The 224,943-nt window shown below is 41.2% G+C and overlaps 2 protein-coding genes and 1 pseudogene across 2 annotated transcripts; 2 read left to right on the forward strand and 1 right to left on the reverse strand.

Moving 5' to 3' along the window:
• The first annotated feature begins 24,629 nt into the window (after positions 1-24,629).
• Positions 24,630-139,052, forward strand: SPRED1 (sprouty related EVH1 domain containing 1). The gene is made up of 6 exons (XM_030559393.1): positions 24,630-25,568; positions 82,108-82,282; positions 102,418-102,586; positions 104,199-104,248; positions 127,188-127,343; positions 137,197-139,052. Exons 1-6 carry the CDS (start codon positions 25,537-25,539, stop codon positions 137,854-137,856), a joined length of 1,242 nt encoding a protein of 413 aa, XP_030415253.1. The 5' UTR covers positions 24,630-25,536; the 3' UTR covers positions 137,857-139,052.
• LOC115650043 lies at positions 88,950-89,312 on the reverse strand (annotated as a pseudogene).
• Positions 139,053-186,226: 47,174 nt separating the features above from the next.
• FAM98B (family with sequence similarity 98 member B) lies at positions 186,227-220,131 on the forward strand. Its single transcript, XM_030559397.1, has 8 exons — positions 186,227-186,314; positions 188,505-188,653; positions 191,139-191,273; positions 192,863-193,041; positions 199,924-200,004; positions 200,410-200,526; positions 208,298-208,465; positions 216,957-220,131. The coding sequence occupies exons 1-8, from the start codon at positions 186,250-186,252 to the stop codon at positions 217,260-217,262; spliced, it is 1,200 nt and encodes a 399-aa protein (XP_030415257.1). The 5' UTR covers positions 186,227-186,249; the 3' UTR covers positions 217,263-220,131.
• Positions 220,132-224,943: the final 4,812 nt, after the last annotated feature.

The raw sequence follows: 224,943 nt of genomic DNA on the forward strand, positions 1-224,943 counted from the left end.
CCCTGACATTAGTCCCCTTCTTCCCCCACCCCCACCAGCAAGCAGGATTCTTGAGGAGCAGGTCCAAGGCAGAGGGCAGGAGCAGCACATGGCAGTGGGGGGAGGGACAGCTGCAATTGCTACCCTTCTGGGCAGCTGCTGCACAGGGAACTTAGGGGAGCGGGGAGCTGATAGGGGGGCTGCCGGTCCACCCTGGTTCCAAGCCCCCACCAGCTAGCTGCAACGGGCTGCTCTTCCTGAAAGCAGTAGACAAAGCAAGCGGCTGCCAAATGATGTTAGAAGGGAGCATTACACAACTTTAACCAAGCATGTTCCCTAATTGATCAGCAGCATAACAACAAAACAAAGTTAACTGGGACAACTTTAAGTGAGGAGTTCCTGTATTAAATAAAAGCTTTATCACCAAATCAAGATAACAGCTTTTCGTACTTCGCCCACCATGTTTTGTTCCACTTATATTCCATTAATGGATGTTTTCAGACATTTTAGAAGAGCGTCCTTGATTCCCTAGGACACCACCTCATAGTAAAACACCCCACAGCCTGATTCTTCTTTGCCAGCTTCAGTACATCAAGTGACGTAAAACAGATGAATACGTGAAATGAACATGTTTTGCTTAATTCCTCCCCATTCCTGGAGACAAATGCCCTCTTTTCCTGTTTTGAAGTCTGAAATCTTTGAAAACTACTGTAGTTGTAAGTGCGCCGCTCAGATGAATTTTGAAGATGGCATTTCAATAAAGGCAATTACAGGGTTCATGTAAGGTGGCAAGGTTGGCACATGCTAAACACTTAGTATTATGCAGTCACCCCTTAAAAGTGCTCCAAATCCATCAGTCATCGTGGAAAAATTAGAAGCTTTACTGGATTTCTGCCTTTCCAAACAGGCCATTTAAACTTCTTAATGGGCTACATAATTCTGCATTTAGTTATGAAGGATTTAGCTGAGCCTGCTTCTACAGCATGTTGTTGGGTAACTTGGAACAAATCAAGAGAAACAAGTCAAAACAACTAGCTATTTCATTAACGTGACAACATTAATCTTGCCCAAATCTGACTCATATTGTCAAAAGTTAAAACATGACCTCTTGAATACAAATAGGTCAACCCTGCAATCCACTGCAAATGGTGATCTTCTAGAGGAGGACACTCATGTTACACTCTGGTTACTGCTGCTACTCCTACTATTACTACATTTATACAGCAGCTTTCATTTCAAAGGCTCCCAAAGAATATGAGACATTAGTTCAGTACTATGGCATACAGTGCCATCCATTAAAAACTGGTAGAAGTTTATGGAAAAATGTAGGCAAGTAGAAGATACCTTGAGTCTTCCATTGAAAAAGAAAGTGGAGATACAGGAGTCCCCTATAAATATACTTTGCAGTGGGTGGCCCTGTGTACCTTTGCATGGAGTCAGGGTCTCATGTAAGAGCAAGTTTCTTTTATCTTTTGTCAAATGGATAAAGAAACAAGACACCATTCCTATCAACCCTTTGGATACTTAGGAGGTACATACAATTAAATGCTGAACTGACTCAAGATTCCTATGGAAGTCACTAACTGGCTACTGGGACTGACCCTTGGTATATGCCTTGTATTTCTTATCTACGTGCCTTTTAGTTCCCACTTCAAAAACAGTTTTAAAGCTTTGAGTTCAAAGATTAGGTTCGTGGCTCTCCCCATTTATTTCATTTTTCTGCTTTCCCTTCACCATTTCAATCAAATTGTGATACTCAGTATGGAAACTGATTGGTAGACAATGTACCTGATTGTTTCAGAGACTTCCCAGTGACCCAAGGAATGGATGAATCCATTTGGAGTCAAACTTTTTTAGTCTAAGTCTGCATACAGGTCCTCTCAGAACAAGGTCTTTAATAGCTCATTGCTTGACATGACCCCCTCCATGTAGTAAATGTGTCTTAACAAAATGATCTTGAAGAAGAGTGATGTAATTGCTACAGTTAAGCATTTCAAAGCTTTTCTCTTTCTCTTCCTTTCCTTTATCTCTGAGGTAGCTTCCATGATTGTGGAGGTCTGTTCAAAAGTATCCTTTTACAGCTTGTTTCTTTATCTTTACTGTTGACAAAGATTGGCACTTTTTCACTAATAAACACTGTTTTCAGTATCAGATGGTAATCTATACGACCTACATGCAAAAGAAGGGCAGGGGCTATCCTACTTCCGTGAGAGCTCTGCTGTTTGCTTCAATGAGAGCATGTTAAACCACTTTAAATTTCCAAAACACTTGGCCAATGCTTATGCAGTACTATCTCCTGCTGCTTTAGGTGGTCCTTGTGTTGTAGCTAGTCAAGGCAAATACAAGTTACAGGATCTGGGTTCAATTCCTGTCTTCGGCACAGACTCTCTCGATGACCTTGAGTAAGTCACTTAATTACTCTGTGTCTCATTTCCCCATCAGTAACCATTTACTTTCTCCCACCATTTGTACGTCTTGTCTATTTTGAGCTTACCTTCTTCAGGTTAGGAACTATTGCTTCCCATGTGTATGTAGAGTAGTGAGGCCAGATCTTATTGAGGCCTTTAGGTTTGACGCTAATATAATTATAATTAATAATAGCATAACCTAATACACCTCTACCCCAATATAACACTGCCCTTGGGAGCCAAAAAATCATACTGCATTATAGGTGAATCCGCATTATATCAAACTTGCTTTGATCTGCTGGAGCATGCAGCCCCCCACCCCCCACGCTGCTTTACCGCATTATATCTGAATTTGTGGTATATCGGGTCACACTATATTGGGGTAGAGTGTATGTATACTAATTTTGGAAATGTATATATTTTCACATTAGCTATAACTGTCAAGGTCTATTAGTATAAATGCTTCAGGTTTCAGAAATAATGGGGGTGGTAAGAGAGATGCACAATATAAAAAACGATGGCACTTTGCAGACATTTTAAAAAGTAGTGACTTAGTAATGGAAGAATTCCACCAAAAACACAGAGCACATTTCCAACCATGTGTTCTATTTTGTACTTGTATAAATTTCCTATTTAGAATGAATAACTGGAAATATTCCAGATTACAAAAGGAACAGTATGCTTCTTGACTGCCACACATTTCCTAAATGAAAATAGGCTGTTTGGGTGAATTGCCATAGTGAAAATTAGATTTGGCTGGAAAGAAGAAATTCTCTCTCTCCCTCCCCGATAAAGACAACTTACACCTGAATGTTTCAGCTATGTTAAAGCATTTTTGTTAAACTCACAAACTCAAGCTAACAAGTCAGATTCCCTTGCTTTCCTCAGATAATGCAGAGATCTAAAGCTAAGTCTACAATATGAGCTAGGAGTGTGATTCTCAGCACGTGTAAACGTACTTATGCTAGCTCTCATCTGAGCTCACATACTAAAAATAGTAGAATCACCACAGTAGCACAGGCAGTATGGCAACTGCCCTGAGTACAAACCTGCATAAACCCATTCAGGGCTGTTAGCTCATGGCACTGCTGCTATTATCCGTGTTGCCGTGGCTACACTACTATTTTCTGTGTGCTACCTCAGATGAGAGTTAGCATAAGTCTACGCAAGCTGGAAATCTCCGTCCTGGCTCGTAGTATAGATGTAGCCAAAGACTTATACATCATATGATGGTGTGATAAGAATAGTGTGAAATACCTAAATCTGAATTTTTCACTTTTGTGAATTCTGTCTGGCCATTTACATTATTTTACCATAGTTCTTAGTGCAATTAAATTCACTTTCTTTGTTGTCTCCAAAGATTTTTTTGTTTGTTTGTTTGTTTTATTAAAGGGTAAGGAGGATAAGAAATATGTAACTTATTGCTACTGATCCACTGATGGCAAAGCAGTTTTCCCACACCTCCCCACAAATGTATGTCAACCCTAACTTATTATTGTTAATCATGTTTTTTATGGTAGTACCAAAAGACAACCAAGAATGGGGCCCCAATGTGCTAGGCACTGTACAACCACAAAGTAGTAGATGGTCCCTGCCCTGAAGAGTGTAATATATAAATAATGGGAGGACACAGCTAGTAGGGGTAAGTTTAGCATTCACAATCTAGCTTGTCTGCTAAGCCTGCCAAGAAATGTGCCAATTAGTGATAGTTGCAATGGTGACTTTGTGATGTGGAGACTAGATATGAACCAAAGACAGCACCTTGAAAACTACTATCTTCAGATTTAAAGGGTTATGGATTTGAATCCCTGGATCTGAATCCCTAACCTCCCTACAGCTTTGACTCAGATGTTGTATCCATAATGGGAAGGGCTTATTTTCTACTTTGAGTTATAAATTATTTGAGTTCCATCTAATCTGAACTCAAAACTTAGTGTAGTCTCAAATCTGAATCCTAAACACTAGTTTATACCTAAATTTAAACCTCACCTTCTTGGCCTTAATCTACAGGACTGATGTCCACCAAGAACTTGACAGAGACCATCAAACTCATTTCACATTGGCCAGTGAATTGCCTGCAGATGTTAGCAATCTGGATTCAAATCCTAGAACTGAAAGGTTCTGATTTCTGATTGCCAAACATGAGCCACGCAATGCCTCTTCCTTACACCTCTACAAAAATTCATTTTAAGCCTGAATATCTTGGATATATTTACATTTTAAAAATTACACACAAGGATTCTGGGCCACATACCAACTTGCAACACTTATTTGCTTGTCATGTAATTTTATTGAGACGTTTATGGACAAGATACAATTAACTGATCCAGAGAGCAAAGAAATGTGAAAGAATCAAATATGGGCAAGACTAAGGGCTTGTCTTCACTATCAGGGTAAGCGCTACTCCAGCTACAGGAATAATGTAGCTGGAGTCAACATCACTTAGGTTGACTTACTGCGGTGTCTTCACTGCGCTGCATCTCCCGTCAACTTACCTCACTCTTCTTGGAGAGGTGGAGTACCGGAGTCAACTAGAGAGCGCTCTGCCATTGATTTAGCGAGTCTTTACTAGACCTGCTAAATTGACACCTGCTGTATTGATTGCAGCAGCATCAATGTCCCCAGTAGTGAAGACAAGCCCTGAGTCTTTATGTCTAGCCCTGTGTATGTGGCAGTGTGAAACTGCACTGCCTTAGGGAAGGAACTAAGAGAATCACAATTCCTTTTCCAATTTTCACCATCTCTTTAACAGAAGCACATTACTTCTCCCCCATGCTAGTTTAGCAGTATTGGCCAGCAGTGGCCAGGAAGAGGATGGGAGGTAAAGCCAAAGTGCTACCCTCTCTTCACCCATTTTCCCATCTGCATAGGGTTGGGAGTGGTGGTCCCAGGGCATCTGCTCTTCACCCCCTGTGTTCAGAGGGGCAATCTGGGTAAGCCATGCATGAGAGTTGGAGGAGCCCTTATGCTCCTTTATTTCCCTGTGCAGCTGTGGGTCAAATTAGAGTTTTGTGCTATCTTACTTTGTAAGAGATATCCAACTTAACTGATAAACAATTTAGTTATCCACTACTGGGGTGCAAAAAGTTTTTAAAACTGCAACCCTCAACGCCCCCTTTGGAATTCATGTAACTAAAGCTAGCAGGTTGGAGCAATGTGGTTTAGGGGTCTGGAATGGGTCTCATATGAGGAGAGATTAAAGAAGCTAGGACTTTTCAGCTTGGAAGAGAGAAGACTAAGGGAGGATATGATAGAGGTATATGAAATCATGAGTGGTATGGAGAAAGTGAATAAGGAAAAGTTATTTACTTGTTCCCATAATATAAGAACTAGGGGCCACCAAATGAAATTGATGGGCAGCAGATTTAAAACAAATGAAAGGAAGTTTTTCACACAGCACACAGACAACCTGTGGAACTGCTTGCTTGGGGAGGTTGTGAAGGCTAGGACTATAACAGGGTTTAAAAGAGAACTAGATAAATTCATGGAGGTTAAGTCCATTCATGATTATTAGCCAAGATGGGTAAGGAATGGTTTCCCTAGCCTCCGTTCGTCAGATGGATGGCAACAGAGAGATCACTTGATCTTTACCTGTTAGGTTCACTCCCTCTGGGACACCTGGCATTGGTCACTGTCAGTAAACAGGATACTGGGCTGGATGGACCTTTGGTCTGACCCAGTATGGCCATTCTTATGGCCTTATGTAAAGTGAAATGAACTTTTTAAAAAAATATTAAGTTGTTCTTGTCTTATGTGAACCTTGGTACATTTTGGGAAGCATGGAGCAAACTTTTATAATCAAGTTGAAAAATGCTGACATAAGGTTTTACCATATAAACACTGATAGTCCAGGAAACAGATCACATGGCCATTCTTTTCCTAACTGATCTCTTTACTATCCCCTGGATAAAGGAGATCTCTTGAGGTGCCATTGTATACAGAAGTGAATAAATTTGATTGTGTAAGGCCTGAAGAAAGCAGATATTGCTGAAAAGCTGGTAGATAGTAATTTCATTAACAAACAAAGGTTACTTGAAAACACAGCAAAAAGACCTGATGCATTTGTTGTGATGTTTATACCATTAAGAACTTCTGCTATAAGAGCACTACCATATATTGCTATAACAGTTGAAGAACCACAGACTACTTCAAGATCTTATTAGTTCATGACAGTTCTTAATGGACTGGGGAAGGTGATTTCACAATGAATTCCCAATTTTCTTTTGTGTTAAATCTGTGAGCCTGGTGTAAGATGAGTCCAGATTTATTAGGTGGCCATGCTGGGGCTTGTTCAGCAAAGTTCAACTCCCTAGCAAAGTGCTCCATGTGGATCTAAAGACTACTTTTTTATGTTTCACAAGTTGTTGTTGTTGTAATCAAATTGGCTGTGGGCCTAAAGCAAGCTGTGTGACTCAGTGACAGTTGCAATCTGAGCACCAGAAAAAGACAAAGAACTGATACATTTGGAAATCCCAGCTATGGAGGAAACTGCTTGGAGAGCTTTTTACAAAGTCCATTTTTTGGAGAGCTTCAGATTAATCTGAGATTTAAAAAAGTAGTTGCTTCATTAAATACTGTTTCTCAGTAACACACATGTAACACTTAACTGTGGTGAGTTTAATTTTTATTTAAAGTCATTTAAGTTTCAATAGGATGATATTTCTAGAATCCTGTATTAAAAGTTTTGTAAAATTGCTGTACTCTATAAGGCCCTGCTTCAGAAAAACACTTAAACATACTTAACTTTAAAACAAGTGAGTAATCCCTTTTTATGCAATAAAACACTTAAGCACATGCATAATTAGATTTTAAGCATGTGCTTAATTCCCAATGACTTTAATGGGATTTAAGCACATGCTTATATAAAAGTACGTGCTCCAGTGCCTTGCCTTGAACAACAGCTATCTCCATCCCAGAAGTTGCTACTTGGAGTGGCAGGCAGAGAGGCTTCCATGTATAGTATGAAATGTGCTTTGAGATTAAAGAAATTATTTAAACATAAAATGACTATAATTTCCCTTCAGATAAGTGACAGAGTCCTGTAATGCAGGTCTCTTGCTTAAATTCTCTCAAATTATTAACAAGCATTTTGGTAGCATTTTTATGCTATATCTCTGGGAACAATCAGGAACGAGAACACTGACGAAATGCTGTAGGGAGGATATATAATTTGGCCCAAAAGAACTAGTCACATCCGTTCTCCGTTCTCTTGAAAGAAGGGAGAAATGCACAAATCACTTGAGAGTGAGTTAAAGATATCCCTGGATAGCTCTAACTTATGTAATAGACTTCCCACTTTTTCTGCTAGTGATGCATTGCTATTTCATGAACAGCTATCTCTATAAAGTTAAAGCAGTCACCCACAATCACACATATGCACGCAACCCCACTCATTTGCACACATCTATACAAATTTCCTTCACAACATCGTCATACCTCAAAAAGCTGAAAAATGGACTTTTATGGAAAAATATGGCATACATTTTCAAAATAGCCTTAGAAACTCAACACCAGTGGAAATTGTGACATGATTATCAAAAAAGATTAGATTACATAGGAATTGCCATACTGGTTCAGATTAGCTATCCATCTAGTCTATAGGATCCAATTCTAAGGGTGACAAGCACCAGATGCTTTAGACGAAGGTGAAAGAAACCCCCATACTGAACAATATGTAATGGAGAGGATTCTTCCTAAACTCAGGCAGTTCGTGGGTGGCTTATGCCTTGAAGCATGAGGAGTCATATCTCCTAGCAATGTTTATCTTAATTTATGTAACTGTTGATGTGATTATCCATCCCCTGCCTGTGTGAAAATTGCCATGAGATTTTTAATGAATATTAATAGGACCTTGGTTTTACATCCCGGCTGAAAGCTATCACAGCAATCCCTCTGTGATTCTGCTAATGTACTGGTCAAATCTTTGTTAATCCAACCAAAGCTGTTGGTCCTATTGATATTCTGAGGTAGCTAGTTCCTTAGGTTATACATAGGGTGACCAGATAGCAACTGTGAAAAAACGGGACAGGAGGTGGAGGGTAATAGGTGCCTATATAAGAAAAAGTCCCCAAAAATGGGACTGTCCCTATAAAAGCAGGACATCTGGTCACCCTAGTTTTACATTACATAAAACAATAACTACGTCGCTGCCTTTGTGCCTCTCAGACACAGCAAAGGGATCAGAAAATTGCTGTAACCCCCTCGTTGGGCATTCTCAGAGGGTGTAGAGCTGGCATAGCTGGGTCCTATACCACCTTCCCATCAGCTCCAAGCACAGAGGACATGTCAGGAGCAGGGATGGCTATGTTGTGAGTGGGGAGGAGGAGTAGCAGAGGACACTCTGCGGTGGTTAGCCTTCGCTGGCAGATGGTCCCCTGAGAAAAATGCCAGCTGGCAAAATGTCAGAACAGCCACTGGGTTGCTCTAAAATGCACAGGAGATGGGGGCACAGAATCAGAATGTCATAACAAATTTCCTAATTGCTCCCAAAAGAATCTGGCCCACTCTTTCCCTTTATTAATTTTATACTGTTGCCTTTTAATTGCAGTGGATGTCTCTTTGTTTTTGTACTATAAGAATGGGGAAAAAGGAGGACAAGACTGACCTTCATTATTTTATATACCTCTATTGTGCTTCCTTTTATTTATCTCCTCTCTAAATTAAACAGTAGTTCTCCTCAAAGAGGTACCTGTTCATGCTTCTAGTCGAGGGGACTATTGTTGGATCCCTTCTATTTCTGCTATGGTTTTTTTGTAACGGGTCAAAAACTGAACATAGTATCCAAGATAAAAGCGACTAGAACTGAACATAGTATCCAAGATAAAAGCATTATATTGATTTATATAATGGCATTATAATATTTTCAATATTTTTTTATCACTTTCCTTATACATCCTAACATTTTCTTTACTTTTTATTTTTCCTGAGTGGTAACAATTAATTTAGAACTTAGCAATGTGTAGAAGTAGTTCAAATTACTTCTTCCAATGTGCATTACCCTCCATTTGTCAACACCTAATTTAATTTGCCATCATGATGCCCATTCACCTCCCTTTGTTTATTTCCCTGTGGAGATTCTCACAGTCTTTTCTGGTCTTGACTAACCTAAATAATTTTGTTTCATCTGCAAATGTTGTCACCTTACTGTTAACTCTCTACTCCAGATAAATAATAAATATATTAAACTAAACTGAAATACATTAAAAGGCAAAGTAAAGACGGCTCCACAGAACTGGATCCAATATTCAAAAGGAGTCTCTATTGCACAGCATTTTTTTTGTGTGTCATGATTTTGTGATATCAGATGTAAATGACACCTTGTGACAGATCACGGAAAGGTTAATTCATCCCTGTGCAGTCTGGAAGAGTGAAAAAAGGCTGGATGTTAGCGGTTCTGCCTCTGACTCACTACATGACCTAAGACAAGTCACTTAAGCCCACATTGTCCTTGGTCCTTTCACAATGGGAAAAGGTACAAAGAGCCTCTCCCCAGCACTTTGAGCAGCCCATATAAGGTATAATATGTACAACTGAAATCCCCATGTTAGCTAAATGCAGGGATTTCTCTCTCTGTAGGAGTGTTGGAGCCACGGCTCTACTTTCCTCTGGCGTGACCAACAAAGAAGACTGCACAGGCCCACCATTGTAATGCATGTGCTGGCTCCTTACTGGGCATTGTTACCCTCTCATTCAGCACCGAGCCCAGAGAGGCCTCCACAATCCCTTCAGCACAGGAAAGAGAAGTAATATCCAGAGATCAGAAGAGACATGACTCAGAGCTGGTGACTGAGCTGGGGACAGCCACTGGAAGGTGGCTCCTAAGGGAAGGCCAGAGACCAGGCGGTCTGGGAGCTCAGGCTGGAAGGTCTCAGAGCTGAACAGAGATACACCTTGTTGTTGGCAGGAGTCTAGCAGTATCTGCAATAGATGATACACAGCTGTGACCTGAAAGCAGGATGACAGTATGGCAGAGTTACAGTGACACTGTTGTCTTATTAGCACTCTACTGGTCTGCCCTTGGGGGCTGCATAGAGTTGCCACTTCCAAGGCGCAGAAAAAACAGCCACTGCCCCTCCTTCCACACACACCAGCCTGACCTTTCTTTTCCTCTCTCAGGCATAGGGTTGCCAACTCTTCAGTTGTCCTGGAGTCTCCATGAATTGAAGATTAACCTTTAGTTAAAGATTATGTCATGTGATGAAACCTCCAGGAATACATACGACCAAAATTAGCAACCCTAGGCACTGAACCACCACCAGCAGTCTGATTCTCCACCCACATCCCACCCCCCCATCCAAGTAGTGGTGCATCTTGCAAGTGCAAGACTGGGGGCAGCTCAAGGCCTCTTTGTGTCTTACCTTCCCTGCCACTAGCTGCACTCCAGGCCCGTCTGGCCGGAGAGGAAGGAGGCACCAGACCACTGTCAAATCCACAAGCAGCCAGTGGGGAAGGTAGACCCACAACAAACCCGCCTTCCCCCTTCCTCTTAACAAGACAGCAGCTAGAGGATCCAGATGATCTTGGAGCATGCTGCGAAGAAGGGGAAGACAGCTGAAGCCTCCAAGGGAGACCTGGCTCTTAAAGTGATAGACCCATGGGAAGTCTTTGCTGAGCATTTCCTCCTGCTTCACCTCAGGATGGAGCAGCAGGAAGAGGCCAAACACCACCCCCACCCCTCGGACATTGCACCTTTTGGCTGTTAAGGCAGTAAAAAAACCCAGCTAAGCCAGTTAAAAACCAGCCAGGCAACCCTAGACTCGAAACTGCTATGTGCTGTGTTTATCTCTCTTAGTTTATCAGCGTTGAAGAAGTTGTCCATTGGGTGTTTGTGCCATTTCAGGCAGTTGTGATAATGAAGTCCTCTTTCTTCTTAAGTGCGTGAGCCTTGGGAACCAATTGAGGGCTAGATCCTGAAGAGCCTAGAGCTTGGGTGCCTATAGCACTTATCTCTGAACATATGGTACACCAGAACACTACAAGTTACATAGAAGATGGCATACTACAACACTTGCAATGGCATATTGTCATGGAACTGGTTACAATATTCTTTCCCCCTGAACAATATGCCAGTGGATATGCTTCCCCTGCACACTGGGAGCTGCATTAATACAATGTGGTTCTGCACCAACCCCAACATAGTACTGTGCTCTAGAGGTACAATTGAGCCCTCTACCACTGTGGGCCTCAGTTACCAGCTGTAAAATGGCAACAATAATGCTCATCCACTTTTGTATAGTACTTTGAAATCTGTGGATGAAACAGGGCTCTTTTAGAACAAAATATTATCATCATGTCATCCTATAACTGAAAAGAGGCCAGAACAAGCACTGCTGTGGATCCAGAGGAGGAAAATTTATGCAAGAATCTCCATTGCTGATTACTATCACCTTTTTGGTAAACAGACATGCTCTGTGGAAGTAACTGGATGATCCCTGTATACTATTGTACGTGTTTGCTTTGGCAATTTGTCTCATCAGCTTCTCGCTGATATACTCATGGCCTTTTCTAAGGCTATGTCTACAGTTGTATTGAGGCAGCTGCAGATCTCTCATCAACATAATTAAACCACCCCCAACAACAAGTGGTAGCTATGTTGGAGGGAGAAGCTCTCCCGCCGACATGCTGCTGTGCACACTGCCACTTATGCCAGTGAAACTTATGTCTCTCAGGGATGTGCTTTTTTCACACCCCTGAGTGACATAAATTCTAAGAAGTGGTAGTGTAGACATGGCCTCAGTCAACAATACTTGCAACTGTCACTCAAGCTAAGTGCACAAAATTACATCTAGACCAGGGGTCAGCAATCTTTCAGAAGTGGTGTGCCGAGTCTTCATTTATTCACTCTAATTTAAGGATTCGCGTGCCAGTAATACATTTTAACGTTTTTAGAAGGTCTCTTTCTATAAGTCTATAATATATAACTAAACTATTGTTGTATGTAAAGTAAATAAGGTTTTTTAAATGTTTAAGAAACTTCATTTAAAATTAAATTAAAATGCAGAGCCCCCAGACCAGTGGCCAGGACTCGACAGTGTGAGTGCCACTGAAAATCAGCTTGCATGCCATGCCGTAGGTTGCCTACCCCGATCCAGACTTTGCTTGTTCACTTTTCTTTGCTTCTTCCCTGTATTGGAACCACAGAGGTTGAGAAAAATAATAATACTTTGAAGGATAAAAAGTGGTACATAACTGCAATCTCTGAAGCACTTTATAAAGGGTGGTAAGCATTATCACCCCCATTTTACAGATGAGGGAACTGAGGCACAGATTTTAAATAACTGGTCAAACAACATTGGAGTAGCAAAGCTGGGAATAGAAGTCAGAACTGCTGACTTTCAGTCTTGTGTTCCGTGCACTAGACCACAACTTCCCCTAAACAACACAGGCTTTTGCAGATGAAACAAAAATATGTCTGTAGTTCCTTTTTTATGTATATTGGAGCAGACTGTGGTAAATTGTTTTATCCGTTCCATGTTGCTGCCTGCAGGCAACACTGTAGGTTTTGAATATATTTAGGATATTATTGCTTTTCCTTTTGAAGATTTAGAGGCCTGCTTCTCAGGACTGATAAAGGATAAGGATAAATAAAACCAAGAAGAGACTATATTCAGCCTAGAATAAGGGAGACAGAGACAGATTCCTGTGTAGTCTACATTGAGCATAGGCCTCTTAATGTAACTCTTTTTAAAATGATCAGATTTCAATGGCTTATACTGTGTTCGGATTATTTGTGTTTATTTATTTGTGTTTATTATGCTTCAAAGGACAGGGCTGAAGTTTTGACTGTAGATCATTGGAAGCTTTCCCTCTGTTTGCCATCATTTATATATATATATCTATATAGCCTAATTTGTTCTGCTTGAAACAAAAAGAGCTCCTAGGCTTTAGGAGAGAATGCCTGAGAAATATTGAAGTAACATCCTTAATAATAAATTCACCTGTATAGCTTAATCCCCCCATGGCGGGAGGTGAGCAGAGGAACTAAAAGAAACACTCCTATTTCCCAGAAAATTCTATCCTTCACTATACTCCCCCTTCCACAAAGCCTGGGAAAAAGAATGGGCTAGTCTGAAAGATCAAAGACTATTTCCGACTGGAAGTAAGGCATAAATGTTTTACAGTGAGGGAAATTAATCATTGGAACAATTTACTAAGGGTTGTGGTGGATTCTCTATTGATGGCAATTTTTAAATCCTGATTGGAATTTTTTTTCTAAATGATATGCTCTAGGAATATTTTGGGGGAAGTTCTATGGCTTGTGTTGAAAAGGAGGTCAGACTAGATGTTCTCAATGGTCCTTTCTGACCTTGGAATCTATGAATCAAAAGATTTGGCCTATTCTGAAATAATGGGAAAATAAGTTTAAAGTCAAGGGTTCATCATGGAAAATATCCTATTAGCAGACCGTCTTTCAATTTTCAAATTGAGGGGCTCCAGACTGAGCACTGTACTGATTTTAGTTGCAACAGTATCATCCAGGGAGAGAGGCAGTATCTCAGATAGGTGGATCCCGAGACTTTTTGAAATAGTAGAGTTGTCAGTAATAATACAGAAAAAGCAGAAGTGATCAATAACATTTATGTTCTGTATTTCAGGCGATGTAGTCATATCATGATGATGATGATGAAACACTTTCCATTCCAACAGTAACTCAGGAGGTTGTTAAATAGTACCTAATAAATCAGACATTTTTGAAATCAGCGAGTCTGAATAACTTGTATCCAGGAGTTTTTAAAGAGCTGTCTGAGGAACTTGCTGAACCATTAATGTTGATTTTCAATAACTATTGGTACATTTGGGAAATTCCAGAAGACTAGAAGAAAGCTAATGATGTGCCAATGTTTAAAAAAGGGTAATTGAGATTACCTGAATAATTATAGGCCTGTCAATTTAACACTGATCCCAGGAAAAATATTGGAACAGCTGTCAGAGGACTCAATTAATACAGAATTAAGAGAGGATAATACAATTAATCCCTTGGGTTTATGGAAAATAGATCCTGTAAAATTAACTTGATATAGTTTTTTATGAGATTACAAGACTGATAAAGATAACAGTGTTGATGTAATAGACTTCTGCAAGGCATTTGATTTGGTACTGCGTGATATTTTGATTTTAAAAATAAAATGATACAAAATAAACATGGCATAATTAAACAGCTTAAAAATTGATAGATCTCAAAATGTAACTGTAAACAAGGAATCATCATCAAGTTGGTGTGGGGTCCTGAATGGATCAATTCTTGGACCTATGCCATTTAGCATTTTTATCAATAACTTGAAGTAAAACATAAAATCACTGCTGATGAGGGTTGCAGATGACACAAAGATTGGAGGTTTGGTAAATAATGATGGGGACAGGTCATTGATATCAAACGACCTGGATCACTTTGTAAGCTGGGCATAAGCAAACAATATGGATTTCAAAACTGTCAAATGTAAAGTCATACATACAGGAACAAAGAATGTAGGCCATACTAGAAGACTCAATCTTGGGAACCAGTGACTCTGATTAAGACTAGGGAATCATGGTGGATAATCAGTTGAACATGAGCTCCCAGTGTGATGCGCTGGCCAAACGGGGTAATGTGATTGTTGGATATATAAACAGAGGAATATCAAGTAGGAGTAGCAAGGTATACCTTTGTGTTTGGCACTGGTGACACTGCTACTAGAATACTCTGTCCATTTCTAGAGTCCGCAATTCAGGAAAGATTTTGATAAATTGGAGAGGGTTCAAGGAAGTGTCATATAAATAATGAAAGGATTAGAAAACATACCTTATAATGATAAACTCCTGGAACTCAGTATGTTGAGTTTATCAAAGAGAAGTTTGATGGGGTGCATCAACCCCCCACTGGGCCTGAAGAGGTTAAGAATAATCTGTGGCACAATCAGCCTCACTCTGCTACACTTGCAGTAGGTGTGGAGCCTGGAGATAGGAGATAAAAGAGGAAAAGCCCAGATCAGTGATGATTAACTGAGAGAGTAGACCTTTAGAGATAGTCCTGTGAAGGAAGGTCTGGCTGGGGCCAAATCCTAATTAGACACTGCTTTGAAGCTGCTTGGAAGGATCAGCTGGGGCTGGAGCCTACCTAGAGTCTCCTAAGTGTCAGATCCCCTTTGGGGCAGGTAGGTCGGATGCCAGAACCTTTTTGTTTCTTTTGGTACCTCAGCTAGGTTGGATCCCCTTGGTTTTGGGTGCTGCAAAAGCATCAGTCAGACAAGTGATTGAAAGAAAAGCCTAGATGCAGGCTATGGAAGGAAGCCGACCAAGGATACAGCAGAGGGTCTGAATGAACAGACCTTATCTGCTTCATGAAGTATCCCCGGCCGCATGCCAGGTTAGAGGGCCCATACATAGTGGGGGTATGAAGACCCTGGAACCATGGGCTCGTGTACCCAAAAGTCTGAAATTAAGCGGAATCTGTGGTATGAAACTGTCAGATCAGTGGCATTGTTAGACTTGGGTTTCTCAGGAAGGGGCAAGAGTAAAAATGACCTGGCCCACCAAAGGACCAAGTTACAGGAAGAGATAGACCACCACAAGAACAGAGTGGCCATTGGTAGGGGGAACCAAGGCAGGAGGAGAATCACTATGCCACTCCCAGCCAGCAAGAGGATAGTCGGCAAGAGAGTCAGATGATTACAGGAAAATTAAGGGTGACTTGATCACAATCTATAAGTATTTAGATGTGTAATAAAAAATTTGATAATAGGCTCTTCAATCAATCAGACAAAGGTAAAACAAGATCCAATGGCTGAAAATTGAAGCTAGACAAATTCAGACTGGAAATAAGGCACAATTTATAAACAGTAAGGGTAATTAATCATTGGAACAACTTACAATGCAATTCTCCGTGACTGGCAAGTTTTAAATCAAGACTCAATGTTTTTCTAAAAGATATGGTCTAGTTCAAACAGGAATTAATTCAGGAAAGTCCTGTGTTAGGTAAGAGGTCAGATGGGATGATCACAGTAGTGATTTATGACTTTATAATCTATTAATCTTGTCTCAAAATAACAAAGGAGTGGATTGAGGTGGTGGTGTCTGCATCTGAACTAAATGGTCACAACATAGATGAACACAAGCCATCTTGGTCACTGCTGCTACTTTATCATCTAAAAGTAGCCAGGGAACTACTAGACTACTACTTGACTGCAAATGGCAGATATACATCCTCAATCGGAGGGACAAATATACTCTTCACCATATCTTCTGGTTCCTTCTTCCAGACAACAGCATCACTTCTGGCTTATCCCAATTGAACCTTTCAGCTAGCTCTCATCCCTACCCCAGGCTCTGAATGAAAGATGCTCAGCTGCAGTGGTTTAGCTGAAAGAAATAGCAGGATAGTATTGAGTTTCAGCAGCATACTGAAGACAAGAGTCCTCATTAACTCTCCCATCAGCCTCATCTACACACTGAAAAAAAGAGAGACAAGATTGAATAGTGTGGAACCCCACACAAGAGCACCTCAAAGAGAATGAACAGTAGCTGAAAAGTTTTCTCTGAATATTCTCAGCAAGAAAGGAATGGATATACTTCAGGGCAAACCCCCAGATGCTCCCACTGTAGTTCATAGGCAAGTCACTGATGCCACATGACCAATAGTAAAGGCAGTTGATCCATCTATTAATACCAACATGTACACGTGCTCAGGGCTGGCCCTAGACCAAATGGTGCCCCAGGCCAGGCACGTCTTCGGTGCCCCCATCCCCATTTGTTAAATTTTTGAATACCTTTTTTAAAATAGCATTTATAGCCCATTTCATGGTTTCAATACATGATTTGCATGATTTATCCTTGGCATATAAAATGATAAATTTGCATGCTAGGATCTATAAATTTGTATTTAGAGAAAGTCTGGAAGGTTCCACAAGATTCTGCAAAGGTCTAGAAAATTCTCAGAGATTAGTGAAGAATGAATCCACATATGGAATTACTTCAAACATTCTATTTTTTGTTTTAGCAGCAAAGAATCCTGTGGCACCTTATAGACTAACAGACGTTTTGGAGCATGAGCTTTCGTGGGTGAAGACCCACTTCCTCAGATGCATATTTTTTGTTTTGTTGCTAACAACAAAATCAGCAACCCAAGTCCAACATCCCAGGCAGTAGCCTGCCCCTAAATCCAATCCTGGATGTGCTCGTTATTCAATGTCTACTAAGCAAACCAATTAGATGGTCTATTAAGCAAACCAATTCGATGTCCATGCTGTACCATGCTCAGAATCCCAACTGACAAGGGTCAAGCAAATCTGAGGCAGCAAGTTACTGTGAGAATTGGCTCATCACAGAGTTTTCAGTGATATTAACCACAAATGCAATATTACATACCAGCAATAGTTTGTTAGAATGTCAGAATCCAGAAATGCTTTTGTCTTGAGCAGAGACTGTATATAACTTTCTTAAGTGAAACTGGCAACATACCACCCTCGAAGTGTTTCAAGACTTCACCATTTCTTCCTCACTGGCCTTTTCCAGACAAGACAGACTGTAGAGCTAATATATCCAACAACTCCAGTACTTCAGGACCACAGGCCAGAGCTCAAGATGGGAATTAGTGTTTGTCTGATGCCTGATCAGAAACAGACAGTTCATTCCAAACCCATGTAACTTTATCCACAAATAGATATGAAATTCTCTCCAAATGGCAGAAACTTCCTTGTTTACAATATTCTCCTAAGGAATAATTACCAGCAAAACAAACAAAATTGAGATTAAACATCTCGACTCAGGTTTATGCCTTAATACAGAATGTCTTCCTGTCTTTTCTCCCTTTGACCACTACTGCAAAGACCAAACAAACTAAAACCTGGCAACCGATCCCCCACCTTGCGCTTCCATATCTCCTACACGCAGAAACTAGTTCTCGTATTTGTTTTTTTCTGTGGTATAAATTATTTTAAATACACACCAAATCACTGAAATAACTTCTGAAATTCAGATTGTTTGAGCCACATCCACCTAGATCATGCAAGAATTTACAGAGATTTGGTTGTAATCTGTTCTTGTAATTTGATAGAAAAAGTCTATTTTCAATATAAAAGTCTCTGATGAGGAAGGCAGCTTTCTGTATCTTCTGTATGTATCTGGAATCTTGTTTAGAAGTTAACAAGATCTGACTTTGCTGAAGTACTAATATAGATTTAATCAGCTCAATTCAGCTAAATCCTTATTAGTAGGATATGTGTAATGACCACCCAGTGTTTAACTAGCACTAGGACTGTGACTGTAGAAAATAGGAAATATTACCTCCCCTTCCCCCCAAAAAAGACAATTACTTTGAACAGTTTCCCTCAAAATGCTATAACTCGGGAAAAAAATAACATCCATGTTACTTTGGTTTTGTGTTAATTAATCTACCACTAATATCTGGATGTGATCATAATTTACTGTGATTTGTGGGGGAACACTTCCAGATGATTATTTTAGAGTTAAAACCTAAACTCAGAATTGTTGATTTAATTCCCACAATTAAACAATCCTGGAATGAATACTTGGGATGGCATTTTTAATGTGAATCCCATGCTAATAAGCAGTTATGCACCCAAACCCTCCTAATTCCCACTCTTTATATAATTCCCCAATCATATATGTAAGAGGTGTACCAACCAATATGAATAAATAGAAATACCTATCTTCAGCTATTTCTTTAGAGATATTCACAAGCAAAAGTGTAAGCCATTTTAAGGAGTGCTAAATATGTATATTGAATCAAATTAATTCCTGGTTTAAGTTTTTTCCTCTTGCCAAGTAGTAACCTTTGCAAGATGTACCGGATTGCTGCCACACCACAATAATTTCTTGTTAATTGAATACTTTCCATTCAAATATTTCAGCAGTTGAGAATGCCAAAGACAGGTTCAGGTCAGGGCAGGCCAGTTTTAGATAGGTTAGTTTACATTAAAATTGTGAACATAAAAGGAAAGAATTGCAGAAAACTTGATACTTTGCATGATTATATTAATTCTTGTATGTTCTATGACTTGCTAATGAAATTTTCTTTATCAATGGCTCCATGCTACCCCCATTCCTAATCCCTGGCATAGGATGGATTCCCATGAAAAGAGCTGAGGCCAGAGCACGCATGCGGTGTGACAGTCCTTGGATGCCAAAATGGCACCTTTAGCCATTGGCAGCCAGGCATACATTTCAGCAGTTGTGGCCAGCATGAACCCAGCCATGAAGCTGCCTTTGGCCTGCCCTATATACCCCAGTTGCACCAAATGTATCTTGGCCACAGTTGAGGATCCATCCTTATATTGGTAATAAAGTGGGGGTATATATTAGACATATATATATTGTTATGGTACAAGATTCTAATGGTTTACAAGTTACGATTCATCTTTTCCAGACCCTGCAGATGGAGGAGAGCTTTGGATTAAGGGTTTCCCAAATAAAGTGCAGACTGTATTTAAGCAGTTGATCAGCCTGTGTTTTGTGTGAATCCCGGAGAGTGGTAGAGGCTCAAGGCAGCCTCTTGTGACAGAGCAGTGGTGCTTTATCTGACATACCTGCAAAAGGGGGTTGGCTGTGTACAGGCTGTTACCACTGCTGTTCAGGAAAACAGGACTTGTGTACATTTTGTAAATAAATAAATTGCACTAAGAGAATACCTGACTCAGCATCACTAGTTTCTGCTCCAAACAGAACATAAGAATGGCCACACTGGGTCTGACCAATGGTCTATCTAGTCCACTATCCTGTCTTCCAACAGTGGCCAATGACAGGTGCTTCAGAGAGAATGACCAGAAGAGGCAGTCATCAAGTGATCCATCCTGTCATCCAATCTCAGCATCTGGCAGACAGAGGCTAGGGACACCCAGAGCATGGAGTTGCACCCTGACTATCCTGGCTAATACCCACTGATGGACCCATCCTCCATGAACTTATCTAATTCTTTTTTGAACCCAGTTATAGTTTTGGCCTTCACAACATCCCCTGGTACAGTGTGTTGTGTGAAGAAGTACTTCTTTTTGTTTGTTTTAAACCCGCTGCTTATTAATTTCATTGGATGACTCCTGGTTCTTGCATTATGTGAAGGAGTAAATAACACTTCTTTATTCACTTTCTCCACACCATTCATGATTTTATAGAACTCTATCTTATCCACCCTTAGTCATCTCTTTTCTAATCCTCTCAGTCTTTTGTGAGATCCCTTTGTAATGCTTTGCAGTCTGCTTTGGACTTATCTATCTTGAGTAATTTTATATCTGCAATTTTTGCCACCTACTGTTTACCTTTTTTTCCAGATCATTTAGCCCTTGCAAATATTTTAGGACAGTGATGTCCAACCTTTTACCCCATGGGCCTAAAATATTACTTTTAAAAAGTAAAGGTGCCACAATCAATACAGAGGCAGATTCCCTGCCTTATTCTGCTCTCTTTGCCTGCCCAGACACTGCCTAAGAGAGCAGAAACCACTCACATGTCTCCTGCTACAGATTCTCCAGCACAGGAATGTTCCCAGGAGCAAAGCTGGCATAGCTGGTTGAAGATGTGGTGGGAGGCATTGGAGGACCTGGAATCCCTTACCTATTCCATGTACTGACAGTACTGATTATAACACTTAGATAAAAAGATGCAAGGTGCAGCTCACATTTTCTTCTTATGACACACCCTTGAATGCCTCTGTTTAAAAGGCTACAGGTTCCACACCACTATTCCGGGATATGAAGATATGTTGCAATTATTTGAAATCCTCTGTGTCTTCATGATATTCTGCAAAATGTTTCATCTCGTGAACTACCACAGTGAAACAACATATTTTAAAACCCTTTTAAAAAAAACCTCTCCAAACATTCTCTTCTACTTCATGAGCCTCTGTCTCTGCTGCATTTGGATCTAAACGAAGCTATATCATCATCTGACAAAGTGAACTGATTCCTGAGCATTTCTTGTACTGGAACATATTAATCAACTTATCTTTGTAAACTATTAACTTACAGGATCTTAGCCGTTTAAACTTTGAAACCAGTATAAAACAAGGATTAAATTAACAGGAAATCACATTATCTGCCAGTCTCAAAACAGAAAGTAAACTGAAAAACACTCTCACTTAGATAAGTAGAATAATCCTGTGTCTATGGCTCAGAGTAAAAATAATTTCCTTCTTTTGCGTAGATGCTGTGATACAAATAACAATTTTACTCTTCTAGATTATATTTAGGGCTTATGGTTTTTGGTTTTAACTGATAAACACGATATAATAACCCCAAGAAAAGAAATGGAGTATTTATCCAGTAAACACTGGAAATGGTTACTAGTATGTAAGGGTTTGTCTGCACAGAGCAGTAATGCAGACTATGGGAATGTGATTTCCAAAGCACGCTATCATGTTGCATATTAATTGGCCCATGTAGGCTCTGCTGGTGTGCACTAAAGGTTCCCTACTTTGCCTTAATGTTCGAAACAACACTACATAAAAGTAGAACATTATAAAGAGATTATTCATTACAGTATATACAAAGAGAAAAATATTATTGCTGCATGTTTGAGATATGTGTTAAAGGCCATTATTAGAGAATGCGCAATAGTCGTTTACTGTAATTGTTCCATTATATTTAAGTTAGAACTCTTTTTATACACACACAAAATTGCTATCAGTAAAAATATTATAAGGAATTTAAATTATGTATAAAAGAAGGACCTTCTTGCATCAATACATCATGCTGTGTTAGATAAAAATGATTCTATTGCAATTAATTGACAGAAAGAACAAACAAAACAAAAAAAAGTGTAAGCTCTTGGGGCAGAGATCATCATAGTTGCTGTATGTTTGTACAGCTCCTGGCACAATCGAGTCTTGGTCCATAACTAGGGCTTTTAGGTGCTATGGTAGTACAAATAAATATAATATACCTCTCATTGTAGCATCTTCGTGGACAGCTTCACCCATTGAACAAAGGACAGTTCCTCACAAAAACATTTCTGGGAGCAATTGATGAAACTTGAATGCAAAAGGCACCACATCTACTGAGAAAGGGAAACCTGTCCTGAGCAACTACCCAAGGTGGCCAGTAAGAAACTGTTTGACCAACAGAAGTGAAAGAAAATTATACTGGAAACATGGAATAATTTTAAGTGGTCCCATAAAAGAGGGAGATAATCTTTAGTGCAAGTTTCACTGTATCTCTAATTTTCAATTAAATCAGACAAAGAAGCTCTTCTACAGTAACATGTTTACTATATAAACTGAAAAGCCTTAGGGCTGTTTTTTTTAAACCCTCCTCCCTCCTGCATACCTATCCTGGAACAGTTACAAATACTTCCATTTTATTGTGTGTTTGTTTTAGAGATGAGACCAAGTCTGTGTTTCATATATTTTTCACGAAAGGCAAGGTGGGTGAAGTAATATCTTTTACTGAATCAACTTCTGTTGGGCAGACAGATAAGCTTTCAAGTGGTTTGAGCATTGGTCTGTTAGACCTAGGGTTGTGAGTTCAATCCTTGAGGGGGCAATTTGGGGATTGGTCCTGCTTTGAGCAGGGGGTTGGACTAGATGATCTCCTGAGGTCCCTTCCAACCCTAATAATCTATGATTCTAAGCTCACACAGAGCTCTTCTTCCCAGGTCAGTATAAGTGCAGAAGGTTGTCTGTCTCTCTCTCACCAACAGAAGTTGGTCCAATACAAGATATTACCTGCCCACCTTCTCTTGCTAATATCCTGGAACCAACACAGCTACAACATCACTGCATATGCCTTTTAATATTGTTTTTCTTCTGTCATAATGTAAACTACACAGGTAAACTGCTTCCAGATTTACACCATAAACAAACTAATTATAAAGGGGGCTCTCTTCAAAACTGAAAAGGTACAGTGAGTAATGTGCATTTTATGGATAGTGCATCCACAAGGATTTAAACTGGATAAATTAAAGGCAAGCATAGCACATCTTTAAAAAATTAACCATGTTTCTAGATTTTCCATTCTATCCTTGTTCCTAAAAGCAGCACCAATAAGGAATTACACAGAGGAGGACACACTGAAAACATAATCCACTAACCATTCTATTCTGTCCTTTTCTAATCGCCTCCTCCTCTCTACAGGACAAAACAAAGAGACATTGGTGCTGTTGTTGCTGATATCCCAGAGGTGCATCCACATTGGTAAAGAAGCCTGTCAACTCTATAGGAGAGTTTAACGAGGAAATATTCGATTAACTAAAAACACTTTGCATGTGTCTATGTGAACTCTGATAGTAATGATAAATTGCAGTCACGGGCCTCCTACGTGTACTGTAGAAGGAGAGGCATTTGTTTGAAGTGTGTCAGGCCACGCTTCAACAACCTGACGGCAAACACTATTCCTTCTCGCATTCCTCCATGTCTGCAATCTTACACCTCGTGCTTATTAACATACCCCTTCCAAGCATGTCAGAAACAAATCCATGCATTAAAAAATGGACTGAATAGACAGAAAAGTATTGGTTCAGGCTTACAGAAAGTATATTGATTCCTTGCATTGGCAAGAAGATTAATGCAAGCAATAAGCATGTTCTGCAGCAGCTATTGGCATGTAACCAGAGCAGCATCCTGTTCCCACTGAACTCAACGGCAAAAATCCCATTGCCTTCCATGGGAGCAGGCTCTTTGTAGATTAACCAGTCCCTCCTTCGTGAATAGAAGCAAATGCAGTTTAACCCAGCAGCACTCGGTGAATACCGTGCAATGTTTTGTGATGCAGCAATGAAACCTCAGCACTAACGCTGCGTGCCTTAACCCGGTCCGCCCCCTTGCAGTGTGGCAGCAGAGCCCACTTTATCAGCAGAGTAACAGATGAGTGTGTGCCATGTACACGCTTTGTGCTGCACCAGGGCAGCCTCCCTGCCTGCCAACGACTCCAGCCCTTATAGGAAGGGAACAGCACCGGCCGATCCAACTTTGCAGTATGGGAAGCGAGTTGCCTGCACAGTGCAAGGGTTGCCTTACAGCCCTGCAGCCTCTCTGGGCCCTCACCCTCCCAAACATTGCAGCAGTTCTAGCTCTCTTGCTAACTCTCTTCAGTTCTCCCTCACATACATACAGCCACAGGCTCTCGCTCTCTCGCACACACGCACACAGAGAAGGGAGAGGGGGTCGCTTGCACTGCTTTATAGATCCCTCCGCGCCTCTGCGAGTGTGTGTGTGTGTGTGTGTGTGTAACACTGACAACTCCTTGGGAAGTGAGTGGAAGGGAAGGAACTACTTTCAGCAAACTAGCTTGCCCTGGAGGCACTGCAGGCCTCCCCAGCGGCGGCCGTGGGAGGGGGGCCCGAGGGGATTATTTTCTCTGCAGCCCCCCTCTCCCCTGGTTAGTTGGAATCAAGCTGTGGAGGCGGAAGGAGCCTGAAGTCAACGCTTCCGCCCAGTTTTCCTGCGAGGAGGCGGTAGGAAGAGAGCGCGGGGCTACGGCTAATGGAGTTGGTGCTGCTGGGGACGGAGCGCGGCTGCTGAACTTATCGCCGGCTCCGGCTGGGGGCTTCTGCCTTCCGCCCCCCCGCGGGACGCCCGCTGGCTCCTTCCCCCCATTCCCCCTCTCCTCGCACAAACAGCCGTGACGCATCCCGCCGCCCCATCCCCCCCCCGGCTGCCTCACAGCGCCTCCCCGCTCCACCCCCATCCCCCGGCTTCTTCCCTGCTTGGGGCTGTTGCTCGCTAGGGAGGGGTGGGTGATTTGCCCCCCGCCCCTTCCTTCCCCCTCGGATCGCAGCCGCTGTTGTTCGGAGGAATTTCTGCCGCGGCGGCTCCCCTCCCTGCTGCCCCGGGGCGCGCTGCGAGGGGAGAGCGCGCTCGGCGAGGAGGAGGGCACTGAAGGTAGCTGCATCGGGACATGAGCTGCAGCAGGAGGACGGCGGCGTGGAGTTCACTGCAGCTAGGAACCTTCCTCTTCCACCAGCGCCAGCCTGTTCCCGTTAAAGACCAGAGGGGCTGCGGCTACCAGCCTCGCTGAGGCAGGGGGCTGCGCTCCAGCGCCGGACAGCAAAGTCCTTGCGGCTCTCGGATAAAAAGCTCGCCCCCTGCCCCTGCAGCCTTGAGAGCGATTCTCGTTGAGGAGGCAGAGCTGGGGGTTAACAATGGTGAGGTTTCTGGTGAGTTCCTGCTGCGCCCTGGCTGCGTCGGTGCTGCTGCTCCATCTCGCTGTCGGATCACGGTGAGGAGAAAATGAGCGAAGAGACGGCGACTTCTAACAACGAGTAAGCAAATATTATTCCTCTTCTTCGGATTCCTCTATTTCCTGGCTCCGCTGCCTTTACATTTTGGCATTACCTCGCTGCATTACTCTAGCTTTTTGGATCTGTGTCCGTGTGTATGTTTATATTGCGCATATGTGCGTACATGTATAGAAAGCCTGAGGGTCTCTTCTTGTGTTTTAGGAGCTTATTTCATAAAGATGGGGAGCCAGTCTCCATGAAAGTGCCATGCAATTACAGCATGACAGAAAAGTGGCCAGGTAGTGGCGGCAGCGGCGTGTGTTGAAGTTGGGGAACGGTGAGGGTTTAATGTCCAAACAGATACCAACAGTGCACCCCACTCCACACGCCGCCTGGGATCAAATCTTATCTCATAGATGTTCCACATGGAAACTAGTGTGTGGGAGCTTCATCCTGCAGGAAACTGCTCCTGAATTTTAATTGGATGAGTCAGTCAATGTAAATAAAGTTTAAATCTTCCCCTAAAACTTTTTTTTTGTTTTTTAAGTGAGCTGTTGGGACTTCTTTTTTAAGGGGAAAGCAAGTCTCTTAAATTTTAATGTAGCTGTCTTGGATGAAATAATTCGGCCTCGTAGTTTTTAGATATGTCTTACTGCATTTAGTCTGTGATACTTACATTTTGGATGGAGGGGAAGAAATAATAATCTAGTAAATATGTCTTATGTCGTTCAAAAACAGAAGTGCAACGTGTTTTGCGGTAGGTTGATCTTAGTCTTTATCAGAAACATTTACAAGTATAAAGTGCGTAAGGGTTACTGTTGGCTCCGACTGCTACAGACTGTAATCCTTTCCAGAATAATGATTTGCAATTTAGTCATTTGCTGTAATTTCTTTTACTAGTGATGTGGCTCGTCATAGTGCAGAGACAACTCTTGGTGATGGAAAATAACCGTCGTGTGCTTTTTTAAAAATTTTTTTAAAAAGCGAGTTAATTTATTTGACAAAAATCTCATTGGCAGTAGGAGGCAGATTGTCATTTGCTTGCATTCCTCTAAATAAAACCTTCATTCCTTAAGATGTACCTCCTTAAGGAAAAGCATTTTTCTTTGTAAAACATTGACTATATTTTCAAAGTTGGATAACCAGAGTTTTGAGAAATCCAGAGCTCCAGTCTGTAAAGCACGAAGCATTACACTGAGGTGGTTTAGAAGGTGAATTTGCTTCAGTATCAGTGTAACGAGGCAGAAGCAGTCGCCATGTTTTCTTTTTTGTGAATCGTTCTAATTTGCATACCACAATCTCCATTCATAAAAAAATAAAAAAAAATAAACCACCATCACCGTTGACATTCAACAAGACCTGCCGGGCAAATTGTATAGGCCTTTTCCGGCACGTCAACGGACTGGTTATTGTAGGAAGCTTTGAACGTTAGGATTTTCAGGTCTACTTGTATTTTTTTTTTAATTGCTTGTTGACAGAGTTATGTGGGAAATATCAGCTCGGGGAGGTGCTGGAAGCACGTGATCTACTCCATTCATAAAATACCTGGCTGTCCATTCACTGTGCAGCACACTGTGTTAAACAGACTTGCAGATTAGATCTGCATAGACAAGAGGAGAGAAGAGGTTTATGTCAGAGTGCAATGGGGGAGAGACTGCTTATTGCTAGTGAGCCTGGAGAAACCTGTACTTTTTGTTGCTGGTTTTCTTTGTTTTTGTTTTTCAAATAAAATTCTTTATTAAATTTCAAAATGTATTAAGGAAAGGAGTATTAAGAAGTTAGAGTAATTTCATCTTTAGAAACAGTGAATTAGAAATAAAATACTGAAAAAACAAATTCACCAGTGCATTTTGTTGCATTGCTTTCAAGACAAAATATTAACCATTTTGCCAATTCCTATAGCAATAAACAATTGAAATTACTTTTTATGATATTGGTATAACACTACTGTTTATTTCTATACCAAGGAATATCAGATGCTAGTGTTTCGAATAAGTCTAACCTTAATGAGATGATATTGGCTTGAAAATCACATCTCAGATAATGCCGTATATTCTGTTAACAAATGCCTCAGATGGTTAAAATTGAGAAGTCAGTCGAAAGGAAATATTTTTCTCTTTTTGTGAATTTTTACAGCACTTCTGTATAGTTACTTTCCTATTTAGACAGTCTTTTTTTCTCTCTTGCTGAAAAGACCTTTTAAATATCAAGGAAGCAGAATACTTTTTAAAGAGAAAATTGAACCAATGTAGAGGATGCTGTATGAGAAATTATATTTTTAACTAGTCTGTTTAAAAAATTTTGAGCATCCCAATTAAAAAAAAATATATTCCAGGACACTTAGTTGTTGGATTCTAGTTACCCAGCCACAAAACAAATTGAATCTGGTTACCTGAACCCCTTGTTAGAAATACTGAGTGGGTTGCTGTGTTAAAATGCTTATGTACAGTGTTGATAAACTATCCAAACAATATATTTAACAAATATATAATGGATGCTTTTTGGAGGGATTGGGGGAGTTTTGTTGTTAACAGACCAGCAGAATGATGTTTGAGTGACTTCAACACTTTATCAGAAATGAGGGGTGAAATTTTGCTTATGGTATTTCAATTGGGTCCATTTTTATTTTTTCTATATGCTTGAATGTAAACAGATTAATGTAAAAACTTACAAGGCTCTGTCAACTTAAAGATCATTTTTCTGTGTGAACAGCTTTTTTACCTACAATCATAGTAGGTAAAAACACTCAAAATTACTATAACTGAAAAATTTAAAACAACCTCTAACTTTTTCATTTTATTTACTTTGTGGGTTGACAGCACTTAAAGTTTTACCATTTCACCTGTTTGTGTGCATCTTTCACATAGCAACAGAGGAGAGAACATTATTGCCTTAATGTTTATCTACAAATTTCTCATCAAGTAAAGGCAAATACGGGTACTTGGAAAGACATTTTGTTGCAATGTAAGTAACTGAGAACTATGGTTGAAGCTTGGTCATTAGTCTTCGTGCTTGCAAAACTCCCATTCATGCAGAAAGAAGGATTGAGCTATGTGCTTGTTTAGTTTGATCTCATCTAAGAATATATTGCATCTTACTGTAAATGATGTCCGTGTGAAATAAAAGGATGTGAAAGTTAAAAGCTATATCAGGTGTCACTGCTTCTTGTATTTTTAAATGAATGTATAGAAGGCACCCATAGAAAATTCTGTTTACTATGGACAGGTATTTTTGTAGTTGGGCAAATAGTTGTAGTTTTTTTGTTTAGTTTTTGTTTTAATTTTCATCTTTGTGGTAAAGGGTGAACAAGCAGATTTTTTGTGTGTGCAGGGCCTGGCTGGGACTATTTTCATGGCAGTTTGACGTGGCTGATGGACAATAAAAAGAACATTGAATCATTTTTGTCATTTTGATATAGTGGAAGAGTGAAGATTTTTCTTGATGCTCTTGGATGTGAGCCAATAATACTGGTTTGAGCTATGCATAACGTGAACAGGAACCTTGCAAAGTTTTACCATCTCCTGTATATACCTCCATTCTTAACCAGAAGACCTCAATAATTCCACCACTAGGCCTCTGTTGAACAGAATAAACTTTCTACTAAATAGAGAGAGAAGGTGGGTGAGGTAATATGTTTTATTGGGCCAACTTCACCCACCATCTCTCTATAATATCCTGAGACCAGCACAGCTACAGCAACACTGCATATGACAGTTAAAATTAGGTGGCATTTTTTTTATGTGGACAAATAACCACTAAACTTGGATGAAATTATTAAACTCATTTTGTAATACAGTGCTGTTTTGGGACCCATTAGTCCAAAAATAAGTGACATCTTACTAGCAGATTTTTCTCATTATATCCATATATCTCATATATAAGGTTGCCCTTCAGTGAGAGAAGTGGTGCCTGATTCTGTAAGCCCTCCTTACTGTTTCTCCTGATCTGAATTTTGGCGGTCATTTGTGCATATTGTAGGCTTGTACATTTAGGCTCTGGTTTGTAAATTGTTCTGAGATTCTTATGGATGAAAGGTGATCTTGTGTTCATATAGCCTTCTCAGTTCCTTTAACTATCAAGTCATATATTTCTCCTGTTAACTATATTTACATTCATTTTTTTTATGATGGAGGTATGTTGCTGTCCATAGTTTTGACAATGAACAGACAGTGTTATCAGAGAGGTATATCAATCTGTCATGTCATGTCAGATCTGAGCTATCCAGTTGCAAGACATACACATGGAACACTGTGTGGAGGGAAGAATGTTGGGTTAGATGTATCCCTCAAAACTAGACTAAAATAATAATAAATGTTTAAAAATAAAATTAGGTTATACAGAATCTAAAACAAATGTAAATGTTTTCCTAGAACTTTAAAATAAAATTGCAAGAGAAGTAATGTTTTTAAGTATCCCCTTGTATTTCCATCCAAAATATTGACTGATTTAGATTAATAAGACCTTGACCCTGGAAATGAAACTACTGGTCTGTTTTCTTTCTTTCTTTCTTTCTTTCTTTCTTTCTTTCTTTCTTTCTTTCTTTCTTTCTTTCTTTCTTTCTTTCTTTCTTTCTTTTTCTATAATGCACCTTTGCAACTTGGACAAACACTCTAAATAGAAAAAAAAACTAGATTTCTAAAATTCTGTCACTTAATACATCTTACGTGTACTACAAACAGATTATATAAAATGAGAGAGATTTTAAAAAGTGTAAATTGATGGTGTCCCTTCTGAATTCACTAATTAGATTGTCACTGCCATTTTATAACTTGTTTCTTTCTGGGGCATACTTGATTTTGTATTTCTGGAGAGTCATTCCAATTTTATTGGCACTCTCATACTCTTTATTTGGCCTTATGTCCAAGCTATTACTCTGAAGGCAAATGAACTTTCAGGTTACATAATAATTTGAGAAGTCAAGAAAAAACACTATGGGTCAGCTTTAGCAGCATTCCTTGATTGTTGTGATATCACAGAAAAATTTATTCTAGGATGTCACAGTAGGACTGGAGTCAGTAGCATTATTTGGAGAAACTAAATAAAGTTGGTTGTTTTAAAGGTGATTTGTGTTACATTAACAGTTGAACTGAACAGTAGGGACATTCAGTATGTATTTTGGAAATTAATGAAATTTATTAATTTTGGTCCTGATCACACGCAAAGGGAACTATTAATGAGTAAAGGTTAGATGTATGATTTATGTCTGCATGACTGAAGCATCATTTTGCAGGTTGTCTTTAATTTGTCCTTTAGTCATTTTCTGCATATCTATAAAGGTATATGCAGGTTAGTTCTTCATTGTGACAGATATCTGTGTATATGCTGTTTGTCTGTTCTGCATATAATTACTGTCTGTGTCCATGCATCTCTGCTGTGCTACTGAAATTTATATGTATAAGTGTGTGGAGATTTATCAATTTACTTAACAAAGTGAACTCTGAGTTTTAAAATTAAATTGTAAACTTGAAATGTTTAGACTGAGAGAATATCAAGTAAATTAAAAAATTGTAATTTCACAATGGATCAACATATGATACTGTTTGTTATTTTCCTGCTTATAAAGGCAGGATGGAGAACTTCTCTGCCTAGTTTAGTGTGATAATCTGGAATTGGACATGGAGAGAGAATTCATTAGGGAGAGCCAGTGTCAGTGTAAATGGATTAAGAGAATTCAGAGATAGAAGTATGAAAAGTTAATGCTGGAAGTGATGAAAAAATAATACAACACAGTGTTGAAATGGAAGGCAAAAAGGGAAGAGAATAAGCGGGGATTAAAGATTAATAGACTTTTTTTTTAAATGAATTTTTTAAATGTAACAGGCTATTTTAAATTTTTTTTTAAATGTTAAGGTCTAAATTTATCATAATCTATTTTAAGTCAAGTACCAAAAATACTAAGCAGCAACTGTCTGCTTCAACCACTGTTCTAAAGGACATGCTTCCATGCTGATAACTAGTTCTGCTTGATAACAGTCCAAAGCAATGGGGACTGACACACGTTCACTTTCATCAACTGGGTCAGATATCACCAACAAAAGGTTGATTTCCTTTTTGGTGGTTTGGTTTCTGTAATTTCTGCATCTGAGTGTTGCTCTTTTAAGACTCTGATAGCATGTTCCACACCTCATCCCTCTCAGATTTTGGAAGGCACATCAGATTGTTAAATCTTGAGTCAAGTGCTGTAGCTGTCTTTAGCAATCTCTTATTGGTACCTTCTTTGCATTTTGTCAGATCTGTAGTGAAAGTGTTCCTAAATTGAATAATGTGCTGGGACGTCATCCGAGACTGCCATAACACGAAATATATGGCAAAATGTGGGTAAAACCACAGAGCAGGAGACATACAATTCTCCCCCAAGGAGTTCAGTCACAAATTTAATGCATTATTTTTTTAATGAGTGGCATCAGCATGGAACCATGTCCTCTGGAATGGTGGCTGAAGTATGAAGGGACATACAAATGTCTAGTATATTTAGTACGTAATGCAGTGCAAGCCACAAAAGTGCCATGCCAATGCCTGTTCTCACTTTCAGGTGACGTAAATAAGAAGCGGGCAGCATTATCCCCTGTAAATGTAAACAAACTTGTTTGTCTTCGTGATTGGCTGAACAAGTAGTAGGATTGCGTTTACTTGTACGGGCTATTTCTAATAGGATGAGGTCTACTAGTTCTACAGTCTTGAAGGGCATTGTGACCAGAAACAGTCAATTCAGCTCACTAACTACAAGTAATCCTTCCTTTGTTTAATAAATCAGCATTATATATAACATTGTTTGATAAACTTTTTTTTCGTATGTATCCAGCACATTTAAGGTAGTTTCATTTAATAAAAATATGCTGGTTTTGTGCATTTGTAATTTAATCTGTATTTCCATTCAGCTAAAATTTAACAGAAATCAGAAGTAAAATATTAATCATCTAGTAAATACGAAATGCATCATTCACCATTTTCTAACATAAAAATGTAAAAATTGAGACTGGATAAATTGTTAAAATATATAATTACTGACATTACACTTGTATACCTTTATCCTCCTGGTTAGTGCTCTCCCCCCCCCCCCAACAAAAGTCCAAATTTAGCAGAAGTGTTATGTTTAGTTACAAATAAGTATATTTTAATGGTTTCCAACCAATGAGAATCAACCATTCTTTGGAGAAATAACTAAAAGTGCAATTGCAAAACAAGATTGAAATTATTTATTTAAATATAGGCTTCCTGCTTTCTGATTTAAATCAGGATTATGTTGGTGATTTTGTTGCTTTGATTTAAATTAATCTGCCCTGCAGAGAAGTGATCTTGTATTTCTAAGACAAGGGACAGTGTATTTAATTTATACCAAAAAAATCGGAAAGAAACTATAATATGTATAGAGTTTTAATGTAAGTGACATAAAAGCATCACATAAAGTGGTATGAAATTTTGTGCTGGCCTAAATATGCAAATATACCCTGCAGATTCCCCCTGGGTTAAGCATGTTTCAGTGAATGTGGATAGCACACAGGAACTGCCATATTTATTGGACCTAATGTCCATCTATTCTAGTACTGTCTCTCTGACAGTGGCCAGTACCAGGTGCTTTAGGGGTAGGTATAAAAATCCCACACTAGGTACTTCAGGAATATTCTGCCCCTATATTAGATCTCATCATAATTCCAAATTGATTTAAGCCATGAAGCATAATATCCCTTCCACACAATCTTTATCTTCAATTATGATAAATTCTCGATATTCTTGATATTGACATCCCTTCTTGAATCTTGTTAGTTCTTGGCCTCAGCTTCCCATGGCAATGAATTCCATGGTAATTCCTTGAATTGTATTTGAATATCCCACCTATTAATTTCATTGAATGTCCCCTTGTTCTTGTGTTATGAGACAGGGAGAACAGAAGCTCCTGATTCGCTTTCTTTATGCCATTCTTTATTTTACATACTTTTATCTTGTCCTCTCTTAATCATCTCCTTTTCTAAGGTCAACAGTCCCAACATTTCATCCTTGCTTCATATGAAGAGTTTCCATATCCTTGACTCATGTTGCTCTTTACTTAAACCCACTCTAGTTCTGTTGTATCCTGTTTAAAATGGGAGTAATATACCCAGTGTTGCAGATGAGACTCCACCACTGATGTAGAAAAAGCATTTTAATTGTAGTATTTATCACAATCCCATTCTTCGTGCTGCTTAACATTTTGTTCGCTTTTTTTACCACAGCCTCACACGAAGCAGAAATCTTCATTGATCTGTTTGCAGTGATGTCCAGATACCTTTCCTGAGGAAGGAGAGAAATCTTTAGCACAGCATGCTAGAAAAGCTTACTTATCAAGCAACTGAGAGTAATAGGTGGAATAGCTTATTTATAAAACAGCTATCCTGCATAAGAGTAGCATAGCAAAATATGAATCACTTTGGTTCTCCTTTTCATTTATCCAGTATTGGATAAGAAGAGAACAAGTTTTTGACTCAAGACATTAGCTTAAGAAGAAGCAGTTGGTGATTAAAAATTGCTGGCCCATATCTCCCAGTGGCTTTTGTTGATATATGCCACTGGGAACATGAAAATGCTGTATGTCTTTATCAAGAAGGATCTGTAAAAAAGACCAGCCTCTAGATCTAGGGAGGGCTTTAAACACATTTTATCAATATAGAGACCAAGATGACATTTTTTGGTCTTGAATTCATCTAATCCTTACCTACCATTCTCATAATTGTAAGACTGTAAGGCCTGATCTACCCTGGGAGAAGTGGGGTGGTCGACCTAAGATACACAACTGCAGCTACGAGAATAGCATAGCTGAAGTTGACGTATCTTAGTTCGACTTAACCTCGTGTTCTCACGGCGCGGGGTTGATTGCCACGGCTCCCCCGTTGATTTTGCTTCCGCCTCTTGCAGAGCTGGAGTCAGCAGTCGACGGGAGAGCAATCAGGGATCGATTTATCGTGTCTACACTACACACAATTAATCGATTCCCAATAGATCAATCGCTACCCGCCGATCTGGCAGGTAGTGTAGACGTGCTCTAAGGAATCTCAAGAGATCATCTAGCTCAGTCCTACCTTAAGTGCATAGGCGACAAGTTACATGGGCCCATGGTGCCCATGCTCTACCAATATTCAGGAACATGGGCTCAGCTCCACCAATGTTTGGGGCTCCTGGGGCACTGTCAGCCAGGCCCGGTTCCCTGCTCACACACATCCCCAGCTGTGGCCCCAGCCTCAGCCCCCTTACCTCTGTCCACCTAGCCCCTCCCAGAGACGTGGCCTTGCTCCCATGTGGGGGGTGGGACTTGGACCCATTCTGGGCACCGGTAAAAGTTATAGAAACCTGGCACCCATGCTTAAGTGCAGGGGACTAAGCAATTATCTAGATTCTAGGTCATCCCTGTCAGGTGTTTGTCTAACCTGATCTTAAAAAAATCTCCAATAATGGAGATTCTACAACCTCCCTACGCAATTTATTCCAATGCTGTCAGGGTAGTTAAGGAAGGTTTTCCTGATGTCCAACCTAAATAGCCCTTGCTGCAATTTAATCCCATTGCTGCTTGTTCTATCCTCAGAGGTTTAAAGGAGAAAATTTTTTCTCCCTCCTTCTTGTAACAACCTTTTATATACTTGAAAACTGTTGTGTTCCTTCTGAGTCTTCTCTTCTCCTGGCTAAACAAACCAAATGTTTTCAATCTTCCCTCATAGGTCATGTTTTCTAGACCTTTAATCATTTTTGTTGCTCTTCTCTGGGCTTTCTCCAAGTTGTCCACATTTTTCCTGAAATGTGGTACCTAGAATTGGACACAGTACTCCAGCTGAGTCCTCATCAGTGCAGAGTGGAGCGGAACAATTACTTCTTGTGTCTTACTTAAAACATTCCTGCTACTATATCCCAAAACGGTGTTTGCTTTTTTTTGCAACCGTGTTACACTGTTCACTCATATTTAGCTTGTGATCCACTATGACCCCCAGATTCTGTATTGTTGGTCCATTATTTCAGTTTATCAGCTATAAAAATGGTGGCTTGGATACTATTTTATTTCTACTGTTGGCCTCCTTTAAGGCAGACAAGAATTAATATCAGTTTCTTCAAGTATGTTCTTGAAGGGGGGAACATACATTTAAGTGTTCTAAATACTGCAGTTCACTATGAAAAACACCTTTATTTCAGTAGTGGTTTCCTGCATATAATTGTAGTCCTGAATAAAATCCCAACTCAATCCAACTAACATGGAAGAAGGGGGGAAAAAAAAGTAATTCCCAAAGTAATAAATCATGATCATTGTATTTATAGATTCTATCAGTTATGCAAAAATAGAAAAGAACACATGAACATTAAAAGCTTCTATTCCACTGGTTCATAGTGCCACCACAGATTCATTAAAAATAGATTAAATAAGTGTATAGCAATCTTGAAAAAGCTGCACTTAAGCTCAGTAGTTTGGGACCTAATTCCCTTATAGGCAGATAGACCAAAAACCACAGATGTCTTAACTATATCCTGCTTCCTAGCACTGACAGGACACTTTTTGTGCCACAGATGTTTATCTCAGATGTACTTGCTTTTGAAGATTTATTTTAAAATATCGTTAGAGTTTAACACAAGTTGACATTACAACTGTATTGTTTCGTCTCATGATCTTTATGTTAACTTGAAATGGAAAAAGTCCATGTGTTGTCATTTTAGTGCCTCTTCTGTAAGAGTGTATTGCTTTTGACAACATAGCATTTGAATAAAGTGATTAGTGATATGATGCCACAGAAATGTAAGTGGTTAGGTTCTTCCCTTCTGACAAGCACAGATTTTAGTTCGGTGAGCAATGCAAATGACCAAATAATAGGATCCCAATGTATGTCACAGAAGAACGTCACAAACAGTACCAGAATTTGAAATATCATTTATTTTGGTTAAAGAAAGGAGATGGAGGCCTTCAAAGATAAGAATAAATGCATAGAAATAAAAACAGATGATGTGTTCCTCACCCTTTACAAGGTTCCACCCCAAATTCCTAACTGGTGTATGCGTATTTTGAAAAGCCAAATATTTCTCTATTTAAAACAATTAAAGGAATATTGTCAACTTGCATTTGTTCCCATATTTAATTTTTGTAAAAACAAGCTTTTCTAAAACTGTAGAAATGCTCCCCTGTCCATTTTAAAATAACTCAATAGAGAACAATTTTAAACAAATAAACATTCACCTGTAAGGTGTGATACCCCATCACAGCAGCACTGAAGCTGAATTTGATTATTAATAGAAATGAAATTGATTTGATTTTTTTCCCAAGAGTTGAGACTAATGCAGAGAGTAAACAAGAAGCACAGTGAAGAGTAAATTGGATTTGTAAAATGATCTTATTAATTTATATCATTGTTAGTAACATAGCTAAATAAGTTTGTTAAAGTAATAGTTTTTTAAAACTGACATGCCCTGTTTTTAAAAGGCTAAAACAGAATCAATAAGGTGTAGCTCCCAACATGATGTACTGCCTGTGATTTCCCATTCTGGAACAGCACAGCCCTATTTTGGTGAAGTAGCAGGTCCTGAATGACACAGGAGTGGCTTCTGCCATGCCATTGACATTCAGGAAGGCAGGGGATAAAAAGGGAAATGGGGAAGGGGATCACTCAGGTTGCTGTCTTTTATAGCATCTTTATGTGGCTGCCTGAGAGCGTGGCTGCAGTCCAGAATTACTAAAGTGCTCCATGCTCTGGTGCTTCCACTCCTGCTCCCAGTAAACTACTATGCTGGGGCCACGATGAAGGGGCAGGATAGCAGTATGTATGCCAATTCTGTGCTGAGGGACTCTTTCTGTGGGCCTCTTTTCTCCCCTTGTAGCTCCTTACACATCTTGAATGTTATAAAGGGGTAGTAGCAGGGATTAGAATCTGGTTCCAGGTCTCCAGTAGGATTTATTCAATTCTTAATCATACTGCCTTTGAGAATGAATATGGTGAAGCTATTTGTTTGGCAATGCTGTCTTTCCCTCCCTTTTCCAGAAGAAATAGAATCCAAAATTCCCAATTCCCTTCATTCTTCTGTCTATCAAATACTTTTAAGGCAATGGCAAAGTGTGTGTCTTAAATCCCCTTCTGGTCTCCAGAGGATAACTGCCTATTTCTGTTACAAGGTAATCATATAGTTTAAGTGTTAGAGGTCTGTGCTGTGGCTTTTAAAGGTCCTGGGCTCCGGCCTGTGTGGGCAGTTACTGTGATTCCTCATGATGGCATTTTTCTATTTTCAGTTGGATATTTATGCCATTTGCAAGTGTTTTTATAAAAATATGCCCAAAGAACATTAATATTGCAAAGTCAAGCACTCAAAAGTTTGAAAATGCCAGCATTTGCTTATTTAACCTTAGTGCAAGCACATAAGTGGGAAGCCTTCTGACTGGGTTGCAAAACCAGGAATAGAACCCTCCAGTACAATGCCTTAAACACAAGGAAACATCCTTCCTCTTCTTGCGACCCTCTGCCTCATTCACTGTTCATCCTGCAGACAGAATGAGGCAGGAGTAGAACAAATAGCATGCAAACATATAATTAGACTATCATGCCTATGGTCAAAGGACAGAAATAGGGTTTCTAGCCTTAATTCTGACACGATCAAACTTCTGAGTAATGTTCTTTGAAACATTGACCTTGTCCTAATTTTTTTGTATGTAATTTAGGCAGAATTGTACTCTGATTCTTTTCTTCATATACTAATAAAAGGCTCTGTTGTTCACTGCAGTTTTCAGATATCAGTGGTGTTACTCCTGGGCAAGTCTGTACAATACCCTATAATATTTTTAGCCAGGATTGTTGTGAACTGCTTCTTAAAACTCTTCAGCTTGATGATACTTTTTCTGGGCATTTTAATATTTTAATTAGGATATTTTAATGCTTACCTGGAAGCTGAGTTATTACATATCAGTTTGGAAGCTTACCTCTCTCCCCTATCTCTTATTCACCCATTCCTTTCTCTTTCACTGAGGGAAAATTTTTACTCTTAAATATGCTTTAGTCATATTCTTTTCTTAGTCTTCTTAAAACATTGTGATTCTCCTCATCACACTAAACATCTGAGTTTTTTCTTTCTGCCTAATTGGTAGTGCGCATCTGACAGAAGCACACTTTACGGTAAGGGTTAGGGCCAGTGTCTTTTACGGTGTCCATTAATTTGGTGCTTCATTTATTGAGTTCTCTATAAAACTAGTGCCAGGCCTCCTTGTTTTTGTTTTCTAGACGTACAAAGCACCTGAGCTGAAGTAAACAAGATTTCTGGGTGTTCACCATCTCTAGAACTGAAAAATAGATATTTTAAAGGCGATCTTAAGAACTAGTGAACACACTTGAAAACTGGCCTTCCTCTGTTTTTTTGCTGATATCTGTGAAAGCATATGGAAATTATTTTTAAGAGATGGTGAGTACCCAGGAGGTCAGAAGAAGCTGGTGGGAACTGCAGATGCTCAACACTTCTAAAAATCAGACCCTTAATGCATACAAAATCACTAGAAAATAAGTCCTGTCAATGAGTAGGCTGAATTTTAATTCCTCTTAACCTGTGCCACCCTTCAGGAAACTTAATTTTTTAGTAGGTGAGTAACAAATGTTGAAACTTAATCCTGATAAGGTTTCCAGTATGTTATCCTTTCTGTATGCATCCTGAAATTCTCTAGTTTAAAACATCTAAGATAACATAGTATTGATATCATAAACTTTAAACATCCTCTTGTAGAGGCGCCCCCCCCCCACACCCCCTCCAACATTTAATGCAGTGTTGCTATGGCAGTGGGAAAGAATTCTGCATGTTAACAAGCCCATGTTAGGTATTGGAGGTTTTTCACAAATCAGTTAAGTGCTTGCCTGGGGCACTGAAAATTGAGGCTACAAAACAATAAAAGCTACTTACTAACTAGAAGTGGCAGCAACATTTTAGAGATTGGGGAATCATGCTCTACCATTTGATATAGACACTTCAGTATTCTATGCAGTGATACTTTTCTGTTTGAAAACCATATCCAAAGAAATTGGAACAGTGTTGCCCTCATGAGTGCCAGGTTTCTATAATTTTTGCTGGTGCCCAGAACGGGTCCAAGACCCACCCCCCACATGGGAGCAAGGCCATGTCTCTGGGAGGGGCTAAGTGGACAGAGGAAAGGGGGCTGAGGCTGGGGCCAGAGCTGGGGATGTGTGTGGGCAGGGGACCAGGCCTGGCTGACAGTGGAGCCCCAAACATTGGTGGAGCTGGGCCCATGTTCCTGAATATTGGTGGAGCATGGGCACCATGGGCCCATATAACTTGCCGCCTATGGTTGCCCTACATTTTGTATTATAGGCAAGCAGCACAGAGCATTGATGTGAAGGGAGATGCTTGTGAAGTATTTTATGGGTATGTTTGTCTTTAATGCAAAAAATACATTTTAAAACAAAGGGAGGTGTATCTTGCCCCTTACTAAGTTCTTGGGAGTTTTAAGTGTAAAGTTATCAGTCTCTAGTTTTTGATGTCACTATATCTGCCTTTTAATGCAACAAAGATAGACTGCACCCACATTAGTTGCTATGAAGTATGGTGAAGATCATTACATTTTAATTTGCTAATTAGTATCTTGAACAGGGGCTTGTGTACATGGAGCAGTTATTCCAGAATAAGTAGAGTGTTACCTTATTTCAAGTGCTGTAGCTATTCAAGATTAACTCTCTGTGTGGACACACTTATTCTAGACACTCTGTATGTTGGTCATTTTCCCCAGAAAACATGATCCTGGCCACTATGGATATAGAAGCCCTCTACACCAACATTCCATTCAAGCTGTCAGGAACAGTATCCCCGATTTAATGTCACAGCAAACCTGGTGGCTGGACTTTGACTTTGTCCTCACCCACAACTGTTTCACATTTGGGGACAATGTATACCTTCAAGTCAGCAGCACTGCTATGTGTACCCGCGTGGCCCCACAGCATGCCAACATTTTTATGGCTGACTTAGAAGAACACTTCCTCAGCTCTCGTCCCCTAATGCCCCTACTCTGCTTTTGCTACATTGATGACATCTTCATCATCTGGACCCATGGAAAAGAAGCCCTTGAGGAACTCCACCATGATTTCAACAATTTCCATCCCACCATCAACCTCAGCCTGGACCAGTCCACATAAGAGAGCCACTTTCTGGACACTACAGTGCTAATAAACGATGGTCATGTAAACACTACCCTATACCGAAAACCTACTGACCACTATACTTACCTGCATACCTCCAGCTTTCATCCAGACCACATCACGCCATCCACTGTCTACAGCCAAGCTCTAAGATACAATTGCGTTTGCTCCAATCCCTCAGACAGAGATAAATACCTACAAGATCTCTATCAAGTGTTCTTAAACTACAATACCCACCTGCTGAAGTGAAGAAACAGATTGACAGAGCCGGAAGAGTACCCAGAAGTCACCTACTCCAGGACAGACCTAACAAAGAAAGTAACAGAATGCCACTAGCCTTCACCTTCAGCCCCCAACTAAAACCTCTCCAGCGCATCATCAAGGATCTACAACCTATCCTGAAGGACGATCCCTCACTCTCACAGACCTTGGGAGACAGGCCAGTCCTCGCTTACAGACAGCCCACCAACCTGAAGCAAATACTCACCAGCAACCACACAACAAAAACACTAACCCAGGAACCTATCCTTGCAACAAAGCTCATTGCCAACTCTGTCCACATATCTATTCAAGGGATGCCATCATAGGACTTAATCACATCAACCACACCATCAGAGGCTCATTCACCTGAACATCTACCACTGCGATATATGCCATCATGTGCCAGCAGTGCCCCTCTGCCATGTCCATTGGCCAAACCGGACAGTCTCTACGCAAAAGAATAAATAGATACAAATCAGACATCAAGAATTATAACATTCAAAAACCAGTTGGAGGAACACTTCAACTTCTCTGATCACTCGATTACAGATGTAAAAGTCGCAGTACTCCAACAAAAAAACTTCAAAAACAGACTTCAGTGAGAAACTGCTGAATTGGAATTAATTTGCAAACTGGACACCATTAAATTAGGCTTGAATAAAGACTGGGAGTGGATGGGTCATTACACAAAGTAGAACTATTTCCCCATGCTAATTTTTCCCCTACTGTTACTCACACCTTCTTGTCAACTGTTGGAAATGGGCCATCCTGATTATCACTACAAACTTTTTTTCTCCGCTGGTAATAGCCCACCTTAATTCATTACTCTCATAGTTGGTATGGCAACACCCATTTTTTCATGTTCTCTGTGTATATATACCTTCCTACTGTATTTTCCACTGCATGCATCCAATGAAGTAGGTTTTAGCCTGCAAAAGCTTATGCCCAAATAAATTTGTTAGTCTCTAACTAGACTAACACAAGAACTCTTCATTCTTTTTGCTGATACAGACTAACATGACTATCACTTTGAAATTTGTAAAGCCATTATCCTAGTGCATTATCACAAGCTAGGAAAAACCCTATCGGCAGTCAGCCTGGGAAAACAGAAAACGGGCCAGTAAAATTTAATTTCTTCATATTGTAAGGTCCACACTGCAATTTGTGCACCATATCTGCTGTAATTTCAGATCAATGTTGTTAACTTTTTTATTTTTATGAACTCAGTCTCCAGTTAGTTCATAAAATAAGGGTTCTATTGTATGCATTAATGTGGTACAGTGTGTGCCTTATTGGGTTTATTAAATTTAATAAAATACTTAATGGTAAATGCAGGGAAGATTTTTTTAAGGAAACTTATTCTAAGTCTTAAGGGCTTCTTTCTGTTAAAAGGATTGTCAGCTTTTTCAGCCCTTGTCTCTAATTTACCTGTGACTTGTTTTAACCCCTACAGCGCCTCTTTTTTCCTCTTCATAAGAATTTATTGTTCCTGTAAAATGTGTTTCCTTGGGCATCTTTGAATCCTAAATCTGTGGTTTTATACTGTGCTGTGTCTTTTCATCATTCTGCAGTAGAAAATGAGTTTCAGTGTTAGAGGAAGGCGTGTAGTGCAGATATTGGCTACTAAATAGAGCAGCTTTTCTGTTCACCTCACAGCTGCTAAGTGTTTTATTTTGCATCTGTTACAGAGGATGGGTTAGTAACTGTCATCATATGAAACAAAAATACAACTTAATTCGTCAGTCGATGTCAGTTGTTAAAACAGAAATTAAGTCAGTTATTTTCTCCTGATAGAGAAAAATCTGTTAATTTCCCTTTTACTGAGTATGTAAGAATGTACATAACCTGAATCCATGATTGCTTGATCTCCTTACTCTGATGTCTGTCTACTTCAAAACTTGAATTTTAGTCATAATACTTATATGATCATGTTACGTTTCTGGGGTTAAATCTATTTGACACATAACCCATATGAGAAAAGCCCTTAACAAATAATGGTGCTTGCATGATAATTTAAGGTTTAGTTAATATTAGAATTATAAAACGTAGTTTTAAGGAGGAATTGCAGTTTATATCATAATGGATGACTTTTTTATACTTTTGTTTAAACCATTGTTAAGCAGAAATTTCAAAGTTAGAAAGGTTATCCTAACTTGATCAGCAAGACTAAAGTGTAAGTGTGTGTGGAAAATACGCAGATTGGTAGGACCCTCGAGTTACTTTGTCTTAAGTTTGATGCTCAAATGAGGAACAGTTTCCACCATTCCAGTCCCTTCACAGCTACATTGGAACCTATAAAGCTTGGGGCGCAGGTGTGTTTAACATCTTGTTTTCCATAAAATGATGCAAAAAAAGTGAAAGAAAATTATGTTGTTGTTGTTGTAGCTAGGTATCAAATCAAATGTTATGAGGATAACATTACAACCCCCCCCCATGACATGTTCATCTGTGCTAAAGTACAGTGTTTTCAGTAGCAAAAAAACCCTCTTTTTCTGATGTCACTTGGCAATTAAAATTATTCAGTCACAGCAATTGTGTGTGTAAATAATTTGCTTAAACCTTGCAAGGGGGAGGGAGAGACAGTGAATAATCAGCAAGGAGAACGACGTAATTGACCACTGCTACTAGCTTGCTTATAATGTTGGTATGTGGTGAAATGTTAAGACTTTTTGTTTGAAGGTTTCATCATTAGAAAAATGCTGAATTCATTTTTAACCAGTTAGCAATCAGATTCTCTAGAACTTCATAAATATCAGTTAAAAATACTGGAGTTAAGTTTTTCCCTTTGCATTTCCATAGATAGAAGTTTTTTCTCTGAGTCAACAGTAAGAATTGTATTAACTTCCTAATTGTGGGGAAGGAATAAGGATTTGGTCCATGATGAATCTGAATGTTCAGATCAGAGTTATAACCAATGAAATTCCAGTAAGTAATCTTTCCTGTTCTGAAATGTCTTTCCAGATTTAAAGCTCTGATATGCCTTTACTGTCAACACAAAATCTTTTTAAAAGCAGCTACAGCAACATGCTTTTCAGAAGTTAAAATGGATGCCACATGCTCATGTATTGAAATTTTTGTGGGTCTCTGAATACAGTTTATTGGACTACTGAGACACTTGTGAAGTGATGGGACAATATTACATGTGGGTCTCAAATGGCAAGTCAGTTTACATAGCATGCAACTGGTAATAAGTAGGTAGTGCATAATGATTTAATAGCAGATTTTTATGAATCTGAGTGAATTGTTGCATTTATGGTTTATGCTTAGTTACATACATAATTTTTAATATAATGAAATCAGTAGATGTCTGTGTGCTTTTCCAGAGGGGAATGTGCAGGTGCTGGAGCTGGATTGAGTTCACAAGCTTTTCCTTCTTAACAGGCCCATTTGTTACTATAATTGATTACTATTATAAAAGTATTATTATAATATACTTATAATTACAGGGGAAAGTAATGGAGTGCAGAAAACAGGGCAAGGTAATTAATTCAGTTGTTGTTTTGTCATATGACAAAATGAGGTTTGATTACCCTTACTCGCAGAAAATGGTCTGGGGCAAGAAACTTCTGTAAATAAGTATAATAATGTGGTGTTATGAGCACAGGGCAAAGGTGGCATGCTTTTTATGGTTTGTTTTTTGGTTTTTGTTTGAAATAAATTCACATTCACTTAAACAATTTTAATTAAAATCTAAGCAATAAGGGTTTTAACTGTGATCTTTTAAATTTGCCCTGCTATTAAAAACCGACTATAGTCTCTGTGCCAGAATTGTAAAGTTTTGCTCTAGGATTATATGAACAAATGCACTAGAATAGGACTATGTTAGGCTATGGCTACACTTGAAACTTCAAAGCGCTCCAAGTGCGAGTGTGGTCGCTGTGCCAGCGCTGGGAGAGAGCTCTCCCAGCGCTGCATGTAAAACACCTCCTCATCGGGTGTAGCTTGCAGTGCTGGGAGCCGCACTTCCAGCGCTGCGGCACTGTTTACACTGATGCTTTACAGTGCTGTATCTTGCAGCGCTCGGGGGGTGTTTTTTTCAAAATCCCTGAGCAAGAAAGTTGCAGCGCTGTAAAGCGCCAATGTAGCCAAGGCCTAAGCTTCCTTTCCTTGACAGCTTAACTAGAGATGTGAAGAAGAGCTTATTTCCAGTCTCTCTCAAAACTAGATCACACCTTTTTGACTTTATAAGTCATGGGGCTATGCCCTTGTGAGAAATTTATTCCCACCCTCTCTGCCAAGGAAGAGGGTATGCTTACCCAGATGCTGTCTCTGAGCATTGTTTGTGGATTCTTTCATCTCAGCTATTAGGTGTCTAAAACTCAGACCATTCACCCTCATCAGCTTTGGAAGTGAGGAGAATCTCTCTCCTTTCCCGTCTTGAATCTACTGTGCTGTATTCCATACCCCGCTTCCTCTGAAGAGGTATGTCTTTACTGCTCTACCTACCTCAGTCTCCTGTCTGCTGCAGGTGTGGGGATGGAGGGTGCTTTACTATTTTGTCCCTCTCTTTCTCCCTCACCTTTCTTTTTTTGGGTATTGTTTACCTTTAATAGCACAATTGTAGTGTAGTGTAGTTCCAGCTACAGATTGACTTTAATTTAAGGGTGTTTATTTTTTCCTTTCAGAGTTACCCTCTTCGGATAGACAACTTATGTAAAACAGATTCCATCTTATAAAGCACTTCTCTGGGTCTAGAAGTAAAGTTCTGTAATTCGATACTGCAAATTTGATCAAGTAGTTTTTTGTATGTAAGTTCAGTGCTCCATATAACGAATTGTCTCACGTTTCTAATAGAAATGTGAACATAGGTATCTACATTTCCTATCGCATTTGGGTCTTTTCAGAAAGTGCTTCTTTTTCCTCTGTCAGATTGAAGGACAATGATAGATGGACAACTGAAGTTCATGTACACTACTAGCAGAAAGGCAAACTCTTAACCCAGGCCTGTACAACTTGTAAAGCGGGGAGGGCCACATTACTCCAAAAAAAACAGCTGAGGGCCGAAACCTTCCGGGCCAGTAGAAACACCCCATCCCAGGGCCGCCCAGCCCTGCGGAAACAAACCCTCCTTCCCCAGCACTGCCCCACCAAAACAGCTGTGGGCCAAAAAGGAAGGTTGGGGGTGGGGAGGTGATACTTCAACCAAGGGCTCCCAGCTGACGAGGTGTCTGGGAGCCCTCAGGGGCAAATTAAAGGGCCCGGGGCTCCGGCAGCTGGGGGAACCCGGCAGGGCCCGCTCTAGGTTTTTTGCTGCCCCAAGAAAGAAAAAAATTTGGCTGCCCCCTGTCCCAGCCCTGGGCTCCCCCTTGTACTCCCCTGCTGCCCCAACCCTGGGCTCTCCCCCCCACCCACCCACACCCCCTGCCGCCCCAGTGCTGGGCTTCCGCCTTTCCTCCCCACCAGTGCCCCCCCACCCCACTGTTGCCCCAGCCCTGGGCTCCCCTCACCAGAGCGCCTCCCCCCACACCTCCTGCCACCCCAGCCCTGGGTCACTGGTAACTCGCTCCCAGGGTGGGTCATTCAGCAGGAATTTTGGATGTGCACAAAACACAGACAGAACTGGTTCCCATATGGTTACAGAGCTGAAGTAAAGTGGAACAGTTTTCAGCTTGTGTGATTGGAGGATATCTGGATGCATATTATAAGACTGTCCTCCATAAATGAGGAAAAGTTTAGGTGCCTTTATTATTCTTTTGTTCCACTGTTTGTTTCTATGGGGAATTTGCCAATGCAATATCACTGTCTTCCTTTTAAACAAACAAAAAGGCAATGGCTGTTGAAAATAGCAATTCCAGTCCTAATAAGCATTTCTTGCTCAATTTTATCCTACTTTTTCTACAGCAAGTTACAGTGGATCAGTATATTTGATTTGAGAGGAATGAAGTAACAGCTGCCCAAACTGAGCTTGAGCACTCCTGAATTTTGAGGAGTTCAAATCTGGAAGGCAGGTGCTGGGGGTGGGTGCTGTGGGCTCTGCAGGGGAACATGGCAGGAATGTGTCTGGAGCTGCACAGAGCCAGACACGCTGGTCTGAGTGGCACGGTAAGTGGGCTGGAAGTTAGAGAAGGGGTAGGGGCTTCCAGGGGTCAGTCAAGGGACAGGGAGCAGGGGGGGTTGGATGGGGTGAAGGTTCAGGGGGGCAGTCAGGGGACAGGCAGCATTGGATAGCATGGGAGTCCCAGGGGTTTATCAGGGGACAGGTAGGGGGTGGGGTCCTGGGGGGAAGTTGGGGGGGGGGGTCTCAGGAGGGGCCAGTTGGGGACAAGGAGAAGGGAGGCTTAGATGGGGGCTGGGATCCCAGGGGACAGTTAGGGGCAGGGGTCTCGGGAGGGGACAATCGGGGGACAACGAGCAGTGGCAGATAGGGGCTGGCGTCCCAAGGGGCAGTTAGGGGCAGGGGTCCGGGGAGGGGCCAATCAGCAGCCGCAGGCCGGGATTCAAAGGGCTATGGACTGCCCGCAGCCATGGGGAGCCCTGATCCCTTTAAATCCCAGCTGTCCCCGCCACCGGAGCCGCGGCCGGGATTCAAAGGGCTCTGGGGTGCCCGAAGCCGCGGGGAGCCCTGAGCCCTTTAAATCCCAGCCGCAGCTGGGAATCTCTGCGGGCAGCCCAGAGCCCTTTGATTCCCGGCTGTGGCTGAGATTTAAAGGGCTCTGGGCTCCCCGCCGCTGTGGGCAGCCCAGAGCCCTTTGACTCCTGGCCGTGGCTGAGATTTAAAGGGCTCTGGGCTCCCCGCCGCTGCGGGCAGCCCAGAGCCCTCTGACTCCCAGATTTAAAGGGCACTGCCCACCACGGCTGAGATTCAAAGGGCTCTGGGCTGCCCGCAGAGCGCCATGTGCAGGGGATTTAGAATCCCCCCGGGGGCCGCACAGTGAGGCTCTGCGGGCCGCATGTTGTGCAGGCCTGTCTTAACCCCTACTGTTGTCTCAAAGTCTGACAGGAGGAGGAGAAGAGATTTCTGGATAGAACGTTGGGCAATGGGAGGAATTATTTTATCGTTTTCCACCAGAAATTTTTTCTAGCGGGTATCAGTTTTTAACCATTTAGCTACTGCATGTTGTACATTGAGTCAGTAGAATCTTGGATACAGCTGGAGCATATCTATCAAAGGGCAAATGTCTAAAGTAGGGATGTCAAATACTAAATGGTTAACCGGTACGCATTAGTCTTATTGGTTAACTGACCCTAACCGTTAACTCCCAGACACAGCTGGCGTGACCCTGATCCTCAAGCCCCTCTCCATTTAATTGGTTAACTGATTAATGTTAACAGTTTAAATTACGTAAACTGCTAACTTTTTAAATGGATATTTACATCCCCAGTGTAAATAGGCTTATTAGTCCAGCTTGAAATGGAACGATTATACTAAAAAATGCAGTGTTTCATAATGAACGGCGTAGTCACTAAATGTGAAGCTATTGATCTGTATTCATTACCTATATTTAAAACTTTTTTTAAAATACAAATTATAAATACGAACATAAACGCATTTCATAATATCTACTCTAAATAGTGGAAGACTATATCTATCCACGTTGATCTAAATAGTTCAGCATTAAAGGTAATTTTTCTTTTAAAAGTTATGTGCCTTCTTAAAGGTAAGTTAAGGCTTATCTCAGTAGAGGGGTGTGATTTCTAAAGAACTCTAATGTGTTGCGCTCTAACTGCTCCATGGAGATTCAGCTGGCATGCTCTAAGACAGTGGTCACCAACCGGGAGATCACAATGGACTGGTCAACCATGGAGCTTCTGACAGTTGGTCTCAGTCACTCCACGATCGACCAGTTTGTCACAATCTAGGGTTGCCAACCCTCCTGCAGCTGGCCTCTTAACAGTCCGGTAGTGCAGTGGGGCTAAAGCAGGATCCCTACCTGCCCTAGTTCCATGCCGCTACCATAAGTGGCAGGCAAGTCTTGCAGCAGCTCCTGGGGGGAGGGAGGGTGTGTCCCTGCACACTACCTTCTCCTGCAGCCACTACCCTAGCAGCTCCCATTGGCCGAGAATGAGGAACCGCAGTCAATGGGAACTGCAGGGGCTGTGCCTGTAGATGGGGGCAGCATGTGGAGCCGCCTGCACACCACCTCCACCCCCCCCCCACTACCAGGAGCAGCTGCCGGACATGCCGGCCACTTCCAGGAGCAGCATGGGGTCAGGGCAGGCAGGGAGCCTGCTTTAGCTCTGCTGAGCTGCCACCCAGGAGCTGCCTGAGATAAGCGATGCCTGAAGCCCACCCGCACCCTGGCCCTAGCCCTGATCCCCCCCGCACCTCCTCCCAGAGCCCACACCCTGCACCCCAACCTGCTGCCTGAGCCCCCTCCCAGAGCCTGCACCCCACATCCCCTCCTGCCCCCCAATTCCTGCCCCAGCCCTGGGCCCTCTCCTGCACCCAAACTCCCTCCCAGGGCCCACACTCTGAACCCTTGCCTGAACCCCAACCCGTGCCTCAGGATCAGCCCGCAGCCCCTCCCACAGTCCGAACCTCTTGGCCTCAGCCCAAAGCCCACACTCACTCCTACATCCCAACCTCCTATCCCAGCCTGGTGAAAGTGAGGGAGGGTGGAGGAGAACGAGTGACAAAGGGAGGAGGATGGAGTGAGTGGGGCAGGGCCTCAGAGAAGGGGCAGGGCAGGGGTGTTTGGGTTTGTGTGATTACTGTTATTTCTACATTTTCTTCAAGGTAGATCCTGGGTTGCACTTAAATTTAAAAAGTGATCTTGTGCTTAAAAAGGTTGCAGACTACTGCCCTAAGACATGGCTAGTTCGCGTTAATGTAGTTCTGTGGAGGAACCTTCTAGAGTGCACCAGCTTGGTCTAGATGGCGTAGTTTGAGCACAGCATGAAATCACCCCTCTCTGGTGTGCTTTTATTGCAGCACCATGTAGAAAAGCCCTTACTCTAGCTTTGCACATCAGTACTGTAATACCGTATTGAAATCTGTCCCTTGTGTAAGTAGAGCGTTTTTTGCTGCTATTAGAATAAACAGACCTGCTAGTTTGAGTTTTATCCAATGTAATGTTTATCAGTGTATCTGAAATACAAAATTTACTCAGTAAAATATGCAAAGAATCCTGTGGCACCTTATAGACTAACAGACGTTTTGGAGCATGAGCTTTCGTGGGTGAATACCCACTTCATCAGATCTGGGTGACGAAGTGGGTATTCACCCACGAAAGCTCATGCTCCAAAATGTCTGTTAGTCTATAAGGTGCCACAGGATTCTTTGCTGCTTTTACAGATCCAGACTAACACGGCTACCCCTCTGATACTCAGTAAAATATGAACTGCAAATCATTATGTGTAATACTAAGTTACAGGACAATGTGCCAAACGTAGAGGATACTGATACATGTGTGGAAATTCACATATATGACCAGACTTCACATGCGAGTAAAGCTATGCAGGTACTTTGGTGTTTGCTGGCGTATGGCCCAAATTGATATTGATTGCACTAGGCAGAGGAATTTCTACCACATGATTCCTTAATAGTGTCACTCTACATGTCTCTGTGAAATGTTTAGATTGTTCATATTGAAATGCCTGCATTTCAGGAATATGGAACCTACTTATCCTCAAAAGATACTATATTGGAGCCCAACATTAAAACTTATGATTTCAGATTCCTGAGAGAGACCAGGTGGATGAGGTAATATCTTTTATTGGGCCAGCTTCTGTTGATGGAAAAAACAAACTTTTGAACTCTACAGAGCTCTTCTTTCAGATCCCTTTATTTTTCTGTGTTCCAGATAAATCATCAGGGATCCCCACTTAAATAATGGAGTTCTTGTAATGGAGGAATTCCAAGAACTCTTGTAGTGTTCCAGTATATGTCTTTGTTTAAAATAGATTTTTTTTAAGGGGAAAAAAGTTTGCCAAAAAGAGCAAATAAATGCAGATAAGTACAGACTAAAGTTGGCGCAAATATAAAGAATCACAATCACTAATAAACTAGTAAAATTTAGAGAGAGGACTATATAGGGTCCTCAGGACCATAGTAGTTACATTTAAAATTATGTACAGTTTTCATATTATAGTACAAGATGAATTAACAGACTTAATGTAAGTAAGTACATAGAGTAGAAGTATCGTTATAGTTAATGAAGATGGCGGTTTAAAGAATGATTGGTTTAAGTACTCTTTACAGTGGATACTTTTTTATGCTGAAAAGTTTTTTTTATCATCACTTACACCTCTTTGAGGCTATTCTTGAAAATGTAAGTGACAGAAAAATGCTTCAACATGCATCAACCTGTGGGTCTCTTTAGACACAGCACATTCATCTGGTATGTGTTAACTTGTTTGAAAATAGTGGCTGGTGGAAGTTCTGAATATAAAACAGGTAGAACCAAATTGAATATTTACCTCTATTGCAGAAAGCCATGATTCTAAAGTGATAGATTTTGAGTCTTATAGCTGGATAAAATTCTGTTTAGGCTTTGGTACTGTAGAGAGAACTTTGCTCCTGTTTTCACTCCCCTAAATCATTGCAGGATAGCAAACTCTGAAACTTCAGTATTTTGACAACAAAAATAGAGCATGTAAAAAAAAAAAAAAGTGGTTTTAATAATCTATCTATTTTTGGTAGCTACTAACATATTAACATGAATATCATGTAGTATTGTTTTTCCACATCTCCGTATTGAATGGGAATGAAACTTCAGAAACTTAGTAGTGTTTATAATGGTAATAATTTGTTTGTTGCCAAAATAACCACAGGTCCAATCGTGTTCCTGGTGAATTCATAAGGAGTTTAGCATTAGCTTAGAGTGGAACATGAGGGACTCATCTGTTTGGGAGCATCTGTTGCACTAGATAAACTACTAACAGGATTAATCTACTAACAGGACTAATCTACAAAATGCATGCTTATAAATACCTGTGGTTATGCGTTTGTACAGTCCCTAGTACAATGGAGCTTCAAAACTAGTTAGAATATCTGAGTGTTACCATAACATATACATTAAATAACTGGACCAAAGTTTTGACCCAGTGTACTTGATTGGTGTTTAAATATGCTGTGCAGTGTTGCATAACTTCATTATTTAACTTTGAAAATGTAAATAGAAATATTGTACAATATTTGGAAGCAGTCAAAATAATGATTATCACTGAAATGAAAGCTAGACAGACTAGATTTGCTAATATTTAAATGTCTGAGATACATTTTTCAGTTGATTTGTTTGGAATCAACAGTTTCCCTGCAAACCAGTTGTTACCAGAGTTACCTTCTCACAATGGCCAGAATGTCTGTATTTTCTGCTACCAGATTTTCTCCCCTTCTCATCTTCCCTTTCTAGAACCAATTTTGCTTCCTCCTTCTGTATTTTAGAGTCACACAAAAAGTTAAACTTCTTTGGTAACAGTCATATACGCTTTACCAACTGGACATCTAATTAACTCTAGCAAAGAATATTAGGAAAAAATTGATAGAATCCTGGGATGAAGAAACTACGTGCAGTTTATGGTAGCACTCTATTCTGCGTTGATATCACATCTAAGAAGCCAGGTTTCTGAATGGAGAAGACTTGAGGCTCTTAATGTTTCAGATCCTTATTTCTCCCCTGGCTCAGGAAGAACTTCTGAATTCAAGGACTGTAGAAGATGATGGGATCATGGATTCCATTCTGCAGAAAATACCTAATAGGTCAGATTGTTGTGCATCTTTTCTTTTGTCTGGCTACAGATTCTTACGCTAGTGGTTCTCATTCTTTTCCCACTCCATAGTCCCAGACTATCCGCTTTTTTTCTTCTGTGGTGTTTAAACCCAAAATGTGTTTCAAGTCATCAGCACATCTTCAAATGCAGCTAAAGATTAGCTACTGAAGAAAACAAACTATGTTAATATATGAAAAATAGCAGAACTACACAGTAAAGTTTAGAAGTTTGCTACCTGTTTTCTGTTGCACACAAATAAGATGTTTCCGACCAGTTTGTGTATATATTAAGCAAGGGCACCTTGTTCTCCTTCGATGTGCTTCACTCTCAAGCTGCCACTCCTGCAGGTAAAAATGCAGTAGTGTTTTGTTTTCTTTCTCTTTCATCTCCTTTCACATGGCTACCCCAGATTCTTTAAGTGGGGACAGATTGGCTCAGCGGTTTCTCTGTTCCCCACCCTTGTCAGCTATTTTGAAGCACGATCTCTTATCTTTTATACCACTTCTGTTGCCAGAGTTGCTGCATTTGTAAGTAACCTCATCTCCTGTTCACTTTTTAAAAATAGTGGTGAATCAATGGTATATTAAACAGTAGATCTGTAATTTAATGAAATCTAAGTACTAACAGAGGCTTTCAGATTAATGTCTTTAGTTTGCTGTAGGTCCTCAGGAACATCACTGATCACCAATATCACTAGTGCTTATCACTTGGCCTGAAGGACTTTGCCTGTACCTTTTCAGATGAGAGAGTTAGGCTGTGGCTACACTACAGACTTCACAGCAGCCCAATTGTACTGCTGCAGCTGCATCACTGTAAGGTCTCCCATGTAGCCGCTTTCTCCCATTGGCATAATTAAACCACCCCCATTGAGGAACAATATCTATGTTAACAGGAGAGCATCTCCCACTGACCCAGCACGGTCCACACCAATGCTTTTGTTGGTGAAACTTACCTCGATCAGGGGGGTGTTGTTTTTTTTTCACACTCATGACTGACAAGTTTGTTACCAACAAAAGTGCTAGTATACTATAGACCTAGTCTTAGCATACTGTCTATTTAGTTGGGCTTTTGGTTTTCTTTTGTTTTGGCATAGGAGATTTTTCCAGACAAAGCAGAAGATCTTGTCTGGAAATTTCTAGAATCTGCTCTTAAAGGATTTTTTAAAACTACTATTGTGCCCTTTCGTGGTGTTGATTATATAAAAAAGTCCTGAAAAGTTATGTTTTATTTTCCTGCTTATTTTAATCTTACAGATATTCAGGAATGAAATGTGGTCTTCCCTGGGTTTGTTGGCAGCTTAGTGTTGGTGGTCTGAAAGATGTTTATCGTGAGCACTGTGGGGAAGAGTGATGAACTTACCTGTAGTGGATGGAGTACAGACTCTGGCGCTTTGCAATCATTGGTAAAAATAAGGGGTGTGTGTGTGTGTGTGTGTGATTATATATGTATATAGTGACAAAGTTCCTCCTCCACCTTGGTGGGTCCTGCGCTTATTGGCAGATTTGCTCACCGTCCCCCCAGTCTGGATCTTCCCCACAGTCTGGATCAGCTTCTCCTGTGTCTGATCAGGAGTTGGGAGGTTTTGGGGGAACCCGGGCCCGCCCTCTACTCTGGGTTCCAGCCCAGGGCCCTGTGGATTGCAGCTGTTTATGGTGCCTCCTGTAACAGCTGCATGACAGCTACAACTCCCTGGGCTACTTCCCCATGGCCTCCTCCCAACACCTTCTTTAGCCTCACCACAGGATCTTCCTCCTGGTGTCTGATAACGCTTATACTCCTTAGTCCTCCAGCAGCACACCCTCTCACTCTCAGCTCCTCACATGCACTTCCTCTCCTCTGGCTCCTCCTCACCTGACTGGAGTGAGCTCCTTTCTAAACCCAGATGCCCTGATCAGCCTGCCTTGATTGGCTGCAGGTGTTCTAATCAGCTTGTCTGGCTTAACTGGTTCTAGCAGGTTCCTGATTACTCTAGTGCAGCCCCTACTCTGGTCACTCAGGGAACAGAAAACTACTCATCCAGTGACCAGTATATTTGCCCTCTACCAGACTCCTGTACCCCACTGGCCTGGGTCTGTCATTATATCTATATCTATATATATAATAAACACTATAATTTTACCTCGGGACAGCTGTCATGCATGACCTATCCCAAGCAAGAAACACAGTGAAAACAAAGCACTGAAGTTTTACTGCAAGATAAACTAGATGAAGCCAGCATTATATTTCTGCCTGGGGCTGACCTCACAGAGCTTACCTTGTGTAAAACTATGCAGTGCCCTGTCTTCATTTGTTTCTTGCTTGGGAGAGCGCATGCACGTTAGCTGCCCCAAGATTGTGGGGTTTTGTTTTTTGGGTTTTTTTAGTACACTTTATTTTTACCAGTGAAGACAAGACCATAGGTATAGGTGTTAAACTAAGTGGATGAAAATAAATTAAAAAACTGATTGTTTTTATTTAAATAAAAACTAGGATTTTTTTAAAAATCTATTTCAAATTATGACAACATATTCTAAGGTCTAAATTTACTATAATTATTAAAATTTGAATTAAATACAAAATATTTAGGCAATGTGTTTGCTGCTAGAGTTTTAAACAAAGCCATACCACTGAACTGGTGGAAGTCACAGGTTGAGCACTTAAAACCAAAGTTTTGTTGATGTGCTAAATCAACTATTGACCAGTAGTAGCCTCTTCTGTAGGTGCAGTGAGAATTTCTACATGTCAACTTATTCAGCTGGTTCAGTTTAATGACTAGTTTGTTTCAAAATGAAGAAACCAACCAGTAATTAAGAAAGCAGGAAAGCTTATTTTCCTCTTCTAATTTATGAATCAAATTATTATGTGTGAGGATAAGTTCTGCTAGTTTTCACTGCTGAAAGCAGCAGTCCAATTTGCTAACTGAACCTAATACCTCTTTTGTTTGTTTAATCAGTTTTAAATGCAAAGCATGTTTTGACTAAGAACAATTATTAAATGTTGGGTTTTATTTTTTTATTTGAATTCCAATGTCCACCTAGTGTAGCTTGATGCATATCATGAGTTTTTAAAAAATCTAGTAAATAAGAAAGGTCATTCACCATGTTCTAACAATAAAGTGAAAAATAATTTGAATAAATGTGTTAAATAAATGTAGGCAGATACACTGTATCCTCCTGGTTAGCAAAAAGGTACCAGATTTAATGTGAAGGCTATATTTAGATGCAAATCAACATATTTTAATGATTACCAACCAGTAAGAATTATTTTTTGTTTAGGAAAAATAATTACAGTACAAAAGCAGAACAAAATTAAAACCGGTTATTTAAATGAAGGTTTCCTGTTTGCTGATTTAAATCAGGATTACAATGAGTGACTTAAATCCTTTTGTTTTAAATCATTATACCTTACTCTCTCACTTACTGAGGTTTTCAGTCTTTTTATGATAATCCCAGTTCCACTTATTCTTGAGTCATGTTAGTCTCCCAGGATAGACCAGATCTGAATTTCTAATGTAATGAACAGTTGAGGATGAGATGTGGGGAACTTCTGTTGACAAAAACCTTTCATCATAAAGAAGCTAAGGAGGACATAAACTCTATTTAAAGGTTGCCTTTTTATACTAAGGACTCATTAATACTTTTTACACAATGCTTAGTTTAAATGTCCCAGAGTGGAGGCCATGTTGGCCACCAAGTTTCTTAGGCAGAATATGTACATTGAAATACAGACAAAATAAGCATGAGGGACTTCTTCCATAAACTGGATTATAACTCCAACATACCAAAATGTCAGGAAAAGGTGTTTTCTCTGTTCACTTGCTGTCTTTTCAAACATTCTGTCAGAAAAGGGAGGCTTTTATACTATTGGGAGGAATGGATGAGAATTGTGTTGGTATTATCAGCTGAAAGCCCATGCCATCCCAAAGGGGTGGTGGCTGTTGAGCCAAATAATCCACCATCTGTGCAGTCTTCCTCATATTACCTGTAAAGTAAGTGTGGTAATTGGTTGAGTTACCTCTGGTATCACAATGGTTTAGGACTCTTGATCTGGCATAAATACGTGCCCTGCTATAGCTATGCACCACTCATGTGAAATTAGTAAAGTCAAAATGGCTGAGAACTTGAAAAATGGATAACAGACTGAATCGCAGTGAAGTTGAACCTGCTGACTCTAAACAAAAAGATCTCTCAACCATGGTTGTAACTATTTCTGTCACTTTGCATTGCCTCATCAGACATTGTAAGCTTCAGGCTGACACACAGTGACAATCTTGGAATTTTATTATAGAAATATAGGGCGGAAAGGGACTTTGGGAGGTTGAGTCCAGCCACCTGCACTGTGGCAGGGCCAACTAAACCTAGACCACTGGTCCCCAAACTTTTCAGAGTCATGCCCCACCCAGAGCCAGGGTCGGGAGTGGGGCTGCGGCTCCTGGGCAAGGGGGAAACATGGACAGGGCTGGGGGCGGAAGCAGGGCCAGGAACAGAGCTGTGGACAGGGGTCGAGGCTTGGGGTGTGGCTGGAGCAGAGGTGAGAGCAGAGGGGGGCTGGGTGGTGCTCTCTCCCCGCCACTTGTGTGGGCTGGTCCAGGCCCTGCTGTTTCCCCTTGAACATTCCTCAGTGCACCTGGAGGGGGATGTGCCCCACAGTGTTGGGACCTCTTCCCTAGACTGTCCCTGACAGGTATTTATCTAACCTGTTCTTAAAAACCTCCAGTGATGTGGATTCCACAACCTCCATTGGAAACCTGTTTCAGTGTTTAACCAGCTACAGGTCTGTTGCATCTTACGCGCATTTAACATGTGCGATTTCAGCTTTGCGCGGTCAGGGAAAAAAAAATCCAAACAGTTTAAATAGCGTGTCTGCCCCGGAGTGAGTGTGAGATGGGAGAAGCGAATCTGCTGTTCCCACTACAGTACTGCTGTTTCCACTACAGTACTCAGTCCCGCTGTGCCTCTCGTACTGTGCGCATCTCGCCATGCTGAATGAGATTCTACTGTGCCTGTACTACTTAAAGAGGCAGTATGTATTTTTTGTACTGTATAACGTGGCCCCTAAACACAAGGCACCTACTTCATCTGGTGCTCAACCGAAGAAACAGCGATGTGTTCCAATGCTGGAGGAAAAACTGGCTGTGCTGGACTTATTGAGAGATGGTATGTCCATCACCAACGTGGCATGTAAATACGGCCGCAACGAATCTAGCATCTGTGCCATCAAGATTCGAGAGACACAAGTTCGTCAAGCCATGGCATCAAGTGCTCCAGTAACTGCTAAAGTGACGAGCCAAGTGTGTGATAAGACTTTAGTGAAGACTGAAAAGGCATTAAACTTATGACTGGAAGACATGAACCATAAATGTGTGCATATCAATAGCAACATGTTGCAAGAAAAGGCTCTTAGCACCTATGCGCTGTTCAAACCTCGTGCCGAAAAGGGACAGCTTTCTGATAAAAAGGAATTCAAAGCCAGCCAAGGTTTGCTTAACAGTTTTAGGAACTGCTTCAACCTCAAAAACGTTCAGACTACTGGTGAAGCTGTATCTGCCAGTGAGGACACAGCAAAAGCCTACCCCAAGCAATTAAAGAAATTCATAAGAGGAAAGGGGCTATCTTCCAGAACAAGTTTTTAATGCTGATGAGACTGGGCTCTTCTGGAAAAAAAAATGCCTACCCACGCTTACATTTTGAAATCGGAAAGACAAGCCCCTGGCTTCAAAGACCGTGTTGTTTTGTGGCAATGCAGTTGGGCATTTAATAAAGCCAGGCTTGCTCTACAGGGCTGCAAATCCCCATGCCCTAAAAGGCAAGAACAAAAATCTCCTGCCTGTGTTCTGGCAATCAAATAAAAAGGCTTGGGTGACGGCAGCATTATTTCTGGATTGGTTCCACAGGTGTTTCATTCTGCAGGTCAAGCAGTACCTTGAAGAGAAAGGACTTGACTTTGAAGTGTTGCTTATCATAGACAATGCTCCTGGTCACCCTGCGACACTCTGGTTTTCGCATAATGATGTTGAAGTCATCTTTCTCCCCTCCCTCCCCATACCACCTCCAACCTCTCGACTAAGGCGTCATTAGCTGTTTCAAGGCCACGTACATGAAGCTTACATTCTCACGGATCCTTACTGCTATGGATGCTGATCCCAATGTTAATGTGATGGAGTGTTGGAAGTCCTTCAACATTGCTGATTGCATCACTTGTATTAAACAGACAATGGATGCATTCAAGCCTGAAACAGTTAATGCATGTTGGCGAAACCTATGGGAAGACTGTGTGAATGATTTTAAGAGTTTCCCAACCATTGACAAAGAAGTGCAACTCATTGTTCAGGTGGCCAGGCAAGTGGGTGGTGATGGCTTTGTCGACATCCTCGAGAAAGAAACTGAGGAATTAATTGAGGGCCATAGAGAAACATTGACTAATGAAGAGTTAGAGGAACTGATAAAATTGTCTATAGAAGACAGAGATGATGACGAACAGGAAGAGCCAGCAACTTAGAATCTTCATAAATTTCCTGAAGTGTTCCAAGCAGTGAAACACTTGAATGATTTATTTCTGAATATGATCCTTCTATGGAACAAAGCCTCAAAATCACACGTAGTATTATGGATGATTTGAGACCGTACCAAGAAATGTTTGAGGAGCTCAAGAGAGAACAGTGACAGTTGCCAATTACCATGGTTTTTAAAGAAAAAACAACCACCAGCAGCAGAGCCTACACAATCAACTTCTTGAGCTGAACCAGAGCCAGCACTTTGTCTACGACTCGCTCTCCGTCACCCAAGACCGGCCCATTATCTTCTGGATCGACATCAAGCCCTGACGATGCAATAATAGTGTTCTTAAGGGAAGAGGACAACTAATCATTGGAGTATGTACAGTATAAGACTAGCAAGAATATCCAGGATGACTGGTGACTGTTCAGGTTTACAGTACTGCACTGTACTATACTGTTTTCATTTTTTATTTTTTCATTCTTTTAAAAACACTGTAAAATTATATTTTGCATATATAGTCTTTATTATATACTGTACTGTACGTTGCTGTACACAATACAAAGTACTGTAAAGGGTTGTATTCATAAAATAGTACTTTATGGGTGATTTAAGGGATTTACAAGAGTCATTTTAACTATACACGGTTTTCGCTTTACGCGCTGACCGTGGAACGTAACTCCAGCGTAAGATGTGACAGACCTGTATCTCTTAGGGGGAAAAAAATTTCTAACTATAATATCTTGCCTAAATCTCCCTGAGTGGTTTAAGGCCATTACTACTTATCCTACCTTCAGTGGACATGGAGAACAACTGATCTTTGTCCTCTTTGTAACATATTTGATGCCTATTATCAAGTCCTCCCTCACTTTTCTTTTCTCAAGACTAAGCATGCCCATTAGTTGAACTTTTCTTCAGAGATCAGGTTTTCTAAACCTTTTATGGACTGTCTCTGGTTTATTCACATCTTTCTTAACATGTGGCACCCAGAATTGGACACAGTACTGCAGCTGAGGCCTCACCAGTGCCAAGTAAAGCAGGACAGATATCTCCCATGCCTGTCTTTATTATACTCCTGTTAATACACCTCAAAATATTAGCCTTTTTTGCAACTGCAATTCACATTGCTGACTCATATTCAATTTATAATTTACTGTAATCCTCAGATCTTTTTCAACAGTACTACCACCTAACCATTTCTTCTCCATTTTGTAGTTGTGCATCTGATTTTGTTTCCTTCCTAAGTGAAGTACCTGGCATTTGTTTTTATTGACTTTCATCTTGTTCAGTTCAGATAATTCTCGTATTTGTCAAGGTCATTTGAAATCTAATCCTGTCCTTTAAAGTGCTTGCGCATCCCCCCCCCCTCCCCTGTCTGCTCCAGGCATTTGCCATCCACAAATTTTATAAGCATACTTGCTACTCCATTATTCAAATCACTAATGAAAATATTGAATAGTACCAGACCCAGGACAGACCTCTACAGGACCCCACTAGATACGCCTTCCAATTTGACAGCGAACCATTGATAATTCTTTGAGTATCATATTCTGAGTATGGCCTTTCAACCAGTTGTACATCCACCTTATAGTAATTTCATTGAAACCACATTTCCCTAATTTATTTACGAGAATATCATGTGGGACTGTATCAAAGCTTGCTAAAATCAAGATTCAGTTTATTTCTACCGTATCCACTAAACCAGTAACTCTATGAAACAAGGAAATTAGGTTGGTTTGGTATGACTTATTCTTGACAAATCCATGATGGCTGTTCCTGATAACCTAATGATCTCTAGATGCTTACAAATTGATTGATTGTTTAATAATTTTTTTCAGTATCTTTCACGGTATCAAAGTTAGGCTGATTAGTCTATAATTCATTCGGTCCAATTCTCCTTTTTAAAAGTAGGTACACCTCTACCCAAATATAACATAAATTAGGATATAACGGTAAAGTAGCGCTCCAGGGAGGCAGGGCTGCGCACTCTGGTAGATCGAAACAAGTTTCATATAACACGGCTTCACCTATAATGCGATAAGATTTTTTTTTGGCTCCTGAGGACAGCATTATATCAGGGTAGAGGTGTACTATGTTTGCCCTTCTTCAATCCTCTGGGACCTCACCCCATGCTCCCTGAGTTACATAAATGAGTTTTGTGTGTCTAGGGAATATTTTATAGCTCTTCTTCCTTCCCTTTGAAGAATGGTGACTTTGAGGTTTCCTCCACTGTACTCAAAAGCAGTATTATCTCCTTGATAAAATAATTCTATTTCTAGTACAGCAGTTCTTACTTGGCGAATACGTTGTTACTTTCATGGTTGAAAAAAGACCAGAGAAAGATGGCTTGTCTTGGACCCAAAATAGGTGACCCTTTGTTTACTGCCAGAACTTAAAAATAGTATTGTAAATATCTGCCCTAGCTTCTTAAATTGGTATGAGGAACTTTATGCCTATAAATTTACAAGATGCTTATGTGAATGTTACAAGAGGTATTGAATGGTCATCATTAGAACACTCCACTTGAAGTAGCACAAACTTGACATTTGTTCTGGTCTCCGCTCCGAGGATTCTGAATAAAATTCTGATGATGGTGGCAGCATTGCTTCTGATAGTACACCAGTTTTTTATAACTTCCACTTTGCTCAATGACTGGGATTATTCAGGCATTACAATCAACAGAATCCAGCTAGGATTTCTTTATGACATTTTTATAACATAGAAGAGTGATTGTTCACTTAATATCAAAGATGATCTACAGGAGGTTACTATTAGTCCCACACTTACAATCTGTGGCTCGTGGTTAGAGAAAATATCTCTGATCATGGGGGGAAAAAAGAGGCAAGAGTAAATATGCTGTTGCTGTGCGTTGTTTGAATTCTTATTCCTTGGTCTTTACCATCTACAGCTGCAGTTAAGAATTAAATATGCAGAATGACAAACTGGATGGTGTGTCTATCTTCCTGTAGGCAAAGTCCCTGCTTTTATACCTCTGTTGGAGGCTTTTTTTAAGACACTATCAAAATCACTTGAAAGGGGCATTTCTCTAGGTTATGGCAGCTACATAGATGTGGGAAGACAGAATTATGTTGTCATGGAGAGGGAACTAATGTATATCCATTTTCACTGCTTGAATAAGGTCTCTTATTTTGTAAATATTATGTATGATAAGTAGAAATGTAATAGGAGGAATTGATTTAACCATGATCTAAGTAAACAGTTTGAATTTTGTTTTGCACTTGTGCTTTTTAGTTATTTTCGTACAGCAAGGGTCATTTTCATTGGTTGGTTGGTTCATTTGTAACTAAATATAGCCTTTACACTTAATAAATATACATTTTACACTACACTTCTTTTTGCTAACCAGGAGAATACCTTGTATCTATGCATATTTATTTAACCAATATATTTATTTATTTATAGCTTAACATTCAGATTTTAAATTTTTGCGTGTTTTTGGTTATGTTAGAAAATGGTGAATGGATGTATTTCTTCCTGAGAAGATGAGGATTAATTTTTTACTTGTGATTTTTGTCCAGCTATATTTGGATGGAAATTTACATTCAATTAACACACAAAACCAGGTGGGTTTTTTTTTTTGTTTTTTTGTTGTTGTTTTTTAAATAAATTAAACGACCTTAAATGCATGGATAATAAGAAGAAAGGATCAAAACATAGTTTTAAATGGAAAAATATGATCTGATTTACTAAACAAAGGAAGTGTTCTTTGTAGGAAGTGAATTGGACTGTTTTTCTGTTCACCATGGCCTTCAGAGTTTTTTTAGAACTAGTCTTTCTCATACTGTCACCCCTAGTTTTTATTCTTAGATTGGCAGATGAAGACAAGTTTTCTGCCTTTTCAGCTCCCAGTTGTGTGTGGGTTTTTTTATTTTTATATATATATATTTTCAATGAACTAGACATTAAATTGAACTAGTTGAATAAACTGGAACAAGTTGAATAAACAGAATAGAAGAAAATATCCTCTCAGGCCCTGCAGAAGCTGCTGTTGAAAGCTAATTTGTTGAAGTGCTAAACTTGTTTCCAGGTGCTTAGCCAATGACTTCCACCAGCTCAGTGATTTGACTTTCTTTAAAACTTGGCAGTAAAGAGTTACTGTTCACTTTTTTTTATTTTAACTATAATTTTGGATTTAACATAGGTTGCCATAATTTCAAATGATTTTTTTTAAAAAGTGGTTTTTATTTAAATAAAATTTCATTTCAGATCAGATAGACTTTTTGACCTCTTTAAAAATAATTGGTTTTATCCATCTTGTTTAAGAAGTAAGTTGACTAAATGAAAACTAGTTAAACATTTCTTAGTTTGCTAGTTTTTATATTGTCTTATAAGACTGTGTAACTTTAAATCAAATTGCAGCAAGAAACTCCCTAGTTCTGCTAACAAGTCCATCCCATTTTTTTTAAACTGTAGGTGAAGTTTCACCTCTTATATTGGATGGTACTTGCTAACTTGGATACTTCTACCTACTAAACAAAACAGCTACCTAATGTGGAGTTTGCCTTCTCTCATGCTGAGCCCACTTCTAGAGCAGACTGCTTGACCCTGTATGCCATATAGCCTCAACCTGCTTCCTTTTGAATCTCTCTTCAGAATTTCTTTCAGCTAATTTCACCCAACCTTTGTTTTTAATAAGTGTAATCTTTTTTAAAAAAGTCCAAAAAGGAAGCAAAAAGATGCAGTCATAACAAACCATCTCATGATCTTTGTTTGTAACACTTTGCTGTTGTCAAAATAAGGATATGTAAAAATGTGTACATGGTAGATTCCCCTTGCAATTGCTATTTTTTTTTTAAACAGGGTGGATAATTATGCTAACTACTATTGTAGGTATGCAAGTTCAAATAATACACTCAGCTTCATGGATGTTATCTTTGTTCAAGAAGAAAATATCTCTCAAAAGAATACTGCACTATTAATTGCGCACTTTTGCACAACTGATGAGGAAGTTCTCAACTTTTTCTGACGTTGTTTGGCTGCTGCTGGACAACATCGACCAGCAGCAAATAATGTTCCATTACAGTTAATTCCTTTGAATGAAGATATGTTTACTGTTTTGTTGTACATTTTCTTCATTTATGCACACCCACTTGAAACCCTTACCTAACTTCCATAACTTGGTCCTTTTGAAAGATAATAGCTTTGCAGTAGTTGGAAACAAAGTTGCCTAGCCACACAGGAGTTAAAATTAAGTGGTAGCTGTCAAAGGCTCTCCTTACAATATCCTGCCAGTGTTCTTCAACTCTCTGAATAAGAGGAAGTATTCAGAGCATAGTTGTTGTCATTTCCTTTCAATCACTGGCATTTGAGACTGCCAAGAATAGTACTAATTATGACTGGGATTGTAGAAATATGAATCGTAAAGTTGCACATAGGCTACTTAAAAATCATTTCTGGTCCCTACTGACTTTATCTGGATTCTTATCAGTGACCGACTGCAAAACCACTAAAACAACCCTGCATCGTACAGTTCCTCTCTTCTTTTAAGTACTGCTTAAATAGAAGCCTGTGCAATTTCCTTTTGTTAGTCTGTATGCCTCATTATAGTCTCTCTACTGAAAGGTATGCAGTTGTGAAAATAGCTGAACAGCTCATGCAAATCAGTATAGGGGGTCTTGCATAATAATTATTGTGTAGCTTCTCTTTGTTCACTGAGTGGTGCATTTAAAATTGGTATTTAGATTTCATAGGGTTTTTTAAGCTAGATCAGAATTTGAATCTAACTTGCATACTGTCCCTTTAAATATTTTTGCTGTTTGAAAAGAAAATCTAATGAAAGATTGCAAGCTAGTAGTCCACATTTAAGGGACAAAATCATTTCTTTGTTTTGAAAGTAGCAAATTTACTAGGCTGTCAATTAATTGCAATTAACTCAAAACAAAATAATCATTAATTGCCATTTTAATATCACTGTTAAACAATAGTAGAATACCAATTTAAATTTATTATAAATATTTTTGAATGTTTTTCTACATTTTCAAATATATTGATTTTAATTACAACACAGAATACAAAGTGTACAGTACTCACTTATTATATTATTTTTATTACAAATATTTGCACTGTAAAAAAAGATAAACAAAAGAAATAGTAGTATCTTTTTTTTACACTGCAAATATTTGTAATAAAAATATTGTAAAATGAGCACTGGACACTTGGTATTCTGTGTAGTAACTGATATCAATATATTTGAAAATAAAGAAAACACCTCAAAATATTTAAATAAATGATATTCTGTTGTTTAACATTGTGATTAAAACTGATTAATAGGGATTATTTTTAATCTTGGGATTAATTGTGATTTATTTTTTAATCATTTGACAGCCCTAAAATTTACTAGTTACTAAAGCAAATATCTAAAATTATAGGGATACATATATATATTTAAATAGCTTTTGCTAAAACTCTTAAATACTGATTTTTCATTTTAGGAGAAAATTTATATAACCAATCTAACTCTTTTTAGAAGTCAATCTCCATAATGCAAATATTGACACAAACTTCACCATAATAATAAAAGGTGCTATAAAATCCTGTACATTTTTGTTCAGCATACTTTTATAATCCATAATACAACTTATACACAAAGTTCATAGCCCATTTAGAGATTAACACTGATTTTAAAAAAATGAAAATTATTTTCTGTTTTATTTAGTTATGTATTTGCTCAGGACTGCTTGATTTCATGTGTTTCTGCCTGCATTTCCCACCCAACCCATATGGGAAGGGAAACAAAGAATTATATGGACTTTGTAAACAGATATAAGTGGAAAGGTAGGTTTAAACGAAAGGTAGGCTCTAACTACTTTAATTCTGTGTTTCTCTACTTCATATGGAACCGTTTGAGTTAAGAGTAAGCTTATTGAATTTAGGTGTAAATTGAAGGATTGAGGGCTAGACTGCCATTTTTCCTTGGGGAGAAAGGGTGGTGGAATTTGTTGGTGGCTCTGCAGTTGGTCTAACTAAATATGCCAGATACCTATTGTGGAAGGAGCTGCCATAGAGTTAGAGCCACTAGGATACAGAGACCACTTGTGTATCCTAGCTGCAACCTGCCCCTGTGGTATTGCTGGCTTTAGAGCTTTACAACCTATGTGAGGAGGTGGATCTGGCATGTTGTTAGTAGTAGTGTTTCCATAGTGCTGAGATCCCCATTGTGCTAGCTGCTGCACAAAGAGAATAAAAGGAAGTTCCCTGCTCCAAAGAGCTTAAGATCTAAATAAAAGACAAGAGACAACATGTCTACAGACAGAGAGCAGTACAAGGAATCAGTAAGACAATACTGGTTGGCAAGATAGGTAGTGGTCTCAGCACATCAGAGACCTCTAACCATTGCCAGGTGTGTGTGGGGAGGGGGGGATATGGATTTTTTTCTTTCTTTATTTTTTTTTAAGGCATCACAGCAAAGTTAGGGATGTGAAGGATGATAATGAAGTGGCCGCCTGGATATTTACAGAGAGTTTCTCTTAAGTGTGAGGGGCAGCATAGGAGACAGCACAAAGGTACTTTGTTTGAAAACTTTAATGAGTGGAGGGTGGCATGAATTCTTAGCAGCCACACTTCCACATAAAATATTACTATAGTCTACTTACTTATTTTAGGTATCCCAGTTTCACTTGATTTGTCAAAAATTAATCAACAAGTAATTTTGTTCCAAACATGTCCACACCTCAGTGTGCACATTGAGGGTGATTTTTCTGCCATCCTTAACCAAGATGACTAGTACCTTACTCTGTGTGTGTGGTCTCACTGCACTCACATACCCTGGAAGTGCCCACTTACTGAAGTTATACGGACTGTATATATCTAGGATGGCAGAAGCTGGCCTTGAGAAAAGAAATAATTGTAAATTAGTGAAATTTAGCTTGTTCAGATACAAACACTAACTGAAAATTATTTACCATTAAGCCAGTATTTTATCATAAATTGTAATAACCAGTGCTATTCCAGAGAGAACAAAAGTCACTGCTGACTCTAAATTTTATTTTTGCATTTTTTTAATAAAGCGTTGCAGACTGTTTCCTTGGGGGTTGGGGGTTAAGTCTGCCTTAGGATGCATACCTGTACTTGTCCTCAGGTTGGTGAATTGGCTGAAAAAGTTACAAAGCCCGTCTTCCTTGTAAATAAATGTTGGTGTTTTCAGACTTCATTCTGCTGCTAGACAAAATATCAAACTGTTCTAGTGCCGTTTTTATTTAAAAGGTCTTGTAAAACTTTCTTTGGGTTTTCTTGCCTTTTTCCAAGCATTCTGGTGGAGGCACCTCACCAGTGGCAATATGGTCTCTGCTCATAAAAGGGTACAGTTTTGACTTGATGTGGCACAGCAAGTAAGGATCAGACAGACAGGTAGATGATGTAAGGAGCAAAGATGGCAATAAAGTTTTGGGTTTTTTTTGTGTGTGTTCCGAATAACCAACGTATTACAGACACAGCTGGTTTCACCTGCTATATTTATGGTTTTCCAACACTTTCCATTATAAGATCCTGTTCTCTCAGTCACTTATAGCTTTGGCAAACTTTACTTGTTTGAGCTGAATTGCCCCATACAGAGGTCTGCCTCAGGCTTTTAAGTTTATTTTACTCTTTAAGCTACAACAGCTCAGCTGTTAGGGGGGGAAAAAATCATGTGTTCCCATGTTAAACATGATAGAATTTCTGTTTCTCACTTTTGCTTTTTTAATTAGTAAATTACACCCAAAGCCTGCAACTAAGTAAATGAGAGCTCTGCTTTGAACATGTAAAGTATCCTAAGTACTATATAAAATCAGGCCCTAGATTCCAAGTTACACATCCAAAATTAGTGGAGAGTTTTGAGAATTTTGGCCTTAATCTCTTTGTCTCGATTCTCCAGCAGTTAAATGGGGACAATAGTACCACCTAATCTCACAAGGGTGTTGTAAGAATAAGTTAACTGCTAGTGAGAGTACCATAGAAACATCCCAGAAAAAAACTGAATAACTTTTTGTATTCAGTGCTAGGTTTGGGTGTTGTGTATTAAATAAGGACTAGAGCAACAGATTGAATGTGGAGGATAAAAATAAATATTCAGTAACTGAATGAGACAAGGGTTCTATGGGGATAAATAGTATGTGATGAAAACTGTACCGAAACAGGTGAGCTGAAATAAGGTTGTCTGACCAACCTTAATTCTGGCATTTCCTAACTTTGTTTAATTTTGCAACCTTAATATTCCTTTTAGTATAGTTTTTGGTTGTAATATACATCCTAGTGGTTCAATTTCCTTGTTACAGGTTCTTATTTCTTGGTAGACAGTATTGCCAGCCTTAGGACATCAGATCTCATGAGGTGGGCAGACCCCTCAAAACCGATGAGATTGGACCCCAAAATAATGAGATTTAAAAACCATCAAATCATAGTATTTAAGTCTGTCTTGACTTTTTAATTTTCCTCTATGCTCCTCTGCCAATGTGTGTGATGATTTTAGGTTGAAAACTCAACCTTTAATGCTCACAAAAATGCACACCTCTCCCTGGCTACTCAGATGCAAACTTTACTTACCCTCTCATCACACCTCAGATAGGAGAACTGCTATCCATTTCCTAACACTGACTTGACTTTCTCCTCTTCTAGTTTATTTCCTTGGATTAAATAAAGGGCTGGATGGTAAATAGTCTGAGAACCACCAACCTAATTAATACATAATGGTTTATACTGGTGATTCTCAAACTTTTTTACTGGTGACACCTTTCACATAGCAAGCCTCTGAATGTAACCCCATCAATTAAAAATGCTTTTAAATATATTTAACACCATTATAAATGCTGGAGACAAAATAGGGTTTGGGATGGAGGCTGACAGCTCACAACCATCCATGTAAGAACCCTGCGATCCCCTGAGGGGTGCCGACCCTCAGTTGAGAACCCCTGGTTTACACTCTCAAATAAAACTCATTACCTTTTTAGGGTTGATAAATTCCATATACATATAAATAACTTATTCATTCATATAAGCGATAATGTCACAATAAAAACAATAGGGGATTGGTTTAGCCTTTTTCAAAAAGTAACACTTCCCCGACACCCTCTACCTCTTCTCCACTCGCATGTTGCCCAAGACTGGACAGCACTCCTCTCACTTCTCTGCTGCCACCCCCTGCAATCACTAAATCCACCTCCAGCTCCCTACAGTTGCCCACTCACCCTCACTCTCCATATCCACCTTTACAGTATCTCTGCTGCTCTTCACAGACCCTGTGTCCTGTCTAGCCCTTTGAACCAGAGTGGAAGTCATTTTGCCTGTGAGCATGGCTTCGATCTCATTGAAAACAGTGGGAAGGTGGCAGTCAGTTTTATCAAGGACAGCATCACATCCACATGCAGATAGACTGTACGGAAATGGTGGCCATCGTGCTGGCTTCAGCCCCAGTTGGAGATAGTGGCTAGTTTTGAAGAATGGAAAATGTGTGAGTTGGCAGCCTTTCATCTTTTCATGAGACGGGTTAAAAAAAACAACACCCAAAAGGTGCTAGAGTGGCAATAAAATTGTGAGAGTTGGGAATACTGGTTACATACATTCTCCTCTACTTCCAGGCTTCATAACAGGAAGTGGGTTTTAGGAAGGCTTTGAATTGGGCACAGGAGGGTGAATAAATTCTCAGAGGACATTAGAAGTGTAATGAACAGAAAAAGACTCTTTGCTTCAAATATAAATACTTGGCTTTGTAGTACATTTGCCCTTTTACTTACTACTGTGTCCTAAATGATGAGTTTTAGCTTTTATTTTATTTGTTTTTTTTACTCTTGCTGGAGGTGGCTTCTGAGTATGTTCTAGTGATTGAACCTTCTGAATGGTTACCATTTTAAACACACCTTGCGGGGGAAAAGTAATAACTGTTAAAACCATCTTCCTTCTGTCTCTCTCACACACACCCGAATAAGGAATAGTTTTTACTTAAAAGGACACTGTCAAAATATTTTTCATATTTCTTAAATGTCTAGTTGCTGTCTATAATCATCTCTTGAATTCGGATTAGTTTCTTACCAATTCTCTATCATGCACCTAACAGTGTTTTGTTGTAGGGCATCCTGTAAGGGCTTCTAATATGTCAAGTGGGAGGTTGGGTGCAGAAGAGCACTAAAGCATTTTTATACTCACAGTATCAAATCTACATAATTTTTAAATAAGGAAAACCTAGGTCTAGTGATCTTGCTCAGTTTGCTTTCAAGGAATCATTATTAATAAAATTCAAGAAAACGTGATAAGTATGTTACACTGTCTGGGTTCTGGGAATAGAGTAAGTAGTCGTTCATGCCTCAGAACTTTCACACAATGCATTTTGGAGTAACATCTCCTTTCCTGGTGTCTGATTTATTAAGGTACAACACAACAAACAGTTCTCCTGGCTTTGCAAGATGAAAACAGTTCCTTCACTGGTCATCAGTTTCACAATTAGTCCTTCCCTCCAGGCAGAGTCCTTTCTTCCCCAAGGTGTGGGGCTCTCCAGCCTCAAGACCCTAAATAATGAAGCAGTCATCCATGTCAGCCTTGTCCATCTGCAACATTTGGAAGTATTTCCTGTTCTTATCATCTGGCCTTCCTCTTAGGCCCTTTATCCTAACCATTTCTCAGGTTTCTTTCTGTATTCCCTTCTAAGAATTCTTGGATCTGGTCTGGCTTGTGGACTCCATTTCCCAGGCCTGGTTGCTGTCCGAAGCCCCATTTCCCCAGGTCTTGCCAAGACTCTGGTCTCTCCCTTACTTGAGAGTAGGCTGCCTCTTCTATAGCAGCGGTCTTGCTTTCATCCTGTGGTCATATGACTCTTCTCAGGCTATGTTTATACTTAAGAATTTTGCCAGCATAGCTCTGTCAGTTAGGAATGTGTGTTGGGGAAGGGGGAGAAATAGGAAATCACATCAGTAACCAACATAGCGAAACCAGCAAAAGGCTTTGGGAAGATGCAGCTATCCTGACAAAGTCTATTTGCCAGTAAAAGTGGCATCTCCATTAGGACTTAGTCATGTCCTCTATCTGGAGGCTGCCATTCAAAAACTCCATTTTCAAAGAGCTACATACCTAAAGCAAACATCCCATTCCAATGCCCAGAGGACTAGCACTCTGTTACAAGTACAGATATTCACCTAACTTAAACAGTAGATTTGTCTGACTTTATTTTGGTGTTAGTACGATACCCTTTATGTAATCCACACTTTTTTATCTTGTTTCTAATTATATATACATAGAGGCTCCCCTGCCGTGTGTGTTTGCAATCATAAAGTGCTCTCCTGTTTGGATATTAGGTACTCTAAGTGGCAGAAGAATAGCTCTTGCAGTCTCTCCCAAAGAGCAAACAAAAGCATTTTATATTGCCCTCTCCCCAACAAAAAAACCAAAAAACTTAAAATGAGCTTACAGAGCACCAACCTGAGGTAGGGAGCGTGGATCCAGGAAGAGCTCACTCTGACCTGCCAACCTAGAGCATGGCAGAGGTTTTTCTGTATAGTGGTCCTGTAGTTGGTACATAGACTTTTGTAATATAAAAATTTCTTTTCTCTCCTCTTCCAACATAGTGAAAATGCATCAATCTGCTAGACACTCCATGGCACAAATTGATTGATTTTTCCCTGACAAATTGACTGCTTGGCCAATATAACAACTATCTTTGCCATAATATACTGACCATGGATTTATGGGAATTCATCTTATACTATGTTAGCTATATTTACAAAAAGTTCATTTTGTTAAGACATTTTAGTTACATACTTTCAAATAGAAAGTTTAGTAATATTGAAACAAATTAGAAGGAACTATTTACATATTAAAAAAAAAATGAAATCCTAGATGGTAGTCAATGTCACATGCATTACAGTTAGTAATTCCAGTAGTGAATCCAATTTTTGGAGGTGACCTTATACTTTTAAAATGCTGAAAAATATTTTTCATGAGTTCTAATAATATGCACAAGGTTGTTGCCCTATCCATAGGTTCACAGTGTGACTTCAGATGTGATCACTATTTCTTTGAGTTACATTTCCAGTTTATGAGGTTAAGTAAAAGGATAACGATGGTGAATGTGAGAATGGAATATTGGCACTGGTAGTTTCAAAAGTGGAATACTGTAGAAACTGAAAGGTGGTGTGTTTTTCTTTCCTTGAAATTCCATGGAAGTAGGCTTTTAAACTTTTTTTTTTTTTCCTGCTGCTGATAGCTCATCTTAATTGATTGACCTATTACAGTTGTCATGGCTACTTCCACCTTTTCATATTCTCTGTATATATAAATATCTTCTTTCTGTGTGTTCCATTCTATGCATCTGAAGAAGTGAGCTGTAGCCCATGAAAGCTTATGCTGAAATAAATTTGTTAGTCTCTAAGGTGCCACAAGTACTCCTGTTCTTTTTGTTAGTGTTTAGTAATACATTCCAGTGGCTTAGTATCACAAGCATGTAGGACCGCAGATCTAGTGATTGTAAACAAATATACAAAGTGTTAAAAAAAAAAAAGGCCATTCTGCTGACTTCACAGTTCTGTAAGGATGCGTCTCTTATCTGAAAGAGTTCACAGGGTATAGATATCTGTTTCACACATTCAAGGAAAAAGTGTAATAGTAATTTTCAAATAGTTTAACTATCAGTTGCTGAACCGAAAAAACGTAACAGCTCATCAGGGCAGGGATGCATCTTTTCTATCTTTTTTTTGTATAGCATCCATTACATTAGGACAACAACCCTAATTTGGGGCATTACTATAATATAACTATTTACATAATATCCAAAACCAAACATTTTTTAAAATTTCTAGTTGTGTATGTTAACTGAAATTCTTCTTTGAGTAATTGCTCATGACAATACCAAGTAGGTTTGTGCGTGCTGCATGCACGATCATCGAAAGATTTTTCCCTAGTGGTACCCATCAGGTCAGCTGTGGAGCCTCCTGGAGTGGCACCTTCATGGCTGTGTACATAGGTCCCTGCCAACCCACTGCCTCTTTAGTTCCTTCTTACTGCCAGTGGCAGTGGTTGGAGCAGCTCTCTCTTGCATTAGCAAGAGATTCCTGAGGGTATGGCTACATTTGGAATTGCAAAGCGCTGCCCCGGCAGCGCTGCGGGAGCACTGCCACGGCAGCGCTTTGAAGTGTGAGTGTAGTCAGAGCGGCAGCGCTGGGAGAGAGCTCTCCCAGCGCTGCATGTAAACCACATCCCTTATGGGTGTAGCGTGCAGCGCTGGGAGCCGCGCTCCCAGCGCTGCTGCCCTGATTACACTGACGCTTTACAGCGCTGTATCTTGCAGCGCTCAAGGGGGTGTTTTTTCACACCCCAGTTGCAGCGCTGTAAAGTGTGAGTGTAGCCAAGGCCTTAGTGAACGCTCCCTTTCTCTCTGTAAATGGTTTGAAAGTTATAGTGAGTGATAAGTAGTTAGTTAAGTTTTAGTTGGGGGTTACTCCACACACACAGTGCTTTGTTCCCATCCCGGGGACTGGGGCATGCCTCAGTCTCAGGACTTCAAGCCGTGCAGGTCCTGCCTGAAGCCCATACCAAAGGAGACCCACCCAATTACTATCTAAAGTGTCTCAGAGAGGGACACCAGTCTGACAGGTGTAAAATCTGCAAGGGTTTTAAGCCCAGAACTAAGGAGTGGGACTTTTGCTTAAAGCTTCTTCTAATGGAGTTGGCTCTTCAACCCCAACTTCCCCAGGCAGCATCTGAGCCAGTGCCAGGCACTTCAGCATGCCGAACTTGGTATGAGAAGCCCCAGCTCCGAGGAAGGGCTCATCTAAAGGGCTATGGCACTGCCATTCCCTGGCACCGAGGACCAGCTCTAGTGCAAGGCACTGCTCACAGTCGCTGGTGTTACACAAGAAAAAAAGATCTGCACCTCCCTGGTCAGATTCGGACTTCTCCTCAGAGTCGGAGGTGGACTCCTATGCTTCCAGGCAGAGCTAGCACCGCTCCCGGTACTGCCCTAGGCAAGATGAAGGGCAGCCAATGCCTGTAATGTCCTGGCCTCCACAATGGCAGGGACTGACACAGTGGGCCTTCTGGACACCATCGGCCTACCGCCAAGTCTAGGGTCCGGGTTCCAGGTCCCTGCCGGTGGTGTCGGAGGCACTAATCCCTCCATCGGCCACGTCTGTAGCCCAAGAGCCTCTCTGGGATAGGAATGCACAAGCCCAGGCTGATGAGGATGTCCACACTGAAGCAGCTGCGGCGCTGGGTGCTAGTGTCATTTCCTGCACCTCTCAAGGGGTGCAAGGGGATTCCCTTGAGCCGGAGGGGCAAAAGGACCCCGTGCCTCCAAGGACGTTGTCCTTGTCCTCCTTGGATGAAGTGGTAGCAGGCACCTCCACCACTCTTCCTGCTATGGACACCAGGGCCCATCAAGACCTGCTCAGGAGGGTGGCCCAGAACCTGAACTTGCATGCAGAGGAGGTCTCTGAGGATACGGATCCCATGGTGTATATACTGGCCCCTGAAGAGCCCTCGAGGGTGGCTCTGCCCCTCATCAAAACCATCCAGAATACCACCAAGGCTCTGTGTCACACACCCACCTCTGTCCCACTGACAGCGAAAGGTGCAGAACGCGAATACTTTGTGCCTTCTAAGGGATATATGAGCACCTCTGGGGACCTGGTGGTGGAGGTAGCGAACCACAAAGAGCACTGGGGCAACTGGGGCCTACCCCCAAATCCAAGGACGCTAAGAAGCTGGACCTCTTCAGTCAGAAAGTGTATTCCACCATGGGGTCCAGCTTCACTTAGCGAATCAGCGTGTGGTCCTGAGCCCCTATGCTTATAATTCCTGGAGCTCTCTGGCCATATTCCAGGAATTACTCCCAGCTGACTGTTGCTCTGAGTTTGGACCAGTTCTAGAGGAGGGAAAGGTGGTTGCCAGGATCTCTCTTCTGGCCGCCCTGGACTGAGCTGACTAGGCCACCCATACTATGAGCATGGCCATAGCTATGAGATGCAGCTCTTGGCCTCAGGTCTCAGGGCTCCTGCATGAGTTCCAGAACACAATTCAGGACCTGCACTTTGACTGCTCCAGCGTCTTTGCTGAACAGACAGACTCAAGACTGCATAACCTTAAGGACTTGTGGGTGACCCTCAAGACTTTGGGGCTGCACACACCGGCCCCACGAAGAAAGGCATTTAAGCCCCAGACTGCCCAATGATTCTACCCTGCCCCTCCTAAACAGGACTATAGTAGGAAGTGGGGCAGAAGGAGGTGCTTATCTCAGTCCTCCTCCAGCCAAGGGAAGGGCTTGGCTAAGCAGACCTCAGGCTCAGAGCCAAACTTTTGAAGGTGTGCCCCAAGACGCACTTGTTCAATACCTGGGTCTTTCCCCTCCCTTGTGAACTGTCTGTCCCATTTCTACCATGTCTGGGCTCAAATAAAATCAGACCATTTGGGTCCTGAGCACAGAAGAATTGCAATATTTTCTCCAATTCTGTTTCCTCCTGCCCTCCCTGTAACTTCAGGGACACTCCTTCGAGCAACTTCTAGAGCAGGAGGTGCAAACTCTCCTACAGCTGGGGACGATAAAGGAGGTTCCTCTGGAGTTTAGGGGCAGGGGATTCTACTCCCGCTACTTCTTAATCCCCAAGACCAAACGTTCTCAGGCCCATTTTAGACCTGTGAAACCTCAACAAATTCACAAAAAAACTGAAGTTCCGCATGGTCTTTCTGGCCTCCATCATTACCTCTCTGGATCCGGGTACTGATACGCGCCCTTAACTTGAAGGGCTTCCACGTACTTCCATATCTCTATAATCTCTTCCCACTGACAATTTCTGCTATTTGTGGTCAGCGGCACGCAGGGTGAAAGTAACTTACAGGTCTTAACCGGTGGAGGAACCTGTGAGTCTGGTACGTACAACGTTCCTCAATCTCTGTCTCATCCTCAATGTGGCAAACTCAACTCTGGGTCCCACTCAAACAACGGAATTCATTGGGGCCCTCCTGGACTCCACCCAGGCCAGGCCTTCCTGTCTGAGTCTCGTTTTCTAGCCACAGAGACCATCATGAAAGGTTTCCACTGAGTCCCCACCACAATTGCTAGAAACTGCCTAAAATTACTCAGGCATCTGGCAGTGTGCACTTACGTAACACGCAACGCAGCACGCAAGGCTGCAGCCTCCATCCCTTCCATGTGTGGCTGGCCCAAGCATACAGCCCAACCTGGACCATCAGGACAGTCTGGTCATGCTTTCTCCTCGGGCTCTCGAGTCCCTCCGGTGGTGGCTTGATTCACAGTCAGTCTGTGTGGGAGTACCTTTTTCCAAACCTCTCCGACTAGGCGTCATCAGCTGTATCTTCCTGAGGTAGGGATCTCACGACATGAAGCAACAGGACGTGCCAGCAGGTCTGCCCTTTCTTGAATCACAGCCCTGGTTCGATCACGTATACCTTTATCCTCTCACGAATGGGGCACCTGCTGTATGTGTGCCTGCAATTCCCTCTCATCCACAAGGTCCTTCCTCAAGGTCCAGCAGGACAAGGCTTTGCTGATTCTCATAGTGCCAGCGTGGCACTGCCAATATTGGTTCTCCAGGCTGTTGAACCTCTTGGTGGACATGCCCATGACATTGCCCCTGATTCCAGACTTTATCACACAGGACCACAGCCACCTTCAGCAATCCAACCTGCTGTCTTGGCACCTCACTGCTTGGAAAATCCATGGCTAAACCCTCTAGAGCACCAGTGCTCTGATTCGATTAGGGAAGTTCTCCTTGGCAGTAGAAAGCCACTTATCTAGTCAAGTGGAAAAGGTTCTCTATTTGGTCTGCACAGAAGGGCACCCCTCCGCTGCAGTCCTCAATCCCTTTTATACTGGACTACTTACTCTACTTAAAGCAGCATAGGCTGGCAGTCTCATCAATCCAGGTGCAGCTGGCAGCTATTTCCGCTTTCCACCTACACGCAGTAGGGCCATTCGTATTTGCTAACTCCATAGTTGGATGCTTCCTTAAAGGGCTAGACAGACTGTACCCCTAGGTGTGGCAACTGGTGCCCCTTGGGACCTTAACATGGTCCTCTCAAGGCTCATGAGGCCTCCTTTCGAACCTCTAGCAATATGTTCTCTGCTTTATCTCTGTTTGTAAAGTGGAGTTTTTCGTGGCTATAACGTCAGCCAGAAGAGTGTCTGAGCTCAAAGCTTTAATGGCTGAGCCTCCAGTATACAGTATTTTATAAGGACAAGGTACAATTGTGGCCACACCCAGCCTTTGTCCCTAAGGTTGTTTCACTATTTCATGTAAATCAGGACATCTTTTTTACCAGCGTTCTTCCCAGAGCCACATACTAATGACCGGGAATGCAGGCTCCATTCCCTGAATGTTAGATCAGTGCTGGCTTTTTATGTTGAGTGGACAAAGCCGTTCAGGAAGTCGACACAACTCTTCATTGCCATTGCTGAGAGAATGAAAGGACTGCCAGTCTCATCCCAATGAATCTCTTTTTGGATTACGGCCTGTATCAACATGTGCTACAACCTGACAAAGATACCAGCCCCAGTATCGATGGTGCACTCCATGAGAATGCAAGTTTCATCTGCAGCGTTTCTGAAGCAGGTCCGCATTCAGGATGTCTTCAGGGAGGTGAAATGGTCATCTCTTCGTACCTTTACGTCGCACTACGCCATCATGCAGCAGGCTAGAGACAATGCTGCATTTGGTAGAGCTATGCTACAGTCTGCAACTCGGTGAACTCCGACCCCTCCTCCAGGGGACTGCTTGGGAGTCACCTACTTGGAATTGACATGAGCAAACACTCGAGGGAAAAAATGGTTCCCTACTTTTCGTAATTGTTGTTTGAGATGGGTTTGCTCATATCTGTTCTAAGAGCCATCCGCCTCTCTATGTCGGAGTATCTGGCAAGAAGGAACTGAAGAGGTGGTGGGTTGGCAGAAGGGTGACCAGATGTCCTGATTTTATAGGGACAGTCTCTCGATTTTGGGGTCTTTTTCTTATATAGGCTCCTATTACCCCTCACCCCCGTCCCGATTTTTTCACATTTGCTGTCTGGTCATCCTAGTTGGCAAGGACATATGTACCCAGCCATGAAGTCGCCACTCCAGGGAGCTTCACAGCTGACCCGACGGTTACTGCTAGGGAAAAACCTTCCGATGATCATGCACATGGTGCACACCCTACTTGGAATGGACATGAGCAACACATCTTGAAGAACAACAGTTACGAAAGGTAGGGAACCATTTTTTATAAGCTTTGATCAGGCTGGGCTTTCAGGGTTTATATCTGCATTGTTGTTGCCCATTAATAGTTACATTTGACATGCTAGTTATTCCCTGCTATCTTGTTTCAAATGTAATTTCAGAAGTATCTTATACTGCTAATGAAGGATGCTACTTTGCCATCAGACCTCACAGACCTTTTATCCAGTTAGAACTCAAGACATTTTATAAATTTCTGATGTGCCATATTAAAACAAATTTTGTTTCCAGTTTATTGGGTATACAGCAGATAGGTTACAGATCTGATACTCTGTGTGAGACTAGTAGCTTTTAATCTAGTGCCAAGAGGAGTATAGTGGTACTCTCGAATAACCTTTTCTATTTCATTCACAAACTGTAGTTCGGTGTTCTCTCAGATAACTGCATTCTTCTCTTCTTGCTAAGGGCATCAAGTCCTTGTAGGTGTAATTTGTATGTTCATAATTGATGTAAACTGATCTTTGACTTTAGCGTCACCCTAGGGAGTTTTAGAAAAGACTTTGTAAGGCTGCTACCCCTTTTCAGCTGTTTGTGATAGCTCTTGAGACTAAGTAGAGACTTCTAGTTCTGTTTACCACTATGCCAATTAAACCTTTGACAGTTGTTTAAAACTCTCATGTCATAGATTTAATTGACTCGGTGGTAATTCTGAAAGATCTTGGAATCTTGCCTACGGAAGCCAGGGATAGCACCCAGCAGGAATTTGTTCCTAAAATTCCCAAGTGTAGATTGAGTTCTAGGGCACATGAACATGTGAAGTGTTAGAGATTTTAGGGACTAATAGCTCCAGTGGCATGAAAGTTAGAGCAATCTCTGCTGTATTTGCAAAAGATACTGAAAAATTAACCTTTTGGTTGTTGCAGTGCAACTTAAAAATATAGATTTGCTTTTGTTAGTTAACTGTACTCAAAAATAAAACACTGTAAAACTTTAGTGCCTACAAGTCCACTCAATCCTACGTCTTGTTCAGCCAATTGCTAAGACAAGTTTGTTTCCATTTATAGGGTCCTACCTCTAATTCCCTCGCCCCCACCCCCCGTTTCCCCACATAATACTTTCACAATAAAGAGATTGCACTACAGTACTTGTATAAGGTAAACTGAAAAAAATACAATTTATTTATCTTTATTACAGTGCAAATATTTGTAACAAAAATTAAGTGAATACTATACATTTTGAATTCTGTGTTGTAATTGAAATCAATTTATTATTATTATTATTATTATTATTATTATTATGGATATTTTTCTACATTTTCAAATATATTTTATAATGAATTTAAATTTGGTGTTCTGTTATTGTTTAACAGTGTGATTAAAACTGCGATTAATCACAATTTTTTTTTATCATTTGACAGCCCTAGTTTATTCCTTTGATGTTTTGGATGAGAAATTTTCATCATTTTAGTGAAGGGGTTGTTAATATACTGTACCATCTTTATTTCTGTTGGGAATTTTTATTTTGGAATCTTGCACTAATTGGTCTTTATCAGTTGTATAAATGGATTTCACAGTTGTTCAAAATGTCTGTGGTTTAAATGTTGTCATAGTTCAATATACTTGATTAGATGATACAATTAAGCATAAGGTTAAATGTGAAGATGGTGTTACTGTAACTTGGAGAGCTCTTGAACAAAGGGAAGTTCTATATCTATGTAAATTGTATTTGGGGATATAGTAAAAGTATAAATTAGTAACGTTGGAAGTAGCAGTACTTCTGTTAATGTACAAAGGAAAGTACTAAACTTTAGTTCTGAAACCTCTCTAGGTACTGTATTCTGCTGGTTTGTGAACTTCAGTTTTCTTACATCAAATTTGAAGTTGGCCTGGTGAAAGAGAGCAGAAATGTAATATTTTGTCAGACAAGATTGTGGCATTGCGAATGTTCTTTCCCTTATTCTCAGGGAAGCCCTGATATCCTTGATTTCCTTCAGAAGGAGCAGCTTATATGCTGTCAAGGGAGCAGTGACAAGGGAAAGTCTGAAGCAAATGGATTTTAAATATATAAGCAGACACTGTAAGATCTTGTCTTTACAACTGAAATTCTCTTAATCTAGGTCTGAGACCAATTATTAGACTTGCAGTAATACTGCACTGTGAAAAATTAAGTTTGAGACTCATACTTGGTTATCTGGCTGCTTCTGGGACTATAAGAATGAGTGAGTGCGTGGCAGTGCGTCCTTGATGCTTTTTGGGATGTCCCTGGTGAAGGAGATGCCGCTAATTGATAAGGGTGCTAAAATGGTGCCCATCGGTGTCATTACACAAACTACAGCAAATGTTTACTTTAGCTACCAATTTTTAGTGACGAACGACACAGGTTCAGTGAACAACTTGTATTTCATTTGTCACCCCTAGGCTAAAATGTTCTTGTGTACTTTTGTTTCATTTTCCAGTTTGTACAGCCCCATTTGCACAACTTTATGTATTTGATCATTAGATATTTACATCATAATGCTTATTTTATTTATTTGAATTACAAGTTAAAGCAAGAAAGCCCAACAGTGACTTCTGGTGTGTTAAAAGGTTTTGAAAAGATAAGCATGGAATATCAGAAATTCCTAATGTGTTAAATTTGAACAGTTTGTGAAATAAAATATTCTCCCACATCCCAAAAAGTTTCATTTGATTATAAATAGTACTCTTGTACAGATATCTTTTTGTAAATTTCTAGTTCAATGCTTATAGTTCATATAACATCACTCAGGTGGCATAACTATGCAAACTTGATTTCTGAAACCCTGTATAAGCCAAACATATGGTCCTCATTTCTTGTAAAATAGTGGATTGCTTTTTTATAAAGTGCATAAATGATTGTGCAAAGGGGATGATCACACAGGTTCCTGGGTAAACCGTGTGCTCTCTTTAATTTCTTTAAACACAACAAGTTGCAAATTGGAGGTCACAAACTAGCATTTCCATTTTTTAAAAACAAAATAACCAAGTTGGCGGAGACTTTTGAAGAAATAATATAGCACACTTTTTAAATCAATTTTTAGATTTCTCCGCTTTACAGTATTTCAAAAGAGCTATGTAAACTGGAAGTAAATTCCATCATGTATCAAACAGAAAAGATGATGTTGGGAGCAAATGGTCCTAAAATAAATCTCTTAAAAATGCCACTTCGGTACAAGAAGTAGTTTTAGGTGTTCATAAAAATTACATAGTTCAATCAGCAGAAATATCTATTGTCAGTTAAGATTTTCTTTATTCATAGGACCCTGTAGTATATATGATTGATTGATTGATTTATTGCTTATAGAACATAACTTATGGAACTGGTGAAAACATATAGTTTGTAACACAAGCCGGGGGAAAAAGCAGGTTTCTTAGATTAGGAGCAGGCCCTAAGCTGATTTCAGTGGGAGCAGGATCAAGCCCTTTCTCATTTGTTTACTTTTCTGTACAACTGATAGTGGAAACCTGACTCGCTTCATAATTAGTCTTCAGTCAGAAGCTGATGCTTCCTAGATATAGTTAGACCATTAAATATATGGCTTCTAAATCCATTTGTATATTTATTGAAGGCTAATATTGCTTGGTAAGATTTCTTTCCTAGTGTCTCTGATCACCAGATATTTACCACAACAAGAAATATCAAAAGCACCCAAGGAAAAGGAGAGGCATACAAAACAATTTTTTAAATATAGATTTAAAATAAAAAGCATGTTAAAAGTTAGTTTAATATTGGGCAGATTTCCAGGTTGTAGCATCTGCTCTCTTTTCAGTTGACTGTTAGGAAAGCAGAAAGCACTTAACAGACATTTATTTTTATTTATTAATGTGGTTGTGGTATTTCAGATAAGATTGGGTGCTCAGCCATTTTGTGTTTATGGAAAAACTAATTTGTTCATGTTGCATCTCTTTCAGTAATAGTTATGCAAGAGTGCGAGCTGTGGTGATGACCCGGGATGACTCAAGTGGTGGATGGTTACCACTTGGAGGGGGTGGACTAAGCTGTGTTACAGTCTTCAAAGCCATTCATCAAGAAGAGAACAGTTGTGCTGATTTTCTTATCCATGGAGAACGACTCAGGGATAAAACGGTAACAAATTACATTATGAATACAACATATGTATAACTTGATAGAGCCTAAAAGTAACACCTACATGTTGTTGGTCTACAGAATAATTAAACTTAGCCATAGTCATTTCCACTTTTTGTTGCGTGATTTTACACTATCTAAATATTCATATGCCTAAAAGAGCAAGTACCATATTTTATTTTTTGACTTTTTTTTAAATTTTCTTCCTGTATCTCTAATATTAAGTGTTGCCTTTCAGAAGTTCAGAAATACACTTTTTGGCAAACAATTAGTTTTTCTCCCCTCTGTCTTTCTGAGGAAGCTTCCAACTAACCTTTTTTTTTTTCTGTTTGTGCATTGGCAAAATCAGTCAAGACAGCGAAGTGCAGAAAAGTATAAGCATGCAACATTCTTGAAGTTCATTTAAAAAAAAAAAAAAAAGTCCAGAGAGAATTCCATGTTGAACTATAAACATTTTATTCTGGGTCAAATTTTTCACCTAGAGTAAGGCAGTTTCTATAGTTATTGCTTGAAAATAACCTGTCTGGACTCTGATAAAATAAATACTACAAAACATTGCATTGCTTGAAAACCACACAGTCTGAACTGCAGGGCTATGAACTCTTCATACACGTAAGAGATGAAACTCTTTTGAAGTGTGCAGTTTCCTTTTAGGATAAAAGATCTGTGTTGCTAATTCTTACATGTGAGTACCTGCTCCTCCAGTACTGATCAATTTTCTGCCTTTATCTCAGCGGCTAGGAAGGAGGTCCTATGATGCTGTCACCGTCCCCATGCCAACTGGTGGTTGATTCCCAAACCCTGTTGAAAGCCTTGGACCCTCTTCCTCCTCCCACTGTGCAGCACCCAGCAGGCTCAGAAGCTGAGAGTATTAGTGATCCCACATTGTTTAGATTTTTCTCACAAACCTTTTTTCCTAGACCTAACCAGTCTCTGACTAGACCTCCATAAACTCTAAGATTCAAATAAGGTGCTGAATTCCATCAGAGTAGCACTGTCTCTTTTTTCCCCCTGCACAATGCAACCTGTGACATGCTTAGGCTGTCAGCCAGATCCCTCTCTGCAACACGCTCTTTTGATTGGATAAAAGGGAATGACATGACCAGAAAGGGAAAAGCTGTTAAAAGGAGTTTCTTGGTGAGCTTTGACTTCAGAAGAGCTGATGGATCACCCAAGTCATCAGTGGAAGAGGGCAAACTTTCCCCATCATCCTTGGACTAGTTCAGCATAAAGGAAAAGGTACCAGTATTTGAAGTTGACAAACTTGGTGAATCTTATTCACTCACCTGTAACAAATTGCCTATCTCATCTAAAGAAGCTCTTAAGAATGTGTAGGAAGATCGGAGCAGTTGTTCCAAATCTTAGATTCTCTGATAAAGATTGTGAAATCAATGATCCACTCAACTTTGAAAATGGATTTTCCCTTCTATTCCAGCCATACTGTATTCATGTAGACAAGTCAGTTAAATTATCTTCAGACTGCAGGAATGACTCTTCTTTTTCTTATCTCAATCAGTACTTCTCTCAACACAAAACATTTCCATTGAAGTGACTGGAGCAGGAAGCATCCCCAAAGAGTTGTTTGCAGACCAGATAATGGAAAGCTTGCTAAAATGATCTTTGAATCCTTTTCTCTTGCTTTGCAAGCAGCCATAGCCTTCATAGTCTCTGCTTGAACAGTCCTTTTTATCCTCTGCTCCCAGTTTCATGAGCCAGAGAGGCTACCATTTGAGACAGTTTCTCCTCCAAAGTCCTGACATCTCAAAACTTGTTCCTCACATAGAAGGTCTGAAACTTTTCTCTTCCTTTGCTAGTACTATGTCCAGCAGCTATGCTGTCTAAACTGGGGCAATTCCTCATGGAATCCCAAGACACATCTTCTCTGACCTTCTTTCTCATTATTCTGGTTCTAGAGCACAAAAAGGTCTTTTAGTTCCTGTTTGGGAATTTAGTGGGAGGGATATAAAAAGGAAAATATTTGCTCAGTACTACTTTGGGTTTTGTTGTTGTTGTTTTCTGGAGTTTCATGTTGTATGAACACAGATTTTTAGACCAGATGGTATCATTATGATCATATAATTGAATTTCCTGCATAGTACAGGTCATTTCCTGTAACGTACCCAGCATCATGTGATTGGACCAAAGCATGTGTTCTAGAAAGCCATCTAATACTGAATTCAGTACACCAAATTACAGAGAATTCACCACATCCCTTGGAAATCTATTTCAGTGGTTAATTACTGTGTATTCAAACTGAAAATTTATTATTTACTCAAGCATCAAACTACAACCTTTAGAACTTGTTAAGCCCATTGCAAAAGTAAAAAATGGGCAAATTTACCAAGCTGATGTGAGGTGAGGGGTTGGAAATTAAATTAGGTGGTGGTGGTGGTGGTTGTTCGGGATTTTTTGGACCAAAGTTTTTGGTTTCTGCTTTATGTGATCTATTTGGTATCTAGTTCACTGAGAAGATAGTGAGGTTTTGCATTTGGCATGAGCATGCTCTGGTCCTGGAGGGCAGACCCTTTATCTAGTTTTCTGGAATCTCATACACATTCAGAACAATCAACTTTTGGTGTGTGTGTATGCCCCCATCCCCAATTTCAATAATGTATTTTTTTCTGTACCACTGACATACACCTGACTACACCTGTACTTAGATGTTACTTAAGTTCTAGGGAAGGAGCCTCTTTAAATGAATACCAGTAGAGTGAGGAAGATAACTAAATTCAGGCAAGAAGTTTATTTCCAGTGCAGTCTGAGCAAACAATGTGAGAAACTCCTGTAAAATACAGATACCAATACAGCTTGGAAAAGGAGTTGCTGTGTAGCTAATTATGGGGATAGATGTTTGGTAAGAGAGTAAAAGGAAGCTGTACATTTGTGTTGTCCCTGACTTCAGAGGAAAGCTGCTGTAATCCAAAAGCTAATGTAGTGACTCAACAGGAAAGATCTGATACCTCAGGTGATTTAGGATAACTGTTAGGATAAAAGAAACGACCCCATATCCAGCTAGTAGCTAGGGTAGGTGGGGACATCCTCAGACAATGATATTTCATCAGAGGGACTACAGCAAGCTGTAAGACAGCCTTTTAAGGTATATCTACACTGCAAGGTAAGCCCAGGGTTAGTGGGGCTTGAGTCAGCTGACTCTCGTTAGGTGACTCTGGGCTTGAGCATCTCAGTTGTATTTTAACCATATTTTAAGACTTTTTTTCTAACGTGTGCTTGAACCTAGTGCTCTGGCGTCCATATTGCAATGCACAGACCCAAGTCAAAGTAATAATATCCCAGAGTCCCTAGTGCCCTGGAAATGTGACCACTCTCGCCCTGGGACTGGGAAACTTGACTGCCCTCCCTACACTTTACCAGGAAGCAGCTTGTTTAGGAAAAGTCTCTCGATCAGTTTGCTCTACATTGCAAAGCCACGAGGCTCTTTGATAGTGTGCTTTTAGATCAGTGATCAGAAGAGAATGAGTTAATGCTGACTTGAGCTGCTGCTCTTCGCAAAGGGGCGGGGGAGGGGGGCTTCTGTTTTCAATAGGTTGGATTTTAGATTGTTGGGATAGAGGAGGACTAAAGAAGTATCTCCATACAATTGTGAGATACTTCCAGCTGACTTCCAGAATCCCAGTCAAGTGGGGCGGCCTCAATACTGCAAAGCAACAGGCCTCAGACCCTGGGTAGTGGCTTTAGTTGATCTGCAGGGTCCTGGGTTAGTGTAATTACAATGGAAATGCGGGGGGTAGACTTCAACCCGGGCTCAAGCACAGGCTTACTTGCAGTGTAGACATACCCTTAGTCAAGGAACAAATGGATGATGCTAAGAGCTGTTAGATTACCATCCTTCCTACATTGTTAAAACTTGTGTAGTTGCTAGTTTGAATGATCTTATTGTAAATTCTATGTTCAAGCATGTAAGTCTTGGCCCATTCTCTTCTCTTTTCTGCAAATGGACAGGAAGTTTGTGCTTTTTTTAAATCTCAACTCTGTTCAGATTTGGTTGTGTTATCCCTATCAAGTTGTTTGCTAGTGCTCTGGAAGGAAACAGAACTGTGTCCTTAAGCCAAGAAAGTTGGACACTACAACTGTTAAAGTCAAAGGAATGGAGAAAGTTTCTGTCTTCCTCCACAATAGAGCCTGTAGAGACCACTATGACACAAAGTGTGAGCCGCTGCCACCCCTCCCGCAGCTTCCCGCCTCCAGCTGCCTTCCGCACTCTGCGAGGGAGAGGCTGTGCGCGCAGCAGCCTGTTTTGCCTCCACGTGGAGCCAGCGTCTGGCCAGCATGGGCATGATAAGGGAGCAGTGGGAGGATTGGATAGGTCGGGAGTTCTGGGGGTCCTGTCAGGGGATGGGACGTGGGAGTCCCAGGCGTCTGTCTGGGGGTGAGGGTGTGGATAAGGGTTGAGGCAGTCAGGGGACAGGTAGGGGGTAAGGTCCTGGGGGGTGTCCTCAGGAGGGGGCAGTCAGGGGACAAGGAGCAGGGAGCTTAGGTATGGGGTGGGGTTCTGGGGAGCAGTTAAGAGGCAGGGGTCCCAGGAGGGGGCAGTCAGGGGACCAGAAGCAGGGGATGTTGGGGGTTCTGACGGGGGCAGTCAGGGTGGGAAGTGAGAGGAAGTTGATGGGGGCGGGGCTAGGGCAGGGCTCTCCCCTCTTTTTTGATTGTTGAAATATGGTAACCCTAGGTGAGCGGGGAGTTGGGGGCGCATAGGGACTAGCACCCACATACATCCATTGCAGCCTGCAGGAGCCCCTGGGGGTGTGCCGGGCTGCAGCCTAGGCAGGAGGGATGGGGGGGTGCAGCTGCTTCCCGCTAGGGGTGCTGCCGCCGCCTTTGCAAGGTTGCTGCCCCCCTGCACCACGCCGGCTCCTCCATGGCTGGGGCTCGCTGCTGCTGCAAGCAGGGCGCTCTGGCTCTCCAGTGCCTTGCTCCTCCCTGCCGAGCTGCTGCAGTGGCCCAAGCCCGGCAAAGCCAGTGAGTGGAGTCAGGGCGAGGGCCACCGGGGTGGGATGGAGAGGGCTCGCGGAGGGGGAGAGGGGCTGTGCACCCTCCAAGGGAGTTCAGGGGGCGAGGAGGGGGGAACCTGGTCTGGGGAGCAGCCCCTGGGCACGGCTGGCCCCTGGGGTCTGTAAAGGCTCGTTGGGATTTGCACCTCAATGAACCGATGTGCAAGGGGGCGCAAGGTGGAAGTCTTGTCTAGGGCACAAATTATCCGTGCACCGACCTGGCCCCAGGGGTTGCATGCACCCCAGGTTAAGAACCACTGCACTAAACTGATAAGATCTGCATTTTAGTTTAATTTTAAATGAAGATTCTCAAACGTTTTAAGAAACTTGTTTACTTTATATGTCTATAAACTATTGTATGTAGAGAGAGACCTTCTAAAAACGTTAAAATGTATTACCAGCACGCGAAACCTTAAATTAGAGTGAATAAATGAAGACTCGGCACCCCACGTCTGAAAGATTGCTAACCCCTGCTCTAGAAGTTAAAGATTAGTGATGAACAAACGTTAGCTGGATCCTATGTGGAGCCTTCAGAATTACATGTGAAGGGTCAATTTAAGAAACTCAGTGCAGTCTCTCTAAAATGTTGCATGTTATTGACAGACTGCGTTATAGTAGTTTAGGAAGGAAGTCACAGTGGTGGTAACAAGGATATTGATTTAATTTAAGAGAGGGAAAAGGAGGCTTGCCATTGAACAACTTTACTCAGTTTGTGTAGATCTCTGTTGGAATGTAATGTTGTCTCACAAAATACCCTTGACATAATTACACACTTCCTCCTTTTATTACAGGGAGTCCTCGGACTTACGACACAATTCATTGCTAAGACTTGCGTTGTAAGTCAAAACGTAAATCAAAACCGCTTTTCCCATAGGAATCAATGGTATGAAGGGGGGATTGGTTCCTGAATCAAGGCTTGATGCACTATTTGTACCACAATAACCCAGATTTTTGTACTGAATGAATTATAGATGACTAATGTTGCAACATCAATGTATTTACTAAACACTGTATTTTGTAAACAGCATTCATATAAACTCCCATAAGCTGCTCAGAATGCCAGCAATACAGGCTCAGAAAACCAGGGAGAACAGTATGCATACTTGTGCCAGAATGCTAATTAAATTCAAAAGCAGCTAAACCATAAGCTTGCATGCTAAAATACATAGAACTGTTCCTTCTTCTTTGAGTAGTGTTCCTATGGGTGCTCTACACTAGGTATATGTGTTCCCCTGCGTCTCTAATCAGAGGTTTTACTAGCAGTGTCCCTTGAGCTCGGGCATGTGCTTTCCCTCCCTTGTGGTCTGCCTCAAGGCTATCTAGCACTCAGCTGCCTTTGGCCTCCAACAGAGCGAGCAATCATCCCTTCCTTATCTGCGCCATTAGCATAAGTAAGTAGTTTTTGTTTTCTTTTGTTTTCCTTAATAGTTAGCGTGAGGAACTGGGAATGTTCTTGATGATGTGTTCTTTGAATACTGAGTGGGGAGTATTGACCTGGAAGGTTGCGGGGGAAGTTTTGCTGGGACTGTCTGCATTGGGGATCGGAGACTTGCCTTCAGGGAAGATACCTGAGCACGTAACATGAGAACTCAGGAGGGGAGTTCTTTTGTTTTTTTTTTTGGTTTTTTTTTGTTTGTTTTTGTGTTGTTTTGTTTTTACTGGAAAAAATTCCTTTATTTTAGTCTCTGAAACAACATTCCTCTTCACCAAGACAAGTGGAGTAGGTATGAACTGTCGCCTCTTCCTTGCAGAAAATCAGAAATGGTAGTGGCATCGGGCTTGCTATCGAGCTGCAGCATGCAGATCAGCGTAATCGCCTTGCTGCACGCTCAGATTCCAGCAACGTCAGGACATCCCCCTCACGGACAGGCCCCGTTACGTTCCGGATGATGGATCTGCTGGTGTCGTCCATGAATTCAACCCGAACCTGGGTGCACTGGCCCTGCGAGCCCGTCCGGCCCAGCACCTTGGGGACCCGGGCCAGTTTGATGGGCTGCACGCGGCTCGTATCCATGGCGTTGGAGGCCAGGTAACACCTCTGCCCCAGAAACGGAAAAAAGGCTCGAGGAGGAGCCGGGGGGAGGGACAGTGAGAGGGCTGGAGGGAGTTTCAGTTTGGAGCTGGCTGGGGAAATGGAGGGGAGCTCTGGCCTCCCAACGGGGCTCTGGCCTCCCTGCTCTCCCCTCCTCCCCCACCCTTCAAGATGGACCTTACTGAGGGAATCCTGTTGTCTGTACCTGCAAGACCTTCTTGGACTGTGTTCCTGTCATCTAAATAAACCTTCTGTTTTACTGGCTGAGAGTCATGGTGAATCGCAGGAAGCCGGGGGTGCAGGACCTTTTCTCCCCCACACTCCGTGACAGTTAGTGTTTCCTTTTTTATATATACTCCTTTGGGATTAAAGGAAAAATTAACGGGAGAGAGAGAGAGAGAAAAAACTTCCTTTCCTGCACTGTCTGAGAGCATCCCCACCACCTACCCCCAGGCATTTAGTAGACTCTTAAGTTTTTTTCAGTTTAAACGAAAAAGGGGGGAAAGAAGAGAAGTAAAGAAGACCTTTTTCTGCATTCCCCACTGCTAGCCCCCTGCTCAGGGGCATGCCTGGTTCTCCCTGCTCCAGAGGCACCTCTCCTGCAAGGAGTTGATTCCTGTAATGGCCAGACACCCACACTATGTCTGGTGCCTGGGAGAGCCTCACAGAAGTGCTTCACCTGCCACAGCTAAAACAGCTGTCTCGCAGGAACTGGGAGCTGAAGTTAAAACTCCTCCTTATGGAGAAGATACTTCAGTCTCCAGGAGACTCTAGTGCTGACCCTGGATCATCCGTGGAGTTTTTAATTTGAAAGGGGATAGAGCAGACTCTTCCTGTAAAGGCTCATAAAAAGGGCTCTGAGTCATTGGCCAGCTGGAGGGGTTCCCCAGTGTGGCCACCTCAGTACCGACGGCTCCAGAAACACATGGGCTCTGAATAGTTGGCCAGCCAGAGGGGCTCCCCAGGGCCTCGTTCACCTCGGTACTCACAGCAACAACAAAACTGAAGCCTGGTACCCAGAAGGGGGCCTGTGCTATGAGCTCTGTGGCACCAGCTGCACGACTTGGAGAAGCCAGGGGCTCAGGCAGTCAGGCACTGAGCAATGGTACCGCTTCCTGAGGAGACAGACAATTACTGTACCATCTCAAAAAGAGCAACACAGGAGAAAACCTTTGGTATCTGGTGCGACAAAACTCCCATCTAGGGAGTGCTCTTCACCTTCCCAACCATCGGTACCAGCAACATTCCACAGACACTCCTCTGTGGTACCAAGTGAGCCCATGGTACCACATAGGTTCTAGTACCCTGGAGACCTGTGGCCCCAGTACCCAGGGAAAGACACCGTACCATCTCTAAAAGAGTGGCGCCAACAAAACTTTCTGTACCAGGTGCAACAAAACTCTCATCTAGGAAGTGCTCTGCACCTTCTCAACCATCTGTACCGACAAAGTACCATGGACACTCCTTTGCGGTATTGAGTGAGCCCAGGGTACTGCATGAGCTCTGGTACCCTGGAAATGTGATGGTAGGGGAAGAACTGCAATCCCCATTACTCGGTACCGGGGCCCCAGTACTGAGCAAATCCTGGCACCCAGAATCATTCTTGGCATCAGGCCATGTACTGTCAATACCCCAGACGGCACCACCCTTCCCCAGTGATGAGTCTGACAGCAACCAGGAGGTGTTCATTTTCCTGGTCCCTCATCGTGGCCCCCATTCCAACCCTGCCCTGTCCCCCTTCATGTGGACCCTTCTCATGAGAGTCTACTTCATCAGGAAATATATCATTTGTTATGCCTAGGGGCCATTGAACCAGTCCCAGTGCAACTCAGGAGCAAGGGGTTTTACACTCATTATTTCCTGATTCCCTAGGAGAACAGAGGTTAGAGGCCCATTCTAGATCTATGGGCATTAAACAGTATGGGAAGGCACAGACGTTGCTCCAGCTCTAGAGCAGGGAGATTGATTTCCAGCCCTCGACCTATAGGATGTCTACTTCCATATCTCAGTACAACCATCATACAGGAGATTTCCTATGGTTTACCTTCGGGGCAGGATCATTATCAGTACAGACTGCTCCGCGTAAGGTATTCTTCAAGGTTCTCTTCATTGTAGCTGCACACTAACCCTGGTACAGTGACTGGAATTTATCAGCACCAACCTTGATGCAGTACAAGCGAGAGCATTCCTCCCACTACACAGATTCACCACCCTGGGATGGATGCCTCCCTTACAGACTGGGGAGCTCACCTACACAACCACAAGGTTCAGGGCAAATGGTCTTCCACAGAAGTGACCTTCCATATCACTCTGCAAGGAAGCACTCGAACTTTGGAATTGGTCCATCCATCACAATGTGCTCATCTCAGCTGTCTGTCTACCAGCAATACAGAACTTGACAGCCAACAAGTCTACTGGAATTTTTGTGACAACCATGAATGGTTACTGAATTCAGAAGTGCTTCAAGATATATTTGCTCTTTGGGGAACCCTGACTATGGATCTCTTCGCTACTTACTGGAACAAGAAATGTCCTCATTATTGCTCCAGGGCCAGCCTGGGGAAACATTCACTGGGAGATGCCCTTATCCTCCCATGGGACAGGGCCCTCTTGTGTGCCTTTTCCCAGTTCCCTCTTCTATCCAAGGTCTCGTTGAAAAGTCAACAAGACAAAGTGAGAGTTATTCTGATTGCCCTTCCTGGTCGTGACAAGTCTGGCTCCCTTACCTGACACAGATGGCAATATGCCCTCCTGTTCCTCTTTGGCCCATTCCTCACCTGCTTTCTCTCAAAACAGTGGTCCTCTGCCTCCAGGCTTGGCTCCTTCTTAGTTCCAAAGGTTAGAGGCAGAATGCTCTAATGAGCGGAAAGACGTGTTGCTACACAGCCAAAAATTGACCGCTTGACATATTTACTTACAAAATGGAAATTATTCCAAGTTTGTTGTCATTCTAAACACATAGACCCAACCTCATCTTCCCTCCTTCTGATTTTACATTACATTTTAGACCTCAAGAGGTCAAAACTCTCACTCAGCTCTCTTAAGGTACATCTCATGGTGAAAACAGCGTTTCATGGCCAGGTAGACAGATTCTCAGTGTTTGCTCACCTGCTGACACTTAGATTCCTTAAGGGCATTGGGAATCTCTTCCTGCCTGTGATACCACCTGCTCCAGCCTGGGATCTGAACCTAGTTCTCAGGGCTTTGACTAGACCTTCCTTTGAGTTCATGGCAACTTGCTCTCTCTTACACCTGTCCATGAAGACAGCATTTCTAATTGCCATCACCTCAGCTAGGCACATAGGAGAAATAGTGGCCCTGATGGCACACCCAGCATTCACGGCCTATTTTAAAGACAAAGTAACTCTAAGGCCATATCCCAATTTTCTCCCTACTTTCTCTGCACTTTCCATATGAATCAACAGATTCAGCTCTCTGTTTTTTTTTCCTTAGAACCACATTGTGGCAATGATTCTGCATATGCTAGATGTTAGAAGGACACTAGCATTCTACTTGGACAGGACTAAGGACTTGAGGAAATCACCCAAATTCCTCCTTTCATCCACAGAAAGATCTGAAAGCTCTGTGATATCATCTAAGACTATCCAAATGGGTCTCTGGTTGCATTAATCACTGTTATCAAGGGCTCAGTCTGCTTCCATCCAGAGTCCATATGCACTCCACAAGGTCAATTTCTATCTTGGTCACATTCTCTAAAGATATCCCTATCTCAGTAATCTGTAGAACAATAAATTGGGCCTCTACCCATACTTTTGTAGAACATTATGTGGCCCCCGATGCTGTCTTCGACTCCACAGTACTCTCTGTAGTAACAGACTCCATTCCAGCCTCCAGTGGTGGGTTCTGCTCAGGAGTCCCTACAGTGGAGCACCCATAGGGACACAAAGAAGAGGAAGTCTCTCACTTTGTGCAGTAACGATGGTTCTTCAAGATGTGTCCCCCTGTGGGTGCTCCACAACCTGCCCTCTTCCCCTCTACTTCAGAATTCTCTATAGGAATCTGTGGTGGAGAAGGAAGTGTGTGTGGGGGGGGGGGGGTTCGCCAGCACAGTGTTAGATACTCGAGGCAGAGCACGAGGGAGGGAGAGCACATGCACAGGCTCAACAGACACTGCTAGCAAAAATCTCCAGTTAGAGGTACAGGGGTGCACATACACCTAGAGTGGAGCACCCATAGGGGGACACATCTTGAAGAACCGTTGTTACTGCACAAGGTGAGTAACTTCCTTTTATTACAGTTTGTTTAATTATGCTAAAATGAATTTTTTTTTTAAGCAGGATATTGGATTGTGTGTCCAAAGTTTGATTTATCTTGTTACTCTTACTAGATAAATTACATGGTTTTTTGTTATCTTTTCATACTAAATGTTCTTCAGAAAATAAATGCTTCTATTTCTTCTAGTAACAAGGAGCAAACACAACTGTGGGAAAACAGTATTACAAATAGGAAATGTTTTTCTTTTACAGGGTTTATTGTAAATAGCTAGTAAACATATCTGTCGACACTAGTGTGAGAGAACTTTGAATGAGTCTTCAGCATTCTGTTACAGGGTGGAGCAATTTAGATGAGTTTGAGGCTTTTGTGAACCTAATTTGAAAATTAGTTCTATTGCAACTTGAGAATAGTGTATAATAACACTTTTTAAAAACCACCATTTATAATTTTTAAAAATGCTACTATAGTGGGATATCTTACTTGACTGCTACAAAACCACTAAAGAGAAAAAAAATATTGAAAAGTAAGGCCCTAGTCTTCCAAATGCTAAGGCAGACAATTAATGCTGCTTACTTGAATAGATCAGTTGACTTCAATGAGACTAAGCCTGTGCTTAAAGTCAAGCATGTGCATAAGTGTTTTCAGCATCATAAACTATGATTGTATTTTTATTGAGAGCTTTTCAAAACAAAATTGCCTTGGTGTTAGCAATGAAAAGTTATTTAGTCTTCCAGTACATTAACAGTTAGTCTGAAGTTTTTCTTTCATAGCCCGAAATTTTCAAAAATAGAAGGCTAATGTTAGGCTCCTATCCCGGAGTTAGACACTTAAAGGTAGGATATTCATGTGCTTTTAAGAGCACAAGTCCCATTGACTATATGCTGCAAACCCTGAAGGAGTATGGTTTGGTCAAAGTATTTCAGCTTTCTTGACTGCTAGAAGTTCAAGATATTGGCATATGGTGTCAGTTGCAAACATAGCACAAGCCACTTGCTTACCTGTTTCATCTTTTGAGTTAATGTTATCATAGTAAAGATTTTAATGAGGCAATGGACTTGTCTTTCTCAGCAAACCTGGGCATTTTATTTAAATGTGAAGGTTAAAAAACTACATAAATTCTAAAAATCTGGTACCAATTAAGAAACTAAATAAACAAGTAAAAAAAAATCCCAAATTAAGAGAAGAAAATGAAGAACTAGAATCATATACATAGAAATCACGGATATTTATCTATCCTGACTTACAGGAAGGGAAGTAGCCCAACCCCTGAAGGCTCAGCCAATTTTTATTCTGCTTCTGCAGCTGTCAGAAGACAGATTTGGTGCACGAGCTGCAGAGCCAAATCAGCTAAAGCAACAAAATGAATTTCTAAACTAATGGTAGCTGTGCTTCTAGAGGAGTCCTTCACAGGAACAAGGGTGGCCCCTATTCTCTCTCCGTAAATTCAGCCACTAGTGTACTCTGCTCACTGTCACGTGGCAGGTAAACTCATAAGAGCAAGTCACAAGTCTGTAGTAACTTGTCTTCACCCCTCAGGATCTGGATGGACTCAGAGGTTTGTGTCTTGTGTGGTCAGGAACTGGGTCCCTCCCTAGCTTTCACCCTGGAGTTTGTCTCAGTCCCCTCCTCATTGCAGAATAGAGCATACATTGTCTCAGACAAGATGTTGCCTCCAGCAAGCCCTTCTGCCCCTTGAGTGGTTGTGGCTAATTTGCCTTTGAAGAACCAGAGCAAGTCTTGCTCTAAGATGCCTAACCTGATGTTCACAGTGTCACCACCAAATACAGAGTAGATTTCCAACTTCCAAAATGACATAGAGGGAGCGCTACTCTGAGCATCCAGAGTAGGTGTCAGTAACGCATGATAGGGGAATCAAATGGCTTAAACCTCCCACTTTGGGCACAGTCTGTGTGCCTTGTTTTAAGCCCCTCCACAGTCTGCCTAAACTCTTAGGCTATATTTTTTTCTTGGGTGGAACAGCAGAATCTTCCTTCATGACCTTACCCCCCAGTGGGGCTTTTCTCACAAATACAAATCTGCAGGCAAGGAGTCAGCCATTTTTTAACTCTGTCTGGAGAGATACTCTAAAGGGGAAGCAAAACAGAGTGGCGCCATAAGGGGAATGTTTGTCTCCACAGGACAAGAGAAGGCTATGCCCAAAATTCAGAGTCATGAGGGGGTGCCTTCCCTCAAGGGTTTAATTTTTCTGTCTAGAAAATTTTCAAACCTCAGATCTCCTTCTCGTGAGCCGAGAGAAGGAGGCTTGCTTCAGGAGTTGCTGTTTCCCTCCACTCCTCCACAAAAACATCTCTCTCCTCCTCCAACACAATCCATGTGAAAAGCAAATGGAAACACTTTCCTTCTATCTGGACTTTCTTCTAGAGCAACTTTTTTGCATTTTCTGCAGAGTTGAAGGAGGTTGAAACAAAGTGTGGATTCCAAACAGGGTACTCCCATTTCATGTGCCTCAAGAAGAGGATTTAGCGCCCTGTCATCTTCCTCCTTATAATCTCAATCTGTAGAAGGCCTTAGTCCTCTAAACAGAAGGATGGAGACAGGCACAGGATTTCTCCTTCCTCTGTTCTCCTTGGGAGACTCCCATAGGTGGCGTCAGTCTTCAAACCATAAGCCTTTCTTTACATGGGGTTGTATAAATGCACTATAGACAATTACACCCCACCCAAAGAAGTCTCATGAATTGGGAGCATCTTGAAATCAGTTGGGCTACTCAAGGACTAAGGTGCTCAGCGTGAATAAAGGTGTCTGACTCTCTAGTCCTTAGAAATTATTAACTAGTTATAGCAAGGTCTAATGCACATTTTAAACAAGACCGTAGTTGCATAATCCTACGAAGTATGCCCTGCCAATTGTGGCAGTTACTGGTGCAACACAGCAGAAGGTTTCCTAGCATTGGTTATAGCCACATTTGACCAAGGTGACCTCACTCTGGCAAACCTAAGTATTTTTCTTTTGCATATAATTATAGCCCATGATTGTAGGTAGATTGCTGTAATAGCATAGTGGGTCACCATTTATTCTCTTACATGTGCCTACACAGCTTCCCAAAAAAGTAAAACCTCTCTGCTTTTCTTGCTTTCTTTCCCACATTTTAGTGATTTTTTTGAGATTAGATAGAAGGTTTCATTTATCCTATTGATTTCAGTCAGACTACTCCATACAAGTAAAATTACATGCATATGTGTTTGCAGGGTTGAGCCCTTTGTGATATATTATGAGACAGTATCTACTTATGTATAATGATTTACTTTGTTAGAAGCACAACTGGAAGCCAATTAGATTGTGTAACTTTCTTAATTAGCTTCCTGATAGAAGCTAATTGTGTGTCTTTGGTAATTGCCATTCTCAAAACTTTGCTTAAATTGGCAAAGATGTTCAAAGCAGAATGGGGGCGGGGTGGGGGGGGAGAGGGATAGCTCAGTGGTTTGAGCATTGGCCTGCTAAACCCAGCATTATGAGCTCAGTCCTTGAGGGATCCACCTTGGGTTCTGGGGCAAAATCAGTACTTGGTCCTGCTAGCGAAGGCAGGGAGCTGGACTCGATAACCTTTCAAGATCCCTTCCAGTTGTATGAGATAGGTATATCTCCATATAAGTAAGCTTTCAGTTCTGAGGCATACTATAAAAAGTCTTTTTATACTTACAGAAATTTTTTTCTGCGTAGTAGTACAGGTATCTTGAATGTTAATCTTGTGTTCAATAAATTTAAGTGTTTGAAAGTGTGAATTTGTAACTTGTATTTCAGGCTAGACTTGCTTATCCAGGTCAAAAATTGCCTTGAACACCTTTGCCAATTTAAGCAAAGTTTTGAGAATGGCGATTAACAAAGACACACAAAATGAACATTGCTTTTTATAATGATAGAAAAGAAAACCACATCCCTTTGTTACTGTACTTAAGAATTTATTAATCTCTGCTAATATTCTGCTTCTGGGGTCTAAACCTTGTTACTTTGAGACTGTATATACTCCTTATATAAAATGGTTCTGACTTGCACTACACAGAAGTAATATTCTGTTTGTATTTGTAAAAGGTATAATAGTTTTATTTTTATAACCTTTTAGTGTTTTGTCCATTGAGTGTTCTGATGAAGTCTATAGGTTTTCTGCTGTAACTGTTATGAGATTATGGCATTCAAACCAATGAAATGTTAATTCAGGTTGAAAATCTAAGCTAGTTGGGATGCATGATAATTTAGCAAGCAATAATTTCTTTTCACGGCACACTTACACATGTACACTTGTATGTTGTCTCTTGAATATATATGCACACGTTCTACTAGAGAAATATAATAAGTATTATGTGATGCAGAATTAGAGACTGATAACAATAGCTGATGGTAGTAAAATGACATTTTTTCTGGCCAGAATCATGGAAACAATTATGTATATCTTATCTGAAAGTTTAAGTATTTAGCTTTTGGTATGGTAGGTTAATAAATCATCCTTTTAAAACAAAAAAGTTATACAGAAAATTCAAATTAATAGTTCTATCTTTAAAAAAAAATTCATTATAGCACATAGATGCAAAATTATATGTATGATATGGCAAATGGAACCTAACTTCTGAGAGTGAGGTCCTTGGATTATGGTATATGAAACAGAATTCTGCATCAGCTTCAACTGAGTATTCAAGTAGAGGGTTTTTATTCAGTATCAAAATGAATAATCAAAACAGTAGCCCCTGTTAAACCGAGTTTATGGACTATGCCCACATCTTCATATTTTAGTATACCACAGATGATTGGTTTTTTTGTTTTTTAAATTGACATGCATAACACAGGGTTAGGAGTAGGCGGTGGGGAAGCTGGAACCTTTGTTAGCCGCATGACATCTGTAAATGTGTGACCTAGGGGCTTCTTGATGGAGTCAGGGAGCTGACCCCTGTAGACACAGTCCTTATACTATGGGTAGGTGATAGTGAGCTGCCTCATAACCCTGAGTGCCCCTAGAAAACATCAGAATAGGCAATTCAGGATTGTGGGAAAAGCACAGTAGAGAAAATAAGTATTGATATTTAGATTGTCTTATTTAGGCTTGAGTTAATCATTTTATTATTAGCAGGCCAGTTCACAAATCAGCACTGTTTCAGGATATCTGCAGGCTTGGGAAGACTAAATTGCATTGATATAAACTTGGTTCATGTTTCCCGAGTTGTCTTCAGAAACATGGGTGGTAGCTATTTTAAGGAAAATTTAGATTCTACGGCATGATTTAGCAGCATTGTATGGATCAGGGAAAATTCTTCAACCACAGAATATGCAGGGACCTAAATAGATATCCTGTTGGATGTGGCACAATATTGTATGTCTCTCCAGAATGACTATTGCATTAAGACAGATGAGCAGTTAGTAAACACTTTAAGAATGGAAGAATCCAAGATATTTGTAAGGAAGTACAAGGAAGCTTGATTCTTTAATCCAGAGAAATAGCATGCTACCCATTACTGAAAGAGCTTTTCTCTACAGTTCCCTTCTCCAGGATGAAATCTTTTATTCTACCTATTTTGGAAAATTATATCATGGCATTATATTGAATTGGGAACTTTTTAAGGAAAATTTCAAATCTTGGGTGACAGTCTTAAGTACCGTTTTAGATGTGGGACCAGATTGTACCTACTTGATTTATTCCAGCCACGAAATCTGCCAGAGATCAAGGATATCTACCTGTACCACCTACATGTATTGCCATTGGCCTTCATACCACCCAGCAAGAAAGATGAGGGTAATTGCAGAGTGTTGGCAAAACTGGCATAACTTAATGCCGAAAGACAGTTCAAACTCTTGATGGGCAAGACCAGACACTATAGAAATGGAGTAATGTTGCTTCATTCGAACCAGAAATCTGCTGGTGTTTCAGGGACGCGTGCTGAAAAAAGCAGATTCTCCATGGGTCCATATAAACATAATTCCTAACAAGTTTGTATAACTCTTTTCATCTAAAGATCTCTAAGCACTTCATGGAGGTGGAATTCCTGAAAATCCCCAACTACTTTTCTTTAGCACAGACAGTTATCTGTGGGCTTAAGAAAATGAGGGAGGCATTCTTGACATTGTGCTTCTTTTGGGGAACTTTAAGAGCAAGTGAGAGATTCTTCTGTTCTGTGCTGCAGATGGGGAAAACAGGGCCTTTGGGTTAACATAGGGTATCAGGAGTAATTTGGATATTTGGCAATGGGCTTGCAACTTAGACTTTATCCTAGTGTCTAAACTGGGTGAGGGACCTATATGTATTTCACATAGAGAAATATATTGAGTGCTATAAAAAACAGATATTCCATAAAACAGTTTAACAAAGGGGGGCGGGGATGACACCAAAACCCCTTTCTTTTGATCAGGTGATAGTCTGGATTTATGAGTAGCATTATAATTTATAGGCAGCCTGGAGGTTGACTCAGTGCTAATGTATCCTGTATAAGCATTCTTGCCATCCAAAAATGCTAGTTTTCTGCAAAAGGTGGTTAATGCTACTGTAAAGGATGTTTTGTCTCAAAATAGACTTCCCTCACATGTTAGCATCAAAATTAAAGCACTGATTTTTTTCCCACCCTTCATTTAATTTTATCTCCTAGTGTTTAAATTAACACAGCTGGGAGCAGATGTCCAGTCAGGTACTGCCAGAATCAGTGTTCCTGTACTTCACATCTTTCGTTGTGGATTCGAGTGTAAACAACATAATTTTGGTTCCAGATTGGGAGACATTTTGAACAACATAAGACACAAAAATAATACAAATGGACTTGGTGATATATTATTAAAAATGAAGAAGAAATATTAATGTTGGGGAAGAAGAGGAACAATCCAGAATGAAGACATTGAGCTGGAGGAAGAAACTTACAAAGCACTAGTACTAAAAGAGACATAGAGTGACAGTGGGCTGCAAATTAAAAATAGACCTTTTTTTTTTTTTTTTCCTCTTTGCTACCATATCACACTTTGGTTTGGAGTTTTTTGATGCACATGTAAAAGCAGGTAGACAGAAGCCATAATTTCTTTCTTTGCAGACAGTTATACCTAGAATAGCGTACCTCAGTATCAACCATTTGGAGGGAGTTGAGGCAAGAGCAACAAAAATAATTATGAATCTAAAGAGGAATGTAAGGAAAGAGTAAAAGATCTAAATTAAAATTAATATTGCATAGAGAGGAGTAATTATTGATGATAGAAGACAATTGAAGTCTGAAAAGTGGGATGAATAAAGAATACAAAGGCCAAATAGGAAGATAAATAGTCCTAAATTCACCTTAACTGTGTAATGGTTTTCCAAGAGAAGCAAAGGAAGTTCCATCACATCACATGCTTCAACTAGACAAAGCATTTAAAAAAACAAACAAACTGGGGAACAATCCTGGACTGGGAGAAGGAAGGCTAATATAGGTAGTCTAACAATTAAGGTTGTCTACTTCAGAGCTGTTTTAAATATAGGACTTCATCATCAGAAAAATGCCAGTGATTGGCTTAAGAACCTAATATTTCTTACACAACATGTTGATGGCCCAGAATGACACTCTTTTTCTTAACTGTAATCTTTGCAGTTTCCCCAGAAATTGCAAATGACCTATATTTAAAAAAAATATAAATAGTGCAATCCAATGGGAAATATGCTTTTGTAATGAGGGAATCTTGGAGGTATAAGGAAACAGAATTTTGCTTTCAAGAGGTATTTATAATTAGTGGGTAAAAATGATATGCAGAAAACATTGATCAAGTCTTCTCTTTAATCAAATACTGTGTTCAAAACAATCCTTATTTTTCATTTACTATAAGAGATTTTATATTTCATATGTGTGTGTAACAATATGTTGTACAAAACAAATGCTGAAGTTAGCATTCTGAAAAGACTATCTGACAGGGTTAAAGAAAAAAAAATAGTATGTAACAACTTTTCATGAAGTGCTTTAAATTTAAATAGCGCTGTGAAAACATGAGATAATAAGGCTCCTGTTACAGCTTGTTCACTATTGACATTTTTTAGCAACAAATGTAATATAACTGAACCTTACTGTGTGATAACTTTAAAACAGAAAAATGGCAGAGTGATAGGAAGATTGTATTGTTTAATAACTAGACAAACTGCATGCATATGCCTGAAATATTTTTGTGGTCAGATGTTGTCTTTATGTTCTCCTTTCTCTTAATATTATCACTGTTTGTTTTTATTCCAAATGTAGTATAACACAAATCATAGATTTTTTTTTAATGATATTTCTGGCTGTTTTAGCAAACAGAGTGCAAAACTGCAGCTGTCTGTCTCCTGCTTGTTTTCAGCTTTAATTTTCTTTAATGTTTTAAATAGGTTTGTCTTACTTACAGATATTCATTCTTGCTACCGTGTTAATTTCTGGGTCCAGTGACTTCTCCTGTAGAAGGTAGAGATAAATGGCTTTGAAACAGTATACAAGTAGTTTACTGAAGTAACTGAAGTTTTATAATAGAGCTATGCAAAATCTTCCTTGTGTAGATGCAGCTTATACGGGCAAAAAAAAGTGCTTTTGCACTATAGCTTATATTGGTTTGGCAAGCAAAATAAGCTATACTGGCAAAAGCATTTTCATGCTGGAAAATAATGCCAAACCTAGGGCTCTTGCTGATATAGAAATGTCACTGAAGAAAAATCTCACTCCTCAGTGACATTGCTATATTGGCAAAAGTTTCTAATGTAGACCTGGCCTTAGTTGAAACTGCTTGCTTGTACTGGGAAGAAATTAAACAAGGACTTGTTAACTGTATTTAAGAAGTCATTTTTCAAGTAAAATTCCAAAGATGTATACTGAATATCCTTTCTTTACAAATTTGTGATTTTTTCAGAGAATTACAGTTTTTTTCCTCTTAATTTCTGGAAGGTGGTTTTGGAATGTAGGTTAAAGAAGGACCTCATTTACAACAAAGTTACCCCAACTTTTCACCACTGGAAGATTGATGACAAGAAGTTTGGCCTTACATTTCAGAGTCCTGCTGATGCACGAGCATTTGACAGAGGTATCCGTAGAGCTGTAGAAGATATCTCTCAAGGTATGTCTTGGGGGGGGGGTTTTGTTTGTTTAAAACATATCTGTATTTACCCTGTGAAATTCTACCATAAAAAGAATTTTGATGTAATGCTGTTAAGTACTTAAACATTTGCGTTGTTCCACAGTATACTATAATTGTAATGGTTAGACAGTTTAGTAATACTTTTGAATTTCTCTCTAGCACTTTCCATCTAAGGTCCTAATGTTTTGCTAATGAACTAATTCTCAAAACATGTCTGTGTAATGAAGAAGCATTATCTCCATTTTACAAATGAGAAAACGGAGGCATAGAGAGGTTTAGTGACTTACCCAGATCATGCCAGAGGCCTGCGATGGAACTGGTTTGACCATATCCATAAATTCCCAGTCCTATGTTTTAACTACAAGTCCGTCATTCCCATTTGTTGATACTGTTTTGTATATATCAATGGATCCACACTAGTATTTCTAGGGGCATGTCAAACTATATGTTCTTAGCATGTGAACTATGTAGCTGAATGGTCAGATACCTTTTAAGATTACTTTTTTTGCTGGGATGCTTAGTTCATAGTAATTTTTTAAAATGACATTGTCAAAGTAACTTCATGCATGAATTTTATGAAGGATCTGTGGGAAAATGTTTCATGAAAAATCTTAAGCACTGGTCTAATTGACACAAAGTCCTGGGGCTGTGCTTGTATCCTAGAAACTGATGCATAAGAGAGACAGTAAAACAAAGACTGTTTTGAGGTAGAAACACAATAAATGGGGAGGAGGAAAAAAAATATTTGCCAATGGAAAAGGGAGGGAATGTCCCTTTCAGACACATTAAAGGAAAGGTCAAACAATGGAGAGTTTGATATTCTATGTAAATATCCTTCTGAGATTGTTTTTGGGTTTTTTTTATGCGCATGAAGCAAAGCAAGTAAAAGGCAGAATGCTAATTATTTTATTCTGTTAAAAAGACTTGTCATGAGTTGAGCTCTGAGAGAAAATGCAAGACTAATCGGTGAACGTTTGAGCACACTGTTTTTTCCCTTTAATGTTTATGCTTGTGTATTGTGTGTGTGCACTTATTGATGGTATTCCAAAGTAACTCTTTGAAGGAATATTTTTGTGTTTAGGTATGTGCAACATATTGCCTTTTTACCAATTCATGCAGCTTAAGGCATAATTCTGGGAGTTGCAAAATTCTGGTATGAGGGAGTAGCACAAAATACATTAATGCTTGAAAAATCTGTAAAATCTTTAATCCAAAAAAGGGTGCTTTCTTAATTCTGATTCATGGTAGAGATTTTGCGGGGATGGGGGGAGAAGCTTTTACAAGACAAGGAGAGAAAAACAAATAAGTAGGTGACTCGAAATAGTCTGTGGTAAGAACATAGCAAAGCAGAACTGCAGGCTAGTTAGAAAACCATGCTGACAGGAGCAGCAGAAGTACTAGGAAGCTGTATGATACGCTTGTCACCATAAATGATAAAGCAGTTTATCTACTTATTTAAAGATCTAAGTATTTAGTTCAGTTTTTATATCCTAGGTGGTTATTGGAGGTTCAGATGGAATGATTGAAGCAATATATAGTGAAGGAAGTAAAACGAATGTTGTTTATTTTTGCCCTTTTCATTTTTCCACAGGTTGTCCATCATTGCACAGTGATGCTGAAGTGGCTGAAGATGGCTTTCAAGTAAGTGTGTTAGCTTTATACCACTCACATAATTTAGAGCAAATGACGATTGACTTCTGTAATTTTATTTTGCCACTTCTTCCTAGTACTTATAGTATTTTAAGTTTAGTTAAAGTGAGTTTCCTAGATTCATTATTTTGGAAAGTAGTTTATAATCCAGCCCATCTCATATCTTTGTAATACATATTAAACAAGGAGATGGTTTGCCATTTTAAAAGTCCAAAAGTTTGTCATCTGTTCCAAGGGAACATATATCCTGTTGAAACGAAGTCTGATCCTCTGGTAACATTTAAAGAAAAGCAGAGGAGCCAGGGTCTTTAAAAAATATACAGTTTTATTTGCTGACCTGGATGTCATTGTGGTATTGTATACTCTGCTGGCACTGGGCACAATTAGGGTCGTGGGGTTTTTTGTTTGGTTTGTGTTTTTGGTGGTGCAACACAACTTAAGAGAGTCATAGAGGAAACAGTGGGAAAAGCCCATTCTAAACAGGTTGATCATATTGGAAAACTTCAGATAATTTTAAATAAAGCTGGTGCCATAGTTAAAGCTGTCCCTAAACATCTTTTAAAGGTTTTATTGACCCTAGCAACATTACAGGATTAATTTTTATTTGACTGTTCTTCAGCAATTTCTATAGATAACGATGAGATTAGAGGTTAACAAGCTTCCTTATTCAGACACCATTGAGTACTCTGAAATTGATATGTAGTAATAACTACCAAGTTATATAATTAAAAACCCATGTCACCTCTGTATGAAGCATAGGTGCTTTTCTTCATTTATAAGTATGCATGTAAGTCCCAACTACTTATTGTAGCAAATACAAAGAAAATCTTTGGTTACTTTTTTTCCTTTTCAGATATTCCATTTAAATAAAAGATTATTTTTTTGTATATGTGGTTCTCCTTAAAGACTTCAGACATTTGATGGTATTCTAAAACAACTTTTTGAAGGAAATATTTTTGTTTTTAGATATTAAATTCTGGTGCTGCACATTGCCTTTTTACCAATATACTGAGCTAGAACATAAGATGCACAAAATGACAAAGATAAGATTAGCAAACTACCTGCATAATTTGAGGTCCTGGTTAAGAAACAAACTACTAATAAGGGTCTTATATAATTCCAGTGTATAAAAAGGATTGTAGTGCAAGTGGATAGGCAAGAGCAATCTAATTTTATAACAAAATAAAATAGGGATTTAAAGATGGATATTCCTTAAAGCAGTGGTGTCCAAACTTTTCTTGTCACACACACCCTTGCCCCCCATCCCCTTACCAGTAGGGAATCTATTTCCACTCACCCCCACCCCCGGTCTGTTACAGCAGAGTTGGCTCAGCAGAGGAGCTTGGGCTGATGATGGAGCTGGGGACAGAAATGGGAAGGAGGAGGAGCTGGTCTGAGGACAGAGAGTGGAGCTGCAGCTGGGGGCAGTAGAGAACTGCAGTTGGGGGTGGAGTGGGGCTGAGGGCGGAGCGGGGCTGTGTGGTGCTCCCTTCCTGCTTCCCATGGTGGCTGGCCTGGTCCCTGACACATGTCCCCACCCCAAAATGTTCCTTTGTGCTGCCCCCTCCCCCCAAAGGAGGTACACCCCACAGTCTGAGGACACTGTTATAAAGTATAGATAGAAGGAACAATAATCTTTATAACATTGTTAGGGAAAATCACATTAACATTTTATATATTTTAAACTAACATAATTTAGATAAATTTATAATGATAGAATTACTTGTATTATAGGGAGAGTGGAGAGTCAGTTTCCTTCACAAAAGATGGTTGTTACCCCTATTCATAGCAATTAGTCTGAGTTTACAGATAAAATTCATCTCAGTACAGTATCCCAGTCTTGCATTTGGCACCCTGTCTCACATTCCTGCAGGTCAGACTGAATCTCGCATATTTGGTTATGCTGTGGGAATAGGGTGACCAGACAGCAAATGTGAAAAATCGGGGCGGGGGGGGGGGGGGAGATAATAAGAGCCTATATTAGGAAAAAGACCCAAAAATCAGGACTATGCCTATAAAATCAGGACATCTGGTCACCCTATGTGGGAAGGCTGCAAGCATTTATTTGTAGGTTCTGTTTTGGCCACTCTGTCTCTGAACAGGCAGCCAGGCTCCCTCTCTATTGCAGTTCCCCTTGCTGCATCCCAGTAAAGAAGGAGCACTTGAGGAGGAAGCACACTACCACAAGGTGAGAGGTCCAATACTAGTCTCAGGCACCTGCGTGCTCTCCTTCTCCTTCCCACAGTCAGCTGCACCAAGTTCACCTATGAGCTTCCTGACTTCCAGTACCATTATCTGTAGGAATCACAGCAGCACCCCATCCAGCTATGCTTCTAGATACCCTTGAGGACCCACCTACCCAAGCCACAACTGCTAAGTTTTGTTCAGCTCCGTGTTCTACCACCACCACTACTCAGAGCATATTGAGTTGATCAGAAGTTTAAGTTTATGGTTATGTGCAAATTAGATTAAATAATTGGCACTAATGTCACACGGAGCAGAACAAAATGCGTCAGCTATGCCCTATTGCTTCTTGACTGCTAACAGGTAGCTCTGCCCTTTGAAGTATGAGGAGTTTCTTGCTGAAGCTGCAGCACAGGGCAAATTTCTGACTGAATTTTGAACTTCCTGTTTATCCATATGTGTTCTATGGACTAGAAGGGTTTGGGAATCTGTCACACGCTAAGATCTACTAGTCTGACTACAGTTAAATAACACATTTCACCTAGATTCAGTACAGCAATGCCTCTGTAGGGCTTGGTGCTCTTTTATGTTACTTCATTGCAGGATTAGCATAACAGCAGCATCACTAGATGATTTCATTGATTGTACCACATAATCTGCTTACTCTTCAACCCTATCCCTCTAGACTAAATTCCCCGCCCCCTTGTTTGAGAGCCTAACCTCTCTTCTATCAAGGCAAGTGCTCCAGCTCTGGACTCTAGGGGGTTTGCTATATGAAGAGGTCTATACTCACTTCCTTGACAAAAGCTCCTGTGCTAAATATCTGGAGAGACCGGGCTCATCCAGTTTTATTGCACTACATCTTAAAAGGCTTCATACCCATTCCACTGTTCTAATCCAGACATCTCTTCCAATTATTAGGTAGTACTTTCTTTGATATGTGCTTAAATTTTAATGACTCAGTATATGTGCACAATAAGCTTTTAGTTTAAAAAGAAATTGGGGATGGGGAGGCAGGGAGGAGAGGAGCAGGAGAGTGTTTAAAATATTGGTAGATACATCTTAAAAAATAAGCCCCAAAATTGACCTAATCTGAACTGTTCTTTGCTCAGATATGAAAATGCTAAAATATTTATTTTAATCTTTGAGGCATAATCCACTTGCTTTAAACCAGAATTTTGTTGTAATATGTCCAATAGAGTTCATCCTTGCAATCTGTAGTTAAAATACAAGGGGGTAGACTTGTATTTAAATTTATAAAGATGTTACTACAAAAAGTAGTGTCCTGAAATTCACATCAGCGCAGTAGTCCCGTACTTGCAACTGTTTTTTACCATAAAGCAGAATTCTGCAGTTCATATTGTTGTTTGTTAGTTGGGATGCTAGACAAATTCACTGAGATTTCAAAGATGTTTTGCTGATGTTTGTAGTAAGTTCTTAACTGTTAATCCACCTTTTTAACGATGTTTTGCAGTTTTCTCAAATCATCGCATATTACACAGATCCCGCAAAAAGACTGTGTACCTGTGCAGTAAGAATATTGTAATATTTAGCATGTAATATATTTTACAATACAATACAGTAACTCCTCGCTCCCTCCTTCCTGAGCCCTGTCATGTAGTCCCCTCCCCTCCATGGAGATGGGGTAAGTGGGGTGCAGGGGTGGGGGGAAGGGAGATACCCTGACATTAGTCTCCTTCTCTCCCCACCCTGAACAGCAAGCAGGAGGTTCCGGGGAGCAGCTCCAAGGCAGAGGGCAGGAGCAGCACATGGCAGTGGGGGGAGGGACAGCTGAACTGCCAGCAGTTGACTGCCGCACAGGGAACTTAGGGGAGCGGGGAATTGATATGGGGGCTGCCGGTCCACCCTGGTTTCAAGCCCCTACCAGTTAGCTCCAGCAGGCTGCTCTTCCTGCAAGCAGTGGACAAAGCAGACAGCTGCCAAACGACATTATAAGGGAGCATTGCACAACTTTAAACAAGCATGTTCTCTAAGTGATCAGCAATGAAACAACGTTAACTGGGGCGACTTTAAGTGAGAATTTACTGTACAATATTTACAATACAATATTTAGCATATAATACATTTTATTATAAAACGCCTAATTATTTAAAACTATCAAAACCCTAGAAATTCATAGTAAAAATCTACATAACATCTCTGGACTCATTTGTACCTCTACTGGTGTAGAGCTATTAAAAGATAGGTATATAATAACATTACACTATTATAAAATCCCTTTAGTGTGAGGGAGCTAAGTTTGGTGATAACTGAACTTCTTGCTTTATAACTTCTTTTTTAAGGGTCTGTAACTTTATGTTCAGATGGCCTTTTGGTTTAAATGTATGTTGGAAAGAAAAGTATGTTAGAGCATAAGCTCTGCTGCTACTGAAATCCATAGGAATATTATTAGTATGAAGACTGCAACTTTTAATAAAGGCAAGGCAGGTTACAGAACATGAATTTTTAAATATTTTAAAAAATGAGTATGAGTTCATACCTTCCAATACAAAAGCTGAAGGATAGAATTATCTAGAATTATCTGTCTATCTAGAATTAATGAGAGAGAAGGTAGGTTATGTAAATGAAAAATCCTGAAGATACATAAGAAAATTCCCAGCTGACAGCCAAATCCAACAGGTTCTTTCTCAGTTGAGGAGATTTTCATTTGACCTTCAAACTATATAGTTTAATATTGACTTTTCAACTGCAAAAAATATTATTGAAATCCTAAACATACTTTAAAGAAAAAATCAGCACTTCAGGTTTTCCCAAACTGCTATTAAGGAAAAGAATGGTACAGCTATATTTTTTGATTACAGTGAGACTAAAACTACCATTTATTAAATCACTTGTGTGTTGTATCTGAAGACTTTCACTGCTAGCACTCAGTGTACATATTTTTTTTTGTTTAGCACCATAAAATACCAATTCACCACTGTAAGTGGTTAGCTGACATTATTTATTTTTCAAAAACAATTTTCTTACAGTAGGATCAACTTAACATTTTAAGTACAATTTATTAACTAGTTACTACATTAATTTAAAATGTAAATTTATATTAAAAGGTTAGTGCAGTCATAAATGACGTGTGTGTCTATATATATATATATATATATAATATATATAATAATATAAAACCACACACACACACACAAATTTAGCATACACATGTATAGAGATTCTAAAGGACAAATTTTTAGCTGTGAGTACAGTGGGTGCACAGAGACCCATTTATTGCTCATGAGTGGGAAGCTAAGCAATGAGGCATGCATTTATCAGATTTTCTTGTTTAAATTTAGGACATGTGGGCTCAGCTGAAGTGCATGTTTTTGCATTCAGTGTACCTGCAGTTTTAAGTGCCTGGCAATAATTGTTTTCCTCTACCAAATATAAACTCATAGATAGGGGTGATTTTTTTTTTTAAATGAAGAAGTTAACAATCCTAAACCAAAAGTGAAGAACTAATCAAGATCTTTTAATCTGTTTTCATCTGATAGTGAAGTCTAAGCATACAGTATTGTTGGAATACTTGCTTATTTCTTTCAAATTGATATGCTTACTGTAAATTTTGATTTTGAGACTTGCAAGATACATCAAATATGTTACAATGCCTTACAGATTTTGTTGTGCAGGTATATTGGTGTAATCAACAGGCCACTAACACTGTTTCACTGCAGCTTTGATGTACTAAGACAGGAAGTTCCTCTTTGAGTTTCCTGTTGTAGGCAAAGACAGGGGAAGATTTAAACCTGATGGATAAAAAAAGAAAAGTTTTCATATTCTTTGACTCCAAGGAAGTGCTTGATCATTGTTATCAGGATTAAGTGCTTCAGGTTTTTAGCTGAAGTGGCAAAAAGGCCTTTGATTCACACACATTGTCTAAAATGGTCTTACTGCAGCAGACAGGATGTGAGTTGGTCATGTTCCTTTTTGTAAAGGTAATGTTTAATGAGTGTCCAGGTTTTTATGTTCAAATGAAGTAAGTTTAGGCTTCATCTTATCAAAATAATTTATAGCATTATGGCCTCTTGCAAGTAACTGCAATGTAATTCAGCAGAGATACTATGATGTTTGTAATTTTATTTATTTCATGTATTACGGGATCAAGAAATTCTTACACGAATTATTTGTATGCAGTGCAGATAGCATATTAATTAGGTTTAACTCCAAGCAGTAAATGTGACAGTCATCTGTATTTCTTATTTAAATTTAATATAGCAATTCTGTGTGAGGGATAGTGCATACTAAACAAGGAAGAGGAATTACTATTTTTTCTGATTAATACAAATTATTAGCTATTTCATCTCTCCCTATTTACTTTTTCAAAGGTAGACCACCTCCTGTTACGGGTTATGAATTTGTATACCAGATTTGACACCAAAAAATGTTAGTGTTCCATTGTGGTTAGGCAAAGCAGACTTAGGAGAAGCAATATATGTCTTATTTATTTTTCCTTAAACTGCTTAAAAATATTCAAACTAATCTGGACAACATTTCAACACTTTCGGAATCTAGGCCAAAAAATGCATGTGATTGTTTGTAGTGAAGGGTTTACTGCCAAATCTGAAAATTGCTCCATCACTCTAAGAAATAGCTAAAACAGAAGATGGTTACTTTAAATTTATTGAGATCTGTTTCACTTACTCAAATGGAAAAAAAAAATTACTTAAAACCTTCACCTGATGTTTGGAATCAAGCAGCAAAATTTCAGGCCTCGTGGAAGCAAAGTACAAGTAAGGGAAATGTGGTATTTTGTCATTCCTTCTGTATAATCATTCATTCAAAATACTGAAAACAGAACATTTTTAACAATGTTTGCAAAACAATGCTGAATTCTCTCGAAGGCTTAGCTCTAGGAAACTGGAAGAAGGGAAAAGTGAGGAGAGAAGCTTTGAAGAAGAGAGAAACTCTTTCTGGTTTTCATTTTCTCTACAGCTGTCATCTGGCTTTGAATTCCGCTGGAGAGCTACAGCTGGATTCATTTTATTGCTTTTCCCAGCATCCTTTTGCCTGTGAGCACAGAAATGTTTTAGTAGTCTTGGGGAAAAAAATGTTAGTATCTCGTAGCAACTATAGGACAGTAATTATTATACCAGCAGCTGAGAGCAAACCAGATTTCCTTTGTGCATTAAAAACTGGCGTAGATTACTTTACAGATAATACTGACTAACCTATGCTTGTGCTGAACTTTGCAGGCTGTGGTAAATGGATATTTAATGTGGGCGGTGTGTAATTGCTGTGGACAATAGAAAAGGGGGACGTGTGCATGTGTGTTTGTTTAATATATAATATAACAAATTTTGTTCTTAAGGAAGATTTTACATGCTTGGTTCTCATTTAAAGAATTTTTTCAGTATAACTGGAGTTTGTTTTTAGGACCTCCTTCTTCAAGTTGTGTCATCATTTCCATTATAAATACTGTTTTTTAGATGTTCATAACTATGCCATAAAAATTCACATTGGACTAAAACTTGGCATATTATATCCTCTGTCCAAAGTAAAGCTTTTTTCAAATTTAATAAAATTGCTTTGGATATTTCTGAATTATGAGTTCACTAAAAAAGTTTATTGGTTCATTTAACTATTTTGCACCCATGTAAAGTAAGCAGCTTTATTTAAATCTAGTCATCTCTGATATTCTGAAAAGGAAAAAAACTGTGACGATAATTAAAAGGACACTGTCTGTGTCATTAGGCAAAAGTCAATCTTTGTAGAGTTTTCCTTCCTCAGTTATTACCTTATGAATTTCCAGTACATTTCTTTCTTCTTATCTCCACTCTGCCCTGAACTGGGGGGAGTGGGTAAATAATGAAGAGGTCATGACACTAATTCAGAAAGATCTGGATCGCCTGGTGGGCTCAAGCAAATAGGGACAGATAATAAGAAGGAACTCCACGCAAAACATACTATAGCAATTCATGCTGCTGTTTGTATGTTGCTATTTTTTTAGCACTTTAGCTCAAAGCTAGCATGTGTACATTTTACCCAAGCAGGAAATTTTATACTTCCAGCCGCAATGTAGACTTACCCTAACATGTGCCTGCAAACTATGCTAATACATACACACATAGATGCTTTGCATGCTTCTGTTACATGGCTGAATATATGCAAATTTTGTAGATACAACTTAGGTGCCTTTCTTTGACAATTTAGCACTCAGAAATTTGCACATTAAATCCAGCGTTTAGCTTTTTTATCTTTTGTGCCGGAGCATGGATCTATAGATTCCAAAGCCAGAAGGGATCATTGTGATCATCTAGTCTCACCTCCTGTATAACACAGGCCATAGAACTTTCCCGCAATAATTCCTACAGTATATCTTTTAGAAAAACATCCAAACTTGATTTTAAAATTTTCATTGGAGAATCCAATATTACCCTTGGAAAATTGTTCTGAGTTAATTACTCTCACTATAAAACATTTATGCCTTATTTCCAGTCTGAATTTGTCTAGCTTCAGCTTCTAGCCATTGAATCATGTTATATATTTCTCCTCTAGACTGAAGAGTACCTTTATTAAATATTCCCATGTAGATACTTACAGTGTAATCAAGTCAACCCTTACCCTTCTCTTTGTTAAGATAAATAGATTGAGCTCCTTGAATCTATTGCTATAAGGCATGTTTTCTAATCCTTTAATCATTAGCCTGGCTCTTCTGTGAATGCTCTCCTATTTATAATCATCCTTGTTGAATTGTGGAAACCAGAACTAAACACAGTATGCCAGCACTGGGTGCACCAGTACCAAGTATAGAGGTATAGTAACCTTCCTACTCAAGAGTCCCCCATTTAGCATCTTTAGCCCTTTAGTCCATAGCATTGCATTGGGAGCTCATGTTCAGCTGGTTATCCATCTCCACCCCAAAATCTTTTTCAGAGTCACTGCTTTCCAGGATAGAGTCCCCTATTCTATGAGTATGGCCTACGTTCTTTGTTCCTAAATATATACATTGACATACATGTATACATTTACATTTAGTCAAATACATATTTGCTTGAGTCCAGCTTACCAAGCAATCCAGAGTTCTCTGTACTAGTGACCTGACCTCTTGGTTATTTACCACTCTCCCAATGTTGATGTCATCTGCAAACTTTCAGTAATGATTTTATATTTTCTTCCAGGTCATTACTTAAAAATACTAAATAGCATAGGGCCAAGAACCAATCCACATAGGACTCTACTAGAAGCACCACCTGTGCAATCATGATTCCCCATTTACGGTCACATTTGAGACCTAGAAATTAGCCATCTTTTAATCCATTGAATGTGTTCCATGTTAATTTTATATCTTTCTCATTCTTCTTCAAATGCTTGCCCATATCCATTTCATTATAGGTATATGTGCTCACCACATGCATTGGTGCCGGAAATTTTTCCCTCAGTGGTATCTGTAGGAGACCGGCTCTGGTTTCCTCTGGAGTGGCCCGCATATGCACCAGTATAAGGGGCACCACCGGCTTCTCCCCCCCCCCCCCCAGTTTTTTTTTGCTGCCAGTGACTGTGCTGGAATGTCTCCTTCCTTCACAAGCTTTCCCAACTGTACTATATCTAGTAGTGAATTTGTTGTATAGTTAATAGTTCTCTTAGTGTTAAGTCAGAAATAGTTAGTCCCATATGGGATTCAGCCTAGGGATGGGGCATGCCCTGGTTCCTGGGCTTCAAACCTTATGACTGTTGCAAAAAAACCATGTCAGTCAGTGATCCCCATAAAAGCTGCCTGAAGTGTTTAGGAGAAACCCACATGAGCGACAAGTGTCGCATTTGCAAGAGCTTCAGCCCACAGACTAAAAAGGAGCTGGACATTCATCTCCGAGCATTCCTTATTGAGTCGGCCCTTGGACTGGCCTCAGAGCCGACAAGATTATACTCTGCTCCAAGTACTGCAACCTCGGTGTGGAATGCACCAACCTCCAACTGGCGCCATTCCTCATCCCTGTACCAGCTAAAAAGCAAAGTAAGTCCAGGAGGGGGCATTCTCCTATGTCCCATAAAGTGAAGGAGAGAGCCAGAGGAGAGCAAAGACCTGCATGGGGCAGCTCTTCCCCTCTGGATGGTGGCCAGGCTCTGACTCTCACTGAGCTGTCAAGACCTGCCCCCATCCCAGGAAGTGGCAGAGAGACTCAGCACCTGGTGCTGCTGTCCCCTCAGGACATACTGTCCTTCTGGTGCTGCCCATGCCAGCCAGTGAGTTTCCCCATTTAATGGGTAAATCTGCCTTGGGACCTTTCCAGCAGTCTCCATCAGTGCAGCACTGCTCCTTACCACAGTGGGTGCCCCATCAGCACTTGCCTGAACAGCACCACCAGTCCCCCAATGCGAGTCAGCTGGCCTGCCAGAGTCCCCGGTGTCAGTCCCTGGACTCTAGGCACTGTTCCTTGGGCTCTAGGCATCAATCACCAGTGATCCACTGCAGACACACAGCACCAAAGCCTGGAGCACCTTAGCTGCTCTCACAGCTCACGGCACCATTCTGGAGGGTCGAGATGCCAGAGCTTGGTCGCTGGATCACCAGTACAGTTCACCGTGAGCACATTGATCTCTGACATGTCAGTCTTCTTGCTCCCTTTCCCAATCTACAAAGCGGCACCGCTCTCTAACTGATGCATCGATCGCCAGGTTATCATCACCGATCCACCGAACGCTGACACTGGTCATTTGGGGTCGTGGCACCAAGAGCCATCGTCCCCATACAGGTCCTCAGTAGAAGTCCACAACCAGAGCTGACAGGATCAGGGTAGACAGGTGGCCTCGGTACCATCCTGGTCCCCCAGACAAGTTTCTCCCTCCTCGGGCTTGGACAGCAAGGAGGAGGACCCGGTTTGCAGGCCAAGGCCACCCACCAGAGGCAACATGGAACCCCTGGGGATTTTCCCACCCATCACAGGGCATACGTTTGTCTCGGGGGCATCTGAAATATTGTCAGTGACAGTCTCTCGCCCACCACCTGACTCGGACGTGGAGTCAGAGCAGTTTCCCCAGGACTGTCCAGCCTTGGCCAAGTTCCCTTAGCAGAAGCAGCAGAGTTGGCGACCCACCTGTACCTGACTCCTCCTCATCTTTGCCTGATGAGGCAATAGCAGGGCCCTCTCACTTGGTTCCTCAGGATGATGCAGAGGCCCATCAGCAGAGTTTGAAGAGGGTCTCCTCAAACTTGGGGATGGAAGCTGAGGAACTGGCAGAGCCCTCAGACTCCCTGTTCAATGTGCTACGTGCAGCAGCCACTTCCAAGGTGGCATTGCCAAAGCGCGAGAGAGTGGTAAAAACTACTAAGGCCCTGTGGCAGACACCCTCCTTCCTGGCCACCATCGCCAAGCGGGCAGAAAGAAAATACTATGTCCCCGCTAAAGGGTATGAGTATCTTTATACCCACCCTGCCCCAAGCTCACTTGTTGTGTCGGCAGCCAATGAGCACAATAGGCAGGACCAATTAGGATCAACACGTAAGAACAAGGAGGCGAAGAGGCTCGATCTTTGTTAGAAAAAATTAGTCTATGTCCACCCTCTAGCTGAGAGGGGCCAACCATCAGGCCTTACTTGGCCATTATGGTTTTAATATTTGGATTTGCTGCCAGAGGACCCCAGGAAGAAATTTCTGGCTATCCTTGATGAGGGCAGAGCTGTGGCCAGGGAAGCCCTCCAAGTGGCCTCAGGTGCAGCAGACTCTACAACCAAGATCATGGCTTTGGTCATTTCTATGGGGCGGACATCCTGGTTGTAGTTGTTGGGCCTATTGATAGAGCTTCAGCAATCCATCCAGGTCCTCCCATTCAATGTCTTGGCACTGTTTTTGGAACAAACAGACAGTAAATTACATGGCCTGAAAGACTCTAGGACTACCTTGCGCTTCCTGTGCCTTTACATGATGGGGCCAGTGAGGAAGCAGTTTAAGCCGCAACAGCGCCACAGGTTTTGAAGCAAACCTCGGTCAGTGTGCTTCCACAAGGGCTGTAAGTGCCGGCAAGGCCATCAGCCGGCACCCTCAGCTCACCTGAGCTCCACCCATAACCAGCCAAGTAACAAGCAGTAATTTTGAGGATGTGCCCAAGGACAACCTTCCAGCCTGTGTCCTGGATCCTGCTCCCCTGTTACTTTCTGTTTGTTTGTCCCCCTTTCTCCTTATCTGGGTCTCTATAACATCAGACCAGTGGGTCCTCAGCACAGTAGCGGGGGGGATATACCCTCTAGTTTGTTTCTATTCCACCCCCACCAACCCCCGTCCCTCTTCAGGGACCCTTCTCACAAGCATCTGCTCACTCGAGGTGCAAGGCCTACTGCGGGTGGAAGCCATGGAGGAAGTCCCTCTGCACTTGAGGGGGAAAGGGTTTTATGCTTCCTATTTTTTTATTCCAAAAGCCAAGGGTGAGAGGGTGGAATCCACAACCCATCCTTGACCTGCAGAGCCTCAACAAGTGCCTCAAGAAGTTCAAGTTCCCCATGGTCTCCTTGGCCTCTGTCAAGGTTAATTCCCCACTCTGGCACTCTGAGTGCAGAAAATGGGGGCCCGCAAGGATTCTAAAAATTAATACTGGCCACTGAACTCTTGAAGTAAACTCTGAAGGTTAGAGCTTTTCTCCGACCTTGGATGGGTAGATGCTGCCACCACCCAAGTGCAAAACCCCTTTGAGAACCCAGGAAGGCGCACTTGGCAATTCCTTCCTGCGAATACCCTTGAGCCCTTTCACCCCCCTTCTGGGGAAGAGCTGAGAGAGAAAGGAAATAAGCTGTTGCCACCAACTAATTAAACAACATGTGCGCAAACCTTTTAGGACACACAAAACCAATTCTGCTCTTAAAAAAGGTAAATTGTATTTAAAGAAAAAAGAAAATACATCTGAAAACTCAGGTTGTTACTAAATTAAAAAAAAAAAGAGAGAACAACTGTAAGAATTAAGCACCAAGAATAGGTTTCTTGAGGTCCAGCTTATAGGTTAGAAGCAAAACAAAAGCATCTTGAGTTAGCACAGAGGAGTCCACAAGCCATAAAGAAATAAAAAAAGAGAGAAATCTAATCATGTCTTCCTAGACATTTCCTGATCTACTTGCATATCTGGGGTTTCAAATGAGTAGTTTCTAGGTATGATACTGATGATTTTTCAAACCTGGTCCCAAGCTTCTTACAGCATAGTTGCTGCCCTGTTTCCCCCTCTCTGGAGAACAAAAAAACAAAGACAAAAGGGGAGCCTGTTTCAGTTTTAAAAAGTTCTAGCCTTCCCATTGGCTCTTTTGGCCAGGGGCCCATTCACTTCCTTTTACCTATCCATAGCAGTGAGACTTTTAACCTTTTACAGGTAAAGTAAGTAGAGAACAGCTACTAAAAGGGATTTTATAGCTAACTAGCTGGTTGGGTCCATAAAAGGGAGCTATTCTTCACACACACACACACACACACACACACACACACACACACACACACACACACACACACACACACACACACACACACACACACACACACACACACACACACACACACACACACACACACACACACACCCCTTCATGTATCACAGCCTCCATCATTCCTTCCCTGGATCCAGGAAACTGGTACACTGCCCTTGATCTGAAAGACGCTTACTTTAACATATTGATATTTCGTAGATACAGATGGTTCCTATGTTTCATAGTTGGGACCGCCCACTACCAATTTGCAGTGCTCCCTTTGGCCTAGCAATAGCGCCAAGGGTGTATACGAAATGCATGTTGGTGGTTGCGGCCTACCTCAGATGGCAGGGTATCCAGATTTACCCATACCTTGACAACTGGCTCATCAAGGTCTGCTCCAGGTCTAGCGCAGCATCGAGATTTGCAAGCCACTTGTCAAGCTCTGGGCTTGTTGATAAATGAAGAAAAATCATTATTGATCCCAGTCCAACGGATATTGTTTATCGGCGCGGTAAGCGACTTTACCCGAGCCAGAGCGTTCCTGACAGAGGCCATGTTCAGGGCAATGTCAGATCTGATTGCCACTTCACTGCCCATCCACTCACCACGGCCTTATCTCAGACTATTGTGGCGCATGGCAGCATGCATGTACATTGTCCGACATGCGGGACTCAAGCTGCGTCTTCTCCAGATGTGGCTGGCATCGGTCTGCTCCCCGGTCAGACATCATCTAGACAAGGTCATCACGATCCCTCCACAGATATTTGCGTCTCTGTAGTGATAGTCCGACCTGATTCTGGTGTTGGAAGGTGTGCCGTTTGCGAGCCCACAACCCATGGTCTCCCTGATTTCGGATGCGTCCGACCTCAATTGGGGAATGTATCTCGGTACACAGCGGACTCAAGGGTTATGGTCTCGAAAGGAGCTTGCACTGCATATAAATGTCAGGGAGTTCAGAGCCAACCACCTAGCTTGTGATGTCTTCATTCCCCAGCTGTCCAGGTGGGTGGTGCAAATGTTGATGGACAACATGGCCTCCATGTTCTGTGTCAACATGCAGGAGGAACTTGATTGTCAGCTGTGTGCCAGGAGGCCCTCTGTCTGTGGGACTTCTGCATCCAGCATGCAATCCACCTGAAAGCATTGCACCTCCCCAGCATCAGGAACACAGCAAGTTGCCTCAGCAGGTTGTTCTTCTCTCATCATGAGTGGTCCCTTCACTTGGAGATTGTCAGAATGCTCTTCCAGAAGTGGGGAGCTCCCCACATGGACCTGTTTGCCTCCAGTCAGAACAGAAAGTGTCATCAGTTTTATTCTCTCCAAGGCCTCGGCAGAGGCTCACTATCTAATGCCTTTTTCCTGTCTTGGTCAGAGGACCTGATGTATGCCTTCCCACCAGTTCTGCTCATCGGCAAAGCCCTGTCAAAAATCAAAAGGGACAAGGCATGGGTCATTATTGTCACCTCAGCATTGGTTCAGCATGCTCATGAGCCTGGCTGTTGCAGCCTGTGGCCACTTCCCAGACCCCTGGACCTACTCTCGCAGGATCAGTCGACTCCTGCACCTGCACTACACCTCTCTCCGCCTCACAGCCTGGATGCTGCATGGCTGAATCCAGAGGAACAAGCCTGCTCTAGTCAGGTATAGCAGAAAGCTCTCCACCAGAGCAACTTACAAAGTGGAAAGCGTTTCTCTTGCTGGGCTTTGGAGAAGACTGTCTCCCCAACTGGGTTGTCTCTGCAGTCCACCCTGAATTACCTGCATCACTTAAAGCACCAAGGGCTCGCCTTCTCTTCAGTCAAGGTGCACCAGGCTGCCATATCAGCCTTCTGTCCTCACATCCAGGGTAGCTCGATACTCTTGTATGAGATCTTGATCGGGTTCCTGAAAGGCCTTGAAAGACTCTTTCCACCGGTCTGGGATCTGGTTCAGCAGTGGGACCTCAACCTGGTCCTCTCCAGGTTCATGAGTCTGCCCTTTGAACCTACGCTTCTTGTTCTCTTTCCCACTTCTTGTGGAAGGTTGCATTCCTTGTAGCTATTTCCTCGGTAAGATGTCTCTCTGAAATTAAAGCCCTCACTTCGGAGCCCCCATGCACAGTATTTACAACAAGGTCCAACTGCAGCCCCATGCAGTCTACCTGCCAACTGTGGTGTCGCACTTCCATGTCAACCAGGATATCTTCCTCCCGGTGTTCTGTCCAAAGTCTCACATGACAAATGAGGAGAAGCAGCTGCACACTCTAGATGTCAGGCACACCTTGGCGTTTTACCTGGAGCACACCAAGCCCTTCCGCAGATGGACCTAGCTTTTTATCACGATAGTTGACAGGATGAAGGGCCTTCCGGTGTCTTCAGAGGATTTAGAATTGGATCACTACCTGCATCCGTACTTCTTATGAGTTGGCACAGGCTGTCCCTCCGCCGATAGTAAAGGCTCATTCGACTAGGGCTTAGGCATCTTCAGCTGCCTTCCTGGCGCATGTCCCTAACCAGGGCATCTACAGGGCCGCAACATGGTCTTCGGTACCCACATTCATGACACATTATGCCATCCCCTACCGTATGTTATCCGCCTCTACCTTTAATCTCAAGACCTGACTCCAAACTGCATCTGAAAAGAGGGAAGGTTATTTTCATAGCACTGTCCTGAGCAAGGTAAGTGTGGCACTCAAGCCTGCTACACCTCTCTGTGCCAACATCTCACCAACTTCATCTCAGGAAGGATCTCGTGTTGCAGGACTGAGGGACCCTGATCGACTCCAATCCCTCCTTCTTGAACCTGACAACATGGTTCCTACATGGTTCTCTAGTATGGAGCTAGACTATCTTCAAAAATGGAAGTGCTCCACTACCGGTGTTCTCTTTAATCTTCCCAAGCCTCAGAGGGTCTGGTCTCCAAAATCCTGGCTACCTGTTGGATTTGAAAACCTGTCACTACGCTCTGAGTACATTTGGCCACTATTACAGCCTTCCACTCACCCATCAAAGGCTTTTCAGTCTTTATCCACCCTACTGCAGCAAGATTCCTCAAGGGTCTTAACCATTTTGTTTCCCTCTGTACAGAATCAGCTCTCCCAGTTGCAACTACAATTTGTTTCCTGTTGTCCTAAGGAAACCTACCTTTGAACCAGTAGCTACATGTTCTCTCTCCCAGCTCTCCCTCAAGACTTCATTCCTCATTGCCATTGCTTCAGCTAGACCAGGAGTCGGCAACCTATGGCACGCATGCCAAAGATGGCACACATGCCATTTTTTTAATGGCACGCGACTGCCTGCTGGGACTCCACGTGCCATTAAAAATCCTGCCAATGCGGCAAGCTGCAGGGTTCGCAGTCCTGGGCCGGAGTGTCCCACCGAGCGCTGCAAGCCGCCGGCCCTCCCCCAGAGCCCTGCTGCCGCGCGTGCAGCTTTCTGGGGGCTGGGGGCTGGGGCTGCGCTCTCCCGCGGGGCAGCGTTTGGCTCCATGGAGAGGTAAAGACGCTCCCCGCTTATCCAGAGCCCTGCTGTTGTGCGCACATCGCTCTGAGGGGCAGGGCTGGGCTGCGCGCTCGGCGGCGGCAGGGCTCCAGATGAGCAGGGAGCCTCATGGTAAGGGGCCCGGGGGGGGAGTTGGGTAAGCGGTGGGGGCAGTCAAGGGATAGGGAGCAGGGTGGGTTGGATGTGGGGGTGGGATCCTGGTGGGGTGGTTAGGAGCAGGGGTCTCTGGAGGGGGCAGTCAGGGAGCAGGGGGGCTGGATGAGGTATGGGAGTCCCGGGGTCTGTTTGGGAGATGGATAGGGGGTCGGGACAGGGAGCAAGGAGGGTCCTGGGGTAGCAGTTAAGGTGGGGGGGTCTCTGGAGGGGGGTTTAGGAGACAAGGAGCTGGGGAGGTTGGATGAGTCGGGAGTTCTGGGGGTCCTGTCAGGAGGCAGGGATGTGGAGAGGGGTTGGGGCAGGCAGGGAGCCGGGGGGGGAGGAGTTGGGTGGGTCCAGAGTTCTGGGGGTCCTGTCAGGGGGTGGGGAGCAGTTAGATAGGCATGGGAGTACAGGGCGTCTGTCTGGGTGCGGCGGCGTGGATAAGGGTTGGGGCAGTCGGGACAAGTAGGGGGTAGAGTTCTAGGGGGTCAGTTGGGACAAGGGGCAGGGAGGCTTAGATAGGGGGTGGGGTCCCAGGAGGGGGTAGTCGGGACAAGGAGCAGTGGGGACTTGAGGGTTCGAGGGGGGCAGTCACCCAGCCCTTTGCCCTGACACACACACACACACACACACACACACACACACACACACACACACACACACACACACACACACACACACACTTCTGCCCTTAGCCCTGTATCACCCAGCCCTCTGTTGACTCCTTCACCACACCCCCGCCATGACCCCAGCCCTGACTCTGACACCTCCACACATACCCAGCCCTCCTACCCTGACACCTGCACCCCCTCCCATGCCCCCAGCCCTCTGCCCTGACTCTTGCACCCCCCACATCCCCAGCCCCCCCCCCACATCCCCACCCCTACCCCTCACACCAAATGGGAGTCACATTCCCACCTGCACCCCTCACACCAAATGGGAGCTACCCAGGTAAGTGACCCCACACCCAAACCTCCTGCCCCAACCCTGAGCCCCTTCCTTCATTCTAGCTCGTGGCCAGACCCTTCACCCCCAGCCCTGTGCTCAGTGCACTCCCACCCTCAGCTCAGTGCAGAGAGAGGAAGAGAATGGGCCAGAACCAGGGAGAAGGTAGGTACCCACTCTATGTGGGCAGGGCTGGGACCCCAGACTGGCGGCTGGGATCTCGGCTGGCAGGAGCCGGAGGATGGAACCTGTGAGCGGCAGTGGGCTGAGCCGCTCAACCCACAGCCAGTCTGGGGTCCCTGCTGCCAGCCTCGCAAAGCCTGTTGATGGTCTGGGGTTCTGGTTGCCAGACCCTTCCCAGCTGGGGGTCCCGGCCGCAGGCCCCACTCAGCCCACTGCTGGCCTAGGTGAACAGAACCCCAGACCAGCAGTAGGCTGAGCGGGCCAGTGGCATAAGATCAACATTTTAATTTAATTTTAAATGAACCTTCTTAAACATTTTGAAAACCTTGTTTATTTTACAATACAACACTAGTTTGTTATATTATATATAGACTTGTAAAGAGAGACCTTCTAAAAACCATTAAAATGTATTACCGGCACACGAAACCTTAAATTAGAGTGAAAAAATGAAGACTCGGCACACCACTTCTGAAAGGTTGCCGGCCCCTGAGCTAGACAAACAGGAGAACTTGGTGCCCTTAACGTTGGGCTGCCATATACCATCGTTTATGAAGAAAAGGTGATATTATGCCCTCATTCTCACTTCCTCCCAAAGGTATCTTCAGAGTATCACATTAATCAGAAAATTTGACTCCCAGTATTCTACCCAAAACCTCATACCTCCACAGATGAGACTAGCCTACATGCACTACATGTCAGAAGGGCCGTTGCCTTCTACCTTGATGGGACTAAGACCTTCTGGGCCTCTCATCATTTTCTGAGAGAATGGAGGGATAACCTATATCCCCACACACAGACTGGCCAAGTGGGTTTCAGGGTACACCTTTTTACCTGCTGTCATAAACAGATAGTTAGGGGTTAATGCCTCTTTTACCTGTAAAGGGTTAAGAAGTTCACCTAGCCTAGCTGATACCTGACCAGAGGGACCAGTGGGGGAACAAGATGCTTCAAAAGGAAGGAGGGAAGTTTCCTTTGTTTAGTCAGTTTCAGTTTCAGCCGGAATGAAAAAGATCAAGGAACCAGCCTCTTATCAGAGTAGTAAGTTTTAGAAAGGAATAAATAGGTTTATGTTTATTTTCTTTTGTGACTTGTCTTGGTGCCATTAAGGGCATTATCAAATTAGGTATTCTTGTGAGTATTAAGATTTTTGCCCAGGGAAACATCCTGTGTTTTCAATCTATTGTCTGTGAGATTAGCTGATATGCTGTCCCCCAGAGGTTTTTTTTTCTTTTACCTTTCTTTTCTTTAATTAAAAGCCTTCTTTTTAAGAACCTGATTAATTTTTTCCCCTGTATTTTTAGATCCAAGGGAATTGGATCTGGACTCACCAGGGAATTGGTGGAGGAGTCTCTCGAGGCTATCCAGGAAGGGAAGGTTTTGGGGGGAAAGGGAGTGAGCCAAGTACTCAGAAATTCTGGATGGTGGCAGCGAGGCCAGATCTAAGCTGGTAATTAAGCTTAGAAGTGTCCATGCAGGTCCCCACATCTGTACCCTAAAGTTCAGAGTGGGGATGAGACCTATGACATGGTGGCAGTGGTGGGATGGGGGACACTAAGGAAGGAAACTGGAATCATGCTTGCTGGAAGTTCACCCCAATAAACATTGAATTGTTTGTGCCTTTGGACTTCGGGTATTGTTGCTCTCTGTTCATGCGAGAAGGACCAGGGAAGTGAGAGGGTGAAGGAATAAGCCCCCTAACATCTTGGTGCCTGTGACTCAAATGCATCGCATTGGATAGGTGAGTGACAGCCTGTAAGTCCCCCTCTCCAAAGTCTGCGCAGCTACTTGGAGGGGGTATAGTGAACTCTCGTGATGGTAGTTGCGAGTTCTGGCAAGCCAGTATAAGGATTTTTTGGATAAATGGATAAGGAAGAACCAGGACCCCTATCAGGTGCAGGGGTCAGCCTGGGATGAGATTGAAAAGGAAACTTCCCTCCTTCCTTTTGAAGCATTTTGTTCCCCCATTGGTTCCTCTGGTCAGATGTCAGCTAGGCTAGGTGAACTTCTTAACCCTTTACAGGTAAAAGATGCATTAACCCTTAACTATCTGTTTATGACACCTGCTATGAGTCTCTGTTGGGGTGCAGTACCCTCACAGAGTGGTAATACATTCCACTAGATCTCAGTCCACATATCTAGCTCTGTTGAAGGATGTTTCCGTATCAGAAGTATGTAGGACTGTGACTTGGTCTTCCATCCATACCTTTGCCAAGTATTACAACACCATTCCTGTTTTCAGAGATGCTACTACCTTTGGTGATGCAATCTTCTGAACAGTCTTGAATGTGCCTCCTCAGCACCCACCTCCTTGTTAAGTTACTGCTTGGGATTCTTTTACAGTGGAGCACTCATAGGGACATATACTCAAAAGAGAAAATACCTACCATATAGTAACTTGAGTTCTTTGAAATGTTTTGTCCCTATGGGTCGTCGTCCTCCTTCTCCTCCTCGGCTGTGAAGGCTCTCAACAGCTGAGAAGGAGCTGAGTGGCAGTGGGTCCTTGCCTCCTTATATCCCTTGGTTTGAGGCACAAGATGCTACTTTGTGCAAGTATGGGCCTGTGGTGAGGTGACTACCCCACACTCACCCTGTAGGGTTTAATGCAGGCCAGATGGCAGCTGATTAAAGAACTTCAGCTGGCCAGGAGTTTGTGGACCTATAAAGCCCAGGAGCTGAATGGAGAAAAGGCAGCTGGGAAAAGGCAGTCACTCCCTGGGAGGAGACCCAGGAAGAGAAGGGGAACCGGTAGTAGAAAGCAGCCCAGGGATAGACCAATGAGCCCAGAGAGAGAAGGCCCAGACTGCTGAGCTGAGGGTCCCTGGGCTAGCACCCAGAGAAGAGGGCAGGCCTGGGTTTCCCTATCAGCCACTGGGCGAGTGGCACTGAGGCAGTGAGTGAGGGGACTGCCTGACTATTGAGGAGTTAAACTCCCCCAGAAAGGGGGAACACAGACAGTGGCACAGCTAGAGGGCTGAGCCACAAAGAGGATGTTGTAGTTCCTGAGGTTGCAAGAGGGGCAGCAAGTTGATAGCAGAGACAGAGTGACGGTGTGCAAACCACAGACAGGCCTTCGGCCTCGAGATAATCCCCAGAGTACCACGAGGAGGCGCCAGGCCAGCAGTGAGTGATGCGCCCCATGACGGTACCAATGGACATTGCTTTGTATTCTCCAGTCAAGAGGGCACAAGCATGCATGCATCCTATGGTGGAGCACTCATAGGGGCAAAACATCTCAAACTCCAAGTTGCTGTAAGGTAAGTAACCTCTCCTTCCATCTCATCCAGATTGTCAAAGATCCAGAACATGATGCTTTTCTCTACTTCAGATGCAGAGCTAATTTAAAGAAGAAATGATTTAAACATATATTTACCAAAAGGAGAGTCCAGAGTCTTGCACTTTCTGTATCTTTTGGACATGACAAAACCCTTGGTTTGCAGTCTAAACATGACTACCTCATCTCGTCCTATGCAGTAGTTTGTGTTGAATTGGCTTATTCAAATCTTTTGGATCTCTACAAATCTTTAGCTTGTTCAGTTTTATTACAGTGACCACCATTAACCCAAAGTTGAAGTTTGACCTTTTTCAGTAACATCAGTTTTTATCACCCGGTCAATTCTAGTTTTTAATTATATCTGTCAGTGCTAATATGGCATATAGGGTGGTTGTTTGGGGTGAGGGGAGGGCAGCTAACTGGGATCTGCCTCATTCTCATTCACTACATCCTGTCCTTAATATATCCCAACTCATTAAACACATCAGATTCTTTAAGATTATCTCCATTTTGTTCAGTAGATTGATCGTTGGCACAAACAGACCACTGTTCAAGCAAAGCACACTTCCTGTTCCACAATCTCAAGCTATGAGTGGATTTATCCTGCAGATGTCTTAATATACATTTGCCACAGGTTCTTAACCTTGTGCCCATTTGTTTCATGTAAACTTAGTTTCAATATTGAATAGTCAGTAGTAGTTTTGTGTATGCTTCGTGTGACTATGTAGCACTCAGCTCCGGTATCTATCTTGAAATTCACTTTTTGTTCATTTATTTTCCTGTATAGCAAGCCAATCTGTTAAACAAACTTGCTTTCTAAATTTGAGACCCAAACAGTAATTCTGTTTGTGCATCATTACTTTCAGAACTTTTTCCTTCAGCAGTATGTCTGAGTTTTTGTTTCTTCACAATGTGTAGTGAAAGCAATACAATTTTGGAAACACACAGTACAAACAATAATTAACACCTTTGTGGACATTTCTAGAACAAATAGTACTGGAGACTGGACTAAACACTCCCTCCTAGAAATGGTTCTTCCATGTCAGATTTGAAGTGCATGGGTGGAGTAGAGAGGCTTGTATTGCTGTTGCCTATGCTGTATCCGTTCTCTGGACAGGGAATTTCATTCTGTTGGGCAGACTTACTTTGTCAGTACTGAAACCATTTTTTAAAAAAAATGTTGTTTGAGACCTTGTGAATGTTTCCTTCTAACATGTATCTTGTAAAATATATATGTATATATTGGAGAGTTTGAAGGTATTATGGTTTGATATTCATAGAGATTTTTATGTAAATGTTAAGTCCACATCAAGAACAGAATAAAGTTGAATTCTTTCTATGGTAGGCAATTCAAGAAGATACTTCCAGTTCATTAAAAGATCAGCTTTTCCAACATGAAACTGTATTAACCAGTGAACCTTATAAAAGTCCAAATATAAGGCCCTCAACGTTTGAGGAATTGAACTCTAGAAGAGCCTACTTTCCCAGCCAACCCAATCAGGTAAGAGATTTCCAACTGGGGATGGCATTGTATTTGTCAGATGTGATTTTTACCATGTGAAATTGTAGTTGTTACCATATCAGGAAAGACTAGTTAGTTCCAGTTCAAGGCGTTTTGTTAATTCACACCCCATTACACTTCATTTTAATTACATAATCACATTGTGGTTACATAAGGCAGTAGATTTGGAGATAGATTTAAAATTGTGCAAGTAAAAAATAAAACTGCAATAGGTGTAAACTAATATATTTAATATGATACTGAACATCAGAATGTATATTATATTTCAGTATTTTTGCAAGGAGTTTATACATGTTATGACTCATTTCAATTTAAAATATTATTTATACTGCAAAACTATTATTTAAATTGCTAGGTTTTTTTAGTATTATATTCTAATAATTTTTATTTTTCCCAATTTCAGCTTGTATTTGCCAGTGACCTGTCCTAACCTAGTTTTTTCCCAGGAAATTGCCAATCCTGCTTCCAACCATAGAAACATTTCTTGTATCACATACCATGTAATTCTATATTAGTCATTTAATCCAACACTACATAGGTGTGGCTGGGATGATACTTGTATTATAAGCCACTATATGTAGATACTGCACTGAATTACTTTCTGAAATGTGGTAGATATATCCTCTTTGGATGAAATGTCAAAGGATTTTTGCCTCACAAAGGATGTTTTGGAGGTTAAGTTTTGTAAAATTGTTTAGCCATCCTTGAGTTAACCAGATTAGGTGAAAAGCCATTATTTCCACATTCTGAATTTTTTTTCAAGTCTTTATTACACATTTCTGTGTTTTGATACGCCATTTATTTTTTAAACTTTTTTGATTTGCCATGGTCTTAGTCCTCAGTGAAACAACATTTTTGGCAGGTATGGAAAAAAGTATGGAAAAACTGTGTTGGTTAGAAACTATACATAAATGTATACTTGGGGTGTATTACATAGAGTATTTTTCTAATTAATATTATTAGAGTAACTTCATTTAGAGCATTGTCCGAGACCAAGATATAATGTTTGGTACAACAGGAAAACTATCTAAATTGTACATTAATAGTATTAAATAGTTACAAAAGGAAAAGATCACTGACACAGGAAAAGGCACTTTACTGCTTCAAATGTTAAAATACACTTTCCAAAAGATAAGTGTTGCATACAATATTAAGACTAAGGAAAATACTGACCTTAGTCTTCCAATATGATGTGTGCATTTTGCTGCTGCTTATGTGTCAAAGCATCAAGGTTTTTGATAGACAGCATAGAAGTAGTAGGCATTTTTATTGACTTGGGTAACAAATTTATTATAGAGGACTATATGCCAAGAAGTTTTTGGGAACTTTTTACTAGGGAAAATCTAGAGAGTATTTTTACTAGGGAGACTCTAGAGAGTATGTCCATAACATGTGCTGAAAATGTGGAAGTTCAAATAATAGTTCAGTGCATTTTATTAAAATGTACTTCTGCCCCTGGAACAAGCATAAGGAGGGAGCCCTCTAATACATTAGGTATTCTTCCAAAGAAAGATAAGCTCCCCTTTTACAAACTTGTATCAGCTAGTTCAAGAGTTGACTAATTCCCCAACAGTAGTAAAATAAACATTCTTCTTTGATTTGAAAGAGAGTCCTATCTGGAGAAATAGGCAAACAATTGGGATTCATGAGGTTCTGAAAACGAGGAGTACTTGTGGAACCTTAGAGGCAGAGGTGCATTGCTGGCACATGATGGCATATATCCCATTGGTAGATATACAGGTGAATGAGCCTCCGATGTGATTAAGTCCTATGATGGAGTCCCTTGAATAGATATGTGGACAGAGTCCCTCTGCCATGTACATTGGCTAAACCAGACAGTCTCTGTGCAAAAGAATAAATGGACACTAATCAGTCATTGAGAATTATAACATTCAAAAACCAGTCAGAGAACACTTCAGTCTCCCTGCTCACTCAATTACGGACCTAAAAGTCGAATTCTTCAACAAAAAAACTTCAAAAACAGACTTCAACGAGAAATTGCAGAACTGGAATTAATTTGCAAACTGGACACCATTAAATTGGACTTGAATAAAGACTGGGAATGGATGGGTCATTACACAAAGTAACTATTTCCCCATGAAAAGAACAGGAGTACTTATGGCACCTTAGAGACTAACAAATGTATTTCAGCATGAGCTTTCGTGAGCTACAGCTCACTTCTTCGGATGCATAGAATGGAACACACAGACAGGAGGTATTTATACATACAGAGAGCATGAAAAGATGGAAGTATGCATAGCAACAGGAAGAGTCTAATCAATTGAGATGACATATCGTCAGCAGGGGAGGGAAAATAAAAACTTTTGATGTGATAATTGAGATGACTACTGTTACTCACATCTTCTTGTCAACTGTTTGAAATGGGCCATCCTGATTATCACTACAAAAGTTTTTTTTTTCTCCTGCTAATAGCCCACCTTAATTGATTAGTCTCATTAGAGTTAGTATGGCAACACCCATTTTTTTCATGGGGGGTGTGTGTGTGTGTGTGTCTTCCTACTGTATTTTCCACTGCATGCATCTGATGAAGTAGGTTTTAGCCCACGAAAGCTTAAGCCCACATAAATTTGTTAGTCTCTAAGGTGCCACAAGTACTCCACGTTCTTTTTGCTGATACAGACTAACATGGCTACCACTCTGAAACATGAGGAAAGAGTCCTGTGGCACCTTATGTACATGCATCTGACAAAGTGGGTATTCACCCACGAAAGCTCATTCTCCACAAGTTCTATAAGGTGCCACAGGACTCTTTGCTGCTTTTATAGATCCAGACTAACTAAGTAAGCTTTTCCAAAGCTTCTGAAAACCTGCCAAGAATAGTATACAGTGGGGAGTGCAAGATCCTTTTATGTGATGCAGTTTCCTATTTCAGTCTCCCTTTGGGCCGGATCCTGCTAAAATATGAGCCTCCCTTGTGAGGTGCATGTAACTCAAGCCCCACTGACTTCATTTGGAGTTGGTATTTGCTGAGCATCTTGCAAGATTGGGCCTGTTGTTACAAACGAGAGCTATGACATACATTCACAGGAGACTAGCCACACGAATCGTGTCTGCTGTCCTCAGCTTGTCTCATTGCCCCTTGCTAGGCAGAAGAGCAGCGCGTAGTGTTGCGTATCACAGGACTGGATTTCCACTCAGTTACAAATGCTTGACAGTGGTGCAGCAACTCAACTGATTTCATTGATTTCAATACCCCATTGATACTCTGAAACATGAAGTTCTGTGTTTGTCTTGGTTCTGCTGCTGACTCATTGTTTCCTTGATAAGTCACCAGACCTTTCTTTCTCAGTCCTTGTGGTTGTGAAATGGGGATATGTGCCTACCCCCATCAAAGGGTATTGTAAAGATTGTCTTTGCTGTGCTTCGAACATATGTCTCTATAAAAATGCCTTACTATAGATTTTCCATGAAGTACTAACATTCAAATCTAGACTGTTGAATATCCATGGAGACTGAGGTGTATCTTAGATTCTTAAAGCATTCTTTTCAAACCTAAGGACCAGTTGCATCCTGCACATCCCTCTTTAGCATAAGCCCTCAAGAGTCCCATTTAGAGCATGGAATATCGTTGATTTTTATTGGTTCTGGATTTGTTCCTTTACAGAATATTAGAAAGATTAATGTATATTTCTCCTGACTTTAATGTGCAGCATTTCAATTATGTATACACTAATATGTATGTGGAGTTCTGCATAATGAGGTAAATGCCAGTATGTGTTTTATTTTGATCATATATTCAAACAAACCCTCTTGGGGTGCAGGGATATTTGAATAAATATTGAATAAATTATAGATTTTTATCTTGACCATAGCATACAAAACTGCTTAATGTAGTGTTATGATTAAGAATTTTAATGGACAGGAGTAAAGAAATTCAGCCATAACCCAATCCTTCATGTATAATTGTGTATTCAACCTACCATTGTAGGCTGACTGCAAACTAAGCAGAGCTGGATCTGCCCATTTCGTTGGATGGGACACTGTCTAGGAAAATGTGGGAAATGTACAGTACTGAACAAACGTCCAAGCCTCGTTTGGATGTACTGTCTTTCAAACAAAATGCAATATTAAGGCCCTGATCACAGTGAAGCCGTTAATCTTTTGGTACTTCTAGTAAGACTAAGCACATTAGCACCAGTGTTCTAACTAATTTCCAGCTGAGTAATTTTATTAATGAAATTCTCACTGGAGTTCCAATTTGATATAGGATTCTTTCTCACTCTCTTTCTAACTTCTGTGTAGTGTTGCTACCTGGTGTTAGGAGAGACCATATTTCACTATTAGGTGATGTGAATCCTGAAATATATAAATTTAAGTGCAGGTGTATACTCTGAAGTTGAATTAGATTGTTCGGAATGAAAGGCACGCTGTAAACATAATTTATTTCGCCAACAGTGTTTTGTACATAACTGATCCTGAGTCACACGCTGTTGTGGTCTCCTTTACTTCCTGCTTTTGAATTGTTTAAAGGTGATACACTATCAAGGTGTATCACCTAGCTTTTAAAAATTACTTTATACTCTTCATGTATAAAACCTTTGGAAATTCAGTACTAAAACTTTGTTTCCTTATAGATTTTTTTTTCCCTGCTCCCTTGACCACTGATTTGTTATTAGGTTGCTATTGGGGTGGACTGCTGCCAAGTTTTAATATATCAGCATTGAAGCATTTGAGCAGATGGTAAATGGGGGGGTGATTTGGGGAAGGAGAAGTAGATACAGTATCCATGTGTATGAATGAATAAATAATAATAACGAGCTTTACAAACACAAAGGAGGAAGGAGAAAAGGTCAAATTACAGGACTATTAACCCTAATCTTGTCCTCCATGCTTTATTAGTTAACCAGTTTTTTTAAGGAAGGACTTATTTCTGTTTAATTAGAATGCATTTTCAGCATTTTGTGTGAGTGAAGGACCCCTTTAGAGGGAAATGTGTGATAGTGTAGTACACTTCTAAGGAAAGAATGAACAGATTTATGACAAATATGCATTAACTGTTTAAAAAATAACTGATTATCCAGTTCTAGTGCTAAAACTGTAACTACTTCTGTTCAAAAATGTCCCTAATCTTTAGGGATATCTCTGCTTCCATGAGCAGAAGGGAGCCCTAACCCCTTAATGCAGGACCAGAGGAAGCATGAAGAAAGTAGTAGTATTGGCTGCATGCCATAAGTCCTCCATTCGCACATTTTCTCCTAGACCAAATGGAAGCCCATCCTCAAATTTTCTATGGATTAGTGCCAAGGGAACAAATATTGGTCATGGCATATTCCACCCCTAAACTCACAGAGCAACTCAACTGTAGTTCTTCCCCTGCATTTTGGAAACCCACACTGAGAAGGGCTCCAGGGAATGTCAGTCTAAAGGGTTGGGTATCCCTGGCAGAACAGCTTTATGCAGTCTAAATGCTAGTATAGAGGCTACCCCTGCCTATGGTATCATGTGGGTCTACTAAATTAGGGGGCTCAACCCCCTCAGCCTTTTCTGTTAGAAGGTTCACAAATCATGCGCCTGAGAGCAGAATGAGAAAAAACCGGACTTGAAAGTTGAAGAGTTTCCAGTCTCTTGGTCTGGGTTCTTCTATAACCCCCAGCATAGTACCAAAGTTCCTCACTTCACCTAAGTGAATTCATCCTTGCAGGACCCCATGAGGAAGTTAAGTATTAATATTCCCATTTTATGGCTGAACCAAGACTTATGATTTCTTTCAGCTGCCTCTTATTTTATGGGAAGTTTGTGCAATATGTATGTGCAGAACCTTTATGCTATCCTCCTTCATATCTCTCCTTAAAACTCACCTGTTTTCATATCAATAAAGTACTCAATAAAGGCTATGCATGTGATGTGCTGTGACTGCTGCTAATTTATACTGAACATAATTGCCTCACTATTGCCTTTCCGAATCCAGCTGTTGTCTCCTCTTATACTTTGATTGTAAGCTCCTTAGTATTTCCTTTCAATGGATTTTCATTTAAATGTTCCCTACTCCTTGTATTTCAAGATAGAGAATTTCGATTTGCCCTCTCTGCTTATTCAGTTCCATTCATTATTTTGTATGCTTTTATTGTCTTATTTGTCTTTTCTTTATGGTAAACAGTCCCAGTTTCTTTCAGTATCCTTTCGAGATGAGTTGACCTCTGCAATACTGTGTTTGGTATTGGTCACCCCTGTTTCAGAACGGATATTGCAGAATTAAAGGGAGTTCAGAAACTAGCAACAAGATGATATGGGGCATGGAAAAATTCTCACATAGACTGTAAATATTGGGATTGTTTATTTTAGAGATCAAACAAACAAGAAGGGACATGGTAAAAGTATACAGCAGTAATGAATGGTATTGAGAAATTAGATGAGAAACTTCTGTTCTCCATGTCTAATATACAGACACAAGGGACATCCAACAAAACTGAAAGGTAGCAGACTCAAAACTGATAAAAGGAAATACTTTTTCAAACCACTGAATGGGTGAAAGTTACTGGTTAAGCACCTGGAACTAGTTTATTGAAGTGCTAAACCAGCTTTTGACAGCAGTAGGCTTTTCTGCAGGAACAGAGAGAATATCTTCTTTATTTCAGTTTATTGAACTATTTCAGTTCTAAAGCTATTTCTTTCAGACTATTAAACCAATTGGGATTTGAAAAAGCAGGGAAGCTTGTTTTCCTCTTCCAATGTATTAATAAAAACTAGGTGAGAGGATGAGATCTACTCGTTTTTAAAATCTTGAAGGTCTAGTGACCAGAAGCAGTCGGTTCAGTTCACTAACTATAGATATGTCCTTTTGTTTAATAAATCAGTTGGTTATAAATAAGGCTACATTTTAGTCACAGGTATTTTTAGTAAAAGTCATGGACCGGTCACAGGCAATAAACAAAAATTCATGGCCTGTGACCTGTCCATGACTTTTACTGTATACCTCTAACTAAAACTTGGGCAGGGGGCTGCAGGTGCTCTGAAGGGATGGACCAGGTGGGACGCAGGTGCTCTGGGTGGGTGGCCTAGGACACCTGCTGGTGCTGGGGGCGGGGGAGTGGGATGGGCTGTGCACAGGCCAGGCCCCCCCACTGGCGCGGGGAAGGAGGGGCTGGCAGTGGCATATGGCCAAGGACTCCCACCGGTGCTGGGGGGGGTGTTGGCAGGGCTGACAGGCTCCCTACCTGACTGTGTGTCCCTGCCACTCCTTGGGAGGAGAAGGGCACGGGGGCTCCGCGTGCTGCTCCTGCCACAAGCACCGGCTCCACAGTTCCCATTGGCCAGGAACTGCAGCCAATGGGAGTGCAGAGGCGGGGCCTGCAGGCAATGCGCGGAGCCCCCTGGCCCTTCCATGAAGGAGCTGCAGAGACATGCTAGGGGGAACCCCTCCCCATGAGGTAAGCTCCACCCCTCATCCCAACCCCCTAGCCCTGAACCCCCTCCCACACTCCTAAATTGCTGCTGCTGGCTCAGGGGATGCCTGGCTTGGACAGTCCCTGAGCCAGCGCCAGCCACTGCAGAAGTCACAGAGATCACGGAAAGTCCTGGAAAGTCTCCAGCACACTGAAGCATAGTTGCCAACTTTCACACGGTAAATAAGTACCCTGACTTTCACAATAAGCCAAAAATCAAGCTAATCCCATTTCAAAACACGGCCAAAACAAGCCAGTCTCTAAGAATCCCAAAACACTCTATGTGACTAGATCCCCCCCGGCGTGCAGTCTGGGGCTGTGGTGGGTCCACTGTGCACCTCGACTTTCTCTTCTGCTTGCCCCTGCTTGTCGTGCCCCCCCGCCGCCCCTGCTTGCTGGGGCCCAATCAAAAAAAGAAGATGCTACAAGTCAAACAAGTTACTAGCCAACAAGAAACTCTCACACCAATTAACCCAAAAACAAGCCCAATTTCTGCAGTTTTTTCCCCACGGGTTTGGCATGTCTGATTTAAGGTCATTTTATTGAACTAATAAAAAAAGCTGGTTTTGCCCATTGAATTCTAATTTCCATCCAAGTAGAGCTTAACACAAATCACAAATAAAAAACTAATCTGGTAAATAAGAAATGGATCATATATCCATTTTACAAAAAGGCATCCATTTTATAAAATATAAAAATTAAGAATCTGAAAAATATATATGTTAATCTATATAATTGTATAAAGAAATGTGTATAGATATACTGTTTCTTTCTGGTTGCAAAAAGGACCACATTTAATATAAAGGCTTTATGTAGTTGCAGTTCAGCATGGTTACAAACAAATGAGATTCAGCTTTTCTTTAGGAAAATGCCTAAAGTGCAAATGCAGAGCAAGATTAAAATCTATTATTTAAATGAAGGTTTCCTTCTTCCTGATTTAATCATGATTACCATCAGTGATTTAAATTGCTTTCATTTAAATCAATCCACCCTGCACAAGATATTGTAGAAGTCAAGAATTTAGCAAGATTCAAAGAAAGATTGGATATTTTGTATGGCTAACAAGAATAAAACTATTATAGTAGATACTAAAAGACTTCATAAAGAATATAAAACTTCATGCTCCCTGGAGAGCAGTTATCACATATGTCTACTGTGGGTTTTCTTGCACCTCCTCAGAAGTCTGTTGCTGTAGAGGAATCCCCAGTTTGAGACACCTGAATAGGCAGGTGTCAATGCCAGGCCTCAAGCCTACACCATTACTGTGTTGCCACAGGTCTTTCCCTTCATTTACTTCACTCTTCCATGGAGGTCATTCTATATAATACCTTCAGACCTTGAACAACATAATCCTCCCCAAAGTTCCCTTGCCTTCTTTTCTGCTTGTCTCTAAGCCTCTTAACAGGTCCTTCCTACAGTCTGTCCTTTCTGCTGCCCTAGCTACCTTAATGGAGAGCCCCACTCCAGGTTTTTCCTCGTATCTAGTGTTTCTTAGAGCCATTGTGGAGAGCATAAAGCACAAACTGCTCCCATGAAGCACTGCAGACAGAACTATTAAATTTTATATAGCGCTGCCTTTCCCAGCATCCGTTGCTATCTCACCCCCCATTCTGGGCTGAAGTCAGGTATATATGCTTGCCATTAAAGACCCAACACCACTACAGTACCTTAGATTTCTGTTGCTATATTTTTATTGAGGACTGTGCTCTGCAGCTTTTCAAAGAGTCCCCTTTCTATTTTGTTCTACAATATTAGCGTGTTTACCATTGGCAAGGTTGGCTGGCTCTGAACTTTATTCCATGGAGCCAACTAAATCTTCATGAATCTCAAGTATTTCAGCAGAGGTTAACCTCCCCTATAATTGAGGGACTTGTTTGCTGTTGGCAGTGATGGGAAAGGATTGTTTGCTTTTAATCGTTGCTCATAAATGAAAACTTTATAGCAAACTTATTTTCATTAATAGTGAAAGATGGCTCTCATCACCAGCCAGTCTTTATAGAACTATAAAAAAGTTATGTCAATCTTGGTTTAGCAAAATTTCCATTAGATGCCAGCTGTGTTTTAAACCCCTTTTGTGGTAACTGGCTGTGAGCTCCCACCATAAGCATTAATGTATTTCTTGTGAAGTACTGCTTCAGTAAGCAAAGACAACTCCATTAGAAAGTATTTTGAAATTATTCAAGAATCGATGGTGGTGGCTTTTGCATTACAACCTGTATGTTGTTCGACCATCTGCTTCACAAAATAAGTTGAGCTTACACCTTGTAAAAGTCTGTTATGCAGATTGTGCTAGAGCATATATAAACTGAAAGCACTATCTCCTGGTAATGGGGAAAAGTTCTGTGCCCTGATTTGTATGGTAACTGAAGTACTAACCTAACTGTGTCCCTGTACATAATTTAACAAGATGCTTCCATTTACCATTTCAGGTCCCATTGAAATCAATCAGACACGTCAGCTTTCAGGATGAAGAGGAAATTGTTAGAATAAATCCTCGTGATATTTTAATACGTCGTTATGCAGACTACAGACATCCTGACATGTGGAAAAATGATCTGGAGAGGGATGAGACGGACTCCAATATACAGTTTTCTAAGTCCGACAATAAAAAATCGGACTATCTATATCCATGTGTGGATGGGACTAAGCTGAATTCACTAAAAGACCCGAAGAGTTCTGTGGTATTTAAAACACAGCCTTCCTCGTTAAAATTTAAAAAGTCAAAAAGAAGGAAAGAGGATGGTGAGCGTTCTCGCTGTATATACTGCCAGGAGAGATTTAATCATGAAGAGAATGGCAGGGGAAAATGTCAGGATGCTCCAGATCCTATTAAAAGATGCATATACCAAGTTAGTTGCATGCTTTGTGCAGAAAGCATGCTATATCACTGCATGTCAGATTCTGAAGGAGATTTCTCTGACCCCTGCTCGTGTGACACTAGTGATGACAAGTTCTGCTTACGATGGTTAGCCCTGATAGCTTTGTCATTCATTGCCCCATGTATGTGCTGCTACCTCCCCTTGAGAGCATGCCATCACTGTGGTGAGGTGTGTGGGTGCTGTGGAGGAAAGCATAAAGCTGCTGGATGAACAGTCTAGTGCCAAACAGAGCTGAAAATCTTTGTTTCCAGGAAGCATCTATCTTGGATTTGTGGAAGCTTTTGGCAAGCAGAAGGAAATCTTATCTCGTGTAAGAGAAGCCTGATGTGGAAGAAGCAGCGAGACTTGTCAGACCTTAGCATTTTACAAATGCTAGCTGCCATGCCTAACTATTTCCTTTCAGTGCATGGTGTTTCATTGCAAGTTGTGAAGGAGTTTGGAAAAGGAAGCCTTTTCTTATTATTGGCTATAAAATGAGTATATAAACTGCAGTTATACTAAAAGGGATTAACTTTTGCCATTTTGTACATTCATGGTTTAGGTGTTGGGGCTCTTAAAAGAATTACAAATTATTTGAGAGGAAATTAAAAGTGCACTAATGACAGCTGATTTAAGACTAAGAAAAGTTAATACTTGGCAAATCAGAAATGAAACTGATTTAAGTGCAACTAAATCACTTATTAATAGATTTTTGGAAGCAACTTTATATATAAATAACAAATGTTTATATTTAACTAAATGTGTAAGGTACGAATTATTACATATTAAACTTTCCTTCCCCCTTCCAGTTATATAGTAGGTGTGAATCATATCTACAATCACATTCCATGATAGTATTTTAAATATTTAATTAGTTTATTTAGTAGCATTTCTATTCCAGATGGACAAATTGGTATTTTCAGTCCTATTTCCCGTCAGCTACAGTTTGTATTGAGTTGTATCCATGCATTCTGGTAATCTCTAAAAACCTTTTAAAATATTAATTATTATAGTCTTGAGTGACCAATATTTTTTTTGTTAAGCACAGATGTAATTGTCTAAAATGTTCTAATAAGAACACATTTATTTTTCTATATAAATGACTTTGGTTTCAATAATATAGCAAAAAGGAAGTTGTTTTCTGTTACTCAACCAGCAAGTTGTTTTCTTTTGGGGTGTCTTCCAAAAAAGATTTTACTGTATTTACAAATGTTCAGCAAAGCAAAAGGTCCAATAAGGGAGTTGCAATGGTATCTCAACAGTGTTCTCAGTTTATCCTTCTGCTAAGATTATGTTCAACTGTTTATCAAGTACGATGATTAAACTGAAAGATTAATAATTAACAAACATTGAAATTGTTTTATTATTTTTAATTGTAGCATCTTTTTTATTTAAACTGGCAAGAATAAAATTATTCTGTTTAAAAAAAAAATTAACAACTTACAGCCCCTGCAAAATTGGAGTGTGTGTGTGTGTGTGTGTGTGTGTGTGTGTGTGTGTGTGTGTGTGTGTGTGTGTGTGTGTGTGTACACAAAATGTATATAAAACTGGCCATGGTATTATATTACTAAATGTTTAATTTACAGAGCAATTGGTCAAGTATTCTAACTGGTTAACTGTTAGAGAATCTTTAAACAGATAGTGGTCATGACTCTTCTTACATGGTACAACAAAATACATTCACTCATAATGTTTATTGTCATGTTAAAATTCTAACAGAAGTAAAGGTATTCATTCATTTAGAAGATATCCTAATAAGGTTGGAGTGGGAAGGAATGTCCCTTGTACACTTTTCCTATAAAAAGTTGCATAGTTGATTTTTTTTTTTAAATAACCTTAATTTTCTATGCATTTTTCTCTGTGTGGGTGTATGTAACTTTTCTTCCTTACATATATTAAAGCTTTTGTTAGTTCTCTTCTGTAGTCCAGGAATCAAATTCTGAACAAATGTATATAACACTATCTGTCTGTAAAATACTTTTTTAAAGAAAACATTTATATTTATATGACAGCTCGAATTGACAGCATTGTGTACATAGAGCATCTTGAAGTATTATTTCACATTGAAAAGAAGACAAATATATTGATAACTGTAGAAGTTATGAAAGAGCTTCTAGTTTTGTACTAAAAATTGATTGGATGAACTAAGTCCAAGAATATGACACTGTAGCAGCAGTCTTAAGTATCGTTTTTACTGTTTATATATTTGAAAGCTGCTACTCTGGATGACTTTCATGCTTTACGTGTTTTCAGATAAACTTGATTGCCTAGAATAGACTGTTACTTAAACTATTCATTAGTGAAATGGGAATGTTTTCCTTGTGAATAAAAAATATTTGTAAGTGCTTGGTTTTTAACAAGATTGAGCGAGGTATGAACAACCTAAGAAAAAAACTTGCTGGCTGTATAGGAAAATACTGTAGAATTACATTGTGTATATACTTCTGGAAAAAATGAGTTTAACAATTTCCTCTGAGCACTATTCAGCATAGTGCAACACCTGGTCCTGTACTGTATTTTATATGCAACATATATGCTTTAATATTTTTACTGAATGTGTGCAGTAATATTTTCAATTCGCATTTAACCACTTTGCTGCTAAAATTTTGTCCCCATCCTTTCCTTTACTCTTTTAAAAAAATTGATCCATTTGGAAAAAAAAACAAAAAACCTTAATGCCGTTATCTTTTTTCACCATGGGTCTTTCTAGCAGTTCACCCAGTTTAAGACTAATTGAAAGAATTACCATGATTGTACACTGACACATGGGTTGGAGGTAGCAGAGCACAGAGAGGCATACATCTCTGTACTGTTTGGGTTCTTACTCACTTTTGGAGGCACTTTCTGAGTATCCAAAAATAGACACTTTGCAAAACCATTCAAGGACTGTCCCTTGCATCCCACTCCTTGTCTGTGGCAGTGTTAAGTGACATTTAACTTTCCTTCTGAAATCTTTTCTCAAGTTTTTGAAAGGGAAGAGGGAAACTTAATACAATATTTTTTTCTGAAAAGTCAGAAGTCAAATTTTACTCATGTGACTTTGTAACAGAGCTCTGTGCTGCCATATGGGAGACCTAAGTTTTAGGAAACAGCCATAGAAGATTCACTTTCCTGGCATGGTGAACTCTACAGTTATGAAAAGAAAGCATTTAGTCTCCTGGGGAAAGAGGTCAACTGTAGCACTTGGGCACCACCTATTGGAAAAACTAAAGGCAAGCATGATTACGTAGCCCAATCATGTATTGTAGCTATATTCCTGTACAAATTGCCTGCTAAATACAACAGTACATTGAGGTATGAATTTAGTAAAAACTATCCTTAACTGGAAGTTGGAATAAGAACCCTTACTCTGATTCCTGAGATCTTATGCCTTTTAAATGTTTCTATTACAGCTGACTTTAAAAATAAAATGTTTGCTACAGTACACATTTGCAAAGTGGACCATAATTATATGAAGAGAGCCTACAATATAAAAGTATGTGTCGCTAAAATCATGCTTGAAAAAAGTGTTCTACCAGTGGACCTCCAAGAATAACTGGGTTGGGTTTTTTTGCCTTTGTTTGGGGTTTTCTATTTCCAAGATGGTGGTACAAAACACTTATGTAGATAGAGAAATTTAATTCTTTGAGTAATTTTTTTTTTAAACAAGCATGAACAAGCACACCATCAACTCAATGGTGGTGAAGTGGGGTGCCTATAATCTTCTAAGCAAGATTAAAACAAAATACTGAGAAACCTCTGGTAAGTAATTGTTTGTAGAACAGCACAGTAAATGGTTGCATAAAATTCACAAGTGTCCAGCACGAGTTATGCTCTGGATAAACTATTTCAAAGAACGCGTAGATTTTTGCATGTTGAAATGTAGCACTCCCATTTCTGACTTGTTCTCTTTTGAATGATCTTTCCATGTGTACTTAGAGGATAATGTTGAAAACCCCCATGTAAATAATGCACAATTTTTAAATTGGACTTTACATTTTCACAGAATTTACACCACTGTATGTGGACAGTACAGTGATGCATACATATTCATTAAAGAAATATCAAGATAAGGATTACCAGAGGGGGGAGAGAGCCTTATGGTACTAATAGTCAGCAGCCAAGTGGTTAAAACTTCCATATGCTTTGGTGCACTGATAAACGTAAGCATTTTTTTCTTAAAGCTTCTTAAATTGCAAACGTTGTTGTTAGTTTTGAGGTTTCTAAAGCATTACCTAGTGGAGAAACAGTTGTATTTGAAGCTACAGTATAATCTGTACATAGATTTTCATTTGTGAACACTGCCACTTCTTTTGCTTAGTGCCATTTGATTTCCACCTAACGACCTCAAAAAGTGCCTCACTTGTATATTATTTCCATTAAAATCTTAACAGCTATTTCTTTCTACTAAATAATGTATGATTTAGTTTCTCATGTCATAGATGTATTTCTTCTATGTATAAGAATATAGCTTGTTACTTTTGAATATATAATGTAAATACGCATATACAAGTTTGTAACTGTTTTGTTACATCATACACTTGTAAGCTGACATCAGATAATATCATACAACAGTTTGAATGTTTTTCTGCAATTACCTGATTAAAACTATCATGAAATTAAATCACTGACATGTTTTTCCCATTGTCTTTTGGGGCTGCTAAGAACAAACAGTATATAAGAAGTTAAGTATTGTTGCTGGAGAGAAGAATACATATAGCATTAATATTTACTAATTAAAGTGTAATCAAATCTCTAATACATTTGAAAATTTACTAACCACTGTGTTACTTTGAAGCTCTTGCATTCTTTATTCTATCAGTTTTAAAGGTGTTACTATTACATCTTAATCAAATACTTGCCTGTTCCAGATTACTCTGTGTTCATTAATAGTACAACATGAATTGTACCTGCAGTCATACTATGGAGCTGACTATTTTTAGGTTTGCTGTTTTTATATCAGGTTTGTTTGTTTGAACTTCTGTTGAACCATGCAAGACAATTAACCACTTTCATTAAAACCTTATGTCTGGATTTTAATTTTTAGATTTTTCAGAAACATATTAAAACAATGAACACTCGCTACAGAAGGAAAAATTGAGTAGGATAGAAAAAAATTAAATTAGCCAAGTATATTAAGGACAAAAATATGTTCAACAAAGAAGAAATTCAGTGGAAGATGGACCTATAGAAAGCATCAAGGTTGGATATGATTTGAAAGGTCAGTTGTCAGAATTTAGTACAGACTGTTCTAAATTCAATTCCATGCGCCTCTAGCTCTTGCAAATGCTTTCACATTTGTTACACGTGATAAAGTAATCTCTGGAGGGGCTTTGCTACATGCTTCCTCAAACTATTCCCATGTGTGAATACAACCACTCATCTAACAAATACCTGAGGATAGTTGGTCTAGTTATGGTCAAAAGGACTGAGCATGTGTCTGACATAGCTGACTTCGTGGGGCAGCTAATAGACGGAAAAGGTAGATATTGCCATAAAAGGGAAGTAGGCAAACTAACACAGAGACCAGTAAGTCTGTGGTTTTCTACAACCCTGGGGTTGGGGGGAGAGTATCCTGGGGGAAATTCCAAGTTGAAATGCATAAGCACCAAAGGACACTTGACGTAGTGTTCCATCAGGGTCTATTTATAAGAATTAAAAATGTAGGTGGTGCCTACTATCTGCCTCAAGAAAGCCATCTCTACCATTGCCGCTGTCAACTCATAGATGATAAATACCTTTGCACATCCTGCCCTTCTAAAAGAACAAAACAAAACAAAAGGCTAGATGTGGCTGCTTTTAGCATTAAGTACCAGAGTAAACACAGATTCTGGGGTATCAAAAAGTTAAATCTAGAACTGAAGGCAACACATAACATACTCTAGCTTGCAGCTAGAAGTCTGAGGGGACAAGAGTGCAAAAACTTTCCAGCTGCTCTTAATTGCTTTGCAATTACTGTACAGAGCATGATGTACTTTTAACAGTGGGTAGACAGACATTCATGTCAGCAGGGCTGGCTCCAGGCACCAGCGCACCACGCAGGTGCTTGGGGCGGACAGCAGCAAGGGGCGGCACGTACGGCTCTTCAGCGGTAATTCAGCAGCGAGTCCCTTGGTCCTTCTCAGAGGGAAGAACCTGCTGCTGAAGAATGAAGCGGCGGCGATAAAGCTGCCACCGATTGCGGCTTTTTTTTTTCCCTGCTGCTTGGGGTGGCAAAAACGCTGGAGCTGGCCCTGCAGGTCAACAAGAGACCTTACCATACGTTGTATTGAAAGTAAATTTTAAAAAATCCTGAAATCAAATAAAAGGTATGTGTAACAAAACAAATTAGATTCACTCAGGAGAAAACAAATTTTGAAGTTGGAGTAGTATGAAAGACTAAGAACTATTTTTATATTTATGTACAAAGAAAATAGAAACACTACCTTGAAAATCTGACTGGTAGCTTTAATCTTTATGCCTTGATCTAAGAACTTAATGATGTGAGCGGGGAATGTTTCCAAATTTCCAAAGTAGAAGAAATCATCATCCATCTCAGAGGTTTGCTGTCTGTTAGTGGAAGTTGCGAACAGTAACTGTTGCCAAACTCCATTCCCTAAAGAATCATATCAGCCAGTGAATTATCGGGAACATATATTTTAAGTAAGATATCTGTTTCAAATAAATGCACAGGAATTATTTCACATATGCATCATGCCCATTTTTAAGGATCTGGAAGGCCATGGTGGATTGTCTTGTGTTTGGCAATAACGAAAAAACAGGCAGCAATGTAAATACCAGCTGAAATGCCTACAGAGCAAGGAAAGGTGAACCGAAATGTCAACATGGATGCAGAAGCAAAATCCACATGTAGAGCCCTGAGCAGATACAAAATTTGTATCCACATCCAATCCACAAAAATGGATTGCAGGGTTCTACATGAAAAATTTGTTTCCACATTGGTGTGTGGCTATCCAGATGTGGGCCCTATCCAGATGTAGGTAACTCGCTTTCAAAACTTTTGAAAACCAGCACAGCATGAAAACAGACAAATCTTAAGGAAAAGCTACTGCTGAGTTTGACCCCCTTTAAAAAAAAATTTATTTTGAATAGAAGTAAAGGTTTAAACACATGACTTTGAGGGAAAACATGCAGATTTAATTAAAAGTAGTGCATTGAGCTGGAAAAAAAACTTTTGTTCTTAGCTTATCATGATAAATACATGGGGCATCTGAGTTTCAGTTTTAACTGATAAACACTAGAAATAGTTACAGTATTTGTATCTAAGAGCTTTTCTACATGGAGCAGTAATGCAGATTCAGTAGTCTGAGCCTGATTTCTAAAGTGGTGTGAGTTAATTGGTCTGTGTAGACCTTGCTTGTGCACACTAAGATTTATCTAGTATCTTTACTGTAGTGCTGTTTGAAATAGTACTATGACAAAATGCACCAGGGAATATTACAAAGTTATGCTATCGTAATGAATGTGTAAAATAGATCTTGGAGTCATTGTGGATAGTTCTCTGAAAATGTCCACTCAGTGTGCAGCGGCAGTCAAAAAAGCAAACAGAATGTTAGGCATTAAGAAAGGGATAGATAATAAGACAGAAAATATCATATTGCCTCTATATAAATCCACGGTACACCCACATCTTGAGTACTGCATGCAGATTTGGTCGCTCCCTTTCAGAAAATACACTGGAATTGGGAAAGGTTCAGAAAAGGGCAACAAAAATTATTAGGGATATGGAGCAGCTTCCATATGAGAAGAGATTAATAAGACTTGGACTTTTCATCTTGGGTGGGATATGATTGGTATCTATAAAATCATGACTGGGGTGGAGAAAGTAAATAAGGAAGTTTATTTACTCCTCATAACACAAGAACTAGGGGTCACCAAATGAAATTAATAGGCAGCAGGTTTAAAACAAACAAAAGGAAGTATTTCTTCACATAACACACAGTCAACCTGTGGAATTCTTTGCCAGAGGATGTTATGAAGGCCAAGACTATAACAGGGTTCAAAAAAGAACTAGATAAATTCATGGAGGATAGATCCATCAATGGCTATTAGCCAGGATGGGTAGGGATGGTGTCCCTATCCCCTGTTTGCCAGAAGCTGGGAATGAGTGACAGAGAATGGATCACTTTAATGATTACCTGTTCATTCCCTCTGGGGCACCTGGCATTGACCGCTGTTAGAAGACAGGATCCTGGGCTAGATAAACCTTTGATCTAACCCAGTATGGCTGTTCTTATGTATTACTCATTACAGTATATACAAAGAAACCCTGGAAAAAAAAATTTAGAAAACACAAAAGTCAAAAATTGCTAAAAATACACCCAAAAATTAACAAACCCCAAGAAACAGAAGCCCTATAAATACATCTTCATTAGGATTAGTTATCTATGCATCAAAATCTTTGACGATGCAGGTAAACAAGGTGAGCCAAGAAGAGTCCATTGAAACCATTTAAGTTAGCCGAACCCTGCCCAAATGCTGATACCAAAGAACATCTACTTCTATAGCCAATATCATGACTAGCCTTAAAAGAATGTCTCTCTAGATGGTAAAAAGAGAAATCACATTACGTAACATGGTTTGAAAATGACTGACGCGCACTCTCTCTCTCTCTCTCTCTGCATAAACCCACTTTTCTTTACACAAGTCACCTTTAAGATCCTTCAGGACCATCATCTAATACGCAAGAGCTTCTGAAACCTGCTGCTTTTCTATGGTACAAAATCAGTTGATACCATCTTTTTCTTTGCTGGATATTATGATCAGGCTAGACTATAAACTGCAGCAGAGATCTTGTCTCCTCTCTGTACAGTTCCTAGTACTCTGTTAGCATTATAAAAATAAGCCAGAGTCAACATCTTTTTCCCTCGCTTTATTTCCTGTTCTTTTAGCTGATAAGCATAGGTTTCAGCATGAAGCTTTCATTCCCTTCTGTTGATCTGCAGGTTATTTAACTAATCAGCCCAGTGCCTTGTTACTTGCTGCAAAATGAACAGTGAAAATACCCATTATATTCATAGCTTCTAAGACGCAAAGGGATCATTATGATCATCTAGTGTGACCTCCTGTATAACACAGGCCATAGGATCTGAATCTACTCCTATTGGAAATAGAGCATATCTTTTTTAACTCAAGATTGGATGTGTCTAAATTTCCAGTGATGGAGAATCCACCATAGCCTTTGATAAGTTGTTCCAGTGGTTAATATAACCTTACCATTACATTTGCACCTTATTTCTAGTCTGAATCCGTCAAGCATGAACTTCCGGCCATTGGAGCTTGTTATACCTTAGTCTGCTAGACTGAAAAATTTCTATTACCAAATATCTGTCCCCATGTATGCAGTATAGTTGTAGCCATGTTGGTCTCAAGATATTAGAGAGACCTGAACAAGAGCTTTTTGTAGCTTGAAATCTTGTCTCTCTCACAAAAAGAAATAGGTCCAGTAAAAGATATTACCTGTTGTCCTGTAGGTACTTATAGACTGTGATTGAGTTACCCTTAACCATCTTTGAGCTCAATTGACTTAATATAGAAGTGTTTTTCAATCCTTTAATCATTCTCAGGCTCTTCTTTGAACCCTCTCCAATCTTTTCTTTCCTTAGCTACACAATATTGCTACAGATCTGGGGTGAAGATGGAGCTCTTTGTACTATCTTTTTGACAGTGATGATAGTGTTTTCCTAAGGCTTTGTGTTTCGCATTAGCTCCAGTCAGAGCCTTGGGTATGGTAAATTGGGGCGACTGCTCCAGGCAGCATGCTTTGGGGGTCCCCATGCTTCAGTGTATGTGTTGGGGGGGGAGGGTGCGGTTTGGGGGGCCAGGCCAGCCTAGGGGCTTAGTGAGGGGCCTCGCACTGGCAGCGGGGGTTGGGCCCACACTCGCTGACAGAAAGTGCATTCTGTATTTCTTTTCCTTGCTCACCTGCCACCGCACCAGCCACCAGCATCCTAGCAGCACCGGAACACACCAGCGCCAGGCTGACCCCATCTATTGCCCTTCTGCCTTGGCCCCCTCCCTTTTCCCCACCCTGTGACTCTCCATCGTCCCTCGCCCCCCAGCACTAGTATCCCCTCCCCACACCAGATTTCACTTGTATAAAAAATGTGAAGCAGGGCCTATACAGGCTGATTTGTCACAGGCCCCAAACCCTCCTAGGGATAGCCATGGCTCCAGTTTAGCAACCAGATACAGCATTGCAACAAACCCTGGACATAGAGAAAAACAGCTCCACTTTGCGCCATTTCAGCTTTATCCTAAGATATCCTTATCTAGGGTTTGCATAGGTATTGCTACACCTGTTGGTTACTCACTACAGACAAGGTCTAAGGTTCTGTAATGAGTACTAGGGGTGCTTGAATTTTACTTTAATCTCAAATGTTGTGTTACTGAAAGCTTCCTTAGCAGACAGCCATGTCCATGCTCTCTGATACAAAGAATGAGCTCAGTCCATTCATTGTTTTTACCTATGTTCAAATTTGTACCTAGCCACATTTATACAGAAGTAGACCCGAATTAGGCCCTTTGGGGAGACAATATCTAATTGTCAGTAGACAACTCTGTAAAACAAAGCGCTGAACAGTCCTTGTGTGGCTCAAAGAGCAAGAGTGTGCATCTGTAGAACAGTTACTTTGTCTCCCCAGTTGGTATTGTCCTGTAGACACTGGAACAAAATAGTCTGAGAGGCTTGGTCTGATTCCCTTGCCAGTGGTTGAAATGCTCTGCCTGAGGCAGGGTTGCAGTACTCCTAGATGACTCATTTGCTGTGCTGGATCCCATGTGCTTGTTTTCCATAATGATGATAGAGTCATGTGTTATCAGTTGTTGTTCCAGAATTCTGCTTTTGGAATAGAGAGTTCTTTTTTCTTACAGGGCTTCTTCTGTCAGGAGAGTAGTTGATATGGTGAGATGGACTATACCTTCTTCCCTGAAATTGGCAATATTTGATTTCAGAAGTTTGGAAATGTCTTGGGGCCCATAAAATAAGCTCTGTTCATGTGAAACACCAAAATGAGACAGAACTCACAACAGATTGCGCACACTCAGAGAGCAAGTGGGCTACTTGAGCTTGGCTTATCCTTTTTAGGATTTGAATATGCTCTATTACAATTCCTGTTATAGTCCTGGGCTTGACTTCTCCTTGCCTGGGTCCAAATACAAGTGATGAGATCTTCCAAATGTCATCAACTCATGGACCAAAAAGAAGATGTCTCTCTCATTAATCTTGCAGCTGTATGATCCTCCCACTCCTTTTAAGGAATGAAATCGTTCACGACATTGACATTTGAATTAACAGCTCATTGTGATAAATGAGGACATTGGCATCTCTGAGCAATTGTTCCAGACATGTCTACATAAGTTTCACTCAGATCATGTTTTTGAGGTTATGGGTACAAAAACTTCTCATTTAAAGGGGGGGGGGGAAAAGCAGCATGGTGACCTCACATGCTAGGTTGCAATGCCACTTGTTCAAATTTGGCCAGTTCTCCTCATCCTCTTCCCCCCACTCCTCACTATGATGTGGCTGTGAGGCCAAACCTGAGTAAGTGGTGCTGCAATCTGGTGCTTGTCTCCCCACACCACTGCTTCTACCATAAGCTCCAAACCATCAGAAGGCTTGCTGCATTCCCACAGAAAGGAAGGGGTCCCCAATTTCTGTAGTGCATAGGCCTCACAAATCTAGCACTGTACTCTCTACACACAATAGTTGCAATGATTTCATTGATACTTCTATTTAAAATGTAAGTACATTTATAAATTTTAAAATATGAAGGCATATAAATATAGCATTGAGTTCAATGGGGCTACTTCTAGTGCAAGTTGCATAAGTAAGGAGCTGTTTGCGGAAGGATAAGTCTTTGCAGGAACAAGGTATGTGATTGAATTGATGCAGAGAAAATCTGCACAGCCATATCATTACCAAAATTCCTAACCCATCTTAAAACTGGTTCAGTAAAAACAGTTCAGGCCACCCAAGCCTGGGCTACATTACAGCTCTAACTAAAACTGATGTAAAAACTGGCTGAAGTTTGGGGAAAGCTTCCCCAGAGTTGGCAGACCTATAGTGCCTAACCAACAGATAGCATGCTGGGGAGAGACCCACAGAGACAAGTAGCAGCAGCGATGGGTTGTTGTACCACACAAGGAAGAAGGGAGACTGGCTATGGCTCTGACATTCTGTACGCTCTGTAAAAAACAATATGCTGAACTGGTTACAGGAAGACAACTGTGTGTAAGCCTAGGAAGGGGCAGAACACTTTTAGGTGACCATGATTACTAACTAAGACCCCGGCTCTGCAACTAGTTGTATGTGAATGGGCCCATGCAACAGCCCACTGAGGTCAATGAGATTCCGTGCAGGTGCTCTCTGAGGCACAACAAATTGGAGGACAAGACCAAGTTTTAACCACGTTTGTATGAACCCAAATCTTGCCTAGAACCAGCCGTACCAGTAACTGGTTACAAAGTGTGTTGAATGTTGTAAGGTAACCTCATGGTTTTCCGCTGTCCCTTGTAATCTAACATTCTCCAAACCCTTCCTCCCACCACCACTACTGTTGTTTTCTCCATTGGCCTGCCTTTATTTCCAAAATACTCCCTTACTTGCTCTCTTTTCTCTAGTCTCTTTCTCATATTTCCCTCCTCTCTCTGATTTCCACGATCATAATTTTTCTAGACTGAAGCCTCTGATTGGCCTCAACAGTTTGTAACCATAGTGGTGGCCCTGATTCTCAACTATACTGTCCCCTTTTCTTACATCTACAAATGTGTTTATCACTGCCATGGCAATATTGCCCACATACACCCTGCTGCAGCTCCACCGCTGCTAAAACTTGAATCCACGCCTTTATTTCCTGTCTCTTTAACTACTAGAGTTCCTTTCTCTATAAAAAGTCCTATTTCTCCAGGCTCCAGTATGCACTGTAATATGCTGCCTGCCTGTTCACACATTCAGAGTACACCCATCCTTCAACAATTCAAGTGATGCCTTGTTCTTTTCAAATTCCAGTTCAAAGCTGCTGGTTATTACATTCCGCCATAGACTTGATCCAGTCCATCACATGGACCTAGTTCCTCTTTCTACTCCCCCATCTGTTCCCTACACTAATCTAGCAGTGGCCCTCTCTTTATCCCTTGATGCAATTTCACCACCGCTAATGCAAGAATATTCTTCTCTGCAGGTTGTAAAACCTCCTTTTATCCCACTCCATGAACTTTAGGGTCTCGTCCACATGCAAATTTGCACTAATCTAAATAATGATATGACAAAATCCATGGCAAAAGGCCATGGTCATGTGGACACTCTTCAATGCACATAAATCTGGCATATCAATTTAACTTAAATGTATTAGGAACAGGTTTGAGATAAGCTGCAATAACCCACTGATGAAATGAAATAATGTCTACACAGGGTTTGCACCAGTTTCAATAAATCTATTTTAAACCAATTAAAGCTAACAGCAACATCTGTGTGTGAGCTAGGCTATATTGGATTTCAGGGGTGGAGAAACCTCTCTTTTCTCTTTCATATATACCTGTTAATGTCTCCCTCCCTTTGCTTTTTAAAATTAAACATTTTTTTAAATGAGCAAATCCTCATCACTAAATTCTGTTAGATCAGATTTTCTGCTGATCACATTAAAGCACAAATGGAGGCTATAGCATGTGCTATAATGTAGTAATACACAGAGCATGAAACAATTTGAAATTACTGAAACACCACCCACTCTGTGTGGGCAGAGTCTGATTCTGTCTTTTGGTTATCATGGAACCAAAAACTGTCTGGCCCCTAAATGCTGTGCTGATTGGCATTCTAAAAATACTAAACACAGCCAGGAAAGAGGTGTGTTAACAGGAGTATGCTAAGAACCTGTTAGTGTATTCTATCACTATAATATTAATGAGAGATGGTTGTTCCCTCTTAGTGGGCTGACCTTTGATACTTCTCTTTCTCTCTCTCCTCTCTGCTGATTATTCTCTCTATAAATGAGAATCATTTTGGTGATACAGTTTTTATTAAAGATAAAATTTGATAATGCTTCTTGAAGCTTTTCATTTTCAAACCTTACAAAGATTTAACTAAATACTCAAAGGCCCATGTGAAGTAGATAGGTGTACTATCCTCCATTTACACTTGGGGAAACTGAGGCAGGAGGATTAGAGACTTGCCTATATCTGACATTTTTGCACCAGAGTGGCTGTGTCAGTTTAGGGGGTTGCCTCATAGCAGCTAGCATGGACTTGCTGCACTAATGTAAAAAGTGACATGCACTGGGATAAGCTGCACCAGTGCAAGTCACTTTTTACACTGATGTTTGCATCAGTGCAGTGCTGGTACAGCTGCACCAATGCAAAATAAATAAATAAAATTACAGACCAGATCCAAAGTGTCTTTCCTGGGAGAGAGTCACTGACAATCTCCACCAATAACTGACCCTTACACTGGTAATATTGCCTTACACTAGTGTAAATCTGGAGACACTTCACTGAAAAATGGAGTTCTCTTGACTTACACTGCTGCCAGGAGCAGACATTATAGGTAAGATTTTCTAAAGCAGCTAAGTCACTTAGGAGCCTAGGTCACACTGGAAGATTTCAGACTCCTGAAAGGGGTGCAGTACCTTTGGAAAGGTTGAGAGCCACTATGTTAAAGAGCCAGTGTGGATGGTGGGAACCAGGGAAGAGTGAGTGCAAGTAAAACAGCATGTGACAGTCACATAAGTGCTACCTGAAAAAGTGTGACCCTCTCTGTAGGTTATTCTACAGGGGCTTTATACAGCTGCATTTTTGGACAATTTTCATTCATAAATTAGTTTTCAGCTGTGCCTGTTCCATACTTTTCCTCCCTGCTCCATCATTTTAATGATATACCCCCTTAATAAGTTTCAGGCCTGTGAGTTTGTCATTGCTCAATGAGAAAACCACATTGACACATGGCATTTTTGTAAATTGCATAGAAAGGCCCTGCTGTTCTTTTACCTTCTTTCCTCTCTTCCCCATAAGTAATGCACATAAAATTCAGCATTGCTTAGCCACACATGAATAGGATACTACTAATTCAGTGAAAAAGGAATGTGACTTTAGGGCCAATCCTGTGAGGGGAGGAGCATCCTCAACTTCCCCTGAGGCCAACAGGAGTTAAATGTGTTCAACGTCTCACTGATTCAGACTCTTAGCTATTAGAACGCCTCACTGAGGCCTGGTCTACACTACGCGTTTAAACCGAATTTAGCAGTGTTAAACCGATTTAACCCTGCACCCGTCCACACAATGAGGCCCTTTATATCAATATAAAGGGCTCTTTAAACTGGTTTCTGTACTCCTCCCCGACAAGAGGAGTAGCGCTGAAATCGGTATTGCCATGTCGGATTAGGGTTAGTGTGGCCGCAAATCAACGGTATTGGCCTCCGGGCAGTATCCCACAGTGCACCATTGTGACCGCTCTAGAAAGCAATCTGAACGCGGATGTACTGGCCAGGTAGACAGGAAAAGCCCCCGAACTTTTGAATTTCATTTCCTGTTTGCCCAGCATGGAGCTCTGATCAACGGGTGGCGATGCAGTCCCAAATCCAAAAAGAGTTCCAGCATGGACCGTACCGGAGATACTGGATCTGATCGCTGTATGGGGAGACAAATCTGTTCTATCACAGCTCCGTTACAGAAGATGAAATGACAAAGCATTTGAAAAAATCTCCAGGCTATGATAGACAGAGGCCACAGCAGGGACTCTACACAGTGCTGCGTGACAAGCGTAATGGAAAGCCAAAGAATCAAATGGACGCTCATGGAGGGAGGGAGGGGGTACTGAGGACTCCAGCTATCCCACAGTCCACAGCAGTCTCCGAAAAGCATTTGCATTCTTGGATGAACTCCCAATGCCTGTAGGGTCAAACACATTGTCGGGGGTGGTTCAGGGTATCTCTCATCAATTTACCCCTCCTCTTCCCCCATGAAAGAAAAGGGAAAAAAATCATTTCTTGACTTTTTTCAGTGTCACCATATGTCTACTGCATGCTGCTGGTAGACGCGGTGCTGCAGCACTGAACAGCAGCATCCTCTCCCCGGTGGCAGACGGTACAGTACAAAATGACTGATAGCCGTCCTCATCATTCTGTGAGTGCTCCTGGCTGGCCTCAGTGAGGTTGGCCGGGGGCGCCTGGGTAAAAATAGGAATGATTCCTGGTCATTCCCAGCAGATGGTACAGAATGGCTGGTAACTGTCTTCTTCATAGCAACTGGGGGCTGAGCTCCATCAGCCCCCCCCCCCTTTCATGTCTAAAGAAAAGATTCTATACTGCCTGGACTATCATAGCAGCTGGAGGCTGCCTCCCCTTCATTTAATCTTACTAAAAAGTCAGTGTTTCTTATTCCTGCATTCTTTATTACTTCATCACACAAATGGGGGGACACTGCAACGGTAGCCCAGGAGGGTTGGGGCAGGAGGGAAACAACGGGTGCGGTTGTTGCAGGGGCACCTCCTAGAATGGCATGCAGCTCATCATTTCTGCGGGATCTGACACAGAGTGGTACACTGGTTCTCTCGTACACTTGCCCCATATTCTAGGCAGGACTGACTCTATTTTTAGATAAAACATAAAGGAGGGAATGATCCGGGGAGTCATTCCCATTTTTGTCTTTGCGCCCCCGGCCGACCTCAGCGAAGGCCAGCCAGGAGCACCCATGACAGCAGCAGATGGTACAGAACAACTGATAACCATCATCTCATTGCCAATTTACAATGGCATCACAGACAGTACAATAGGGATGGTAACTGTCTCTGCTACCTTGCAAAGGCAAATGAATGCTGCTGTACCGCCTCTGTCAGCAGCATCCAGTACACATACGGTGACAGTGACAAAAGGCAAAACGGGCTCCATGGTTGCCATGCTATGGCGTCTGCCAGGGCAATCCAGGGAAAAAGGGTGCGAAATGATTGTCTGCCGTTGCTTTCACGGAGGAAGGAATGAGTGACGACATTTACCCAGAATCACCCACAACTCTGTTTTTGCACCATCATGCATTGGGATCACAACCCAGAATTCCAATGGGCGGGGGAGACTGCGGGAACTATGGGATAGCTATGGAATAGCTACCCACAGTGCAACACTCCAGAAATCGATGCTAGCCTTGGTACATGGACGCACACCGCCGAATTATTGTGCTTTGTGTGGCCGCGTGCACTCGACTTTATACAATCTGTTTTACAAAACCGGTTTATGTAAAATCAGAATAATCCTGTAATGTAGATGTACCCTTAGATGACTCACAGTAATACCCTTTCCAAGCAAACTAGCAGGGAGTTTAGGTATAATACTTCTGGACATAAAGTGTGAACTTCAGCCCCTGGCTAGAATGAGAATTTGGCCAGTATGCACATTGAATGAATACTTCCAAAACTATGGTTTGGCCCTGCAAGTAGTTATTGTTAAATATTATTGGCTCTAAACCAATATTATTTATATGACATGTAGGTTGGACATGTAATTTAGGAATTCATGAAGGCAGAAGGCTGTTTGATGCCTATCTAACTCTGAACTAAAACTCACTTTCAGTTAAAAACTTACACACATCTGTCATAGAAACCTTGAAGAGAGCCATAATGCTAAGAAAAATAAATACTGTTAGCATGACATTTGCTGTAATAACATGTCTCATGAGGTAGTTCTGTACTTTTTTTTTATTACCTTATTTTCATTGCTCACTCACAGCACTGGAGTTCTGTTTTGTGGCTTAATGATTATTACATCACTTTCCCTTTTTAATTTAAAGCTGCTGCCCTTTTTCTGTCATTTTGTGCCATCTCTTTACTTTTTGAGTTTGTGCATGTATCCCTTTGGCTTGTCTTATTTAATACTGTTTTTGACACTCATATTTTTGAGTCACAGATGAAGACTGTGAAATTATTTTAAAACACATCTGTTTTATAGAAATCACAAATTAGGCAGGTTGTGAAGAATGCTTTAGCATTAGTAAATACTGAAATAAGCCTACAGGACAAATAGAGAGAGGATAACACAGTGAAATAAATACAACAAAGCATATGAAGTGTACAGGTAGGCAAACCAAGTTGGGGCATTGCCGTATCACATCCATATGAAACAAAAAACATGGGTATTATTAGCTTATGCATTGGTCTCAACACGTTTAATAAATGGTGGCCCAAAGCAATGTATTTTCCATATTCTTGTATTTAAAGCTGGTAAGTTGTTCCTTATCCTCACTACTAGAATGCAACATTAATTGCAAATCCAGTGCCTGATTTTCAAACATGCTGAGCGTACAGCAGCACCCACTGAAGTCAAAAAATGAAGGCACTCATTCAGGTGTCTAAACTCTGAAATCCATATTTAACTGTAGGTTCATATTTCTTTTGAAAATTGTGGCCCACAATTAATTAAAGTGGAAAATTTTAGTGTTCACCACTGGAAAATAATGGAAAATGCACCAACTATCAAAATAAAACTGGGATGTTCATTTAGTTGTAGAACAGATAATCTTGCTGTTATATGTTTTGAATTTTTCTCCAAAGGTCTATAATATTTCCAACACACGTTTAAATATTTTAATTATAGGATTGCATCCTCAGTACTCATTCAGAATCTCACCATTTTATCTGAAAAGGTTGGGACAGAGTAGATAGGTCTAATGAAAAATCTAACATGGTGTATTTCACTGACTGCAGAATGATGTTCCCGTGGTCCGATTCCAGACATCTCTTAGATTCTGTTCTTCAAACAATATTCTGGAGATACTACCAGATTTTCTAACTCATTTCAGGCAAGACTGTATACAAGTGCTCAGTCAAAAGAGATAGGCAACATGAGATTATTCTAGTTAATTATAACTTCTTAAATTTTGGTTTGCAAGTTTAATTTGATTTTCAAAAATACTTGGATATGTAGAGGCTAAATCTTACAGTCCTTATCCAGATTATATTCAGTCCTAGCTCAGGCAAAATGCTGTAGACTTCAGTAAATCTTTGGCCTAAGTAAGGACTTCAGGATTTGACTAATAGATTTCATAAATTCTAAGGCCAGAAGGGACCATTGTGACCATCTCGTTTGACCTCCTGTATTGCACAGGCTATAGAATGCCCCCAAAATAATTTCTAGAGCATATCAAGCTTTTAAACTGAAATATGGCCAAATAAGAAATTGGTCATAAACCCCTTGTGTAATATTAGACAATTTTATGGACAGAGCTCTGATTTCACTGAAATTTATTTAAAAATCCAAAATATCTTCAGAACTGTTAATATAATTTAAAAATGTAAAGGAGGGGTATGATAGGGTTACAGCAAACAATCAGACAGTATGGAGCTGAATGTCATGATATACAGATATATCTGCACATAAGACTATGGACTAGATCACTCACCTTAATGCCAAAGGCTGTGTCTTGCCTTGTATGGATTTTCTGATTCTTGTCCAAAGAATTCCCATGCCATTGTAACTGGTATTTCTTCCCTCCTGCTCAATGGGCAGGGACTTCAGGTATTTATAGATCTGCAGGTTTATTAGCCTGAAGAAACTCAATTCGGTACTTCCTCACAGCTGCCTGTACAAGTTCCTAAAAAATCCAGGCTTCCATACTCTTCCTGATAACTGATCCTCATTGTGGGTGTCGCCTCATTGGAGTCGAAACCTATGTAAGAGAAAAAACAATGAAGAGTACTCATGGCACCTGAGAAAATAACACATTTATTTGGGCATAAGATTTTGTGAGCTAGAACCCACTTCATCAGATGCATGGAGCGGAAAATACAGGAAGAAGATAGATATATATACATAGTACATGAAAAGATGGGGATACTTTTACCAATTCTAACAAGACAATTCAAGTGGGCTATTATCAACAGGGGAAGAATCACTTTTGTAGTGGTAATCAGGGTGGCCCATTTCAAATAGTTCACAAGAAGGTGTGAGTAACAAGAGAGGAAAACTAGCATGGGGAAATTAGTTTTTAGTTGTTGTATGACCTATCTACTCCCAGTCTTTGTTCAGGATTAATTTGATGGTGTCCAGTTTGTAAATTAATTCCAGTTCTGCAGTTTCCCATTCTAGCCCATGAAAGCTTATGCCCAAATAAATTTGTTAGTCTCTAAGATGCCACAAGTACTCCTCGTTCTTTTTGCTGATACATACTAACACGGCTGCCACTCTGAAACCATGTAAAAGAGTGCAGGGCAGCATTCTTCCTCAAGGAAGCCATAGATTTCCAGGGGCTGGAGCCAGGGAAGGAGGCAGACATCTCCGCCTCGCTGCAGAACTCCAGGCCTGTTACCAAGCCACACAGAGAAGATCGACTGTGGAGCAGAGCTGCTGGGACTGCCGTCCACTGTTTACCCAGAGGACTTGCAGACAATGAAGCCATGCCAATGGACTATGGTAGGAAGTAGCCAGACATTAGTCCGGTTGTGCTCTCGCAATATGAGTCAGCATGTTTCGGTAGGAGCCCTGCTGACCCAGTGGCAGGACCACCTACCACTGTTAGGGCCTTGGGCTGGGATCTTGTGGAATAGGGTGGGGCTGCATCCCCCGGCCGCTGATCCCACCCCTGGGGTGACCACCTACTCACACAAGCCTGAAGGTGTGTGCCTGACTGTTTGCTGTCTGCTCCAGCCAAAAGGCTGGGCTAAAGACTGCCAATTGATTTACCCCGCCCAGAGGGTTAGAGCCCTGACTGGGTTTGCTGTCTGCCCTAGCCAGGAGGCTGTGGGCTAAAGACGGCTCATTGTTCTTCTCTGCCAAGAGGGTCAGAGCCCCAGTCAGTGTAAATTACTGCCTGCCCCATCAGGAGGCTTGAGCTTTAGACTGAGTGGTGTTCGGCCCCGCCCAAGGGATCAGGGCTTTAGCCTAATAATTAACTATCTGTGGGATGTAGTGAGGCAGAGTGGCCTCTTTCCAAACTTGTTGGGGAGGGATGACCACAGCCCACTACACCATACTACCTATGAAGGTATCTACAGAGCAGTTTTGGATAGCAAGGTTCTACGTGCTAGAACTATGGCAGCTACAACTGTTAGTACATGGCTTCAGGCGTCCATCCCTCTATCCCTCCAGCACAGGCAGAAGCACAGATCTGGCTAGCTGTATCGGGAAACAAAAAGTAAAAGGTCATCTGGTTGCAGAATTCCATATTTTGGCATCTGTTATCTCTCTCAAGTCTCTTAGCATTATTGGACTGAGGAAATACACCAACAGAAAGCATGAGCAGAGAGCCCAGCACATTGTTTCAGGTCATGTTGCACATTCTCTCTGCTGCCTACAGCCATAAACTTTTGAAGTCACTACTGGTGGAAAAGGTGGCAGAAAAAAAATAAACGATGACAGCAAGTCAAATACTACTATGACAGTGGTATCAAATAATTCCCTGAACTCCAAGAACAGCACAACTATTACCAAGGGAAAGGAACAAGAGATGATAGTCAGGGACATGCATGAAAAGAATAGTGTCAAGGTCACACATACTAGAAGTAAAAGGTCAACTTTACTGCCGCAACTGTTGTTTGCTATGAACTATCAAAGAAACATTTGTTCTCAAATGAAGACCCAAATGTGTTCAACCACATGATACACAATTGAGGGCTGCAATGGAAATTACCGATAACTATGAAACAAGTTCAGTTACTAGTAACATTCAAACTGACAATGGTGAGGGCTGAGGCTATAAAATCTACCAGCCCAGAAACCTTTTGAGGACAAACCTCAACAGAAAGAAGTGGGACAAATTAAAATCAAACAACGAGAGAGCAGAACAGTTCAAAGATTGTGGTGTGAATGGAAAGTATTTAGCACAAATATAGTGCGAGATAAAAGCAGTGTATATATAGAGAGAGATTTATATGTTGTGTATATAGATAATATAAAGAGCACCAGCCATTAGCATACAAGAGTCTACTGTAGCAGCTTCCTGAATCTTCCTGAGAGCAGCTTTTAAAACCTGAGATCTACAGCTTTGTCACTTCTCACAACATGTTTTTAAGTTTTATCTTCCTTCATTCAGACGTGTTTCTGAACTACGGTTCGTACTTCACAGTGCAAGGTGGCTACTAGGTATATAAGATTATTTTCGTCAATAACTGAAATAATACTATTCCTATACTTCCAATACATGCTTCGTTCAGAATGAGAAGACTACTGTGGGGAAAAATTAAATTGCATTGAAGAGAGAGAGGGAGGAGTATGCCTCTATGTACAAAAAATTCCTCTTTCAGTGGCAGTGGGTTAGATATTAATCTGCAAAAATCATAATTTGTAACTTCTTTCCCCACTTCACATGATTTGCACAGAAGCTTAGCTCATCTGAGGTGATATTTTATGACATCCCTAGAAAAATAGAAACCAGTGTAGTTCTGAGTTGTCTCCCTGCCACAGGTCAATTTCCAAGCTTACTCTTGGTTTATTTTGAAGTCATTTAATTCAAAGGTCTAACTTATTATGCAATCTTTCCACATATTCATAGCTTGCTCCAAGAAAATAACATGGATCAGAGAATTCATTGTAGAAAGCCCACAAATTCCAATATTATTATAGATTCTCTGAAGTTGTGTTATCTTGGCTGGGATAAGATAATGTATCATGCTCCAGATGCAAACTTGTATTGCAAAAGTGGGTTCAGATACCAATAATCTGTGTGCAGTTTTCAGAGACTTCAGCTGTTATTCGACAAGAAACATAAAAGGAAAAAAGATTCACTTCTACTCTTTGAGGAGACTTTCATAGATAGGTTGACCTGCATTCTTTTATTTTTTTTAACTGGTTGAGGCAAGAATGAGGACTCTGAGGACCATGCAGGCTGTTTCAGAAATGCATTTGGGCACAGGCAAAGTGCTTGAAAATGCAACCTTTTCTCACACTGAGTACCACTTAGTGAGGCAAGGTGTCCATTGAAATCAACAGGTCTTATTGCCTAAGAGGTTCTTGAGTAAGTGTTGTAGCATTTGGTCCTTAATGGTAAGCAGACTATAATATTGAGGAAATAAAATATACTATCCAATACCAATGGCCTTTAACTCCTCATTAGCGCTCCCAGTACATAGTTGTACTGGAATTCAGAGAGTTTTTTACAAGATCAAAATTAGGCCAGATCTATACTACAGTTTTTTGCCAATATAGCTATGTTGGTCAGTGTGTGATTTGTGACCTAGCTATGCTAGCATATACTGGCTAAACTGCAATTTTGCTGGTATGGATTGTTTTGCTCAGGAGAGCTGGACCAAGCTATATCAGGGTCACATTTAAAGATGAACTGCACCTTAAACACCTTTCAGTCCCTCTCAGGTGGACCCCTTAGGTCACAGGCCTGGCTTTCTGTATCTCACTATAAGTGGAATGACTTGGTCCAATCGCTCTTATTCAGGATCTCTGGGCTGCGTTTGGCACTTGTCAGCTTTTTCACACTGAAGACCTGAGACAACTGAGGTGACTCAAAAAGAAGCATTTTCAAAACAAATCATTACTTGTTCCTTCCCCTAAAGGTACAAAGCATGTTGAGCAAAGGGCAAAAACCATGGGCTCTACAGGTATATTTCTCTTTACCTTACTCTTAAACTTTTCTAGCCAACTTTTTCATACATTTCAGCTAGCCCAGTTACAGAAGCAGTCTGTCCTGCTCTAAGCATGATCTCTGTCTCTGTGTATCTCCTTGCCTGCTTGTCAGCTCTCATCACCATTCCATGGGCAGAATTTATCACATTCTGGAGTGCAATCCAGACCAATGAGGGACTGCGTCACTGCCTGCCTAGGATTCAGGGGCGGCTCTAGACATTTCGCTGCCCCAAGCACGGCGTCATGCCGCGGGGTGCGCTCTGCCGCTCGCTGGTCCCGCGGCTCTGGTGGACCTCCCGCAGGTGGAGCCGCGGGACCAGCAGACCCTCCGCGGGCATGCCACCAAAGGCACCCTGCCTGCCGCCCTCCCAGCGACCGGCATAGCGCCTCCCACGGCATGCCGCCCCAAGCAAGCTGTCATAGTATAATTCCCAATTCTGAACCTTAGCGTCCAAAATATGGGTACTAGCATGAATTCCCCTAAGCTTAATTACCAGCTTAGATCCTGTAGTGCTGCCACCAATCAGGACTTAGAGTGCCTGATAAACTCTGGTCTCCCCCAAAACCTTCCCTGGGGACCCCCAAGACCCAAATTCCTTGACTCTCACAACAAAGGGGAATAAACCATTTCCCTTCCCCCTCCTCCCCTCCAGGTGTTCCCTCCCTGGGCTCCTGGAGAGATATACAGATTCCAGCTCTGTGAATCTAAACAAAGGGATTCCCCCTTCTCCTTTCTTCTTCCCAGATCTTTCCCGCCCAGGGTACACTAGGAGATCACCGTGATTCAAACTCCTTGAATCACAACACAGAGAAATTAGGTGGGTTCCCTGCCTTTCTCTCCCCCTCCTTTCTCCTTCCCTGTTAAGTACAGACTCAATTCCCTTGAGCCTCAACAAGGGGAAAAATCAGACAGGTCTTAAAAGCAAAACTTTTAATAAAAGAAAAAAATAAAAATCACTGTAAATTCAAGCTGGAATATTACAGGGTCTGTCAGCTTATAGAAACTGGGGAGAAAAAGCTTCCTCCAGCAGAAATACAATTTAAAATACTTCCAGCCAAATACACATTTGAAAATAAAGAAAAACAAATAAAAATACTATACCGCCTTTCTACCTTTGTACTTACAAAATTGGAATAGAAGATTAGAGAGCCTGTAGGTACATGTGGTCACTCTCAGAGCCCAGAGAGAACAAAGCCAAACCCAAAAAACACAAACAAAGGCTTCCCTCCACTGAGATTTAAAAGTATCTTGTCTCCTGATTGGTCCCCTGGTCAGGTGTTTGGTTCCCTGTTTGTTAACCCTTTACAGGTAAAAGAGACATTAACCCTTAACTATCTGTTTATGACACAAGCGCTTTGCATGCTGGGGCCTGGAGTCACCCCTGCTAGGATTGCCAATTTTCTAATGGCACAAAACCAAACACTCCTTCCCCGCCCCTTCTCTGAGGCTCCGCCCCCACTCACTCCATCCCCTTTTCCTCCATCGCTCACTCTCTCCCACTCTCTGTCACTTTCACTGGACTGGGGCAGGGTGTTTGGGTGGAGAGGGGGGTGAGGGCTCCGCTGGGGATGTGGGCTCTGGGATGGGGCTGGGGATGAAGGGTTTGGGGTGTGGGAGAGGGCTGGGGCAGGGTGTTAGCAGGGTATGGGGTGCGGACTCCGGGAGGGAATTTGGGTGCAGGAGGGGACTCCAGGCTGGGGTAAGGGGTTGGGGTATGGGATGTGGTTTGGAGTGTGGGGTCCAGGAAGCAGCCACTAGTTCTCTGCAGCCCCTAGGATGGAAGTTGTGGAGCCAGCACTGGGAGTGGGGGAAGCACGTGGAGCTTCCCTGATCGTCCCTCCACCGAGGGGCCACAAGGACCGGTGGCTGCTTTCAGGAGCTGTGCAGAGCTAGGCCAGGCAGGTAGCCTCCCCTAGCCCCAGGCCCCCGCTGAACTGCTGACCGGACTTTTAATGGCCCAGTCAGCAGTGCTGACCAGAGCCACCCGGGTCCCTTTTTGACCGGACTTCCAGTCAAAAACCAGACACCTAGCAACCCTATGCCTCTCCCACAATCTTGGGTGCCTTGTAATGCTTTTCTGTTGTAGCTCCCAACCCTGGCCACTCTCGAGCAGCCTGCCAGCATGCAGTTCACAACCTGAGTGTCTTATAGTTGTAGCCGTGGGCCAACAGCTCTGACCCCAGCAGCCTGTCAGCAACATGTCAGTCTCACATTGGCTTCCACCAGCCTTGGTTACTACTTGCAGGGTGACCTCAACACACTCTCAGTCCTGAATTTTCCCAAAACGTGTGTTCTGTACTCTCGAGTCTTCTCATGGACAGTTCAGATATTAAAGGTATGTTGCTCCTGTAAAGGGTCAATGTTCAACAGTTTGCTTCTTTAATGGGAGTGACCAAACAGTTCAGTTTAAACACAACCATAGATTAGTTTAGATTAAAAATAAAACAAGTTTATTTAATGACAGAGAAAGGTTTTAAGTGAGTGCAAGTACAAGATATTAAAATCAGAAATGGTTACAATAGAAATAAAGATAAAACGCTTTCTAGTGCCAAAACTTAACAAGGTAGACTTGGTTCAAGGTAAAATCCTTACCACTTTCCCAGCAATATGGCTGACCAAATTCCCATAGCTGGTTCCTTTGTCTTCGAAGGTGAAAGAGAGAGAGATTGGGGTGGGTTTTCCCCTTAGTTTTATAGTCCAGTCACCCTTTGAAATGCATTTTCCTAGATAAAGTTCATTCCAGCTGTGAGAAAGGAGACATGGAAAGAAGTTCCATGCTGTTGTTTGCTAAAATGCAGATAGATCTGTTCCTGTCTCCCTTCATTGCCAAAGAAAGGCCAATTGACAGGTGATTGCCAATCCACGTTGATGACAGCTGGCTAGAGGCATCAGCTTGTCCTTTGTCTTTGAGAAACAGGTTTACTCCCCCTCACCCCAAGACTTACCTGGTAAATGCATTTTAGTTATAATTTCAGTTTACGTTCATAACTCTTAGTACGCATTTTGTATGTACATTACACAAGAATACTAATCGTTGTGGTGTTAGTTTTTAAATGATACCTCACAAGACATATTTTGCACAAAGATTATTACAATAATGTGCAGGGGGTGAATATAGAAGTGCTTAGCATCACAGACCCTCCCTCCACCTTAGTTCAGCCAAAGTCCTGTAACTCTTTGATCTCTCTCTCTTCTAACTTTAGTAAAACAGTTATGTTACCAGAGTGGGGGCCTGAGGAGTTGGCTCTTCAAGGCTATAAATCTGGTTATTAGGTTTTGAGTGTGTGTTGGGATGTTCTTTATCTAGGTCATGTTGCCTTTCCTGCTTTCCCCTAACAACACCTTTTGATTTAACTCCATAGCAAGTAACCCATCATAAACTCACAGAGGCATGCACCATATTCATAAAAATAAATACAGATGTTTGAAGTTCATCACAGCTGGCAAAAGCACAGCTTTGCCGGTATAAGCTGTGGCCACATGGGGAATCCTTTGCCAATATAGTATGCTCATATTGCTATCCAGGCAAAGGGCTCTTTAGTGTAGACTTGGCCTTAGCTTCATCAAGGGAGTTTGATGAAACACTGTGGTTGCTGAAAAATAAGGGGTTCTTGGAGAAGAAAAGGACGTTTACATGCTTGAGTTGCTTAGCTACTTCTCTATTAAACTGTATATTAAGTTTTAAAACTGTCAGTAAATAAGCCAATTTAAAAAAGAGACTTGAATATTTTTCTTAACTAAGTGGCTTAGCCCCTAGTTAAATTGACTTTATTAGAGCTGGGCAAATAATGAGGGGGAGGGGGAATTTAGAGAGTATCTATAGGTTTTGTGGGAGTGATAATGTAAGTCCCCTGGCTTCACCATGCCCCCTTCTGAGTTACAGATTCCCCCTTTGAGGAACTACCACGACGTCTGGAAAAAGGGGAATAATGCAGCAGATGGACCAATCCATTATTTCTGTGTTCCCAGAAAGATCGCATGGGGGCCAATCTGGGCTTTAGATGTTATATAACTTTGCTACATTTCACACACACACAAAAACTTTCACAGTCTTCTTGCGTGACCTTTAGCAAAGTACTTAGCCTCTCTGTGCTTCAGTTCCCCATCTGCAAAGTGGAGATACTAGGACTACCCTACCTCACAGGGGGGTTGTGAGGGTCAAATACAATAAAGATTGGGAAATATGTTGAGATCTACTGATGAAAAGTAAAGCTAGGTTTTATTATGATGTTTTTGTTTCTTGTTTAGTAATTATACATGATGGTATGTTCCTGGTTAACATGTGATGTCATTTGCCAAATTATATCATACACTGGCTTGACGGCAGATCTGATATTTTAAAGGGCTGATATTTTTATAGTTTAGAGCCAATGTTAATAGGACACACAAAGTCCAAACGAACACTTTCGGCAAGAATTGAAAAGAGTCTCAGAATTTCCTGTATATTCCCAAATGGCATGTAAAAAAAAAATCCTTCATGGATAACACTTCTGTTTTCATCCAAACAGCAGTTTGCTGAAGCACTTGGAATTTGGACAATGCAGACATTTAGAGGAGGGTTCGTTTTTAATTGGATTGTGGGGGTTTTGATGATATTTGATTTTTTTCCCCCGTAGAATAAGCTTGGAAATACGTTGAGCACCTCAACCATGATGTGAAAGTTTGGAGAGAGAGCCACTCATGAAATGAGAATGCAGTAAGTATGCTAGCAGATCAGAGGAAGAATTCAGTACTGTCAGAATGAAATGGGTCTAAACCTTTTTTCCTGATGGCGGAAATAAATAGCCATAAAAATGATTGTTACTATTTATGAATATCGGGTTGCTAGGTGACATCATGTAATGTTCACTGCTTAGACTGCCACCCACAGTTCTTGAGCAACAGCAAGAGGGTAGGGGGAGGGGCTGTGGAATAGAGATGAAGGAAAATCAAAGACTCAGAGTTACTGTAAAAATATAGAGGTTTTTTTTTTAAAAAAACAACAACAACAAACAAACTGAGCATTTTAAATATCACCTGGGCTGGTTTTCCCTCCTAAAATATTTTCTCCCTTTTTTTAGCAGACTATATTATGAAGGCATGAATAGGTTCCTGCAGAAAAAAACACCAATGAATTATCTGGCAGAGAAAGCCTAATAGCCAGGCCTGCATCCCCACCCCAAATGTAAAGCTGAGACACTTTCTATTATATACACATATATGTATGTGAGCCTGTGCATGCATGAGAGTGGGTAAAAGACAATATTGGTGCGTGTGTGTTATATATGAGGCTGGTAGCACCACCTTGCCTGAAACTTCCCATTATAAGACACTATTTTCAGTTGCTTAGAATATTGTCAAACTTTAACTGGGCTAAATTTTCCCCTGCTGGATAGCTGTCTCAGGCTGAATTTTTGTGGACCTTTCAGCCAAAACAGTTCAGCCATTTCCAAGAACAGGGCTATTCAAAATAAATAAATAAATGGTCGTTTTGCCCATGTTAAAAAATTCTAATGACCTTGTGTTTGAAAAGCTCCTGCATCATGATGCTTTGGAGCAGGGACTTGAAATTTGGCATGGGGTGGCCTTTGTGTCAGGGATGTGACTTTGGCCAACTCCATGAAAATATGCCCAAATCCAGCCAATTTATATGCATTTGAGCACTGTTAATTCACATATGCTCAGTAGAAACTTCTTACATTTTAGCAGCTAAAATCTCCAAAGATTTTTGAGTATCTAATAGCTCTTAGTGCTGATCAGACTGTGCATGTGCCATCCTCACAGAACAACTGAGCATGCTCTAGCCCAGGGCTATGGGGCTGCCCTTTTCCTCTAATGGCTGCTCCCTGCTGCTCAGAGTCAGTTCTAAGAGCAGGGAGTCAACCTTTCCTGTGCTGTCAGTGACTTCCCAGTTGGTACCCATACAGCATTGAGAAGGAAGCCATCTGATTCAAATGCAGAAGGGACAGACACCTGAACAGGGAGGAGGGGAAGGAGTAGATTGTGACAAGGGATCTGGTGGGATTGGGAGTGGAAAGGTGAAGGGTGAGAGAAACTGGGACTTGCAGGGCCAGGAGACTGTGACTGAGAGCCAAGGGCTGGGAGTGGAGAGGGGAGGCTGGGAAAGGAGATTGGAACTGGGACCCTATGGCTTCCAGAGTCCCAGGCCAGTTGGCTCCCTATGCTGCCTAACTCGCTGCTTAATGAAACTGACAAAAATCATGTCCATTTCAGTCAGCAGCTGCTGGTCCTGGGAAGCATATTTCATTTTGGAAATACCATGTGTCAGTGTTTCTGAAAATAATTTTTTTTGGAATTTTTAGTTCCTGGGTAATTTTAAAATACTGAAATTTCTTGCAAACTGGAAATCCTGAATTTTGGCTAGCTCTAGTCGTTGTTATTTGTTGTTGTTTTGTTATTTGTATTATCAAAGCACCTAGGACCCTGATCATGGACCATGATCCCCTTGTGCTATCATATGTAACATAAATCATAAACAACTGTGAAATAGTCAGCATTAAGGTTGCATGGTAGATAAATGCACCAAAGCTCTCTGATATGAATGATCATAAAAGGTGAAAGCAATGGATATTATCAGATCTTCTTCCTTTCTGGGAACTTCTGTCCTGCTATTTTGTCTGTTAGACAAAAGAGTTGTTCTTTTTCAGCTCTCAGATTTCACACCTCCTTTCCTATCCTAGGATTATTCCCACCTTCTTAGACCCAATATGATGATTTGGGAAATCATCTGGACAACTTAAGAACTGTAATTGCTATGAAGTTATTATGAAGTTCTTGACGTGAAGATTTCTGTATCATTGAATTCCCCGGCTAAGTGTGGAATCCACTATTGTGGATAAGACCTACAGCAGGTACACACCAAAATTAGCACAATGGGGAGAACTTAACTTTAATGACTGTATTTTGACCACACAATGGCTATGCTAAGAAGGGAGAAACCAATATAGCCAAGTTGTTACGCAGGGCACTGGGCGCTTGGAGCAGTGGAAAGTTACCAAGCAGGTGATTAAGCTGGATTTCTAAAAGGGCATACAGATAGTCAGGGAGTTTGGGCAGGAAGAAAGAAGGGGACGGTCTGGCCAAAATCAGAGTAACTGAGATGGGGGAGATAACTCCATGTTTCAGCACACAGACAATGCATTGCAACAGAAGGACACTAGACAGCCCAAGAGGACTCTGATTTCTACTCCAAGTCTATAAAGCAGACTTTTAAGGTAAATATATTATTCCTTCAATATTATCCATGCACACATCTCAAAGATTCTCACTCTTGACCAGGGCCAGCTTCAGGGTTTTTGCTGCCCCAAGCAGCAAAAAAAAAAAAAAAAAAAGCCGCGATCACGATCAGCTCTACCGCCGCCACTTCAGTCTTCAGCAGCAATTCGGCAGCTGGTCTTTTGCTCCGAGAGCATGGAGTGGAAAATACACTAGGAAGATATATATACACAGTACATGAAAAGATGGCAGTTATCTTACCGAGTGGTGGGGTCAGTTCTAATGAGACAATTCCATTAAAGTGGGCCGTTATCAACAGGAGGAAAAATCACTTTTATAGTGGTAATCAGGAAGTCCTATTTCAAAGAGTTGGCAAGAAGGTGTGAGTAACAGTAAGGGGTCTCTCCTTAGCCTACCCTTCCCAAATGGCCCTGGGATGCCCTTCTGCCAAGCCACTGGACCAGAGCACTTTTTATGGTATAGTCTCCTCCCAGTGCACAAACAATATAACCATTTCAGCATTAGCCACAATTGGTTTGAATTTCAATCCTCCAAAAGAATTTGAAGCGGTGGCTTGAAAAATTATATTGCCTATTTATTAAAACAGCAAGCACGATCATACCAAGCCAACATACTAGTTTAACAGATGGGAGCTCGTTAAAATCTTTATTCCAATATGTTAAGAACCCATTTTTTCTACAATTTGTGAAGTATGACTTGTGAGTCAAGCCCCAGTGGAATGGATGGCTCACATGCTTCAGTTCTCAGCTTTATCTTCAAGACTCAAGATTTTTCCTCTCCAAAATATTTTTTTCCCTCCCTCAGTAAATCAAACCATTCACATCATTCTCAATAGCTCTTACCTGTCCTCTGGCTTTTATTTTTCCTAGGACACCCTGAAATCTGTTTTACTAGTGAATAGGGAGCAGAATGAAAATTCTTATTCATTTAAGGCCTGATTCTGCCAACTTTACTCACAGAGTAAGATATTAGTCACTGTGAATAATCTCGTTGATTTTAACAGGACTACTCAACCAGTAAAGTATTACTGTGACAGAATGGAGCTCCTAAGAAAGATAATTTTAAACTATGAAGGCCTGTAGGAGAAGAACAGCTTAGAAGTTGCTGTGGGCCCTCCTTATCACAGCCTTGATGTTGAAGCTGAGTACATATCTCACCCCTACCTCTTATTAAAAAAAAAAAAAATCTGAGTGAGTAGTTTGCCCTTGTCCTTGTTCCAGTCCTCAACCAGAAGGATAATAATGGTACTTCATCAGCAGACTTCACCTGAGATCATCCAGTGACCTGAAAGTGCTTTACAAAGGTAGCCAAGTAGTAGCCTTCCCCTTTCCCGTCTTACAGCTGCGGAAACTTTGGCACAGAGAGGTTGAGTGAGCTGCACAAGGTCACACAGCATAAGTGAGTGGCAGCGGCAAGGAAGTTCTTCTTATCTCCCGCTCCTGTGCTGCTTCAGCCCATACAAAACAATCTTCCACTCCCTGCCTTTCACTCTGTCCTGCAGATGGAAATAGCATGGGAAAGGCACAGGGAGTCCACTGAGCCATGAGGAAACCATAGGATAAAGAAGCAGATAGGCAGGAAGACAAAATGATGGGTGAAGAAGCTCTAGAGCAGAAAGTGGCCACTTTTTTTTTTAAAGGTATGTTTGCTTGGAAGCTCCTTAGTGCACTTTGTTTTTAAACTGGGCCTTCAAGTAACATTGAGTCATTATTGTATGAGGCACGGAGTTGACTCTGTTCTCCTACTTGACATTCAGGATTTGAATTTCTAGAGGATGTAAAGGAGGATCTTTTTTTTTAAGTGTGGCCCTAGTCCACCTACTGCCCATGACTGTCACAACAAAACTGGAGATTGAAGCGTGAAGGACGGGATGCAGATAAGATGAAAGGGACTAGAAAAAAGAAAAAGAAGATGAACAGACTATGTTACAAAAGACCACTTGTCTCTGTCTTCTTTCCTTTGTGGCCTGTGGAAAGCCTGGGACCAGCGCAGTTGGAGGAACACTGGGATGGGGCAGCTCCTTTTGGAGGTAGCGTTATTTACTGGTCCTGTGCAATTCAAAATGGCAGGTAGTATAGTTTAGAATAAAAAACATAAAAACCATTATCTGAATCAAACAGTAAAGGTCAAAAGCCTCTTCCCAGATTCACTCTCTTGGCTTCTAGGCATTGCGAGCACCTCAAGATCTCAAGACAGGTCCATGTCTTTCTGTCTCCTTTTCTGAGATGGGAGACATCTCTTATCTCTTCCTTAACTGACTTGTTTAATGCAGTGAGGGCACTTGCCCTGCCAGGCAAACTGGAAAGGGGGAACTCTTGCACACCTGTAAGACAAGACTAGGATGAGGATTCAATATGAAACTTCTTAATCCTCTAGGACTAGTAACTGGCTTCCTAGGATGCTTTGAGTTACTTGCCAACATTCCAGTGCCAATTACACACATTACAGGGATTGCTTTTGGTCTGAGAATCTTCCCCTATTAAGCCCACAGGACTTGAATACCCAGATATGTGTCCTTCCATCATCATGTTCTAACTAAACTGCTGCTTGCAAAAGAACTGCTGCAAGGTCCATCCATGTTGCACTTCCTCCCATAGAAGACTGGAAAAGGGGAAGGGTATCAATTACCTATAAATACATCACCGTGGGGGTATAAGGCCTCAAATATAACTTTGTGTATATTCAGGAAGAGATTCATGTGAAATTCAGAGAGCCAAAATCAGAGTCAAGAACACTACAGGCTTGATTCTCAAGTATGCTGTTTTTTTGTTCAGCTCCATGGAGTTATGCAAGTGTAAAACCAGTGTAACAGAATGGAGAATCAAGCCATCTATATGCTGCTCTTCACAATAAAACACTTACACTTAACATCTAAGAAATCATCATCATCATAATGTCAATGTAAATCGTGATGTGCTGTGCTGGATACTTCCCTGAAAAGATTCATGCCATATGGGCTGAAGAGCAAAATGGGCACTGTTTATTTATAAAAGAATGAGAAATATGAGCTTGGAATATGCATTGCTTGGTCCTGCCAGGCAGACAGGCAGGATTTGCTGAGGAGGAGGCCAGATCTGCTGCATGTCTGGCTTTTTTGCCTGTTTGGTGGCATATGTCCCATGAGTTTGTGGCTTCAGTCTGGTTCTAGTGGAATGATGTCCAGACCACAAAAATCACATTCCTCAGCAGTATCAGCTGATGCCAAGGATTCAATAGGCATCATGGAGACTGAATTGCCCTCTTGCCCCTGATTGTTTCCTGTCTAAATGCCCCTATTAAAGTTATTTTTTTCCTGATGAAACCCCCACAGCATTTAGGTATTGTAATACCTATCAATTTCCATCTCTGAGGCTGAATTCAAGCCAATGAGATAGAGATGAAAGGCACTATTTCTCATTCCCAATCCTCTGAGTCATCCAGAGATTCCAAGGCCAGAAGTGACCACTGGGATCATGCAGCCTGACCTCCTGTCACAGAACTTCCTCACAATAATTTCTAGAGCACTGTCTCTTACAAAAATATCCAATCTCGATTTAAAACTGTCAGTGATAGAGAATCCACCAGGACCCTTGATAAGTTGTTCCAAATGCTAATTACTCTCACCATTAAATGTGTACACCTTAATTCCATTCTGAATTTCTCTGGCTTCAACTTCCAACCATTGGGTTGTGTTGTACTGTTCCTCGCCAGTTTGAAGAGCCCATTATTAAATATTTGTTCCCCATGCAGATGCTTACAGATTGTAACCAAGTCTCCCCTTTACCTTCCCTTTGTTAAGCGAAATAGATTGAGCTCTTTGAGTCTATCACCGTAAGGCATATTTTCTAGTCCTTTAATCTTTCTTGTGGATTTTCTCTGAACCTTTTCCAATTTATCAACCCCTTCCTGAATTGTGTACAGCAGAACTGGATACAGTATTCCAGCAGCAGTAGAACCAGTGTCAAATATAGAGGTAAAATTACCTCTGGACTCCAATTCAAGACTCCTCTGTGTATGCATCTGACACACTTTCTTGGGGTACCCCACAGTGTTAGTCACTGTGTTACCTCCCTGCCTCAATAAGTAAGAGACTTGCTGGTGCTAAGCTAGGTGTGATCTCCCTGACATGCCTGATCTGTTAGCCACACAAACAATCTCCTCAGCACTCTGCCAACTCTGACTTTGCTTGTAGATTAGTTCTTGTTGTACTCCAGTCCCCAAGCACCTCTGAAGCATTCCTCTGTTGTGACCAGCCCTTGTCACTTCACACTCACAGTAATTAGCAGATTTGTTGTTCCCAAGGGAACAGTATGCATGGATCTTGATTGGTACCCCTTAGGATCAGGTTCTTTATAATACTACAGCTTGGAGATACAGGGCTTGTCTACATCACAAAGTTGCAGCGCTGGTGAGGGGGTTACAGCGCTACAACTTAGGAGGTGTACACATCTGCAGGGCATCACCAGCGCTGCAACTCCCTGTTTGCAGCGCTGGCCGTACTCCCGTTTTGTCTCGGGTGTAGAGGATCTACCAGCGCTGGTAATCAAGTGTAGACACTTACCAGCTCTTTTCTTGACCTCCCTGGAATAAGCAGGTATCCCAGCATACCTGAGGAAGCCTCTCTGGTAATCAAGCAGGTATCCTTCCCCGCGGTTTGCTCCGGTGTTCTCCGAATCCCCCCCCCCAAGCGGGTCTCCTTCCCAGCGGTTTGCAGGGGGGTTCGGGGAACGCGAGAGCAAACCGCGGGGAAGCAGGTCTCCTTCCCAGCGGTTTGCTCTCGCGTTCCCTGAACCCCCGTGCAAGCAGGTCTCCTTCCCCGCGGTTTGCTCTCGCGTTCCCCGAACCCCCGAGCAAGCAGGTCTCCTTCCCCGGTTTGCTCTCGCGTTCCCCGAACCCCCGTGCAAGCAGGTCTCCTTCCCCGCACCCCCGAGCAAGCAGGTCTCCTTCCCCGCCGTTTGCAGGGGGGATCGGGGAACGCGAGAGTAAACCGCTGGGAAGGAGACCTGTTTGCACGGGGGTTCGGGGAACGTGAGAGCAAACCGCGGGGAAGGAGACCTGCTTGCTAGGGGGTTCGCGGAACACTGGAGCAAAACCGGGGAAGGAGACCTGCTTTCCCGCGGTTTGCTCTCGCGTTCCCCGAACCCCCCTTGAAGCCGCCCAACAGCGCTGCAGTGTGGCCACATCTAACACCACTTGCAGCGCTGGTTGCTGTAAGTGTGGCCACTCTGCAGCGCTGGCCCTATACAGCTGTACTAATACAGCTGTAACAACCAGCGCTACAAAATTGTAGATGTAGACATACCTTAATTAAGAGAGAGTGAGTAAGGAGAATGGAAACAGATATGATTACAGATAAACAAAAAGTATATCACACTTCCTAGGGTCTTAACTTCACTTTAATAGGCTAAAATCTTTGTTTAAAGTAGACTCTCCCCTAAAGCAATCTTTCCCAGCATCACCAACCCACCAGTCATAGATGCAAAAAGTGCAGTCCTTTTTGCTCTGTCCATGATGGATATCCAAAGTGTCTTCCTTGTCAGCCAGTAAATATTCAAAATGCTCTCTATTGTTTGTCCTCTGGTGTGCCGATCCCCACGTTAACTTGGAAGGCAATGTAGCTCCCACTGGATTTGACTTACAATGCTGTATTTACATTAGAGACAGGGCAAAGTGAATAGATCTGCTTTGTCTGGGAGAAAACCTCTTTGTCAATTCTGCTTCGTTACACAGTTTAAAACATATTTTAGTAGGTACACATAACTCTTTGAATGTCATCTGTACATACATTTCCCAATGCTATTGATGATCAGCATGCTCCTGGCTTTCATTTATGATCTCACATGACACTCTTTATAGATAAATACCATGACAGCAATGTATTGGGTGTAGTGAGTTTGTCAGGCCTGTTAGGAGTTGCTGACACAGAGTGGTGAACCCTTTGCCAGCTGGCACCAATGGGCCTCTATGTCAGAACATACTAGGATTGCATTAGCTCTTTTGACCACAGCGTAACACGAGGAGCTCATGTTCTGCCCAGTTGTTCACCGTGACCTCCAAATCCTTTTCAGTCAGTGATTCCTAGGTTCAAGTCCCCCATCCTGGCCTATTTTTTTTTTTGTTCCTAGGTGTATACATTTACATTTAGCTGTATTAAAACACATACTGTTTGCTTCAGCCCAATTTACCAAGCAATCCAGATTGCTATGAATCAGTGACCTATCCTCTTTATTATTTACCACCTTTCCAATTTTTGTGTCATCTGCAAACTTTATCAGTGATTATTTTGTTTTTTTCCAAGTCATTGATAAATTGAGTCTTTCCTTTCATAACAGGACATGTTAGGACCTACACTTTTCTGCTTTTATATCCGTAACAGAATTTATGACAAGATTTTAAAAAGCTTGACATTTTAACCAAGTGATATACAGCCCTCAATTTTCAGCAGGCCCAAAATAAATGTGGAGTTTCTAGACTTGGACACTTTGGAGATAAACAAAACAAGTTAGAAAAATGTCTCAAAAATAAAACTCACCTCAGTTTTTGACCCATGGTATCTTCCAAATATCTTGTCACAAAATTTCCAGAAATAGTTTATTCTGGGCTGAGATCCCACATGGGACCATTTCAGGTGGCTTGGTTTGGTTTGGTTTAAGTTAGAGAGGTGAGACTAAGGCCATATCTATACTACAGACTTTGGTAGATGCAAGTTACATTAGCCTCAAGCCACTACAGTTAGTATATCACTTGTGCACATGCACATTTGGCTCCTTGCATCAGCACTGCACATTCACCAGGAGTGCCTGTGTCTTCTACAGGGCAGTGCACCATAGGTAGGTATCCCACTGTGCCACTTCCCCTCATCCAGCACACTGTCTTTTGGGAAATGTTGGCAATGCATGGTGGGGCAGAAATGAGTCACACAGGGCTAACAGGGAGCAAAGGGTCAAGTTCCCATCATCCAACGTTCTCCATCCCATAATGACATCCATATCCCATAATTTTTGTGCCTTCTCAAAAAAACCCCCGCAAACCTGCATGGCGCTTCTTGCTGTCCACCATCTATGACAGAAGCATGGAGTCCATGGACCTTTGCAATCATTTAACTTATTTAACTTTACAAACACAGAAAAAACAATCCTCTGGTATTGGCAGAGCCTCAGGAAGAATCTCAGCAATGGGGGCCATGACAATTTCTTGAAGGACACATTGCTGAGGGGCATACCAAACAACAACTCAAGGTTGTTGGTGGCATTCACAGAGCAGCTAAAGATGGTGGGCCTGAAAAGTGAGCACTGACTGATGGGATTGCATCATAATGCAGGTTTGGGATGATGAGCAGTGGCTACAGAACTTTTGGATGCAAAAAGCCACATTCTGGACCTGTGTGCTGAGCTCCCCCAAGCCCTCCAGCTCAGGGACACCAGAATGAGAGCTGTGCTGAGAGTGGAGAAGCAAGTGGCAATCACAATGTGACAGTATTCAATCCTGGATTTTGGAGTTCGAGAATCCATTGTGGGGGCCATTGTCCTGCAAGCATGTAGGGCCATTAATTATCTCCTGCTATGCAGGACTGTGACACTCAGCAATGTGCAGGACATAATGGATGTATTTGCAGCAATCAAGTTCTCGAAAGCAATAGCACACATGTCCTTATTTTGGCACCATCCCACCTTGCCACAGAATACACCAATAGAAAGAGCTACTTTCCCCTGGGTATGCAAGAGTTGGTGGATCACTGAGGATGATTCACCAATATCAGTGTGGGCTGCTCAGGGAAGGTGCATGATGCTTGCATCTTTAAGAACTCAGGACTGTTCAGAAAGCTGCAAGCATGGACATTCTTTTCCAATGGGCAAAGTAGCACTGGCAATGTTGAAATGCCAACAGTGATTCTGGGAGACCTAGCTTACCCCTTGCTTCCCTGGCTCATAATGCCGTACACCAGCTTGACAGAATCAAGGAAAGACTCAACTACTGGCTCAGTTGGTGCAGAATGACAGTTGAATGCTTTTGTGGTAGGCTGAAGGGATGCTGGCTTTGCTTACTCAGTGAGAAAAACATCTCAATGGTCATAACTGCCTGCTGTGTCCTACGTAATATCTATGAGGCAAAAGGGGAAAAGCTGCTGCTGAGTGGAGGGCAGAGGTGGAGCAGCTGTCTGCTGACTTTGAACAACCAGACACCAGGGCCATTAGAAGAGCTCAACACAGAGCTACATGGTTGAGGGAGACCTTGAAAGAGCACTTTAACAGGAAGGCACAGTAATGTGGTGTGGTGGACTGTGCTTCACTTGACTGTGAAATTTTGGGAGCTATTAGAAATTATGAAGTACTTGGTGTACCGTGTACTTGGTGTACCGTCTTTTAATACACGTATGAATTATGTGGTGCTTGCTCCACATTTATAATTATTACTGTGTTTTTCACTGAACCTATGCATTCTGTGGCTTCATTCAATTACAAATAGTGGGTGCTTTGAGTAGCATTCTGCAGTATATTTTGGGAAGATATAAACATGAATTTATTTCCAATAAATATACATTTATTACATACCACAGTCAGTGCAAAAAAGGGTAATTAAAAATAAATACAATATGAACTTCTAAAATAAATTAATGAAACAGAACTTTAAAATTAAAAATGGTAGAGAACGTTCCTGTCCATTTTGGGAACACTACACATACAGCAGCCGTGACTCTCACAGGTCAGTGTATGTGAAGTTGTGGTTGTCCTTACTGTCTCCCAGTACAGAGTGGTAGGGGTTGGTATGTGGCTGCTAATATCACGTGCTGTGCTTAATTTGTAATGAAAGAGGTACTGGGGCTCAAGCAGTTATTTTACTTTCATAACTGACACAGTAAGCCCAGAATTGCTGGGGCTCTGAACTGCCAAACCTAGAGGGGGTGGAGCTCCACAGATTAAGCACTGGTCATGCGGAACGTCAGAGGGTGTAGAGAAGTGCTAAAAGTGAGTTCTGCATTGACTGCAGAGGGAAGCAAACCACGATTATTGGACCTGGAGGTCAACAACTCTGCAGCATTTGCGTTTGCTGCCTGAGAAAACACATTATGTCCTGGTGCATTTCCCTCTGCTTTTCCTGGGTCTTTTTCTGTCTTCTCTTTCATTTTCCATGCTGTCTGCCATAGTCACCTTCCATGCCCTCTGTTCAGTCTGATCTAGCACTGGCATGCAGGATCTCATTGAACATATTCTCCCTAGTCGTCTTCTTTCTCCTTCTCATCAGCGTCAGGTGTTCCACAAGTGTGGAGGGGGCACCCCTCAAGCCACAACTGCAGATGCTACAGATAAAACAAGTAGATGAATCATTGGATTTACAGTCACAATAGAAAGGGAAAGATACATTTCAGAACTCCCATCCCTTATTCTCATAAAAGTTTTAAATAAGACAAGCTTATTGCCATTTCAGCTCTTGGAGAGCATCTGCACAGCACTTTCCAGCCCCATCAATGGTCAGTATGGGCTCCCATGGGAGAAGGTGGGGGAGAAAATGTGGAGGGACTTGTTCAGTTGCATGAAACAGTAACATTTCAGCCCCTATTTCCATGGGTATGGGTTCAGGGCAATGGCATCATGTACCGGTACTATTTTCCACAGGTAGTGGTGATTGTAGCTGATATCTCACTCCTGAGGGTAAAAAAGGCAGAGAGCAAAGCTGCTAGTCTGTTTACTGCAATGGTGCCATCTGAAGTCATTGTGGAGTGGCGTGGGAAAGTGTCCTACCACAGAGGAAGAATTAAGGCTGCCATCCTTTTGGGAGAGGATTGCAGAGTATCTCCATAAAAGTTTCATCAAGATCTCTCAAGAGGATACAAGGAACTTCCCTATCTGTATACATAAAGCATCTTTGTTTCCTTCCCTCCACCCTGCCTAACCATCCAGGGGAATAAAAAGCAGATAACAATTCTATCTCTGTTTGTTTGTACTGTTACCTCCTCTCGTATGAGTGAAACAACGAAAAGTCCTGTTAACTTGGGGTTGGGGATGGCGCCTTCTTGACATTTGAACATTGTAAGAAAAAATGCATGCATGCACTTCCCAGGTTCCTTCCCCTTCATCCGGCTTGTCAATGCCTAGCTGGCTGCACTGCCTAGGCTGGGGTGGAGTCTTGAAAAGATCCTGACTCATGGCATAGCTGGTTCCTCCCACTCATGTCCTCCCTCCCTCCCTCCCTCCTCCTCATTGTTCTGCTCTACAAACACAGTTACCCTGGTTTAACTAAAGACGTATTTCTAAATTGATTTAGTTAAACTGGTCCAACTTTGGGTGGACAGTCTTAAATCAATTTTAAACTGATATAAGTGTGTCTACACTTGGGTTTGTACCAGTTTAACCGAATCAGTTTTTAAATCAATTTAATGTACATCAATACAACTTCCATGAGTAGATAGGAAAATATTGCATGCTGCTTTTTTAGACTTTTCATGCTAAAAGAACAGTGAGTGGTTCTCTTTACACAGTTTGCACAGATTTAATTTATATCTATTTACATTAAACTGGGGCAAAACCCTGTAGCTGCATGTGCACTAAAATGCAGGGAGGTGGATTAACTGCAGTGGTGGGAGAACACCTCCTGTCACTGTTGTAAATGTCTATGTTAAAGCTGCAGCACTGCAACCGTGCCAGTGTAATGGTTTAAATGTGGAGATAGCCTATGTAAAAGTTCTTATTTTGGTTTAAGAGATTTGGTTTTATTTTAATTGAGCGTAAAACAGTTAATAATCGATTTAAGCAAAATCAATATAAACCAGGGTTATATTGATTGAAGAGTGCCCAGGCAGCATTTTGTACTGTATTAACTAAATCAATTTTAAATTACATGTTTTCTTAAGCCAGTACAACTTTGCATGTAGATGGGCCCTTTTAAGCATTTTGTATCACTTACTCCGCTTCTTTCTCTGCCACTATGGTCCCCTCTAGTGGTTGATAATTTTCTGCCGTTTCTTTTTATTCCAACAAAAAATGCACAGAAAAAAGACTTGTAGACTTGTTGCATTAAAATAATGACTGTGGTGTCTGTATCTCTCAAATTCAATGTACATTTGATCCTCTGGGGGCAGCAGGGCTGTTCCATGCTGCTTATTATAAAGGGGAAAACAAGTGGATTTTTAAAAAACATTTACTTATTGTAGCTGGAAATATTTGTATTTTCTCCATGAAGAAACTGAATACTGCTTCCCCAAAGTTAATCCCTTTATCGCTTCTCAGCATATAGTGTACATCCTGCAAAGTGCCAGTCATCTGGGCCTCGAGGAATGGAATACCTAAACGACTTGGATCTTGAACTTCTTGGGGAAAGGTAGGTGAAGAATGGAATACAAGTTCCAGCTATACTATTATTTTCTCTGTCCAAAGAAAGCTGAACTATTGTATTTAATCTATTCTTCTACTGCAGATTTTAAATTAATCTTTTTCCTCCACATAAACTTGGATAATAAAAAAGAGAAATATGGATCATATGTCGAGAGCCAGACTACTTTGTGCACTGATCCTCTTGATTCTCACAAACTAAGCAGGCTGAAGCCTGGTCAATACTTGGATAGGAAACTAAGAAACCTATTCTTAAAATCCAAGGTAATTAGTTTTTATTGTGGTAGGCCAACTCCAGATGAACTTGAAAAACAAAATTAATGCAAGAGAAAAAAGAGCACCAAAAGGAGGAGAGGCTGAAGAGCAGGAAGGAAACATCAATTTTGCATGAAATGTTCTGCGAGCCAACCCAGCCTGACTATTCTGAATCCAAGAATGCACTTCTCTAAATACTGACAATATTGCGATATTTCAGTAAACTTCAGATTGACATAAAATTCTGGACAACCATCAATTCAGATTAACCAAAAATGGGTGTGGGAAGGCAATTCCTTTGTACCATCAGTTGTTAGGATGCCTGATGTTTGACACAGGCTGCCTGATGTTTGAATTTGACACAGAGTTTAACATGCAAGTTCCAAAAGTGTTAAAACATACTAACACAGGGGTGGGCAAACTACAGCCCGCGAGCTGTTTTAAGCCGGCCTGTGAGCTGCACCACGCAGCTCAGCCCTGTTCTGGCACTCTGGTCAGGGCACTGGATCGAGGGCCGCACCATGTGGCTCAGCCCTGCTCTGGCTGGGGCGCAGGATTGGGGCCACACCATGCGGCTCCCAGAAGCCGCAGCATGGCCTCACTCTGGCTCCTATGCGTTCCAATGGGAGCTGCAGGAGGAGTGCCTGCGGATGGGGCAGCATGCAGAGCTGCCTAGCTGCTCCTCCCCATAGGAGCCGGAGAAGGGACATGCCAGTGCTTCCAGAAGCCGCTTGAGGTAAGCGCTGCTCGGAGCCTGCATCCCCTGAGCATCTCCCCACGCTCCAGCCCCATGTCCCATCCCTGATCCCCCACCCACTCTCCAAACCCCTTGATCCCAGCCCGGAGCACCCTCCTGCACCCCAAACCTTTCATCCCCAGCCTCACCCCAGAGGCCACGACCCCAGCTGAAAACTGCACCCCTTCCCGCACCCCTGTCCCAGCCCTGATCCCCTTCCTGTCTTCCAAACCCCTCAGTCCCAGCCTAGAGCACCCTCCTATACCCCAAACTCCTCTTCCCAGCCCCACCCAGAGTCTGCACCCCAACCCCAATTTTGTGAGCATTCATGGCCCGCCATACAATTTCTATTCCCTGATGTGGCCTTCAGGCCAAAAAGTTTGCATACCCATGTACTAACATTTTAATTACATTTTTTAAAAAAATCCTATACTAAAAGAATGTTAAGGTTGCAAACTCAAGCACTTAGAAGTTAGAAAATAATAGAATTAATGTTATCCATATAACCTTAGTTTGATCTGCTTTCATTAATGTATAATAGTCTGGATCAGTATGACATAGGAATGTGTGACAAAGAAAGGGATAGTAGAGAGTTCCAGTTCTGTGCCTAACTCACAAGGGAACATCCTTTTTCATCTGCAGCCCTCTGTCTCATTCATCATCCATCCTAAGCCCTGAATGAGGCAGGGGTCCTGTGGCACAAATAACATCTGATCATGTAATTAAAAACTACATTGTTGTAAAACTACAATGCACTCATACTGGCAAACTTAACACTGTTTTCCTAACGTCTGAGTGTAACCTTTGCAACCATAAGACTCTCTTAACATATTTTTGGTATATAGTTCCCTATTTTTTTAAGCAGGTCTGCGCACTTTCTCTTCAGCGATTGATAACAGAGTGATTGTCAACCATTATAAGTTACCACACAGCACTTCCTATGGAAGCCTATTTTATTCTTTAAAAATATAATAAAACAATAAAAGAGCCTACATGCATATACACAAGTTTACCAGAGATTCCTCCCAACTGTCTTCAACATGGGTTCAGGCATGTGATTCTTTCAACTCCCATCCTCTACTACCCAAAAGAGTCTCTCCAAGGTCACACGTTCATAACAGTCTTGACTGAGGACTAGCACCCAGTCTTATGGGTCCTCACTCACTTATAGGCCAACTCCTTCCAACCCTTCCCTAAGAATTGGGGCCCTCTGTGGACCGGGGTCCTGTCCGTTAGCTGGATCAGGATGAAACCCCTGGGCCTGTTTAAAATCAGGCTATTTGTCCAAAAATCCTTTTTTTGTCTGTTGGTCCCTGGAGAATCCAGTTTGAACGAGTGTACACAAACCTCCCCAGAGAATGGCTTCAATGGGCTGATAACCAGAGGAATTACATTAGCATTTCCCTCCTCCTAGATGTTACATTCTTTCCACAATAACACATACACAATTGCATTTTTAATATGATGGACCCCAAAGGTATTAAACCTAATTTAATAAGGTTTAATGTAATTCAATGAAATTATATCTTAATTCCATAAAGTTTGTTAAGGATATTGTCAGTCTGTCAAAGGCATACTTAATGGTCCTGGAATTAGACCTGGAAAATATATGTATGGCAAACCTGTAATAAAACTTACAAAAAAGAGTGGATTAGAGAAATTGCTACAGTACCTATGTACTGTATCTCTTCAATTATCACATTCCTAGTTTTGTTTTGAATGATTATTTCACCTGCAATTGTTCTAAAGCTTAATACAATGAACTTTTTTTTTTACCATGCTCCTAAAGTGACAGGAAAATTGCTTGGTTCCTAAAAACAGCTTTATAACTATGATTCATTATGGGAAACAGTACTTTGTAGTCGTATTGTTTTTAAAAAGATATCAAAAATAAACGCTGAAATAATGAAAAGCTTATTCATACCCCATATTTTTCCAGTTTAACATTAATTCAGCATGTCTCTATACTGTATTGCATTCAATTAGATTCAAACTGGCAGTTAATGAATAGTGCTTACTGTTGCTTGGTTAAGAAAATAGAGTTTCAAAGACTTTAAATGCACACGTTATGAAAATGTGAGGGAAAAGTATCCATGTTTATGGGGGTGTGTGGAGGTGGTACAGCAGCTGGAGTTCTCAGGTGGGATATTGCCTTACTTAGGGCTCCTACACAGCTCACATTGGCACACCACTTGAATAAGGTATAACATGTTTCCCTATCCATGTTGCTGCAGCCATGGTCCTCCTGCCCCATTTCAAATAGTTAATGCCTGGGGGGGAAGGGAGCATTAGGAGTGTACATTCCTCTCAGAAGTCTGCCTATTTCCCAAATGAGTGCAAAAGAAGAGGGGGAAGCTCCTCCTAAACTCCTCCCACTTCTCTCTTTTATGTAGCCCTGCAAGGTCAGGTTAGAATCTGGACCCAAGTGCTATCATTTAACATTCAATCCATCCCTTATGTCTGGAACAACTTTTCCTCTCTTCATTCAAATCTATACTTTCAGTTCCGGGGCTGAAAAATCACCATGTAGACCAGGGGTAGGCAACCTATGGCACGAGTGCCAAAGGCAGCATGCAAGTTCATTTTCAGTGGCACTCACACTGCCCGGGTCCGGGGGGCTCTGCATTTTAATTTAATTTTAAATGAAGCTTCTTAAACATTTTAGAAACCTTATTTACTTTACATAAAACAATAGTTTAGTTATATGTTATAGATTTATAGAAAGAGACCTTCTAAAAACGTTAAAAAGTATTAGTGGCACGCGAAACCTTAAATTACAGTGAATAAATGAAGACTCGGCACACCACTTCTGAAAGGTTGCTGACCCCTGATGTAGACCTTTGGCTTCAGGCTGGAGCCCAAGCTCTGGGACTTTGTGAGGGTCTGGTGTTGGTCTCCAGCCTAAGCCTGAATTTCTATACAGCAATTTTTAGCTCCATAGCCTGAGCCCAAGTCAGCTGACCTGCGCCCACCACAGGTCTTTTATCCCTGTAGACGTACCCCCTTAGAACAGAAATGGTATTCAGGTTCTGTTCTTAATAGCAGATGGGGGTGGGGTGCAGATGAGGGTTTTGAGAAAGCAGTACTGAGCCAGTGTCCAGCAGACTTTAAAGTAGTGATTAAGTGGACTGGGAGAGAGTATTTTGATAGAACCCTTGGACACATTTCAGTCTCTGAGATTGGCCCTCATGGGTGCCCTGGTATCTGTTTCTTTTGAGTGAAGCTCTTAAACGTGCTCTGCTAAGCCGACATCCATGAGCAGGGTCCTGGAGACAAAAGAGAGAGGGGAGAGAGGAACTGTGTGATAACAGGTGTCAGTATTCCCTGGAGTCAGAGAAACCGCAGCTGTTTGCCTGAAATGACAAGATGAGATGACAGCTTGGCTGAGGGAAGGTACAACAGGACTGCTAAATGCATAGAATCATAGAAGAATCATAGAAGATTAAGGTTAGAAGAGATCTCAGGAGGTAATCTAGTCTAACCCCCTGCTCAAAGCAGGACCAAACCCAGCTAAATTATCCCAGCCAGGCCTTTGTCAAGCCAGGCTTTAAAAACCTCAAAGGATGGAGATTCCACCACCTCCCTAGGTAACCCATTCCAGTGGTTCACCACCCTCCTAGTGAAATAGTTTTTCCTAATATCCAACCTAGACCTCCCCCATTACAATTTGAGACCAATTGCTCCTTGCTCTGTCATTTGCCACCACTGAGAACAGCTTAGCTCCATCCTCTTCGGAACCCCACTTCAGGTAGTTGAAGGTTGCTATCAAATCCCCCCTCACACTTCTCTTCTGCAGACTAGACAATCCCAGTTCCCTCAGCCTCTCCTTGTAAGTCATGTGCCCCAGCCTCCTAATCATTTTTGTTGCCCTCCGCTGGACTCTCTCCAATTTGTCCACATCATTTCTGTAGTGGGTGGCCCAAAACTGGACTCAATATTCCAGATGTGGCCTCAACAGTGCCGAATGGAGAGGAATAATCACTTTCCTTGATCTGCTGGCAATGCTCCTACTAATGCAGCCCAATATGCCGTTAGCCTTCTTGGCAACAAGGGCACACTGTTGACTCATATCCAGCTTCTCGTTCACTGTAATCCCTGGGTCCTTTTCTGCACAACTGCCGCTTAGCCAGTTGGTCCCCAGCCTGTAGCAGTGCATGGAATTCTTCCATCTTAAGTGCAGGACTTGTTGAACCTCATCAGATTTCTTTTGACCCAATCCTCCAGTTTATCTAGGTCACTCTGGACCCTATCCCTATCCTCCAGCATATCTACTTGTCCTCCCAGCTTAGTGCCATCTGCGAACTTGCTGAGGGTGCAGTCCATCCCATCATCCAGATCATTAATGAACATGTTGAACAAAACTGGCCCCAGACTGACCTCTCGGGCACTCTGCTTGATACTGGCTGCCAACTAGACATTGAGTTGTTGATCACTACCCATTGAGCCTGACGATGAAGCCAGCTTTCTATCCACCTTCTAGTTCATTCATCCAATCTATACTTCTTTAACTTGCTGGCAAATTCCAGACTTTAAAACCATATTTTCAGTATATACACATAACTCCTTACACAGTATCTGTACATACATTTCACAATGATATTAATGATCATGTGTCTGTCAAAGTTGGTATTCACCCACTAGAGCTTATGCTCCAATACATCTGGTAGTCTTTAAGGTGCCACAGGACTCGTTGTTGCTTATTAATGATCAGTGTGACCCTCAGTTTTAAGACCTCACTTGGTGAACCAGGATGTACATAGCAGAATCAAGATAACTGTAACTCTCTTGCCGGCTGGCATTAAGGGTTTCTTAGTCACATTCACATTATGGAGTACCAGAGGAAGTCCTGACAAGTAACCATGTGTCAGAGAGCACAAGGGCTGACTGGGCAGTCTATGGAGGGAGGTCAGAGACCAGGTCAATGCTGTGGGCAGGTGTGTGTGGAGGTGGGAAGACATTAAAATGTTTTAAAAGTGCATGTGTAACTCTGGCCTCCTTTATCCTTAACATCTATCTCAGTCACCCTGCTATGAGCTAGAAAGCTTCCTGCAGAAGCCTATCACGGATACTCTGGCCTCAGGTGGTTCTGGGAAGTGGCCTGGGGAAAGCTGGGGCAGAGTCAGGCTCGCCTGGTGCTGTGCACGACACCAGAGGACACTCCACTTCCTGTCCCAAATTGCCGACCTGCTTCCTCGGGCCCTGCATGGAGATGGGGGATCAGAGGGAGGCTGGCTATGTCCTGAGCATTTCAGGAAGCGGTTCGGACTCTCTCTGCCTATCAGGTCAGTAACCCTTTCAAGCTCCCCCGTTCAGCGCGTCCCCGCACCGGGAGGGCTTGTGTGTAAAAGGCGCCCAGGCCCGGCTCGGTAGTTGTCGGCCAGCAGCACCTGGCGCCGCCGAGGCCTGTGTGAGCGAGGGGAGGGACACCCGGGGCCGTGCGGGGCGGGGCTTGTAGAGGCGGAACCCGAGGCCCTGGGAGAAGCCAAGGCCATGCGGGGCGGGGCCTGTTTGAAGCGGGGACTCGGGGCGGAGTCTGGGGGCGGCGGGGCCGCGCCGGCAGCAATGAGGGCGCGCGAGCAGGAGCTGAAAATGGAGAGCGACGTTCTAGACGCGCTGGAGGCTTTGGGGTGAGTGTGCGCGGGGGCGGCCTCCTGCCCTCGCAACCTCCGGCGCCGCTGGGTCGGTCTGTGCAGAGGCGCCATGGGCCCCGTTTGCTGAGGGTAACACTCGGGCCCCGCAGCTCCACTGCAGCAGCCGGCGCTGGATCCTCGGCGCCACAGTCCCTCGCTTCAGCCCCCGACGCCTTGTGAGCAGCTCGGCCTCCGCCAGCGCTGTCCGCCTGCGGCGGGGGCTGCTCCTGCAGGACTCGGGGGCGCCTGCTCTGGCGTGTCCCTTGCATCGAGAAATGGCCCCCAGCCGGGATCTGGGGTGGGCGGGGGAGCGAGAGTAGGAAGAAGGGGAAACTGCGGCGGAAGAATCATCCACAAGGAGATCAACGGTCTGTGTTGATTCAAAGAGTTGTGCCCGCCACCCCCCCCAGCCGGCAGTGTGGATGAGAAGGGGATAGAGACGCTGTTGTCCCCCCTAGGAAGGACCGACCCTTTGGAGGGGGCCGCGTGGCGGCGGGAGGTGTGGGGATGGGTATGGGAGCAGTGGGCACACAGGCTCGAGGGATGGGTGCAGGGACTTCGTAAACCATAATACGTGTGTGTGTTAAGTCGGGAGGTCTGGGTATTTTGTGCTTATCCTGTCAGAACCTTATTTTGAAAGGGGAAGAGGGCTAGAGTGCCAAGAATAAAAGAAATATATCAATCATGATAAGGGATTCCATTAAATGACTACTGGAAGACTAGAACTCAGTAAGTGTTAAATGCTCCAAATAGGGGATGTGTATTTTTCTCCAATGTATTCATTAAACTTTGCCTTCCTTAAAGTAAGTGCTACTGCATTCCGTTTCTTGGGAATAATTCTGAGTATAGGGTCCCCGTCCTGCAAGTTGGTCCGTGTAGGTGGAAACTTGGACTCAAGAAGAGCCCTGTTGAAGTCAGTGGGGCTGCATACCGGCACTTACAGTGCACTTCTCAGAATTGGACCCTAAGATTTCAAAATAACCCTTTCTTGATACAGACACTATCAATAATGCAATCACATAAATTGGTAAAATCTTGGATGTTTCATAGAGAATATATTTAGATCATATTCTATGGAAAAGCAAGAATTCCTTTGTTTTTACTACCTATTTGACTCATATTTAGAGTTAATCGTTTAATGGTTTTGAACATACTAGGATAGTGAAAACGATATATATTTATTTCTCCCTCAAGCGTAATCATGAAATAGAGATTTCAGATGCATATCTCGTGAAAGAGGGAAGCGTTACACTAACCCTCTATATCTGTAAAGCTAGAAATGATGGCAAACATTGTTAGCTTGCATGAGATTACGAAAAGGCAATGAAGATATTTCTTCTGTTCTATATAAGTTCTATGTATGTGGTATCTGAGCACCTATATGCTATTAGCCCAAGCAAGAACTAAAGGAGAAATCTATTCAGCATGGCCTTTTACTTGGTACAGAAATTAATCGAGAACAGAGTCCCACAACAATAGAACATATCCTGAAAAAACCTAGGTCCTGTGAACTATGCTAGAGATAATGATTTGAAGAAATTAAAATAAGGATGAGTTTACGGTGTAATTTTAAAAATTGCAATGAGAACTGTTTTTAAACATTTCCCTATAGTATCTGTACCCCAAAAGGTTGCAGCACCAAGAACCTGAAAGTAAGCAAAATGAAAGAGATTTTATTTGTTTTTGTCGTCCAAACTCAGGGAAATGCAGAAACTAAACAGGCATAAATAATGAGAAGTATATTTGATCTTCAGATTACTTCAAATTACTAGCAATGAAATAATAGGTAAAACAGTTTTCTTTACAACTTTTTTTTAAATTGACTAAGTCCATTTAAATTGTATCCTTATTTTATAATCTCTTCAGCATAGTCCAAATCTTAAATAAAAGTATAAATACAATGTCTATGTATCACAGATATGTAAAATACTTAAACACATTCATACATTCTGCCTTGTCAGAAGATTAACATTAGTGCTGCATAACTTCTTTTACAATATTTAACATTTAGGAAAATTTGTAAGATCTGTGAAATATGTATTCAGTGATTCAAAAAATTGTAATTGATTAATCCGGTTTCTAACTACTATGAAGCAACTTATCTGAAAATAAATTTAAAATCCCGGTGCTGTATTCATCAAACTTTTTTTTTTTTACACTGGTATTTTTTTTTTTTCCCCTGTTCAGGTATAAAGGTTCCCTGTTAGAGGAGGAAGCACTTAGCAAAGCAGTAGAAAATGGATTATCTTCACCAGACTTTTCTGAGCTTTGTGTTTGGTTAAGTTCTGAAATAAAATCAGTGTGTGACCTGGAAGAAAGCATCACTTCAACAGCTGGTATTTCCACAGAATTTGAACTTTAATTTATTGAAATAATGTAGTGGTTGCTTAAGACTGTTTGTTTATAATTTATGTTTTGTTTACTAATCTTGTAATCTTAGTCAAAGAAACAGTATTGATGCTTAGGAGTAAGATAGTTATAGTAAAGAACAAACCCAAGGGTAAAACTCATCTGTTGGTGTGTTCTGTTTTTAACTGTTTAAAATTTTCTCAATTCTTTTAAAACATCCTTACTATAAAAAGGCATTTACATACAACCTACACTTTTATATTTAGACTTTATATTTTCGTGATGAAATGATAAAACAATATGTACGTACCTCGTTTAGTTGAGTTTTCCTTCCGTAACTTGTTTGTGTGAAAACATCCTGCGAGGTAGACTCATAGACATTAAGGCCAGAAGGGACCATCATGATCACCTAGTATGACCTTCTGCTTGTTGCAGGCTACAGACTTCTTCTGCCTACTCCTGTAATAGACCTATTATCACTGGCTGAGTTACTGAAGGTCTCAAATCATGAAAATCCTCCATTACAGAGAATCCACCATTTATGCTAGTTTAAATGGGCAAGTGACACATGCCCCATACTGCAGAGGAAGGTGAAACCCCTGCGCTCTCTACCAATGTGACCTGGGGAAAACTCCTTCCTAACCCCAAATAAGACAGTCAGTTACACCCCAGTCATGTGGTCAAACCTGCCAGCCAGCCAGCTGGGAAAAAATCCCCTCTAGTAACTCAGAGCACTCCCTATCTAGTGTCCCATGGGCTGTTGGAGATATTTGCTACTAGCAGTTGCAGATCGGCTATATGCCATTGTAGGCATCATACCACTCTCCATAAACTTATCAAGCTCAGTCTTGAAGCCATTTAGGTTTTTTTTACCTCCACTACTCCCCTTGGAAGGCTGTTCCAGAACTTTCCTCCTTTGACGATTAGAAACCTTTATCTAATTTCAAGCCTAAATTTATTGATGGCCAGTATGTAACCATTTGTTCTTATCAACACTGACACTTTAAATAATTTTTGTCCATCCCTGGTATTTATCCCTCTGATGTATTTATAGAGAAAATCATATCTCCCATCAGCCTTCTTTTGATTAGGCCAGTGGTTTTCAACCTTTTTTGCATTTGCAGGCCCCTAAAAAATTTCAAACGAAGATGCGGACCCCTTTGGAAATTTTAGAGTCTGTGGACCCCAGGGGTCTGTGGACCACAGGTTGAAAACCACTGGGTTAGGCTGAACAAACCAAGCTCTTTGAATCTCCTCTCATAAGGTAGGTTTTCCATTCCTCTGATCATGCTAGTAGCCCTTCTTTGGTCCTGCGATCAATCAATAGACCTAGGTCTTTCTCCTCCTCTGTTACTTCCAATCAGGTCTCCAGTTTATAGCAAAAACTTCTGTTGTTAGTTCCTAAGTGCATGACCTTGCACTTTGCACTATTAAATTTCATCCTATTACTATGATTAGGGCCCTACCAAATTCACGACGATGAAAAATGGGTCACGGACCGTGAAATCTACCTCCCTTCCCCCCCGTGGAATCTGTATAGTATAGGGTAAAAGCACACAAAAGACCAGATTTCACGGGAGAGACCCAGCGTTTCTCAAATTGGGGGTTCTGACCCAAAAGGGAGTTGCAGGGGAGTCACAAGATTATTTTAGGGGGTTGCAGTATTACTTCTGCACTGCCTTCAGAGCTGGGTGGCTGGAGAGCAGGGCAGTTGGCCAGGTGCCTAGCACTGAAGGCAGCACCCTGGCAGCAGTGGTGCAGAAGTAAGGGTGGCAATAACATACCAAGCAATCCTTACTTCTGCGCTTCTGGTCACGGTGGCTCTGCCTTCAGAGCTGGGCTCCCAGCCAACAGATGCCACTCTCCAGCTCCCAAACTCTGAAGGCAGCACCGCTGCCAGCAGCAGTACAGAAGTAAGGGTAGCAGTATTGCAATCTCTCCTTCCTCTTCTTCCCCTTCCCCCAACTCCTTTTGGGGTCAGGACCTCTACAATTACAACACCATGAAATTTCAGATTTAAATAGCTGAAATCATGAAATTTACTATTTAAAAAAACCCATGACAATGAAATTGACCAAAATGGACTGTGAATTTAGTAGGGCCCTAACTATGATCTATGATTTATGATATAAAAATGACAACCATGTTGTTATGGTTTGAAGGGAATGTAAACTGCTAGTCCACTTCAATTGATTGTGTTGGTTACTTGGAGGATCATTATAGCCTTCTCTTCTGGTTTTGAAATATGCAGGTGGTGTTTCTTCTAATTTAAAATTGTTGCTTATTTATGTATAGGACTCAGTTTTTAATTTAAGATAACGGCAAGTCCTGTTGGATTGGTCTCTACCATAAACTAATATATTATGTTTAAACTTGTAATTATAATTAATTTTCTTAATAACAAATTTGAGTTTAAAATAAAATTAAAAAACATTGAATTTTGCAATGATCTTTTTTTCTTATTTTCTTAAGGTGGGGAAGATGTAGAGAGCTTCCAGCTTGAGATTAGTGGTTTTTTAAAAGAAATGGCTTGCCCATATTCAACACTTGTGTCTGGAGATATTAAGGACAGGTTAAAAAAGAAAGAGGACTGTCTTAAACTCCTGTGTAAGTTGTGACAATTTTCCATCTTGCAATAATTTTGTTTTTTGTAAGCTCTTTGTCCTCTTATTTAATGTTTTGCATATTTCTCATCTCTAACATCGTTTATGTTCCACATTTTTGGTTGCTTATCTTCAGCTGTCTTCAGTCTTGATATTTCTTTTGCCTCATATTTGTCTTCACAGTTATGTTCTGAAGCCCTTGATCTATAAGTCTAACTCAGTGGCAGTTTTGTGCAGTAATTAAGAATACCCAATAGTCTTTAGAGTTCAAGTGGCATAGAAAATACTAGTTGTTTAACATCAGTGATGCTCTACCTCCCCCATTCTGAGTGTCAGAATACACTGTTTTCTAGTTGCTAATTATATTACACACCAAAAACTGTGTTTAAAGAATATTAACTTTTCAAAGTCAAGCATGCAAAAGTTAGAAAATACCAGCATAAATGTTGCCTGTGCATCTGTATGTGAGTGCTTTAGCTGAGATTAAAGTAGCTAAGATATATGAAGATTCCATCAGCACTGAGCATGCTGCAGCCATTCACAGTTCCTATGTGTCACCAGACTGTACATGTGCCATCCCAACAGAATAACTGCAAATGCTCCAGCCTGGAGATACAGGGAAGAAGCTGGACTTTCCCTGTAACAGCTGCTTCAGGTTAGGTACCGCAGTGAAACTGAGAGCAGGGAGTCTGTCTCTCTCCTGTGATCTCAGTGACCTCCCTGCTGGCACTTAGGTAGCGTGGAGGAAGAAACTGCCTGACTCAAATGTAATGGGGACAAGAGCTGGACCTGTGGGGCAGGGAGATATGTTGGGATAAGGAGCCCGAGAGACTGGCTGGACAAGGAGGCTGGCACTGGAAGCACAGTGATACGTGTGTGGAAGGAAAGCTTGAACTGGTTGGACATAGAGATTCAGATTGGGACTTAATTTTTAACTTTTAAATGTAGACCAGGCCTGAGGTTGCAAAGTCAAGTGCTCAAAAGTTAGGAAATGCTAGAAATAAGCTTGTCTGTCAACCTTAATTCATGCTGTATAGATTATGATACACTCTTTAATGACATGATCGCGTAGGCAACCTTAGTTTTGATCTTTCATGACTTATGAACTCAGCTTGAAAAACTTCAGCCCGGATGATTAAAGTTTGGCAAAGTTATAAACAACTGCCTAACATGTCACGTTACAAGACCCTGTTTTCAATCTTAATAGGTGGCACTGCCAGTTCCACATATAAGGGCAATATTTTGAGGATTTCTAGAGGAAATATAACTCCCTTATGATGAATCTGAAAAAATTATAAGAAAATCCCATATTAGAGAAAAACAGAATTATATTGGTAGTCTTTGTCAGGAAGGAAGTAGGCCTCTTCCCAAAAAACTGAGTACCAACCAATTACATGCTTATAACTCTTTCTAATTACTTGTATAAAATAGTAACTCTTTGGTATTTTTCATTAAGTTTGCAGACTCTGCCTACTCCTTTTCTGTTATGTTTCTGTTACATGTATGTTTTATTTACTATGAGAATACAGGCACAAAAATATTTAAGATGTCTTAAAAATGCTATTATGACACTTTTTTTTTTTTTCTCTCTAGTATTTTTAAGTACAGAGCTTCAAGCTTTACAGATTTTGCACAGCAAGCAACTTAAAAGTTCTCATTTGGAAAAGAATAATGAAATCTATCAGGAAGTGCAAACTCTCTGTGACTCGCTGGGCCTATCAAAGCCATCATCTTCTGACATTCCTCTCTTGTTAAGCAACATGGAGTCAAAGGTACAGAATTTTTAATCTTTAAATATTCTTTTAGTGTATGTCTTTTAAGTGTGAGACCCAACATTCTAGTTCATTAAAGTCCTGTCCAACTAGCACAAAGGTATTCTGGTTTTGAAAATTGTTCAACCCTGTATTTATGTGCCAGATGCACTAAAGATTCTTATGTCCCGTCATGCTTCAGCTACCATTCCAGAAGACGTGTCCATGCTGATGATGGGTTTTGCTTGATAACGATCCAAAGAGGTGGGGACCGACACATGTTCATTTACATCATTTGAGTCAGATGCCACTAGCAGAAGGTTGATTTTCTTTTTTCGTGGTTTGTCTTGTGTAGTTTCCGCATCGGAGTGTTGTTCTTTAAGACTTCTGAAAGCATGTGCCACACCTCATCCTCTGAGATTTTGGAAGGCACTTCAGATTCTTAAATCTAGGTGAAGTGCTGTAGCTATCTTTAGAAATCTCACATTGGTACCTTCTTTGCATTTTGCCAAATCTGGAGTGAAAATGTTCTTAAAATGAACAACAGGTGCTGGGTCATCATCTGAGACTGCTATAACATGAAATATATGGGGAGACATATATTCTTCCCCAAGGAGTTGAGTCACAGATGTATTTAATAATTATTTTTTAAAGAGTGTCGTCAGTGTGAAAGCATGTCCTGTGGATTGGTGGCCGGAGCATGAAGGAACATATCAATCTTTAGCATATCTGGCACAAAAATATCTTGCAATGCTGGCTACAAATGTGTCATGTGAACGCCTGTTCACACCTTCAGGTGACACTGTAAATAAGAAACTGGCAAGACTATCTCCTGTAAATGTAAACAAACTTGTTTGTCTTAGCGATTGGCTGAAAAAGGAATGGGACTGAGTGGATTTGTATTCTAACCTTTTACATTGTTTTGTTTTTGAGTGCAGTTATGTAACCAAAAAAAAACTACATTTGTAAGTTGCACTTTCACGATAGAGATTGCCCTATAGTACTTGTATGAGGTGAATTGGAAAAATATTTATCATTTTTACAGTGCAAATATTTGTAATAAAAATAAAATAAAATGAGCACTGTACACTTTGTATTCTGTCTTGTAATTAAAATCAGTATATTTGAAAATGTAGAAAAACATCCAAAAATGTTTAATAAATTTCAATTGGTATTCTATTGTTTAACAGTGCGATTTAAACTATGATTAATTTTTTTGAGTTAAACCCATGAGTTATCTGCAATTAATCGACAACCCTGCTTATTTGCCATCTCTTTTTAATCAACTGTTTTCTCCCTGGTTCTCAAAATCAGTAAGATTTATGGGCAACTAGCCCAGCCAGCAGATCTCTGTAAAATTCAAAAAACCTCACATACGGTATGTCTACACAGGGATCAAAATCCCACGGCTGGCCTGTGCCAGCTGACTCGGGCTTGGCTAAGGGATTGTTTAATTGCAGTGTAAATGTTCAGGCACGGGCCTGTGAGGTGGGAGGGTCCCAGAGCCCAAACCTGAACGTCCACACTGCAGTTAAACTGCCCTATGAGCCTGAGACAGCTGGGATGGACCAGCCATGGTGTCTAATTGCAGTGTATGCATACCCCTAGTCTGATTGCTTAAATCATGTTGTCAAAGTTGTAAGAGACAACAAAAGAAATCTTTTCAAGCGAATAATTTTAAACCTACATTTTCAGCTCAGGATGATTACTTTGAATGTTTAGTACACACACAGCTGCTAGTACTAAACATTCCTACGTACATCTGTGTGCCATAATGAAAAGTTATACAACAGTATTAAAAGACCACTTCACTAGAAGTCAATTCAGGTTCACTTAGCACTAACAACTGCACTGCATCTGCTGGTTTTACTGTAAAATTCAAGAGGAATCCTGGATTCTAATTTAGTTGAAAAGGCCTTTGAAAAACCATTTCACACTATTAATACTCAATTTAGCAATGGATATTACGTGAAGATAAAATTAATCACATTCCCAGCTGGTTAACTATCAAGTGTAATTCTATATGACCCTTGACTAGTCCCTGTCATTTTTTTTTCAGTAGCTCAATATAAGCACTTTTAAAATTTAGATTTGGCCTATATGCTAAAAAAATAAATAAATAAATAAATGGAGAAGTATTTAATGTCAAATGAAAATTATTTCATAATTCTGCCATAAAAGGGAGGTTGTCTGAAGTGGCTAGGCAAGAGCATGTAGGGTAAACAGTTTCATCCTGTAGTTAGGAAGACTGCTGCAAGCCCTGTAGTGTGAACTGCAATTTGTGTGTGTGCGCGTGCGTACACACACTTTATTTCTCTCTCTCATTCATATATAATATATATATAAAAATAATATAAGACATGCACCACATCTGATATCATCACTGAAATAGTTACACAACATAAGACTGATTCATGAGGAGCTCTCGTGGAAGGCCTATATTGCTCTAGTTTTGAAACAAAAGAACCCCTCATTCTGAATGTTGAGCAGAGCAACAGGTATGTGTGTATACGTATATGTATATATCTGACAGAATGGGTTTAAAATAAGGAATACAGCAAATATACATCAGACTCTTACATCTCCCAGGTCTATATCTGGCAAACTTGAAGGTTTTTTCCCCCAAAAAGATATCCTTTGTCTGCACTGATGCATAAAAATATTACTGCTGTAACTTTTATGTAGCAGATACCGAAACAAACAGAAAATTCCAATGCAAACTTTTCTTTTTATGTGAAAACTATTTGGTACTTCTCTTCCAAAATTCCTGCCAATTCAGCTATGCTTGCTTTGGGGCCTTCATAGGTATCAAAACTAGTGTATTAATCCATATTCTATGCAACTATTAAGAATTAATGGTGCAATTGTTTCTTCACATACTCATTTTATACATTTTAAAGTTTTCCTTGTCCCAACGCTTGTAGAAATATTGTAGAATCTTTATGCGTCTTTGATTTATACCCCCAGGGCCTCACAATTTGTCCAGCTTTTGCTTGACTTTTTTGTGTGCATGGAACTTTTAAAACTTATGAAACAGTTATAGGCTTAAAGGAAAGGAAGAAAGCAGATTTAACGCATGGGATTTTTAATTGGTAGGTACAGGATAGCTGCATATTTTAAAACGTAATAGATTTTAGTGTAATAACCAGAAACTTGGCTGTATCTTTTTAAACAGTAGAAAAACAGATCAAATGATTCAGTGACTAACATATTTACTAAAGGATACAAATAATCTCAGAATTGCCCTAGAAATGCACATTGGTGACAATGACATTGTAAAAATATCTCTTAATTAGTCAAATGTGTGCTTCTGCAGCTATGACTTCTGGAATTATGATGGATCGGTTGTCTTTTAGGACTTGGATTTATTCATCTGTTTAAGTACACAACAACCATATGTTGAGGTTGCTTTCATAATGCATGTTTCTAAATTTGCTTTAAAGGGTATGTCTTCATGGTAGAGTTAGCCTAGGCTCTTATCTGGGTATTTCTGTTAACCGCTCTCAGTTCCACATGCAAAATACTGGAGACATGCATTTATTGGTGCTTTCTATTCAGGTTTGCTGGCTTGTTTGGGACAGTAGACTAAAGCATGTGTGCTGCTTTCACGCTGGCTGGTAACCCAACCAGTTTGCAGTGAGAACCTGTGCTAAAGGACATGTGTGCTGATAGTTGTCCAGTGCCTGCTCCCAAATTCCCCTGTGTGCCCAGACAAGAAACAAATTCTCCCACAACTCACTGGGAAAGAATCACAGAGCAATTCCACTTGTAGCAGCACAAAGAACCATCGGATATGCCCCCAAAAGGCCTAGTGACACACATGGGTGAGTAGAGCACCAGCGAGGACACAGTAACTTGTGTATGGCTTTGTAGTGTGGCTGCTCATGCCCAGACTCTGTTGATAGTGGTGCTGCTGCAGTGTAGGCATACCCAAATGTTACTGCTATTTAAATTAATGTTGCTGAATTATAAAGTTGACTCTGGATGGAAGTCTGTATGTATTCTTTTAAAATCACGAAAGTGTGCTATAGAAGTTAGAGAAATTTTCACAGCTCATCGGTTTAATCTCCCAGCCAATACAAGGTTGTTCCCTCTAGAACATCTTACAGTTTTTGTGTAGTTTCTTATAAACAATGGGGCAACTGATTTTGAGGACACTGTTCCTGATGTTTAAATTGTCTGTTGCTTAGTTTCATTGCATATGGTATAATCTACCTTTGTGTGTTGTCTGTAAATATTGAGAGAGTTGTCTCTCTCCTTCCTCGTTGACATTGCTAAACCATATGCATTTAGCACTTCTTAATCTTTCCTCATGAGTCCCACTTCTCCTTGTTCCTGTTTTCTAGATTCCCTATTATGTCTCAGTCTTTATGCTAGTGATAGGTGCATGGAGCTGACCTGAGCATTCCAATTGTGCCTGTCCTATATTGAGCATATTATCTGTGTTTATGGCTTCTTCCTAACGATTGTTGGATTTGGAGCCCAGAATTATAGTAGTAACCCTGTCCCATTGCAAATTCATGTCTGATTTGCTGTTAACTCTCATTTCTAGGTCTTTTTCAGCATCAGTGCTTTCCAGGGTTTTTTTTCCCCACATTATGCTTGTTTTAAATTTTTTCTTTTTCCTCTCAGATGTCTGGGTTTGTATTTTTTCCAAAGTGAATCTCACTTTGATACATTTTGCTTTTCTTTGTGATCTCATTAGAGCATTTAAAATTAATTTCTGTCCCCAACTGTGTGTGTGCGCAACTTCTTCTTTCAGTGTCATTTCTAATTGTCTTTTAATGTGCTTCTTGTTCCCTCTTCCCATCGATCCGTGCAGTTCACCAGCTCTGCTACCGCAAAGGTTGTTACTTTGCTATTTATTAACTTTAGTTCATGACCTTTCAGCCATTTTTCAAGTCCCGTGGTAGTATTTATTTAAGCCAATTTGACTTTTGAGGCAGATGCTGTGATATGGTATACAAATAGTTTACTAACATCCAGGCACTGTGGCCAGGCCCTTGGCTATGGCTGAGAAATGCGCAGCTCATGCTAGTATATGAACACATCGCTTGAAATTCTCCTGATCTTGGTATGGATATACATCATAATAGTCACCCTGTTAATTTGGACAAGCCAGAAGTTGGTTGTAAATTATGCAGGCTGCTGATGCCCTCAAGGAGCCAGTATAGCAGATGGGGGATCAGCAGGGCATAAGGAAGCCCTGGCCATGTCCTCTTTTCTTATCCATAGTCTCAATATGAGCAGCACTGGGGAGGGGGTGGCAGAGGAGATTCTAAACCACTAGAGGATTACCTTATACTATCTAGCAGGCCATTTTGTGCTGGAGTCAAACCAGTAAGTTTCCAGACAGTTTTCTACTCATTTCGGTGTGTTCTTGGTTAACAATCTGTTGTAGGCGAAATTACAATTTGAAGAAAATTACTTCAGTGCTTTCTGTCTGTATCACTGATGATGTATGGGAAAACAAACACAAAATGCCATATTTTCCAAAAGAAAAGTAGTGGAAAGGTTCTTGCTCTCCTCGGGCTATATAAACACTCATATGAGACATACTGAACAGAAATTTTCCTCTTGGTTTTGTTGACACCAAGAAAAATAAAACCATGAATCAGATAGGAAAAGAGGGGAATGAATTAACTCACTTAAAAATATTGCTACTAAAATAGGTTTCTTAATGCATTGATGATGCTGTAGATTTTGATTCCCAGTGATAGCCTAAAGCTTCTTCTTAACAATTATTGCTAAGATCCTGTAATGTATATAAAATATGGCAGCTCTCTACCCTCTGACAGAAAGGTCTAGGATTGTTGGCGTTTTAGTGGAAAGAGAATTTGGAATTTATCCTTATACCATGTATCTTCTACAAATGCCTGAGTGTGTACATGCAGATAATTTCAGCCTTGAGGAAATGATCTGTTGGTTTGCCTTGGGTCTAGGATTATAATGGCATCCTTTCTTAAACTCATGAGATGCCATAATTATCCTTCATAGAGTGTAAATTGCATCATTTCTAGCTTTATCTTCATTTGTTTATTTAGACAATAATCATCCACTGTTTTGTTTTAAAAAAGAAAAATTAATGAGGGTACAGTCTCTTCTCAAAGAATCCCAAGTTTACGTCCTAAATTTGTTATGGACTATACAGTTTTGATACGCAGACTCCTGCATAAAGGATCAAACATTTCAATGACTGCCCACATAATTTCTACATGACTTTGAGGCCAATTGAAGAACTGCACATGAAGAAAACAGCTGAATGAAGAGGGAAGTAATATCAAGGTGGTATGGAACAGTTTACTATGATGAAAGGGATGATGCAGATAGAGCAGTTAGAAGGAAGGTAGAGGAGAGCATAGAGAACACAAGGGGAAATAAGAAACTAAAGGCAGAAATTTAAGCAGGGGTGGTGCTGGTCAGACCTCTGAAGATAAGGATGTAGAATTGGATACAGAAGAACGCTAGTAATGGGATTCAGAGACAAGTGGCAAGACAAGATCTTTACCTACTACTTTTAATACTAGTGCTTATCTTTAGCTTTATATATGAGGTAGTTGCTCCCAAAATATTTCACTTCACAATTGCTGATGGGTCATTTGGTGCTGGGTTTCCTTGTTTCCAGCTGCTACATTGCATTAGATAGCTAAAATACTTCACTCATTCTAATTTTCACTGTAAGTAATTGTCTCATTGCTAAGATGTGGTCCCTGCTTTGAAAATATTTGAGACTTCCTTTTACAAGGGATGTTAGCAAGCTAAAATATCCTAGTCTAATTTTATATGAAGATATTGAACACCCCATAATAGGACCGATTTTTGGTAAAAACTTGTGCTGAAGTGCGTTTGGGAGTATGAGTTGTTTTCTGAGAAGGGTATGTGTGTTCATGTGTTTTGTTTCAGATCAAGGACATTCTTTCAAAAGTTAAAAATACCCATGTAGGGAAACCGCTGCTAACAACACCTTTGAATCCTGATCAGACGGTAAAACTCCTCTCTGTTTTACTTTTCTTATTTCATATAATGGGCAAAATTAATGCTGGTGACCTTACTTTTCTGGCTTTTCATACTTGTTTTGCAATTTCTATTTTAAGTAGTGCGATAGTGAATGTTCAGTGTTAAATTTGATTTAATAGTATAATACCTTTATGACATCCTGTTCAAATACTTCATACACTAGTTTGTTTATAGATCGATTTTGTTACATGAATTTATATAAAAAATTGTAGAAGATATTAAATTACGTTGTAGCAGTTGGTCACAGCCTAATTTTTGTTAAGTGGTTTTTCGTGATGGTCAGCTGTTGACAGACATTTTCGTTGGTGAGGCAGGTTAGCTTGTGTATTTTAATGGACTCAAATATTTGTCCTATTTATTTCAATGCTGTAGGAAAGATTGGAAAAAATCAATGATGCTCTCCGCAGTGAATATGAATGTCGTCGTCGGATGTTAATGAAGCGGCTTGATGTGACCGTACAATCCTTTGGATGGTCTGATAGAGCAAAGGTAAACATGCTTTGTTGTTTGCTTCCTGTAGGTGGTGGTAGTTTGTTACAGTTCTCCAAGCTGTCTTACTGAAGACATCTCATTACAACTAACTTTTCTGAGCACTACTTGTAATGTACATTCCCTGCATGTTGCGAGAGAAAGATTTGACTAAACAGTCAAATCCACCAATCCTTGTGATCCACATATATTCCAGTGTTGTTCTTCACTTGAAGATGTCAGTCTCCTTTTGTTTTTCTCTTGTGGTATTATAGGAAAAAGCTTCAAAGTGTCTCTTATACAGACACACCCTTCCACCCCTCAAGGAGAGCTACAGAATCCTTGGGATTGGCCTAAAGAACCTACTAACTGAAGGCTGCCAGAATTAACCCCATGCTTTTGAACCAAGCACAAGGCAGGGGAGGGATAGATCAGTGGTTTGAGCATTGGCCTACTAAACCCAGGGTTGTGAGTTCAATCCTTGAGGAGGCCATTCAGGGATCTGGAGCAAAAATCTGTCTGGGGATTGGTCCTGCTTTGAGCTGGGGGTTGGACTAAGTGACCTCCTGAGGTCCCTTCCAACCCTGATATTCTATGATTCTGGGACCTACTCAGCTAGCCAATTGTCTCTCCTCTGCTAGTTTCAGTTCATACTTTATCCAGGGGGATAGTTGCTTGTATCAGAAAAATTCACAATTATCAGTAATGGTTCAGTGAGCTAGAAAGGTGGTGGTATCTGCCTCATGGGGAAGCTTCCAAATCACTACTATAGGGTATGCCCGTTGGTGTTATAGTTTTTCCAAAAGACTTAAAAAATACTGTGGAACAAACCATTTACGCATCAGTAACTTTCTGTCCCACTATCCTAATGTCTATGAGTATGTTTTCAGATCATGTCTAAGCATTTCTATGGTGCTCACTGTCTTCATATATGAATACTTGAAAAAAAGAGAGTATTAATCATCCCAGCATCTCTGAAAGGTAGAAAAGTATTATGAGGAGTGCTAAGAGATTTAGGGAAGGCCGAGACAAAATCTGAAACAGTCCCCACTGCCTTTGCAAAAAAAAAAAATTAAAAAATAAAAATCCTAGATTCCACGACCAGAAGGGACCATTGTGAGGCATCTACTTTGACCTGAAAAACACTGGTCATAGAATTTCCCCAAAATAATTCCTACAGCATACTTTTTAGAGAAACCGCCAATCTTGATTTAAAAATTATCAGTGATGGAGAATCCACCACAACCCTTAGTAAATTGTTCCAGTGGTTACAAATTTACACCTTATTTCCATCAGAATTTTTCTAGCTCCAACTTCCAGCGATAGGATCATATTAAATCTTTTCTCTCCTAGACTGAGGAGCCCATTATTAAATATTTGTTCCCCGTATACATATTTACACTTTAATCAAGTCACTTTTAACCTTCTCTTTAAGCTAAATAGTCACTATAAGGCATGTTTTTTAATACTTTAATCATTCTCGTGGCTTTTCTTTGAACCTTCTCCAATTTATTAACATCCTTCTTGAATTGTGAACACCAGAACTGGACACAGTATTCCAGCAGTGGTCACACCAGTGTCAAACATAGAGGCAAAATAATTCTCTCTACTCAAGACTCTTGTTTATGCATCCCTGAATCCTTTTATGTCACAGTGGGAGCTTGTGTTCATCTGATTACCGGTCCTGACTCCCAAACCTTTTTCAGAGTCACTGCTTCCCAGGAGAAAGTTCTTCATCCTATAAATATTTTCTACATTCTTTATTCGTAGATGTATATATTTACATTTAACTATATTAAAATGCATAGTGTTTGCCTTCACCTAGTTTACCAAGCAATCTAGATCTGAATCAGTGACCTGTCTTCTTCATTATTCCCCACTCCCCCAGTTTTTATGTCATCTGCAAACTTTATCGGTGGTGATTTCATGCTTTCTTCCAGGTCATTGGTAAAAAGGTTAAATAGCATAGGTTCAAGAACTGATCCTGCGTGACTTCACTGGAACACAACTGCCCAATGATGAGGCTAAGATTTTGTCACGGTTATTTTTAGTAAAATTCACGGACAGATCACATGCAGTAAACAAAAATTCACAAAACCTGTGACCTACCCATGATTTTACTAAAAATAACCAGGAGTAAGGCTAAATATGGGGAAGTATGGAGTCCCATGTGGGGAGGCTGGGGCTGGAGGACAGGCCAAGACCCCCCACTCGTTGATCATAGCAGGGGCGCAGCCAGGGCTGTCACGTAGCTCTCCACTCTGGAGATGGCCACAGCTGCGGGACAGGGGTGCGTGGTCCCAGCTGCAGTCTCCCCAAGCCCCGTCCACAGCCATGAGGGGGAGCGTGGCTCTGGAATGCTGCGGGGCAGAGGTGCACAGCCCCTGCTGCAGCCCCTGCCATGGGGCTGGGACACATGGCCCCAGCTGCAGCCCCCAGCGGAAGCCACAGTGTTGAGGCACGCAGCACTGGCTACAGCTGGCTGGCAAGAGTGCGCAGCCCCAGCAGCAGTCTCCGGTGGAAGCCATGGGGCTGGGGTGCATGGCCCCGGCTGCAGCATGGCCCCCAGCAGAAGCCGTGGGGGATGTGCAGCCACAGCTCTGGAGCTGGCCACAGCCGCGGGGCAGGGGCACACGGCCGCCACTGCAGCCCCCACCACAGGGCTGGGGTGCTTGGCCGCGCCTGCAGCACCTGGCGGAAGCTGTGGGGCTGGGGTGCTTGGCCGCGCCTGCAGCACCTGGCGGAAGCTGTGGGGCTGGGGTGCTTGGCCGCGCCTGCAGCACCTGGCGGAAGCCGTGGGGCTGGGGTGCCTGGCCGCGCCTGCAGCACCTGGCGGAAGCCGCGGGGCTGGGACGCAGCCGTGAGAGGGCACAACCCCCGCTCTGGAGCTAGCTGCAACTGCTGGACGGGGCTCATAGCCTGGCTGCAGTCCCCTCACCCTCTGAAAACCACAGGGCAGGGGCTGCAGGGTCCTGATTGCAGCTATCCAAACCCAGTTGCCTCAGGCTGACAGCTGAAGTGGAAGAAGTCACGGAGGTCTGCTAAAGTCACAGAATCCGTGACCTCCGTTACTAAATCATAGCCTTACTCAATGACAATTACATATTGAGACCTATCGGTTAGCCAGATTTTAATCCATTTAATGGGAGCCATATTAATTTTATAGTTTTCTAGTTTTTTAATCAAAATGTTTTGTGGTACGAAGTCAAATGCCTTAGAGAAGTCCGAGTACATTACGTCAAAACTGTTAACTTTATTAACCAAACTTGTAATCTCATCAAAAAAAGATATCAAGTTAGTTTGACAGGATCTTTTTTCCACAAATGCATGCTGATTGGTATTAATTATATTACTCACCTTTAATCTTTATTAATCGAGTCCATATCAGCTGCTCCATTCTGATCTTGCCTAAGATTGATGTCAGGCTGACGGACCTATAATTATCTGCATCATCCCATTTGCCCTTTTTAACAATTGGCACAACTTTAGCTTTCTTCCAGTCTTCTGGAACTTCCCCAGTGCTCCAAGATTTATTACAAAAAAAAAAAACATCATTAATCATCCAACGAGCTTCTGAGCTAGCTCTTTTAAAACTTGTGGATGCAAGATAATTTAAAAATGTTTAATTTTAGCTTCTATTTAACGTCCTCCAGAGATAACACTATTCCATTACACTGGTATCACCATATGAGGAAACTATATTATCCGCTTTTCTCCCAGATACAGAACAGAAACATGTATTGAACACTTCTGCCTTATTATTCATAATTCTACTATATCCATCTAGTAATGGACCTGTATCTTTGTCAAGATTCTTTTTATTTCTAATATATTTTAAAATTTCCTTATCGTCCTTAACTCTGCTGGCCTTAGATTTCTCTGTGTCTATTTGCTTCCCTTGCCAAATTTTCTTCAGTTCCTAACTTCAGCTTTATATTCATTATTGTCAACTTCCCCTTTCCCTCATTTGTTTTTTCACTTACTCTCTAAACCTGGTCAATTTTTTGACCAGTAGACCACCTTCCTGGATTCTGGGATTGTGGCTTTTTGGGCATCTAGGAAGTTGTTCTAAAATGATTCTCAATTATCATTCATTTTTCTGATTAAATTCTACCTCCCAGCAGATTTGACCCATAATTGTTTCAACTTTGTGAAATTAGCCCTATTAAAGCACCAAATGCATATATTTCAGGTCTGGACTTTTATAATGTGCAAGCAAAATAATTTGTTCATGTCATGATAACTTGTACCTAACTTACCATTAATTTTTTAGTTCTGTGATCAGTTCCTCTTTATTTGTTAAGACAAGGTGTAATGAAGAATTCCCCTATGTTGACTTCAACACTTTTTGAATTAGGAAATTGTGAAATTTCTAAACATTATAGAGACAGATGTTTTAGTACTGAGTACATGTGACCTCCAGCATGTCACTCAGATTGATGTCCCCTTTGATCATACAAAATTTTTCACTGCTCGTCGTTATACATAGGTGTATAACGAGGCAGTCATCCTGTTCCCTAGTGTGATTTAGTGGCCTGTACCAGGCACTAACTAATACCCCATCTTGCGCTTTATCTGTTAAGGATATAGATCTGTAAGCATTCAAGTTCATTTTCTTCTGAATTATCAGTTACTCAGAAACAGGCATTGCCATTTTTGACCTAGAATGCCACTCTCTCCCCCTTTTTCCACTCAATCCTTCTAAATAGTTTATAACCATTGATTTTTTACATTCCAGTTGCATGAATCATCCCACCAGGTTTCAGTAATATCCAACTAAATTGAATTTATGCTCATAAATGAGTAATTCTAATTCCTCTTGTTTGTTATTCAGGGTCCTAGCATTGATGTACGGGCAATTCAAGAATTTCTTCTTTTCATATCCCTTGGTTCCCTGATTAAGTTTGTACTCAACATCTTGATTTTTGTGCTAAGTGCCCCTACCTTCTCTCTTTTTTACTCCCCCTTTACTGCAGAGGAGAGGCCCTTCTGTGGGGGTTGGAGAACAAATTTACTTTGAAGCCTTGGCTTCTGTCCTGCTGCTCTGGGCCCAGCTCTCTGCTCCATGTTTTTCAGCCTGGTGCCAGGTTGTAGTGCTGCTTGCTCATATTTGCCCAGCTGCCTCTCCTGAGTGGCGCTGCAACCCTGTATTCCAGGCTGCAATGCCACTCAGTTTGAGGAGGTCGTGATTTGACCAGTAGACACACAGGAAGCTTATGGCATCACTGGGAATAGCACACAGACATCCTAACTCCCAGTTCTGTGCATGAACCACAAGACTTTCCTCACGAAGGTTACAATAGTTTACATCCTGTCCATTTTTAAACTGGTTTAAGGCTTTGCACGTATACTGAAAATAATGGAAAACAACATTTTTTAAAACCTACCTGGTGTTGTCTGTTGTAGCTTTAGTGCAAGTGCAGAGAAAACCTCAGTTGCATGACTCTCGCTAAATATCAGTGGGAGTGATGCAGCTACATCTTTGTATGCAGCTTTGAAAATTTATTCTCAAACATTCAGCTATTGCTTCTTTGTGGACTTCTCACTTTAGCAGCTTGCATGAATACTGATGCACTGTAGGAGAGGAAAGGAAAAAGGAGTTAACTCGCTGTGGTAAGGAGATTACTGCATACGTTTCTTTCCTTTCTCCTCTCCACAAACACATTTTTTTTTTCTTACCCTATGATTTAAAGGACGACTGATCCAGTAGAATTCAGAGCAAGGCAACTTTTATTTAGGTGCCTAAATAGGGATGTAAGTGCCTACCTTTAGACACCCAAGCTTGAAGATGTAGGCCTATATTCTTACGATTCTATACCAAGGATAAAGTAGAGGTTGTCTGTCTTATATGGCTCCACACTTCTCTCTGTGTAGAACTATATAAATCTTCACATTTAAATAATTTAAAATAATTATTAATATTATTAAAATTTTATTTAATTTATGACTGTAGCTTAAATTGACTTGAGTCATTTGATGTTGTATTAGTCCCTAGATGTGACATTAAAAACTATTTAAATAGCTTTTGTTCAGTCATGAAGAAAGTGTACCATTGTTTTATTTAATGAAGTTAAAGTGGTAAGATGAGTCAGCAGCCTGTTCTTAGAAAATGTGCAAAAACAAAATACAGTTACTGAGATTTCCAGAAGGCCTATTGTAATTTTGCATTAAAAGTTGAAATTACATTACTGAGTAGATTTTTTCAAAGGGTTGAAGCACAACTTCCATTTTGATGTAATTCATTTTTGCAGGGAAAAATTGTACCAAGTGCTAAACCGGGTACGTATGTTTCTTCGTACCTCAATACAGATACACGTGAGGTAGCAAGAAGCACAAGTACTCAATTTTATAGCTATTGTTGAAATTCTGGATGTAAAATGCAGGTATACTTTTGTTGGGTGTAGATTGCACCTGGGAAAAAAAAAAGAGCTGTCCTTTTGGAAAATCTTAAACTTAGCCTTGAGAAATCAATTTTCAGTTCCATATAGCTTCTAATAACATGTACATGGACTCTTATAAATATTTATCTGAAAACAATATATATTTACAAGAGCAGATTTCAGATATACATGATACAGTCATATGACCTACTGTTTATTTTTGTATAGCTTGTAAGATTTTGAGCCAGGTGACTCCTTAATTGGGGAAAAAGTAACTGAGGTTGCAGAAGAAGCTGCAGAGATTCAGATCCTTCTCTCCCTCTTTTCCTTAGTGCTTTCAGCTGTAGCAATAGGTGGAAAGTTCATTCCTTGAAACCTGCAGCTCTTCTTGGAGATATCTTCAGAGAGGCATTTTCTCTCTTCCCTACCTTCTGGTCTGGAGCCAGGTAGTATAGGCAGCCTCCTTCACCTGATATTGTCCTGAATGTTTTACAGTTGGGAAGGACTTAAGTTAAATCTCATCTAGCATTAACTGAGTTCTGTTCCATTAGGTTGAGGAGTTGGGGGGCAGAGCTGCAGAGAACATCCATCCTTCTCACATCAGACTTGCCCCCTTTTTATACCCAGATGTGGCTCTCAGGCCAAAAAGTTTGCCCACCCTTGATTTAGACATTATTGGCCTCTGTTTCCCTGCTTTTTGACCATGGTGTTTCTTGAATTCAGTTATTGTTTCCCACAGTGGGAAAGTCCTACTGTCAGTCGTTCCTTAACAGTATATTACTGCAGGGAACAGTGTGTGTCCAGTGTCAATGGGCAAATGTCCAGTTGCTCTGAAGCTCCCAGTCTCCCAGGGAGCATTTTTTTTTCTCCCTTTGTTCCCTTTAAATACATATTGAGACCATTGCACCATGAAGGGATACAGTACAAGCCTCCTGCAGGCATCTGGGTTGGTTGGATTTGCTGCAGGGAGCCACAGAGAGAAACAGGGATGGCTGGTGCCCAAAGGCTCAGTTTTGGACCTGTGGACACTGTGGGCCTTCCCCTGTAGAACTGTGTGGACCCTTAGGGTTTGACACATTAACCAGTCCCTTCCGAGTGACCCCTTTACAGGATGGGGCATGCACTAGACCACGTCAATTTGTGACAGGTAATACGAGGCTTCAGCATTAACTAAACATCTTCATTACCATTTTTTTTGTACAGTAGCTGATTGTTGTGAGCAAGGCGAAGAGGCTTTTATAAAAGTGACTGGCGCGGTTTTTACTGAGGTAGTTTGAATGTCTAAACTTCATGCTCTGTGTAAACTCACACTGACCGTGTGCTGTTTGGTGACTTACAAACAGCCATTGAGCATTTGCATTTTTGTACGTGAAATACTTAGCAACTGAATTATATTTGACTTTATCATTTAGGTTAAAACAGATGACATAGCAAGAATTTATCAGCCCAAACGTTACGCACTATCTCCTAAAACAACCATTACGTTTGCCCACCTTCTTGCTGCTCGAGAAGACTTATCAAAGATCATAAGGACAAGTAGTGGATCGACACGAGAAAAGACAACCTGCGCTATCAATAAGGTATTCTTCTCTTTCTCCTGTGGATTTACAGAGCTATTGAAAGTAATCTGGTATAATAACTGATAATTTATAATTAATGATATCTTTAGCAAGAATTTTGACTTTTGCTTATCCTCTATAATACAGTTTTCCTTTTTTGCAAACTTGTTGTATTTAGTGCACTGGAAAAAGAAGGGCTGCAGCACTCCCATAAGTATCACTATAGCTCCATTGTCCTAGTTTTTGTTACAAAGTATACTGCACACTCCTTTTGGTAGCCTGTAGGGTACATACACTACACCCCTGCCCCATACGGGTATACATAGCTGCATAGATGGTGAGGCAATGCTTAAGCTAGTAAAGACTCTCCTGAACCATGTGGTATGAACTATAGGGTTCTCTACTCACCGATGCAGTGCTTTGCCTGTCTATGCTACTATTTTTAGCATGTAGTGTCCCACTGCCTCCCTGCTGCAGGATCCTTTCCCTGCCGCAGTGAAAGATTCCAGGAGCAAGGAAAGGCTCTGGCAATTCTCCACTGATGAGTTTTTCTGCTCTGCCTCCTCCCTGCCACAGCCTTTCACTGTTACTTGTAGCTACACACTGCAGTGTGAACACAGCCTGCATAACTATGCATACCCTACATGCGTCCTCAAGAGGTGAGTAGTGTGTGTTTGTATATATATAGACCTACAGTCACTTCCACACTGAGATATAACAATTCTAGATAAGAATTGCAGTGGATGGAAAAAGGAAGATTTAAAATCTCATGCCGCCTACAGTGGTATTCCCTTTTTATGCTTCAGGAGGCAGGACCAAATCTGTCGGTCCCTGGGGATGACAAATGCTTGACTCTCTCTTTTTTTCTGGAAAATTTGTCAGTTCGCTGCCTCCCAGCAGCAACAACAGATGGTCCACCATCCTGCTTTCTCTGAGCAGGTCACATATGCATGTTGGAGTGAGCCTGAGTATAAGAATGAACTGTCTACTTCAAGAGCTCTTCTCTCAGAGGAGAGATTCCTTTCAGGATAAAGCTGGGAAGCAGAGGTGGTCATCCCTGTGGGTATTGAACCTCAGTCATATAAATGAAAAAATCTTTCCTTCAACTTCCAGAAGAGAGCTTGGTATACCTCTAATAATTACAAAAGCATGTAGTTAAATTAGAGTGGGAATTACCAAATAAGATTAAGAGGCTCTCTAATCTGTCTAAAAAATCTTGTGCTGGTACAAAACAAAAAAATCAGACTGCCACCCTCCCAATAGTTTATTCAGCCGTTGCTAACCTTATGGATTAATTGGACAGCCATTCAAAAGCAACCTTCTACTGAAAGCCAGCTAAGCCTCTACTACTGCTTCAGTTAGTCAGGGTTGGCAGGCTCCCTGTCAAAGGAGAACCCAATGAACCTAAGGGAGGAAGTATCAGAGGGTAGCCGTGTTAGTCTGGATCTGTAAAAGCAGCAAAGAATCCTGTGGCACCTTATAGACTAACAGACGTTTTGGAGCATGAGCTTTCGTGGGTGAATACCCACTTCCTCAGATGCATGTAATGGAAATATCCAGGGGCAGGTATATATATGTGTGCTAGCAAGCAAGCTAGAGATAACGAGGTCAGTTCAATCAGGGAGGATGAGGCCCTGTTCTAGCAGTTGAGGTGTGAAAACCAAGAGAGCCATTCACAGTCTTTGTTCAATCCTGAGCTGATGGTGTCAAATTTGGTGTCATCTGCAAATTTGACACCATCAGCTCAGGATTGAACAAAGACTGTGAATGGCTTGCCAATTACAGAACCAGTTTCTCCTCTCTTGGTTTTCACACCTCAACTGCTAGAACAGGGCCTCATCCTCCCTGATTGAACTGACCTCGTTATCTCTAGCTTGCTTGCTAGCACACATATATATACCTGCCCCTGGATATTTCCATTACATGCATCTGAGGAAGTGGGTATTCACCCACGAAAGTTCATGCTCCAAAACGTCTGTTAGTCTATAAGGTGCCACAGGATTCTTTGCTGCTTTTAAGGGAGGAAGGACAGTCTTGTGATTGAGGCACTAGGTCTCAGGAGATCTGTGTTCAATTCCTGGGGATCTTAGGCTAATCACTTCATCTCTCTGTGTCTGGGTTTTCCTTCTATAAAATTGGGGATATACTTCACATGTTCATTGTAAAGATAACTCCTTTAATATTTATGAATGCTATGATGCTGGGGACCACAGAAGTACCTAGCCCATACCAGAGGACCATTATTTCTAGATAAAATGGTACTGTCCCCTTTTCTCTCTGCCACTTTTGAAAGAGCTCCTAAATCAAGGATTGGTAGTGCACCTAGACCCACAGATACTCAACAGTGTAGATGCTAAATAGGAACAACTGTTGGGAGAGGGGAAGCAATTAACCATCTCCTCGGTTTGAGGAAAAAAATAACCAGACTTGGAATATACTAAAATTTTGTTCAATTGTGCTTCATGGTCTAAAGAACATGAAGAATCAAAGCATTAAACAAATTTCTAATTCTGGCATACTGCTGGGGTAGTCTGGCAATTGAACTGAAGGCATACACTCTTCAAAAGCATTCATCAGCATATTGGGAGTGAATAGTTCTCGGATGTCTTCTCCTCATATCAAGTGCTTTTTCACAGCAGTCTCCCCGTTTAACCTTCTGGAAATATATAGGGGAACCCTATGGAAGTTGAATCTGTTGTTGGACACATTAGTTTTGATTTACTTTTCCATTAAAGTAGCATTGCAGGTGGCTATCACTTGAGCAATGGAAGTCTTGGGAACTGGGAGAATTATCTGTGCAGTCACAGTACTGTACCTTCAATGCTGATAGAGGTATTCTTCCTGGAGCCTGCTTTAATTCCAGAAGTTCACTCTGTCTTTCATAGAGTGGAGATCATTCTTTCCCAATTCTGTACCAAACCAAAACACCCCAAACAAAGGCAATGATACATGCTAAATGTCTGCAGGGTGCTCAAAACATAAAAGATCACAGTCCTGTAGCAAGTCTTTTATCCTATTTTGTAATATAACACCCATGAGGTAAATAAGTATCTATTAGGTAGTTAAAATTTTGCATCAAGAAGACTTGCAAAACTAAAGTTCTGAAATCTTTAGGTAAAAATAAAGTCAGCAAAGTGGAACAGTGTCCCCTTCATAGGCAGAGAACTCCTTTGCATCATATGAAGAAATCTGCAAGGTAGCAACTTGTCTATCTCAGCAGAAAGTACCACCCCACAGGGACTGATTGGCAGCCCCTTACAACCCACTGATTGGCTGATACCAGTATGTAAACCAGGAAGCCATGGTGAGAAACAGTCTGAGCAACAACACAGACCGCCTGCCTGCTTCTGCTCCAGACTCAGCTAACAGTAGACGCTAGACTCCAGCCCCCGACCCTAGTTCATCCTTGAGCTCGCTCTCCAATTGATGTCTTTAATCTGGCGCCTGACCCCAATCTCCTGGTAACCTGACCTTGCTTGCCTCCTGATGCCTGACGCTCAGTTTGCCCTTCGGCCTGTCTTGGACTGTGACCTCCTGGCATCTGACTCCAGACTCCTGCTCCGACCACTAGGTCAGATTGCCCGCATTCCAATCATGATCCAGGTCTGTACAAAACCAGTACCAGCGACCGAGTTGTGGGTGGTTTGGCCTGGTGTTTGGGGACCTGAGGCCAAGGGGTAGGTCCAGAATCAGGAGCCAGGTGTCTGAGCCAAAAGCGGGAGCTGGGGTCATACGTAAAACAGGAGCTGAAGCCAAGGGACTCTGCTGAGTTGGAAGTCAGAGCCATAGTCTAGGGTCTGAACCAGAGCGGTCAGTCACCAGACCGACAGGGTTCAGGGACTGGAACAAGACAAAGGACAGGAGCCAGAAACAGGGCAGGGATGAAGGCAGGAACTGAGGATGAAGCCGGGAGTCAGGAAGTGGACAGCAGGGTCCATGGTATCAGCCTGCCAGGATCCACCTTGTTGCACAGATGACTTCATGTCTCTTTGGTCTGCTGCTCATATGTTAGGTGAGGACAGTTCAAAGACAAAAGGTCCCTCAAGGTGAAGTTTCAAAGGCTGAATATGGAGATGGGAGTTTACAATCCGTTCCTCCAAGTGTTTCCTAGGAATGCCACTTCAGACATATTGTCCCAGAAGATCATTCATGTTTGCTACATTTTTCAGCATAGTTTTTTTTGAAGCTCACGATGCTTCCTAAAGATCACCTTAATCCTAAAGATGTTCCATACAGCCCCACAGTAATACATAAGCAGTTGCATTTTTAATACAATGAACTCCTAAAGTACTTAAACTTAATTCAATAAGATTTCTCCAGAATATTGCAGGAAATGGCCATAAATGTCACAAGAATCCTTAGTTGTATGCAGTGTTGTTGTAGCCATCTTGATCCCAGGATATTAGAGAAACAAGGTGGGTGAGGTAATACCTTTTTCAGACCAACTTCTGTTGGTGCGAGAAACAAGCTTTTGAATTTACAAAGAGCTTTTCTTCAGGTCTGGGAAACTTACTCAAGGCTTGTCTTCGCATACAGTGCTGCAGTGGAGTAGCTGAGCCGCTGTAGTGCTTTAGTGAAGACATTACCATGCTGACTGGAGAGTTTCTCCCATTGGCATTGTTAATCCACCTCTCCGAGAGCCAGTAGCTATGTCAACAGGAGAAGCTCTCCCATTGACGTAGTGCTATCTACACGGGGGTTAGGTCAGGGCTTGGCTACACTGGCACTTTTCAGCGCTGCAACTTTTGCGCTCAGGAGTGTAAAAAAACACCCCCCTGAGCACTGCAAGATACAGCGCTGTAAAGCCTCAGTGTAATCAGTGCCGCGGCGCTGGGAGCACGGCTCCCAGCACTGCAAGCTACACCCGTAAGGGATGTGGTTTACGTGCAGCGCTGGGAGAGCTCTCTCCCAGCGCTGGCGCTCCAACCACACTCACGCGGCAGCGCTTTGAAATTTCAAGTGTAGCCATACCCTCAGTGTAACTGTTGCTAAGGGGTATTGATTTTTCACCCCCCTGAGTGACGTAGTCATACCGATACAGGTCTGAAATGTAGATCTGGCCTGAGTAAGCTTTCCAGACCTGAAGAAGAGCTCAGTAAACTCGAAAGCTTGTTTCTCGCACCGACAGAAGTTGGTCCAACAAAAGAGATTATCTCACCCACCTTGTCTCGCATAAGAATCCTTTTACACTTTCTAATTTTGGAAGCAGCTTCACTGGGCAGATTTCTCAAAGGGGCAGCCTAGCCTTCCCTGGAAACTAACAGGTGTGGTCCTGCTTTTTTGAAGCTAGAGTAGAAGAAACCCATTGTAGAAATGGCAAGCCTGGATACTTCAAGAGGATCAGATATCACTTTTTGATTCCCTGGGTTTGCTTCAAAATCTTCTAGTCAGTAGAGACTGTCAAAGTGGATTTGCACAGCCCTGCAAGGAATCTTGAGAAATGTGAAGAGCATCCAAACATTTTCTTGCAAGGGGGACCTCGGAGAAAAACTGAATTTGTCATTGGTCATCAGTGCTAATTGTAGCTTCACTAACAGGGACTCAAGTCATAAGAGATGTTAAAGTGTACATTGTTTCTTGGATAGGAGATACTTTGTTGAGATTATTCTTTTTATGAACTAGTGAAATGAAGTGAATTTCCAGATTGGTCAACCAACAGAATTTGAAATTGGGAATGTGAGGAACTGAGGCTTAATATTATTGAGACGCTTGTCTGATCAATGTAAATTGTCAGATATTTTGAAATCACAGTTGAGAATAAATATGCTTTTCACAATTTGTGTAACTATTTAATGAAAGTGGTCTCCATGATTAAGAAATATTGTGATCATAATCACTTGCAAATGATTTATTTGGACCATGTTCTATACTCTGTGATGAAATTGTAATGGAAAAAAGATGATCACTTTTTAACTGCTTACCAAAATCCATAAAATCACATGAACTTTAATCAGAAAATAGCTTGCTGTTGAAACTATTCATATTTAAGTTTTTTATACTTTGCTAAATCCAGCTTTGGATGGTTCCCCCACCTGCCTCCTGTTTAAAATGACTTTGTCATTTATTTCTGACAGTTTGTTTTCCCCAATTTCTTTTGTAGCATCTAATTCTGCTGCTTAATTAGAAGTCAGATTGTCTGGGGAATATTATTTTTGTACATATTTATTGCTGATAGATCGTTGGTTCATTTTAGTAGTGACAAGTGTTTTTTAACAGTGTAAAGCGCCAAAGCTGTAAAGGGATTTCCATGGGGTTTATAGTCTATTTCAGGACTTGTAGCTAAATGTAGTAGCCAATATGTCCAAATGCATTATTAATTCTTGGTACTTTATTTACAGCAATGGGCCCCAGTTATCCACATGCTTAACTTTACATTTGTCTGAAGTTAAGCATATGCATAAGTGCTTCTAGGATGAAGGCCTTTGCTATTAAATATCAGGTTTTTGTAATTCCTTCCGTCACAGGAATATTATGCATACCATAACAGCTAAGGATTTAAAATGGTTTTCATTATGGCGCAATGTTCTGAGATTTATAACTCTTCGATAAATTTAAAACTTTTTGTTGAAACTAGGCACAACAGGTGTGTGTGGGAATGAAATTCTTACTACAAAATTAAAAAAATATATATTGTGGTTTACCTATGTAAATATGGTAGCTACATATGAATGATGAAACTCAAAAACTGCAAACATTGTTATTAGTTTGTTATAATTTTTTTCATAATTACTCAAATGAAGATGGAGCAAATTACTTCTTAACCACCTATCTACAAACTTCCAAAATCACCTTAGAAGGAATACATAATCACCACTACAGTTCCCATATTTCTTATTTATTTTAGGGGTAAGTTGGAATCTTGCTGAAGATTCCTGTTTGATGTGAATTGCAGTGATGGGTGGAGCAAAGGGGGCAGATTGTTGAGAGTTTGGAAAGCAGAAGCAAATGGGATGGGGTGCAAATGGAGTAAGGCAGTAGTTGCAGGGTGCAGCAGCCAGTTGAAAGGAATGGATATTGCAGGTTGGACACAGGCAAACTTAGGGGAGGGTTGGCTTTGGAATAGTTGGGAAGTGGGTGGTTTGGTTAGATCATGAAGTATGTGTGGGTCAAAAGAGCAAGAAACTGAGAAGCAGCAGGAGAGGGGCAGTTGGAGAGAGTGAGCTGGAGACAAGAGGAGACGTTAGATGTGGATCAGGCAGTGTCCTGAATAGTAATGAAAGAGTATAAGGGTATGTCCATACTACCCGCCGGATCGGCAGGCGGCGACTGGTCCAGCAGGGGTCGATTTATCACGTCTAATCTAGATGCGATAAATCAACCCCCTAGCACTCTCCCGTCGACTCCTATACTCGACTGCCGCGAGAGGTGAGTAGATCTAAGAACGTCGACTTCAGCTACATTATTCACATAGTTGAAGTCAACGTACAACTTAGATTCTTCTATTCCTCTCTCTGCCTCCCCCCCCCGCCCTGCCCCGCCCCAGTGTAGACCAGCCCTTAGACTCAAGGGTTGTATGTCAAACAAGACTGATATGTCCCTTTGGCATCAGAGTGATCCCAGGACATCACATAAGTGGCCAACTAGAATCCGAGGATTTACTTGACACATGCTTCCTTGTTTTTGTAAATACTGTTTTTGTATACAGTATATGTGTTAATGCTATTTTGACAGAGAGTGATCTGAATAGCTTGCATGTTATATATTATGTGTGTAGGGGGTTGGGAGGGAACCTCTGAAAGCAAGAGAATTATCAACAGGTTGCTTGGATAACTAAAACTCATGTCTTTCTGCATGACAGTTTTAAATGCAAGCTGACTAGAGTACAGTGTCTCTTCATGTTAGAATGATAACATGCTGTGTGAATATTTTTTCCCAAATGATGTTCTCTTTGTACATCAATTCATGTCAAGTGAATCTCAAGACACCACTTTTCACTTGAAGGTGCTACTATAGCATTGCATTATGAACTTGGTTGCTTTTTCAGTTTTCTGCACTGCATCAGTAATGCCTGATTGAAAAGAAAGCAATGAACCATTTTACTATTGCATATAGTTACCAGTTTTGTCAGATCATGTATGCTACCCACTGTAGCTGTAAGTGCAATATTTTCTGATGGGATTTGAACTGATGTTTGCCATTCTGGTTGAATTTAAACAGCATCATAATATAAGGATTAAGGAGCCATGAGCATTGATAGCCCTTATGTAGCACCTTTTGTTTAAAAAAAATCTCAAAGCTCACTATAAACAATTAAACCTGACCACCCTAGGCAGTAGCTAGCTGGTGATACTGATGGAAAACTGACTCTGAGAGGCTGTCTGTTGTCACACGGCAAGTCTGTGGCAAACATGGGATGATAACTTGGAAGTTCTAACTCCCACAGATCACTCTGGGTAGGATTGCATTCCCTGTGATGAGTAGGCATGTGCTCTTCATCCACAAGATAACTTCTGCATCCTTTCAGCAGCCTTATTATTATTTAAACATAAGCATTGTGTATTTCTCTACACAGGTCCTGATGGGGAGAGTGCCAGACCGTGGAGGCAGACCAACTGAGATTGAACCACCACCTCCTGAAATGCCCCCTTGGCAGAAGAGACAAGAAGGTGGTGGGAGGGGTGGTTGGGGGGGTGGAGGTGGGAGGGGTGGTTGGGGGGGTGGAAGTGGCAGAGGAGGAGGCGGTAGCTTCAGTGGTGGTGGTAGAGGTGGAGGTGGTTTCCAAGGACGGGGAGACTATGGGGGCAGGGGGGGTTACAGTGGCAGAGGTGGCTATGGAGATCCGTATGGTGGAAGAGGAGGAGGATACAGAAGATACTAACAACAACATTGTAAATACTAATAACTGACAAAACATGGTTGTGATATTTACTGTAGCAGGAGGTGTGTATATTAGCAATGGTTTAGTGTTATGATAGGAAAGTTAATTATGATCTCTTTATTAATGAATCACTGCATTTGATCCCTGATATTATCACTAAATCCTGTTAGTCAACTGAACATTTTTTATACCGAAATGTGATATCTTAAAGTAGTCCTCTTTTTGCACTGCTCATGTATATTCTTAAAGTTTGTTTTTTTTTAATAACAAACTTCAAAAAAGTGAATAGAAACAATGAATTTTCCTTTTTTCAATGTTACTATTTTATGTTCCGATCTCTTTAATTATTGCCAGTCATACCCAGAATACAGGAAGTGATTTAGGAGGCATTTGGCTTTGTAGGACATACTTAGTTTTATATGTTTTAAAAGGACTGTAGAATGCTGGTTCCTGCTTCTTGTCTTGTTCCATACAGAGGACTGAAAGAATTAAAAAAATGTAACATCAGAAGTAAATTTAAAATATTCTAAAAATTTTAAAACAAAAACAACTTCATTTTTTTCCAAGTGATGTATTGAATCCATGCTATTCCATGGTCAACAAAACAAGGCTATGCTGTATTTATATATAATGTATACAAATATTTCAAAGCCAAAAACTTGCATTGTAAAAACTGATTTGTGATGAACCTTGATAGGTAAAATGAAAATGATCTGCTAAAAGTAGTATTCTATGAAACTTACTTTAAAATCAGACCCCAACCATCTAACACCTAGCCAGCCAGTCACTTACATAGTCTTCTGTAGCGCACAAACCCCAGAAGGCTGAGTAAGATGACTGCACTGAACTGTCCTGTTGAGAAGGAAATCAGTCACAGGCTCTGTGTCTGGGAGTTGGTCAGTGGGCAAAGAGAGCTCATATAACAATGCCCTTCTTCCACCTCCCCAAAAATAATTGCAGTTACAGGGATGAGATCCTTTTTCTCCTCCATTGCCTCCTGCCCCCAAATACTACTCCACTCACTCTTTGTATCAGTTTGGGTGCTCTCATTTTGATTGAAATTGGTGAGGATTGTAATCATGTAGGATTTTTAGAGATGTATTTGGCCCTTTAGGTTGTCCAGCCTATTTACTCTCCAGCTGTCGGTCAGCTTAGTGGGGAGGCATTAAACATGTGGCTACTCTTGAGACGGGTCCCCGGGGTCTGATTACCACTAGTAACATCTGAGTGGGCAGAATCAGAGCCTTTCCTTGGGAAAGGGGAGTAACTTATGTGGCTGAGGCCAAGAAGAAAGTCTCTCAAAACAGGGAGCAGTGTCCACAACTGCAGAGCACAGAAAACTTGAAGAGTTTCCGTAGCCTATGTAGCTGCAGAAGTAGCTTTAAGCTGAATAGGACCTGCTTTTCGTTCTTATGTGCTAGAGTTCTGAGGCTGGATCCTTCTTTATTAACTTCTCATGAATGTTCCAGTCTAATATATTCTGGTTTTGGGGTCTCATATGGGCCCCCTTGACTCCAGCAGGAGCCTCATGTACATGTATTTGTGCCAAAATATGGCCCAAGGCTGTATTCAACATTAAAAATGATTCTCTCTCCCTCAAATATCTTCCTCTATTCTTACAAGATTAGTTATAACAACACTTCTGTTGGTTTTTTTTTTAACTCATTTGAACTTTTCGTTTAGACTGAATATAGTTTTTCCCAGTCCTGACCTCTTCTCCTGTCTGGAGACTGGCTGAGAGCACTACTTTAGCTCACTTCTGCCACAGATGTCTTAACAGCATTGAAGGAAAACCCTACTTCCCTTTGCTTCCACTTTGAGGTCAGCTTGGTGTGAGCAGAGAGCCCTTGAATCCTACAGTAATGGGGTCATGAGCAACCAAAGGGCACTATTTTGAAAAAGCTGTTTATAGAATTAAGAAAGTGATTTTTCCATCAGCAGCTCCTGGCCTACTGTAGCTGTCAGCTGACTGTTTCACTCAGCTTCTGGCACTACACAACATCACCACCAGTTCCTCTCCTGCACATGCTTCTTGTGTTAGATCAGAGTCACTGACAGCCTCCTGCCGCATTAGGGAGAGAAGTAAGTAGGGAGTGTGGAGAGCAGTGTTTACAGGTATGCTTAGCTTAGTTCTGCCCTGTCCGATATTTCGGTCAGGATGGGGACAAAAGTTCAATACAGAACTCTGCTGTTCTCAAGCTGGCTCTGTAGAATAACAACCAGGAGGAAAAGAGAGAGAAAGGGAAACTGTTCCTTCTCTTCCTTTCCTCACAGTCCCTAAGCTGAAGTTCTTCCTGTTTGTCCCAAAGTAGTGTTTTGATGACTTCTGCTACAAGGGACATCTGAATAGCACCAAGCGGCTGAGGCTAGTAAAATCTAAGGGCTTGTCTATATGCTATAGTTGCAACAGTTTAAGTAAAGGTGAAATATCTTGCTGATTTTTAGTTAAACAGGCACAGCTTTGTGTGTGTGTAGCCACTCTTACATTGGTTTTGAACTAGCTTAGCATGCCTGTGACAGGATTGATGTAAATCAGACAGACAGAAATCAAGTATAAACCCATGTAAGAGTGGCCACACAAAGTTGTACCAATTTAACTAAATTGGTGCAACATCACACTTTAGTTATATCGGTGCACCTTCAGCATGGAGACCAGACCTAAAACAGATCTGAAATAAACTGGGGGGTTTTACTTTGCCCACTGAAACTTTCTTATAACCTTTCAAAATCTGAAGCATTAAGAAAGTAAAATGAACAAGTATGTACACTTCAGAGATGACATTATTTTGTCTCCCCCGTGCAGTATGTATGTTTTTAACTTTCAAAAGATGCAATAAAATCTTCTAAAAATAGATTTGATTTAAACCTCTTCTCAATCTTTTTTTGTGTTTCTGTCCTGAACAATGAATTTTCAAGACTTCGTTTTTTGAGTAAATACAGCTTATGTTTTGGGAGGGTAATATGGATTTTGTTGTATATGTTTGTGAACGTTTGTTTGTTTTTTTTAAATCTTCTCGTTTAGTGATCATCCATCCAAAATGTGGGGGGGCGGGGTTGAGAGTAGGGGTGAAATTATTTTCAGGATTTAAGAAAACACTTTAATAGCTGTAAACACTGTGAAAAATAAAGTACTGTATTAAAGTTTTGTTTCCATCTTTTATACAGTGTGCAGGGCTGGCGCTTCTATTTAGGCGACCTAGGCTGTGGCCTATGGTGCTAGGATTTGGGGAGTGTGGCATTTTGCCACCCTCGGCAGCAATTCAGCGGCGGGGGGTCCTTCCGCGCTCCGGGTCTTCAGCGGCAATTCTGCGGCGGGTCCTTCACTCGCTCCAGGACCCACTGTCAAAGTGCCCCGAAGACTGGGAGCCGCGGAAGGACCCTCCCCACTGCAGAATTGATGCCAACGACCGGGAGCACGGAAGGACCCCCGCCTAGGGCGCCAAAAACCCTGGCACCGCTCCTGACAGTGTGATTTAGATCTGTCACATGTTGCTTCTGTATGTTAAAGAATGGTCTCCTGTTGGTAGCTTGCATGAATGGAAGAACTAAGTTTTGAGTTAATGGGAAGAAAAGAAATATCTTGAGGTTTGCCATTTTGAATTCTTGAGACAGTTCTGCTCGCTCTGGTAACCACTAACTTTAATTGAGCTGGAAGTGATGTGCTTTTTAAAGTATTTTATGAAAAATAAAAGCCTCATAAGGATTGGTGGGATGAATACATTAACACATTTCTGGGCTGCCTACTGCATTAGTCCAAATGGCATGATGTTTAATTTGTCTCCAGTTCTGTCCTTGAAAAGGAGACCGTTTTGAACATAAAGAGGAAAGCATAGCATGTTTGTATAGTTCCCTTCCCTTCCCGCCCCCTCACCCCACTCCCACCCCAAATAACTATAGGCTTTAGCTATCCTGGGAAAACATAATGAAGGAAAGGCTCTTTAGTTTTATTGTTAAGATAAACTAGGTGAGGTCAATCACAAGTGGGATATGGTGCAACCTCACATAGCTGCCTCAGCAAACACTACAAAAAATTGTCTCCTTTTAGTTTTACAGTGAGATAGCTGATATGCATCAGCTATCTTGCTGGAGGAAAAAAAAGACTTTGTCAGTGAAGACAAAGTCTTTGTGCCTGGAAGCTGAGGGTATGTCTACATCTACAATTTTGCAGCGCTGGTTGTTACAGGTGTATTAGTACAGCTGTATAGGGCCAGCGCTGCAGAGTGGCCACACTTACAGCAACCAGCGCTGCAAGTGGTGTTAGATGTGGCCACACTGCAGCGCTGTTGGGCGGCTTCAAGGGGGGTTCGGGGAACGCGAGAGCAAACCAGGGAAGGAGACCAGCTTCGCCGCGGTTTGCTCTCGCGTTCCCCGAACCCCCCTGCAAACCGCAGGGAAGGAGACTTGCTTGCTCGGGGATTCAGGGAACGCGAGAGCAAACCGCAGGGAAGGAGACCTGCTTGCACGGAGGTTCGGGGAACGCGAGAGCAAACCGGGGAAGTAGACCAGCTTCGCCGCAGTTTGCTCTCGCGTTCCCCGAACTCCCCTGCAAACCGCAGGGAAGGAGACCTGCTTGCACGGGGGTTCGGGGAACGCGAGAGCAAACCGGGAAAGGAGACCAGCTTCGCCGCGGTTTGCTCTTGCGTTTCCCGAACCCCCCCTCCAAACCGCAGGGAAGGAGACCTGCTTGCACGGGGTTTCGGGGAACGCGAGAGCAAACCGGGGAAGGAGACCTGCTTGATTACCAGAGGCTTCCTCAGGTATGCTGGGATACCTGCTTATTCCACGGAGGTCAAGAAAAGCGCTGGTAAGTGTCTACACTTGATTACCAGCGCTGGATCCTCTACACCTGAGACAAAACGGGAGTACGGCCAGCGCTGCAAACAGGGAGTTGCAGCGCTGGTGATGCCCTGCAGATGTGTACACCTCCTAAGTTGCAGCGCTGTAACCCCCTCACCAGCGCTGCAACTTTGTGATGTAGACAAGCCCTGAGTGTGTGGCAAAAGTCTTGGCCAGCTGCAGTTTCAGGAAATAACAGCTTTTGAGGAAACATAGTGACTTACATGAGTAAGCAGAGGTAGAGCTCAAAAGTAAGGATTGTAGTAGTTAAAAATGGAAAAGACCATTCAGATGTGAATCTGTCCTCCATATGTGCATCAGATATTAGACTGAAGGAAGATGAATGGGAGTAGAAGTGGTGAAAGAAGCTCATAGTTCATCATGCAGAGATGCTGATTTCAGAGTAGAGATTTTGTTGGATGTATTTTAGACATCAGGCAAGTCTGCCAAAGAAAAAGGCTTTGGATGCTTATGGGACAAAAAAAAATTACAATAGGCATTAATTCTGTTTTTAGCAACTTTTATAATATAAATATTACACAGAAAACTTATATGTAAAAATCTTTACAATCTGTACACTTGGTTTTTCAGTCAGTCTTCTTTAACATATTTCATACAGATTTCTACAAATTACCACCACTATAGATGTTGCACAAATTTACAGAAACAGTAATGCAGATTGCTACTATTGCAACATTTTCTTTGCTGTTTCCAACACACGTTACTTTACAGTAATTACGCTTGACTCCTCTACCTTAGGCAAATGGTTAATAAATTTAATCCTAGTTTGTTGTTGTACCAGTACTAACCAATCAACACTTCAAATGATTAGACTAGATATCCAAGGACAAGCAGTATTTCCTTTAAAGGGACTCCAACTTAAAAAAAAAAAACCCCACATTATACTTCTCTCTCAATTTTTTTCTGTTGTGTTTTCTATTTTTTTAATCTTAACGCCTTAACTAGACTAGAAAAAGAGGTGGGTATTTTTAAATTGGATAAGCCATGACATATTAACACAATTTTAAAGGAGTTAAAACTTATCCAAACTAGTTTCTAGACAGCATCCAATTCTAATGCCAGCTAACACATTTCTAAAAACTCACCATTGTCCTGCGTCTAGACAAGGCCTACAATGAGTAGAAATGAAATATATTTCTATAAAGTTTTTTTTCAGTTTATTTGTGCTTTTTGCTTTTGTGTAGTCAGTTTCATTTTTTCCCCGTTTTTAGTCAGTTTCTGTTGTTGGTATAGGTCTTTCACAGAGCGGAGGAGAGGATATAAAAATAGGAAAATATTAATATAAAACTGCAAACATTCACAGAGACTTAATGGGCAAATATATTACCTGAAACTACTATTAATGCCCTGAAATTTCCAGATTTCAGCTGCTTCTCTTTTAGTTGAATACTTTCAATATATGTGGAACAACCATACCTATCTTGTGCAGTCTCCTGTAAATGGATCTCTCCCAGTCACTCAAATAATCCTTGTACACACAGGGGAAGGGTGGGCTGATACCTAATTCTCTACCTCAAACTTTCACCTTCCCCATTTTTTGTGTGTTTTCTGGGATGATGAATGTATTTTGAAGCAGCTGACAATCAAGGCACAGGTATAGCAGTGCCAAAATGGCAGCTGATTGACTGGATTTTAATATGAAACTAAGATGAGAAATTTTGCTTGATGTGGAAAGAGGAAAGAGGCAGTCTAGCCAGTCCTTAAACTTAAACAGGAGAGATTTGATTAGTTTTATCTAATCTATAAAGTTTTGAACTACGACTCCTATTTAGGCTAGTTTGATAGCCTTATGATCAGTGCAATGATATGTGGATGGGAAGGAAGACAATACTGCATGCATCAAAATGATAGAAGAAGGGAAAAGGAGACGTTGAGATGGAGTTAAGAGAAGAATAAAAGAGAGTGAGTCCTGATTCTGGAAGGACAGATTTTTACAATGTGCACGGTTTACAGGACAAAAATGCTGGTTCAAACATGGTCTGCAAATCTCATTCCAAATACACAATTTATACCCCTTAGTTTATTGCACTGGGCCTGGATAAATCCTCTGTGTGCATGAAAATCCCATGGGCTATCTGCCAAACTGCAATTTAGAGAGATTGTGAATTTAGTTTTTGTTTGTTTTTTTTAATTCTACCCGTTATTAATGGCTTTCATTGTCACAAGTCAGAAAGTTTAAACATGAAATTTTTTTTTGCTGTGTATGTTATAAAAAGTTACTGTAACATTTCACTTAATTTGGAGAAAGAGGTTAAGCTGGTAAATTTCACTTTTGTTTTGCATCAGTTTTACCATGTGGTTCTCTTGCTGTAGAGGCATAATGGCTTTGTGGTTAGATTCACATAACTTCAGAGAACTCTAATTTTAAAACATTTCTATTCATATTCTGTTACATGAAATCAGATTTTTATCATTTTAGCCATAAAATTAGTTGACAGGGTTCTTTTAAGCAGATAGCCAGGTTCTTCAGGCTTTATTTAATTTGCTGGATAATCTCCAAATATGTCACAATAGATGCAACATATATCTGGTTCATTCAGTATCTACAGATGTAAGAAAGCACAGACACTTTATATTTTTTTATCCACTAATCTTAAAATTGAAAGTCATCTTACTCAGACTTGTAGAGCACTTTCCTTGCCTTAATTCTTTTCATAAAAGAAATATGAAAGAGTGGGCAAAGCACATTTGCAAGCATGGTCCAAGATCAGTTTGTTGAACACAGACATGCAATTTATTATGCTTATCAGTTATTCTGGATAGTTCAAGTTTAGTGTATGAGTAACAGAAGCTGCACAGAGTTCACAGCTACTGATTAAAAAAA

This window comes from Gopherus evgoodei, chromosome 4, assembly GCF_007399415.2.
Source record: "Gopherus evgoodei ecotype Sinaloan lineage chromosome 4, rGopEvg1_v1.p, whole genome shotgun sequence".
Taxonomy (NCBI): Eukaryota; Metazoa; Chordata; order Testudines; family Testudinidae; genus Gopherus; species Gopherus evgoodei.

What these genes read in the sequence shown, in the direction of transcription:
- SPRED1 (XM_030559393.1), top strand. Translation starts at nt 25,537, where the DNA reads ATGAGCGAAGAGACGGCGACTTCTAACAACGA. An exon ending in ACGGCGACTTCTAACAACGA is followed by an intron (nt 25,569 to 82,107) that starts GTAAGCAAATAT and finishes CATCTCTTTCAG; the next exon opens with TAATAGTTATGCAAGAGTGC. An exon ending in TTCCCAGCCAACCCAATCAG is followed by an intron (nt 127,344 to 137,196) that starts GTAAGAGATTTC and finishes TTACCATTTCAG; the next exon opens with GTCCCATTGAAATCAATCAG.
- FAM98B (XM_030559397.1), top strand. Translation starts at nt 186,250, where the DNA reads ATGAGGGCGCGCGAGCAGGAGCTGAAAATGGAGAGCGACGTTCTAGAC. An exon ending in AAGCATCACTTCAACAGCTG is followed by an intron (nt 188,654 to 191,138) that starts GTATTTCCACAG and finishes TATTTTCTTAAG; the next exon opens with GTGGGGAAGATGTAGAGAGC. An exon ending in GGACTGTCTTAAACTCCTGT is followed by an intron (nt 191,274 to 192,862) that starts GTAAGTTGTGAC and finishes TTTTCTCTCTAG; the next exon opens with TATTTTTAAGTACAGAGCTT.